Source organism: Podarcis pityusensis, assembly GCF_964106645.2.
Source record: "Podarcis pityusensis genome assembly, chromosome: 11".
Lineage (NCBI taxonomy): Eukaryota > Metazoa > Chordata > Lepidosauria > Squamata > Lacertidae > Podarcis > Podarcis pityusensis.
Window position 1 is genome coordinate 43627689 of NC_138036.1, and position 242930 is coordinate 43870618.

General features: G+C 42.8%; 3 protein-coding genes and 1 long non-coding RNA gene across 14 annotated transcripts; 1 reads left to right on the forward strand and 3 right to left on the reverse strand.

The window, feature by feature from the left end:
- Nucleotides 1-65167: 65167 nt before the first annotated feature.
- Nucleotides 65168-126301, reverse strand: TRIM36 (tripartite motif containing 36). Of its 8 annotated transcripts, none has more exons than XM_080972574.1 (11): nucleotides 126160-126301; nucleotides 109019-109256; nucleotides 92525-92868; nucleotides 85063-85209; nucleotides 82745-82840; nucleotides 78051-78304; nucleotides 76449-76573; nucleotides 75554-75847; nucleotides 70233-70530; nucleotides 69025-69117; nucleotides 65168-65601 (listed from the first exon to the last, which is right to left on the reverse strand). In XM_080972574.1, exons 1-11 carry the CDS (start codon nucleotides 126220-126222, stop codon nucleotides 65235-65237), a joined length of 2319 nt encoding a protein of 772 aa, XP_080828700.1. In that variant the 5' UTR covers nucleotides 126223-126301; the 3' UTR covers nucleotides 65168-65234. The 8 variants fall into 8 exon arrangements, with proteins under 8 accessions (XP_080828700.1, XP_080828701.1, XP_080828703.1 ...); XM_080972575.1 differs by having other exon boundaries at nucleotides 92525-92850; nucleotides 126160-126297; XM_080972577.1 differs by lacking the exon at nucleotides 126160-126301 and adding an exon at nucleotides 112049-112345 and having other exon boundaries at nucleotides 92525-92850.
- A 5922-nt stretch (nucleotides 126302-132223) lies between these two features.
- Nucleotides 132224-148925, forward strand: LOC308458382. Its single transcript, XR_013977320.1, has 5 exons — nucleotides 132224-132394; nucleotides 132724-132901; nucleotides 133501-133651; nucleotides 138846-139078; nucleotides 148810-148925. It is a non-coding gene; the product is annotated as an uncharacterized lncRNA (long non-coding RNA).
- Nucleotides 145093-173533, reverse strand: PGGT1B (protein geranylgeranyltransferase type I subunit beta). Of its 2 annotated transcripts, XM_080973005.1 has the most exons (10): nucleotides 173357-173533; nucleotides 167409-167527; nucleotides 162678-162745; nucleotides 159640-159791; nucleotides 157944-158076; nucleotides 152698-152743; nucleotides 151808-151992; nucleotides 151449-151557; nucleotides 149553-149612; nucleotides 145630-145765 (listed from the first exon to the last, which is right to left on the reverse strand). In XM_080973005.1, exons 1-9 carry the CDS (start codon nucleotides 173488-173490, stop codon nucleotides 149587-149589), a joined length of 972 nt encoding a protein of 323 aa, XP_080829131.1. In that variant the 5' UTR covers nucleotides 173491-173533; the 3' UTR covers nucleotides 145630-145765; nucleotides 149553-149586. The 2 variants fall into 2 exon arrangements, with proteins under 2 accessions (XP_080829130.1, XP_080829131.1); XM_080973004.1 differs by lacking the exon at nucleotides 149553-149612 and having other exon boundaries at nucleotides 145093-145765; nucleotides 173357-173532.
- Nucleotides 173534-178525: 4992 nt separating this feature from the next.
- Nucleotides 178526-199827, reverse strand: CCDC112 (coiled-coil domain containing 112). Of its 3 annotated transcripts, XM_080972818.1 has the most exons (11): nucleotides 198344-199827; nucleotides 198021-198134; nucleotides 196166-196236; nucleotides 195039-195160; nucleotides 192787-192876; nucleotides 186812-186887; nucleotides 185526-185910; nucleotides 181755-182174; nucleotides 179486-179584; nucleotides 178756-178874; nucleotides 178526-178681 (listed from the first exon to the last, which is right to left on the reverse strand). In XM_080972818.1, the coding sequence occupies exons 1-11, from the start codon at nucleotides 198392-198394 to the stop codon at nucleotides 178651-178653; spliced, it is 1578 nt and encodes a 525-aa protein (XP_080828944.1). In that variant the 5' UTR covers nucleotides 198395-199827; the 3' UTR covers nucleotides 178526-178650. The 3 variants fall into 3 exon arrangements, with proteins under 3 accessions (XP_080828944.1, XP_080828945.1, XP_080828946.1); XM_080972819.1 differs by lacking the exon at nucleotides 198021-198134 and having other exon boundaries at nucleotides 198344-199824; XM_080972820.1 differs by lacking the exon at nucleotides 198344-199827 and having other exon boundaries at nucleotides 198005-198332.
- Between the last annotated feature and the right edge of the window lie 43103 nt (nucleotides 199828-242930).

Sequence of the window (242930 nt, forward strand, 5' to 3'; positions counted from 1 at the left end):
CAACGAGATCAGAGAAGGAAAGTGAAACACCGACTAATTTACAGTTGGTTTATTTATTAAGGAAGCAGAACAGAGAACACACGGAGACTTCTAAGAGTTGCTCCAGTCTAGATGAAGCAGATGCTCAAACTAGCTTGGGAATTGGCCCTCATTCAGGTGTCCTACATGCAAGAAAATTAAATTCCTGCAGATCTGTTGTTAAAGGTTGTTGACAAGGAACAACTTCAGGTTTATGTACAGCGGTTGCAGTTAGGCTGAAATACTGCAGCAGCGGGTTACATGAAATGGGGGAGGATGTTGGGAATTCCATTCCTCCTGTGCTGCAGATGTGTGGGATTGTTACATGTCACATGTCTGTTTACATTCCAGCACTGATTATTGGAGTCTTGTGAGTGGAAAGGGAGATACGCTGTTTCCGCTCTGTATAGCCTATTGTTTTTGCAGTTCTCTCTCCGAGGAAGAAAGACAGAGAGAGAAGCCATGTTTTCTTTGTTCTGTTACGTTTGATTTAATTTGCAATAAATTAGGCTTAGATGTTACCTCCTCAAGGCTGAGCTTCTGTTTGGACTCTGCTAGTCGTGTGTTCATGTCCTAGGATATGGGTCACATCAACGTGACGGGAATGATGAATCCCGGGTGATGCTGTGTTGTGGGGGAGGCACTGGCCTCGGCATTATCACCCAACAGTAACCCCCCCTTCACTCCCTCACCCTCTGTGTCAGGCTCCTCCCTCTGTCTATGAAGAACCTCAAGGGACCCTCTCTGTGCCTGCCTGGCTCTCTGCTCCACGACACTGCATTCTTGGGGCAGGGAAAGCTTGCAGGTTATCAGCAGAGAAGCTGTCAGGGTGGCTCTGTGGTAGATCTGCCAGGTCTGATTCCTGTCCCTACCCTGTGCTGGGGCACCTGCCTGTTTCCTCCTCTTCATCATCCTTCCAGCTCCCAGCCTCCAGTACTTCCCAGCTCATCCCCTCCTCTGAGGTGTGGCCGGTTTCCCACCACCAGGAACCTGGATGCAAATCCTTTCTCTGTGTGTTTTCCTTGGGGGGCTCTTGGTCAGTCTTCCTCCTCATCCAGCCAGTCCCTGACTAATGGCATCTGGAGGGCAACACATAGGCTACCCCAGCCCTGTTGGCTTTCAGTTGTGGAAAGACTTGTTGTTTTGAAACACTGCAACATCCCACCACCTTCTTCATGATATAAAGTTTGTCTTGTATGCTGAGTATGGAATAGACCTAAATGTTGAGAATTGATACTTCCCAGTAAGTGCTGGTGCATTCAGTAGAGTTAAGTGGAGCACCATTCATCGGGCAATTGTCCTCGATCAGAAAGCTTCTCTCTTTTCCTTCTAAAATGGTGTGCTGCTACGATCCCTTAAAAGCAGGGGCTGGAAATTTATTGCTTGGAGGTGGTAGTTTTTTATTTTCCTAGCAGCACTTACTCTAGCCATGACCTCATCTTCAGCACAGGTAATTGGTTAGCTACTGTGCTGTAGACGTTGTTCTCCACAGGAAGCTGAGAAGTTACATTCTGGGATATGCATTTGTTCTCTTCTGCATTAGATTAATAACCAACGGGGGTGATGGTGATAAACTGTACTAACTTGCATGTCACAGAAAGTAAGATGCTAAAAAAAGAAACTCAAGCCCTTCAACTTGACTCCCGTTACAAATAAATGATTTCGAAAACTGAAGTATCCATGTACTTGCCACAAGTGGTGATTAATGTCCAAATTACATATGAATTCCCCTCGCTTTTTAAAAGCTAAAAGCACTTGTGGGAGGCTGTTTGTTTCAGTAACAAACTGGGCTAAGGAGGGGGCAAAGATGCTTAAACCTTTAATCTCTCACCTCAAAATGCCCTTCCCCAAATGCCCCTTTTGTCCTGCGAGATAAAATATATGGGTTAGGTATCAATATCTATACCTGCACAGGTGGAACCATACCTGAGGAGAGCAATGTTGACCTCAAAAGCAACTGGAGGAGAAAGGTCAAGCAGCTCCTCTCCTCCCCCAGTCCTTCACTCAAAACTTTTTTTTCTCTCTTTGTTTTTAGAGTGGGTGGGGGATACACATGACTTGGAACCACATGTCGTTTAGGATTTCAGCCTTTGGTTGGAATAACAAATACATCCCGAGCACACCCACCCCCTAATGAGGCCGCGTGATTGGAAATTTAGTTCTTCAATAGCAAAGCATTCAATTACACCATCTCCTAAGGTACAATAATTACATGCACCATTCTCCTTCTTCAGACCTGCTCCTGAAAGAATCTGAAGAAGTATTTTTATTGCTATTATTCATAAACTCAACCAAGAGGATAGCACTAACAATTCATCCCGCACGGACACAAGTTTTCTGATTCCCCCCCCCCCGTGAAAAAATGGAGTTTTAGAAAACCTTGAATCTTCAACCATTATGCAAATGTTATAAACTGCTTAAGGTATTTCATCTTATTATAATGCCTAACTGGCAAATCATCAAGTTAATTTGGAAAAAAATAATTTGTGTATGTAATGAAAAACTTTCGTAAGGTCTTTGGTAATGAATTCAGCATCTCCCAGAACTTCCTACTTAATCGCATAAGCATTTGTTTCTATGAACAATTTCCATCTAGTTTATTAAGAAGTTCTCAGCAGGAGATCCTCTAATGAGAAAAGATGGGGAAAGATGAGGCTTACGGTTAAAGAAGAGTACCCATTGACAGTATGATTGTTAAAGCATAATGTTGCCTTGGGACCACTTCATATGTTGCTTGGTTATATATCATTAACTTATTTTTCATGTGTCCGGTCCACACAAGTTTACCCATACATAGATATTGTTGAATGCCAATTCACCGTTGAGACAATCCCACTACTGCAAAAGCTACATTCTACACCAATTAGCTTAAGGTCAAATTGTATCTCTGTGTGCTCAAACCTCTAGTACAAAAAGTGAATTTATGAGCGCAAAAGAACCAGTTGAAGCTGCTCATTGTCCTGTGTTATCTCTTTCCTTGTTCAGTCAGTTTCAGTCCAGGCCATATTCCTGTGTTCAAACAGTGACCATGTTGTATTAGCAAAACCTGAACTTGAGTGTCAGATTTATTTTAGGAGACAAATTTAGAAAAGCAGTTGTGTTGGTTGGATTTTGCAAGAGGCTCCTAAGGTTGCAGTTCACCCCCAGCCTTCATCAGAGCTGTCCATGGTACTGAAACCACTTGCCTCCCTCACTTTGGGGTTGTGTGGGTAGATCTCAATGTTTGCAGAAATACCAAAAACAAAGCAAAAAACCTTCAAAATAATACTCCAAAAGCAGTCCAATGCAGACTGAGAATGCCCAGTGGTTATGAAACGCTGACTATTGGAATAATAGAAAATTCTGAAAGATGGTGTTGGCCTGCTAGAACACTGGAACTTTGAACAGAAGCACTCTACAATGCATCATTTTGTTAAATATGCCATTTGCTCTTATCAGCTATAGGTCTTCAGTAGGTCAAACTATAAGAAACTGTCACAAACTGAGTGTACATCCTTACATCTGACTTTCTTGTGCTTATCATAAATGGCCTAGTCTCTTTGAATGTACAAAGCTGATTAGATCTCACTGTCGGTTTGAAAATTATTTACTATAATATGAAGCAGGTACAAATGCAAAATTAAATTAATAAAGCAATTGGGTTTATTATTGACTTTTTTCAACTGGCACTTCCAGTAGAGATTCCAAATTAAAACCATTTTGTAAACAGACACCTTATTAAAGAAGGCACTGAACTGGCATGTTATTCTTTCCGTTGTACTAAATTTTATACCGTTATAACAAAGGGCTACATCCAATTATGTCTGCTCACGTGTGCAACGGAAAGCCACTTCTGCAGCAAGACTTCTGGTTTTTTGTCTCACCCCAAAGATACTCTGAGTGTGTTTGTGTGCCCCAACCCTCTGCAGAAAATTGGGGCGGCACTGGGGCCGCAGGAGAAGGAAAGCAAGGAGAAACCCTGTTGTGTGAGAAAACAGCTTTAAATCTCACCCATAGTGCAGACCTTTGTCCTTTAAGCTGTCAAACATAATGGTGACATGAGCACTGACTGATATTGAATAGTGGCTGAATATTCCCAGTGTGCAATGAGGAGGGAATGACTAGAGGGTGAATCTTCCTCATCCTTGTGCCCTGCAATCCAGACTAGAATTGGCACTCCCACACCTGTAATTAATTAAAGAAAATCCATGACATACCCACAAGCATCACATTTAGCATAATGTATAGCTTGACCCACAGATCATTTATTACCAGTGATGCTAAGATCAAAATAGTTGTGCCTCACATTTTATTTAGTTGCTGCCAAATGCTCTGTGGTTTGAAGCTGGGGAAACTTCAAGGTTATAGGAATCTTCAAGAGTACAGAAGTAACATTCCTCAAGCACACAACACACAGCTATCTGAATTTAACCTTGTCATTCCCATGCACCTCGCCTTACAAATCTATGGCTGGATAGGCACATCAGGGAGACCAGCCTAAGCTATGCACCATCAGTCAACTTTGGGCTTCTGGTATTTTAGGTTTTTTAAAAAATTAATAAATACAATCTTCACATAAGGAAACAGGTAAAACAATGGGCTGCATGGAAAGCAAACAATAATACTAATTTTCTAGCTGATTCTAGTCTAGTACTGTATAATTCTACATAAGTGGGTTTTCAGCACTTACTTAATGAACAGCAACCTTCTTATGTACAATGGGAGGTACATTTCTCAGCTGCATACAAGCAGAAGTATTTAGGCACATGAAGACAATGGATGTGCTGTGCTGTCCATTCCTATGTTGTGCAATTGAATTGATGCTTTTGAATTATGGTGCTGGAGGAGACTCTTGAGAGTCCCATGGACTGCAAGAAGATCAAACGTATCCATTCTTCAGGAAATCAGCCCTGAGTGCTCACTGGAAGGACAGATTGTGAAGCTGAGGCTCCAATACTTTGGCCACCTCATGAGAAGAGAAGACTCCCTGGAAAAGACCCTGATGTTGGGAAAGATGGAGGGCACAAGGAGAAGGGGACAACAGAGGACGAGATGGTTGGACGGTGTTCTCGAAGCTACAAACATGGGTCTGACCAAACTGTGGGAGGCAGTGGAAGACAGGAGTGCCTGGCGTGCTCTGGTCCATGGGGTCATGAAGAGTCGGACACGACTAAACGACTAAACAACAACAACAACATAGGCTGCCCTCCTTGGTGCACACTAACTGGCAGCAGGTCTCCAAGGTTTCAGATGCAAGTTTCCCCCCAAGTCCTGTGTGGAAATGTCAGAGATACACCTGGGATCTCTTGAATGCAGACTATGTACTCTCCTCCCTAGCTACAACCTTTAAAGCTTCCTTTTTTTCTTTCTATTGTCCCAAATGCTTATTCTCCAGCCCCTGTCACCTACCTATGAACATTCTGCAAGTTCTAACTCCTGTTTCAATCCACTGCTCCATTAGCACACAATCCCTTCAGTGATGAAAGCAGCCCATCTAACTGAACATGAGCGTCCTGGTCTCCAGTCAAATGTCTTTACCATTGATGCTACACACAAAGCTGGCTCATTGATTTATTAGATAACATTCAGCGGGAACATCCTGCCTGGGCTCAAATCCATTCCAACCCTAAGACTTGCAGCCTTAACAAAATTACGCAGGTGAAATAACGTAAGAATGAAATGCGGTCATGGGATGAACAAGGCATCACCATGTGCCCAGAGGAGATTTATTTCAAACTTTGGCTGTATCTCACCATCTGAAATTATTATTTGAGTCAGTACTAGGGACCTGTAGGCAACAATCTGGCTAGTTATTTCTTATTAATATGTAGACATTTAATACGTCTTCTGCACCATCTCCCCCAGTTTCACTTGTTCTCTTGGGTCCGTCCATCCATCCATCCTTCTCATTTTGCCATCAGTTGGCTGAGGCACTACCAACTGATTTAACCAAGTTTGCACTTCACTTGAAACAAAGAAGTCTGTTTGTTTTTTTTAACCTAGAGTATTTGAAAACATTTTTTCCTGCTTTGGTTGTGCATTTTTACTCAACTGAAAAGGCTCCTAGAGCAGCTTACAAAGTTTGGTTATAAGGAAGATCCCACTCTCAGGCTTTCAACCTAGAAGACATGACACAAAAGGGAAAGGGATTAAGGGGGGGAGGAAACACCTAACACTAATTTTTATAATGGCCAGGTGAAATAGAAAAAGTTGTCTGTCTCTCAGCTGAGTGGTTAGAGTAGGTCTGTGTTCCTTTTCTGCCTCTACTGTAATCTGATGGCATGGCTGCTGCCAGGCGACAGGTGAGGGAGGGAAGAACTTGATACAGCTGACTTCTCAGCAATCCTGTTGGTGGCCCTGCTTCCATTCTCTCACTTTGCTGCAGCCCCATGGAACAGCTCTTGCCAGATGACAGACAGCTGAGGAAGAGGGAAAGTCTGACCGAGTTAGCTTTTCAGTACGGCTGCTGCGAATGACCCTGTTCTCTGCATCCCTCCTAACTTGGAGACTAAAGGACCAATGCTCCAGAAAATCAGATAATCATAGAACCATAGAGTTGGAAGGGACCCTGAGGATCATCTAGTCCAAACCCATGCGATGCCGGAATATGCAGCTGTCACATACGGGGATCAAACCTGCGACCTTGGCATTATCAGCACCACACTCTAACCAACTGAGCTATCTATAGAGATGATGAAGTGATCTTCCTGTCTGTGATGGAACGTTCATGACTGACATTTACAGACTAATAATAATAATAATAATAATAATAAATTTATTTATACCCCACCCTCCCCAGCCAGAGCCAGGCTCAGGGCAGCTAACACCAGTAAAATTACAACAAAAACATAATAGGAAAAAAAACCCCAATTTAAAATACAGGTTAAAATGCAATTTAAAATGCATTTTAATGTCTCTCAGATGTACAAATGATGACTGGTGTGGGAGGTAGAAGATTCATAATTCTTTAAGTCAGAAGAGCCACTGGACAGAATGAAACCTGCATAAGGGGGGGGGGGGGACAGAATGATGACACTGGGAGTAGACCATGTAACTTCCTGTGTTGTTAATTTGCAAAGTTACGGGTGAGTACTTGGATACAGGATAAGCTGGAAACTGAGATTCCCGCAGAGTATCCTATTATCCCCGCTGAGCGATCATAGAGTAGCTGGAATCCGCAACTTCATCTTTCCACAGTCTAAAAGTCTAACATTTGACTTATAAGCCAACCCCCCATTCACTGCTGCTAGTAGGGTGCTCTTTATATTCTTTATCAGCCAGCCTTTGTGGGCAACTTAACACTCATTTGTACACACAAAGAGAGCACAGTGGGAGAGGAGAACAAAGACAGCATGAAAGGGAGAACTCGCAAGGCAGCAAAGGTTTGAAAGCAAGATAAAATGTGAGGGGCTACCCCCTCCTGTTTCTCTTATCATCTGATGGGGCTAAGTTTTTTTTTAAAAAAACCAAAAACCCTAAATATTCCCTTTGAAGATAAAAGTAAATGTAATATTCTCTGCAGAGTAACAACTAAATAAGATCAAATGAGCTGGTCAATTTCAAACACCAATCACTGCAATACTATTAAAAATTCCAAAACTACCGTATTTTTTGCACCATAACACTCACTTTTTTCCTCCTAGAAAGTAAGGGGAAATGTCTGTGCGTGTTATGGAGGGAATGCCTACGGGTGGCATGCCTACGGATTTTCCTCCTCTAAAAACTACGTGCGTGTTATGGTCGGGTGCGTGTTATAGAGCGAAAAATACGGTACTTGTTCAAGAGTAACAACTAAAAGCAAACCATTTAAACCAAAGAAGGCCAACGCAGATTCCGATGATGAGTTTGTTGAACACTGGCCCTAGTTTATCATGTATATTCCACTGGCAACACATGGATAATTATGAGTGGATCTGTTAGAATAAATCTAGGATAAGTTATGCTATGCTATGCTATGCTATGTGAGCATCTAAACAAGTATGGCATTTATACATCTTTTAATGCTGGTCATGAGAAACCTAGACCCTCAAGGATGGGAGAGCATGATGGGACAGGAAAGAAGAGTTACCAGTTTAATTCCTGTTTATTTATATAGCATTATTGAAAATCAGTCAAGACATACATTTGATAAAGAGCAACATAACAAAATCTTGCTATGAAGAGTCTAAGTGTGTGGTGTGTGTGTGTGTGTGTGTGTGTGAGAGAGAGAGAGAGAGAGAGAGAGAGAGAGAGAGATCTCCATATATATGGAATCAGATAGATTGCATTTTAGACCTGCTTTTTAAACTGACAGAACCATGAAAAGTATAATAAGGCATTAAATCGTTTTATGGCAAAAGACTTCAGGAACCCAACCTGTCTCTTGAGATTCCCAGTCAATTGCTTGTGAAAGAACTGAGGTTGTACCTTATACTTGAAAGTGTCTACTGAAAAGGTAAAACAAAACTGGCTCTTTAATGCAACCTAAAGTGAAATATAAGCTTTAAAATTGGGAGTGATCCGTGTTCTTTAAAATGGCCCTGTAAATGCCACCAGCATATGAAATCACTTTATTCAGCACCATCAGTTGCAAAGGGAATGGGTTGTGCTGGTAGAAAAGGGGGGGAAAGCATCCTGTGTAATGCCTGCTTTAAAGAACAGTTTCAATGACACTCTTTAGGAGACCCTGTAGATGCTATTGGATGCCAGTTCCCATCAGCCCCAGCCAGCATGCCCAATAGCCAGGAATTATGGGAGTTGTAGTCTAGCAATGTCTGGAAGCCCACAAGTTCTCCAGGCTTGCTTTAGGACCTTAAACATTACAGGAATTGCAGAGCAGTCATTTTTCCATAGGTTCATCCTATAGTGTTGTTGCTGTAGTATCTAAAGGTCATGTGCCTGAGGCCAGTTCTGTGTATTGTTCCAGACTGGGGAGAACCCACCCTAAACCCTAGAAATTAATAAATGGTAGGATTTGGAGTCTTTCTTCTTCTTTGGCAATCACTCGTAGCCGAGTAAGATTGTCTTCCATAAACACGGTTCTAACAGTGGGTTCGTAAGTGACTGTGGAGGCCAATTCTGGATCCACACGTCCTTCCACAGTGGGGACATAGGTTTCCGGGCATGAGTTGATCACGGTGAGGGTTTGCCAAACATGCCTTCCTTTTAGCACGTTTTTCCCTTTCATCCTGAGTTTGAGCGTCTTCAAATCCCATGACATCTTTGGTAAAGGCTATTCTCCAATTGAAGTGCCCGCAGGCCAGTGTTTCCCAGTTGTTGATGTTTACACTACATTTTTTTAAGATCTGCCTTGAGAGAGTCTTTAAACCTCTTTTGTTGCATTACGCTTTCCATTTTTAAGTTCGGAATAGAGTAGTTGCTTTGGAAGGCGATCATCAGGCATCCGCACAACATGACCAGTCCAACAAAGTTGATGTTGAAGAATCATTGCTTCAACACTGGTGATCTTTGCTTCTTCCAGTACACTGGCATTAGTTCACCTGTCTTCCCGAGTGATGCGTACAATTTTTCGGAGACACCGTTATTTGGGATGTGCAGGAAGAAATGCAAGCTGCAGAGGAATTCCTGGGTTAGCTAGAGCCATTGAGAAACAGTAAATGGCCATTTGCAATATAAGAGAATTGTCCTCCCACCCTCTTGCCCTGAGGTGCTGGGGATTTGGAAGGCTGTCAGGGTAACTAGCTGTGAGGTGACAGGAAAATGGAGTTTTTAGCAAGGTGTTCTAGGAAGAGGAAAGAAAACTGGGATCCATCTTGGGAAAGTTGGCTGGGAGAGATGCTTTGGACTCCATGGCTGCACTGCTGTGTGGGACAAGTCCCTCTTGAAATGACCATACTGTAAGATCTACACTCCCTCCATGCACACTGAAAATGTAAATAGGTGAATAAACCATATTTCTTAAAGCTACGACAGTCTCTGCCGTGTCCCAATTCTCCAAAGGAACACAAATCCTGGGTGAGTGTCTGGAACCCCCTGGAGTCTTGCAGAGAGTGGGGTAGCATCATACTTTTGTAGCAGTGTATTTAACACATCATGGTTGGGAGGCAATAACAGGGTAGAAAGGACCAGCATGACTGGTCCCATCCCATAGTGGCAGGTGACAGCAGTGCCATTGAATGTACACAGAGAAAATGGGTTCCTGTTCTGCTTCTGTAACATCTAAAGGAGATGTGGGAAACCTCTGGCCTTCCGGGTGTTGCTGAAGTGCAACTCCAATCAGCCCCAAGCAAGCAAAGGTTGGGGATGCAGCAAGCTATGGTTCAGGAAAGACCTTTGGCCTCCCATTCTTGATCCAAAGCATAGCTGAACCACGTGCGACTCAAACTTTAGATGCCAGCCATGGATCTCTACAACTGGTGTGAAGTGTGGTTTGGTCATCAGCATGTCCAAGGGCAATGGAAGTCTTTCAGTGAAGTCAGGGCTAAACATGTGGAATTGGGGGAGAAGTTAACAGTGTGTACAAAGTGTCAGGGGAAGCTGAAAATAGGAATTCCTATCCTCATGGTGAGCAGTGATTGAAAAGGCTCCTGCATGTTATTCAAGGAATATCAGGGTCAAGGTACAGCAGGCATTCCTTTGTTAATCTCTATTTGAGGACTAGGTGGGGGGGTTAGCATTTGCCTGGTCCATGACCTGTTTAACTGATAGTGGGCTTCCCAATATCAGGTGAGCCCATGGAGCCAACTCCATGACATACCTTTGTGTCCTTAACAGGTGTTTGGGAAGTCCTTTTATCATGGCCCAAACATTCATTTTTCTACAGAAACTAGATTACTGTAATCAAATGGAAACCAAGTACAAGTTGAACTGATGGCCTTCTTGATGATAAGTGATAGCCTGATTGATTTCTGTAAGCTACTGTTTTGTTTGGGGAATGTATCATAATTTGACTTCTTTTTGCAAGGGCTTCTCCCCCATATAATTTAGTTTGGGATGAAATGTCATTTATCATATTCTATGGAGTGTCCTCAGCAAACACACTGAGTTACTTGTAGATGCTCACCCTTTCTGATTTCCTAAATAGAAAACCCATTCCACTTTTCTTTATACACTATAAAACATTTTTCGTTGGATCCAGACTTTGCTCATGGTGGCAGAAAGGGGCAGGTGACTTTTGCCAGAAAGTACAAAAAAGAAATAATAATATCTATATATGGAGGGAGCCAGTGATGTGAGCAGTGGCCCCAGCCTTGCCAGTCCCTAAACAGCCCTGCAGGCAGGAGGTCAAATCTCCTCCTGCTTCTCCCACATAAAGAAGAAGGGAGAAAATACATTGTGGAACTGCTAATAGGGCACTCTAAATGTTCTCAGTTACCATGTTTCACACTTTTGCTTCCACCCTAATCCTTATCGCTAAAGTACAGCAACCTTCTCTACAGTGTCCCAGTTTCATTGCCGTAGCTGATGGATGGAATTTCTTCTGAGAAGGTAATCTGCCTGTCCTATCAGTGTTTGATTACCCACCAGACATCAATATTTTTGTTGCAAGGATTTTGGCAAGCAAGCTGCTACAAATTGAGCTGGAGGAATAATTTCCACCATATTTTTGTCTGCATTTACTGCAGTTTCGCTCAACTTTACTGAGATATCTCCCCTTGCAGAATCCATCCTTTGCAAAGAGGTGGCAGTTTATGCCATTCAGAAATGGATGACTGGGCTGCAGGATCCACTTTCGGAGGAATAAAACAGTTCTGCAACACCAACAGAACTGAACTTTTTTATATATAAAAAGAAATCTTCTAGGGGAAAATATATGCCAAAAAGAGGACGACCATATATACAGAATACCTAATGTTTGAATAGCCAGGATTGCTATTTTCTTTTTCTTTTTCTCCAAAATTTTTTATTGATTTTCCATATATATAAACAAATAAACAGATAAACAAACAAACAAACATAAATCTTAAGTATAATAATTCCATTTTTCTTTACATTGTTGGGTGACTTCCTCAACTCCCCCAGACTGAGTTTCAATGTATATCATTGTAACAGTTCTCCAAAACTATTTTCACGTGTAATTTACTTAATCAATTAACATCTTTCTTTCTTTTCATTTTTCCTTTAAACATATTATTCTATAACATCACTTATTTAAATCCTAGGCCAATCTGGTACTTGCAAGTATTTCTATTTAAATTATCTTAGCATGTTTAGCTAAATAGTCTTTAAATTTCTTCCATTCCTCCTGGTACTCCTCCTCCTTCTGGTCACGGACTCTTCCGGTCGGGTCAGCTAGCTCCGAAAAATCCATCATCTTCACCTGCCATTCTTTGACTGTTGGTACTTCTTGTGATTTCCAATTTTTGGCCAGCAAAATTCTAGCAGCAGTTGTGGCAGGGATTGCTATTTTCATCAGTTTTGCACAGGCAGCTGTAACTTGTGTTGCATCCGAAAACAAAGAAATGTGAATAAAATACGGGTGCTGCATAGATATAATGGGGCTATGGTTTTGTTTGTTTGTTTACATTTGCACCCCACTTTTCCTCCAAGGAGCACCGTTCTCCTCCTCCCCATTTTATCCTCATGACAACCCTTTGAGATAGGTTAGGCTGAGAGTGCGTACTTGGCCCCAGGTCACCCAGTGAGTTTCATGGCTGAGTTGGGATTCGAACCCTGATCTCCCAGGTCCTGGTCCAGCACTCAAACCACTGCACCACACAAGGCTCTCCTAATTGTTTTAATGTTAATAGAAATTCTGGCCCTTTTATAATATGCTTAACATGAGCCAAGATGCCTGGTGGAAGGGGAAAATAATTCCCACCAACTGATTTCGCTCTCCGTTCTGAGGCCTTGGCATATAAAGTGTGTTGTTGGGCCAACTGCCCAAGAAGCCCTTAGTTAATTGAATATAATTATTCTGCATCCTACTTTCAAATGCTAGAACAGTTTCCCTCTTCTCGTAATACAATATGCTTGAAAGCTCCAATTGTTGCGTGGAACATGTAATGCTTTCCTCTCCCCAGTACATTTCCTTCCATAATAAGGCAGCACTTTGCTGGGTGTTGATGATCTTTAAATATAATGCATGACGATCAGCTAAATTAGTAATGGTGGGTAGTTAAAGGCATTCCTTTAAAACGTGAATAGTTCTTCACTGAAGGCCTTGGACCATGAGCGTCCCACATTTTTCTTTCTGTCATTAGCCATAAATAAATTAACGAGGCAGTCAATTAGCATGTTCATCCTGACCCGAGATTGACAGCCTCGTAGAAAAGCCAGGGAGGCAAAGGAGGATGACTTTCACTGAAACAGAGACCTCAAATATCAATAATTGTCTGGCAGGGCAGGGCAGGGCAAGACGAATCCTTAATCTGGTTGGAACATCAAGGAAGCCAGGTGCTCTAGCATTGCTTTTAGGAGGTCTCTCCCTCCCTCCACATTTTAGAATTTTTTTCAACCAGTTTAAAAGCCTCTTGTCTTACTGTACACATTACACATCAATGGAGAAAGACTGCCGCTTGTGTAACCCAACTGCTGACAACTGGCCAATAAAAACATGGACAGTAATGGCGATTAATATGTTTTTTTGTTTTGTTTTGCTGTTTTTTACAAGGGGGAGAGAAGCATCTTCCTGCTTGTTTTAGACCTGATCATTAACTAGATTAGATGCACATCCCTTTGGCAATTCTTTTTCACTGTGGTAGGGAATGTCATCAAATGAATGTCAGAAGATTCAGGGCAGATAAAGAATGGACATGTTTCGCACAGGTATGCAATTTGAGAGAGTGTTGGCCAACAACTTGGGTGGCTTTTAGAGAGAATTAGACAAATTTGTGGAAGAGAATTTGACAAATGGCTGTTTGAACTCCGGATATTTTAAAGGGCATTAAGAGAGATCCAGGGAGGGAGGGATCTTTGGAAAGAACACCCAGATAGAGAAGCAGTTGGACCTTCTCCAGGTGGATCCCAGCACATGCTGAGCCATTTTTCACGACTTCTTTTGCTGAAATTGCACAAATTACATGCGGTCCCCCAGCTTTTATATCTTAGATGCTCATGAGGTTTGCCCCCAAATGCCTCTGGCGTATGCTGAGATCCTCGTGTAACCCTAAGCCATTTTGGAAGACAGTCCCCCCCTTTGTGCTTCTGTGAAAGCCAGAAGCAAGTTTCTTCCTTTGTCTTGGCAAAGTGGATACACTCATGCATCACAGAACCGTACAAGTTGGTAGAAATCCAATGCTCTATCAAGATTAACACTCATTATACTCCATCAAACTTGGCCTCTTGAATGGAAAGAGGAGATGCCTCTGAAAACACTATCGACTTAATTAGGCCAAGCGTCCTTATAAAAGGGGCCTTCAAACTTTATCACAGGGAGTTCCTTTTGTTATCAGGAAAGCTGCTTCAAGCAAGAATAATCACCCCTCCTAGGAGCAGAAGGCTGCTTCTTCCATCCCCTTGAGCACAAGGGCTGAGTCACATGATCGTTTGGGCATGTTTTTAGGACCCCTGGGAAACTGTGAGTGTTCCTACATGTGATTCTTATTTACTATTATTATTTATTAAATCTATTTATCACCCTTCATCACAGATCTCAGGGCAGTTCCCATGAACAGATGTGTAAGGTGGAACTGCACAATGCTGGAGGCATAGGGTTGCCCTCTGAACCTGACACTCCCAGTGTAAAATTCTTACACCCCTTTAAAATAAATGAATGAGGGGGTTGTAGGGCTGTGCGGCTTAGCTGTGGCAGCCTGTGTTTTTATGTTGCCGTTTTACTGGTTTTGGGTTGTGTTTCTGTTTCAATATTTTAACAACAGATAGTTTTTACACTGGTTAGAGATTGCACTCCGTTTGGAGATCTTTGAAATCTTAAGTGGTCTATAAATGCTAAGAAAGAAAGAAAGAAAGAAAGAAAGAAAGAAAGAAAGGAAGGAAGGAAGGAAGGAAGGAATCCTGACTGGCACAGGGAGCTCCATGCACACGTCATGGCAAGTGTTGAAGGGCCATTCTAACATAAGCCAAACTCACAACCTGCAGGAGCCTCGCCAGAGTACAAAATGGTGGGAGAACTAGCTGACATATGCAGCCCCACCAGGGCCATCTTACCCATAGGCGCTAGGGGTGCAGGGCTCTCAGGGGTGCCAGGCCAAGAGTCTGGGACCTGAGAGTTAAGTCCGGGGAAGAGCCCACTCATCGGTCAGAGCGCCACAATGGGCTCTTCTGCTGCGGGCAGCTCTGCGCCATGAGTTCAGGGGTGACTGAGCCAGTGAGATGCTGAGGCGGCCGGCCTTTTCCTCATTAGCATCACTTTCAGCCACCTTGGGCATCTAGTGCAGAAGACAGGATGCAAACTGAAATAAATCGTGGTCCCGAAAGAGTGCACCACCAGATCTGCCAGGAAGCCTGCAAAGTTCAGTCTTGTTTGGGTCACCTGCAGACCACTTTGTGCTTTCCAGACCCCCTGACTTTCTTTTTTCAGGAAAACTACACTGCCACTGTTAATGTGCTCAGAGAAATGGCCTCATTTTCAGAAAAGCTGCTTTCCCAGAAATTGGACAACTAACTGTAGCTGATGGGAAACAAGAAACCTTGCACCACAAAGTCTGACTATGGCGCAGGTTTTCCTGCAGAGGTGACAGTTTTGCAAGTCACACACAGCTATGGAATGATGCTCTGCATGATGCAAAACTCCCAGAATGTGGTATCCATGCTTGTAGAATAACACTGTGTGCAAAGGAGTTTACCTATGCCTTAAACAGTGCAGGAACAGTCTTGTAAGAGGCAGCAGCGAGACTTGTAAAGAGGTGTCTTCAAAGCCCTATTTAGTCACAGGTGGAGGAGCTGAATTCTAAGTGATCTCTGTCACTCTTCCTTTCTTTTCTGTAATTATTGCGTGCAGACTAGACAATGTGAGTTTCATAGACCTGGAATGAGGATTACAAGGCAAAAATAAAAGAAATGTCAATTAGCTGTATGTTTTCCCCACCCAAATCATGATCAATCTCTTCTGTTACATAACAGCACCTTGCCACTCTGCACATGTCACCACCTCCTGCAAATTCAATCAGAAGGACTGAATTATAATCAGCTCTGTAAACTGTCTGGGACGTGATCCGCCCTACTATGCAGGCAGGGTGAAGAGATGTGCTTCAGGCAGCCCTGGGTGGGTGGGAAATGGTGAAAGCAGGGATTGGTGCCTGAACAGCCACACCTTTTAAAGCAGGGGTCACCACTATGGTGCTCTCCAGATCTAATTGGGCATCTCATCATCCTTGAACATTGACAGAGAACAAGAGGGCACCTTCCTCCTTTCCATGTACCAGACTGGCAGCTGACTTACTTCAGTATTGGAGATGGGATGGTGTCTTCCACCGCTCCAGAGGGCAACTGGCTAACTTCAGAGGCACACAACAGGTTCACCTCTGTCCCCCAGAACTTCACCTGTGCTCCGCACCTTGTGCTACTCTGCCCAATAGTAGAACTAGCTACTGGGGAATTTCAGCAGGTTCCATTTACTGCCGAAGGGTCAGGTCTCCCTGTAATTCCCTATACTACAGAGCCAATTAAAGAGACAGGAACACTGTCCTTTCTGCCCTAGGTCACCCTAAGGCTATGGTGTCTCAAAGGCGAGAGAAGGGCATTGCATCAACATTCAAGGGCATTCTTCTCCAGCTTACCACTTCAAAATAAAACCAGCTACAGCAAGATCTAAGCAAGTTAAGAGGTCATCTCAGGCAGTTCAGACCTGCCCCCACTCCAAAAAAACTCAGCGTTGTCGTTTTTAACAAGGCTCAAACCATGGTGCCATAGCAAGTCTCCTTCCTCCCCATAGACTTTGTAAGAGTTAGCAAGGGGCAGCTATTGGTGGTGGGGATAATACTGCTTTAGATTTTTCCTTTTCCCTATCCACTACCTTTCATGCCCATAGTTGCAATTAAAAAAAAATTAAGGTTGCAATTCCAGCATAGTACAATCTCCCAGGAGCTAAAGCCAGTGCTTTTTGTGTGTGATGGTACTCACTGGTATGGAGTACCCTTGTCTCTTCTTTCTGCTGCCCACGTGGGCCATTGTGTGCTGACAATCACAGCTATGAGTACCAGCTCCTCATTATTATTATTTTTCCCAAAAAAGCACTGGCAAGTACTGGGCTAAGGTTACAGCTATTGTTCCTGGACTATCCTTCCATTTCCTGACTCTCTGAAAGGTGCCACTTCATAGCTAAATGAGATTGATCCAGTTGTACTGCTTAGAAGACTTCACATCCTGTTTTCCAGTTGCTGGCCCTGATTTAGCTGTATAGTCACACCTCGGGTTATAGCCGCTTCAGGTTGCGTTTTTTCAGGTTGCGGACCGCTGAAACCCGGAAGTACCGGAACGGGTTACTTCCAGATCTTGGCGGTCACGCATGCACAGAAGTGCTAAATCACGCTTTGCGCATGCGCAGAAGCGCCGAATCGTAACCCACGCATGCACAGACATGCAGACGCAGATTGCGAGCGTCCACTGTATACAACTAGTCAACCAGGAAGGGATATGCATTTATACAGATAGAAAGATAGATAGGTAGATGATAGATAGATGATAGATAGATAGATAGATAGATAGATAGATAGATAGATAGATGATAGATAGATGATAGATAGATGATATAGATAGATGATAGATGATGATAGATAGATAGATGATAGATAGATAGATAGATAGATAGATAGATAGATAGATAGATGATAGATAGATGATAGATAGATAGATGATATAGATAGATAGATGATAGATAGATAGATAGATAGATGATAGATAGATGATAGATAGACAGACAGAGATAGATATAGATAGACAGATATAGATGATAGATAGATAGATGATAGATAGATAGATAGATAGATAGATAGATAGATAGATAGATGATATAGATATAGAGATAGAGATAGAGATAGAGATAGAGATAGAGATAGAGATAGAGATAGAGATAGAGATAGAGATAGAGATATAGATATAGATATAGATATAGATATAGATATAGATATAGATATAGATAATCCCCACTTTCATCAGCAGCAGCGGCGTAGCGTGGGTAGTCAGCACCCGGGGCAAGGCAAGTAATTTGCGCCCCCTAACCCGGGGCAAGGCAAGTAATTTGCGCCCCCTAACCCCTAACCATGGTCATTAATACTGACGGCTCTACTCTGGGGCAAATTTCGTAGTGACTACTGCCCTCCGTGGTGTTGTTTTTGCAATTAAAGGACCCCTGCCTCAAATAAAGCATGGGGATTGGGCACTGGGATTTGCCAAGGGAGCTGGGAATTGCAGTTCAGTGGCGGGTCAGGGGGAGAGGGTCCCTTCCGCGTCTGGGTGCCGTGGGCCCCTTTGCGCCAAGACGCGCGTCTTTGGGCGTTGCGGCGCAGCCTTCTCGGTCTCCCTCCCCGGCCCGGCTAGCCCTGACGCGGCTTCTTTCTGGCGCGGGGAGGGGGCGCCTCTGGGGCCAGTGGGTTGGCCAGCCTCCGGCGCGGGTGGGCGGGCCCCGTCGGGGCGGGTGGGCGGCGTGGCGCTTGGTGCCGAAGCCTCCGCCCGCAGCACCCCATCGGGAGACCTGGCCGGAAGGAGCCTCGAGCCGGCTGTCGGACGCGGCTGAAGCAGCCAGGGCGGCATGGCAGGCGGCGGCGGCTCCCCGGCAACTCCATGCGGCCAGCCCTGCGCGCTGGCCGAGCCCCGCAGGCGAACGCTGCCCGTCGGTGAGGAGGGGCTGCCTGGCGCGCCTTCCGCAGCGAGCGCTGAGAGCCGCTGCCATGGGGCTCTGGGCGATTCCGGAGGCAGCGAGCGCGCCCCCCCAGAAGTTGCGCCCGGTGCGGCCGGCACCCCTGGCACCCCCCACGCTACGCCACTGATCAGCAGGCCCAGCCTAAGACGGTAAAGGAAAAGACTTGCAGTCTTCCCCATTTCATGTACATAGAATCATAGAATCATAGAATCATAGAGTTGGAAGAGACCACAAGGGCCATCGAGTCCAACCCCCTGCCAAGCAGGAAACACCATCAGAGCACTCCTGACATATGGTTGTCAAGCCTCTGCTTAAAGACCTCCAAAGAAGGAGACTCCACCACACTCCTTGGCAGCAAATTCCACTGTCAAACAGCTCTTACTGTCAGGAAGTTCTTCCTAATGTTTAGGTGGAATCTTCTTTCTTGTAGTTTGGATCCATTGCTCCATGTCCGCTTCTCTGGAGCAGCAGAAAACAACCTTTCTCCCTCCTCTATGTGACATCCTGTTATATATTTGAACATGGCTATCATATCACCCCTTAACCTCCTCTTCTCCAGGCTAAACATGCCCAGCTCCCTTAGCCGTTCCCCATAAGGCATCATTTCCAGGGCTTTGACCATTTTGGTTGCCCTCCTCTGGACACGTTCCAGTTTGTCAGTGTCCTTCTTGAACTGTGGTGCCCAGAACTGGACACAGTACTCCAGGTGAGGTCTGACCAGAGCAGAATACAGTGGCACTATTACTTCCCTTGATCTAGATGCTATACTCCTATTGATGCAGCCCAGAATTGCATTGGATTTTTTAGCTGCCGCGTCACACTGTTGGCTCATGTCAAGTTTGTGGTCAACCAAGACTCCTAGATCCTTTTCACATGTACTGCTCTCAAGCCAGGTGTCACCCATCTTGTATTTGTGCCTCTCATTTTTTTTGCCCAAGTGCAATACTTTACATTTCTCCCTGTTAAAATTCATCTTGTTTGTTTTTGCCCAGTTCTCTAATCTGTCTAGGTCGTTTTGAAGTGTGATCCTGTCCTCTGGGGTGTTAGCCACCCCTCCCAATTTGGTGTCATCTGCAAATTTGATCAGGATGCCCTTGAGTCCATCATCCAAGTCGTTGATAAAGATGTTGAATAAGACCGGGCCCAAGACAGAACCCTGTGGCACCCCACTAGTCACTCTTCTCCAGGATGAAGAGAAACCATTGATGAGCACCCTTTGGGTTCGGTCAGTCAGCCAGTTACAAATCCACTGAGTGAAGCATCCCCAACTGGTTGTTGACTACCTGGGGGTACCAGGCTAGTTTAGGGGATGCATGACACACATAACTCTAGTCTCCAATATAGGATGAGGTGAATGGTTTCAGGATGGCTGCCACCGCTGCCCCTCAGCATTTGCTGCCTGGGGAAATTGCCTCACCCTGTCTAATGGTAGGGCCGGTCTTGTTTATGAGATTCATCTATCAAGTTCACTGGAAACTAAATGAGTATAATCTGTGTCAACTACATGAATTGATCCCCAAGCTGGATTGGGGCAATTTTCTCTTACTAGATAGAGTTACACTTCAAGACCTGCTCTTTGTTGAAATGGAAGAAGACCATGCATCCGGACATTACCAGGATCTCAAAAGCAGAATTGACGTCCGGGGGCGGGAGGATTTCCAAAAGGTGGTGCTTTATCCTGGTGGCTTTTACTTTTTGAAATATGGCAACCCTAAAATATGGCTGGATCAGAGCAAAGGCCCATCTAGTCCAGCATCCTATTCTCACAGGGATTCCCAGCAATTGGTGTTCAGAGGCATGTTGCCTCTGACACTGGAAGCCGAATAGAGCCATGGCTAATAGCACTGATAACCTTATCCTCCATTATTTATTAATATTATGGTTTTTTTCCAGGGGAAACCCACAGGAACTCAGTTCCAGCACCTCTCAGGTGGGTGCCATTGCCATACTAAGACAATGAGGGAGGTGTTCATAGAAAGTTCCAGCATCTCTTTTTCTAGAAAAATAGCCCTTTTTTCTAGAAAAAAAAAATTCCAGAAAAATTTAATTGTTTGTTAAATGTATATACTCCCCTTCATCAAGAGATCTCTGGGCAGTTAATGGAATAAAATACAATACAATATAAAACACAAGTAAATAATTAAACCAAAACAACAAAACAATAACCCCGCTTCCCAAAGAAGGCTGTAGGATATTAATCAGCCAAAGGTCTGGTTGAAGAGGAATGTTTTCGTCTGGCGCCTAAAATATATATATAATGAAGTCGCCAGGCAAACCTCCCTGAGGAGAGCATTCCACAAATGGGGAGCAGTACAGAAAAGGCCCGTTCTCGTATTGCCACCTCAAATGGATCTTACATGGAGGTGGCACACAAACAAGGACCTCAGAGGATGAGTCCAGGATGGTTAATATGAAGAGACATGGTCCTTGAGGTATTGTGGTCCTGAGCCGCTAAAGGCTTTATAGATCAAAACCAGCATGAATTTGTCTTTTTAAAAGGGGATTATGGAGCATATTTCAGTGGGTGGGGTTGCTGTGAGTGTATTATGGAGATGGCAGCAGAGATGGGCAGCCGTGGATTCTTCTTTAGCTTGGCTTTCCATCTGAGATGGTGAAGCATTTCATCCACCGCTTGTTCTGAGGTGAGCTTTAAAAGAGCCCAACATTTATACCCAAGCCACGCTTAGGAGAACTTCACAGCCATTGCTACTGTTTTGTGCTTGTTTATTCTTTTCCCCAGCCCTAGCCTTAAGGTAAGAATTCTGCAGTTATACAAATAAGACATGTTCCTTTCCTCAAGTATTTGAGAGGTACTAGCTATTATCCTGTATTTATGCACCTCCCCTTGGCATGGGACTATTAAAAATTCTCCACCCTTCTGCCAAAAACAAAACCAGAAACGAAATGGCTATTTGTGCCATACCCAAGGCGCAGTCATTGACAGTGAACATTTGATAATATATGGGCTACCTGTACTATTTTTTCCTGACATGCCAGACTGATGGTTCTCTTGCCCTTTGGAATGCCTGTGGCTATTTCCTACTTGTCAATGCCAAGAGATGAAAGGTTTTGTTTTTTAAGTAATATTAAAGAAAATAACCTGTGATAGCAGCACCGTGATTCAGACCTCTTACACAGATATAATCCATGAAACGGCTTTTGCTTTTTGTTTTATGCCCACATTAGTACATATATTGACAGATCACTTAACATCTGAGATCTAAAAGGATTCTAAGCACTCTTCAGAGGATTCCAAATGGAAAGGTCCAAACAGCCAATGACAGGATTAAAAAAGTCTTGCCGAAGTCTCTGTCTGAGTCGTTTTTATGCTTGACACATGCTTTATATTCAAACCCCTTAGAGGTTCAGCTTATATCTTCACAGAAAGGAGGGGAGCCAGAGAAGCTTGACTCTTGATAGGCAGTTTTTAAAAACAGTCAAACATTAAAGGGAGCAACGCATTTTTCTCAACGGAACAATTATTGAAAATTGAAAGAAGATTTGGATCTGATGGGGGTGGGGGGAGAGAGAGAATATCGCACCAATCCCACAAGAGAAATCTGCAGGCATGCAACTCGTGAAGAGGCATATCTGAATAAGGATGATTACCCACATAATGATGTTCATTGGGGGCCATTGTGTTTGATGGAGGCATTTGCCGGTGGCGCTGTGGGTTAAACCACAGAGCCTAGGACTTGCAGTTCAGAAAGTTGGCAGTTCGAATCCCCGTGACGGGGTGAGCTCCCGTTGCTCGGTCCCTGTTCCTGCCAACCTAGCAGTTCAAAAGCACATTAAAGTGCAAGTAGATAAATAGGTACCGCTCTGGCGGGAAGGTAAACGGCATTTCCGTGCGCTGCTCTGGTTCGCCAGAAGTGGCTTAGTCATGCTGGCCACATGACCCGGAAGCTGTACGCCGGCTCCCTCGGCCAATAAAGCGAGATGAGCATGCAACCCCAGAGTCGGTCACGACTGGACCTAATGGTCAGGGGTCCCTTTACCTTTACATTTAGAGGTGGAAGGGACCCCGAGGGTCATCTAGTCCAACCCCTGCAATGTAGGTATCTCAGCTAGATCATACATGGCAGGTGGCCATCCAACCTCTGCTTGAAAATCTCTAAGGAAGAAGAGTCTACCACCTCTCATGGGAGTCTGTTCCACTAACTATCTGGTCACCCTGCATCCACCTGGACAGGAAGATTACCCATGGCCACGGCAGGCAATGTTCCCTAGAATCAGGCCTGTAGACTAAAATATATCCCTCATTTCCTCCTGACATCTGTAACAATGTATTCAAAATCATATGCGTATAGCATCTTCTTTTAGCATTCTCTTTTGAAAATATACCCATGTGGCTTCTCTCCCTCAATTCTCTTTCCACTCGTTATCTTGCCTCCATCAACTAATACTTTGCAAAGTGTGCATTTTATCCTTGCACTCATGCCTGTGTTTCGGTGTGCTGGCCTCTACCACACACAGAGTTGCTGCGGCTGCTCTGCTACCACCACCACCAACTCAAAATTGCGGGCTGACACATAAGTGGCCTGAACCTCCTCCCCCCCCCCCAGCTGAAAAGAGCCAGTTGTTTGCTTAATTAGAGGCAGATTGTGGTAATGACTAGCTTAATTATTTTTTCTGCTAGGAATGGGTGGCAATTGCTCAGCAGCGCAGAATGCAAATTGAGGGGAAGCTTAAGAATGGCACAGGGCCCCGTTTGAAGCCCCCGCAGATGGAAAGCAGGAGGGGGAACAGAGCATTAAACTTCTCAGAATGTTCTCCTGCAAAACTCCTCAATAGAAGCAATGGTTCTTATATACAGAAAAGAGGGACCACGCTGCTATATAGTTATACAATTAAATTTCATGAAAGAAGGGGTCCTTTGTCCCGGAACACCCTGCTAAGGATTTGATTGCCTTTCTGTGGTAAAATTGTTCAGTGGTCAGCTCTCTTTTAAGTCATGGCATATGAATTCGTGTTCTGAAAAGGCACTCAGTTCTGTCCCCAGCCTTTGTTTCTTTCCTATGTATTACTCTTCGTTCCTCAGAGGGAGAGAGGCCTTTTCTTGCTTGTTTACAACATATGGGGGGGGGGGTTTAAAACCCTGAGACTTCACTGTTACATTCCCCCCCCCCCTTCTCCTCCTACTTAGAAGACTGACACAAAAGGAAAGCTGTCAGCTACTGTGGTGAGCTGTGAGGGTTTTTAAACTGAACACAATGACTATGGAAAGCGTTGGAAATAACAGAGTTGCCCTTGAAAAGAGCACAATTTTGCTCAGTTTGAAACCTTGACTGACTTTCAGACTGCTGCGGGTTCACTTATGTGACTCTTAAGGACTAAAATGTCAAAGAGATTATTATGGCTTGTGTCGTGTGGAGTAGCTGTACCATTAACCAGTTCTCCATTTTACCTGAACTGATCACATTAATTTAATGAACAGGGGTGCCCCTTCAGATTTCTGGGGTCAAGAAGCAAAAAGATATCAGGAATAGGGGGCTCAAGGTTCCTAGAAGAACTCAAATGCCTTCTTTTGGGGGGAGGGATGAGTGAATTGCAAATAAATAAATCACCATATATTTTTAAATCACCATATGTTTTTAAATCATTCCGTGTGTTTTCTTTTCTTAAATCTCATAGTAACTATATAACGTTGTTATCCAGTTAGGCCAGTCATCTTTTCCTAATATCTACATAGTTATCAGACTATCATTTCTTTAAAGCCTTGCAGCCATCTGATAACGATACCAATTCTGCATTTTAGTCAAACTATCAGCTATTTCATACGTGATTTCTTTATCAGTTCTTGGGTGCGCGCCATCTGTCCCCAGTGGCTTGCCACTTTTAAATTTGTCACTTCAGGTGCTTCCAGACTGCCACAATTTGAATCCCGGTTTCACAATTAAAGTGGATTTGTCACTCTCACACGGCAAACACGCCTCCAAAATTAAAATAATAAATTCAGACATTCTGTGGTAAGGAAAGTTATGGGAAAGTGTGTGGTAACAATTGCTTCACATCCCTGCAAAAAAATAATAATCAGAATGAATGCTCAATAAACAGATAATCTAGAAGCTCAAAAGCATTGTCTTTTCTCCCTTCTGTTTGGCATCGACATCAGATGCAGCCACATGATACACTCCTCTAAGACTTGTAAAAAGCTGAGAAAGCCATTAGGAAACTTTCCAAATTTACAGCTCCATTTGCACAAGGCATCTTGTGTCTGATTTGCATTATGCACACACAGCCATGCCCCATTGGTGCCAATGGTCCAATCTCTTGCAAGGCCATAGGGGAAGGTCAGTAGAGAGAAGGAGGAATGAATTCCCTAGCACAGGTCTTCCTTGCCTTTGCACTAGCATAGATACCCATTGCACACTGACCACTGAATGGCTCAATTGTCTTGATGGAAAAAGAGTAAAAAAAGAAAAGGATCTTGTCAGTGGAAAGCAGTGTGATTTTGAAAATGCACCCAAAGCCTGTCATTTTGCTGTTCCTATCCTGTTATTGTCATTGCATATTTAAATGTTTCTTTCCATGTCTGAAAATGTGTCAACAATTCAGAACAAAAGATAGCATAAGCTAAATGTGCCTTGCTTTTTTGCTTTATCTCGCACAGCAATTGCCTTAAACCTTTGCCCTCCAGACATGTCTCAAGTTGCTCTGTATCCCGCCGCCTCTCATTTCCATTTTGGATGTCTCTGTCAATTTCCCCAAGACTTTCTCAAGACAATCTCATTAAAATCAGCGATTATTAAACACCTGTTTCTGGAGAGTTTAGCAAGGCTTGCTAAGATCATAAAGCTCAATTACTGTAACCATATACACTTTTCGCATTTTCAGGAAGACAAGTGGATGGAGCCTTCTTTCCCACAGCAGACGTGAATCTTAATGGGTTTCCACACAACACATGGAGTTTGGGCTCCCATGTACTCATTTGTTTTGCTAATTGAGATGTCATTTTTAAATTAGCTGGTGCCTGCGTAGTGCTGTGAGATTCTGAAGATGAAAACAGTCTGCGAATGCCAATAATATCTTTCATATGGATTCATATACAGAGGGCAGGTACCAGGTCTAAAAGCAGCGTAAACATCGTTCCTTCAGAGTGCAAAACATGGCTAGCCTTAATGAGCCTTGTTTTTCTTCAACAGATTGACACTGCAAGACGTAATCGGGAAGCAAATTCTGTCTGCTTCCAAAACCAGAATGGAGGCTGCTGTGAGTAGGGGAAATAAAAGCTGCAGAGTCAGACTGAAAGGTTTCATCAGAATGAGTTGAGGAAAGGTTAGCCAGTATGATCCCTTTCAGCATGACAGACTCTCATCAGCATCAACCAGTATGGCCAATAGTCAGAAAGGATGGTTTTGCAGCCCAATGACATCTGAAGGACATCATTTTGGCAAGCTCACACTAGGGAGTCAGCCAACGCAATAGTATGAGGATTGGATATGTATGTTACCTGAAACGAGAGTAGGGTAAAAATAGCCAGAAGATGGAAACGGACATGTGGTCAATTGGGTCCAGGATACAGGATAATAATTTTTTCCCACTTTGTTTTCCTAAAAAGCATTTATTCTTTATTTTTATTCTTACCCTAGGCAAAAAAAATTTAACAATTGTAAGCCTCCTCACTTCATTATACAACAAGAGGCAGATTGAAAATAAGCCAAAAGCACAAACCGAGGTTTCAGAATTTAGAAAATACGTATTAAAACCAGAAAATGATCATTCATGTTTTCTGTTTCCTAAGGCAATGTAGTAGAATACCTCTTTCTCTATCCAAAACTTTAATCATTAAATTGTGGACACTGAACTTGGAAGAAAACATAGCTGTCTTTCCTTCATACTGAAGTGTGAAAGAAGATTTAAAAATTCCTGAAATGAAATGGCTGAGCCAAGTAATCAATTTGAGTAAAGCAGAGCAATCTGTTTTATTAACAACATCAAAACTGTACCTATTCTGCCTGAAAGTGTTGCCAAGGTGGATACGTCCCTTTTATTAACTCTGCATCTATACATCAATGATGGAAATTAGAGGCATCCATGTGAGATCTGTCCTTGCACATGTGTTTTGTTTGCACTGAAGGTTATATTCCTGGAGGTGCATATTTAGCAGTCTATGGTCTGCCCACACAGCAAATGCCCATATTCACTGAGCTCCCAACCCTCCCACTTCTCTCTCTCAACCTCCTATACAGAGCTCTTTCAGAATTCTGCCTCCTGAATGTGTTCTGTAGCCTTTGGTTGCTTCTAAGTAGGAAAGCCTGTGCTAATCAATACAGGTACAGCTGCTGTGCCTTCCACTTGAACATCCTCATACAATTTCAAGGAAATGGGCTCTCTTTGGTGCTGTCAGCTTCTCACATGTCCTGAAAGCAACAATGGCAGCGGAAAGAGGGACAGGTGAAATGAAGAAGGGGTCTGTGGGAAGCAGGGCAGGGAGTAAATGAAGGGGAGAAGAGGATCTGCTTAATATATTGTTATAGATTTTGGGGACCTCCCCCTAAACCCTATAAATTAATAAATGGTAAGGTTTTGATTAATTGGGATATGGATTAAAGTACAAGCTGCAGAACTGTGCCAGACAAGGTATCCCTGGGCTGGCTCATGAAAACCAGCCTGTTAAGATGATAAAAGGTGTTGATGGGCCACCTGAGAGGGCTCTTTTGGCTGGGGAGACAGATGTTGCCAGGGTAATTGGGTATGAGGTGACAGGAAAAGAGAGTTTTTAGCAGGGTGTTCTGGGAAGAACAAAGGGGGAGAAAGTCTGGGATCCATCTTGGGCAGGTTGGCTGAAGGTTGGCTGCACTGCTGCGGGGGACAAACTCCTCTTGAAATGACAATGCTGTGAGTTCTGGAGTCCCTCCATTTACACTGACGGTGTAAATATGTGAAGAAACTATCCTTCTTAAAGCTAGGACAGTCTCTGCCATATCTCAATTCTCCAAAGGAACACAAACTCTGAGTTAGTGCCTGGAACCCCCAGGGATCTTGCTATCGCTCAACAGAGAGTGGGAGTGACACACGACTTTTATAACAATATTCTGGTTTCACACACACACACACACAAAACCCAAATTGACCTGACTAAAAGGGAATATCCTTCAAGTTACAAGGTGTGTGGATAGGAGGAATGGAGGGAGAAATTCCATTCAATTTGCATTTAAAGCCAAATTTATCAGCCATATTATATTTATCAACTATATTGATATATTAGGGAAAACAACATATGAAAATGCATCATATTAAAATTGCTTGCAAAAATGTATGCATTAGTCAAAACCAGATGGGCGGTGTATAAATAATACTATTTTTATTATAAAGCTGAACACAAAAATATGTTTGGTAGGAGAAATTAGCACTAAAATACTGGATAATTTTCATGAAGATTAAAAAAAAACAGCCCTCAAATTGCTGCAGAACTGTGAAGAACTGAAGTTAAGGTTAGAAAAATGAAAAACCGAGAGATCCAAACTTTACAGATCTTTCCATCCCTAGTGAAAAGATGTCAAGGGGCAGGAGGCTAGGTGAGTCTGGCAAGGAAAACTCAAATAAGAACATTTACTCATGAATATTTTTTTAGCTGGGAACAGTTTCTGTTATTTCGTTCTAAATCTCTGCTGTAAAATGTAAGCAAGTGGTTCAATTCACCTTTGACATAAATCAAACCTGCGTAACCTTTGGCTTTCCAAATGTAGTTGGACTACAACTCCTATCATCCCTAGTCCATGCGGTCTGGGGCTGATGGGAGTTGGAGTCCCAAGAACATCTGAAAGGTCAACACTCCTGACCTAAAGCACCAATTATCCTCTTTTCACATCTTTGTTTATTCATGGAGGTTTGAACCAGAGGATCTTTCTCTGCTGAAGCAAGCTCTCCTGTCAGAGGAAGCCCCTCTGAAACCAATCCAGAGGAAATGGAAGATATCCTTCGCTGAATATAATTGCATCAAACAAAAGAGGATTTACAGTCTGGAGATTCAGTAATATCCAGGAACCAAGATATTTCTAGACATACCTTTGTTCTATAGTTCTCTTGAGCCGTCAAGTCTTCAAACGAACGAAGAACCTCATGACAAAAGTACTGTTCCGTTTGCACATTGTTAATGATGGATCGTTTATATTTAGAACACGAGGTCTGCATTTGACAATGAATCCTCCCTCTCTTTTGTTTGCTATAGAGCTGTCATTAATAAAATTAAATTAAAAAAACCCTTCTGATCTGAGCACGAAGTTTCCCCTCAGGAAGTTACTCTCAATATACTCTGTTAACCTCCCATTAACAGTATGAACGTTGCCTTCATTTTCCTAGAGTGGGAGGTGATGGCACACAATTCCTTTGGGGTACAACAGCATCTCTATAATTTGTCTCTCTAATTTAGCATCACACATCAAACTAAATTGTATACAACAATGACATCTTCATGGAAGTGAAGCTGCCCATTCCTAAAAGCTACTTCTTGACTTTCGTGTTGTAGATCTCAAGGGGGGGCGGGGGGGACTTAATATGTTTAGCTAGCCGTAGAAATTTTCCATTTTTCACAGGTATTGTCACATAGCTTACAGGGAGTTGAGTCAAGAAACCAGAAGAAAGAGTGCCCTGAGGATGTCTGAAGAGCAAAGCCTGAGCATATTTACTTAAGAAAGAAGTCCCAGTGTGTTCAATGAGATCCGCAACCAGCTAGGTGAGTTTAAGGACTCAGCTATCCAGCTTCAAATATAATTCCTTCCAGTAGGACCTTAGAGACCAACTAAGTTTGTTATCGGTATGAGCTTTCATGTGCATGCACACGAAAGCTCATACAAATAACACTTAGTTGGTCTCTAAGGTGCTACTGGAAGGATTTTTTTTATTTTGTTTCAACTACGGCAGACCAACACGGCTACCTACCTGTAACTTCAAATATAACGTTTTAAGTGCGTTTTAAGTGCATTCTACAAATGTGACACTAGATGGCAATGGTGAGCTAATGGCAAATTCAATATATATTTTAAAACGTTTTTTTAAAAAGCATTTTCACAGTGTTTTTTAATATATGTCTAGATTCAGCCTAGGACTGCAGACCTATGTTTTCTTCTGTCTGTAACAAAACATGAATACATGGAGCTCCTCAATATTGGTTCAGGTCATTGATCCTTCTAGTCCAGTGTTGTCTACTGCAGTGATTCTTAATCAAAGTCATATCCACCGCAAGGGATGATGTGTAAAGCTTCAGGGGGGCATTTGGGGTTTTAGGATTTCATGCAGTCCCTTCTACTCCTTTATAATGGTTTATTATGACCAGCAGAGAAAGGCTATTATATTGTTCAACCTGCCCCAATGGTAAACCCCCAGTTCCTAGGGTCCTTCCATTGGACCTGTTAAAAAAGTAGCACACAAGAGCAAAGAGGAACCAAATAGGAATGTCCCCTCCCTACTCGGTGTAAGAAGAAAACAATACTGTGTCATCTGTTTACACTGAGGAGACCTGTTTATCAAGCATTCTTCCTGAGTCACTTGCCAGGAGGTTCCATGAGGTTGGCAATTTATTAAACAAACACACAAACCATTAAAATTTCTTTAAAAAATATGTATATACATATACTTTTTAGATATATACATTTTACTGATTTGACATTCATTTGACATTTTAAAACTTGACTTCCTTCCCCCACTTCCTGCGGTTCCTTAAATTTATTTTTAATATCTTCTGCATATCCAGATTGACTTAACTTACTCATTTATTTATCTTCTTTATATTTATACTCCTATATAGCTGCAGGTTATTACAATAATCCTGCCAGTGTTTTCATCTGCTTGCAATTTATCTGTAAATATTCAATAAACCATTTCCATCCTTTTATAAAAAGTTTGTTATCTTGATTTCTTATTCTTCCAGCAATTTCACCATTTCTGCATATTCCATAAGTTTTTGTATCCATTCTTCCTTTGTTGGGACTTCTGCTTCTTTCCACCCTGGGGCAAGTAGCATTCTTGCCACTGTAGTCACTTACATGAATAAATTTCTATACAATTTAGGTAGTTCTATCCCTATAATTCCCAGAAGAAAGGCTTCTGCGGTGTTTTTACAAACGTTATTTTAAACAACCTTTTCATTTCATTATATGTCATTTCCCAGTAAGCCTTAACCTTACTACAAGACTACTACATATGATAAAAAAGAACCTTCTTTCTCCTTTACATTTCCAACACTTGTTTGATTTAGATTTATACATTTTTGTTTACACGGTGTTCAATACCAACGATATATCATTTCCATATAATTTTCTCTTAAACCATAACCCATAAAACTTTCTGATAAAATGATATCTGCAGGAAGCCCTCGCTTGCAGAGTGCGGGGATCAACTGGATAAATAAGAGGTGAGACAATATTTCAAGTATCCTGGTCCCAAGCTGCATAGGGTTTTATACACCCAAACCAGCACCTTGAACTTAGCCTGGAAGCATACCCACTAACATCTGGGTGATCCAAACCGGGAAGCTCAGTTTTTGGGTCCTGAGCTCTCACACAGCTGCATAGCTGTCAACTTACCGATTTGAAAATAAGGGACCAGCAGCCAAAATAAGGGACCTGCAGCCTCACCTGTTCCAGGCACTCCAATCTTCCTGTCCTCCTGCAGTCTGGTCAAACTCATGCTTGTAGCTTCGAGAACACTGTCCAACCATCTCATCCTCCATCGTCCCCTTTTCCTTCCCAACATCAGGGTCTTTTCCAGGGAGTCTTCTCTTCTCATGAGGTGGCCAAAGTATTGGAGCCTCAGCTTCAGCATCTGTCCTTCCAGTGAGCACTCAGGGCTGATTTCCTTCAGAATGGATACGTTTGATCTTCTTGCAGTCCATGGGACTCTCAAGAGTCTCCTCCAGCACCAGAATTCAAAAGTGTCAATTCTGAATCACATGCACCACAAGGCCTATGCAGCCTCAACTTAAGATGGCTCCCTGGCCTGGCTTTGCAGTGCAAAGTTTGCAGCAGCATGTGCAACAAAATGGCATCCAGCATTCAAAAACCCCCTCAGCTTGCATTAACTAGCCACACACACACAGCCTCCCCCCCTCGCCATGAGATCGCCAGTCACCCACCATTTTAGTCAACCAGCTCCTTTCTTTTCCCCCATAAGTCAATCGAAGGAGCCTCCAAAACAAATTCAAAAGCCCCCCCTCCCACGAGATCTCCTTTCCTTTCCCCCCACCATGTGCCGCCACTCCAGACAGACCTTTTCGCCGGAAAGGGTGAGTGGGCCGTCGATGACGTATCCATCCGATTCCGATCTGAGCACTCAGCACAGGTATGTTCAGCTTCTGAGCCCCTCTGAGCCAAAGGCAGAAAGCCCAGCCAGCAGCCAAACAAAGCCTCAAGGAAAACCACCGTCACCTCTCCGCTGGGAAGCGCTGAGCAAAGGAGAGTCCCCAGGCAATGCACCCGATTTGATCAGCACAAGGCATGCAAGCTCCACCCCCAGTCGTTCTTAGACTTCTTATTGGGTGAGCAACACAGCCAAGCAACACAGTTGGAGCCTCCCTCCTCCCTGGCCGGCAGGGAGGGAGGGAGAGGAGCTGCTTCCTTTGAAATTTAAGGGACATCATTTAAGGGACATTTAAGGGATATCCATCAATAAGGGACAGCAGCGGGACATGGCGCTGGAATAAGGGACTGTCCCTCCAAATAAGGGACGCTTGAGAGCTATGCACAGCTGACTTGTGCCAAAGTGCCGAACCAAAAACGGGACACTCTGGGATCCAATCAGAAGCTGGGATGGCTTATGTAATTCTGGGATGTCCCACTCAAATTGGGACAGTTGAGTGGTTAAGAGCCACTCCACTCCCCAACTCACACAAATAGCAGCTCTTTTGGTCACAGGCTAAAGTTTCAAGCCCTGCCATCACAGATCCATTTTAAACGGGGGATACCAGGGAACGATCCTGGTTGCTTTGCACATAAAACAGGTGTTCTGCCCTTAGGTTATGGCTCCAAAGCCATAGAACAAATTAATTAACAATATCATCGCCATCATCAGAATGTATCTGTCAAGGAGAGTGAGAATATAAATGCAAAAGCGCACCCAAAACGAAAGCATTTCAACAGTGCAAATACTCAACTTTAAAGAGGCAAACGGGAACAGATCCCACAGTGCTTTAGCACCAGCTTTTAGGTGGTTCGTACAAATCATTTATCTGCCATTATCAACACAGTGGAACATTACAGGCTATAATGACTTCCTCTAAATAGCTTATGTTTTTCGCCTCCCTCCCATTCCCACTTCAAAAATTGTTATGCAAATGTCTTATCTCTGTGTTCATAAAACTCCAGAGGTGGTGTGGTGATAGTGGTAGTCGTGGATTCTTGATATGGAATTGGTTTTAAAGCTCCGCTTTCCGTTTTTATGATGCACACAATTTATGGGGCAATTTGCATGCCATCCTATTCCTGACAGCAAAAAAACAAAACCAGGAAAAAAAGGCTTCATAATGTCATTATGATGAACACCCTCACAGTAGGTGTGCAGACAACAGGCAGGAGGAAAGTGTGTGCTGTCAGGGTGCATAAATGGCTGCCAATGGTCCTGAATCACTGTTCTCATAAGGCTTCCACATGGCAGTTAACAGAAGGAAATGGGAAAGGTATTGCACCCAGTGGCAAATCGAGCGTCTTCTAGCAAATCCCTCTATTTTACTGTCTATAACTTGTTTCACTTTTACCCACTGATTTATTCATTTTTACACAGCATCTGTACCAAGGTTTAGTGCTCGGCTCTTATGAACAGGTTAATTCGTTTGCCATAATTATGAGCAATAATAATAATAAAACTGACACCATTGCATTGAAGGCTTGTCACTTAGAACAATATTTAGCACTTTCTGAGTGTTCTGGACAGCTCACTTGCTTGTGTCAGGAATCTTTACTACAGCCTTCAAGCCAGGTGAGTGTTTTTTGTGTTATATACCTTTTGGGGCAAACCTCACAAAGCAGTTGACATTAAAATAACATTAATGAAACAGAACAACAAAGCTAAAGGGACAGAGGGGAACTGTTCTAGAAGTCTGCGTTCTCCTCTGCTCATGGTATTGGGCAGGTAAAGATACGGCTTAGCCGAAAGGGGTTTGATAGCATCGCCGATCAGCTGATCAGACGCACCTGCAAGCACTGGGTAAAATCCCTCTGTACTGGGTTTTGCAAACCCCCAAAATCAGCTGACTGCCAGGTCTTGCATTACACTGTGGGTAGGATTTTGCAAGCTCCAACCATCAGCTGATTGTCAGGCACTGAGGTGCACCTGGATTCACTAGCTCAGATGATCAGCTGTTGCCAGAGCTTTGCAAGTTCCATCCGTCATGTATATGCACAGATGCAAACTTATAAATAATGGGTAAGACAGTGACCGGTGATTTGTGTCTCTGCTCAGCCTACAGTCCAAGTGCAAACTGCTGATGGGCAGCTGAGAGCTCCTGTCATTCTTTGGAAGGATCTCAAAATTGCACTACAGTGGTACCTCGGGTTACATACGCTTCAGGTTACAGACTCCGCTAACCCAGAAATAGTACCTCGGGTTAAGAACTTTGCTTCAGGATGAGAACAGAAATTGTGCTCTGGCAGCGCGGCAGCAGCGGGAGGCCCCATTAGCTAAAGTGGTGCTTCAGGTTAAGAACAGTTTCAGGTTAAGAACGGACCTCCGGAACGAATTAAGTACTTAACCTGAGGTACCACTGTATATTGATTATTTCAATCGATGGCAAGCATTTTGGATTGCCAAATGGAACAACCTCCCCTTTCTGCCCCCCGCTCACTGTTCTGGGTGTTCTCTATGCCCCCTGAGCCAATTTCAGAGGGTAATAGAGCACATGGGGGGAGACTTTCCACTGGTGAGATTCATTAGTTGAATCCCACCCTTTATTTTTAAAACAGATTTGGAACAGGCAGCCCTGCTCTGCAATATAGAGCACATGGCCCCAGGAGACATGTGGGTGTACTGTCTAAACTGCCGTTCTGCATCATTTAATGGGTCAAAAATCCTATGCATGTCTGCTCAAAAGAAAGCCCCACTGATTTCAGTGGGACTAATTCCAAATTAAGTGTGGATTATTATTATTTAGTGCCCTTTGCCCGCAGGTCCCAGGACGGTTCACAAGATAAAATCACAATATAAACGCATAAAATACACAATAAAAACAAAAACAACCCAAATATCCTCCCCTCCCCAACACAATTTAAAAGGGCATTGGATGTTGTAATGAGTATGGGTTGCTCGTGCGTAAGTTGCCGCCTCTCCTGGCTATGTTGCCTTGTTAAACCTTTCTGTCTGGACAGCCCTTCACTTCGTGGCTGCCTCAGTCACTAGCAGAATCCATCAGTGGGCGTTTCTTAAACCTTTTCCAACATAAAAGTTGTTTGACGCCGAGTCTCCTCCTACTCTCCCTGCGCGGAAGCCTTCTGCGCAGGGAGGGCGTGGGTAGCGGAGGACCCGTGCTCTCCCCGCTGGTGTCCGGTGAAGGGTCCTGGAGCCCTCTCACCAATTCCCCCATCTGCCCCCCTTTATCCCTGGTGTTGCGCTGATTTGCTTCCCCATCTGCTGAGCTGCCTCTCTCCCTGCTGGGCCCTTCTCCAGCATCATTTGAAAGCCTTCCCTCCGCCTCTAGTTCCAATGTCAGTCCCCTGACATCCACCTCCCCCCCAGGACTCCACCCCCGGCCCAACCTGTTGACCCAACTTCGTCCCTTTCTTCGGCCGACGATGCGGGAAACCCCCGGAAGGAGCTGTCGCCATCCTCTGAGGATTCAAAACCTGCTTCCCACCCGCTCTGATCCCTTCCCGCGGGGTGGGCCTCCCAGTCTGATTCTTCTTCCTCCGAAGCCTCTTATCCCCCCCTTCGGAGGCAGAAAAACCCACAAAATCCTCTTCATCGTCTGTGGTTCCAAATTGCTCCTCCCAGAATCTCGCTAGTGGTTTGGGTTTGTCCGGGAACAGGCGGTGAAATTCCTCCACCAGATACCCGTCAGTGATTGCTTCCGCGGGAACCCACGTGTTTTCCGACCCGGGTTCTCCCTCCCAAGCCACCAAGTACTCCACCTGGCGTCCTCGCCACCTTGAATCAAGTATTTCTGTGGCCAAGTTGTGGTGCTCCCTCTCTTCTACCTGCGGGTGTGTGGTGACTTCTCCCTCTCGCCCCGGGAATCCCCGTCCTTCCCTGTACGGTGAGAGTAGGGACCTATGGAACACCGGGTGTATCTTCATGCTGTCAGGCAATTTGAGCTTGAATGCCACGGGGTTTACCTGCTGTGTTACCTCAAACGGTCCCAGCCGCCTGGGCTGCAACTTCTTGCACCCCCCCTTAAAAGGTAACCCTTGGGTTGACAACCACACCCGATCTCCCACCCGTATGGTCTCCCCTTCCCTACGGCACTTGTCTGCCTGCCTCTTGTAAATTTCCTTGGCCCGCTCCAAGTTCATCTTAAGTTGCTGGTGCAGGGCTTCCATTTCTTCCACAAACTGCTCTGCGCTCCAACCTTCCTCCCCACTCCCTGGGAAGGCCCTGGGGTGACACCCATAATTGGCCATGAACGGGCTCATTCCCGTGGACACATGTTCAGCGTTATTGTACGCAAATTCAGCCAGCGCTAGTTTCTCTACCCAATCGTTCTGCCTCTCGCTGATGTAGCAGCGTAGGTATTGCTGGAGTATACTGTTCGCTCTTTCTGCTTGCCCGTTGGTTTCCGGGTGTCTCGCCGTTGAGAAGCTCACTTCGACCTGCAGCAAGCTCATGAGCTTCCTCCAGAAACGGGAAGTAAATTGTTTCCCGCGGTCGGAGATAACCCTCGAAGGAGGCCCATGCAACCTGAAGATGTGATCTACAAACAACCTGGCTGTTTCCTCTGCCGTGACCGCATGTGAGCAAGCTATAAAATTGCACATTTTGTTAGTAGATCGACCACTACCATTACCACTGTCTTCCCCCGGGACTTGGGCAAATCGGTCATAAAATCAATGGACACCACCTCCCAAGGTCTCCCCGGCGTGGGTAAGGGTTCCAGTAATCCTGCGGGGGCAGCCCGCTCCCCCTTTGCCCTTTGGCAGCGGTCGCATCCCCGTACATATTCCCATACATCCTCCCTCACCCTGGGCCACCAGAACTGCCTGGTGATGAGCATCATGGTTTTGTGCTGTCCAAAGTGTCCAGCGGTGGGGTTGTCGTGGAGTTGTTTGAGTACCTTCCCCCGTAGGGTCTCCCCCGGTACATACAGCACCCCCTTATAGTACAGCACCCCTTCCTTCTCCTCAAACCCTCCTTGGGTTTCTCTTCCATCTCGGAGTTCCCGGATTTTAGTTTGTGCGAACACGTCGTTTCTAGTAAGTCCAGCTAGTTCTCGTTTCCCCACCAAGGTTCCCCCACACACCCATTGGTCCTCGGGGATCACGTGTCGTATCTCCGGCGGCCCCTCTCCTTCCATGTACTCCGGCTTCCGGGAGAGAGCGTCTGCTCTCACGTTTTCCTCTCCTGGCACGTATCGGATTTCGAAGGAAAACTTGGAGAACTCCTGTGCCCATCGAATCTGTCTCTGGTTGAGCACTCGTGCGGTCCTCCAGTATTCCAAGTTCTTGTGATCTGTACAAACCTGGATCTTGTGCTGCGCCCCTATTAGTAGATGTCGCCATCGACAAAACGCCGCATAGATCACAAGCAGTTCGCGGTCATACACAGTATAGTTTTGCTCCTATTTGTTCAGCTTTCTCGAGAAAAAGGCACACGGTTTCCATTCCTGCTTGCTCCTCCCTGGATTTTCTAGCCACATCCATCATAGATGTGCTTTGTTCAACAACAAAAACATAGGAGAAATAACACCATAAAATATATCTAATAAATAATAATTATTATTATATTCAGCGCTTTTCCCCCTAAAGTTTAGGGGTACTCTCATTCCGTTTGAGACTCAGGAAACACCGTGACAGGAAATAAGGCCACCATCAGGGGTAGCAACGAAACCGACAATTCATGCTAGAGAAAAACTAGAGGGGGGTCACTAGGGGCGCATCAGAAGATGGCTGACAATAACATCTCTCCGACCCACACGAGGTAATTTGGAGGCTGTGATGGGAGTAAATAGCCTCCCTAAACCCCCCCCCCAGGATGGGGGGGCTGCCCTTGCCTGCTGTGCCCTATACCACCCCCGAATTTGAGGGGATAGGGGCACTAGGAGGAATGCCCTTCTGTGGATATCAGCGCTCCTGGACGCTGCCTCTGATCCGCGCCTCTAGCTACAATAACTTCAAAAGAAACGATTAGGATGAAGCAAATGCACATATTTCAAGGAAGGAGGGGGAGTAAAGACTGCTAACAGAAGAGATCTCTGATAAACAAGACGAGTCGGAAGAACAAGAATTAACCAGATGAAGACACACCAAGACTCGGTATGGCAAAAGGACTGGATGGGGGAGGGGGAAAAAACTTTCCTTTCTTTCCTCTATGTGATTAAACAAGAATCCCCCCCCCCCCCACAAGTCAGAAATGTCATTTGAAGGACTTAAGCTGTGGATTTATGTCTGTGTGGAGATAAACTTTCTAACCAAAGCATGTTTTAAGAAGAGCGTGGAATGTATAAGGGCTTTGGAATGACGCAGTTAAAAATACCGTCGCCATATTGGGAAGTTCTGTCGGAGGACTTAAGTCTGGGAGGAGAAATAGAGAAATAGAGCTGTTTTTATATTGTGGGTGAAACTTCTCAGAGGGACTTAAGAACAACAGTTCTGTGATTAATGATGGAAAGAGCGATGCTATCTATGAATGCGATGATATATGGAAACCATCTCGATTTGAGGATTGGATGAACGGAAAATTCACACAGGATTATTATTGGTGTTTATCGGCTTAAGGAGATTATCAGAAGAGATCATAAAGAAAAAAGAGAAAATATATGAACAAGATGAGATGCGGAAACAGCAAGATAAGACTGGATAGAATTATGAACTTTGTTTGGACTGATTCGGACATTAACGCAGTTGCAAGAAGATGATCAGAATCCCCCTTCGGATCTTGAAATATGGGTCCCCTCAACAAAATTTAAAATTTGGCTTTGTAATTTGGAATTTATGTGATGTGATTTGATTTGATTTGATTGGTCGGTTAATAAAAATTATTTTTTTTAAAAAAGAGAAAAACTAATTTTTTAATGTTGGAGGGTATGGAGTTATGTGACCCTCCCCCCAAGCCAAGGAAATAAGTAACTATACAACCTTTAGAAGACATCTGAAGGCAGCCCTGTATAGGGAAGTTTTTTTAATGTTTTATTCTGTTTTTATATACAGTGGTACCTCGGGTTACATACGCTTCAGGTTACATACGCTTCAGGTTACAGACTCCGCTAACCCAGAAGTAGTGCTTCAGGTTAAGAACTTTGCTTCAGGATGAGAACAGAAATCGTGCTCCAGCAGCGCGGCGGCAGCGGGAGGCCCCATTAGCTAAAGTGGTGCTTCAGGTTAAGAACAGTTTCAGGTTAAGAACGGACCTCCAGAACGAATTAAGTTCTTAACCCGAGGTACCACTGTATGTTGGAAGCTGCCCAGAGTGGCTTGGGCAACCCAGTCAAATGGACAGGGTATAAATAATAAAATAAAACAACCACAACAATAACAATAATTCAATAGGACGTCCCAATTTTCATTGGAGAAATGTTGGAGGGTATGCATTTGCATAATCTATGGCAACGTGGGAGAAACGTGCTAATACTAGATCTCAGAAAGTTCTGAAAACTGGGTCTTCTTGCACCTAAAGGGCTATCAATTATAAATGGATGTTTTGCTGGATAACTGCTATGCCCTTTGATTGAAAAAGTTGACCGAGATGAGGGAAATCATTTAGGCCAGAGACTGGAACCTCAAGACTGACGACTAAACGTGGCCTACTAGACTCCTCTGCCTGATTCTCAGGACTCTCCCCTGACTGATCCTGTTTCACTCTGAAAAATGCCATATAATTCTGATAATGCCTCTTGCTTGTCTGGATGGAGAATATTGAGGGGCTGAGGTGTGAGTTTGTGTGAAGCTCACTGTACAAAAGTGACATTCACATTTCCTGCTCCTTCCACCTTTGCCTCTACCCATGCCCATTTTTGCCTGAGACACGTGGCATGTGGCAGGTTGCCCTGAGGGGAGGGCAACCCATAGATTCCCCACTCCTGATGGAGATTATTACCGTCCAGATGACAGGAATTCTTTGATACTTTGTTAGGCCAATGTGCATAATAATAATTTAAAAGCAATTATATTGGACCACGAGCAGCAGATAGAGCTATTGCGGTCCCCTCTGTTAAAAAAAAATAAAAAATCACATGCTGAGCAACTAAGGCAACATACCCTCTTGTTTTGTTGTTGTTTAGCTGTTTAGTCGTGTCTGACTCTTCGTGACCCCATGGACCAGAGCACGCCAGGCACTCCTGTCTTCCACTGCCTCCCGCAGTTTGGTCAGACTCATGTTCGTAGCTTCGATAACACTGTCCAACCATCTCGTCCTCTGTCGTCCCCTTATCCTTGTGCCCTCCATCTTTCCCAACATCAGGGTCTTTTCCAGGGAGTCTTCTCTTCTCATGAGGTGGCCAAAGTATTGGAGCCTCAGCTTCAGGATCTGTCCTTCCAGTGAGCACTCAGGGCTGATTTCCTAAAGAATGGATAGGTTTGATCTTCTTGCAGTCTATGGGACTCTCAAGAGTCTCCTCCAGCACCATAATTCAAAAGCATCAATTCTTCAGTGATCAGCCTTCTTTATGGTCCAGCTCTCACGTCCATACATCACTACTGGGAAAACCATAGCTTTAACTATACGGACTTTTGTTGGCAAGGTGATGTCTCTGCTACATACCCTCTTATGAGGATGCAAACAAAGTTATTTTGCACAAGATTCAGAGTATTATAGAACTGTAGAGTTGGAAGGGTCCCCAAATCCAGGCACCCCCAAACTCAGCCCTCCAGATGTTTTGGGACTACAACTCCCATCATCCCGAGCTAACAAGACCAGTGGTCAGGGATGATGGGAATTGTAGTCCCAAAACATCTGGAGGGCCGAGTTTGGGGGTGCCTGATCTAGTCCAACCCCCTACAATGCAGGAATCTTGCCCAACATGGGGCTCGAACTCACAACCCACAACCCTGAGATTAGGAGTTTCAAGCTCTACTGACTGGGCTATCCCAGCTATCTAGTAAGAGCTTAGCATATCAGAACACATGGAAACCGAGGGCCCAATTCTATGATTTACAATATGTGGGCAGACTGTGCCAATTTCCGCTATTTGTAATTGCATAATCTGAACTTTAGTCAAAGGCCAAGCAGAGACCGTCCAGATCAGTCACAATACAGTCAAATCACAGAAAAGAGTGCTTGGTATTTAAGCTTTCATAATAAGCTGCCCTCCCCTCCTCCCCACCCCCCCCCAGCGTTTTTCATGCTGAATACCAATCAAATATAAACATACTGCTGGCCGATTCAAAGAAGTCCAGGCTTTGTCACATTTCTCAGTGTTAATCATTTAAATCGATTGGCTATAATACACAGCACTGCGCACAAAGCTCTCGCTGCTGACTATCATGGATGAATGGAGCTCCCATGAATACAAGGGGTGTTGTCCCATGTTCTTGCCATCAATGGGAGAAGCTGCTTTTATCCACAGAGAGAGCTCACTAGATTGTAGTTCAGATGCATTCCTATAATTATTTCAGCGCAATTCTTTTACTGTGGAGATAATGAACAGTAAGGTTTTGAGCATATCTTAATTTTATTATTCACGCTAGGCTAGAAGGGTAGGGGGTTGCTTCTCCCCTAAGTATTTTTTTGCCTCCCTCTTTCAGCAGTCTTCCAGGAGGTCCCCCAAAAGGGAGCGAGAAATGTTTGTCCCTTACGCAGGACCCCTCTTTCACGACAGGTGTGGGAGAAAGGAAACTGATTCTGGTGCGTCACAAAGTGCTATAGAAATGAAATTACAGCACAGCACTGCAGGTTAGGTAGCATCTGTTGTGTCAGCAATGAAGATGCATTCCTTCTCTGTTCTCTACCAGCCGTTCGGAAGGAGAACAATCCGTTTATTTGCTTTCAGTTATGTAGCCAAACCTGATTGGATCCCTGGCACAGGCGGAGGGGGCTGTGAGTGGGTGTTGGTGGGCAGGGGAGTGAAATGACACAAACGCTGGATCTACACTGACCTTTTTAACGTTATTAGGACAACATTGGATACATCATTCTAAAACGTCGCAGGGCATCCTGGTAAATTAAAAGTAAATTCAGACCTTGTTTTCGCCGTAATAACACCATTTTCCTACTGCTGGTTCCTGGTTGCTCTGCAGCGCCCTCTATTCAGTATGGTGGGATTTTATTTCATGAAGTTTAGTTTCAGATTTACAGGTATCTCTCTGTTTGCCTTCTAGAGAAATATAGGTGTCATGATTTTAGATTGACTGTTATTATTTAATATGTTTAGGTTTTGCATTCCCTGCCTTTAGTTGGACATATTATTGAGTTTTTTATTATTGTTTACTTGTCTCTGTGGTTCCATAATAATCTGAAAACTAATAAAAAGAAAAAGAAAAGAAAGAGAAGCCTTCCAAGTCCTTCTCCTGTCTTTAAAAAATAAAAACAGGACTTAAGTTGCAGTGCCATTAAGATGACAGGCACAACGCTTTCTTGATGGATCTTCTGTTTTTATATACAGTGGTACCTTGGTTCTCAAACTTAATCGGTTCCAGAAGTCTGTTCCAAAACCAAAGCGTTCCAAAACCAAGGCACACTTTCCTATAGAAAGTAATGCAAAACGGATTAATCCGTTCCAGATGTTTAAAAACAACCCCTAAAACAGCAATTTAACATGAATTTTACTATCTAACAGGACCATTGATCCATAAAATGAAAGCAATAATCAATGTTCTGTACTATAAAATAAGTAAGACAGTATTGTAGATGATAAAAATTTTAAAAAAAATAAATTCTTACCTGCACTGATTATAGTCATTGCTTTTATCCATTTCTGTAGTCACACAATCAATCAATCATAAAATGAAAAACAAGCCACACAAAAATGAAAAAGCCACACAAACAAAAATGCAAAAAATAGCAAAAGCACCAAATTAGGAAGGTTCTGGGAACTTTACCTTCCTCTCCCCACAAGGAAATAGTGTGGTAGACTATGTTCTGGTCCCCACTAAATTGCTACCCCACGTGGTTGAGTTCCACATAGGTGACTATGTGCTTAGTGACTATCTCCCCCTTCAATGTAAATTTGTCTTTCCAGCAAGAGTGCCAGAAAATTTAATCAATCCACTCCCCCAGGTACCGCGTCCTCAGTACATAAGGATTTGGATTAACGCGCATACTCTATCGTCTTTCCAAACCTTGGTGTATTCTGATTGTGTGATTCACTTGATCTCGGTAGGGAGTGGTGACCTTTCTCTAGCAGCTAGAGTCGCTTGGTTTGAGGAGCTTATGGACATTCTAATAAAGGTTTGATGATGATGATGATGATGATGATAGTCATTGTTTGGATTATAGTCATTGCTTTTATCCATTTCCGCTGTCACACAATCAATCAATCATAAAATGAAAAGGAAGCCACAGTTACAAAAATGAAAAAGCCACACAAACAAAAACGCAAAAAAATAGCAAAAACAAAAGCACCAAATATTACCTCAGAACACTGCAATCAGAAACAGAAGGCTTTAATTACAATGGGGGGGACTTAAATTTTCCGCGCAAGTGTAAAACGGGATGAAAAAAGCCTTAATTACTATGTGGGGGACTCTAATAAGCTGCGCAACCGTGAAAATGGAAGCTCAGGAGCACATTCGGCTTCTGAGGCAAAGTTCAAAAACCGGAACACCTACTTCCGGGTTTGCAGAGTTCGGTTCCGAAAACCAAGATACCACTGTATATAATTTTTATTAAGTTTCTCTATTTTACATTTTAGAATATTCATTTAAACAACCTTAAAATATCAATGACTTCCTTTCTTCTCCTTCCATGCTTCATTTTACATATCATAAATCCCTGCATATTTTACATAAACTAAACCATTCAGCATTCCATATCCATCAAAACTTATTTACACTGTTGAATTTATCTTAATGCTGCCAACGTTTTCAAACGTACACGATTTTCACCCATATATTCAATAAACATTTTCCAATCTTCTTTAAACATATGTTCTTGTTTTCTTATTCTATATGTTAAGTCCGCAAACTGTGCATTTTCCATCAGCTTAAGTTGCCATTCTCCTTTAGTTGGAACCTCACTCATTTTCCATTTTGGGGCTAACAAAACACGGGCCGCAGTAGTGGCATACATCAATAATCTTTTTTGACACCTGGGAATTTCATTCTGAATGATCCCCAACAAAAAGGACTCTGGTTCTTTTTGGGAAAATACTTTTAAACACTTTTTTCGATTCATTATAAATTATTTCCCAATACTCTTTTACACTTTTGCAAGTCCACCACATATGATGGAACATACCCTCAGCCTCATTGCATCTCCAGCAATTATCTGATTTAGTCTTATACATTTTAGCAAGTCTTGATGGATCTTCTGTGTTACCTATCACCCCACTCAAAACTAAAATGAACCCTCCATAATTCTGAGCTGACTGGACTAATAAGAGTTGCCATCCACAACATCAGGAGCTCGCCAGGTTGGCAAAGGTTGCTTTCTAAATTCTGAACACAGACCCCAGCCGTTCCCTGTTTTATTCAAACATAGTGAAGTAGCAGTTCATTGTCCCCTTAAATACAGCTCAACTCTCAGACATGCCCTCTCCCCATGCCGTCAGCCAGGAAAAACTCTGGGTAAAATCCTGTGTTAAGAGCCCTCTTCCAGGAAGCCACACATAACCTTGTAAAAGAAAAGAAAAGAAATCTATTAAGTCGTCAATACCTGCATGGATTCTGAATCCAATAAGCAAAGGTCAACAGAAAAGAGACCTCTCATCTATTACCATGCAAATGCCCTCGTATCTGTGCCAGCAGAGTGAGGGTAGACCACTAGGGCAATGTGTCAGTGACCGCTATTTTGCTGGGCAGGGAGGGACCTTATGAAGTGGCTGACAACTTTGTTTGGCTGAACGCAGCTGACATCCCTATGATAATATTGCACAATATATCTGGAAGACGAGTGCATCAGCTGAGTGTGCAGTGCAAATTATGAGGTGTACAGGGGTGAAGTTTTCACATGCCGGAGCGGGATTTCACAGTTAACAAGGCAACTCAAAGTGGATCAGCGGGGAGGGGGGAGAAGGGGGGAAATCTTTCACTTTGATAGGCAGGTCTAGGTTTAAATCACAGGGAGCGTCTTCTCCAGGATGCTCCAATCACAGTGATTTGGGGGAGGGATGCCGAAGTAAATAATAAGGGTTTGTTTTTTATGGTTATTGTTCTCTTCCAACTATCTGGCTGGAAAATTGAGAAGAATGGTGAACTGTTGGCTTCCTTCCCAATCTCTTTCTAACAAACAATTAAAAATCAACCCTTTGGTCAAACTGTTTTCATTCTCACCTCCCCTCACCCCAGTTCACATTGGTTTTGTTTTAAGTTTTCAAACTTTCAGCTCAGAACACACACAAAAAGGTATAACCATTTTACATTCCCTATAAGGAATAGAAGAAGAGCAGAACTTCAGATTCAATAGATTTAATTTGGTTTTGTATAATGAGTCAGGAAGACGTAGAGTGGATCTGAAACAAATTAGGTTGCTTCCCAGCACTAGGGATAGTGGTACAAGCCAACTCTTGTGGTACAGCTCTAGTACCTGCTGTACTATTTGCAATAAGGAAGTTAGACAAAACAGCCAGATGAAAGCTGTGCAAAAGCTCCAGAGAACAATAACGAAAAGGTGACTACATTTTCCTGCTGAGTTACTGGCTCCTGCACTGAGAAAGAGAAGAAATAAAAATTTGTATTGCAACTATATTGTGTCACCTAAAAGAGACAGAGACAGTAAAGGGGAAACAAAACAAAGATGAGATGTCATCTAAATCTAAAAACAAAACAAAAATGTGTGATTGACTTATTTGACAAGGAAACATGACAGGCATGGAACACACTATCTAGGGAGGTGTACAAACTATGGATGTTTTTTTAGAAAAATAAATAGATGAGTATCTGTCATGCATCATAGAGTTAGGGTCTTTTGCTGTATGAAAACTGGTTTGCCAGCAGGACCTGCAAGAGACTTTCCAATTCTAAGATTATATGAAATACAATTCAACTGGCAACGTGTGTCTTCACAAAAACAGAGGTTCATAGGATGATTTAGCTTAACTTAAAGGCAAGCTAACAAATCCATGATTCTAAAGGAAAATATTGGCAAGTGAATTCAGCTGCTAACTAGGGCTATGCAAAGTCTAGTTTGACCCGCAGAAATAGGAATTTTAACAGATGCAGCTTTTCTGAGTCCAACCGCAACCCGCCCCCAAAAAAGCATTTATTATCTAAGAAGCTGGCCTGATGGAATTTCCTCTTCTGTATAACTGTTAAAGATTTAAGAGTCCAGTTATCTAGTGCATCAGTGCACCCTAGCCATATTTATCGTGAAACAATGGCAAGTACCACTTGCAAGCGCACACTGTAAATATTATGTTAGCACTTCCGTAAAATGCTAGGGCAGGTTTTAGATTCACTCGCTGTGTTATTTCTTCATATTCTATCTGCTAAAGATACAGACTTGAGTTGTGGCAAACAGACGCAACACTTTTAAATAACGTGATAATTATTATCACCCTACAGAGTTGGTACTAGCTCAGAGGATGGGTGATTATTTTTTGCTAAGTGATCAGCTCTCATTGCAACCCCCTTCAAGGACAACAGTGAAGGGGAGATGACTCTCCCCACCTCCCTAACAATTTTCCAAATTAGGAAACTCAAATGGCTTACAGCTACAGCTGAATGAGACAATATTAAATGGATATCTCTTGCTCTATTTCTTCTGAATGAGTCACCTAAACTGTTAAAACAGCAGAGTGACATACGCAAGTAAGAATGATTACTTCCTTGTCGGTGATAATTCAATTAAACAAAACAGATTAGTCACTTTAAAAGAATGCTGCTAGCATAGTGTACATTTAATTTTCTAAGTCAATTGTGATTCTAAGCGATGGGTGCCTTCCTTTTACTCCATCAACTTTAGTTAAAATTTACAGCGGATGCTAATGAATTTCCACGTTATAAGCTATAGTAGAGATACACGTCCCAATTCAGCTTAACAAAATCTTAAAATAATTTTAACTTCTCTGATCTATCTGATCAGATGTTGACGGGAAACTCCAGTTGCCTCCAGGTATGCACGTTAAAGAAGGTGGTAGAATATCTGTTGAGAATATGATTTGGAAAGGAGAAAGGAGCATGAAAAGGGTTGTGAACGCAAACCCATTCTCTCTCTCTCTCTCTCTCTCTCTCACACACACACACACACACACACACACACAAACAAACACACACACACACACAAACACAGTTGCTCTCCCTGGAAATGGCTTTTCCTGTACCAAAAGTTGCCATGGGGGTTTCTGGTCAATGTTTTTATACGTAATATGTAGTTTGGGTGCAGTGGGAGCAGTTTGTCCTCAGAAAAGTACATATAACCAGTGCTTTTTTTCCTTAAAAAAAATGTTTAGGGGTACTCTCATTTTCCTACTCATCTTGAAATACTGTCCCTCAATGAGGCCAAACTTAGATTCACAAAATGTTTAGGGGTATGTGTACCCCTGCGTCCCCCCAGAAAAAAAGCACTGCATATAACTAACCTCCTGGTGAAGAAGTGACAGTTGAGGTTTGCGGAAACCAGTCTGTCTCATTTGAGGCAACAAGTTGTTTGAGGATGCTACACACAAACACCACAGAGAGCTCTTCTCGCCTCCATTTTTGTGTGCCTTGAGGATAGTATGCAGTATGCTGACCTCACCCCAATATTTAATGGAGCTATAATTTTTTATAGGCGTCTGGTTTCTAGAGGCCCTTCTTTGCACAGAACCCTCTTGCATTCCTGCCCTCTGCTTGCAAATTGCCACCCAGAGCTCAGAGGGATGATCAGCGCTTGTTGGGTTAGTGCTGAAGCCTGCAAGGTTCTTCATGTAGAGCGCTTTGTTCTTGCTCAAGGCTTCTTTGCCATTGCACTTCACATTCCAGTAACCAAAGAAGAAATCCAGTGGCTGGCACACCACTTCAGACTGAGTGCTAACCCTCCACAGTTTAGAACAATCAGTGCAATGGTGTGGGATTTCGTATCCCTTTGGGGGGGGGTAAATGCCAAAAATATTTCCAGATTTGAAACGCCTCTGAACAAATTCGGCCTCCCTCGTAATTGCATTCCATGTTAATACTGCGCCACATGGGAATGGAGCACTTTGATCAAGCAAAACAAATCCTGACTGGTGGCCAGAGTTTGGGTTTTTGGAAAATATTAACTGTTATCCTCAGAAGTACTTGCCTCTCTCTCTCATTCTGTGGGCCTAGAGCTTCAAATCAAATTCCTCTCAGTTGAGTAAATTATTATGCCATTGGAATACAGGGCATGCTCATTTTTGCTTTAAAAACAACAGCAGCAACAACCCCAAAGCATTCAGCCCAATTCTAAACTTATTTGAATGGAAGAAAAACTCATTGATTTTCATAGAATTTATTCCCAAGTAAATAGGTTTAGGATTATGGCCTCAGTGCAGGAGCAAGAATGTTTCTTGCCCAAAAATGGAAAGAAGCAGAAGTCCCAGCGAAGGAAGAATGGATACAAAAACTTATGGAATATGCAAATCGTAGCTCCGTGTGGAGAATAGGCAACCCTTTTTATTCAGCCTGCATACAGATCCTCTGCCGACCCCTAGCAGTTAGCCCAAAACACCATGCATATTTTTAGAGGGACAACTTTAGCCCTGTGAAGTGTTCTTTTCTTTTCTTTTCTTTTAGTAACTTGCATCTTCTTTTCTTCACAAAGCAGCAGAAGTAATAAAACAATGATGCCATAAAAAACACATGCAACGAGAACACTCCGCATCCTTCTGGTGGGTGGCAAAAGGGCTAAAATATCAACATCTAAGACTACTAAGTCCGCAATCCTTACCTGAGAAGAAGACCCATTGAATTCAACAGGGTTCACTCCAGTGTGGACATGGTTAAGATGGTGTTGTGATTAGGTACAAACCTTCTGGAACAGATGCCTGAATGAATAGTCAAGGCCTGGTGATCCTTTTTAGGGATACCCAACATGGGTGCCATTGTTGAAAACATTCTGCTCCTAGTGGCTGCCCACTGGGTCTCGTTCTGCAGTGATGCCTGCAGCATCTGGAGGTGAACAAAGAGGAGAAGTGTATCTGAAGAAGTGTGCTTGCACACGAAAGCTCATACCAAGAACTAACTTAGTTGGTCTTAAAGGTGCTACTGGAAGGATTTTTTTTATTTTGAAAGAGGAGAAGGTTATGCATCACTAACTGTCTGTGAAGTTGGTTAGCTTCTTACCCACCGATATCTCAAGCCGACTCCATGGTTGACACGAAACAGGTAGCCCAACATAGTTGGGGATTTATTCAAAGCTAGTTTTGGAGGAAGCCCCAGCTAAACAGCTTGGTGCTAAGCCCAGGATACAGAGGTCTCCCTAACATAATTATAGACTGCAAGCAATCGCGAACTATTAATTATCAAATTCTTTTTAAAGATCTGTGCCAATCTATGTTTCAGAAGTCTTGCATCTGGCTGATTTTTATCCAACTCTCCCACTTTCATCTGCCTGTGTGCACCTAGAATTAATTATAGCAACATTCAGCTAAATAAATGCCTGTGGCGATAATATTCATTTAATAGTTATCAATCTTAAGAGGTCTTTGTGACCGTGCCCAAATGCTTGAAGTTTTACCTCCAAACATCTATTTCAACGTTTTATTTGGCTCATCCCATATCCAATAAAAATTATCCATAAACTGGGGGTGGGGGAGATAAAGCTTTATCTTTCAAATCACACCATCATCTATTCTGGGGGTTGTTAGCTTTCCATTCACCTCCTCTCAGGGGCGTAATTTATGGATTTGGATATCAGTAGACACATCTGATTGTGCTGGCAGGTAGCAAATAAACTGGCTTTTACTGCAAATTAAATAGTGTTAAAATAGCCCCACTCTTCAATCCATACTCCTATAAAGCAAGACTGTTGCCACATGAACCCTTTAAATGGAGCTCTGTGTCTCTTCTCTTGCATGAATAGATGAGTGGACTTGTGGGGAGAACATGTTGCTGAGCATCTACACTTGTAAACTTCCCCAGTGACCCTCTTCTCATCTGAGATAAACGGAGCAGCGCCAGAGACATAGGTGGGACATGCTGTTTCTCTCTTCAGGGCAACAGGCTTCAAGACAATATAATGTTATTGGTGTGTGTGGTGTCCTGGCTCCCGTAATTTCCTTGGTGCCAAATCCCCACCCCTTAATTTAGCAGTGTAAAAATACAACTAACCCTGTTTTTTTTTCTTTCCAGAAGGGGAATCCCCTGGCAGATAAGCAATTAAGAAACCAAGACTGGATATCTGCAAACCAGAGGCTGTGCCAGCCACAAATAGTTAGCAAAGACAATACCAGAGTCGGGAAGGAGATGTTTTAGAATTACTGTGGGCCTGAAATAATCAAACAGGAAAAAGTGTCCCTTTTGCAAACTGGAGAGGTGGGGACAGAGCACAGGGCACACAGTCTGTTTTATGCTGCAGAGAAGGTCAGGCATGATGTTTGGGGTCTCTTGGAATCTGAGGCTGCAGCAATGGGAGGAACAGGACCTTTTTGGGATGTGAATGCTATGAACTCTCTCCACCTAGATGCAGCTTGGATGCAGTATATGTGCAAATAAACCATCTATCATAAAGACACCACAGACTCTGTTGTGCCTCATTTCCAAAGGAAGCATGGACCCTGGGTAAGCACCTGGAACCAGTGAAATCTCGAACTGCTGTAGAGATTGGGGTGGCATGCAACAATATACTGCTAACACCCAACCCTGGTTTATCCCAAGCAGTTAAGGTTCACCTGAGCCGAAAGGTATATCCCTTTTAATTTTATTGTCTGTATTTATGGACTGTTGCTATTTTAGTTTGTTGTGGGAGTCTGTGTGCTTAATTCTATTTAGATGATAGATAGATAGATAGATGATAGATAGATAGATGATAGATAGATGATAGATAGATAGATAGATAGATAGATAGATAGATAGATAGATGATAGATATAGATGGATGGATGATAGGATAGGCCCTATCTGTCAAATTATGGAGACAGGTTCATACACTACCAGTTTATCAAATCCCTTCCAGTGTAGAAGAAGAGATGTTGTTTCCTTCCCTTCTCGCAGATATCCTGCCTATGAGGCCTTGGACACAGAGAATCAGTTTGTGATATTCTTCACCCTCTAAAAAAATATGAGAACTGTTATGTACTGAAGTTCTCACCCTGGGCCAGCAGGGGGATACTGTAGATAGTTATGCAAATGAAGGACCGAAAGTGACGTTCAGTGATTGGATAGTTTGTATGCAAATGAAGGATCGAAAGTGACATTCAGTGATTGGATAGTTTTAGAAAATGGCAACAGTTACATTGTTCTGGAGCTCTATATAAGCAGGCTGATTGAGCTCCTCAGTCAGTTCTGTTCCAGCTTACAAATAAAGAGCTGCTTTGGAAGAATCGCTGTGTCGTCCGATATGTTCGCCCACAACTTAACAGGAACTATTATGGTAACCAGTCCAACATGTGTACAGTCACATGCCTGAAGCCATCTTGTCACGCTTTATGGGAATTGCCTGGTTCAAGAGAAGGGATGCATCACCCCAGTAGTTTTATGAACTGGGCAGAGGACAGATTGGGAGCTATAATTACAATGAACAGGGCTTAATTGTTATAGGAAAAGTCACTGCTGTTTTGCATTTCTCTTCTGCTTTTCTTCTCATTCCATTTCTTTGAATTTTTCAATCCACATGGTCTCCTATTACGACTAAATGCACTTTGCCCACAAGTTCTGCTGCTCAACATTGCCGCAGCTCCATCGAAACCTCGCTTTTATTTGAATGCCAGGTTGTTGGGGGGTTTTGTGGTCCCCACAGCTGAAAGGAAGGCGACTCAATAAAGAAGAGTTCTCACAGAGTTAATGGACCAGGTTGTGTTGATTTCAACATGGCACACAAAGGGAGCTAATCACGATCAGCAGTAGTCCCGTCTCACTTCGGAGAAAGCCGCAGAGAGATTGCTTTGTATTATGATGTTCCTTTTCAGTAACGCTCTGAAGGAATGAATTACATATCTGCGTAAAGAAGTGCTGTTCCACAGACAGCCATGGCTGCCATTGTGTCGTAATACAAACAAAAACCTTATAGCAGCCGAGAATTGGTGTCTCAGAGCTATTTTGGAAAACTAGAATGGTCCCCATTACAGGTGGGGGGAAAGCAAGGTCTACATTTCAGGTCAAACCACAAACAATGCTGTTAGGTGGGAATACTTGTAACTGGGATCAGTGTGAGCTCTTTACAGACCAAAGGTGATGTTTCTTCCTTCCTTCCACTCCGCTCAGTGAGACAGTGTTTGAATGGCTGAGTCACGAGACTATTGACTTAGTATTGTCAGTTACAGCTTTGCCACAGTAATCCAGGATCTATCTAGAAAAGCATTGTGCATATTGCACTAATGGAAACAGGCCAGGAATTGACATAGTCATGTGAATCAAAACAAGATGAAGATGAAAAAGATGAGAGGGCAGGAAGTCTGGTTTTTGTTTGAACCCATGCTTCTGATTTCACTGAACCCAGAAACGTGTGAGGGGAAGGAACCACCTAAGAACACAAGACAAGCCTGCTGGATCAGGCCAATGGCCCATCTAGTCCAACATCCTCTTCTCACAGTGGCTGACCAGATGTCCACAGGCACCGGCTCTCACCCAACTTTGGGGGGACCCAGTGCGAGTGTGTGAGGTGACGTCATGCAGCCAAAGGAGGCTGTGAGGCCCATTGTGGCTGCAGGGAGGCCAGACAGGGCCTGCCGCGGCTATGAGTAGGCCCCATGAGGCCTGCTGCAGGCCATAGACTATTGGGGGTGTCCCCCTTAGAGGGGACAAGACCTCTCTGTTCCCCTCCCCCTTCAGATGCTATTCAGAGACATAATGCCTAGATTGGCAGATTTAGGTTATCCCTAAAGTCCCCTTCATGCGTTACTGAGGACTCTGCACGATGGAAGAGAATTGGGTACAACTCCTGGCCCACCTCAAAATCACTTGTAAGGGTGGAATTCCACACACTAACCACAGAAGTCTGCAGAAGGGCATCTATGTGTGAGCTGCTCCTCACGTTTAAATATTCCATGCAACTGGGATAATTTTGGGGTACTGATTGCATGGAGCATTTGGGTCTGAGCAGCTATAGTCATCGACACTTAACATGCTGATGTTGAAGACCAGGACCAGCCCAGCATGGCAGATTGGGGGTGGGGCCAGGAATCAGGGCCCCACTTCCTTTTTTGTGAGGTAGAGCCCCTTCATGTAAGTAATGCATGCAGCAGGCTTCAGAGTGGTACAGATCAGCCATATGGGCTCGTATTCATTTCACACGGTGCTTCAGCAGGAAAACTTTCAAGTTTGATTGGGCTCCATTATTAGGAGGAAAGAGCCATTCAAGTTGCTGCTGCTGCCGTTATTTCTTAAATTTGTATACCACCCTATACCCGAAGCCACAGGGCGGTTCACAACATAAAAGCACAATATAAAAGCACAAAATACATAACAGAAATAAAAACAAAAACAGCCTCTCCCCAACACACTTTTTAAAAAAGCATCAGACGTTTTAGATTTCAGAGATTTCAGAAGCACAGACGATAGCATCACAGAATAAACTGTGTTTCATGGGACGCTGTACAGCAACCCCTCTGCCATCCAACATTTTTGCCAGATGTGAGATTTATGGAAGTATTGTGCAAGTGCTAAGAGGAAGAAGAAGAGGAGGAGGAGGAGTTTGGACTTGATATCCCACCTTTCACTCCCTTTAAGGAGTCTCAAAGCGGCTAACATTCTCCTTTCCCTTCCTCCCCCACAACAAACACTCTGAGGTGAGTGAGGCTGAGAGACTTCAGAGAAGTGTGACTGGCCCAAGGTCACCCAGCAGCTGCATGTGGAGGAGCGGGGAAGCAAACCCAGTTCACCAGATTACGAGTCCACCAATCTTAACCAGTACACCACTGGCTCCCTGTGGTTGGTTCTTATCGAGGAGACAGTGCCTCCATGCTGTTGATTTCAGTGAGTGAGCATAGGCTTGGCTCCATGTCCTTCAGATGAAACGGTTTTTTAGATTAAGCTGACTGAGTTTTAGTACCGCAGTGCAAAATCCCTTGCAAGGAAGCTTAAACTAAACGCTCAGAGTCTTGACTCAGCAAGTGAACTGCTGGCAAATCAGCTTCCATTAATTTAATATCACTAATGGAAGATGGATGTCAAGTACCTAGTAAGATGAAGAAGGTGGTTCTTGCTGCTCATTTTTCCAGCTAGGAACTGATAAAAAATTTCCAACCATTTTTAATTACTGTCCTCTGAGAGAGAATTTATAGTCTTGTTTCCCAGTAACTCTGCAAACATATTGGTCTAAATGAAATATTGAGCATTCTTTAACTAGTATATCTGAATATATAGGGCCGGGTATAGTGCTGAACCTCTGTATCAGGTTACATACAGAATCTCCCTGAAAAAGAGGTCAGTTCTCTAAGCTTTGGTTGCGGTGTCAATCTGTTGATGGATGGAAAGTGCCAGGATAGTTTCCTCCTACATTACTTCCTCATTAGGTGATTGGTGCTTTGACAGCCAACATTGCCAGCCACTTCTTCAATGGGTGTGCACAGCTCTGCTTAAGATAGGACAATTATTTGCACCATTTCCTAAGGCCAGGTGAAAGGGTTTCCCCCCACTTATATGTGTAGTGCAAGACCCACTTCTCGAATCCGTTTCCTATTGCCGGATAGGGGCAACCCCAACACCGGTTGTAGCTAATGAAGTCAAAGTGCTCACACAATGTGTGGTATACAGTGGTACCTCTGGTTACATACTTAATTTGTTCCGGAGGTCCGTTCTTAACCTGAAACTGTTCTTAACCTGAAGCACCACTTTAGCTAATGGGGCCTCCCACTGCTGCCATGCCACCGCCACACAATTTCTGTTCTCATCCTGAAGCAAAGTTCTTAACTCGAGGTACTATTTCTGGGTTAGCGGAGTCTGTAACCTGAAGCGTATGTGACCTGAAGCATATGTAACCTGAGGTACCACTGTATAATGGTTAGAGCGTTAAAGTGAGAAGCTGGGAGACCAGGGTTCAAATCTCCGCACAGGCTTGAAACTGACCTTGGGCCAGGCACAGTCTGTCAGCCTAACCCACCTTATGGAATTGTTGGGAGGATAAAATGAGGAGGAACCATGTACACCATCTTGAGGGCCTTGGAGGAAAGGTGGAATATAAATGTAATAAGACAAACAAACTTCCCTTCTATGTCCTTACCCCCAAATCTGCTCTGGGACTTCCCTCAACCCTAACCCTCCATTCCATGAGCACAATGACTTCATTGGCTACAACAAAGTGCTGGTGCTGACCTTTAAAGCCCTAAACAGCCTCAGCCCAGTATACCTGAAGGAGCGTCTCCACCCCCATCGTCCAGCCCGGACACTGAGGTCCAGTGCCAAGGGCCTTCTGGTGGTTCCCTCACTGCGAGAAGTGAGGTTACAGGGAACCAGGCAGAGGGCCTTCTTGGTAGTGGCACCCACCCTGTAGAATCAGATGTCATGGAAAGAAACAAGTACAGTGGTACCTCGGGTTAAGTACTTAATTCGTTCCGGAGGTCTGTACTTAACCTGAAACTGTTCTTAACCTGAAGCACCACTTTAGCTAATGGGGCCTCCTGCTTCTGCCGCCGGAGCACGATTTCTGTTCTCATCCTGAAGCAAAGTTCTTAACCTGAAGCAATATTTCTGGGTTAGCGGGGTCTGTAACCTGAAGCGTATGTAACCTGAAGCGTATGTAACCCGAGGTACCACTGTATCTGACTTTTAGAAGACATCTGAAGGCAGCCCTGTTTAGGAAAGTTTTTAGTGTTTAATGTTTTATCGTGTTTTTAATATTCTGTTGTGAGCCGCCCAGAGTAGTTGGGGAAATCATAATAATGGGCATTATTATTACCCAATGTCAACCTTTGTGTCAATATTTTAGGAAAAAATCTAGTCAGGAGTTTTCAGCCACCTATGTGTCAATCGTCCTCCTCTTCTTTTTTCCTCATGGCCATTTTTCCAGAAACCACATTTCTACTTAGTGGTTTTACGTAAATTTGTGAATATTTTAAAATATCAGCAGATATAGAGGATGCTGGACTCCTGTTCCATTGAGATATTTCAGTCCGACTCTTCTTGATATGTATTTCAGCTTTGTGCCTTTTACATCTGCAGAAACTGAAATAAGCTGCATTCAGAAATTGTGGCAAGAAATTGTGGTTGCACTTCCACCTGTACTAAGAAAGGCACTGCTGAGACAGAAGTAATGTTTTGTACATGGACTAAAGTGCCCCCTAGTGTTTCTTCTCTGAGTTCACTAGAGCTTTAGAAGAATAAAATTCCTCCTTAGACATTTTGTTTATGCTACCAGAGAAGTCAGTTACTTATCTCCTTGGCTTGGGGGTCACCTGACTCCATACCCTCCAAGGCAAATAGGGACATCCTACCATACCCTCCAACATTTCTCCAATTGCAATAGGGAAGTCCTAAGGGAAAAGTGGGACATTAGGGGATCAAACCAGAAACTGGGGTAGCTTCTGTAAATCCGGGACTGTCCCTGGAAAATAGGGGCACTTGGGAGGGTCTGTGATAACAGAGGATAGAAAAGTTCCTGATATTGCCATATCCCAACCAAAGAAGAATGGCAACTTAAGTTGACAATATATGCACAACTTGCAGACTTAACATATCAAATAAGAGAACAGGATGAACATATGTTTAAAGAAGATTGGAAAACGTTTATTGAATATATGGAAGATAATTGTATACAGCTGAAAACGCTGACAGCATTAAAATAAATTCAACCATGTAGATAAGTTTTGATGGATGCAATAATGGAAAACTGATTGGTATAGTTTTTGTAAAATATGCAGGGATTTAAGATATGTAAAATGAACCATGGAAAGAGAAGAAGGGAAGTCATTGATATTTTAAGGATGTAAAATGAGTATTTGAAATTGTAAAACAGAAAATTTAATAAAAAATTTAAAAAAGAAAAGTTGCTGATATTTAAACTTTTTAACATAGGCACTAAAAGGTCTTATAAGTCTGCATATAAAAAGGTAAAGTGCAGAAAAGATACACAGTTTAAGGAGATGTTGTTTTAAAAAAAGTTCCATTTCCTGGTTCAGCATAAGATAGCATGCCAATCAGGAATAACAATAATTATTTCTGTATTTAAGAAAAGCAAGTAGCCATTCAGTACGTCGAGACTATTTTAAATACTGTGGCGCGAAATATTCAAGTCACATTCAGAAGCAATAGCCAAAGAATAATAAATTAAACATAGGTGTTGCATTCATGCAGGAAAACAAGATCACAGAGGTTATCCCTCCAATTTTGCAATGTGTGTAACAATAGAGAAAGAGGCAGGTTCAAGAGAGCAACCTCATCAGATGCCAATGCATTTGAGATGAGAGAGATAATCCAGGTGGGGGCACAGAAAAGGCCCCGGGGTTTATAGCATGCAAAAAGCCCTATTACTCTTTCCACTTTCGGCGCGTTTAGATCCAAACATTGTATTACAGGGACATCGGGACAAATGAATCCTGCCAACCACATTTAGAACAACAACAACAAGTAAAAAAGTTGGCTTGACATCAGATGTGGGTCAAGAATTGGGTTTGCCCTGAGCAGGTTGGCTGTTTTGTTTGATAAGGACACTTGATTTGATGCCCAACGATACAGGAATTTGTTGGCTGTTTGGTTGGTTTGATGTGTTTCCTATTTTCTCCCATAGTCTCACAGCTGTTTACAGCAGTTTTTTTTTCCTTCTAAATATTAATAGTCCTAGGTCTTTGGTCTCGCAATCTTAATGGCTGTGCCCTCCCTGCCCTGGATGTGGTAAGCCTGAAAATGATCACACACTTAAAGAAAAACAAGACAAAATGGCTGCATGTTACACATTAAGCAGAGAGTGAAATTTGGCCCCAAGGCAATCAAATAGTTTAGTGGAAAAAAGCAGCCAGATGTAATGAAAGATCGAGGTTAGAAAAGCCACCAAATGGTTTGTTAAAGAGTTACAGTGGTACTTCTGGTTACGAACTTAATTCGTACCAGAGGTCCGTTCTTAACCCAAAACCGTTAACCTGAGGTACCACTTTAGCTAATGGGACCTCCTGCTGCTACCACGCCACCGCCGCACAATTTCTGTTCTCATCCTGAGGTAAAGTTCTTAACCCGAGGTACTACTTCCAGGTTAGTGGAGTCTGTAATCTGAAGTGTTTGTAAGCCGAGGTATCACTGTACTGCACAGTGGGACAGTGATGCTGTCTCTGGGCTGTCACAAAGATAGCAGATAGTTCTTCACCTGCTTGGGTCCGTGGTGAAGATGCTGTAGATTAGGATGGGGTGGGTGGGGAGCAGAGCTCAGTTTAACTGAAAGAGCCCATGGATCTCATTGGTTGGTAGGATATAGGATTCAGAATGTGGTGGGTGTACTGTGTTGTTGGCATCTATCCATCTTGAGAGACAATGGAGGTGAAGTCAAACTACTGTGTTAGCACCACTGAAGTGACCTCACCAGGGCACAAGCCTGGGCAGCGTTCATGGAGGTCCTGGTCTGGCAGACAACAAGACCTCTCTCTCGGTCTCGCTGATGTGGTCCAAAGGAAAGCAGAGCAATACTTTTGGCACCAGCTTGGCTGCAGGAGTTGCCAGAGGGAGGTGTACAATACACCATCCTGTTGTCTTAGGGACTCCACTCAGGGTTTGTGTAGGGTTTACGCCTTAGCCTTTTCTTCTCCCAAAGATATCCTGCAAGGCAGTGGAGGTTTAGGATCAGAGTTTTCTTTCTCCTAGATGGGCTTGACAATCCCCATCTGCCCCTAGTGGTGGTTGTACTAGAGCAAGGATAATCAGTGTGACTCCCTCAGATGTTCGTGAACTAGTTTCCATTATTCCCAACCACAGGCCATGTTGGCTGGGGCTGAAGGCCGATGCAGTCCAACAATTGGAGGGTTGCCCCTATACTAGAGGTTGTGCAGGCACTTTTTATACTACACACAAAGCCGTAAACAGGGAAATAAACAAAACCTTTTTCATCCTGGACTCCAATGAAGAGAGACTATAAAGCTGCATGGTCCTGTGCACAGAGCTTCCTGGCTGTATGTCATGCATAGACATGTATAGGATTGCATTATTCTTTTGATCAACTTTGCAAATGGGAACTTTCAAGCTATGAAGTGTTCTGGGATTTTCACCTCCCTTCCCAGCTCCCTTATCTAGCATAAAACCATCAAGTCAAGTTTCCTTGGTCAACTTCTGAAAATTAATCATGAGTGAAATGCTATTACTACAAAGGCCTTTTTTCATAGAATCATAGAGTTGGAAGAGACCACAAGGGCCATCGAGTCCAACCCCCTGCCAAGCAGGAAACACCATCAGAGCACTCCTGACATATGGTTGTCAAGCCTCTGCTTAAAGACCTCCAAAGAAGGAGACTCCACCACACTCCTTGGCAGCAAATTCCACTGTCGAACAGCTCTTACTGTCAGGAAGTTCTTCCTAATGTTTAGGTGGAATCTTCTTTCTTGTAGTTTGGATCCATTGCTCCGTGTCCGCTTCTCTGGAGCAGCAGAAAACAACCTTTCTCCCTCCTCTATGTGACATCCTTTGATATATTTGAACATGGCTATCATATCACCCCTTAACCTCCTCTTCTCCAGGCTAAACATGCCCAGCTCCCTTAGCCGTTCCCCATAAGGCATCGTTTCCAGGCCTTTGACCATTTTGGTTGCCCTCCTCTGGACACGTTCCAGTTTGTCAGTGTCCTTCTTGAACTGTGGTGCCCAGAACTGGACACAGTACTCCAGGTGAGGTCTGACCAGAGCAGAATACAGTGGCACTATTACTTCCCTTGATCTAGATGCTATACTCCTATTGATGCTATTGATATTTTTTAAAATATTGATATTTTTTTAAAAAATAAAATATGGGGAGACTTTGTTGTTTGTTGCTATGATTTCTCCACAGACTATTTAAAAACCTTAAAGGACATGATTTTTTTGTCTGGCAACCTAACCCCAATGGTTGCTTTAGAATTTGCCAGTTATATTTGTTTGTCCCGAAATGATTGAGATATGCTTCTCTCTTCCATGCGGTAATAAATACCAAAAAGCAGCAACTCTGCTAGACAGAAGGAATGGCCGTGAATGAAAATCATTCTTCCTTACTTGCTGCATGGTCGATGGTCACCATCTACTGGCAAGACCGAAGAACAGCAAAGAAAAGCATCTTGCAGTTGTTGAGCCAATATTACTGGGCAAGTTACATGGAGGATGTTTGAAGGTGAAGACAGAAGCTCTCCTCACAGTTGTTACTCACATGGAGGCCCTCAGGCACAGGAGGAATGAGGGTGCCCCACTGTCATGTGGCTGATTTAGCCCTAATATCCAGGCCTTAAGCTCAGACACCTGAAGAGGAGCCCTTATGTGTGAGCAGATGCTATAGAGCAGCTGAGCTATATAGGGAGGGGGGTGCTATACATTTAAAGCACTATCCTACCATGGCATTCCCCCCAAAGAATCCTGGAAACTGTGCTTCGTTAAGGGTGCTTAGGGTCAACAGGAGAACCCTATTCCCCTCGCAGAGCTACAATTTCCAGAGTGCTTTAACACTCCCGCCAGGGAACTTTTGAGAATTGCAGTTTTGTGAGGGAAATAGGGGTCGCCTAACAACACTCAGCATGCGATTCCCAGGATTGACCCTTAAAGTGACATCACAGTGCTTTAAAAATATTGTGCAGGTGTGCCTCAGTTTAAATCTCAGAAGAGATTAAAGAGTTTCCTTCTGAAACATCTTGCATGGGATGAGGGAGCCTTTAAAGTTCACAGCACACTCCCCAAACTTAAATCTGTCCTCTTCCTCCATGAACGCTTGCTATAAGTGCCCCTGCAGACTGGGATGGCTTTGTGGGTATATTATTTGGCATATCATTGACACAATAATAGTGCATTAGAGGTGGGTTTATACTGGACTATCTGCACTTCATTCTGCTTTATCAGTTGTTCTGCGATGCTCTCCCAATGTTAAGATATCTTATGCAACAGTTCAGTTCCAGAAATCCATGTATATTCAGTAGAACCTTGGTTTTCGAGCATTCGGAAGTCAACCAATTCTGAACTTGAATGCCAAAAACCCAAAAACGAATGCTTCCATTTTCGAACGCACCTCGGAAGCTGAACAGCTTCCAAGGCACATTTCTCCATTTTCTCCATTTAATTGCCGACTGGCAACTGTGCCTCAGTAGTCGAATGTTTCGGAAGTCGAACGGCCTTCCAGAATGGGTTACGTTCGACAACGGAGGTTCCACTGTACACACACAAAAAGTAAAGCCAAGAACACCTGGAACCAACCCCCACCCCACCCCCCACAAGGTGGAGGTCTGCCTACCTGGCTTTGGGAAGGTGCAAGGGCTCTGGCAATGTTCCAGAGCCCTCCCACCACCTTCCCAAATCCCACGAAGCACTTGCCCAGCTTTGGGAAATATGCTGGTTCTAGAACCCTGCCAGAGCCCTCAAGCATTATTCCCAATGTGCTGCCAGAGCTCTCATGCCTTCCCAAAGCCAAGTAAGTCCGCTTCCGCAGCTTTGCACAGGTTGGGAAAATAGATAAATGGGAGTGTCTGTTTCCTCTGCTATAATAAATAAAAAATGTAGCTCTTCAGCATATAAGAAGCCAATTGACTGGAGACAAATTCTGCATTGTCCCAATATGGAAAAGGAAAAACCCTTCAATTGTAACAAGTTAGTTAAGAAAAAAATATGGGGGAAAGCTTTAATAACAAAACTGGCATATCTATGAAAACTAGCATATCTACAAAAAGCTATAATAATAATAATAATAATAATAATAATAATAATAATAATTTATTATTTATACCCCACCCATATATATATATATATATATATATATATATATATATATATATATCAGCTTCTCAAAATTTAGCCCTTTTAAGAACATTACCAGCACCAATTCAGAACATCCATTGTCTTGAAAACCAACTCTTAATAGGACAAGGGGAAATGTGTAATCATCTTTTGCAAATGATTTAAGCTAGTGTCAGAACCGGGACTAGCAAACAAAAGCTTTTATGCATTGAGAGCAAGGGAAAATAAAACTGCGTATTAGAATCTTTAAGACAAGCCAGGGGGATTATCTGAGCAAATGGAGAAGGGAAGGGGGTTGAGAGTTCTGGGACAGGGCACGTCTAACCAAACGGGCTAGCTAAACAAACAAATCCTTTCATAAATAGTTGGACAGGTTTGATGTACTGTTTGGAGTTGGCAGTGTGCACAGAGAAGGCCTTATTGCAGGGCCAAGGATCTAGAAATAGTCTCCAGCTCAAGTCAAGCCCAAACTTGTAAAGAACATCTGTTTTATGGGTCCAATCAGTAGGTTTGAGGCTGGCAGGCCAACAATGAGGAAGGAATAAGCTTTCCCCCTGCCCCACAAAACTGGGATGCTATGAATAGCTAATTCTCGTGTCTAGGAATTGGAGTTCCTAATAATATTTTGGGGGAAGTTGCATTCCACCTGAATGAAAGGGGTGCAAGTCTAGGAGTACCAGATTCCTACTGGCACTGAAATCTCTAGGAGTACTAATGCCCAGCTTAGGCTGGTTTGTCAGCTACAGCTGTGCAGTAGCCTGATCTTATTTGCCCATGCTCTCAGTACATCCCACCTGGGTCTACCATAACAGATTCTGTATCAGACTGCCCTTGAAGATAGTCTAGAGGCTGCAGCAAGTGCAGACTGCAACTGCTGGGTTGGTAAGTAGCAGGAAGCCTGTCGAGATCTTGCACCACTGACCCTGAAGGTGCTGCATTGGCTGCCAGTGAGCCCAGCTCAGAAGCCATAAACCACTTAGGACCCAAGGATCCAAAAGAGAAGTTCCCAAAATGTGAACTTGGGCCCTATAATCAGCAAGGGAGGTCATCTTGGTGGTGACACTACAGGCTGCTGCTCAGCTAGCACTGACTCATTACAGGGATTTATCAGTGGTAGTTCCCCATTTGTGGAATGTCCTCATTGGCTATGTATGCACCTCTCTCTCTCATTATTAATGTTCAGGAGGAACTTGCTAAATTGTCTTGTTTACTCAAGCATTTGAGAGCTACATTTGATACTGTTCCAGGTAACCCTGAAATTATGAGCTGTGAAAGTCTGTGATTGTCCTTAATTGTTTTTTGTTGTTTTAAATATTTTACTTGTTTATTTCTACACATTTAAAAAAACAAGTATGAATCACAATTAATGTTGCACAATCAGTGCAAAATAATAAGCAAGTTTGAAATGTGTTTTGGAAATTTGTCTTGAGCTAATTAAATCAGTTGCTTTACTTCGTTTTCATACCATTCACATTTTGAAAATGCAGCCAGAAAGCAATACATCAGCTTTCCCCACACCTAAAATCCAGTTGTCAACAGTTATTAGGGAGTTGCCATTATCATAGTAATAACAAAGAGTGTTTAATAAGGACATTTTTATTTGACATACTTTATTTTTAAAAAATCTTGAGAAAGTTACATTTCCACTTCACAATATTTTCAAACAAGGCCTTACGGTTTGCATTAAAGCTTCAAATATTATTATTTTCTGAAAATTGTCTACATGATGTACACTTGTATAGAGCTTTGCAGATCACACAGTAGTCCCTAACAGGTTTGTTAGTTATAGCAGCTATATATGAATGATCCACACAAGGTTTCACTTTGTCTGAATGTAAAGTGCTCTTTCTTTTCAGTAGAAACTGGATGGGTTTTTTCCCCCCTTTTCTAAAAAAAGGCCAAACGAAACCATGACACAACATTCCTGGGTGGTTTAAAACTTTTCAATTTTAGTTTAAAGCAAGAAGCTCTGCATAGACAGGTAAGTATCTTTGCCCCTGGTCCCTTCAACTGAAGTGTAAGCATCACATTTATATTGAATAGGTCCCAAACAATCCACTAATTCTCAGTACTGATTGAAACAGTATGGTGCATAAAAGTAGCAGAAATGTCCAAATCCACTTGTTGATTAAATTATGATGGGGGGGGTGGTTCTTTTTAAAAAGCAGAATATCACTTCACTGTACAATAAATAAGTTATGGCTTAGTCAGCATCTCATAAATAAACACAAGCTAAAAGTAACGCTTTGGGCTACAGTTTTATGATCCCGAATGATCAGCAGCTGCCAAACCTTGGGGAACCTGTTGCAGTATTTTAAAACAATATTTAGCAAAACATATTACACAAATTTAATTCCACCCAAAGAAAAGGATGATCAGAAGTGCAGTGCTTCACCAACCTCTGCTTAAGAGCGACATTTGCCACAAGCTAAGCAGACTATATGGAGCTTCAGTCAGTTTTGTATGGATTGCTTTCTAGCTAACACATCTAAGTGACAAGGGCACCTAAGGCAAAAGTGTTCCAAACTTAATGGTCAGTACACTTTATTCTAAACACACTAAAAACCATTTTTAAAAATGAAGTTACAGTATAAACTACGCAAACAAAAAATGTTCACTTTTTCTTTTTTTTAAAAAAAATCTATAATATTACCATTTGGGCCTGCTTTTTAAATCTCTCTATATGCAGTTTTCAACAGCAAGGTCTGATGTTTCAAGAGAAATTGCACTTATATTTAAATATACTGAAGTACAGTATGTAGGAAATAACCAACAACACTGAAAAAACGCATAAGAACCTTGCTATTGATCACTGACAGACAGACAGGTTTGTAAAAGTCAATTGCGTGAGTCACAATAAATCCATCTTGGCTACAATCATTGTGATTCACATCTATCTCCCAATTTCTATTGCAGTGTGGATTCACAATGTACTCTGCGCTCCCATGCAAATATAGTAACCAGGACACCTAACCACTCGCAATGTAGTGAAATAAACTCCTTTTCAAGCAAGGAGCATACATAATGCATAACCATAAGAAATGCACTGTTACACAGGGCCCATTTCCATTTTAAAATGGAATGTGAATGCCAGCAAGCATCAGCTAAGTAAGAATTTAAAACCAGATAGCCACCAGACTTCCTGCTTATGAAAGGCAATGAGACTGAGAATCCATTTGATTTCTGAAGGCTCCAAAGGCATGCCAAAAGGCAGGTCAAGGGGTGACACCAGAAAGCTCTTTCTGGACAAAAGAAATCTGGTAGAGATGGAAAAATTTCTGTGACACTTAAAAAACGAAACGAAAACAGAAAGACTCAAAAGCAGGGTTGCAGCAAAAGCACTTAGGAGATATGATGTAATTAAGACATAATGCTAAAGATGGATCCTTGGGCATTACATGTCTTCATCTTCGTATTTCAAATATTTTGCTGCAATCGTTTCTTCCAGATGAATTCCTGCACTCCCCATCAATGCAAAAGCTGGATACATTTTACCAGAGCAGTCTACCTGACGCTCATAAAGACATTTCATCCTGTCTGCATCATAGAATCCAACTTTGCCTTTGTCATAGTCAAGGCAGATTCCAATGCATGATGGCATGGGAAGAATTCTGTTCATAGAATCTTTGGAAGCAGCTGGAGCAGGAGAAACCTTAGGAATAAAGAATTTCTTCATGCCTAAGGTTACCAGTGTGAAAGGCTGCAAGGACTCAACAAAGATGTCTTCACTCCCACTGTCATGACCACTGTCTTGTTCATATCTGGAAGAAGAACACAACATTGATTGGTGTATACTAGACATACTGGAATATCTCCTAAAATCTTCAAAGTTTTCTCATAGTCCAGCACAGTAAATTTCACACAATAAAGCACAGACCCTTAAAACATTGTGCATGAAGCCAGATCCTCTGCCATGCAGTCCCAAAGTATGCTAGAGGGCAGGGAGAAGGTGTGCTGAGAATCTACATAACATCAACACTAGGAAGATTTGTACAGATTTAAATGAGAACTGAGTGCATGATCATGTGAGTTAACCACATTTTTTCACAATGGAAAAATGGCCCTCCTCTGTGATCCTGCCAGTATGGCTTGCAACCACAGCAAGGTCCTTGGAGCAGGATCCTGGCTTGTGTCCTTGGAGATACATTACATCCATCTCAAGTGATACCACATTCTTAAATTGATCTGTACTGCCGAAGGCCAAGACTCAAGGCAAGCAGCAATTACAATGCATATAGGGCATCCTGCCCCCCCCCCCAATCTTGTTTGATGTGCCTTCCACAGGATGGAAGAAGTCAAAATGTGTTTGAAGAATGAAAATCTAGGTAAGTCAACTGTGAAGCAAGCTCAGGAAATTTGGACGAGAGTCACTTGTCTCTCAGCTTCAAAAGCTGTTGTAAGACTAAAATGCTGCTTTGATTTCCTCTGAGGAAGGCCAAGTACAAATGTAAACAGTTGAGAAAATAGTATACAAGGTCAAAGTTTGAGGCATTGCGTAAAGTAGCAACTTTGGTACTTCTGAGATCAAGAGGACTATGCTACTATGCTGCAGGGTAACTTCTATCAGCAATGTTCAGCAAAAGAAACAAATCAAAGAGGATTCTAACCTTCTGAAACAGTTAAAGTACCGTATTTTTCGTCCCATAGGACGCTCCGTCCCATAGGACGCACCTAGTTTTGGGGGGGGGAAATAAAGGGGGGAAAATTGTCCTTTATTTCCCCCCCAAAACCAGGTCGGGGAACAGCAGTATGGCGGCGCTCCGCCTCCCCGCTGTCCCCCGAGCTTGTGGGGCTGGCCGATGTCTGCCCGGCGCGAGGGGCGCTCTGCTTCAGGGTGCCTCGCGCGCCGGGCGGCAGGCTGCTATCCGCAGCCTAGGGAGCCCTGCGGGAACTCCCGCGGGCTCCCCAGGCTTGCTGATAGCTTCCTGAAGCCTGGAGAGCGAGAGGGGTCGGTGCGCACCAACCCCTCTCGCTCTCCAAGCTTCAGCGAAAGCCTGTATTCGCCCCATAGGACGCACACAGATTTCCCCTTCATTTTTGGAGGGGAAAAGGTGCGTCCTATAGGGCGGAAAATACGGTAATTCCTCTTCTGAAAACAGTATTTCAGTGACAGTGTTAACCAGCACAATTCTCATGTTTGAGGAAATGAAGCCAAACAGGCTCTGGCAATGTGAATACATGGTACAGTTCATGACAACTACAGGTTGTTGTTTCTTTCTATTTTATAGACAGCATGTACCTGGTCACCATCACCCCCTGAACTATTTCCTCTGTGCAAAGAAACTTTCTTGGATTAAAATTTGCAGTGTCATTTACCATTTTGTTCTATGCCAAATGTTATAAATATTAAACACCTTTCCTTTGTAATTCTGCTGGACTTACCATATGCAGGCCTCCAGTGATAAGTTCTTCTCTGCAAAAAATCACTATGAACTAGGTCAGCCCTAACATGGCTTCCAGATAATTGAGCACAAATGAGAGTAATTATCTGGATTCAAGAACCTTACAGCTAGAGGCTACTGCTCTCCGTGACCTGAGGTGGAGCAAATAACAAAGGAATCCCCAGCAGGTAAAGCAGGATCCTATTACTGGCAAGCAGGAAACCCTAATGCTAGAATCTATACTCTTAGAAGTGAGCCACTGGATATTGGCTACCAGAAAACATGTACTTTAACAGCCAAGAGCAGAAAGACCAGGTCTAAATTGGAAATTATAAGCATCTGTGTGTCATGACTTAACTTCATCACATTTTTTCTCTCAAAATTTTCACTGATCCTCCCCTATCCAATGACTCCCAAAAGCTTTTCCCAAGGGTTATGGGCAGTGCTTTTTTTCTTTAAAAAATAAAAATGTTTAGGGGTACTCTTATTTTCCTACCCATATTGAAATACTGCCCTCAATGAGGCCAAACTTAGATTCACAAAATGTTTAGGGGTATGCGTCCCCTGCGTCCCCCCATAAAAAAGGACTGTTATGGGACACTCTAGAATGGTATAGACTAGAGCAGGCTTCCTCAAACTCAGCCCTCCAGATGTTTTGAAGCTACAATTCCCATCATCCCTGACCACTGGTCCTGCTGGCTAGGGATCATGGGAGTTGTCGGCCAAAAACATCTGGAGGGCTGAGTTGGAGGAAGCCTGGACTAGAGGGCTGCAATTGGCAAGGGGGATTAGCACAAAGGATTAGCCTTGGTTGGCCCCAGCAGAAGCACTTCTATGCCAAGTCACCATTGGATACAACTCTTTGTTTCTTAAGGCAGATGATGATGATGATGATGATGATGACGATGATGGATTTATTCTGTGCAGGTTATTACCCACATACTGCTAACAGAGTTTCCATCTATATCCCTGCGGACAAATTTTCCCAAGCTCACACTTGCTGATGTAACACCTCCCACACTCATGAAATCTCTTTGGCCTCCAGTTCTTTTCCCAAACAGGCTTCACTTCCATTTTTAAGTGTGCAACAGGAGAAAACACTGCAGTTGAGTGTAGCAGTAATGGTAGTAATTACTAGCAGCAGCATTTGAGAGCTAGAAAGTATTAATACTCCATTTCACCTTCCAATTCTCTCTTGCAAAATCCCATGCACCCATGTTCGCCTTACAAAATCATATATAGAGAGAGTTGGAACCTTCTTCTAACATACACCTCCACCCTCAGTTGAGTCAGGATTTGGGGGAGGAAATCATTTTGAGACTCTCAAAAAGAAGAAGAGAGCACTGCAAATAATAGTAATTCCTTTTTTCAGGTTTAGGGCAGGAGGTTGAAGGAAAATTGTCTGAGGGATGGAAAGATGGCAGTATAATAGAGATCGGCAAACCCTTCAAATTCCTGCTTTGGGTAGTTCATTGTAAGTTGTGTTTACTGTGATGTGTTCTAGTGTATGATAAAAAAAATTGAAGAACCAAGGCTATGAAGGAAGATATTTAAAGTCAGCAAAAAATGCAGGTATACAGAGGTTGCGCCTAAGGCATGAATCAACCCTGGGAATCAAGCAACAGGTGGGAAGTCAAAATAGCCCCCATCTACACATGCTGAAGAGACCAGTCTTTGCATCTTTGCTTTACATAGGATGTAAAGTAGCTGGGCAGATGTATATATCTACTAGCAACAATCTGGACTGTACTTCTGAGAAATGTGCAATTTCAAACTGTATTAATTTTTTAAAAAATTGTCCACCTTTTTTCCATTCTTCCCCCCTCCTCCTCTTTCTGGCCCTTTTCTTCATGTTGTAAGATTTTTCTCTCCCCGACAGTGTCACGCAACTGTAATCTTAAAAAAAAAATTAAAATGGCACTTGTCAGTACTATTGAAGAGGGAAAACAAGGATTATGAACAAAGCAACTGATTCAGGACAAATATGGGCAGCCAGCATTAGCAAAATACCCATCACAGCAGCCGCATTGGAATCATCATCCAGTGAAGAAGGATTAGTTTCCCCAGACGCTGAACATGAAAAGAAGCTAATAGAAGTTGAAAAGGCAGCTTAGATCCTGTCCTCCTCATTTCCACCCCTCCTGCTAGAAGCAGGAGGTCAAAGGAGACTGACCTGAAGGGTCTGAGCTGAGTCAGAAGAGTAGCCGTGAATGCATTGCTGTCTGCATGCATGAACATATTATTTCTGCTCAATTTAAGCAATGTATACAATACCGTAAAAAGGAGGCTTCTTGCCTGCTAGTGTGAGCTGCTGCAGTGCTGAGCAATGATCTGTAACAGTTTGCTTTTGAATCACACTCTATCGCACTTCTGAGCTGAATGCTTTTTTATTGTTGCTGCTGCTGCACTGAGTAGAAATTTGGCTTGTACAAGCACGCAAGTCAAAACGAAATCAGCAATCTGTCCTTTTATGCCCATGTGCTTCTTGGAAATGCATATATAGATATTTGATACACAAGTGCGAGCACCAACTCTGATACACAAGTACTAGCATCAAATCTGTGTTCATCTTCCCTACACAAGTTGTAGGAAGTGTACATTACAGTGACCAATATTCACGGGGGGGGGGGGGAGAGGCAGGAACAAATGTCATGTTGGCAAGTGAATGAGTAAGCAATCAAGAGCATGTCGCTTTTTTAGAGACCCATTCCAACTGAAATCACTTGAAACAAAATCTCTAAAAAGAAACGATCACTCTCTAATAGTGAAATCTTGGAAATGGAACCAGAAAGAGGGCTGCCGCGAATCAAGTGGGGTGTATCAGCATGCTTGGGGGAATCCCAAGTTTTATTTAAAACTTGAGAATTTAAAACCAGGAGAAAGAGGCAGACCGCCTTCCCCGTGTGAAGGCAGCTGAGGCAGCAATCCAGCTGTTACTTCAACCAATATGGCTTTTATCTTATATAACCTTTGCATTAGCTTCTACGATAGAGACGAAAAGTATTACTCACCTTGGGCTTGTTAGATCACGAGAATTTTGGAACCATTCTTGGATCTTAGCATCAGATGCAACTCCTACTTTCACCAAATATGAATAGGGCTCCACGCGGAGAGCCCAGAAATGCTTCCCTTTCACAATACCGGTGTCTCCAACAACATAGTCTAATGTAGTGTAGCAACCGGCTTGGATACGTTCAGCTCCCAGAAGCAAAGGAAATCCAGCCCTGCTTTCCACAGCATTTCTCCTCGCATTCAGCATGAGGTGTTCACTATTGTAGCCACACTTGTCATCGAAAAGGAAACTAAAAACTGAAAAATATGCATCCTAGATCAGCATCTAATGATTGAGATATTCCTAATTATTATTTTTTTAATCACTTTTTTACTCTATCAGCAGACTGGACAAGGAATCTCAGACATAATTACTAGAACACATTAGTGGCACCATGAATCCTATTAAAGTGCAATTAACTTCACCTCCCAAGATTTTGTTTGTTTTAATAAGCATGATGCAAAGGATGCCCTTCTCCTTAAGACACCATAATTATGCTAATTTCTTTTTGTGGGCCAAATGCTATTGGCTTCTCTATATCGTAATTTTGAAATTGCCAACAACTGGGGCACTACATTGTCACTTCTTCCTTTAAATATCTGATATTTTAAGAAACTGTGATTGCTACGAAGTTCTAATATTTTAAATAGTTTTGCTTGCTATGGTTTACAATCTCCTCCTTGGTTCTTTAGCAAGAAGGGAAAGGCAGTATGAGCTCTCAGGTGCTGAAGACCATCAGCACTAACTTAATTTTATATTCACAATTAATGTAGCCTTCTACTAATAAATAATCTCTGTGGTACGACGCTCCGGCTCTTCCTCTCATTCAGAGAACCATTCCCTTGATTCCATAACCCAGTCCTCCCATTATGGATCAACTTTTGGCAGAGTGAACTTTTCAGTCATCTGTTTCTTCATCCCTTGTGCGTTCTATGCTCTTTAAATTAAATATAATTAGTTTCGTTTCGTTTCTCCCTAAAAAAATATTCGACTGGCATCTAAGGATGTTTTCTTTCTTCCAGATTCAAATGATTCAATCTGATGGTCATATTTCTTTACATTTGGCACTACATGTCTCCTTTCAGGAAGTACCTATAGAGGAACATCTATAGGCACCATTCAAATTCAAGTATATGAAGACCAATTGAGACTAATTTTCAACACTCAAGGTTTAGATTTTGTTCTACTACATACAGCAAAGGAATGCACAATTGGTACACACACTGACCAAATAGAATGTGTTATTTTAGACATAAACACATTATCTGAATATGTTTCCAATGTTTGCCGTTGTGTTTGCCGTTCTGCATTTGTTATTGGTTACTCCCAACCGAAAACTGAATCCAAACAAGATTGGCTAGCAGACCACAAGACTTATGTGGGATGGGTAATCAGCATGGTAAGGCGGTGCTGCAAAGCCACCCTCCCCACAGCAGTATTGCTGTCACTTACCTGAAGGGACAGTGGCCATGTCAGGGCACACTGGTGATAGCGCTGGAATGGTTCTGCCAGTGCCAACCTCACCACCCACCTGCCCCTCACATCCAGAAGCCTTGAGTGCTTCAGGACTAGCTGTTGCACCTGGAAGCTCAGATGTTACTAGCAGCCAAGGGCATCACTTCCACTGCAGCTACGGATGTTAAGAAAACTGCAGCCTATTCTTTCTGATGAGGCCCTGGTGTTCATCAGTCATTACCCTGAGACATGGTGACTGTTGGAATTGATTTATTGGTTTGGCGTGACCCCCGCTAATTGATTTACGATCCACAATTAGCTCTTTATGCCCGGCGCGCTTCCTCCGAGCTGCGCCACTCAGCTCTGTCTCCAGTAGCTCTCCAGTCACGCCTCAGCAGAGTTGAACACAGCGGTGAAACTGTCACGTAGCTTCCACTTAGCTTCCGACAAACACACAGAGCCCGGTTTGTCTATTTATCAGTCCTTTATTCCGACTTTCCCCAGGAATCTCCTGGGCTCACCGCAGCCATGACAAAACACTGCGACTTCTCTCTCAGAGAACCAGAGAGGAACAGAGAAAACGAAACTCCTCCCAGCTTCTAAAGCTGACGTCAGAATGCTGAGGCATCATGGGAACTTCTTAACCTGTTAAGTTCCAAACCCAACACCCCCTCTTGCCGAACCATTCTGACAAGACCTTGTTGAGTTCAACACCTTTCCCTTTGCCTTGTGCCCCTTCCCGGCATCTTTCCCAGGCACCTGTTGAACCCCTTCAACATTCCCAGAATCACACTGTGCGACACTTTTCCACGCACTTGTGACCTGATACCCTACTGACCCATTTGGGCCAGCAGTTGTGTCTTCTCCGTCAGATCCTTCCCCCTCTGACTTGACACCCTGTTTGTGAGCTTTCTCCATTACGCTAACCGGAGATGAAGCCTCACACCTGGACATTCCTTTCACAACCTTTGGAGATGCCCAGACCTGCCCTGAACCCTGATCTTGGACCTGGTCCCCATCACCGGGTTCTGAACCCTGATCTTGGACCTGGTCCCCATCACCGGGATCAGCCTCTGGCTCCCTTTCCTCCTCAGAATCAGACAGACATTCTGAGAGAAAAATCAGAACTATCCCTGAGTCTTGAACACTCATCCTGTTCACAGAACTCAGCCTGCTTACTGACCAGCAGCTTGGTTTGGTCACCCTCTGGGTATGCAAACTTCCACCCATTGGTTGCAGGATCATATCCACAGAAGATCATGTCCTGAACCTTTGGACCACCTGCCTCAAAGAGCTCAAAGGGCTCTTTGGCTACCCTCCCAAACCCGGGAAAACCATGTACCTGTGCACCCTTGCATGCCCTGCACCCTAGGGACCTCCCACATTTCCGGAGTTTGTACCCTTTTGTGCACCTGTGCAGCTTTTGCACATGACTGGGAACCTTAGCACACTGCGCCTGTGCTTTTCCAGCATTCCCACCACCCTCCAGAGGTGACTCCAGAACAAAGAGATTGTTCTGCTGCACTCCACGTTGGCCACTTGTTTCCCCCCAACGTAGACCTCTAGCTCCTCCTGTAAAGGAGAAAAAAACATGTTAGCCACAGCAGAAACCGACTTTCTCATTCCGTCTGCTAACATCACAGTTGTGTCCTGTTGAAACAGCCCTGCAGTTCCGCATTTTGCCAGCAGGCTCGCTTAGCAGGTGCTGACCAACAGCAGTATTCAAAACCCAGCGCGTCACCGTGTCCTGGCTGGAGTTGTTCTTCACAGTTGCCATAGAAGCAGTGATAAGAAAACAACCCTCCCCAGCGTCTGAACCACGTCTTTCCCTTGCGTTCCCACGCTGGCCTCCTCTCCGAGACTGGTTCCCATGAGAACTCAGCTGGGTGACCTTGGGACCCTCCTGCCCAGCTGTCTCCGCTCTCCATGGGCAGCACGTAGCAACGACGAACTCCAGTGGAAAAACACTGCCCGGGGCTCCTCCCAGCTGGCTTGGCCCTCCTTCTCCCGGAAAAGCACTCTTTGCCAGCTCCGCCCCCTCCGGCCTGGCTCCCACTGCGGCTTTCTGGGAACCTGCTTTGTTGACATTCCACTCCAGCACGCACAGTGGACAAGCCTTTACACTTGCCTTTGGAATCCTTCGCCCCCCCGATCTGCTCACTAGCACTCCTTGAGGCTAAAGCATCAGGAACAGGGGCACCAGCCATCTTTAGGCTTTTCTCAATACTTCTCCAGGGCTCTGGCCTCCTGCTGAAGCTTCACAGCACATCCCAGGCAGCCCTTGCTGACTTTACGCCCTTGCCCAACTTCTTAGAGTGAGCTGTTCAAACGCAATGTCCTCCAAGACCTGGCTGCCTGCCATTGTCTTCCGTTCTCCCAAGGGGCCCCAAGCTGTACTCACAGATTACAAGCTCCTCCGGCACCCATCCGTGGGGACACGATTTTCCAGCTGCTCTTCAGCTCCCAGCACTCAGCTCTCAGCACAGGCAAACCTCTGTGTCTTTCAGCTGCTCTGAGCTCCGCAGCTCTCCTTTGCCTCTTAACACCAGGCAAAAACTCCTGCCAGCGACTTCAAACGCATTCCGGCACTTCAAAGCGTTCCTGTGACACTTTTACGATCGGTGATTAAGGGTCCATAACCTGTTGGAATTGATTTATTGGTTTGGCGTGACCCCCGCTAATTGATTTACGATCCACAATTAGCTCTTTATGCCCGGCGCGCTTCCTCCGAGCTGCGCCACTCAGCTCTGTCTCCAGTAGCTCTCCAGTCACGCCTCAGCAGAGTTGAACACAGCGGTGAAACTGTCACGTAGCTTCCACTTAGCTTCCGACAAACACACAGAGCCCGGTTTGTCTATTTATCAGTCCTTTATTCCGACTTTCCCCAGGAATCTCCTGGGCTCACCGCAGCCATGACAAAACACTGCGACTTCTCTCTCAGAGAACCAGAGAGGAACAGAGAAAACGAAACTCCTCCCAGCTTCTAAAGCTGACGTCAGAATGCTGAGGCATCATGGGAACTTCTTAACCTGTTAAGTTCCAAACCCAACAGTGACTGGGCTGACCTTGGAAACTATTCAGAAGTCTTGGTGTAGGGAAATGAAACTGTCCACCTTTTAACAAAGCTGAGTCATCAGGGGCACATTGTACTAATGCTTTTGTGATAGAAAGAGACCTCTCTTTTATTAATAGAGCTCTAAATGGTTACCGTAACTTCTCCTTTGTATTTCATTTGTTCCACTATGAATACTTGTCTTTTGGTCCTTCCTCTCCTAAATCTGTCTCCTTCAATAGCCATTGCACCTGGTCACATTTACGTAGCTTTATTAAACAATTAAGCATCTGCATTTGCTTGTTTTCATGTCCCTTGCCCCTCTGGTATTGTTTATCAGGTTGTATCTCTGCAAAGAGGTACTGTATTTTTAGTGTTTGTAAATGTTAAAGTGGTTTATAAAACAGAAGCTAAGACTGCCTCCTCCTAAGATCAACCAAGTGTGTCATTTTAACAATACAATTCACTGCGTCAAGTTTAAACAGGATATGGAAACACTTCTTGTAGTTGCCCCCATTTATGGAGTTCACCTTAAAACTTGCCAAACCTGTGCGCATTTCAGAAATATTGCTAGAGCTACCTGTTTGGGCTAAATATTGGGGCTCGTGGTTAAAGCAGGCAGAGTGGGGAACTTAAAATATTAATTTAATGGAATTTTATTATAACTTGGTGATGGATATACTTCTGTGTGAGTGTTCATATATGTATGCACAGCAAGACCTCAATCTTCCACAGCCACCAGTTTGGGAGTTGCAAAAATACATGAATTGTACCTGGAGCTGGAGGTGTGTGCAAGATAACTTCCCTGCTCCAAGGACTACAGATAGATCCTTTATATCCTCTGACTCTGAAGGCATAGCTGCTGTTAGTGTCAAGATCAGAGATGATCTCACTCTTGCCGAAGACTTCAGTCTCTTGCCAGGCTGGGTTAGCATCTTCTCTGTTCAGTTTACGGTATTCAAGGATGTAAGTATCAGCTGAACCTGCTTTCTGTGGATGATCCCAACAGATCAAAGCTTTGTTATACATTTTGCTTTGCTCCTCATTGATTTCTGGTATATCAACACCTGAATTAAACATACAAGAATAATTTTTTAGATTTGCAAACAAGCTTTTAACTTCACTAAATTAAAACAAAGACTTCTCCAAGTTGATAGCTGTTGGGCTGGGAGGGAATTCTACAGAATCCGTGCTGGACCTTATTCATCCTTGGTTGTCACTCACTCAACAGCAGTGCTGCTCATACCGTCTACCAATCCCCTGCTAACAATACATTAAACTCCAGGGAAATCATTGGCTGCTCCTGATAACACCTTTCCTGGACTCATTCCCAATCTAAATATGCTCTGAGATCAACTAGGTTACAAGAAAAAGCAACTCCGGCATGTGCATAACAGACAGCACACACAGCTGTGTCAAATGATGACTTGACTTTGCCACATTATGATTACTTCTTCAATACAAAGGATCTGTTCTGTCTCCCCCAAAATGCCCAATAGTAGCATGGCCTATTAGGGTATTTTCTAGTACTAAGAAATTCCCATAGTTGTTACAGGTATACAACTGACTTTTCAAGAACTTTGAAAACTCAGCTGAGAGCAAATTGTGTTTGGAAAGACTATGTTGGGGAGGGGGGCAGGATTAAGCAGAGCTTCCTTTCCAACTTACCACTCGAAAGGAAAGACATGTCCCCAAGAGCCTCCTGTGGCTTTGCTATGTCAAGAACAAAATCTTCAAAAGACGCTTGAGCTGCAGGTCTGAAGCTCTTCAAAGATTCAGTTGCTTTTTGAATTCTGTATGTGGAAAAGTTTTACTAGCTAGATATATACATATGCATTCTTTCTTAACAAGTTAGCCAGTGGTCCTCAAACTTTTCTCTCTGGGCCACACTTTCAGAATAAAAATTTGCTTGCGCCACACCAATCTTTTTACTGATAAGAAATGCATTGGAAAACGAAAAGAAACAACTTCTAGCAGTGTCTGATTTGTAACATAGAATACAACTACTTTGTAATATGCTTGTAAGACATTCAGAAAGCATAAAACAATGCAGCTACATAAGAACATGAATCATTCACAAAATATAATATTGATTGTCCTTAAATCTGCCCAACACACTTGCTATCTTCTACTGCCACATCAGTGTGGCTGGCGCACCACACTCTTTGAGTACGACTGCTTTAGCTTCTTATAAGTGAGAGAAAGAAAATATCTTGCAAATGAATAATACCTTCCAGAGACCGATTCTAAAATATATGATCCTTTAGTTCTTGCTAATGTCTTAGAATGAATAAGATGAGTCACCTGCCAAAGTATTCTTCTTCTTTGACTTTCCTATGTAACAGTGGAATTGAAATCCCCAGTAGTTTATTATATATTGATTATTCAATTAATCAGAAACTTTATGATGCATAGTTGACATAAGCTAGTTTGAAAGAAAGTAGGGACACGATCTACTAGGATGTTCTCCTCTGCAAAGAAATTACAAGTGTATTGGAGCTACTTGAGACCCGTGATCTCGAAACATATCACCTAGATCCAAAATACAGAAAGTGGGCAGAAAATAATTTTACTTCCACATGAGGGAAGTTACCCCACATGCAGATCTCCATACTCAAATTATGGTGAAGAACAAGGCATGTTTTGAAGTACAGTGGTACCTCGGGTTAAGTACTTAATTCGTTCTGGAGGTCCATTCTTAACCTGAAACTGTTCTTAACCTGAAGCACCACTTTAGCTAATGGGGCCTCCCGCTGCCGTCGCAGCATGATTTCTGTTCTCATCCTGAAGCAAAGTTCTTAACCTGAAGCACTATTTCTGGGTTAGCGGAGTCTGTAACCTGAAGTGTATGTAACCTGAGGTACCACTGTACATCATCTTAGCCTGGAGAAGAGGAGGTTAAGGGGTGATATGATAGCCATGTTCAAATATATAAAAGGATGTCACATAGAGGAGGGAGAAAGGTTGTTTTCTGCTGCTCCAGAGAAGCGGACACAGAGCAATGGATCCAAACTACAAGAAAGAAGATTCCACCTAAACATTAGGAAGAACTTCCTGACAGTAAGAGCTGTTCGACAGTGGAATTTGCTGCCAAGGAGTGTGGTGGAGTCTCCTTCTTTGGAGGTCTTTAAGCAGAGGCTTGACAACCATATGTCAGGAGTGCTCTGATGGTGTTTCCTGCTTGGCAGGGGGTTGGACTCGATGGCCCTTGTGGTCTCTTCCAACTCTATGATTCTATGATCTAAACATTTTAGAATATAAATGGCATACCTTTCATGAAGCTGTTTCGCTGTTTGTACAAAACAAGACTGGTCTGTTTCTTTAAGAACTTCTTGGGCATACCCTACAAGGCCATTATTTTCTAGAAGTCCCTGATACTCTTCTATCTGAGAATGCAATTTCTCCAGTCTTAGGTTTTTGGAAGCTTCAATAGCCCTGAGTGCAGTTGCTCGCCTCTCTTCCAAAACATCGAACAACTTATCGAAGCTGTGAGATGCTTCTTCCTTAGCTCTTTCGCCATTATGCTGAAAAACAGGAACATATTTTTCAATAACTACCAGAACAATTTCCAAAGGTAGCCAGGTCAGTCTGTTGCAGCAAAAACAAGAGGCCATACCTGCTAACATTTCAAGGATCTGAAGAGCCGTAATAAAATTTGTAGTCTGCCAGAAGACTCGTTCTTGCTTTTAGCAAAACAATGACATTGAAAATCTAAGCTTTTGGTGCAAAGTGCACTTACATACTGTATTTTCAAAGTTACAAAGAACCACTTCCAAGCCAGGTTAATTAACACTTCACTAAACACACAGCTGTCCTGGCCTGAATGTAAGAGCTGTTATTGACAAGTCAGATGATGCAAAATGTGTGAAGAGCTGCTCTCATTTTAGGTGACAGTGAGGCTCACCTGAAGTTAGTTGTGTGAAAATACATCTAATTATAAATTTCTAACAAAAACTAAAAGAAAACTCCTAAATTTACTATTTTGTTTTATCAAGAGATAGATGTGGGACTTTAAAAAATAGCAGTATTTATAATGCAAGACTTTAAAATCACTTTCATTGTCCCTTTGGCTACAATAAAGCTAAAATAATAACTTGGATACAGTGGTACCTTGGTTCACAAACTTAATCCGTTCCAGGAGTCCATTTGACTCCCCAAACCATTCAAAAGCCAAGGCGTGGCTTCCAATTGGCTGCAAGAGCTTCCTGCACTCAATCGGAAGTTGCAGAAGCCGCGTCGGATGTTCGGCTTCCAAAAAACATTCGCAAACTGGAACACTTACTTTCGGGTTTGCGGCGTTCAGGAGCCAATTTGTTCGGGAGCCAAGCCATTTTGAGAACCAAGTTACCACTGTACTGATTTCAAAACTATTTCAATAACAGTTGGTTTTTGGAGGGTTTTCAAATATGCAAGTATCTGACCTCATTGAAAATACTGGTTCCAACCTAAATGGAAAATTACATTATAATTAAAGGTAAAGGTAAAGGGAGCCCTAACCATTGGGTCCAGACTCTGGGGTTGTGGCGCTCATCTCACTTTACCGGCCGAGGGAGCCAGCGTACAGATTTTGGGTCATGTGGCCAGCATGACTAAGCCACTTCTGGCAAACCAGAGCAGCGCACAGAAACGCCATTTAACTTCCCACCAGAGAGGTACCTATTTGCACTATTTGCACTTTGACGTGCTTTCGAACTGCTAGGTTGGCAGGAGCAGGGACCGAGCAACGGGAGCTCACCCCGTCGCAGGGATTCAAACCACTGACCTTCTGATCTGCAAGCCCTAGGCTCTGTGGTTTAGACCACAGTGCCACCCGCCAAGCTAAACTTATGCTTTTTACCTAACCGGGCAAATACCAGGTGGTAAGTAGTGGATTCACACTAGAAAAAATGCATGGAGAGATTGGTCAAGCACAAGGGTGGCTAACCTTTTTGGGCAAGATGGTCACATTCACCCTTGGACAACCCTCTGGGGATCTCATGGCAACAGTGTGGGGTGGTCAAAAGTGGATGTGTGCTGCCCTGTCTTGCACTCTCACATGCATGCACAAAGGACACACAGGCAGATATGCGCACAGACAGAGCTCAATCCACCATCTTCAGCTTCTCAATGCAGACCAGCTGAGAAGAGGTTATTGCCCCCTCCATGCTCATCAAATGCTTGATCTGGTGGTGACTATGAAGGATCTTCATCAGGTTCTGGGTTCTACTTACCCCCAACCACTGAGTCTACATTATTATAATCATTTTGTCACTGCCGCCAAAATTGGTGGTATCAGGGAGGGGGAGGGAATTTGCTTGCAAAGGTGCATCAGGCTCCCAAACTAGGTACAACCTCATACACACACAAATCCGCCACTGTCTCCAATATCTCATGTGAGCGCACACACAGGTGAAACGATTTTCCTTGTGATATTGCTACTTTTCCATCAGATACTCTTGTTTGCAACAATAATCAATATCCGATGGAATCTGTACAAAGACTCCATGGAGAATGTTTCTACATATTTTCTTGCCTTAAGATTTATTTAAAGTCATTGTTGCTCTTGGGACATTGTTCTCACATTACTCTTCAGACTTCTTTCTTTACGAAGCACCACTTTCTTAAACTTAGAAACTCCTAAATGTATTCACACATTCCAGTATTCCAAATGTTAAACTTGCCTTCAGCCAAAATGGTTGCAAAATGCCTACCATCACCAATATAAGCCTCTCCCCGCAGTCTCATCTGCTTCAGGATGTAACTTACCATTACTTGCTTTTAAGAAATGCGTACTGGTTTCCTCTAACCCATGTTACGATTTTGTATTGCCATCTGAACACTTTGCATGCAATACCACATTGTGGCATATCCTTCATCACAGTCAACATTTTTTTAAAAAAAAAATCTGCATTATAAATACCAGCCTACTGTGGCAGATCTTTTCACCCCAATTCCTAGAATGAAGATAAATATTCTCTTCATGCATGCATATTTGTGGTATGACAAGGTTAAAGCAAATAAGGCCTTTAAGAACCATATTGTCAGAAAATCACTGTTTAATGTCTGGACAAAATATAAAGACTTGCTGGAAAATAAAACCCCAAGGTGGCTTTCACCTTTGGAAGCTAAGGCCCGAAAAAGACCCAATATGGAGGCCAAATGGCCAAAATATTGGGAAATTCTAGAAAAAGATGGAGACAATTGGAAACTGCAGAGTTTGGAGAAAATGAAGGATAAAGTGCGAGACTGGTTACATTACGCTCAGATTAAAGAAGTTTTTAAAAATGACAAGAAATTAGGGTTCCAGGTGGAGAAATCGAAAATAGAAACAGAATTGTTAGAACCTAAGAGTAAGGTACTTTCAAGGATGTATAACTTGCTGTTAAAATGGAACACACAAGACGAAATGGTTAAATCGGCTATGATAAGGTGGGCGCAGGACATTGGGCATAATATTATGTTTGAGGACTGGGAAAGGTTGTGGAGTACTGGATTGAAATTTACTGCATGTAACGCTTTGAAAGAAAATGTAATGAAAATGATATATAGATGGTATATGACCCCAGTCAAACTTGCAAAAATTTACCACCTGACTGACAATAAGTGTTGGAAATGTAAAGAGTGTGAAGGAACATTCTTCCACCTCTGGTGGACTTGCCCTAAAGTGAAGGCGTTCTGGGAAATGATTTATAATGAACTGAAAAAGGTATTTAAATATACCTTCACTAAGAAACCAGAGGCCTTTCTTTTGGGTATTGTCGGCCAAGGGGTGGTAAAGAAGGACCAGACATTTTTTATGTATGCAACAACAGCAGCAAGGATACTACTCGCAAAGCATTGGAAAGCTCAAGATCTACCCACACTGGAAGAATGGCAGATGCAACTGATAGACTACATGGAACTGGCTGAGATGACCGGCAGAATTCGAGACCTGGGAGAAGAGAGGACTGAGGAGGATTGGAAGAAATTTAAGAATTATTTACAAAAACATTGCAACTTGAGTGAATGCTAAACAGGATGCTAGATCAATATAACTGAGCACCACTAAATTTAGATGACTTTAAGAAAATAAGCGAGATTGAGAAAATATAACTCTTTTTGAGAACTAGAAGATTATGAAACATAGAAGGGATATAAGAATGCAAATAAGATAATAAATTGCTGACAAAATGCTATAACGATGAAAGTGGGAGCGGGAGATGTGAGGAAGTCCAAAGAAAATGTGAAATTATGTTAAGATATATGTTACATTGTTTATTATGTTTATTTCTATTGTAAAACCCAATAAACTTCTTTTAAAAAAAAAAATGAAGATAAATATTCTCTACCCACCTACTAACCAAATATGCCAGATTCTTATTCAGCTTACGTAATTTGTTTATTATGTTCTTTAGAAACACATTTATAGGCAACTCTGCCAAATAACTGGATGAATAACTGGATCTCTGTGACAAAACAGAACTGGGAAAGGGAAGTAAGTTTTGAAACAACCAACTAAAACCTGAGGAAGAAGGAGAGAGAATAGCTGATGGATTCATATTAGGTGCATTTACACCCCACTTGTCTTCCAAGGAGCTCAGGGTGGTGTAAATACATTGTAGTGTAAACTTAAGTTAGGCTGAAAGATAGCGACTGAGTTGCAGGTAATCCAGTGAGCTTTGTAGCTGAGTAGAGATCTGAACCCGATTCTCATCACTCCTAGCACAACAGCTTAACAATTATACAGTACCTATCTAGGAACCACTCCTCTTTTAAAAAAAATTGTATGCAAGTATTTTAAATATAAATGACTGATCTATGGCTAATATACATGGGGTTTTTTTTTAGGGAAAGCTTATTTATTAAAAATCATTTATTTTTAATACTGCCTTGAACAAAACACAACACCTAGCCAACATGCATAAATTAACATTAAAATGAGCACTGTTAAAAATGAACACACATCACCAGAGAGTGTTTAACACATGCAAATAAATAATTCTTACCTCTGCCTCTTTCATTAAAAGACCAAGTTCTGTAATCTGGCTTTTCACCTGGCTCTCCTTACTAATGAGGTAGTTTATGTCTTTTGAAAGTTTCTCCTATTAAAAATATCAGCAATTCTGGTTAGAAAAAAAGGAAAAACACTGCATAGGAATTCTAAGGCTAAATGTTCTGCTGCTTTTTGAAGCAGAATCTCTCAAGCAAACAGGGAATTGGGGACTCTTTTCAGAGGAATATCAGGATATTAAAAAAATAAGTAAGCAAATCCCCTTTGCTTTGACAAGCAACAGTGTCATGCAAAATACAATCCTATCCAAGCAAGTGTTTAGGTGCTACTACAGCTAATTGCCACTGGCTGTAAGATACAAACAATGTATAATTCAAGTAAGTACAGCTAAAGCATGATGGGAAAGGGTGTGTGGTAGAACTGGTCATGATCCACATGTGCACCACTCTGAAAGTCATTTCTGCAACTGCAGTACAGGTGAAGAAAACCAGCTTTCTTTCATGGAAACCAATGCCACTTCATTCTATCAGAACATCTGTAATCACCACCAAACTGCTTCAGTCTGAAACAAGAGTAACTGAGAGTCTGAATAAAGGAGTACCAATCCACTCCTGTCATCAGAACATTGCTTTATTCAAAGTATGGTTCATACATAAAAACTCATCGTGACAAAAAGTCCCTACAGAATGAAGTGACTTCAATAATTAAAATGTCATTTGTTCCACAAACACAATCATAAGACATTTGTCTATTTGAACAGCTGGTATGAACCATGCTTGGAATGGTCAACAGTGTTAATCAAATTTAAACTTCCATGCTTCAAGAACATTAAACATTTTATGAGCAATAATCACCACCTCTGTTTAATGGGTTAAGGCTGGCAACATCCAATTAAAAATGTCTTATTGTTAAAAAAAAAATGTAATTTGGTTAGTTAAATAAAACCAAAAACGATTTTACCTCTAAAGCTATCAAAATGGCATCACCATGGCTATTTCAAGAGCATGTGTTGGGCAGGCTGCAGCCAGGGCTGCTCCTAGGCCTTAAGGTTCCCCAGAGACCAGATATGTTCTTCTGCAGCCCCATCTATCTATGCTATCACCCATTTCTACAAATCTCCTACAAGACACCAGGTGGCTAATGGCAGTGCTTCCTGCCATAGGAGGCAATGCCAGGTACTGGCTCTGGAAGGATATGCTATGCAAGCGGACTGTTCTTCATAGCCACTGCCTAATACAAACATGACGTCTGCCCAGTGGATGCTTTGGCTCCCATTGCCACTGGAGCAATAATCTCAAGAATAGAATCCGACGTGGTTTTCAACACAGGCCCTTCCTAGTGAGCCCCAGCCAAGGGAAGATGTGAGAAGAGGGTAACCTAATGAGAACAGACCTTTTCAGTGGTAGCCCTGGGGCTGTGAAAGGGCCTTCTCAGCGAGACTCACCTGGCCCCACCTTTGCCGTGTTTCATGCACCAGGCTAAGACCTTTCTGTGTACCCAGGCCTTCAGATAATAATTAATGCTGCCTCCTATAGTGGTGCATGTATCTTAGTGGGGTGGATGGGACCTGGTTCTTATTAACATGTTGTGGATCACAGAATCACAGAACTCTAGAGTTGGAAGGGATCCTCAGGGTCATCTAAAGCATCCATGACAGATGGCCGCCCAACCTCTGCTTAAAAACATCTAAGGAAGGAGAGTCCGCCACCTCTCGTAAGAGACTGTTGCACTGTCAAACAGCTCTTACTGTCAGAAAGTTCTTTCTGGTGTTTAGTTGGAATCTCTTGTCTTGTAACCATGGGTCCGTGTCCTACCTTCCAGAGAAGGAGAAAACAAGCCTGCTCCATCTTCCATGTGAGAGCCCTTTAGATATCTGAAGATGGCTATCATAGTCACAAGTCTCAATGCATACATCAAGGCTTCAACATATCCTCTCAAGTCTCCTCTTTTCGAGGCTAAATATACCCAACTTGCTCAACCGTTTCTCATAAGGTTTGGTTTCCAGACCCTTGATCATCCCGATGAGCATTTTATGTACTGTGTATTATCGGTGTTTAAAAATACTTCAAGTTTAAAATTGTTTTTGTGTGTTGCATTTTATTCTTGTCATGTTGCGTTAAGACTTTTTGTTATAAAAAGCAAACTGATAAACAAAATAAACGAAAAGGGTGCCATTTCAACAGATGGTGCCTACATTTGCAAAAATGAGCCTGTATGCAAATAATCTCTGTGTGTGTGTGTTAAAATACACCAGGAAAAAACTTCATGATGCTTTTGTTACCAAAGATGAAAAAATAGAGCATTCCCACTTACCTTGAGTGTTTTGTAGGCACTGCTCATGGTAGTCACTCTATGGTTTGCATGTGAGCCACCCAATTTGCAAAGATGACAAACAGGCCTTCTGCATATTTCACAATACATGTTTACTCTTTCCATTTCATGTTCCGGACACATCAAAATCTGACAAGAATAAAATAATATAAAATGTCTTTCACGAACTGCCCAGCAACACAGGTTATTTATTATTCAGTATGTTATATATACTCTTCTGTGTATGACTGTGCTCAGATTTTAGACTATGCACACAGCATCAGGGAAATGTAACTTAAAAACAAGATTTTAAAATATAGTTAGTTTTTGATAAAAACTAATTAAAAAGCACAAAGTCAAGAATTCATATAGCTAACTTACCTCAGTTCATCCAACCGATTTCTTGCAAAAAGAACATTTCAGAAACATGATTTAAAAAGACTAAATCTAGTAGCCATCAAAAGTCGACAATATGGAGGGGAAGAGATACAAACATGTTTCAATCAAATGAAGCCAACCATATGTGATAAATATCTGAATGTCATAATTTCTGCCTAGAGAATGACCCACTGTAACAAATAGGAATTTTGAAGGATAGCAGCAAATTTAATTTTACTGAAATTCAACTATTTACTAGTTGAGAAAAAATAATAGGAGAATAAAACATACTTCCACTACTACTGTGTGTGCTTAACAGCCACATAGGTTTGGATTCTTTTATTTGTTCCATGCAGAGAACATGGCTTTTCCACCTCATTTCTCCATCTGCAGCTCCCTGTGCCCACTGAAAATCCACTGGGCTTGGTTATGAATAGGATGCTATGTGCAGGAAGAGGGACTGACAAAATCAGACCCCACAGACCCACACATAAATGGACATTACTTACATTCAATGCATGAGAACTTTAGGATTAAAATCAATTTGCTGTTTCTACTTGTTTTTTTTCCTTAACCAGGAGCATTACAAAATGCATGAGAGAAATCTGGGTAAGAGATGGGCTTTGTGTTTACAAAAATGGGGAATCAGCTGCTCTTATCCCAAGATCCCAGGTATACCCGATACCTGCAAGAAGCTAGCTGATATCAATCCACACTGCAATCTCCACCTCCTGATCAAGTTTAAATGCATACATCAAGGCTTCAACATCCAGCATAATTTCTTATCCCTGCTTTGAGAAACTTCTAGCTGAATGAAAAGTTCTGTAGAACTCAAAAACCAAGCCTTAATTGCTCAACTAGATTTTGAAGTGTTTCCCTCTTGTGGACTCCAGAACTCTGTTTCAAAATCAGCTTCTTAAGGTATGTGTCAACAAGGCATGTTAGACCTTTTCAGGAATAGGTGCAGATGACAAACTAGCATAAACTGGACAAAAGGACCCCTAGCCACAGCTGCAATCTGGACATCCAAATGCAAGGCCAGGTCTGTTAAGTCCCTGCCCACTACCTACAAACTGAAAACCCTTCCCCCCCCCCCAAAGAAAGTGTTGCATCATTCAAGACAAACTGAATCCCTATTCCCTAATCAGTAGCACTTACGTCCTTATCTGGATTAAAGGTAAAGGTCGCGGACAACTCTGGGGTTGCAGTGCTCATCTCGCTTTAATAGCCGAGGGAGCCGGCGTACAGCTTCCGGGTCATGTGGCTAGCATGACTAAGCCGCTTCTGGTGAACCAGAGCAGCGCATGGAAACGCCGTTGACCTTCCCACCAGAGCAGTACCTATTTATCTATTTACACTTTGACGTGCTTTCAAACTGCTAGGTTCGCAGGAGCAGGGACCGAGCAACAGGAGCTCACCCCGTCGCCGGGATTCGAACCGCCAACCTTCTGATCCTCAAGTCCTAGGCTCTGTGGTTTAACCCACAGCGCCACCAGTCTCCCTTTATCTGAATTAAGCCCCACTTTATTGGCCCTCATCTAGTAATGCCTCCAGGCATTGCTCTGAAGCAATGGTGTTGCTTACTTGTCAGGCTTCTGTCAACAGAGCAACAAAGAGAAGCAATCTTCAGAGATTTCCCCCCTGCTGTGGGAGATTCCCCAGCCCTTTGGAGCAGATTTGGGAGGTGGAGGGGCAAGGGAGAGGTGGAGATGCCAGAAGTTTCTCTGTTCTGTTGACCGAAGCCTTGTCAGCTAACACTATCGAATACAATCCAAATAGTTTTTCCAGAATCTGATGTCAAGGGAAACAGAACTGCATTTTAATGGCAATGCACTCAAAATTCCAGTTGTTCACCATATATGCTAAGCAGCGTGGGGAACAAAACCAACCCCTGTAAGATACCATATGCCAGGTTTCCTCAAACTTGGCCCTCCAGATGTTTTTGGCCTACAACTCCCATGATCCCTAGCTAGCAGAACCAGTGGTCAGGGATGATGGGAATTATAGCCCCAAAACATCTGGAGGGCCAAGTTTGAGGAAGCCTGCCATATGCCAACATTTTTCAAGCAGTGGGTTGGGGACCGCCAACGAGTCTCCGTTCACTTTCAGGTGGGCTTCACTGCCACAGCCCACCAACGCCTCCTCACTTGTCTGCCTCATCCCCTGGTCCTGTCATAGTCTTTTGGATGATGCCATGCCAGTATTACAATTCCCAGCATGCTGAACGAATGTGGCAAGGAATCTGAAATTCAGTGTGAGGAAGGGAGGCATCCCCTGAGGGGAAAGGGCCAGAGAAAGAGTGGGTGGAAAACAGGCGAAAGAGAAATAAAAGAGTGTATTTTTAAATATATGTATAATGGAACAATAATAAAATAAAACTGGGTATAAGGCAGTTTCCATGTTCTTAACATTTGCCACACCCTGCCATAGGCCAATGGCCAAGAAGTCAAACAAGAGTCCTCAGCACCACTTTCTGAAATCAAGCCTGCAGAAAGAAGTAGAGTCACCATAAAAAGCCATCCAAAAGGATATGATGGCCAACTCTGCCAAACAATTTAAAAAGATATCACTGCTGATGGCATTGGATGCTAAAAGACTGTGAAGGAAAACTGGTGAACAAATGGAAGCATTAACTGCCAAAAAAAGTGTTTTAGAAGCAAGCCATCTGGCTGTGGAAAGGGATGGAAAATGTTGTTTTTTGCATTTGGTTTTCTTTAAAAAGTAAAGCAAAATTCAAGCTAGTTGTTTCACCTAATTACTTGTTTTGCACGTTACAAAGATTTGCTTTTTTCACCTTAGTTACAGCGATTCATATGATTGTTTACAATTTTAAATAGCAGCTAATATAAGAGACATTATAATTAGATTGGACTAAAAACCCACAGCAGCCTTGAATTTAACATTTTAAGGTTAATTCACTTTAACAAGATTACAAGCAATTACAGGATTCCATCTGCTTCTCTTTCTTCACAGAAGAAAGGACAAATAACCATTTAAAACAGTTATCCTGCAGGTGCTGTGGATGGAAACTAGCTCAACAATACCACTATCTTGCCTGAAATACCGTAGGTAGCTTTCTTTTAAAAATAGTTTTCCTATTAAAATTATAATTTTACAATGATGGGGCTGAATACAATGCTCTTTTTGTGCAAATGAAAGGCACTCTCACTAGCACAAATGGATGTACCAATTTACACACACACAAACACAAACTGTAACTCCTGCACTGCACCACATTCCATTCTGAAGAATTCCCCAACTCTCACAAAACTTTTCAGCTTTTCAGTGGATAGAAAAGCACTATTGCATTCACACCATGCCTTGCAATGGGTTTTTTTTGGGACCCAAGTCTATATTTAGTCTAAAGAATATGTTTGGATTGGGAAAAGCAGAAAGCAAACACAAATAAATCAACTCTGAGTGATTTATAAGCTGGAAATTGGAAGGAAGTTGTTAACTATCCAGGGAATTAAAATCTGGAACACAGCCCCAATAAAGCTAAAAGCAAATAACCTCATTTGTTTTCCTAAGCTGAATAGGCTATACATTTTGTACAACCAATTTTAACCTCAGGCGTTATGAGACAGCCTCTTAGGGCAAGAATGATTCTCATTCTCATTCACAAAGCCATTTCCGACATTAAATTAGGTCCCAAGTAAAGATATCCATATACTGTATGAAAGTAATACAGTGAAGGTGACAGGCAATGAAAACTCCAGAAGTGAAATAAATGATTAAGATCCAGCTATGCCCATGGGGTACAGCAATTATAGTGGAGGCACCAAATAGGATTGTAAATTCTTTTTTTCCTTGGCATTAAACGCTGTCACATTTAAAAATGTGAAAATGGGCGGACCTGTGTCAAATTAGTTTTAAACACTGCGCATACACAGAGCATTCTCAACCACAGTGCTGGAAAAAAAAGTCAGCCAACCCAAACGAATGCTGAGCAACAACTTAGAGGTACCATATTTTTCGTCCCATAGGACGCACCTAGTTTTTTGGGGGGGAAATAAAGGGAAAAAATGTTTCCTTTATTTCCCCCCCAAAACCAGGTTGGGGAATCCAAACCAGGTCGGGGAACAGCGGGATGGCGGCGCTGCGCCTCCCCGCTGTCCCCCGAGCTTGTGGGGCTGCCCGATGTCTGCCCGAAGCGTGGGGCGCTCTGCTTCAGCACTCCCCGCGCTCCGTGCAGCAGGCTGCTATCCGCAGCCTAGGGAGGCCTGCGGGAACTCCCGCGGGCTCCCCAGGCTTGCTGATAGCTTCCTGAAGCCTGGAGAGTGAGAGGGATCGGTGTGCACCAACCCCTCTCGCTCTCCAAGCTGAAAGCGAAAGCCTGCATTCGCCCCATAGGACGCAAACAGATTTCCCCTTCATTTTTGGAGGGGAAAAAGTGCGTCCTATAGGGCGAAAAATACTGTAGTTTTGCTTTCCCTGTCATGTACCACTTACCTTGATTACTTGAGCCTTGGGGCTAGTTACCAACTGACTTTGCAAATGAGGTGAGGAAGTCAGAGATACTAAAAACACCATGCAACAGAAGCAAATCCTGATAACATTAAAGGTAAAGGTAAAGGGGGCCCTGACCATTAGGTCCAGTCGTGACCGACTCTGGGGTTGTGGCGCTCATCTCGTTTTATTGGCCGAGGGAGCCGGCGTACAGCTTCCGGGTCATGACTAAGCCACTTCTGGCGAACCAGAGCAGCGCACAGAAACGCCATTTACCTTGCCGCCGGAGTGGTACCTATTTATCTACTTGCACTTTGACGTGCTTTCGAACTGCTAGGTTGGCAGAAGCAGGGGCTGAGCAACGGGAGCTCACCTCGTCGCGGGGATTCAAACCGCCGACCTTCCGATCGGCAAGTCCTAGGCTCAGTGGTTTAACCCACAGCACCACCCGCGTCCCAAGCGCCACCCGCAATAACCTTAAACATCAGATAATGCTGATTATACCAAATTGTTGCTTAAAACAAAAAGAGATTATGAAGAGCTCCCACTGAATCTCTCTAAATGGAGTGAATGGACAGGAGAGGCGTAGCGTGAGAGGGCTGGGGGGGGCATGGCCACGGGCACACATTTTTGAGGGGGCACAATCAGGCGCCCCCACAACTGGCACGGAGCCCTGGGAGCTGAGACGTGGTGGCAGGCAGGTTTGTCTAGTGGGCAGATGGATGGAGGCAGCAGGCTCCATTCACCTTCCACATAGGCTCCATGTGTGCCCCCACCCCAGCTGCCCAGTCCACCGGAGGGGGCATAACACTTGCCCTGCCCCGGGCATCGGCAACCCATGCTATGCCGCTGATCGGCAGTAAAGTGGCAGTAAAGTGGCAAATACAATACAATGTAAAAAAATGTGACGAATCTAGGGGCAAAACCATCTTAAATTTGCATACACACCCTTGGGGTTTGATCTGGCAGTAACTGAACAGCGGTAGTAACCTTGGGGTTGTGGTGAATAGCTCTATGAAGGTGTTGACCAAGTGTGTGGCAGCTGTGACAAAGGTGATTTCCATACTAGGGATCATTAATAAAAGAACTGAAAATAAAGCTGCGAATATCATAGGTAAAGTAAAGGTAAAGGGACCCCTGACCATTAGGTCCAGTCATGGCCAACTCTGGGGTTGCGGCGCTCATCTCGCTTTACTGGCTGAGGGAGCCGGCGTACAGCTTCCGGGTCATGTGGCCAGCATGACTAAGCCGCTTCTGGTGAACCAGAGCAGCGCACGGAAACACCGTTTACCTTCCCGCCAGAGCAGTACCTATTTATCTACTTGCACTTTGACGTGCTTTCGAACTGCTAGGTTGGCAGGAGCAGGGACCGAGCAACGGGAGCTCATCCCGTTGCCGGGATTCGAACCGCCGACCTTCTGATTGGCAAGCCCTAGGCTCTGTGGCTTAGACCACAGCGCCACCTGCATCCCTGCGAATATCATGTCATTATACATATAATGCATTATATACTACATTATATAATACATTATAATGCGAATATCATGTCATTGTACAAATCTATGGTGAGCTCACACTTGGTATATGAAGTACAGTGTTGGTTGCCTCACCTCAAGGAGGTTACTGCAGAGCTGGAAAATGTTCAGAAAATGCAAAGGAAGAGTTGCAACATTTGGGGACTTTCAATATAGAGAAAATATGAAGAGACACCATAGAGCATTATAAAATTACCTATGGTGTGGAGAAAGTAGAGAAACACTTTTCTCCCTCTCTTATAATGCTAGAGCTTGTGGATATCCAATGAAGAGGAATGTTGGAAGACTCAAGAAAGACAAAATAAAGCACTTCTTCACACAGTCCATAAACTATAGAATTTGCTCCCATAAGTAGTAGTGGTTGCCACCAACTTGGAAGACTTAAAGCAGAGGTGGGGAACATGTCGCTCTTCAAACTTCCGTTCCCATCAGCCCCAATGAGCATGGTGAATGGTCAGAGATGATTACAGGAGTTGCAACCCAACAACATCTGGTTCTGCCATGGGTTCCCCAACCTGTCTTAAAGAGTGTCAACGTGGCTCTGGCCCACTTGATTACCTCGGGGGGAATATGGCTCTTAATACAGAAAAAAGGTTTGCCTGATCCTCATTTATAAGGTTAAAAAAACCTGTAAAATACTTAAAATTACAGAGTTACCATCACCACCCCAAAATATCCCACTCAGCATAAACTATGCTATGCTAGATGTGCAATAACAACAACAACAACAACAACAACAACAACAATACTTGGAACTCATTCTACCAACGTAAGTAATAACTACAACGAATTTAAACTTTTAGTAGATTCTTAATATCTGAAGACAGTTATGTGGAATAATTCAACAGTAACAATGGTGTACTATTTTCAAAATAAAATGTTCAGCACTATGCTCAACATCCAATTTCTGTTTGGAAATTATATTACACAGTTCTCTCTAAAATGCAGCTCATCAACAGTCATAGCAACAGAATCAGAAGACAAAATTCAGGAATTTAAAATCAAGAATACTTAAGTAATTGTTATGCAGCAACAGCTAGCATACAAATTGTATGTGCACAAAGGCAAGCCAGTTCTATTACACATTAAACAAACTCACTTACTTTAGGCCTGAAGTTCGTAGTTGGTCCCACATATTCATGTTGCGCTTTTACAGTTCCCCAGGGATGATGTATTTTGAAGCATTCGTTGCAATAACTTGCACTACAATCCATGCAGCTCTTTGTGGATTCTTGCGGTGGAGGTTTACAGAGATCACACATAATGGCTGTAGCTGCCCTTGCTGCCTGCCTATATCGTTCTACAATAGTTTCCAAAGTGAAGTTGCGAAATAGGCCATTGATGCCACGCTCTCCCAGGTCTATGTCATGCCGGCATCCAGGACAAGGGAAGGTAGTTGTCTTAGGAGTCAAGGAATTGCGTTTCCAACCTGTGCAGATGGCAGGACCTGATTTAGTTGCAATGTTGATAAGGAAAATGATTTGGCAGGTGAATAAACGATAAGCTACTAGATCTTTATTTAGAAATTTCCTTTAATGCATATGCCATGTGGCTGCCCTACTTAGTAATGTTTGTAAATAAATTGCACAACTTTGCAAAAGAAAGATAATATGGAAGCTAGAGCAAAATGTTTGATATTTCATCTTTTGACAATCCGTGGACCAACTTGAAAAATGCTGGAGTTGTTTTTTTGTTCAGTAAGAACCTTACTGGAAGAGACATTATAATTCAAGGGAGAGAGGTCTGGGAATGGCAAGTCTCTGTTCAATTTTTGCTCAGCCTGAATTTCACTTAACATCCTCTGTAACTCACTGTCTCCCACCATAATCCATTACTGTTTTGATGAGTTGATGAATATATTGCTATAGCACATGCTGAGTGCAAGACAGGGCAGGATGCAAATCTAAATAATAAAAAAACCCAACTGTAAGAATATCCTGAATAGCAAGATGAGGCTAGCTCCTCCAACATGCTCAGCAGGCTTAAGTTTAAATTCATTCCCAACTGCAAATCTTGGCTGAAGCATAATAAAAACAATTGCAACTACAAAAGAGAAAAGGAACACTGGGCACTTACCTTGAAGGTTCTTTCTAGTTATGTTGAACAGGCATCCAATATGCTGGCAGGGTTTAATTCCTCCTATCCTATTCTCCTATTCCTATCACCCTGGAAGGCAGGGAATACGTGACAAACATTTGGGCCAGCCATGTCACCCTAGGCTTCTCCACCAGTTCCATCTCATAGCAAAGTTTGAGACAGAAGTGCCGAGAAGAGTCCAGAACAAAAAAGAAACAAAACCACAATGTGAACCTAGCAAAAAACAGGTGATGCAGAATCCTCGTCCACAGGAGAATACCCAATACAAGCTGGAGATTGAGGGACAATGACCACTGAGATATGTAATGTATAGTAAAGGCAGTAGAGACTTCCATGGGGCTGCCCAGCAGATTTCTAGGTAGGGGTCATTAGTGTAAAATGTCGCCAAAGAGTATGCTATCCTGCTGGAGTGGACCATGATATTTTGAGGTTTTGGGAGGTGCTGTGAACTGTAAGGCAAAAAGATGCTTGCTTTGCACCATCTGGTCAACCGCAGTACTAGATATTTTTTTCCCCAATGACCTTTAGTGGAAAGAGACAAAGAGCAGGTTTGATTGGCTGTTTTTGTTCAACAGAAGTTTGTAGGCCCCTCCTAATGCCTAGCTAGTGCCAGATTCTCTCCCTTAGGTGAGAGGGTTGCAGGCAAGTTCAGCTCTTGTTCCCTAAGGAAGGCAGAGTTAACCATCAGTGGATCCATTTGAAAGATCTGAAAAATGTGCTTAATGTTCTTTGATCAAAAGAACTTCCAGATCTAAGAACTTGCAAGTGGTGGTAATTGCCATTAGAAAAGGAGACCTTTGGGGACAGCAGTCTTAATGGATCATCCTTCAGAGTTGCAAAGGGAGGTGCTGTGAGAGCCTTGACAATCATATGCAGGTACAAGTTGGAAATCTGTGCACCACCAGAGGGCAGGGGAGAGATGCCTCCTTCATGAAGTGTCATAGGTGTGGATGGGATCCTAAAGCTTTGGAACAGCTGGTATCTACTGGGGGGAGGAAGAAGGTTTAGAACCAACAGGACAGTTTCTTCACCTCTAATGACATCCCATTTCCTTCGCCTGTCTGACAAACTACCGTATTTTTTGCTCTATAAGACTCACTTTTTCCCTCCTAAAAAGTAAGCGGAAATGGGTGTGCGTCTTATGGAGCGAATGCAGGCTGCGCAGCTATCCCAGAAGCCAGAACAGCAAGAGGGATTGCTGCTTTCACTGCGCACCGATCCTTCTTGCTGTTCTGGCTTCTGAGATTCAGAATATTTTTTTTCTTGTTTTCCTCCTCCAAAAACTAGGTGCGTCTTGTGGTCTGGTGCGTCTTATAGAGCGAAAAATACGGCAATACGCAAGGTCATCAATCGCTGCCTATTTCATGCACTGAACAAAACATTTATCCATAAGGAAGACGAAGAAGGCTAAAGCCTGTAGTCCATAAAGGGCCCTCAGAAGTTTTTGTGGCCCACTGAGGATCTGCTGGGAAAAGGCACATTTGATACCTACTGTATCTATGAAAGAAAATCTCAGCTGGTGGCTCCACTGTGGCTGAAGTAGGCATCTTTTATCTTTCCTGCATCACTACTCTTAATTTACTTAATATATTCTTTGTAGCTCACGTTAATTGCTTGGCTGAGGGAGCTGTGGAAGAGGAAGGAAAGAGGAGGAGGAGGAGGAGGAACAGAGCAAAAAGGGAAAAAAACTATTCCTTTTGAAGAGAGGAACATGGAAGTAGGCTAGGCAAATGAGCAAACCATGAGACGGTAATCAGAAAAGAGTAAAGATAATAGTTAAGTGCTGAGAGAGAAAGGAGCAGCAAGGAAAATGGGTCCTGGGTCAAGGCAGGGAAGCAACTGAGGGATGAGCTTAGGGTTACATGGCTGGCCCAAATGCTTGTCATGTATTCCCTGCCTTCCTAGCATTAATCCAGATTATTGGATGTCTCAGTCACCTCAAATGAAAATAGACTTTTATACATGAGTGAGAAATATTCATATGTCGCTTTCATGACTACGTTCTGGCTCGGCAATAATAATAGTGACTTGGAACAAACTGCAACAGAGCCCTCTTCAGTATTAAGCTCTTTACACATGTTCTCTATGCAAAGATAAAACCCTGACTTTTTCCAACACACATAACAAACATCTAAATTCTATAAGCAGATTTATATAAGTGTCACCAACTTTCACACATTTCAAACGATTTGTTTCCAAGATCAAGGCTTTCAAAGAATTTTGATGGGGGGGAGGGACTAGGAGAATAGAAGAATATAAATTAATATTAAAATGAATGATCTATACTATGAAAATAAATCAGGAAGTTGTCAGACACCAAAAGCCCTGTGGAGTCCTATTTTTCATTCTCTATGCTTTCCCCATAGCACTTAAGTTCTATTTTTCTTTTTCTGAATATTTATAAAAATCTCAAGATATAAAAAAATAAATATAACACTATTTCACATTTAAAATAAATATCAACTCAGCATATATACAAATCCACTATCACAGTCAATAATCAATACAGTTTTGACAATGTATTCTTACCATATAGAGATGCTATTATATTTTTCAATATCCATATTATATCTATTTTTCATATATTCAATCAACAGGATCCATTCATTTTTAAAATAATTCCTCTTTTGTCTTCCATCATGCAGTCGAACCAACTCTGAGTTTATACATTTCTACCAGTTTCCAAAAATTAACTAGCCATTCTTTAATCGTAAGGGCTCTATTTCCTTAAACCATGAAATTTGGGGTCTCGGGATGTCAAAACTTGGCAGGAAATATTTTTCAGATATAGAGCATTTCTGTATAAGAATCTTTCTCCAAAGCAAGCTGAGGTACTGAGAAGAGTGCAGATGCTTTGCAATTCTGCTTCTTCTGCATAGGAGCCATCTCTCAAAAATGAGGAGCCATTTCTCAAAAACAAGATACAACTTTATACAAAAATCATGTGATTCAACCAACTGAAAATGAAGGTGATATTACACTGGATTCAGGAGACACATCGTTGTTATCATAGGGCTAAAAGTTGACTGCTGCTACCGCTTCTGGGATGCAAGAGTGAATTATGTTAGTCGTTGCTGTGTGCAGTGCAAACTGAAAATGTGCTAGAATCGTGAATTCGAGTGTTTATGTGTTTGATGCAAGTGCATTGATCCTGCAAGGAAGCTGGACAAAACTGTATTTAGATTCCATGGGGCTGGGAATTAGATGGGACTGGTTTGTTTAATCGTTTAACTGATTTGGCGTATGGTGGTTGGGAAGTATGAGTAGTATGAGTTAATTTTTCTTTTGCCTAAATATCATTATTGGACATTATATTTATTTTCAGATGCAACCTATCTGCTGATGTTTAGAAAATACTTTATTTAGCATTTACTATGTTTTACAATATGCACTTTTCTTTGTATTTTGTGGCTGATTTCTATGCTAAAGAAGACACTCCGTTTAGTTAATTGTGTCTTACATAATGTGTAAATTCTCTGGTATTTTTTGTGTTAAGTTTTTTATTTAAAATGTCTTAAATCTAGGTTCCAACCCGCTTAAACATTACTTTAAATAAAAGTGGTATATAAATTGTAAAAAATAAATAGTAAAAGTAAATAAAATTCAGGATTGGCTTCTGTGACTCTGCAGCAACCCTATATACAGGAAACATACTGTCACCCCTACGCATAGTAGTATCACAGCCACAAAGTGGCTACCTCCAAATTAGTTGGTTAAAGTATGCAGAGTAGAAGCCAATATAACTTTTTCCTAGTTCTAAAGCTATATTTTAAGAACATTAGGCTTTATCTTGAGGACTCCTTCATCCCTGACACAAAAAAGAGAAATCTGGATCCAAACCTATAACAGAGAATTGGCCATATGAAATATTTTTTAGTAGAAAGTTACTCCTCAAAACAATATTTTCTATTAGCTGTAGGTACACTTCAGAACTCAAAACCCCCTTTATGTGAATTATCAAGGGTAAAGAGGTGAATGCAGCTCATCCAAGACCACACTCCAAGGAAAGATGTCTACCCTTAGACTTCCGGGGGCGGCGCGAACGACAATGGCGGTCCTCTTCTGAACGGGAGAGGAGGCTCCGCAGGCAACGGGTCGTCCGCTACGGCGAAGCGGAGACCCACATCGGAAAACCCCAGGCGGCAAGAGCCTGGGGTCTTGAGGCTCGGTGGGCGCCTAGAGCGACCCTCCAAGTGCAGAAGGAACCCCGTAAGGGGCTCCGGAGCACGGAGGGGGGTTGCGGCGCTGTGAGCTGTTTCGCAGCCTGAGGAGCGAAGCCGCGCTGCTGCTGTCGGTGAGCGCTGATCCCTTTTCCTGCCAAAATACGGATCCGGACGAAAAAGCAACTAATTTGTGAGTAAAAGACTGAATCACTCGGAATTTGAGACTTTAAAAGGGAAATTTAAATTGGCTTGAACTTGGCTGTGAGCGGAGAGACGTGGAAGCAGGAAGTCCGTCTTCCGCAGCCATTGAACTTGAAAAAAAGCAATCAGCTGGAGGAGTGGAGGCTGAAAAGAAAGAGACTTTAAGTCTTACAGATCTAAGCATCTATTTGAACTTGCATTTTAAAGTAAAGACTTCAAGTTAAAGATTTGGGATTTCTATTTGTACCTGACTTTCCTCCTCTTATTGGATTACAAATTTAAAGGTGAAACCCAGAGTCAGGAGCTGCCTGAGTACTAAGGGAGCTGTCAGTACTGCAGATTTGGATACAGCATATTGGAACTGGAAACAATCTGAGGGTATTGATACCTTTTAAATTTGAAACATTCTTTTTGGAAATAAATAAGCACTGTCTGCAACAAGGTAATCATTTATAAACTCTGCTAAGTATTTGTATCTGAAGGTTCTTGGACATTAATTTAGACTCTGAAAGATAGATCAAGCTCCCTCTAGAGGACTGGATTATAACAGTGATTTTACATACACTTTTTACTTTCGATTCCCTTGCTGTTTGCTTGCTCTGGACCTTTCCATTCCCATGGGAACAACTCAGTGTGACCTTGACTGATAGATAACGTTGGAATGAGTGGCACAAGAAAAAGAGGGAGAGCTAAACAAACAACTCTAACAACTCTAACCTCAGCCTTACAGACACGCAGATCATCTGTGCCTGCTTTGCCCTCAGAAGTGGAGGGTGAGGGCGAAGCAGAGCAGTTACAATTGGAAGATATGGCCTCAGGAGCATCTGCCTCTATACTAGATAAAATCTTTGAAAAATTGGAAGCTTTGGACAAGAAAGCAGATGCCCAATCAGCAAAGATTGATAAAAATACAGAATGTTTAAACAAATTAACCACACAAGTGACACAGAATGCACAAGCAATTGGACAGCTAACTGAGGCCTCAGCAGAAAATCGGAAATTGACTGAGGACACTAGACAAAGATTTCAAAATTTAGAGCAAGAGGTAAGACCACTCACTAAACAAGTTGGGGAACACCAGATTTATCTCTCGATGATAGAACTGCGAAATCGTGAGAATAACTTAAGGATTAGATCACTACAAGAGGCAGAAGAAGGAAATTTAACTGAGTTTTTGACTAAAGAATTCTCCAAGTTCTGGAACTTGGAAGAAAAGGACTTTAAAATTGTGTCAGCTTTCAGACTTGGAAGATTCATAAAGAAGGAGAGGCCCAGAGACTGTTTGATAACATTGAGATCAAAGGAGGAAAGGGATAAGATTTTGGGACTACACTTTGTAAAATCACTGGAGGTGTTGGATAGAAGAATTGAAATTTATAAAGATATCCCAAGACTACTGCTTGACCTTAGAACCGCCTATTCTGAACTTGTTAAACTACTAAGGAGCAACGCAATTCCATTCAGGTGGGAATTTCCTCAAGGATTATCTTTTACCTTTAGAGGGAGAAAGGTCAAAGTGAGAACACTGGAAGAGAGAGATAAATTCCTGTCTACACACGGAGAGGACCTTCAAAAAAGAATTGAACTACCTTCCGGGCCTGAGGCAACGCCAATACCAACATCAGCATCTGTGGAACCTGAAGACCCTGAGAAGATACCACCCCTTGAAAAATAACCAGATAGATCAGGATGTCTCTGCAACTGTTGAGCTGGAATATTAATGGTTGTAACATTCCGGAAAAAAGGAAGAAAATATTTCATATATTAAAAAAAGAACAATTGGACATTATTTGTTTACAAGAAACACATGTGACGAGGCTCCACAGAAAAGTGTTAATAAATAAAAGATTGGGCCAGGAATTTGTATCGTCGGACAAAGTTAAGAAGAGAGGCGTGGTGATATATGCAAAAGAGAGCCTGTCACCTAAATTCCTATTTAAAGATGAACATGGAAGAATTTTGGCTATTGAGATACAATATCAAGGAGAGAAACTGCTGATATTAGGAATCTATGCACCTAATGAAGGGAAATCGGAATTTTACAAGAAGTTGCAGGAGACAATGCTGGACTATCTAGACCACAACAACATCATAATGATGGGAGATATGAATGGGGTCGTATCAACTAACATGGACAAGTCACAAAGTCAAAATGTTACAAAAGACGGCAGACTACCTAAAACCTTTTTTGAAATGACTGACAATATGGATTTGATTGACATTTGGAGGACAAAGAACCCACTAGGAAGAGAGGGAACATTCTTTTCTGAAGCCCAACTGACCTGGACAAGAATCGACCAAATATGGATTTCTAGAGGCCTGGCACCTAAGGTCAGAAAAGTGGAAATCTGCCCAAAGACCTGCTCCGACCATAATGCAGTAAAGATGGATATGACACTATTACCAACTGGATCCTTTAGATGGAAGATGAATGACAATTTGTTTAGAGATCAGGAAATTACCAAGAAGGCCCAAAAAGTTTTGAAGGATTATTTTGAGATAAACATGAATAATATGGTGGAAAAAAGAATAATCTGGGACGCAAGCAAAGCTGTAATGAGGGGATTCTTGATACAACAGAATGCAGTGAAGAAAAGAACACAAAATGAGAAAAAAGATAAGATCTTGGATAAAATAAAAGAATTAGAGAAGAAACTAAGAGTGAATCCGAAGTCACAGCCAACTCTGAGAGAAATTAAACTCTATCAAACACAATATTCTAAATTGATAAATCAGGAAATTGAATGGAAGGTTAAATTAATGAAACAAAAAACGTTTGAGTCGGCGAATAAATGTGGAAAACTGCTAGCTTGGCAGTTGAAGAGAAGACAAAGATTAAATACTGTTACAAACTTAGAGGTTGATGGAAAAAACATTCAGAATCCAGTGGACATTAGAAAGTGTTTCCAGAGATACTTCAAAAAACTATACACCCAAGGGCCGCAAGATGATGTTGAGATTAAACAATTTTTGGCAAAAAACGGATTATCTAAATTGTCACAAGAAAATAGGACAATCCTGAATTCTAAAATAACACGACAGGAGATCGAACAAGCTATCCAGAACATGCAACTTGGCAAATCTCCAGGACCAGATGGGCTGACCTCCAAGTACTATAAGACATTGAAAGACTACTTGATACAACCTTTGATGGAGGTCAGCAATGAAATTATGGAGGGGAGGAGGGCACCGGAGTCGTGGAAGGAAGCGTTTATCACATTAATACCAAAGTCGGAAGCTGAAAAGACACAACTTAAGAACTACCGTCCCATCTCTCTCTTAAATGTGGATTACAAAATATTTGCAGACATTTTGGCAAATAGATTTAAAAAAGTTTTAAATGAAGTAATTCATAAGGACCAGGCTGGCTTTCTCCCAGGAAGACATCTGTTTGCTAATACAAGGAACATTATTGACATTTTGGAACTTTTGCAAACAGATATAAATACAAAAGCAGTTTTAATTTTTATAGATGCGGAGAAGGCCTTTGACAATATCTCCTGGAAATTTATGATGGGAAATTTAAAAGAGATGGGAGTGGGACGGGGTTTTGAGAATGGGATTGAGGCGATATATTCAGAACAGAAAGCTAAACTGATAGTTAATAATGTGGTTACGGAAGAGTTTAAAATTGAAAAAGGGACACGACAAGGTTGCCCTATCTCCCCTTTGTTATTTATTTCGGTTCTGGAAGTGCTATTGAACATGATTAGAAGGGATCAGTTGGTGGAAGGAATTCAGGTCGGTCAGAAACAATATAAATTAAAAGCTTTTGCAGATGACCTGGTTTTGACCTTGCAGAAGCCAGAACCCAGTACGAAAAGAGTATTACAACTGATTAATGACTTTGGTCGGGTGGCTGGATTTAAATTAAATAAACAGAAAACTAAGGTTTTGGGGAAAAACTTGACTAATACAGAGTCAGAACGGTTTCAGAATGAGATGGAACTTAATGTGGTGAAAAAAGTAAAATACCTAGGGGTAAACATAACAGCAAAAAATCTAAGTCTATTTAAGGATAATTATGAAAAATGTTGGACAGAAATTAAGAGAGACTTAGATAGTTGGTCAAAATTGAAACTTTCTTTGTTAGGCCGAATTGCTGCTATTAAGATGAATGTATTGCCAAGGATGTTGTTCTTATTTCAAACACTTCAGGTTTTGGACAAAACGGAGTGCTTTCAGAAGTGGCAGAGAGACATTTCCAAGTTTGTCTGGCAGGGCAAAAAGCCCAGAATTAAGTTTAAGATATTAACCGATGCAAAACAAAGAGGGGGCTTTGCCCTGCCAGACTTAAAGTTGTATTACGAAGCCGCAGCGTTTTGCTGGCTAAAAGACTGGCTACTTCTTGAAGACACTGATGTGTTAGATTTGGAAGGGTTTAACAATACTTTTGGATGGCATGCATATTTATGGTATGACAAGGTGAAAGCAAACAAGGCCTTTAAGAACCATATTGTCAGAAAATCATTGTTTAATGTCTGGTCAAAATATAAAGACTTGCTGGAAAATAAAACACCAAGGTGGCTTTCACCTTTGGAAGCCAAGGCCCGAAAAAGACCCAATATGGAGGCTAAATGGCCAAAATATTGGGAAATACTAGAAAAGGATGGAGACAAATGGAAATTGCAGAGTCTAGAGAAAATGAAAGACAAAGTGCGAGATTGGTTACACTACGCTCAGATCAAAGAAGTTTTTAAAAATGATAAGAAATTAGGGTTCCAGGTGGAGAAATCGAAACTAGAAACAGAATTGTTAGAACCAAAGATTAAGGTACTTTCAAGGATGTATAACTTGCTGTTGAAATGGAATACACAAGACGAAACGGTTAAATCGGCTATGATAAGGTGGGCACAGGACATTGGGCATAATATCATGTTTGAGGACTGGGAGAGGTTGTGGAGTAATGGATTGAAATTTACTGCATGTAACGCCCTGAAAGAAAATGTAATGAAAATGATTTATAGATGGTATATGACCCCAGTCAAACTTGCTAAAATTTACCACCTGTCTGATAATAAGTGTTGGAAATGCAAAGAGTGCGAGGGAACGTTCTTCCACCTCTGGTGGACTTGCCCTAAAGTGAAGGCGTTCTGGGAAATGATTTATAATGAACTGAAAAAGGTATTTAAATATACCTTCACTAAGAAACCAGAGGCTTTCCTTTTGGGTATTGTCGGCCAAGGGGTGGCAAAGAAGGACCAGACATTTTTTATGTATGCAACAACAGCAGCAAGGATACTTCTCGCAAAACACTGGAAAACTCAAGATCTACCCACACTGGAAGAATGGCAGATACAACTGATAGACTACATGGAACTGGCTGAAATGACTGGCAGAATCCGTGACCTGGGAGAAGAGAGGATTGAGGAGGAATGGAAGAAATTTAAGAACTATTTACAAAAGCATTGTAATTTGAGTGAATGCTAAATAAGATGCTAGACTAAAACAACTGAGCACCACTAAATTTAGAAGTTTTTTTTTTTTAAGAAAATAAGTAAGACTGTGAAAACTTAGCTCCTTTTGAGAATTATATGATTATGAAATATAGAAGGGATATAAGATTTTAAATAAGATGATAAATTGCTGACAAAATGTTTCAACGATGAAAATGGGAGCGGGAGATGTGAGGAAGTCCAAAGAAAATGTGAAAATATGTCAAGAATGATGTTACATTGTTTATCATGTCTATTTTTATTGTAAAATTTAATAAATTGCTTTAAAAAAAAAAAAAAAAAAAAGATGTCTACCCTTAGATTCATAGAAAAATATGCAATTATAGTGATGAGTGCATTATAATTTGATCAAGGAACCCTAAAGCATGCCTGTACATTAAACAAGTTTAATCTCAAAAGCCACATGCCCTGCAACAAGGCATACATGCAGTATGTTAATTGCAGACACTGAATAACTCAAGACCTTTAAAGTAAAAAAATAATAATAACATGCAACATGCAATTAAAAGCAGATGCCACAGCAGCAGTCATATGTTGGCTAGTACAGCAGGCAACTAATATCACTTATATTCAAACTATTGACTATTTAAAATGGCAATTAAGCAGGCAAAAAAACGGAATCCAATTTAAAAAAATAAATAACTGTGATGCAGTGGTCAAGTTTAAACAATGCAATCTGAAATGCTTAGCCAGTAGCATGCTTCTGAAGTGTTGGCAGGTGTGAACCCTATAGTTCAGGCTAAAATATAGAGTTAGATAACACAGTTATGTGGTCTTTATATCAATTAATTAAAAATAAGGAGAAGCATGATAATGAAGGCATGCTTTTACATACATACTGGTGACACCATGCTGATGATTCGTAAATATAAAAGATCTAAGATGTTCCATCCCTTTTCATGTAGTCTATTTATCTTTGCTTAGAGAAAACTTTTACATAGCATTTTACTCTGGTTCACACAGCTGCAAAAGAGCCCATTAAAAAAAAAATTGGGGAAGAGCACCAAAATTGGCAATCCTCCACTTTTAGTAGGGAAGCCACTGGCTACTTCCTTTGCTTCGTTATTTGTTTTTGAAAATATGATATGATTAATGTGGTAGAATTTAATGTTAATATGCAGTGCTCATGTTATATTAGCCTTATGTGCCTTCAATCATATTTCACATCCAAAGCGTCTGTAACACCTTAATGGCAAAGTGGGCATTAATCCACAAATCCTTATGCCATAACAAACGGGTACATTTTTCTTTAAGTATCACATGACTTTTGTTGCAGACCAGGGCTAGCCAACGTGGCGCCCTCCAGGTGCTTTGGACTACAACTCCCATCAGCCCCAGGCAGCATGGCCAATTGTGAGGACTATGCAAGTTGTAGTCCAAAACAAGGCTAAACTTTTTTCATATCTGGTTGATGAGAGTTCAGAAACTTCCAACTGGTTCAGAACACAGCAGCCCTATTTTTAACTTAGGCAAGCCGTGTCATATTGGGATCTTGGTACTTGAAAGACTGTTTTCATCCGTATGGACCTGTCTAAAATTTATGAGTACTGCTAGTGTGTTAGATATCCTCAGGTGCACCAACCTTCAAGGGGTTAAGTAAGTAGCAACCAGGGAGCAAGTTTTCAAACGTCATCACTTGTTGCAGGCAGATTTGGCTGGCAACAAATACAGTGGTACCTCAGGTTAAGTACTTAATTTGTTCCAGAGGTCCGTTCTTAACCTGAAACTGTTCTTAACCTGAAGCACCACTTTAGCTAATGGGGCCTCCTGCTGCCGCTGCGCCGCCGGAGCCCGATTTCTGTTCTTATCCTGAAGCAAAGTTCTTAACCTGAAGCACTATTTCTGGCTTAGTGGAGTGTGTAACCTGAAGCATATGTAACCCGAGGTACCACTGTATTTTATCATTAGGCAACAAGCCAATACCTTTTTATTTTCCAAAGTTTGAGTGACTACTACTTTTATTGCCTTGCTCTGCTTTAAATCGCTTTTTACAGGGTTTTGTTTCGCCAATTTTATTATTGATTTATAATTAATTTTGCTCTAAATTGCTTTGGAAATTTGATTAGGAAAGTACTATGTACATATTTTAAACACAGGGGGAAAATATTGCAATAACTGTACTCTGCCCACTTTTTTCCTCCATGCAAATATAAATGCAGAATTTGACCCAAAAAAATTTTTTGCTGCAAATAGGTCCTTACTACCACCTACTTTAATCTTCTTCCCACATGCATGGCAAGGGTAGTATTAATAGCTGCAATTCATGCTCTTTTACACATATGCAATGAGGCAACAGAGCCTTCTCGTCCCCACAATAGGTTTGTGTGTGGGTGTGTTTTTTTCTTAAGAAAAAACATTCTCACTGTTTAAAAGTATGATTTCCTACAGCAAAAGCCAGAAGAACTAGAAAAGGGATAACACATCTTTAATTCAACTTACATTTTTTAATAAGCAATATCACCAGCATAATGAAGAATAAAGAGTAAATTTCCAGGGTGTGTTTTGAAACAAAACTATGTTTTAAGGTCAGCTGGATTCAAGTTCAAAACTGAATGCTTGCTCTCCTCAGATAAAATATTTCCCTTAAGGATACGCAGGTATTCAGTGACAGTTTAGGAATCAAATTTTGAGAAACCTTTATTTACATTATGGCAATGTTGTTTTCCTTGAAGGTTAATAAATTTTACTAATCGATTTAGCATTGGAACCCTTTTTCAGTTCCATTCATGTCACTCTGGAATGCATTCATCCTCACAAGATGCACTTTAAAAGGAGAATATATATGTATCGGTAAGTCAAATATTTTGTAATCTGTATTTTCAAGCACAACATGGGATATCAGTGAAGTAGAAAGTACCGTATTTTTCTGTGTATAAGACGCCTCCATGTATAAGACAATGCCTGGTTTTTTTAACCCAAAATTAAGAAATTAAGTTGTTTAGCTGGGGGGGGGGTCACTTCTGCCAATCGCTTGCCACAGCCACTGCCGATCGCACACCTCGCCGCAGCCGCCAACTGTCCGCCCGCTCGCCACCACCAACAGCCCACCCGCCCACTTGCCACAGCCAATTGCCTGCCTGCCTCACCACAGCCCCCAATAGCCACATCCAATCGCCAGCAGGCCTTGCCGCAGCCATCAATCACCCGCCCAATCGCCGCTGCCAATCTCCTGCTTGCTGCTGCCATTAATCACACTTTCTCCCATCCGTGTATAAGACGACACCCAATTTTTGCCTAATTTTTTTTTTTAGCAAAAAGCATCATCTTATACACGGGAAAATACGGTACTTCTGAGAGTCTTTAATGGGAAGGGGAGACTGAAGAACAAGCAATTCTCTTGTTTGGAGAAAAAGTGTTTGCCTACAGATATGTAACAAAGGTGTCAGGCGAGCCTCCCGGGAGGGGGGGGAGAATTCCACAAACAAAAGAGCCAGAGCAGAAAATGCCTGTTCTCCTGTTGCCACCCTCCAGACCTCTTGTGGAGAAGGTGAAGTTAGTGCAACAAACTCCCCCTGCACCCTCCCCAAATCTGCTCAGGGGGGTTGGGAGAAGCCCCAGTATAGCATGCTGTTGGAGGACACTGCTTCCATTGCAGAAATGCTTCCATTCTGATGGAATGATTTTCTTAGTGCTATGCTGAATTCCACCCTTTAAGTTGGCTTGTGTACACTAAAAATAGTTAAGATTAAGCAGAGTTTGTCCAACAAACAATAATACTATTTCCAATTTAGCCAGCAATCTAAGTGTGACCTTGCCAATGGGGCTGCAATACTATACCATTTATCCAGCAGTAAACTCCATTAAATTCAATGGGACTTACTCCTCAGTAGAAACACAGAGAATTGCATTGTGGTTATTCCTAAAGGATATTCTTTTATTTGTATTGATTTTTTTAGATCATGCAATAAGAGCTACCAAGTTGCACTCTTGAATCCAGTTGACCTTCACATCTGTTCCACAAAAATGAGAGTAATAGTTCCTCAACAATATTACCTTTATCCACTCACTAAGCTTGGACTTGACCACTGATGTCTAAGAGAAGTATAGGCAAACATATTTATTACAAGAGCCAAATACTAACTACTGCCAAACAAAAGTGAAGCATTTCTACCTCTGCACCCAAGAGACCTCCTCTGTGAGGCTGTAAACAATGAACAGAAAATTGTTTTTAGAAGCTGGTTTACTATGGTATACTTAAAATAATGGGTCAGGTGCCCTTCTTCCCACTGCAGAACAGAAAAATGGATTAGGTTGTAACTGCATGCACACTTACTTGCATGTAAGTTCCACTGTGTTTGAGGGGACTTACTTCTGAGTAAACAAGGACCAGATCAGGCTGCACAATTGTTATGAGGCATTGGGGGGGAAGAGAGCTTGATTTCATCTTATCATGACTACTAATATCAAGTTGTCAATATCTCTAATTAAAAGATGAGGGTTTATTTTAATACAGTACAGATCTTGTTTCTTTTAAGAACTGTTACATTTTGAAGCATTTATTATTGGTTAATTATAATACCATTTATATTGTCTTGGACAATCAATGTAACCTCAGACTTACTTACCATAAGGAGATTATTCATAACTCTATATCCAAACACAAACCCAGAACCAGTTAACTAGCCAATAGTTCATAGCCCTACTTAGGCACTTTATAACAGCAGCAGCACATATAGATTTAGTAAGTAAAAGTTTAACATATGCAAACAGTCATATAAGCCCTTTTGAAAACACAAGGTATTCCAGTTATGGCATCTACCCCAGTAACAATACTAGTAAAATTTAGTTTCCGGTGTGTCAGGACTGCAACTACCAAAAGTACAAGGAAGAACGCAAGATCCCTGGGAAATCTCCAGTTAAAAGGATCAGATAGCAGGTGATGGGAAAGACCTCTGCCTCAGATCCTGAAGAACTGTTGCAAATCAAAGTAGGCAATACTGTTGTCTACATAAATGGCAGGTGGACAAATTGTCTTACCCAGTACAGTACATGTCTAAAATGTTATCTGGCAATTTTAGTTGGCTTTGTGAACAATTTCAGCATCACACGGCAAACCAGATATAGCGGAGCGTAGAAATGAGTGGGGGATTAAAGCCATGATCCTAAACACTCCTTTTTCGAATAACTGATGAGCAGGGCTTATTTCCAGTAAGATGGATTTAGGGGTGCTCTAAAAGGTCTAGAAATTAAATCAGCACAAACACAAAATATATGCTTAGCAAAGTCAATTACAGGGAATGTAAACCCAATTGCGATACTACTAGAAATATGCAATGGGCTCTGGTTTATTAGGGCAAATGGGGAACTGCCCCAGTCAGTCTCTACCTGCCTGTCTTCTTACCTACAACCAGTCCTCCTCCTTAGTCGCAGCAATGCTCTTGTAAATTTCAGCAGGGAGGAGGATGGGGACAAAATTTGAAATAGTTGGCTCTGCCTGTCATTGGCCTTGGCTTCATTACTTTTGGTCTCCCTGCCTTCTGTTCCTTTGGGAACCAGCCACCACTACATGTGTGATCCAGCCCACTTCACTGCAAATCTAATAATAATATTAATACATCTTGACAATAATAAGAACTACCTACAGAACACTAAGGAAGGTTACAATTTAAAAAAAAGAAAAGATTTGGCTTGTTCCAAATAAATTTTGCAATCCACTAATCACAGCGTTACTTTTACATACCTGATCTATTAACCCTGTCAATTCTATCCAAGCTAGGGGAATGCATTCGGTTGCGAGGGCTACTTTGATTGGAGGTCTCTGAGGCAGCATCATTGAACGAATCTTCAAGCGTAAAGTAGAGGATTTCTTTTACGCATTTGTGGCAGATACTATGTTGACAAGGGAGTATAAGTGGATGGGTAAATAACTCCTTGCATGCTGGGCAGATGAGCTCTCGTTCAATATTCTTAATGGTAACCTGGAAGCAAACAACAAGGAATGAAAAAAATTATAAGCAGCAGTGAGGCAACTACATAAACAAACAAAATACATATACCCATTTTATTTGCTATTTCAACTACAGAGCTTTAAAAAAAAAAAAATGGAAGAGCAAATATATTAAACTATATTTATTTGAGATTCGGTGTTCAGAAAGACCACACAGGGTCCTATTGAACTTATGGATAAAAGGTAAAGGTAAGGTAAAGGGACCCCTGACCATTAGGTCCAGTCGTGGCCAACTCTGGGGTTGCGACGCTCATCTCGCTTTATTGGCTGAGGGAGCCAGCGTACAGCTTCCGGGTCATGTGGCCAGCATGACTAAGCTGCTTCTGGCGAACCAGAGCAGCGCACAGAAACACCGTTTACCTTCCCGCCAGAGCAGTACCTATTTATCTACTTGCACTTTGATGTGCTTTCGAACTGCTAGGTTGGCAGGAGCAGGGACCGAGCAATGGGAGCTCACCACATCATGGGGATTCGAACTGCCGACCTTCTGATCGGCAAGTCCTAGGCTCTGTAGTTTAACCCACAGTGCCACCCGCGTCCCTTGAACTTATGGATATGAGTGCACTAAAATAAATCTTAATGCCACAGACAGGACAAATATCCAAAGGAAAATCTCAGCAATTCCTATGTATTCTGAGGGTTGCACTTTCAGTGATGCCATGGTATGTCAGTAAATACCATAAGAAGTTACTACCAAAATGTTTTCACATATAGGAACAATTTTATATATTAAAGCAGTTGTATAATCAATTACTCTTCAAATATTCCATTTATGCAATTATAGTAAATTATCTCATTAAATTTTATTTCCTTGCAAGGCAAGTTGTATTTGGTAACCAAAGCACTTGAAATAAAACTGCCCCTTAAATAGACACTACTGTGCATGCCGCAGTTTGCTTTGCCTCTCCTCCAAAAGGACTCTGAAGAACAAAAAAGCACATTGTTAGGTAAGAGAGAAGAGATGTTTGTCCCAGTTACAGCTCAGTCAGAATAAGTTATAGCCTGGTTGAATAAATTAGGAGACAGACTCCGCAATGCCCGGCTCTTCGCCTTTTGGGAATAGGGCTTTGCGAACTGTGCTGCCAAAGCACAGTGAGTGATGATCAACCCTCCATTCATTCTTCAGAAACAAAAGCTGCACCTTCCTCTCATCCAAAGAAGAGGGAGAAGAGAGATGGCGCTGAACATTAGTCGTAACACACTGACTGGAGAGAGAGTAGTTTTTAAGCCAGCTGAAAGTGGTCTGATTGAAGTAGCATCGCTTATGCCGTACAGACTCACTCCTTTTGTGCTACTGTTGTTCTAGCTAAAAAGATTTTTGAAGCATTCCAGAGTCATAGTTCAACACTGATCATTCCAGATCCAACTGTAAGCGACTACTAAGCTACCATCCATCTATCAAGGTACACAAGATAATTTAATATGGATTCATTAGTCAAAATACTTTCCCGCTCTTTGAGGTGTTCTCCCCCCTCTACATTTTCAGTACATCCCAGAAAGGGGGCAGAGGGGAGACAATGCAGCCTGTACAGGACATTCCAAATTAACGTGGATGACAGACATCAGCCCATGGATACCAGATCAGGCTGCATTATCACTGCTATGTTTTCCCCATGCCTGCCACTCTCAATTACAAAGCTTCCACAGGTGACCCTAACACAAATGCATGTACTTTATTCCGCACACAGAGAAAAGCAGGGATTGTTCACAGCTTCTAAGCATGTGCAGCGAGCACCTTTGGCACGCCCCTCGTCCTCTCCAATGCGCACCATTGTCTGATCCCACCCACGCCCAGAAATCCCTTAAGAGATCTGAAGAGACCCCTGGTCAGACTGCAGCAGCTGACAGCTCCTCCTTGGGCCAGAGTCCACCCAGCGGTCAACTGCAGCAAGCATGAGTTTGCACAACGCTCTGGGCGCACGGTACATATAGCGGAAGGTTACACACCCAAGTACTGCTTATTGTACGTGTCAAATCGAAGAAGAGATGGAGGGGGAGAAGTCACGTCCCACATAGGAGAGAATGAATATATATATATATGGCAAAACCAGCAGCTGTAAAGCAAATGCTGAAAGAGGGCAGAGGAGGAGGCTGGGATATCTTTTTGCAGGCAGACCAGGAAGGCTAAGCACTAAAAGGAGAGACAAGGAAGAGATTCGATTGGCAAAATACGACTCCACCTGAGGAGTGGGCTTCTCTTCATGCATCAAGAGCAGAGGAGCCAGCTCAACTCTGAGGGGCCCAGGTCCCTCCAGCCCCACCTCAAATAAAATATTTGATGGGAGCACCTTCCCCCCCCCCCAGGTTGATGGTCATTATTCCCTTTTAAATAGTATGCGCTGTGTCTTGTGATGGATTATGCAGGTCATACCTACCCCCCATGTTTTATTGAAGTTGGCACCCCTGATCAAGAAACAAGGCACATGGGCGTAGCTGGGGTTTATGTCGTGGGGTGGGGGGCAGGATTCATATTAGGGCGGGGGCAGAACCTAAGTATTTTTTATTTATTCACTTGATTTGGGGGTAGAAGGGCAGCTGTCCCTTTGAGCCCCCCCCCTTGCCCATGGCTTTGGGGGAGGCACCTAGGTAGGTAGCTCAACTACTCTAAAACTGGAGAAGAGCATTTCCTCCTCAGTCCCTGCAAATCTCCCTCACACACGCGCGCGCGCGCACACACACACACATACATACGTGCCCCCCACTCCGCCCCCCCGTCTCCCGCCAGCCCCCCCCTCCCTCCCTCCCTCTCTCAGGGCTACTCACGGCGGGTTCCAGCCGATCCCCTTCCATCCTGGACACGCCACCGCCCCCCGCCGCCTCCGCTGCTCCCGAAGGGTGCCCGGCGCGCGCGTGTGCCTGCTTCTCTCTCTGCTCGCTTCGCTGCCTCTCTCGGGACCGGCGAGGTCCGCCCTCCCCGCTTTGGGGAGCGCGCGGCGCGAGGGAGGAAGACAGAGGAGGAGAGAGGGGCGCGCGCGCGAAGCGGCTACGAGGCGCCCAGCAGCTGCCACCCGACTGCTGCCTACCCCCCCGAGGAAACTCCGGCGCTGGCCTGGAGGGTGGGGCGCGAGGGGAGGGGGAGGGGCCTGGCGCGGGAGGGGGCGGGGGCAGGGCGGGGGCGGGGGCCGCCTGGCAACCACGCCCACGACACAATGTGGGAGGGGCGGCACCTGGCACCTTTGTTGGCCACCTCAGCCGCGAGGCGGGCTGGCGGCGGAGAGACTTTACTCCTTGAGAGGGGAAAGGAAGCAGGCTGGGCGGGGACGACACGTGTACACGCGTACACACACAGGCGCCAAATGCGTGGCGGGAAAGGGGAAGCGAGCTACGGCCCGCCCCGTCTGTCCCCTTTCGCAAAAACAAGTGCCAGAATCACGTTCACTCCGGAGAAAAGTTGCTTGTTCGCTCTTTCTTGCTCTCAAATCACCAAACGCACGTGCACACGCGACTCGTAGCCACAGCAAGATGCCGGCCAGTCTTGCTTCTCTCCGGCCTTGAGTTGCAGCAGGGAGGGCTGCTTCTTCACCTGTTGAGTTGACGCCACGTGCAGCTGGGTTGACTGCAGGGGAGCTGAGCTGGGACACAGAGGGGGCTGGAGCTTTTCAAGCCACATAAACTGCTTTCAGGTTGCTTTGCGATATATAAACGTGATATACATATAAAAGCGATATATAAACGTGAACTGAGCTGCAATCGTTACAACTACAGTAAAGGGAAGCCCGGAACGGTTTAGGGGCCCAGGAGAGTCCAGCCTCTAGGCTTGGAACTTGCAAGGGGGAGGGTGATGTAGTGTTTGGGCTTTGGGGAAATCGGCGCAGCCCTGAAAGCCCCATGCAAAATGGGTGCTTCTGGGCATGGTGAGCCATCGACTTTGCTTGGCTGGAAAGCACCACAAGGGCTCGGTTGCCTTAGGGGCAATGGGATTGTTCCCCTTCATTCAAGACAATACATCCCAGGTGGCGGGTTATCTTTGCTGTAGTTCCTCTGCAAATGAAGTCAAATTATTTTGGCAAGCCCGTTTTCCAGGCACAAAAGAATGATCATGGAACCATGGAGGCAAAGGTGAAGCTTTTTAAATAACAGTTTGTGCTGTGTCTGCACAAGAGTAATGAGTTGGCTCAAGTGAGTCACACAAACTTAAGATTGATAAGACTGTATTCTCAACAATGCTTCCCGGAGAATGATCCCTACTGTATCTAGTGACCAGCCTCTAAGTAAACATACATAGTTTTTCAGGGCTACCAACATAAGAGAGCCCAAAAAGAGGATGAGGAGCGAATGGGCTGTACTTGTCTGTTTCTATCACTGTCAGTTCAATTAGATTAATTCTTAAGCTATCATTAACCATTCAGAACAGAGGGAAACAAATTCAGGGAACTCTATCTGAAACTAGGCAGCAGACCTCTCCTTTATCTACATCCAGCAAACTGAATCTCTCCATCAGGAGGAGGAGGAGGAAATACCATCTGTGCTTCCATAGGGTTCAGCTTCTAAAATCACATTGGATAGATTTTTAATTTTTTTTAGACTGAGAGCCATTGTATTTGGCTCACATTTTTGGGAAAGGCTTAATTAAAGCATGTTGAATTAGAGTCTTAACACAAAGCTGACTTGACTACTCATCTTGACTAAGATATTTCTTTATATAATTCATTGTTTTGATAGCGTTGCATTTTCCTTTGCCAGTTTTCTCTTTTCCTTCTACAACTATTCAGATTGTTCACGCTCCTTGGCCGCGCTGGATCTACAAATTTTGCCTTAAGGAGCAAAGCTCTGCATAGCTGCCCTCCACCGTCTGCCCCTGAAAGAAGCATAGAAGGGGAGGGCTGGAGATGCAGGCTTTCATAAAAGAGGAAGAGGAAGGCAAGAAGCTGCAGCAGCAGTGACCAGGGCTGCCAGCAGCAACAGCAAAGTAGAGTGGGCAAAGGCAGAAACTCTTTCTCGCCTTCATTGTTTTCACAGATCAGACCAGGGCAAGACAGTTGAGCTTGTGGGAATCCTGACAGGACAGATGCTGGGAGGGGCAGGTGTCAGGCTGTGGGACATTTTTGTGACCCAGGTGGTAGAAGGGGCAGCTACCTCCTGCATGGCAGACATTAAAGGCTGCATGCCTGGCATCCTCAGTATGGCAGGGGGCAGCCCACCGCTTTTAAGCACCAGCCACCCTCTCACTTCCCCTTTACGTTCCTGCTGCTTCAGCAAGAAAGTGAAGGAGGACTACAGCGTATGAGAGTGGCACTCCATTGGCCTGCAATACATGCTCAGCGACATTCCAGCTGGGTTCTGCCTATTAGAACAGGATGCTGTTTTTGCTGCTGCCCCCAACCTGCCGCCTGAGGCAAATGCGCCCCCCTTGCCCCATTCAATCAGGGCCTGCTCCGTGAATTATTTAAGTTTGTAGGGGCACTTGATTCCACCATTGCTTTGCAATTCCCACCCAGACCACAGGACGATGATTTTTAAAAATACATTGTTTAGGGTCACAAGAGATAGCGTAGTTTTTTATATTTTCCACACTGCAACAAAGCACTTCAACTTTCTTATTAACATTTTGTCTGTTTGGCAAAGCTCCCTGTCCAGCACAGTGTTTGTTTTTGAAAGTTTACATACATATAAAGAGATGAACTAAAAATATTACTGGCTCCAGAGACATGTTCAGTCTCAGAAGAATGAAATTAGTCACCACTGCTTCAAAAAAATGGGGGAGGGGGCTGAAGAGGCTGGGGGGAAAGACTTTCCACATTAAGCCACAAAGTTTTAATCTTTCATATGCAAAAATGAATTAGTTTATGGCTAATTTCAAGAAAAACAAGCAGCCCATTCCCAAAAAATCTGGTGCATATATAGTCTTATTTGTAAACTTGCAAGAAGTTTGAGAATGCTAGAGTATTCCAATAGCCAGAGTATTCCAGTGGGATTATTTCATAGAAGAGAAGAAGAGTTTGGATTTGATATCCCACTTTATCACTACCCGAAGGAGTCTCAAAGCGGCTAACATTCTCCTTTCCCTTCCTCCCCCACAAAACAAACCCTCTGTGAGGTGAGTGGGGCTGAGAGACTTCAGAGAAGTGTGACTAGCCCAAAGTCCCCCAGCAGCTGCATGTGGAGGAGCAGGGAAGCGAACCCAGTTCACCAGATTACAAATCCACCGCTCTTAACCACTACAGCACGCTGGCTTTCATAGTAAATAAGTAGTACCCATAGATACCATATGCCGCTTATTAGTCTTTGCTGTGCTACCAATAATATTCAAGGTTAACAGCAACAATTAATTGATATAGAATCATTGCTCAGTTGTTAGGGACCATTAAAAACAAGTCTTTCTTAGACTGCAGGGTGGGTGGGTGCACAAAGGCTGCTTGAGACTAACACAACCAGTATCTATCTATTCACTGACCACAAGGCAACAATAGCTGCTTTTGCACGCACACAGGCACAAAGTAGATTCATTATAAAACTGGCAGATTTCTTTGCGGTCCCTCCCAACTTTTGTTATTGTCAAGACTCCTTTGTGAAAAACTGCTTGCTCAGTCCTGTCACTAACAGATCAAAGGGATTAACCTGTTGATATGTTTGTTTGTTTGTTTGTTTTGGATTTAAGGAGCTCAATTATCTTGCTCTACTACGCAGATTAAAACCGCAATGAATTAAAGGTCATTTTACTTTCATAGGTAACAGAAGCATATTTTAAACCACCTAGGACCAGGGTTATTGTGTAAGTATCTGCTCTTCTTAACTGTTTCAGCAGTAATATAATTTAAATTTCAAAGCTACTTGTAATATAATACCTTGAAAAGTTTGGCAATCCATTATTATCTCAGCAGAAAGACTAAGCACAAGCCAAGTAGTTACAAATTCTTTTCTTGTTCTCAGATGCTCCAGATAGTCAATTATCCTGTTTTGCTCCAGGAGAACAAAGCATCCACAAAACTTCCCTAAGAAGAACAAAGGCACCATCCTTGGGTTGCATTTTGACGGAATATTTCTATTGTCTATTGTTTAGTGTCATATTTGAAACCAATTCAGGCTTTTAATCAGCAGGTTGATCTTCCAGTCCACAGCAAACTGTTATGTAGGGATAAATAACACCACCTTTCAGCACAAGACTCCCAGGAAGATGTATACAGTAATTTAAAATAGCAGAACAAGTACAGTGGTACCTTGGTACTCTGAAACGGCTTGGCTCCCAAACAAATCAGCTCCCGAATGCAGCAAACCTGCAAGTGAGTGTTCCGGTTTGCGAACGTTTTGTGGAAGCCGAACGTCCAATGCAGCTTTCCATGGCTTCCAATTGAGTGCAAGAAGCTCCTGCAGCCAATCGGAAGGGGCACCTTGGCTTTCGAACCGTTTTGGGAATCGAACGGTCTCCCGGAACAGATTAAGTTCGAGAACCAAGGTACCACTGTACAATAACCCCTCCCCCCAAAATAATACAAAATATCAGAGCAGCAGCTGTAAAACCAGTGAGGTCAGTACAATCTTGCAAAAGCTTTAAGAATACAATGAATAGTGCAATCCTACAAATAGAAGCAAGCCCCTCCGAGGTCAGTGGGGCTTACTCAGAGGTAAGAATAGATATACAGAATTGCAGGCTAAAGTTCAGCTCCCACCCCCACCCTGGACACACACATCTAATTTCCATTGGGATTCGACAAAGCAATTCTGATTCAGCAAAGGTCCTGGAGACATACACTGATTGTTCTGTTGTAATGATTACATTAAGAGCAGCATTTATATCTCTTGGGGGAAGGGAAGGCTGGCGTAAGAAGACACAGGAAACCACAGAATACACACTCCATCCAGGGCAGAAGACACACAGACAGCACAATCTGCCCATCTTTACTCAAAAGTCTCAGGGCACTAGCCATTTGAGGGGAAAAGGGATTCTTGCGAAGTTCTTGAAGAGAGCTGTATCTATAACTTAATTATTTACAGGAACAATAAGCAAAGGTAGCTGTGTTGGTTCATGAGGGGAAAAATCCAAGATCTACTGTCAGGCAATATATTTATTTGGATATATCATTTTATTTTATTTTATTTTATTTTATTATTTTATTTTATATTGGATATATTATATTGTCACAAAGAGTAAGCAAGAAATTATTTAAAATGCCTTTGATAAATAAACTTTCCATTTTGACATGAGTCTGAAGGGGGGAAATCTCTATCTTGCGTCTCTGACTTTCACTCAGGAAGAGATTCTGCATTCATATATTCAGCTGGATTTTGAAATATTAATCTAAATGTCATCAGAGAATTGGGAGTAAACATCATTTCTATTTGCAGCCAGTTTACTATGCTCTTTTGTTTATTACCCTTGTTTGTTCAAGAACCTCACAAATTAAGTACACAAGTATTTTAGAATACATCCTATTTCTCTAATATGAAGTTGCTAAAATAACTTGGAATCAACATTTCACAATACGTCCGCTAAAAATATTTAAATTGATTGCATAATACTGGGGAAGCTGTTATAGCCCAGAAGCCTTAACCAAGCTTCCTGTATTTGAAACAACTTTTTTTCAGCTTCTCTGCTACTGTTGTTTCTGGTTCCTACTGGATAGAGTTAGGCTTGTGCTTAACACATGCCCTAAATAAAATATTTTGTCAATAGTTTTACTTCCGGAATCATAACCCCATAAACCCATGCCCAATCTTGATATGGAAAACTTGGAAGCAGCTTCTCTCTCCTGCAGAAGTGGACAGAATTTTCTTGTGGGTGTAAAATCTTAGTTACCAAATAATAATAATAATAATAATAATAATAATAATAATAAATGAAATATGCTGCATTTTTGCTGGTAACATTATGCAAAACTTTTCTTTTGCTCTCTATGCTGCAAAGTTAAGCACTCTATCCTGAAGTGCACCGGAATATGAGCTGTCATTCCACAAGACAGTGCATATCATATGGTGTGCATTTTAAACTCCTGCTGCAACACAAAGAGCAGCATTAATTTTAAACAACATTCCAGACAAGCAAACTTTTTTCCCCTGCAAGTATACTTTATGAATAAGCTGAGGAAGTGGTTTCTCCCTTAGCCCTCTTAGCCACAATTCACACTGAAGACTAACATCAAAAAACTAAGGCTTCAAAGCAGCTGCCAATCAGAGACATGTTCTCTCCAACATGAAGCAAGACCTTGCTTGTCTTTTATTTTGGGTCTTAGTTTCTCTACAGCAGGGTTCCCCAAACTTGGGTATCCAGTTGTTTTTGGACTCCAACTCCCATCATCCCTAGCTAGCAGGACCAGTGGTCTGGGACAATGGGCTTGCAGTCCAAAAACAGCTGAAGACCCAAGTTTGGGGACCCCTGCTCTACAGAGTACCACCATCTACTACAATCCCTTGATCCGAAAGCCTAGACTTTTAGACAATGGACAGACAATTCAGAGCGGCACACAGAGACGACAAGATATATAGAGCCAGATTGTAACAGCGCACACAAATATCAAAGAAATTAATGTCAGCAATATCATTATGCTACCTTGAAATAAAATCACTTTGGTTATTTTACTTGAGAGCTTCGTTCCCATTTAGTTACAGACAGTCTCTCCTACTGCCTTGCTGCCTCTTTTACATGAATTTGTGCAGTTGAGGCATGTTTAATTTGGCAATTTAAGAGGATGTTCAAAGGACTCCCCACACACACACACCAAACCTCATTTTTAAAAATTTAATTACTAAAGGAGCAATTACCAAACAATTACCAATGGACTTTGTTCATTAAACTGGGCAGGGGGGAGTGCTTCAACCGCTTTCTAGACAGGGATGCAGTGCTGCCATTTTTCACATTCTCACCAGCAGTGGCATAGGGTGACAGTTAGGGCCAGAGGAACCAGCTTATGGGGCGATGGGGGGGGCAGCTGACCTCACAATGTCCTTATTCTATGTGCATAAGCATCACGCCCCCCTCCCTAAGCTGGGCACAAGTTTCCCAGGCTTTGGGAAGGAGGCACCAAGCTTTAATACTTTAATTTACCAGGAACATTTAGGGGACTAGTCTAGCCCCCTTAGTCCACTGACCACACGCCACTGCACCAAGGCTAGTCCAATCGCTAGAACACCTACGCTTCACTAGAGTCAGCAGAACTAGTGTAGAAGAGGGCACAGAATGCCCTCAAAGGACAAACACACCCTTTGGGAATGATGGAGAGCCCCAATGGAGGTGGTTGAGCCTCAACAAGAAATGTTTGGTTCAGGGGTGGGCCCTGGAGATGTTCCATCTGCCCCACTAGCACACTGGTACCTCAGATTACAGAAGCTTCAGGTTACAGACACTTCAGGTTACAGACTCCACTAACTCAGAAATAGTACCTCAGGTTAAGAACAGAAATTGTTAAGAACAGAAATAGTACCTCGGGATGAGAACAGAAATTGTGCTCCAGCGACGTGGCGGCAGCAGGAGGCCCCATTAGCTAAAGTGGTACCTCAGGTTAAGAACGGACCTCCGGAACGAATTAAATTCTTAACCCGAGGTACCACTGTATAGCCAATGGTCAGGGTTGAAAATGAGTTAATAGGGATAATAGGCCACAGGTTGAGCCCCTTCGCTGGCCAAGCAATAGGAGCAAGAACAGAGTCAGGGGCAGTGATGCAGCAGCTAAGTATTGAAAGCAACTTCAGTTCCCCCGGGTTTTATAGGCTGCTGGTTGCACACTTTGTGAAGCAGCGAAGAGAGAAAACCCAAGTTACTATAACAAGTGATATCACACTAGGAGGAGTTTGGTTTTCAGAGTGTGAAGAAGATGCAAACACCCTCAGTTTCCCCCCTGAGCTCCATTTACAAGCCCTAAATCATTTCCTGAAAGATGACAACTTTTCCCTAGCATATTCCCTATCAGTTGCCACAGAATGAGAAATTATTTTTAGGAGTGTCACTTAGCAACATGGGACTATTGCTTATGCATACACTAATCCTCAGGATAGCCATAATTAACTTCCATTGGGAGTGGTAAGCGCTAACAAAACTTATACACAACTCCTCCGCAGGCTAAGACGAATTTGTAGGCATGAAAATAGCAGAAAATTTAGCCAGCCAGAAAAGTTTTAAATCAACAGCGTTTCTGCTGTGTCCAACACACCCTTTTTACCTCATATTCTGTGGAAATCAAGCTGTGTTCAGGGAAGCGTTAGGACTGATAGGTTTTTGAGGAGAGTCATCTTTATCAACAGAAACTTTGCAAACGTAATCTTGCTCAATAAATGGTATTGTCTCAAGGGCGCTTCACAAATTGTGCTATGGGTCATCAACATGCTGCTTGTGAGCATTTAAGTGTCCCTTCCAAGCACCCAGAGGGTCACATCCTGCCCTCCTGCTGAAATTACACATGAAAGAAGCCTTCCGTAGCATACAGAAGACTTTTCTTCAAGCCTCATTGCAGCACAGAAGGTAATTTGGGGTGGGTGGGTGTTACAGTTGGGATGCGAAAGAGCTGTCTCATGCTTGCTGTGCCCATGACAACCCCTCTGGTTTACAAATGTCGGAGCAACTGAGAAATTTCTGAAACAACAATGGGATTATTAGCTTTGCCCAAGGCATGATGGAGAACAGCAACAAGCAGGAAAAGACAGACATAACATTTTACAACGACAGGAAGAAATATCACGGACAGAATAACTGCCACACACAGGAAGAACAATGATATCGTTTGAGTTCCTCACTAGTAAAGGTAAAGGGACCTCTGACCATTAGGTCCAGTCGTGACCGACTCTGGGGTTGCGGCGCTCATCTCGCTTTATTGGCCGAGGGAGCCGGCGTACAGCTTCCGGGTCATGTGGCCAGCATGACTAAGCCGCTTCTGGAGAACCAGAGCAGCGCATGGAAACGCCGTTGACCTTCCCGCTGGAGTGGTACCTATTTATCTACTTGCACTTTGACGTGCTTTCGAACTGCTAGGTTGGCAGGAGCAGGGACCGAGCAATGGGAGCTCACCCCGTCACGGGGATTCGAACCGCCAACCTTCTGATCGGCAAGTCCTAGGCTCTGTGGTTTAACCCACAGCGCCACCCGCGTAGCTTTATACAAATGTGCCCTAAAAGGGTGGCAACCCCTGTGTTATGCAATACAGTGGTACCTTGATTTACAACCATAATCCGTTCCGGAGGTCCGTTTGTAAACCAAAACAGGTTGTAACCCAAGGCGCGCTTTCGCCAATGGGGCCTCCAAAAAAACATTGTTCGTAATTCAAAAAAAAAAGGGGGTTGTAATAAAAAAAAAGGTTGCAAACCGGGACACGCACTTCCAGGTTTGATGTGTTTGTAATCCAAAACATATGCAAACCAAGACGTATGCAAACCAAGGTACCACTGTACTTTGACTTGTTTTTGCTTTTTGGCTTGCCTTTGACTGGACTTAACCATCCAGGGGTCCTTTACCTTTACCTTTTACCTTACCTGCAATACAAAATACACATTTGCCACTGCATGCACCTGTAACAAGGAGCCATGGCTAATCCCACCCCGCTGGTGCCTATACCTGCAAGATATACTTGGTTGGAAGGATGCCTTTGTCAGGTGCTTATCTCCGTGTTTTGTAAGGAACATGCAAATTATTGAGAGGGAGCATTTCCAAGCCCTGCAATCTGTGCTGTCTTAAGAGTGTCTTGAAGTAAACACAGCCAGTCAGATTCGAAAGGGGGCACACACAGAACAGTTGGATAGCTCAATTGGTTAGCATAGTGCTGATAATGCCAAGGTTGTAGGTTCGATCCCCGTGAGGAACAGTGGCATATTCCTGCATTGCAGGGGGTGGACTAGATGACCCTCAGAGTTCCTTCCAACTCTGATTATGTGATCAAATATAGACTCCTCCTTGCTTAGAAGCTTTGCCCCTTTGCCAAAAGCTCTTAGCTAGCGTGGGTCTTGAGTTTGCAGTAATCAAATTACTGAGCAGAAGGTTTCCAATTTCTCTTCCTAACCTAATCAGAATTCAGCCAGCTAAGATTTATTTAAATAATGTTTGCTTCGGGCTAAGGAATATTCTCTGTCAACCTCCACCCCAGACATGTTCACAACAACTTATTCTCAACATAAACTACATCTATTCCTGCTTAATTCTAATTTAATCCAGCAGTCACAGTCAACACTTTAGAACAGAGGAATTACGGTAAGTATGGGTCCAGGAGAAAGCAGCTACAGTGGTACCTCAGGTTAAGAACTTAATTCGTTCTAGAGGTCCGTTCTTAACCTGAAACTGTTCTTAACCTGAGGTACCACTTTAGCTAATGGGGCCTCCTGCTGCCACCGCGCCGCCACCGTGCAATTTCTGTTCTCATCCTGAAGCCAAGTTCTTAACCCAAGGTACTATTTCTGGGTTAGCGGAGTCTGTAACCTGAAGCGTATGTAACCCGAGGTACCACTGTAATGGGATCTTCCTTTGCCTAGTAGCGCAAGTCTGCCTCATGCTGATTTGTCACTTTTAACAGTCCAGTCCCTCCAAACAGAGAAGTTCCCCTTGAATGCATGAAAAGCACAGAACAGGCTCTGACTAGCAGGGAAGGTGAAGAAGCCGTACAGTAGCTAACACCCCAATAGCCCCAGTAATGGAAGCGAGAGGCTAGGAGAAGCTGTTTGCAACCTCCCTCACACAACAACCATATTGAAAGGTAGGCCAGTCCCACCCCAAAACTATCCAGTAATCGCTGCTGTTTCCTCCACCACCCCCTCAGATGAGATAATTCTGGGGTGCTGGAGAAAATACAGTGGTACCTTGGTTCTTGAATTTAATCCATTCTGGGACTCCCAAAACAATTCGAAAACCAAGGCACAGCTTCCGATTGGCTGCAGGAACTTCCTGACTCAATCGGAAGCCACGTCACCCATGAAAAACGTTCGCAAACCAGAACACTCACTTCCAGATTTGTGGCAATTGGGAGCCAATTTGTGCAAGAGCCAAGCTGTTTGACTACCAAGGTACCACTGTACTAGAAACCAAGACTCTAGAGACAGCAGCCACCTTCCTTGACACTTTTCTCTGACCAAAGCCTTCCCAGTACAAGAGAGCAGACCTGGCACCCAGATTTCTCTCTCAAATAGATCCAAGTGGTCTGCTTTTCTCTGAACCCCAGTCTATACCTCTGCAGCATAAACTAAGTGGCTTATTCTCAGGGATGCGGGGTTCATACTAACCCTGTGAGTTGGCAACAACTGAATTGTTCAATTATATTAATAATAATAATAATTTATTATTTATACCCCACCCATCTGGCTGGGTTTCCCCAACCACTCTGGGCGGCTCCCAACAGGATATGAAAAACATGAAACATTAAAAACTTCCCTAAACTGGGCTGCCTTCAGATGTCTTCTAAAAGTCAGATAGCTGTTTATTTCCTTGACATCTGCTGGGAGGGCGTTCCACAGGGCAGGCGCCACTACCGAGAAGGCCCTCTGCCTGGTTCCCTGTAACCTCACTTCTCGCAGCGAGGGAACCGCCAGAAGGTTCTTGGCGCTGTACCTCAGTGTCCGGGCTGAATGATGGGGGTGGAGACGCTCCTTCAGGTATACAGGACCAGGGCCATTTAGGGCTTTAAAGGTCAGCACCAACACTTTGAATAGTGCTCAGAAACGTACTGGGAGCCAATGAAGATCTTATTATGAAGATATGTTCTTATCCGCTTTTCAGGTTGTCTCCACCTCCAAATCTGACCCATGCATGAGGTGAGTTGAAGCCTTCCGCCTCAGGCGGCGGATCCAACCCTTGCCATCACACCACTGCCAGTCCCACCAGGGCTTCACCCTCAACACTGTATTCAAAGGTGAGGGTACAAGTTGTAGCAACCAGGCTGGTGGTAGTGCAGCTGCTACAGTGGGGAGAGGGGGCTTATGTCTGCATGGGGGGCATCGTGGGGGCAGGGGCAGCATTGGGCATTTTGCCTACAGCAAAACGTCTTGTGCTGGCTCTGGATATAAGAGAGTCTGGTACACTTTAAAGCAGCCTTCCTCAACCAGTGCCCACCATATACCGTATTTTTTGCTCTATAAGACTCACTTTTTCTCTCCTAAAACGTAAGGGGAAATGCGTGTTCGTCTTATGGAGCGAATGCAGGCTGCACAGCTATCCCAGAAGCCAGGAACAGCAAGAGGGATCATTGCTTTCGCTGCGCAGTTATCCCTCTTGCTGTTCTGGCTTCTGGGATTCAGAATATTTTTTTCTTATTTTCCTCCTCCAAAAACTAGGTGTGTCTTGTGGTCTGGTGCGTCTTATAGAGCGAAAAATACGGTACTTTGCACTACAAATCCCATCAACTTGTTGGCATGGCCAAAGGGCCAAGCATGTTGAGAATTAGAGCCTATGGACTATTCGGAATTGGCAAAGTTAACAGCCAAAATAAGAGACCCTAACGATGGTTGTTTGGCGGAAGAATGGAAGCCTTTCCCCCCAGACTACTTAAATACAGTGGTAAAGGTAAAGGGACCCCTGACCATTAGGTCCAGTCGTGACCGACTCTGGGGTTGCGGTGCTCATCTCACTTTATTGGCCAAGGGAGCCGACGTACAGCTTCTGCGTCATGTGGCCAGCATGACTAAGCCACACGGAAATGCCATTTACCTTCCCGCCGGAGCGGTACCTATTTATCTACTTGCACTTTGACGTGCTTTCAAACTGCTAGGTTGGCAGGAGCAGAGACCGAGCAACGGGCGCTCACCCCGTCGTGGGGATTCGAACCGCTGACCTTCTGATCGGCAAGTCCTAGGCTCTTTGGTTTAACCCACAGCGCCACCCCGAGGTCCGTTCTTAACCTGAAGCACCACTTTAGCTAATGAGGCCTCCTGCTGCTGGTGCGCCACGGGAGCACGATTTCTGTTCTCATCCTGAGGCAAAGTTCTTAACCTGAAGCACTATTTCTGGGTTAGCGGAGTCTGTAACCTGAAGTGTATGTAACCCGAAGTACCACTGTACTCTAATATGATGAACTCGGGAGCAGGATTTGAACTATAAGCAACAGATGGGATTCGAGATTATAGTATTGTTATGGTATAAGAGATAGAAGAAAGGGTGCAGAAAAGGGGGAGAAATATTTAAAAAAAGACAATGGAAAACGGGGTGGCAAGTCGACAAATGTGTAAATGCCTCTAGAGGGCGCCACGTCGGGGAAGGCTGCCTTAAAGACAGAACACCTTTTCTTATGGAATAAACTCCGTGAGCGAAAAGGCTTCAGCAAGTGCCACAAGACCTCCGCTCCAACAGATTAGCAAAGCTAAACACACACAAACTTTGGAGGTTGCTCCTGGTGCATATATCCGCCAGGTTATTTCATGCAAATATATCCATATCTATAAAGGAACTCGACTGGCCGGATCCTTTCCCTTGGCTTTCAAGGCGCCACCGCGCGTCTAGTCCCCGGCTGGGCCGAGCGGGGCGCAGCAGGGAGACGAGCCGGGGCTTGGCTGCAGTCTGGCGGCTTATCGATTCCTTGGCAGCGCCCAACCTGTTGCCCCAGGGAGCAGCGCGGCCTCGCTTGATCCCCTCGCTTTGCACGGGACCGGCGCTCCCGTTTCGCCTGCCACGCCCGCCCGGTTCCGCCGCCCACTGCCAGCCCCCTTGCAAATGCAAATCGCCCGCTTGCAGCCCGGCAAAAAAAAGAAGACAAAAGCGGCAACGAGGAACAAGTTCTTTTGCACCCAGACAGACTGCCCTCCCTCCTCTCGGGTTGTATTCCCAGCCTCAAGGGGAAAAATGACAGAGGGAGCAACTCGGCAACTCCTGCCGCTCCCGCCGCACATTGCAAACTGGAAGAAAATCAACCATTGCGCCCGATCCCGGCCGGAGCAGCAAGAAAGGCGCGCGCCCAGTCCCGCCTTTGCAAGGGGGAGTGACTGCAAGGTTGCCGAGTCGGAAAGAAGAGGAATCGGGGTTCCCGGTTTCGTCCCCTTACCTTGCCTTTTTCCAGCAGATCCACTATGTAGCCAAACTCACTTCCTTCCTCTGGCTCGGACATCGTCAGTGAAAGAAATGAGGAGGCGGCTAGGAAACAACCCCGACGGCCTTCCCCAACACAAAAATAAATATATTGTAGTCAGGCTCCTTCGTCCCTTTCACTTGGCGGGGCTCTCTTTCTTTCTTCCTTTATTTTTCTCTCTCTTTTTCTTTTCTCTCCTTCCCACCCACCCCCGCCGTCGGAAGCGAGCGCGCGCGCGCCCTGGGCGCTCGGAGGGAAACCAGACGCCGTTGCCTTAATTGATTCTATTTGCGAGCCGGTCAAGGCTGAGCTAACGGAAAGAAGGAACACACGAGAGGCTGGAGGGATGTGAAATTTTCATAAGCTGAACTCCCATCTCGGGATATTTAAGCTCCGCCTCGAGGCGACGAGATGATGGATCCTCTTCGCTGCCCCGCCAGCCTGGCAGGGGACTCGCCAAGTGGGGATCAAGCGGAGGGGGGCGGCGAGGCATCCCATCTATAGGCGTCTATTTATATAGAACCCCAATAGGCCCGATCCGATTCATGTTTACTCCTAAGCAACTTTCACTCTTAAGTCTGGGGGTGTCCTTTCTTCCAGGCAGGGTGGCCAAGGGGCGGAAGAGGCGCCTTAAGAAAGCGGGGAATTTCGGCAGGTGAGGCTTCTATGACTCAGCTGTTAAAGGTGCAGAAGCCCCATTGGATCTGGACACTCTCCTCCCAGGTAAGGGATGTGCATAGGTCTACAGCCCCATACCCTCCAACATTTCCCCAATGAAAATAGGGGTGTCCTATTCCATTATTGTTTATTGAATTTATATACCGCCCTATGCCTGGGGGTCTCAGGGCAGTTCACAGAATAAAATCGAGGTATAAAACCACAAAATACATAATAAAAAATAAAAACAACAACCCAATAGCCCCCCCCCCAAAAAAACACATTTAAAAAGGACATATTATTATTATTATTTATTATCCTCCCTCCCGATCTGGGCAGCTTCCAACATATATAAAAAATAATAATAAAACATTTATTTTTTAAAAAAACTTCCCTATACAGGGCTACCTTCAGATGTCTTATATGGTTACTTATAACCTTGGCTGGGGGGTGGGTGCATTTTGCATAACTCCATACACTCCAATGAAAATAGGGACCTCTTAAGGAAAAGTGGGATATTTCAGGATCAAAACAGAAACCAGGGTTTGGTGGCTTCCATGACTCAGCTGTTAAAGATGCAGAAGCCCCTTTGCGTATGGTCACTCTAGGTAAAAGGTAAAGGAAACCCTGGCCATTAGGTCCAGTTGCGGACAACCCTGGGGTTGCATGCTCATCTCGCTTTACTGGCCGAGGGAGCCGGTGTACAGCTTCCGGGCCATGTGGCCAGCATGACTAAGCCGCTTCTGGCGAACCAGAGCAGTGCATGGAAACGCCGTTTACCTTCCCGCCGGAGCGGTACCTATTTATCTACTTGCACTTTGATGTGCTTTCGAACTGCTAGGTTGGCAGGAGCAGGGACCGAGCAACGGGAGCTCACCCTGTCGCGGGGATTCGAACTGCCGACCTTCTGATGGGCAAGTCCTAGGCTCTGTGGTTTAACCCACAGCACCACCTGCGTCCCATGATCACCCTACTCCCAGGTTATTATTATTGTTGTTATTGTTGTTGTTATTATTATTATTAATAATAATAATAATTTGTATCCCACCCTCCCCAACTGAGGCCAGTCTCAGAGCGGCTAACATCATAAGGTAAGGGATGTGCATAGGATTCCAGCCTTGGACATGGACAAAGCCTTCCCCTGCCCCTCTGGATTAGTTCAGAATTTGTAGATTACCTCAGGATTCCTAGTTTAAGGATGACAAGCGGGGCAGATGCCAGGGCCCACCGCTAATGTCTGTCCTGTCCCCCACCCCTCTTACTGGCAGCCTAGTGATCTGAGCAGCACCAGACTGCTGAACCTAGCTGGTATTTTAATTCCCCACTGTTCAGTTTCCCTGGTGTAGCATCAGCCTGGGGCACTGTAGGAAATGAAAATGCAGCCCTCAGCCACGGTGTGTGTGATGGTGCTGCCCACCACAGACCCAGAAGCGGGGGTACCATGCCACAAGTTGTCCAGCCACCCCCCAAAAGCTGGCTCTGTGACAAGATTCAGTAAATAACAACAAGGTCACAATGAATGACGAGGCACTTAACTGCAGTCAAACTAGCATTGTATTGATTGAATAGATCTTTTAATGGTTGGGAGCTGAAAGTGGTTTGTCCTTTTTCTTTTTTTTAAGGCACACATACTGTACCAAATGGCTTTTATAGAATTATCTGCTGCTGGGTGTAATGATTTTGTCTCTGCGCTACATCAAAATGGAGACAGCGCTCGAAAATAGTGTTGCAGCCCAACCCTACCCATGTTTAAAGTAAAGGGTAAAGGGACCCCTGACCATTAGGTCCAGTCGTGGCCGACTCTGGGGTTGCGGCACTCATCTCGCTTTACTGGCCGAGGAAGCCGGCGTACAGCTTCCAGGTCATGTGCCCAAGCATGACTAAGCCACTTCTGACTAACCAGAGCTGCGCACGGAAACGCCGTTTACCTTCCCGCCAGAGCGGTACCTATTTATCTACTTGCACTTTGACGTGCTTTCAAACTGCTAGGTGGGCAGGAGCAGGGACTGAACAATGGGAGCTCACCCCGTCGCGGGGATTCGAACCGCCGACCTTCTGATCGGCAAGTCCTAGGCTCAGTGGTTTAACCCACAGCGCCACGTTTACTCAGAGGCAAATCCCACTGATAATGGGACCTGTTCCCAGGTAAATTTGCAGCCTCAGATTTATATATGTAACACTGCTGGAATTACCCAGATAATAGAATAACTGTAACTCAATGCCATAAAGCAGGTTGAGGAACCCACGACCTTCCAGATGTTGCTAGACAGCAGCATACCCAGAGGACAGAGATGAGGGGATCTGGAGTCCAGAAACTTCTGGAGAACTGCAGGTTCCCATCCCTGCCCTAATTTATATTCTTAATCTGTTCCAATTACAGCTTCAGTCCTAGGAACAGGATTATAGTAGAAGAGGAGGACATCCTTAGTTTTCACTGCACATAATGGGTGTGTGAGGATTGATTCCCATAATAACCAGTAAGGCTCATGGTGGCTGCTTGAAATGGATGGATAGGTTAGCTCCCTGCCTGCAACCTCCAGGTTGCACACAGATGTTGCCACATGCAGAACTGGTTTTGTTGCTTGTATACGACTGTTGACATTCTAGAATGCAGGTTTGCAGAAGTATGCAAATAGCATGCAAATAACATCAGTTGTACATGACCCACAGGAAAAGTAGCCAGTGTATCGAGCAATATCAAGCAGATGGTTATATGAACCATGCATTCCAATAAATGAGTGTTTTGATCCTCCCAAAATACATGCAACTTATCAGCAATTGCAAGGTTGTTTGTTGGTATTTTGGATTAAAGCCCCAGAGTGGGTAGTTCACTTTTAAAAACAAACTCCCTAGATATCAAGACTGTGACTAGAAAATGCCCACGTTCAGCCTTTAGTGACCCTCATAGAGAAGAAAGCATGGAGCTGTGGAGCAGCTGCTGAAAATGTTCTTCTTTGTGCACTTGCCATTCAGTTATCATGGATGGCTAGCATTGATTCAGTGGGCATTCCTTACTAACAAGGAGGAATCTGTAGAACTAAGCCAAGGCCATCTCAAAGAGGCTGGTCACTTACCTTATGAGAAGGCCCCATTGTATACAATGGTGCTTACTTGCAGATACACATGTTTGAACTGCACTGTAAGGATGACTCCTCATAATATTATCTTTTAAGCACACAAATCCATTGTGTTGTGGGGTTTACATCAATACTTCAGCTGTATTTGAATGTTATGTTGAAAGGTGCCCTGTCCCTAAGGAAATTTCCTCTTCCCTTTTTCAGATTTGCAAATCAAACTCTATTTGTTTTATTTGAAAGATATTTGCATCCAAAGGAGTAGCATGCAAATTTGCAGAACTAGAATTCAGAGGTGTTTGTGTAAATAATAAGGCCCTAAACGTCCTCAGCCCAATATACCTGAAGGAGCGTCTCCACCCCCATCGTTCAGCCCAGACACTGGGGTCCAGCGCCGAGGGCCTTCTGGTGGTTCCCTCACTGTGAGAAGCGAGGTTACAGGGAACCAGGCAGAGGGCCTTCTCGGTAGTGGCACCCACCCTGTGGAATGCCCTCCCATCAGAAGTCAAGGAAATAAACAACTATCTGACTTTTAGAAGACATCTGAAGGCAACCCTGTTTAGGGAAGTTTTTAATGTTTGATGTTTTATTGTGTTTTTAATATTATGTTGGGAGCTGCCCAGAGTGGCTGGGGAGGCCTGGCCAGATGGGCGGAGTATAAGTATTATATTATTATTATTATTATTATTATTATTATTTGTACTGTAACAACACTCAAAAGTTTCCAGACGTCAAGAGCAAAGCTGAACCAAATACACATCATGTAAGCAAAATATAACTAGGTTGGTAAAAGACACTGGTATTGATAACAAGAGCCCCACGGCACCTTCAAGACGAATACATTTATTGTGGTCTAAGCTTTTGTTGTCTTAAGCCCACCTCTTCAGAGGTAGCACCTGAAAATGTATTGGGACATAAGCTTTCATGGACTCAGGCCTACCTGATCACATGCATCTGACAAAGTGAGTACGAGTCCATAAATGCTTATCCTATAATACAGTTACTTGTCATCATTGGTTTTGCTGCAAGTAATCTGCTTTTTTTAAAAAAGCCTTGGGGATAGGAACCATCACCAAGGCTGAGCTTGGAGGTGATGGACTCATAGAACAAACGAAGGGATGTACCATGCCAGACTACAGGTGAGATATACAATTTTTATGTTGTCTCCCAAATGTTCTGCAGACAACAAACAAAATTCCCTACAAACGCACTTCTGTTCTCAACAAACAGCTGGGCAGGCTCATATAAAATAAATAAATACTTCAAGTAACCCATCTTGTCTGAATTAAGCTTTAATTTGTTCTCATCTAGTCTGTTACTGTTCCCTGAAGTTGATTCAGAACATTGACAGTTTCCTTGATTGTGATGGAAAGGAGTGATAGAGTTGGGTCGGCTCCAAACTCTAGATAACATCTACATTCAACTGCTGCAGGAAGTTAGTAAGTCTTGAAGGAGATAGAGTAGAAACTCTGTGGGAGACCACAGGCCCATAGCCAAGGTGTTAACCAGAAGCTCCCTAGCACAACCATCTGAAACCAACCCTCCAGAAAGGTCTGAAACCATCAGAAAACAGTGCCACCTGGTTTCCATCCCAGCTATGCAGTCCAGAAGGATACCATGGTTAATGGTATCAAAAGGCACCAAGAGGTCCAAGAAAACCCAACAAGGATGCACTCCCCATATCTAGTTCCTGGTGCAGTGCCCATCACTGTGGGAAGAGCTGTCTCTGTCCCATAACTGGACCTGAAACTGGATTGAAAGCAAGGAATCTAGATAATTTGTGTCATCCAGGGAAGTAGGAAATAAGAGTTGGGATGCCACCAAACCACTGAGCACCTTGCCCAAGAATGGAGCACTGGAGAAATTGCCTGATACAAAGGAGTTCAAAAAGGACCTTGTTAACTCAGTCTTTACCTGGACCAGCTCTTTAATGCTGAATGGAACAGTTCCCTCTCAAAGGAACATTGACCCTTACCACCTTGGCGAGTCTCCCTTTGGCAGTACCATGGTACCTTGGTTTTAGAACAGCTTAGTTTATGAACAACTTGGAAATAGAACGCTGCAAACCCAGAAGTGTTTTAGTTTGTGAACTTTGCCTTGGAAGTGGAACATGTTCCACTTCCTGTTGAGTGCGTTCCGTTTGTAAATTGAGTCCCCCGTTGCTAATCAGGCTTTCTGTTGACTGTTGAGTCCCGAGCACCCACAACACAGAAGTGATATTTTGAGCTTCTTTTGTTTTTTGTTTGTTTTGTTTGTTTTTTTTGCATTTTTGTGTGGCTTTTCGTTTTTTGACTGTGACTTGTTCTTCGTTTTATGGGACTGACATGTGAGTGTCGCTTGTGACTTCGTTTTGTGACTGTGGCTTGCGGCTTCGTTTCTGTGACTTGTTTTTGTGTCTGTGTGGAACCCAGCTCAGCTACAGATTGACCGCAGAAATGGATAAAAGCCCCCCATCCAAACAAGGACTATCATCAGTGCACGTAAGGGAAAAAAATATTTTAATTTTTATCATCTACAATACTGTCTTATTTATTTTATAGTACAGTACGTTGATTATTGCTTTCATTTTATGGATCAATGGTCTCGTTAGATAGTAAAATTCATGTTAAATTGCCGTTTTAGGAGTTGTTTTTAAAAGTCTGGAACGGATTAATCCATTTTGCATTACTTTCTGTGGGAAAGCACGCCTTGGTTTTAGAATGGACTTCCGGAACGGATTAAGTTTGGGAACCAAGGTACCACTGTATCTATAAGCCAGGAAGGACAAACTTAATGTATACATTAATGGTGTGTATTTTATGCATTTTAGAGACACAGAATTGTAGAGCTGGAAGGGACCCCATGGGTCATCTAGTCCAACCCCCTGCAATGAAAAAGGAAATGGAAGACTCCCATGCTTTGGCTCTCAGCCTCCTGAATCTGATGTTAGAGGGGATATTTCTTCGTTGTTCACAGGGAGAAAAGATAGAAGAAATTTACAAGGAACAGTAAGCCACTGTTCATTCCTCACCTACCTCATTCCAATTATGTTGTTTCTTTTAAAAAGTAGATTTCTAAAGAACAATAACAGCTCTGATTCTTCCATGCTCAGAATCTAGGTGTCTTCTGCCTTCTGAAGTGCCATTATTCTCTGTCCTTTCTGAATCTGAACATGCAGTACCATAACTTTCCCAACAGGTTTGAATGCCTGCATAGCCTCAGATTTTCTGTAGAAAAATAGCTTATTCAGAGACTGGGAGCTGAAAACCTGACCCGAACATATTATGTAACCTCTCTAAATCTATCCAAGGAGTGTGTCCACAGGTTACTTTAGAATGGCAGAATGGCCCTTTTCAGAGGCTCTAGTGGTTAAGGTTACTGTAGTAACATTACTCCAGATCTTTTCTACAGGTTATCCCTGACACAATATACCCTTTATTTCTCTGGAAACTGAGTGCATGAATAGCTATCAAGCTCATTTGTTACGAGATACTGTGCGCTTCCATTAGATAATTCATTAGCTAAATAGCTTGCTGTTTGAATCTCTCGGCACATCTCCAGTACTTTTTTTCAACACTGTCTTCTGTGTTTTCTTTTTGTGACAAAGGATCCAGATTAACAACATGAGCACAGAGAGAAAGAAGAACTGTCCTCAACCAACACACAGGAAAAGACGTTCATAAAGGCGGTAACTTTATACCACTCGTTGTATTTGGACCTAGACGGCAAAGCGGGTCGATGCTGCTCTCTCCCGCAAGGTAGGTGGGGGCTTTTCCTCTGCTAAAGTCCTGTCACCTCATTCTAACCTATGACAGTGGTCAGAGCGGCTGGACCTGTGACAAATTGCTTTCTTTTCCCTACAACAGTTCCTGCTGGGCCCGAGGCAAAGTTGCCACAAGAGGAATATTGGGCAACAGCTTTTTGTTTGCTTGTTAAATTTCTAGCCCACTCCCTCGTTGATTAACAACCCCAGCATAAAAAGATGCCATCGCAGTCAAACAGTCAACAAAAGTAAACAGAAGATTCAAGATTAAAATAATCATATTCTAGGCTGCATCAGCAGAAGTACAGTGGTACCTCTAGTTGCGAACGGGATCCATTCCGGAGGCCCGTTTGCAACATGAAAAGAGCACACCCTGAAGCGCCGTATCTACGCAGGTGCACGGCACAATTTGGCGCTTGTGCACATGCGCAAAGCGCGATTTAGCGCTTCTGTGCATGCGCAAGTGGCAAAACCCGGAAGTAACCCTTTCCGGTACTTCCGGGTCACCGCAGGACGTAACCTGAAAGAACGTAACATGAAGCAAACTTAGCATGAGGTATGACTGTATAGTGTCCAGAACAAGGGAAATAATAGTACCACTCTATTCTGCCCCTGTGGGACCACACCGGGAATACACTGTCCAGTTCTGGGCACCACAGTTTAGGAAGGTGGTTGACAAGCTGGAATGTGTGCAGAGGATGGCAGCCAAGATGATCAAGGGTCTAGAAGCCAAGCCATATGAGGAACGGTTGAAGCAGCTGGGTATGTTTAGCCTGGAAAAGAGGAGACTGAGAGGAGATACGCTAGCCATCTTCAAATATCTCTATTGCTCAACTGCATAGAATGGGTGCAGCAGCTGCAGATGGTGCAAGCCTTGGCCCCAAGGCAAAGATCTTCAGGGCAGTTTGCCCATCCTGGCTGTACCTCCTCTCCAGTTGCTCTCTTTTGGTACTCCTGGTGCTGCCTCTTCTTTGCTTTTGTTTCCTCTTCTGCCCAAACATGCTTTGCCAACAGCCCAATCAGGATGTGAGGCCCTGCCCAATTCACCCCTTTATTCAGGATACACTCAAAGGCAATACACCCCCCTAAAATTTACCAGTCAATTATGGGCCTAGTATGAAATCTGAGCTGAATGAATGCATGTCTAATAGGAGGGGATATTCCTGCAGCTAAGGAGCCTTTTTACGTTGTTTTAATTTCAAATGTACCAAACCAAGGACTTGGAATCCTTCATATTGTTGCACACCACCCCAATCTCGGAGTGGTGTGAGATCCCAGGGGTCCCAGGCACTTAGCCAAGGGTTCGTGTTTCTTCAGAATGAGGCACAGTGGAATCTCTGGTGTCCTTATGATATATGGTTTATTTACACACATATATACAACTGAATGGAAGTGAGAGCTGGACCATAAAGAAGGCTGATCGCCAAAGAATGGATGCTTTTGAATTATGGTGCTGGAGGAGACTCTTGAGAGTCCCATGGACTGCAAGAAGATCAAACCTATCCATTCTTAAGGAAATCAGCCCTGAGTGCTCACTGGAAGGACAGATCATGAAGCTGAGGCCCCAATACTTTGGCCACCTCATGAGAAGAGAAGACTCCCCGGAAAAGACCCTGATGTTGGGAAAGATGGAGAGCACAAGGAGAAGGGGACGACAGAGGATGAGATGGTTGGATAGTGTTCTCGAAGCAACAAACAGGAGTCTGACCAAACTGTGGGAGGCAGTGGAAGACAGGAGTGCCTGTCGTGCTCTGGTCCATGGGGTCATGAAGAGTCGGACATGACTAAATGACTAAACAACAACAACAACAAAATATACAACCGGGTCTACAAAGGAGGGGCTCACAGCATCAAGACCCCAAGTGGGTTATTCTTCTCCCATAGCCACCACCTTGGAGTCAAGAAGAAAGCAGGCATGGCTTTTTCTCCCAGCTGCCCAGCCTGCAGTCTTCCAGCTTCTAGCTCACATCACTCAAAACTCCCAACTCTAGCCTTTGTCTTTCTAACTTTGTCCTCTGGAACAGAGGCACTTCCTTTGTTACCTTAATGGCCCATGCTTAGAGGGCCATTACCTCACCAGGAAGCTAGCCTGGCTGTTCCAGGAACTGAATTCGTGCTGGATCTAGGAATTAGAAGTGGGCTCAAGGCATGCAGCCTACCCCCACCAACTCATAGCAATATATTCAAAGCTCATTTGGGCATCTTCAGAAAAACAGTAAACAAAAAACATACCGGATCTTTGGCCAGAAATATCCTGAGATGACACAGGGGAAAGTTAAGGACTGTACGTCAAACGACAGTATCGGTCAGTGTTCTGGAGGAAAGCCTCATGAACAGTCCAGTTCCTTGGAGGAAGGGTGGGATACAAAATATGGCAAACACTATGAGCAAGATCAGAAGATTTATCATGGTGTAGCAAATGTTTTTATTGTCCTCTGATGTGTAGGATTAGGTTATTGCCATGCAACAGAAGGATCCCATAGCGGATCAAAGAAAGCAGTAAAGTATCTCAGTGCAACCAACCTTCTTGCACTTAGGAATTTTCTTCTGTTAATACAACAAATGATGTGAAGCATTTTAAAGCTGAATCTAATCACAGCTACATTTCACTCTCAAGTGCAGAAATGGGTTTGCTTTTTATTCTGCCAGCTGCATTAAGAGAAACGTTCTGTGCTGCTGCGCCCAAGCCATTCGGAGCATAAGAGCATTCGCATTAGTAGCTTATCAATTTTGCATAAACTATTGTGGCTTTGTAGAGAGGGCCTTTGATGGAGACTGGCAGCAGCCACAAGAAAACAAGACTCTTCCTTCCCAGTGTGCTCAGGAAAACAGGAATAAAGACAGCAATGCAGATTCCGCTTGTTGGTAGGGTTAAATCTGTCCTTGTGGCCTTCCTCATTGGCCGCTACATCCTTCAACGTTCCCACTGTTAGATTGGGTATTTCAGCCTTTGGTAGGAGATGGAGGTATAATGGTTAGTGTGCTGTTATAGGAACAATGGCATCTGAAGCCATATTGCAATGATCACATAGGCTATATTCAGACAGCGCTTTATTCAATTTTCCTGATGTTTCCTTGCCTGACAATTCCCACTTCCGAAAATCTAGGGGAAGTTTAACGCTCATTTCTGTGTTGTTTCCAGAAATAAATCTGTTTCCAAACCTGTTAACTCCAAAAATGACAGGAGTATTGCATTGTAATTTCATGTGGCAAAATTTGGGGTGGTATCCCACTATTTAAAATTCCCACTATTTAAAATTTAGCGTGACATGGTGGTATAGCAATCAAAAAGCCATAGTTCCATAATGCAGCACCTACTGCAGTGTAAAAGGAGCATTAGAAACTAGGAGAGAAATGCAAGCATTATAACCAGCAGAACTGAAACCCCACATCTGAATGCAGCTGTAGTTGTTTGGTGTTTTTGCCCATGTGCTTGGGATCTTCCCACAGTATCTCAACCACATGCCATACAGTTCAAGGCATTGGTGCAATTACTTAAAACATACAGTATATAACCCATCTAGGAGGAGGAAAACTCTGATCCTAAATCTTTGCTGCCTTGTGGGTTATCTTCAGGAGGAGTAAACCCTACACAAATCCAGAGTGCAGTCCCTAAGATGGTTTGGTTCAACTTTACCCTGAGAGGTGCAACTTCATTGTCTCTTGAGACAGATGGACACCAACAATAACCATCCACTAAAATTAATCAGAACTGTAAGGGGTGTTTCAGTTTGTTGTTGTTGTTGTTAATAAATAAATCACTCACCCTTCAACAGTCACCACAGGTTGGGATACAACATTTTAAAATTCAGTATTAAAAACAGTTTAAAGAAATTACAATCAAAGGAACAAGAGGACTCCTGAAAACACTTATCTCAAATGTCAAAGACCAGGATAAAGAGGTGCAGCTTCAAACATACAATGTCAAAACTACATAATGAAGGTGCCAGAAACACCTCTGTGGGAAGGGAATTCCCGGAAAGGAAATTACTGAGAATTACCTTAGACATGCTGGAGATTGAAAAGTGTTTTGTTTGTTATTCACCACAATGTTCGCAGTGGAAGAACTAAATACGCGTGCCAGAATGTTGGGAAATGCTTAGTGACATAGTCACTCAGCTGTGCATCAAAGGTTATTTTTAAGGCACATTTTATGGTTATTCAGGCATTTTTATGGAAACTGAGATACCAATGGGAAAAAAGCACATTGACATCCTAGTGATTTCTAATGCAGCTCCTGTAACTATGTGTATATGATGTGGCACCAAAATACTAACTGGGAAGATCTTTTGTGCATCTATATATACAATAATGCAAGTTCTATATACAGTAATGAAAAAGCCGTCAAGCCTCTGGTATTTAAAACCTATTTCTCACATGGCTAACCTTCTCAGCACGTTGGCATTCATCCATGGAAAAACCCTTTCCCCCATTATCACGTGCCCATGCAAGAAGAGTTCATGTCAGAAATGTGGGTTAAATATGTAGACCAATATGAATATTTCATGCATAATTTCCAGTGCGCTGTTACATATTTATAAGCAGCAACCCCCATCTCTATAGCTAGGCATACCATACATACACAGAAGCATTAAAAGGGGGCGGGACCGTTTCTTGGCAGATGAAGTTAACTGAAGCTGCAACCCTATGATTGCTTATTGAGTTTTTAATGTTTTGTTGGGCACCACCCAGAGTGACTGGGGAAACCCAGTCAGGTGGGCAGCATATAAATATTAGTAATAAAAAATAATAAGAAGAAGAAGAAGTAGTGGGAGTTTCTCCTGAGTACATATGCTTAGGATCAGGCTGCTGTCAGAAAATTGCAGGTGCACTGAGGGTTAAAAACAGGAGTCGACTTTAGATGTGTGTTGGCTGAGTATATTAATTGTGCAAAAGAAAGCGACATGGTATCAAAGATTTATGGAAATAGGAAGGGAAAGTGGCCTGCTGGGCAATTAGCTGTGCCCCAGGGCCAAGGAAGGGTCTCTCAGCTGCTTTTCTAAGATAATCAGTTTTCCTTTGAAATGCATCAAACCCTGGGACTTCTCCGCTGAAGCACAATTCCAGTGAGCAAAGAGTTATGTTATTAGGCCTTCTTTGATTTACACCCCCACCCCAATGCTTTTATTCACCCCTTCTCCGTTTTTTTGACCTATTCTTAACCACTCTTTATATTTCCTTGCATGAAGCAACACAGGTTATTTACTTCGTTTTGGAGAGGAACTCGACAGCTACATAATCTCCTGCTTCTCAAAGGACACCATGGCATTATTCAAGACGCAGAAAAGGATGAGAAGAATTATTCAGGAAACTGAATACCTTCTATAAATAGAAAAGGCCAGCGATCATTGACTCTTCAGGCGAAACGAAACAGCAAGGACACTTTTATCAAGGAAAAATGCTTGACAAGAGAGGCCAGCAGGTATGCCCCCGCTCTACCTACCATAAATATCTCCTCTCCTACTTCTTAGGGCATCACAGTGTCTACATTACCCTGGGAACAAAGGGCATCTTGAGCAAATGTTTCTGAGCACAGGGAGCACTGAAATTCCCCTACAGCTATAGCTTTGATGTCTTTCGCAAGCAATTTAAGACATTTGCATATTGGTAGGTGCTTGAAGGCTAATAACCACATAGGATTATTTTATTTAATGAATGTGGGTTGCATTGTGAGCTGGGCAGATGGGGCAACCACAGTTCTCTCAAGCATATACTTAATCCAGTAGCAATGGGTGCACCAAACACCCACACCCACAACATGCAGATTTTTTAGGTGAAGTAGCCAAGTCTCTTAAAAAACAGTGCAATTTCTTGGTTGCGAAACACAGATCAGAGTCAAGCGCACCTGGATTACAGCAGTGGTTCCCACACCTTTATCCAGACTTTCGAATGCCTCCCTCTTTTATCCAGAATATGATGGCCATCACATGGAATATGGGACAAGCTTGTTTTCTGCTGCTGTGCAAGTTTGGACATGAACCAATGGATTCAATTTAGAAGATTCCAACTAAACATCAGGAATAAGTTTTTGACAGTAAGAGCTGTCAGACAATGGAATGGACTCCCCTGGAAGGTGGCGGTGGGCTCCCCCTTCATTGGAAATTTTTAAGAAGAGGTTGGATAGCCATCTGTTAGGGATGCCAGATTTCTGCATGGCAGGGGATTGGACTAGACCAATGTTTGAGTCTCCAGCTGTTTTCAGACTACAACTTCCATCATCCCTAGCTAGCTAGCTAGCTCGCTAGCAAGACAAGTGGTCAGGGGTGATGGGAATTGTAGTCCGAAAACAGCTGGAGACCCAAGGTTGGGAAACACTGGACTAAATGGCCCTCAGGGTCCCTTCCAACTCTACAATTCTATGATTCCAAATGTGAAGAGCCTCATTTTCAGAAGACACTTTTGAGAGAGAATTCCATGCACAGGACTTCTTCCAGCAGCTGCATTAGGCATCTGAAGGCACCTCTTAACTTACATTATTTGCAGCTTACTTTTCCTCCCAGCGGGACGCGGGTGGCGCTGTGGGTTAAACCACAGAGCCTAGGGCTTGCCAATCAGAAGGTCAGTGGTTCAAATCCCCGCAACAGGGTGAGCTCCCATTGCTCGGTCCCTGCTCCTGCCAACCTAGCAGTTCGAAAGCACGTCAAAGTGCAAGTAGATAAATAGGTACTGCTCCAGTGGGAAGGTAAACGATGTTTCCATGCGCTGCTCTGGTTTGCCAGAAGCGGCTTAGTCATGCTGGCCACATGACCCGGAAGCTGTACACCGGCTCCCTCGGCCAGTAAAGCGAGATGAGTGCCGCAACCCCAGAGTCGGTCACAACTGTACCTAATGGTTAGAGGTCCCTTTACCTTTCCTCCCAGCAATTCAATAGTAAGGTAATCAAAGCAGCACCTTGCAGCCTGTTACTTAGTGAGTTTCACAGCTTCACAGACATTTGAACCCAGGTTGTTTTTAACCCAAATCAAACGCTAAGCACTGCACTGGTTCTTCTGTTGAGAAATGGTGGCGATGTTTGCAGATGCGGACAAAACTACTTACAAGGCACACCACTGTTAAAACACTTTTAAAAATTAACTATGCTACACACTTTTAAATGTTTTAGATGTGCTGGTATTTAAAAGCAAACTTAGACAAGCATCGAAGAGGTCGGCGGTTTACGCATGTTGGTAAAGCATTCATAGCCTCTCTGAAGCTGTTCACTCATCATGCCACACAGTCCCTCATTCCTCTGCTGTGTGTGAGCAAGAGAGAGAGAATTAATATGGGGGGTGGGGAGCTCCTCCACTGCCTGTTTGCTTCAGAAACTGTTGCAGCTGCTGAGAGGGCAAGGAGGAAAGAAAAGGGAAAGCAAATAAAAAGAACCCAATGCAGACTTGGTATCAGATCAACAGCTGCAGCAGAACTCGGTTGCCTTTTTTAGAAGGAAAACTGTGGGAACTCTTGATCTCCCAACGGCATTCCAGCGTCTGCATGTGCTGTTTGAGATCAACATGCAACATACCAAGATTCCAAAGCGCCACCAAACGTCAGAGGCGACACAGCAAAAGTGAAGTTTATGTGCAATTGTAAAACCTACTATTTTTAGACTGCAGAAATATGACCATTGAAAACGAAATTGCTGGTACGTGGAGGAGGGGCATGCAATATACACACTCAAGAGCTGTGGAGGAATAGGCAATGGGACGTCCTAATCCCAGGCACTTATATTTAGAAGTAGCCAGACTAGAGTTCCACCCATCTTGTACAAACGGCTCCAAGACTACTTGAAACATCTGAATCCACAGTGTAGCTCAAAAGCCTGGGCATACCACCATGGATTTCACAAAAGATTTTCGGAGATTATGTTTAGAGTCTAAGGATAGGAAGCACACTTGGCAGTGTAATCCTAACCATGTCTACTCAACTTAATTCAATGGGGCTTACTCCCAGATAAGTGGGGTTAGGATTACAGCCTAAAAGTTGGTTATACCGTATTTTTCGCTCTATAAGACGCAATTTTCCCCTCCTAAAAAGTATGGGGAAATGTGTGTGCTTCTTATGGAGGGAATGCAGGCGGGAGTTTCTGCTCAGCGCTCCCTTTAAAGAGTGCGTGGTCACTGACGGGCTGCCCTTCTCCCTCCTCGGGGAAAAGCCCCCAAGAGGCTTTTCACATGCTCCATGCGGCTTGTGAAAGGGAGTGCCGAGCAAAGCCTGGGATGCATACAGGCTCTGCTCAGCGCTCCATTTAAAGAATATTTTTTTCCTTGCATTCCCCCTCTAAAAATTAGGTGCGTCTTATGGTCAGGTGCATCTTATGGAGCGAAAAATACGGCGCAGTGGTTAAGTACTTAATTCGTTCTGGAGGTCTGTTCTTAACCTGAAACACCACTTTAGCTAATGGGGCCTCCTGCTGCCGCCTCGCCGCCAAAGCACGATTTCTGTTCTCATCCTGAAGCAAAGTTCTTAACCTGAAGCACTATTTCTGGGTTAGTGGAGTCTATAACCTGAAGCGTATGTAACCTGAAGCATATGTAACCCGAGGTATCACTGTACTTGGGTCCCATTGAGATCAATTTGAAACGTTAGTTACCGGTAAGTCCCTTTCCTTTTGACGGGAAGCTCTAACTTAGGCTGGATCCAATTCCAAAGCTTTGCAAGGGGAGTTCCCCAACCCCAACCTGGTACTGAACTACAGCTCCCATCAGCCCTAGCTAACATGGCCAATGGTCAGGGATTAGACTTGTAGACTACAACATAGGGCACCATGTTCTATTTTATAGCACGTCTGAATTTGGTCTGAGCTGCTGGTGTAATTCTTGCTTGCTTTGCAATGCGAAAAAAGAGGAAATCCCCAGAGCCCTGAGAGAAAAATAGAAAGACCAAGCTACATTTTAGTTTCATGTTACATACACAGTGCTATTTTTCTGGAAAAAGAGGTGTCAGAACTCACCATGAACGCCTCCCTTGTTCTCTTAGAATGGCAATTGCACCCACTTGAGAGATGCTAGAACTGAGTTCCGGAGAGTTCCAGCTGGAAAAAAAAGCCCTGCATACACACAAATAAGATGATAATTAACTGGTTACTGGGGTGGAACGGAAGTTCCAATTTTATTAAGCTGCTCATGTATTTAAAATTAGAAAGAATCCCTGTGTTGTATTTTAGGGTACTGTGAGCCACACAGCGATACTAATCTCACAGATACAACAACAAATACTCTGGGCCATATCTAAAATCTGTCTCCTACTAAATCCTTTCTTCTTAGTAGCTGTGTTTATTTTAGGGCCTATTAAGATGGGCTGCACCAAAGGCAATATACTTTGGATGTTTTTAGCTAAACTGCAGGAGGATTACATAGAGATCAGGAATCAAGTTAACATTCGTTAAACTTTCAGTGCTTAGCTGCATTCTGCTAATTTAATAATTGCATCCCCACCTTTCAAGTCTGAACAGCAGAAGTGCTAGCAGAGCCTTACAAATTATTAGTAGTCTCAAATGAGCTCTAACACTTGAGGGGAATATATATTTAGAACAGCAATAGTTTTTAAAAAGTACAATCTCAAATTTGATTTTTTAATAAAAAGAATAATGTTGACGTTAGGTAAAGAGGAATTCAATTTTAATGATGTACCACTACATTATTTCTTGTTTAAATATGCTTATTTAATTAAGAGTCATCTGTTAGAATCATAAAATTGTACAGTAGGGACCCCAAGGGTGTTGTAAACAAAACCTGCCCTTATTCCCTTATGGGGTACACAAGAGTCCTTATAGAGTCCTTTCTGGTTCTCCATCGGTAAGAGAAAATAACAAAGGCCAACCAGAGAATATTGAGAAGCAAAGCAGCTATTAAAGCTGTTGCAACAAGGTGCTCCCCTCACACGCAGGAGAGAGGACCACCCAGAACAAAGGTGTGCCTGCTTTTATATAGACATTTTAAATTGCCCACCCTGGAGTCTAAGACCACCCTCAGAAACAACATACCTACATCACAGAAAAGGCGGTCTACAACAGAAATCTGAGTGCGTTGTTTATCTCCTGTCTGGCAAGTTACCTGATTGCCTTACCTGATTGCCTTTTCTGGTAGTCTGGCCATTCCTTTGAGATGGTAATCACTTAATTCCTGAGACAATGGGAAGGTTCCTCACCCCCCCCCCCTCCTTGCAAAGAAACATTTGGTTAGTTTGGGAGTCAAAATGGTTTCAGGACTGTCTTCCTGTGCTGCTTCAGACATATGGTTTATATATTTATGTACATGTTTGCTTGGTACATTTATGAACATTTATTATATATATGAGACCTTAAATTTTTTATTACAAGGGTCATCTAGTCCACCTGCTTGCTTTTCCCAATTTAAAAATAAGGGATTTAAAATAAAATTACCTTATTAGTTTAATGTTTCTGATTTCCATGTTTCAAACTTTAAATGGTCTTTTCAAAGATACCTAAGAAATAACAAATCCCAGAATCTGCATTTTGCAGATTCATCAGCTTGAGAATATAATGAACTGGGTGCAAAAAGAGACACAAGCAAATAAAAGGTTAAGTACGGTATATCCCTGGTGCCCCTTTGGAAGGCTTAAGGTAGGTTGTTGTCTAAATTGCAGCTTTTCAGAACTCAGACTTGCATAGTATTATATTAACAGAATCTGAACCACCTTTGTACCCAACAATTGTATTTCTTCTACTGAAGACACTTTCAAAAAAGCACTCGAGTTTTAGTTTAGCATGGGGATACCAAGCCTTTTTGCTTGTCTGCTTTTTTAAAAGCCCTTCTGAACATCACAACAGCATGCTTCACCCATTCCTGTTCCACAATGGCTTGAGCACAAAGATTCAAGCTTATATTAAGCCACAGTTCCCAGTTAGTTCAAATCAGGGAATGCTGGCTTAATGCAGTTAAGAAACTCCAAAAATAACAGAGAAATGGAAGGGGTGGAAAAAGTGTGCTTGGTATACCATGGTTTATGAAGGCAGGAATTAGCTCCAAGAAGGCTCAGAGAACTCCAAATAAATGTGATGCAATTTGCAAAATGAGGAAGAAATATGGCTCCTTTGCTTTAAAAAAGGGCAAATAAAATAAGGTTATTGAATGCGCACACAGAAACAGTGGGACAACTCCCCTAATAATACAGGAAGCAGCAGAAAAAGCCCCAAAATGAAGTGACAGAAACAAAGGGCAGTTAAGACTGCTGTCTACACTCATTTCAGTGAAGTATTAGATTGTATGGGATAAGATCATAGAATGCAGGAAAGACTGGACTACTTTAGTCCAATTTTTTGTAGCAAGTCACATCAACTGCAATACTTTTTTCTTTTAGTTATTTCTTTTCAGTTAGCATGATACATTTTAAAATAGCATTAAAGTACAGTTAAAACTATGGTACTCCAAGTGTTATCTCAAAATATTCCAACTAGCAGCAGCCAAGGTGTCTAAAAAATAACGCAAACATATTGGGTCCATTATAATGAATAAAATAGTTTTTATTTTTTTTATTTTTATTTTTTTTACAAAGGTTATAGAATTGCCATCTACCTTAAAAGGACACCTTTTTTTAGTAATCAACACTTAATTTATAAGATTTTATATGAAGAATGTATCAAATAAATTTCAGTAAATTCAAGGGATTAAGTATGAAAATACTTAAATACATTTTAATATCCTTTTTATTATCGTTACACTTTGCCATTGCACTGTTTAAAGTAATATAATAGAACAACATTGCTTTGAAGGGATTCATTAAAACCAAGACAGCATCTGTAGGGGCAAGCAATTTTTTAAAATTCCAATCCAGAATAACTGGCTGAAGGCCATTTGCTGTCTGAATGATGCCAGTGACATGAACTTGATTGTATGATTCCAGCACTTAAAAAGAGCACATTGGTTATACATGGCTTTTCACCTTGGGCTACAATTATGCTACCAAGCTCAAATGGAGTCTGAAATCAGTCATGTGGCATCGTGCACAGTATCTGAACACTGTTTAGAGTCCTTTGTTGCCCAGATCTGATGAAGGTGCAGAAGGCGCTCCGAGGTTCGTGTGCTTACATTCAGGGCGGGGTGAACCTTGCGAATGCCCGACTCCTCCATTAGCGACAGGCCACAGATCCCAAAGTAGGCGTGCAGAGCATCTGGGAGGAGACATCAGAGGACCTGCATTATTCTGCAGTAGACAATTGCCATTTTCTCAAGAAAAAAGTATCTCACTGCATGCCAGTAGTAAACATAGCATCAACACGCAATATTCCTTCTTGCTGTCTGAAAACTGTCTGTAGTAATTAAAGCTTATGGGAGACAGCAAATTGGGGTGGAGAGAAAGGGACCACGTATGCCAAGCATAGGTGCCAACTTGGCCAAGGTCCCTTGGTGTGCCCCCCAATAAAATGTTTGAGGGAGCCAGGCCCCCCTAAAGTTGATGGGTATTGCCATTCAAATGGTGTGCATGTGCTACGTCATGTGACTGATTATGTGGGGCAGGGCTTACCTCCCCACCCCAATATTTTCTGCAAGTTGGCACCCCTGATGCCAAGTACCAAGGAATTCCAAGCTACACAAGCGCATGTGATTCCACTAAAGTAGCACTGATCCACCCCCTGGAAGCAATACATACTTGTCATTATTAAAAGTTTGCATTATTCAACAGCGCTGGCTCCCAATTAGCTATTGACCCCCTGTTTTTCAAAAGCCAACCCATGGACCCCCTACTTTTGAAAAAATGTTATCTCGATGGTATTTTTTGTTATGTGCATGGTGCCACGAACCCCCTGGGTGGGATACATGGACCCCCCTGGGGTCCACGGCCCACCAGTTGGGAACCACTGTTCTACAGGGATGCCACTGAAGGTCATGACCTTACTCTGCCTCCTGGGACAAAATACAGTCATGTAGTCATGCACATCACATTATACCTGCTTTTATATTAAACTTTGTCAGAATCCACACAATATTCCAGAAATGAGAAAAAGCCTGGTGAAGAGTTCAATCTTAATTTTTTAAGAGACAAATTTTATACTATAAATAGCAGAAGACTAGGGCTGGGCAATATATTTATATATCGTAGGGCTGCCATATGTCTGGATTATCCCAGACACTACCGGGATTTCAAAGGCGGAATTGATGTCTGGGGGGGATTTCCAAAGGCAAGTCAATCGAAAAATCGCTTTTTTTGGCATTTTTGTAAACAGCTCAACAATTTTGGGGGCTTCCTTTAAAAAGCTCAACTACTTTTGGGGTACCCTGGTTTTTACTTTTGAAAATATGACAACCCTATATATCATCCCAAACCAATTTGAAGTCCATGTCATGATATCAGATTCATAATTTTTGACCTGGCACTACACTGCGAATTATGGTGTGTGTGTTTGTGTGTGTGTGTGTCCTGCAAAAATCACAATGTGGAAAAAAATGTGAAGCCAGCCAATGCCTCTACATAGCTCCATCCTTATTCCAAACGTTGTAATGTATCAGTTTATCACAATGTTTAGCTGGTGATATATTGTGATGTTGAAAACCAGGTGTAGCCCAGCCCTATAGAACACCTAGAGGGTCCTAAACTACAGGACAGGTGCCTAATAATTTGCTTTAACGTTCCCAACAACATCCCACATACCAGGTCATACAGTCAAAAGACTAAAGTCATCACATGTCTTCAAAGAGATATATGGCAATTCCAAAAGAAACATAAGGGGTGTGCAGCAGCTCAGTCTGTTTTGGAGCCGCTGTGTTGTTCCAGTTCTATTAATTATTACAGCCTAAACTTGATCTGTTAAATCTGAAGCTCTACACACATACCCTGACTATATTGCAGAATCTTAAAAAATAAAAAAGTGGTCCACAGCACGTCTATAAAAATTCAACCAAAAACCTAGCACAGTGCATGTCAGTTGCTACAACAGGTGGAAAAACAAGTGATTTGCCAAGACCCTCAGCAATTTCAAGTGATCCATGAGGAGAAAGGTTTGGGAACCACTGTCCTACAGTATTGTGTCTTGCTTAACCCACCCAGAAAAGTCTGCATTTTTTCACCATCTGCCTTCATTCCTGGAAGTACCGTCCATGAAAAAGAAGAGAGGGAGATTGTATTATGTTGCTTGATTCTTTGTTAGGAAAAAATCAGAAAATAAGGAAGCCACTCAAATAGTCTAACTTCATCATTAACGCCCTGACCTGAGAGCCAAAATTCAGAGAATGACCACCAGTGTGAAGAAACCTCTCTCTTCCAAATCATTGTGAATTGAAGCTCCAAGGAAATAATTCACTGTGATTAACAACTAGATCTGTCCATCAAAGTGAAAATCCCTTCCCCCGCTCCTTCCACAACACAGGTAACAAAGGTGGTTGCTGCTTTTTTAATTGTTGCATATTTGGTGAACGGAAAGGATCATTTAAATGGTGGTATCCAATGCACTCATTCCATTAGCACATGAATTTATGCTTGCCCCACCGCACACCCTCCCCCCAAAAGACCGAGGGAACCTACAAAACAGAATTAGGGAATACACAGTGGTGGTGGTGGTGGGAGAAACATGTTGCAAATGTAAAGACTTCCTTAGCGTTACACAGCATTCCACCCAAAACTTTACAAAATTGAATTTGTATGCTTGCTCAGAACCACACCTGAAGAGCTGATGCCAACAACCAAATAATACTAAAAAAGTGCAGCTGGTCAACCAAGTGAGACAGTGTGTTGGATCTGGAGAAACAAAACATACTCCTGCAACTGGGCATTCCTGGTTCTGCCACTACACTGTAGCCCCCGCAGTATGATGAGGCATGGGAGGATGGCTTCTAAAAGCAGAAGTTCCTTCCTGCTCATGAAAGACCACCTTTGAATCTGGATAACTTCTAGGTGTCAGACATTTTCCTAAGGATGCTGGGTCATATCCCATGTCTGGAAACACTTCCAGAGAAGTATTAATAAGACAGAAAAAGCTATCCTGGTTTTTTTCTTTTCTAAAAATGCTCAAGCATTTTCTTTATATCAAGGCTGTGTGTGTGTGTGTGTGTGTGTGTGTATAAAATTTTCAACCCAAAGGCCACATCCCATCATGAACAACCTCACAAGAACCACAAGGGCAAAAGCTGGTTGGGGCAACAGATTTTTATTCTTTGATAGTAAAGTACATTCCAGCCACATGAAAATCAAATGTTTCTACCTGTCTCTCTCTCCATTCAGGTAAGCAAGAGACATCACCACAATTCAAGGAAACATTCCAGCCGGTCAAAAACACTCGAGGACATGGGACAGCGAAGGGTGTGGCTTAGGAAGCGGCAGAGCCTGGACAGAGAGGCCTGGAAGGCTGAACTTGTTCTCAAGGCCTGAGGTTCCCTACCCTACCTTACAGAAAGGAACAAGGGTGTCAACCTAGAGGCAAGAGAATAGAAATGGAAGCAGGGGAATTTGTGCTTTGATCTGTATCTTTCTAGACCAAAACCCTCATTTTTTTACTGCTTATGCTGTTTAGACCTTAAGACTTACATAGTTTCAATACCTGGTTAGTCCTTAATTGTGGTGGTTCCTTCCTTTTCTCCCACAAGTCTCAAACTGTTAAATGATGCTTAGTTAAACCAGCATTCTGAGCACAATTTCCAACTACTTCTATGGATAAAAGCAGTTTTAATGCCCCTCATTCAACTCAGCAAGACAATTTTAGAAGCTATCAGAACTTCAGCTGTTTAAGGAATGGCAGAGGCTTGAAACTCCTGAAAATTAGGCCCTCTGATCCAGAAGCCCAACCTCTTCAGCCATTCTCTGTAAGTGCATGGCACATAGTACAGAAGACTCTGGTTCAAATCATGACAGAAAGGAAGCCCTAGCTCAAACAGAGAACTTCAGCAAGCTATTCCATTGCTCTAGATCTAAAAACGAACTAGTTAAATCAGCTTATTGCTAGCTACAAGTGATAGATTCTATCCTACCTTCCTGTAGAATAGCAGACGTCTGGAAAAGATGCTAGCTGGGACTGTCAGAATGTCCTTCTAAAGCAGGAGATACCAACACAGAGGCATTAATACCATACTTCACAGGTTCCACGGCTGAGTTCTAGCATTTGAAAATACATTCCAGAGCTTAGCCCCAGCTCAAAATAAGCCCTAAAAGAAGTTTTCTTGCAAGGTTGCCAAAGCTCTGGGCAGACTATCATGAACTGCCTACAGCTGCATGTGGAAGCAAGGGCATAACCTCCTGGCCCCAACCCCATACCAAACAGCACATGCTACAAGTTCCAACTATATAGGGCCCTCCATTTGTGGTCTAGCACACAAAAGCTTCAACTGGTGATGTGCACCCTCCATATTTCAACGGCACACGGAAGATGGGTTGAGAGTGGAGTTCCAAAGTGCTGCTCTACATGCTGCGTTCTGCACCTATACACGAATGCCTGCCTATCATTTCTACCTCTCTCTCCAACGCTAGAAAGGTCTAGAAGGCTTTGGGGGATGCAGCCCATGGCCTGCCCAGCTCTGGTGTAAATGAAGAACTCACAGACAGGAAAGCTGTCATCCCAGGAGAATGGCCTCCAGCAATTTGCAGTGTCTTCTGGCCCCTGGCAATATTTTTAAATTTACAACCGTACACATCATTCCAAATTCAGCCATACCGTAAAAGCCATGTTGTGGTCACAGTTCTAACAACACTGAGAATGATTTAATTTTTTTCTCTGCTGCCACCAGTTTGACATTTCAGTGACCCCAAGTTTTTTCCTCATTAGCCACAGCAGTTCAGACCCCCATGCATATCTGATTAGGATTTTTTGCCGCAATTTGCATCATTTTACATTTTCTGAAACTGAACCTCGCTTGCTATTTTACTGGCTTTTCACGCAATTTGGAGACACCTTATGGGGCTCTTCAGTATCAGCTTAGATTTTTATCATCCTGAATAATGTGAAGCCATCTTCAAACTTGGTCATCCAGGAGTAAGTTGTACAGCACCATTCTCCATACAGAGCCTTGTGTGGCTGCACGACTTACATCCCTTTATTGTAACAAATGTCCATTTACCTCTACCTTGTTCCTGTTTTACAACCCATTACCAACCTGTAACAGGAAGAGTATTATCTTATGTATTTATTTACAATACTTACATGCCACCCAACAACACAACTTCTCTGGTTAGTTCCTATGACTGCTAAGTTTACTTAGGAGACTTCGGCAAGGTATTTTCTCAAAGGTTTTTTGGAAGTGCAGGTATACAATATATAGAGGATCAAACTTTGGTACGCATTTGTTAACAATTTCAAAGACGAGATAAGCAGTATATATTCCCTCTGTGGAAAGTGATTTCTCCTCATCAATATCTATCTTCAATAATGGTTCCAAAACAGATATTATGCTAATGGGTAGTGTAACTAAACGGGAAAATTGTCAAAACAACAAAAATGGATAGGAAAGAGATTCATTCCTTAGGACAATTACGCAAATGCGAACACCATACTCCTTTTCTTAATGTGCTACTTCAGTGCCACTATACAAACACTAATATCTACTTCCAATTTCCTTCACCTTTTGTTCTCATCTACTTTTTCGCTATGGATGTAGCGCACAATATTGTTTTCAACCAATCTACTGCTGGTTATGTAACCAAAACACCAGCTAGCACAATCTGTAAAGCCAAAATCATGGCTTAAGAAGTTCTTATAAACGATTTGCGTGAGTAAGAGCCTGTTAGTGTTCAATGTCACTACTCTCTTATACCATACCAAAAGTATTCATGTTTCATTTTCATGTTATAAGTATTTGGCTATGGTTTCTCTTCCTGCCCCCTTTCCTTCCCCCTCGCCCTCTCATGTAGGTGGGCAAAAAAAGTTCATTTACCTGGATGACTATCTGGCCATTTAGCAAATCCACCAACAAGGCGATCTTGGGTTGATAAAATGTAATTCCTGTTCTTTTCATAGTTTGTATACTGAAATATTTTCAGAAGCTGAAAGAAAGGTTTGTCATGTTAACACACATTATCGGTTTTAACATGCACCAGAAGTACAAACAGAGAATTGTAAAGTTTGTATACTCTTACTTTTTAAGAAGAAAAATGAATTTCTAGAATTAACTATAGGACATAAAATAGCACCTTTGATATTAAAGGTCAACCTAAATTAACTTATTAATGCAGAAGTTAAACAGTCAGAAGGCAGATTATGAATGACAGTGTCTTGCTTCAAATTTCAAGTTACCTTAAGAGTTGCTCCAACCCAAAATGAGTAGCAGGTATCCACAGGCTTGTTAGGTCGGCCATGATAACCATTCTGTTGCCGCATAATGCACCATCTCCTTATCCTGTCCAGCTGTTTCTCAGAGAATACCTCTTCAAGTTTACCCATTAGGCATAGGGATGCAATACCACAAAAAGTAGAGCCACCTGAAAAACCAGACAAGAGTTTCCCAAACATAGTTTTCAGTCTTCCATGGAGCTACTGAGGAAGCTCAGTTTACATAAACTACTGTATCTAAAAGACAATTTTAAGTGATACACTGTCATTCACCCTAGCAGAGAGAGGAGGCATTGAGTTAAGCACATGTAGAGCTGGACAAACAATTTTCAAACAAAACGACTGGTAAGCCACTCAACCATGTTACTGTTTTGTTAACCAATTGTCATCCCACTTATACCACGGTATGCATGTTTGTTACTTTACCTGTAGTTTTAGGCCAGGCGCAGATGTAACACAAGAATTAAGGGATTTGACAATGCTATCATAGGCTCCCACATACGCACATTTCCCCCCAAATCTGGGCTCACTTAAAAACTTCTGCAAAGAGAAATGCGCATGCCAAGAAGCTTCCTTTTTGCACTTGGTTTCATTGAGAGTTACTGACAAAAACTGGATACTGTGAATCTTGTGTTGAGACTTCCTTGTTGAAGTAATGACCTAATTGCTTGTTTATCACTTTCACAAGGAGGACTCTCAGCACAAGATTCATGATATCCAAATTTTGTCAATAACCTGCAATGAAGCCAAGCTCAAAAATAAAGTTTCTCAGTGCGTGCAGTTTTTCCTTGCAGAAGTGTTCTATCTCATTACCACTGTATTGAAGTGATCCTTAAGAAAACAAATACTCTTACCATGAGATTCAAGTCCGGCTCCTTGGGCAAGCCCATTGTCATAAGACTGAAAAGGCAAAAGGCAGGCAAATGTAAGCATTCATGCAAACCTTTGAATGTACACTTCATTTTAGTAAAACTACATGGCCTTGGCCAAAAGTTGTTTCTAGTCTCCAACAGCCTAGGAGATGACTTTTCAAAGACACTGGACTAACTTCAAAGTTATAACCAAATGTATACAGCTAGACAGTGCTCAAATTCAATAATAATAATAATAATAATAATAATAATAGGTGGTGGTGTTGTTCTTCCACTCTATACAGGAGCCCAGATAATGCCATTATGAAAAGACAATAAATTCATTGACAAGCTATTGTGACTGCCACCTGTGGGTCTGGGTGGGGGAAGAATAAAGGCAGCAAACAATGTCCACCCTTTCCTAAAAACTAATCAGCTGACTCAAAGTAATCTGCTACTTGTTGACACTGGATGCCCAGATAATCAGGTGTGTCATAAACAATGAGAATGGAACATCACACCAAGTATAAAATAATTAGCTTGAAGGTAGGTAGAGGACCTAGTTTACTCCAGGACCAAACTCGTGATACTTAAAAAAACACAGAACACTGACCTAAGGTTTATCTGGATGCTGAGACTGACTGTTGTCATCTTGCTTGTAAGATAACTGGGAACTTTGCCCTTTTAAAGGAGGAACTGCAATCCTCCGCCCTACCAATAATTATTGCACTCATATGTTTGACTGACACAAGACAGGAAATGTGAAAAGCCAAACAAACAGCAGCCTTTGCTGTTTGCATAGAATATATATTTTTAGCCTAATTACAGATTCCTAATTGTATTACTGGATGTGTAGAGAAGTTTACTCTATCCTCAAACTACAGCTATGCAAAACTAAAGCACCCCTTTAGGATGCTGGGCAATTCTAGAGCAGACTAGAGTGTTGTTTTCAAAACAGTTCCTGGTCATTGGATTTTTCTGTAGTATTTCTTCCTGCACATTACCTTTGGTACAGAAGTATTCACTGAGCCAACTTTGACAGTGCTAAAGCTTGTGTATCCCAATACTAAACAAACCAGTAAATCCAATGAAAAAAACAGAATACATGAGGGTCAAGGGGCCCTTAGAATGGCATGAGCTGTGGTACAGAAATACAAAAAGAATCTAAGTCTATGAAAATACTGTCTTGAAATAATATTTGACTTGCCAAAAGTGTTGCTACCTAACCAAATTATATTCAGCAGCATTCAAATTTGCACTGCAATGATAAAAACATATAAGCTTGAACGAGCCTTATTTTCTTGCAAACGACAACATAGGAGATGCTGAAACAAAAACTACATCTTTGAATAATAGCACCCTTCTAACAATGGCATCTGTTTTGCCTGTGATAAAGGGGACATTATCAGTACAAGCCAGAACTGTACATAAACCAACAGTTCACTACAATAAAATACATGGGCACCTCAGAAACGTAGATATGGTGTTGAAAAGAAATATTTCCATTTTCCATTCTCCATATTACCCTTTTTGAGAAACATTCAGGTTGTAAGGGAAGTTGCTACTTTGAATATTAGTGCCGCAAAAATATTCTAGACCAGTTGGGTACTCAAGAGTACGCAGTACCAGCAACTCTTTTGTTGTTGTGAAAAAGTGTGACACACATACTGTAACAACTTCATGGTGAGTACCAGCACCTATTTTTCTAGAAGAAGAAAAAGCACTGTTCTAGATTAATCTAGCTTAATAATAATTGTGCTTGTTAATTCCTAAATATAATACTTTTGCTTCTAGGAGACTCATGTCTGCTATGAAAAAACTCCACTAATGTATTCTGGTGCTGGGAATTTTGAGAGATCTCAAGCACAAAGATAACAAATACCATATTTTTCTATATATATGACGACACCTATTTTTTTTGAACCCAAACTTAAGAAATCAATATTTTAAATTAGGGTTGCCAAAACCACGAATGACACTGTAACTTACAAGCAGATGGAAAGGTAAAGGTAAAGGACCCCTGGACGGTTAAGTCCAGTCAAAGGTGACTATGGGGTTGCGGCGCTCATCTTGCTTTCAGGCTGTGAGAGCTGGCGTTTCTCCACAGACAGATTTCTGCGTCACGTAGCCAGCATGACTAAACTGCTACTGGCGCAACAGAAAACCGTGACAGAAACCAGAGCACATGGAAACACCATTTACCTTCCCACCACAGCGGTACCTACTTATCTACTTGCACTGGTGTGCTTTCAAACTGCTAGGTTGACAGGAGCTGGGACAGGAGTGTGGGACACCCTGTCGTGGGAATCCGAACTGCCGATATTCTAATTGGCAAGCCCAAGATGCCCAGTGGTTTAGACTACCATCCATGTATAAGACGGCCCCCAATTTTTTACGAAAAAGTAATAATAGCAAAAAACATTGTCTTATACACGGGAAAATGTGGTATATTCACACTGCTCTTAACTGACCAGAAAGCAAAAGTCATCACTGTCTTCAGAGAATGCTAGTATAACAGAAATCTAAAAAGGGGCAGACTTTGATAATCAGAGCATTCACCTCTATCCTCCAACCTATTAAGCTGGAAAAGAAATGGAACACTACAGGGTAGGGTAGGACAAAGTGTTTGCATGCAAAGTAGGGATGAGGCATTTTCTGGAGTGCTTAACCTTTCTTAATTACTTTTATAAAACTCTCCAAATGATTCCCCCCCCCCAATTTCCTAGGAACTACATGTGGGAGCCCCATGCCCTTTTCTTGGTGGTGAACAGAAGGAGTGAATTTTTGTCCCAGGTGAGAAATAGGGATGGAGTAAGTCTGATATTGCTGTGCAGTAAATGTCTCCCAGTTTGATGTTTCTTGGCATCAACTGGTAGAATACAGCAGCAGCAGCAGCAACAACAACAACTGGGGACTGCAGAGAGCAGGTTGCAGAGGAAAAGCAGCAGGCTCTCTGCAAAAGCCTCACTGCCTTTGCTTTATATGTCACAAGCAAAGGTAGGGCCCCAAATTCCTACGTTTGCTGCCAAATGCCTAGTTCTGCTTGTACACAAAAAAATTCTGCTATGCTCTATGGAAAGATTCACATAGCCACTGGCGGAGGAACGGGGAGGGGGGAGCGCACTGCCCCCAGGAAGGGGGATACCATCGCGGCCACCCCCCAGATACGCGCCGCACACACCCCACCACGCTGGGCGGCGTGCCACGCCCCCGAGACACATGCCACGCCCCTGCCTGCTCTCCGTCCCCGGTGCTGGAGCATGCAGCTTCGCCACTGCACATAGCACATTTGTAATCACCCTCCCCTTTATATGTCTCTCTCAGAAATATAGCATTCACTGTTTTCCTTATTCTACCAATAGTATTTTTGACCTTTCAAGCAGCTCAGGATGCATTCTTCAAGTTTCAGCTTTTAAAAGTCAACTTTACCACAATCGCCTCCCAGGACACAGCTTACCTAATGGCAATCTACACATTCATTCCTGTACAGCAGTTGAGAGCTGACTGCTTACGGCTTTGGCAGAATTTGAACTAAAGAGGGAAAACATAGAAGGACTATCTGTTTGACGTGCTTTTCAAGAGCAGTATTCTGGAGCACACTTGAGCATTCAAGTGTATAATCAAGTGTACTTGAAATCTAGTGTCTCACTACAAGTGTTAACTATGCAAGAGCTACTGGCTTTCTGCACATCAGATCAAGACTAAAAATACAGCATGCCAGATTCTTGGCATTGTGCAGGATTGATGGTGCAGTGCGGGATTCTCTTTTTATGAAATAACTGGTGGCAAAACTGCAGCCTATTGGTTACTGCGCATCTCTAGGAGAAGCCCATAGAGACAGTGCCTAGGAAGTGTCAGTCTGCTATGCTAATGATGGTCTGCTGGTGCAGATTCCAAACTTGTAGTGCAAGTTTAACTCATTTATAGTATCAGCTAAAAGAGAACAGGAAACTCAGGGCCTGCGTTGTTAATCTGTAACCCATGTACTCTGACAGATAATAGGCAATAGCTCATGCTGTTCACAACACAATCCTGTATTTCTATACTTACAAAAGGCAACATTTAAATTATTTGAACTTAAACTAGATTTAAACCTTAAGTAAAGCTGTGCCCAACTAGCCACAGCAATTATATTTTCACCATGCTACAGGGCAGGATTCCAGCGTTGCAATCACACTAGTATGGAAAACGTTAACGTAAAATATGAACTGGTAGCTTTTCAGTTTTTGAAAGGTCTATATGCCAATAACATCATAAAGGTAAAGGGTAAAGAGACCCCTGACCATTAGGTCCAGTCGTGGCCGACTCTGGGGTTGCGGCGCTCATCTCGCTTTATTGGCCAAGGGAGCCGGTGTACAGCTTCTGGGTCATGTGGCCAGCATGACTAAGCCGCTTCTGGCGAACCAGAGCAGCGCACGGAAACGGCGTTTACCTTCCCGCCGGAGGGGTACCTATTTATCTACTTGCACTTTGACGTGCTTTCAAACTGCTAGGTTGGCAGGAGCAGGGAGCTCACCCTGTCACGGAGATTCGAACCGCCGACCTTCCGATCGGCAAGTCCTAGGCTCTGTGGTTTAACCCACAGCACCACCCGTGTCCCAATAACATCATAAAAAGCAGCAATATAAGAATTTTGAATGTTGAAATCCTATGGCTATGTACCATATTTCTAAGTAAACGTACACAAGACTGTAATGTTGGAGCCTTACAGTGCAACCGTATGCAAGCATATTTAGGAATAAGTCCCACTAAGTTCAGACTTACTCACAGCTAAGTTCACAAAGGATTGCAGTCTGAATTGCCCAGAAGGGCTAATACTATCCATGAATGAATGCACAGAATACTTAATATTTCTTGTACACAATCAGAATAGGCAACAATTTATATCAAAGTGGAGGCTATTTAGCAGTCATGAAATCCATCATTATTTCTAATAAGAAGAAAAACTAAGTAGCGTATATCACTGTAGCATCATAAAAATTCATGTTTTAGAAGTCCTTTGTGTCCTAAATCATTAAGCATATCCTAATGTTGTCTCTCTCACGCTGCTCATTACAAAGGCAAATCTATGCATTAATGCTATAATATTCTGCATTAAATATGTTTGGATGCAGGAAAACTGGCAAAGAAGCTGCTTTATTGCTTTAGTTCCTCAATCAACACAGGAATACAAAATGTATGCATATGAAATGTTAAGAAAAGATTCTCTGAATAGAGGAAGTTGAAAAAATTTGATTTGCAAAACTCACCATGCTCCTCCTGATATAGTCAATGGCTTTCTTCGTATCCATCCCTGACCAGTTGTTAAGCATGTAGCATATACAAGCAGCACAGTACACAAATCTCATGTCATTTTCACTTCCTTCCAGGACTGCACAAAAACTAAAACATATAGAAGTTATGCAACAGTTACTGCTCTGTTCAACTGAATCTCAATCTGGGTTTGTTTGGGGGGTTTTAGAACAAAACATAATTTACTTCAAACTGTCAGTTTCTATAGGAAAATGATCTAATTACCTGCTGAAAGCAGAACCCTGTCAGGTGATTACAAGACCTCTTTCAGTCATTTACTACAAAGCCAGCATACACACACTAGCTAGTGAAAGTACCATTTTGACCAGCCAGCATACCCACCACTCACCTGAGTAGCAGGGACTAAACTGAATTATTCTGTGCCATGTCCCATTAGCAAGGCCTTCTGCTTCCTAGAGCAAGGGTTATAAAACTTTCTTCCCCCAAGGTTGTTGAAAATTATGGAGGTCCGCCAGTCACTAAATGGTGACAGATAGAGGCAGGGTTTGGCATAATCAGCAGGAATTTTGCATTTGTAATTCCAGCTTTTCATGAAAGCTCATGATTTCTACACCCCCTCCCCACAAATATTAAGACAACCAGGTGGCATCTGCTTTCTAGAACTTATGGAAACTAGCATATTGCTGAGCTACTAAATAGAGAAGAATTAAAACAAGCAAGATCAAATTATGGTTGTTGCTGCTTTGGTTGCAGCCACACCCAAGATTCAGGAGTCACTTTTTCCATCTATATAAAGTCTGCAGTCTATGAAAGGAGCCAGTCTCAGCAATGGAGGGAGGAATGCTCAGTTTGAAAGGCAAGCCAAAGAGATCAAAGTCATGTCTGTGGGTACACTGGAACAAGGAAAAGGGCTCTAGACCAGACTGGAACAGCAGTAAAAGTATTTGAGTGTCCATGAGGGTCTATTAAGAGGTTCTGGAGATCAGCAGGAATTACCATATATACTCGAGTATAAGCCATTTTTTTCAGCACATTTTTTATGCTGAGAAAGCCCCCCTCGGCTTATACTCGAGTGAGGGTCCTTTCAGGCTGCTCCTTCCTCCTCCTCTGCCTTTGCCATTCTGTGGTAAAATTAGGTGCCTCGGCTTATATTCGGGTCGGCTTATACTCGAGTATATACAGTACACCTTTAATGAGTTGCTGTGATAGGAGAACTGAGGACATTCAGCGAACTATATAGCACAGTACTCTTCCCTACCTAAATCTGCAAAAGTCTATTGACCTCCTGACTTCTCTAAATGCTGTTTTGGGTAGCCTAGAGCCCTTTGACCAGTTGCCGGCAATATAGGGAACACACAACAAGTCACTGGCATTGAAAGACTAGGCTCTGAAACCCCCAGTGAAAGAACACCATTAAATGTAAGAATGCAGGCTTCCTGTCTGTGCTATGTGAAATGAAGAAGGGGACATCTCTGCTTGCTAGAATACCCTAGTCTGAGTTTGCTTTCCCTGGCAGGAAGAGACCTCAAAGTATGTAAGCTTCCTCTTGCTTACTGTGCTCAAGTCCTCACTTTCCTCACGCTGGATTCAGTCTCGCCAGTTCCTCCTTTACAGTACTGTGCATTATGTATTTGGATCCAGTTTTTCCTTTCTAAAAATATTTAACACCTGGCAACACAGAATTCACTGTACCTCCCGTCATCCAGCTGGAGAGCTCTTAGTCCTGCCAAGCAGGCTTCTTTATTTACTCGGCTCAAGTCATCGCCAAGAATAACTAAGCAGGAAAGGCCAGTGTAAGTCATTGCTATGTGCCCGCTATCATAGGGATGAGCAATACCGGGACCCTGAAACACAAGAAAATGCAATTAGAATTATTATTAGAGTTTATAGTTATCAACGGATAACAAAACAAGCATTTGTTTTAGCAGAAAACAGAGATTGTTTTCCTGAAGTGTCTTTGGGCAGGAGCATTGTTCTAGGAACATTTTGCGACAGGGAACTTTCATTAGCACAAACAGTTTCTGAGCTCTGGGCGCAGTACTGAGCCTAAAATTTCAGATTTAAACTGCAGAGTGGAAGGAAAGGAGGACCTTTTTCTGCCTCCCCACTTCTAGCTACTCTCTGAAGACCGGAGAAGAGACCCTCTTAAGAATATAAGAGGGGAGGGCAGGGGAAGGACTAGACCATGTGAAAAATCATTTTCAGCTTTGTATTCCTGTTATTAAAAAAAAGCGCACCTGGACATTCAGTTGTTGTGCCCATAACCTAGGTTTAAGGTGCCATTTAACTCCTCGCTTTCATATCTCAGTTTCTAACACTGGGCAGGAGAAACATGCAGGAGAATTGCCTGAATGGCTATATATAAATGCCCACCTCTGCATGACCCACACATAGCAGCAGCTATGCAAATAGCAGGAAGTGTGACAGTTATTTTAAGACCAGGGTACATTTCCAGCACCAGAAGAATTTTGCACAGATTTCTACGAACTGATGGCGGCTTCCAGTGTGCCAGTTTAGTCCTGTATGGCAGATCTCAACTACTGTACTAGGATAGATGACCAAACTAGACTTTCCTTTGCAAATATTCCTGAAACGTTCAGTCTAGAAAGACAAACAGCTTGAGAAATAAATAAAATATTTTAACAAGCTGGTCCTGCAGAAAGGACTTCACAATACCTTTCAGTATTTTTTGGAATTTACATTAGAGATTCCAGGTTACAAAATTCTGGCACCATGTAAAAGGATACAATGAGTTATCACCACACATCTAATATCACCACACATCTAATATGATCACACCATAAAAATAGTGACAACCTAAAAAATAATCACACTCTGTTTATGGGAATTTCAGGGTTGCCATGTGTCCTCTTTTTCCAGGACATGTTCCCTTTTTCAGGAGGTAAATTTTGAGACAAATTGCATTTATTGGCTTGTAAGGCCATCATAGTATCCTCTTTTTTGCTCTTCAAAATATGGCAACCCTATTTTAAAAAGAGGCAACTCAAGCCCAGGTGGCTTACATTCTAGGGATGTGCATTCTCCCTCATTTCCATGAAAACTTATGGAAATATGGATATGATGTAAGTCTGGTGTGTTATGCAGCATTTAGAAAGTCTTGTCATTTTTAAAGAAGGACTTCACACCTCTCACAACTGTAAAGAAAAGCCCACACGTGTTGGTTTGTCTGCCCATCATGCTAAGTCTATCTTAAGGGCATCTATTTTTGTGTCTTCCTCACAAGAACCACACTGATGCTATCCTGATAACAGCAAGACAGAAATGTTAGGAATGGAATTTCTGTCCATGCAGCCAGCCTGCTAGCACACTGACACTGCAGACTTATTTGACTCCTCTGAACTTGCATTCCGTGTATTTGATTTGTGTTCCCTTTCTAACACACTTTCAATCCTACAGGCTGTTCATACTTCAAGGACCCCACTTCTCGCGCCTGCCACAAACTACATGAGACAACCATGTTATAAAGGTGAAGGTTTCCTATGAAGAATATCCTCATTTAGAATACAACATTCAAATGTGTGTTCAGGCAATGCTGCAATAATCTGAGGATTTGCTGCATTTTCCCGTGTATAACACACCCCCATGTATAAGACATGTATAAGACTCTTTTTTGGGACTCAATATTGAGAAAATGGGGGCAGATTGCCCACAGTTATTGAGCTGGGGGGGGGGGAATTGCACAGTATTGGAGGGAGAGTTTTGCCAAAAATCGCTCACCCGCAACAGCCAATCGCACGCACATCGACAAAGGCACTAATTGTTTCCACACTCACCAAAAGCAAGCACCAAAACAGCCAACAGCTGACACCCCCCAATTTTGAGCACCATTTTTTAATAAAATAACCTCGTCTTATACATGGAAAACTACGGTAAGTCATGCATTAACACCTTTTTTCTGTACATGTCCACGCTGTGGAATGACGGAAAGAGAGTGAGCAAGATTCGCATCCGATAAAGACCCGAAGGAGTTGCAAATGGCCATGATTTGTGCAAAGTTAAAAGCAACATAAACCTGAATAAAATCAGAACTACTTTTAAAAGTAGTGTTCTGTGGGCACATCTTGAAAGACCTGTGGTTCCAAAATAAAGAACTGAACCGAACACATACCCCAGCAAGCACTGCTGCTGAGCAGATGCTGTTCATTTTAACAGACCTCAAGTAGGATATGAGCAGAGGTTCCACAGCTTCACTGCTTAGTCAATTCTATGAAAAGTGAACAGAGCACCCTATGTTCACATCAACTTGAAATTCTTGGGTCACAAAGGTTCACAGAACAAAACCATTACATTATCAAGTCGCAGGCTTCCACACATCCTACCTGCCCACATACATTCAATGTAGTTACTTTAGTAACTTACGGTGCAATCCTAACTTTACTTATCTGGGAGCAAGCCTCATTCAATTCAAGATGACTTGCTTCTGAGTAGACAATTTCCCAGTTTCTATTCTTATTGGTTTTAAAAGCTTAAAGCACATTAAAAAGCTGTGCATCCATTTCTAGCTTTCATTAAAATATGGCTTCGATAATAAGAGCACTGTTCTGCCTCGCGGAAATGTTTTCAATTTACGAGTAGAATTTACAAAAATAGAGTGCTATTTTTACTCTAAAAAATGCTCACCTCAGAGCCTTATTTCATGATCATGTAAATATTTGTTAAAAGGCTGCAAAGGAAAGCACTGTAATTTTTTTCATGTAGTATTCACTAACCTTGGACGGATTGAATGGCATTCCCAGATACGAAGAACCACGGAATCCACAGCGATGCATGTTTGACCCTTTGTAGGAAACAAAACAACCCTCGTTTAACTTTGTGCATTCATTTTCAAATTACTAGCTATTTGTTTTAAACAATTCTACTGAAATTTAAAGTCTTTCTCTGGCTCATGATTAATGCCAAATCATATTCCCTAGCTCAGACTGCTATCCTACAAACTTAACTTGGAGTAACTCCTATTGAACTCTGTGAACCCACTTACTTTTGAGTAAAGGGGCTGGCAATGCAGCTCTGCCACATGCAGCTCTGCATTCGCAACCATTTTTCACAGAAGGCCAATGGGAGTGGTTAGTTTTTCCACCCTGCTACATACTCATCATTTTCTGAGTTCTACAAACACTCCATCCTACGTAGTTGATGTAGAAATGGTCAGCCAGCCATTTTCAGTCTATCCCCTCCTCAGACTGACCTTCCAGGAAAATATAGCTCCTGTTCTGGGATCTAGCCTAACACGTTTGCAGAGATAAGAGCTGTAATAAGCAGCAGCTAAATAAAAACAAACTGTGTTTTACAAATTGTTAGGAGTCATTCTGCAAAGAAACAGAAAAGATGATTGTAACTTTAAGAACTGTTTCTGTGAGTTCTGGGTGTGAGTTCTGGGCTGATAAGATACAACTGGTGATGAGTACAAAAGGAGAAGTTATTTTACACCTGTCTCATGGTTCTGTCGTCCGCTGCCAGGAAGATACAGCTCCAACACAAATGTCATACAACTATATAAACCTTGAGCCAAAGTAAGGCATATAGAACCATACAAGAACAAATTTATTACAGCAATTATATTAAAGAGTTCATGTACCAATTGGTTGTCTTTTATGTATATTCTCTGTCTAAAAACTGAAAGAAAAACTCTACTATTCATGCAACAGTACCAGTCAGATCCCCCAAGAGGGTTCTCCAAGGATCACAAGCATACAAAGCATTCATCCTGCACAAAGAAGTCTTGTTTAAAGAGGGTTTTTTTTCCATCTGAGATATACTAAATAATGAAGGTCCTCCTACATATTATTAATTTTTAATGTCACTCCAGTATTTATGGTGGGTTGTATCCAATGCATCCTTCCATTCACGGAAGACTCTTTGATTTAGTGGAGGCTAACAAAAGTGGGAAGGAGGCAAAGCAGTTTGTGTATCCATAGCAGTGACCAGAGGAGGAATGAGCTCTGGGAAGAGCACAGAGAGAAGAAAACACCATGGTGCATCTGCAGCAGCACAACTGGACGCCTCCATCTGCTCCAACTGCAACAAAACATCTCTCTCCCATATTGGCCCCAAAGCCACAGTAAATGTATAATGGCATAAGTTAAACCCATGAAATGTACTCCACAAAGGCAAATATTTATAGAGAATTTACAGATGATTTTTCTCTTCTTTTTAACCTGACATACCAAAATGCCATGAAATACAGTGGGCTGTGACATTTCCCAGCAAAGCTAAACCTATATGTGAAAAGAATGCAGCTGTGAATTGATAACCTGGGACTGTAAGTTACTCAATTTGATTTTGAGTACTGAAATTAATGGGCCTAATTTAGTCATTACGGTGGATCTCCTCCGAGTAAAACTTGGTCGATTGCCACCCTTGGTTTTGCTCTTGTATTTTAATTCAGAAAATACACTAAATTAGTGTACAGAAGAAGCTTCAGAACATGGTTCTAGCTATTAACAGGAGGTTTTCATTTCAGTGCCTGTCTTCATTGTGTTTTGCAGAAAGCTGCTGTGAAAGAAGAGCCACATCTATTTTCAGCTCAAAGAGCTTTTCTTGAATCTTTCACTAACATCTCATTACCCATCCCAAGAGAATGCGGATCATAGTCAAGAGTTTGTTTTGGTTTTTTAAATACCTTCATTAACTTTGTTACTTTTAAGTTTCCTTTTGCAAGATGACCTTAAAGGTCCCATAAGCCTTCAATTCTTAAGTCAAGCACTCCAGAAATTAACAACCATGGAGAACGCCACACAGAATTGGAGATTAACAGACAAACCATGATCACTATTCATTGAGTAGGAGTTAATCCAACAGTTTCAAAACAACAAGAGCAGCTGTTCTGAATCAATTATTATAGATGAGGTCTTATGGTAATTAGTCAAGAAGACTGTCTAAGGCTAATATTGAAGCTCCAAAATTTAAAAACAGGTGTGGGGAGATGTTAAGAAAATAAGAAGTATTTTAGCTTCAGTGGGGATGTTTCATGTGAGTGCATATCTATTAATATGTGGTGTGGCCAGTGTGGTGTAGTGGTTAAGAGCAGTGGACTCGTAATCTGGGGAACCGGGTTCGATTCCCTGCTCCTCCACATGCAGCTGCTGGGTGACCTTGGGCCAGTCACACTTCTCTGAAGTCTTTGAAGTCTCTCAGCCCCACTCACCTCACAGAGTGTTTGTTGTGGGGGAGGAAGGGAAAGGAGAATGTTAGCCGCTTTGAGACTCCTTAAAGGGAGTGAAAGGCGGGATATCAAATCCAAACTCTTCTTCTTCTTCTACTGTTGATATGTGCCACAAAAAACTAAATCTTCGAAAACCATGTTACTGAATTTTTAAGTATGGGGGGCGGACAGTTTCATAATCATTTAATATTTTTAATCAGCTACAGTTAAAGATTAAATGTTAAGAGAAGTCTGAGGCATCACAACTGGCTGTATCCTTTACTTACTAAGGCAAAAAAAAAATAAACAAGCTGTTGTCAGCAAGTAAGAGTCTCTTGCAGCATCTTAAAGTCTAGGAAACCTATTAAAGTATAAACTTCTGCTGTAATAAATTTGATAGTCTTAAAGGTGTCACAAAACTTTAACTGTAGCTTGCCCCTTGTTTTTACTGCAGCAGACTAGCACAGCTTCCCCTCTGGAAGCTGTCACAGGAAGGATTTAGCACTTCAATTATGGAATGGCACCATCTAGTGGCTGTTCTGCATATAAATGGTAATACTACTGAAAACAATTGAAGCCTTAACAACAACAACAAAAAAGATGTAACACACTCCAATGAGTTGTACTAATCATTACTCTAAGGAAACAAAACAGGAGCCTTGTAGCACCTTAAAGAGAAAAAATATGTTTGTTAAGCTGTTGCAAGCCTCATTTTTGTGTGTGCTATTAAAAGACTCACAATCCCTCTGGAATTATTCTAAAGACAGCTGAAATCAGAGGTAATGGGAGGAAGTCTTATTTTGTAGAGAATATATCCCCACCACCACACAACTAACAAACATGTATGCAGTAAGTTCAAAAACAAAACAAGATTATCATAGACCTCATAATTCTTAAGCTTTTGTAGTATAATACTGCTCCATTTGCAACACCTGTCAATACTGATCCCATTTTAGCCATAAATCTGATTGGTGAAACTGCCACTAATCTGAAGAGAGTCTTTTTAGACTTCTGCTTTTTTCAGTATTGGCTCATAAAACGTACAAAGAAGTCAGAACAATATCAAAACTAATTTGAAACACTTGTGGAACAGTCTTCTCCCACCATACTCTCCAAAACCCAAGTCACAGCATCAAATGAAAGCAGTACAAGACTTTTAAATATTTCACTTGGCTTAAGAATGTTAAGAGCAGCATTCCTGGATCAGACCAAAGACCCATTCAGTCCAACATTCTGTTCCCACAGTGGCCAAACAGATGCCTAAGTGAACCCGCAAGCAGGACAAGAGCACAATAGCCTCCTTCAACTCGTGATCCCCAGAAACCTGCATTCAGAGATATGCTGAAAACAGTAAACTGCCATCATGATTAGTAACTAGATAGCCTTATCTTGCATGTGTTGGCTTTTGGTGATCAGAGATAGAGTGGCACGAGGATCCTGATTTTATATGTATATTTCTTTTTAAAATGTTTCTAATATCTTACCACACACCAGCAGCCTTAGTGATTTCAAGATGTGGTACTAAGGAGGAAGGGGTATATACTACCAGTACTGCTCTCTTTTTCAGAAAGCCTGCCTCCTAGATGGAGCAGAGAGCACAAGAGTACAAGACCACTGACTTCCAACAAGTAGGGCAACAGTGCATTACTGTATTGACATCTGACTCAGTTCTATCAATTAGCTTGAGTTTCCCTGTTATTCTTCCATTGTTCTCTTATAGTAGTGGTGGGTTTGGCTTAACATTCATTAATGTAATAATAGTTCTGGCAAGTTATATTAGTTGCATATTTCTTGTACAGCTAAGCTAATAAGTCTTACAAGGAAATTCAGTACAATTAAGAAGGAACAAAGCCATTGACCCATCTAAGCACATTTAAGCAGCTTTATAAAAAAACTATCATGAACATGTTTTGTCATGATTAGACAAAATACCTTCTGAATGTTTCTAATTTAACAATATATTAAGAATTTCAACGTATCCTTCTAGAACCCATCAAAGCAACATATATTTTTTTAAAAAAGCAGAGGGTCCCCTACTTGAAAGTTTAACCTACTTTGCTTAATACAACTGCATCTATAACTCACTATAGCTCTTTGACAGGCTTCACTGCACAGTTCTGTGACCTGGCTAAGAGCATCTACATTTTAGTACTGCTAAGCACTTTCAATTGCTACAAGTAAGATGGTCACTGCTCAGCATCTCTATGAACAAGGGTTTGCTCTCTATTATCAAAAGCTAAAAGCAGCACAAATGAGTGTAATGAAATGTCAGTAAGAGAAAAGCTAAAAACTCACTCACTGTCTTCTGTGGGAAGGACCTGCAGGGAATAAATCCATTCTATTATATCTTCTTTGTTCACCACATCTAAGGAATCCAACATATCCAGACCAGAGAGTGCAAAAAAAGCAATTGTCAACCTGCGAGGGAAGAAAAGCAGGATATTACTACCCGCCATCGATATAAAATGGTTTGTAAGCATGAGAAGTCGTACTTCTAAGCCACAAAGAAGTACCTGTGTTATGTGTCAGCTCCAGCATGAACTGAAAACAGACATGAGTGCTGCAACCTGACAATATGCTGCAGGGAGCTGGCTTACATGTAACTCTGCAGGCAGAAAGCCACGCTGCTGTCAAGCTTCACTAACCAACTCCACCTGGAGTGAGGGAGTGAAAAACCGATACCAACAAGTTTCTCCGACTGATGAAGCAGACCACACATAAATGCAGAATAACAACATGTTCAAGAAGCTATAAAATGACTGGCTCATTAGCATCAAAATCAGGAAAGAAAAATGTCTTCAGCACCAAGAGCCATGGAAGAAAAATGCAATCTGACAGGTAACAAACACAAATCAGACACATTTTGGTGCTAGAAATTACGCAGATAAAAAGGTGGTGCAGGTGTCCCTACAATGTGGCTCCATACAGTTGCGTGTGAACAATGCAAACCGTAGACCATCTTAACTGTGAGCCCTGCAAGCCCTGCCTTGAGGGCCTATTCCCACCTGGCCTGGGACAGTAATGCAATGACTGATTCCAGCTACAAAAACTGTTACTATTGAAAGCGATGCAAACCATCTTGTTTCGAGTCCAGAAAAACATGGTGATCATGATGCCTAAAACTATCAGGATGCAGTGCTGTTTAAGGACTTGGGTTGGGATGAAGATTTAATTTTGGAGCCCTGTTATTATTGTTGTTACTAGGATAATATTTTTGCATTTTATTGTTAGACCTTATTCTGAATCGTAAGGAGACTGATTTTGTTGCATACAATCAACTTGCAACTTGAATGATCACAGCTTTATGTTTGGCTGGCCAACTGCAATTGCACAAATTAAACACACACAAGGTGGAGAGGTTAGATGCAGAAAGAGCTATTAAGCTCTCATACTTGGTTACCAGGTTCTGGGAAGCTCCAGCAAGAGAGCCTGGTAAGCAAGGAGGAGAGCTTAAAAGCAAGAAAACTTGGCATGGAAAGAGCTTTAAAGCTCGCTGAAAGCACCTCCAGAGCCTTTGGAAAGGTAGAGGTGGACACACAAGGACAGTTCTTGGGTTGTTCTTACAATATGTGATTTTGGCTTTACACACAATCCCTAAAACCACAGCACAAGTTGCAAGTCAACTGTATTTCTTAATGAGTTGTACATTCAACATTTAGACCACTTAGAACAAGGGTGGGAACCTTTTGAACCCAAGGGCCACTATCCAGGGGACACATAAAAGTGACAGGCAGGTCCAGAGGCAAAAGTGGACAAAGAAAGGACGTGGCTTAGGTTTGTATAGTAGGCTACATTCCAGCAACACAAATGTCAGAGGCGTTTATGCACACACTCATGAAACATTGGTGGGTAGGAGTATGGCATAGAGTGTGCCAAGAGCCAGCCGAAGAGGCCTGAATGGATGCATTGGAACCTAGGTCTCAGGTTCTTGACATGACGTAGAATTTTTTTTATTGTTTTAAAGAAATCACTGATTTTTATCCATCCTGAGATAAAACAATAAATAGTAACCTTAAAACACAGAGCTGCTCACTACTGGTACAATAAAAAAATCATAAATACCCGAGAAAACAACTAGGTTTCAACTTTGCAATAGAACAAGGGGAAAGTTGGTGCTTGGTGCACCTCCAAAAGGAGGACATTCCATAATTGACTTTATCTTTAATTCTCAAACGTCTTTTGTTTTAATAGTAAACCTATCTGACACAGTTCCACACAAACTACTTTAAGAGTATATTTATCTTTCAAAATTGCTGCCCAGAACATATTCTGTCAGATTTTTGCCAAGTAAGTCAAAATTAAATCTAATAAAACACCCAGGAAGTTCACCTAGTAATTTCCTAGTACAATGAGTAGTGGACAGTGTGGATGGGGCTGCATTGCCAATCTGTCTTTCCAACACTGTGCATAGCAGTGAAGTGGAAGGGGAAGGTAGGGAAGGGAAGGGGAAGGAGAAAGGCAGTAGGAGTTTGGCACATGTGCAGCAGCAGAGCCAATGTGATGCTCCCACTACTGCACACCATGCTGTGTCCAATGTGTGGTGTTGGAAAAGCAATGCAGCTTCACCCGCACCACCTGCTACTGAGTTTGACAATACCCCTACAGAGGTGTTGCAGTACATAAGAGCTTTCCAAAATGTGTGTTGCAACACACTAGTGCGTCAGCTGCAGTGTGTAGGTGTGTCGCACAAATGCTCCCCGTGCTCCTCCCAGGGCTGAAAAGGGGATAGTTCAGCCAAGCAAAGGTTTGCTAGTAAAACTGAATTGCTGTGTCGCAAATGATGCACGTCTAAAAAGTGTCACCAACTTGAAAAATTTGGACAGCTCTGCAATACACTCTTGGATTCACGTGACATCAGTTTTCTCTACAAACAGAGATGTCATCTAATTACATTTTGGTGGCACATAATAGTTACCAGACACAGACCAGTAGCAATTCAAGTTATTAATGATTTGGTCAGACAAGAGTCCTTATAATTAAGCATAATGTACACTTTGCTTTGCAGTCTTAGTTACAATGCTTTTATTCACCTATCTGGGTTCTGCAACAACCTCCAGGTCTGCTACACCCATTGTTACTTGTAACCTGTTTTGCTTTTCACAGATCACAGACTACTAACCAATCACACTGCTTGCAGCATTATTGAGAGCCATGGTATAATTAAGTGCACAGATTACCTGCATAGCTATTAGAACAGGTTCTTTAATAGGTGGCTCCATATACTGGGGAACATATTAAAGGAAAAAATGCTGCTGCCCTGAGGAGGATTCTCCTAAATCTAATATTCAGTGGGTCAGCATTCCCCAATCATTGGTAGAAAAGCTGCAACATAGAAAGTAAACATTTTTTCTCCTTGCTCTTTCATAGTACAGTCATACCTCGGAAGTCGAACAGAATCCATTCCGGAAGTCCATTCGACTTCAAAATGTTCAGGAACCAAGGTGTGGCTTCCAACTGGCTGCAGGAAGCTCCTGCGGCCAATCAGAAGCTACGACGAACATTCAGGTTCCAAAGAACATTCGCAAACCGGAATAACAACTTCCGCGTTTGCGACGTTCGGGAGCCAAAATATTTGTCTCGCAAGGCGTTTGACTTCTGAGGTACGACTGTACCGTTTACAAAAATATTAAGTGAGGGGTCTCATTCCCATTAGCTAACTAAACAAATTCCTCCTGTTAGAAAATAATTTCTACTTAAGTAATTGATTTCTTTTAAACTGACCAGTAGGGGGAAAATGAACTATTTCCTAAATGGTGATTTCATTCCTAAAGAGAAATCAGGTTTCAAACTGAATTTGCTTCTTGCTGACCAAATTCAACATCCTCTTTTTTCTAAGGGGTTTTATTTCTCCTCCAACTCTTTAAGCTTTTTTTCATACATCATAAAGATGACTTTAATATTCAAGCTCTAAACTCTTAGCAGCTCTCTGCAATGTTTGCATTGCTCTCCAGCAAACTACCCAACTGGGGATTTCTACAGATTGCAGACCAGAAAGAGAACCACTCATAAAGGATTCTTCTAAATAAATTTTAAAATATTTTTCTCACCACAGCTCTTGTCACTTCTAGAAATTTTTCTAGCAAATTGTTTCCCCTCCTTCCAAATTTCCAGACCTTCATGTTCCAAGAGCAATTCTGAAGCTGTTTCCAATCCTATGGATGTTTACTCAAAAGCAAATATCACTGCTTTCAATAGGGCTTGATCCCAAGTGTGCATAAGACTACACTTATATAATTTCGTTGTCCCCGAAGGGGGCAATGACAATAAAGATATTATTATTATTATTATTATTATTATTAGTTCAACAGTCTTACAGTAGGATAATAGCCCTTCTATTTAAATAGGGTTGAGGGTTTTTTTTGTTTCTAACACTTCAAAAAAACTGTCCCAGTTTGACTGAGTTTCTTAGACATAAACATGATGTTAAATATGTTCGGCATATAATCTAAGTCACATTCTGAGGGTACAAGGAGTGGGGCTGTGGTGTGCAGTATGTGTAGGCCCTGTTGGAATTTATAGGCCTGCCTACCTGATTGCTTTACCAAAGCAACACTTAAGGTAGGGCATAAAGTAAAAATCTGGTTGGTCATCGTTGCCGTAAGAAAATGAGTTGAGTTCAAGAGAATAACTGAAGAAAAGAACCATTACTCATATTTAAAAGCAACCAAGCTAAAGTGCTCTTTTTACTTGCCGTAACCTTATTGGTGAATAGATTCTGGCAGGTAGCCGTGTTGGTCTGATGCAGTCAAAATTAAAAAAAAAATGTCCAGTGGCACCTTAGAGAACAACTAAGTTTGTTCTGGGTATAAGCTTTCATGTGCATATGAAAGCTCATACCCAGAACAAACTTAGTTGGTCTCTAAGGTGCTACTGGACAATTTTTTTACTTATTGGTTAAGTAGGAGTAGTTGTAGCTGCCAGCATCTCCTCCAGCACCAACTGGACCACTGGTTCCCAAAGCGGGTGGTATCACCCCCTGAGCGGGGAACAAGAGACTATCAGACTTTTAAAAGCTTTGATGAACTGGATCAAGTTGATAAGTTTTGTTCAGTTAAAACTATTTAGCTTAATTCAATTTTGAATACTGTAATTGTTACTATTTTGAATTTTACTGTGTTACTACTTTCCCTAGTAGGTTGTGCAAACCACTATTCTGAATAATGCTTTTTATAGAGTAGGGGGCACTGGGGAACCAAGTTTATGGAACCAAGAGGGCAGTGGCCCAAAAAAGTTTGGAAACAACTGAACTAAACTGAAAGTTGGGTCAGGAAGCGGTAATACAGAAGATAGAAGAGGAAGAAACTGAAAAAATCCTGGTGAAGCCAATAAAGGAAAATATTTGCATTTGAGCTGTCCTAAAATTATTTCTCTTTGCATAAAGGAGGTGTTGCTCCCACCTGAGACCAAGGCTCTGAAAGAGGGTTCAACTTGTATTCCAAAACAAGTTGTATTGTATGAAGGAGCGCTCAACTTGTATTCCAAAACAAGCTCAACTTGTACTCCAAAACAAGTTGAGCTGCGATAATCATCTTAGCTGGCACATCTGGGAACAAGTTTCTCCTTTTCACATTCTTTCTGTACCTCCTTCCTGTTTTTGTTCATCTTACAAGAAAGCAGAACAGAAACAGACCTCACCATGTCATGTTTAGCCAAGGCTTAACGCTTGTTAAGACTCAGCACCAAAGACGGGTGTTCAGCCACTAGGTTTAAGCACATGAATTTAGTGGGCTTTTAAGAGAAAGCGTTCCTCACCTCTTCACCAGTGCTCTGATCTGAAAAGCTAGGGTAGAGTCAGTTTATATTTTATGCTGTGAACCACCCTGAGATCTTTGGATGAAGAGCGGTATAGAAAATGAATGAATGAATGAATGAATGAATACATACATACATACCAAACTCTACCTTTTACCAATTGGGTTGAAGCTTAACATGAGCAAGAGTACCCAAAGAGCATACACAGAGTTCCCCTCAGTTTTGAGCTATACCACAACCAACATGGATTTTTTTTGGGGGGGGGGGGTCCGAGAGTTGGACGGGGTTAGGAAAGCAGAAAATCAGATTTAGAAATTAAACCTTGGGCAAGTCCAGAGGTCCGGGGGCTGCCGGAACCGTTGCGCTCCCTGACACTGTGGGGAAAACCTCCGAGGGCTATTCTACGCGAGAATGAACGTGAGGAAGAGACCCGCCACGGGATGCCCAGCCGCCGTCGGCAGGCGCTTGTCCTTCTCCCACCCCCGCCAGGGCTACCTGCTGGTCTCCAGGGACGAATAGCGCTCGGGCAGGATCTGCAGGCAGCGCTGGAAGAACCGCACGTGCCGCTCCTTCAGGAAATCCAGCCGCTCTCCGTCCCCGAAGCCCCCGTCCTCCTCCGACGCCGCCATGTTGGCCAACCGCTCCCTAACCCCGCGCGCGCGCAGCGTCGGTCACCGCCGGCAGCGGCACGCGGGTCACGTGGGGCGGCGGAGGCGCGGCGCTAATTGGGGGCGGCGGAAGCAGCTCCGGAGGGAGGAGGGAGCGCGAGCACGCCCCGCGTGCGGCTAAAGGGGCGGGGCCAGCCAGCATGGGCGCCAATCAGAGGCGAGCTCAGAAAACTGGCCGTCGTTTAAATAGGAAGCGCGTCGATGGGTTGGGGAGCATTGACGTGAGCATTCCACGTTTTCTTGTATAGGCGCTTGAGAGTTACTAGTCTTCCAAAACAAACGCCTTTTAAAAAGAAGAAAATGTTGGTGCCGGAGTGGTAAAAAACAAACAAACAAAAACCCCTGACCTCCATACAGAGCTGCTCCACACAATGGCAACAGCCATAGCTGTCAACTTACAGATTTGAAAATAAGGGACCAGCAGCCAAAATAAGGGATTTTGGCTTGGCTTAGCTTATGCAGAAATCCGACACTCCTGGAGCCATGCTGCCTTGGCTGCCACTGACTGTGTTTTGCAGGGGGTTGGACTAGATGATCCTAAGGGTCTACAACTACCACAAAAAAAGAGTAGCAGACAAAAATGATGAAGGACGTCAAGATGGCAAAGCTTACAGGCAGAATTAGAAACCAGGAAGAGGACCACTTTAATAAAGAACGGGAAAAGTTTATAATTTATTTGAAAAGCTATTGTAAAGAGTTACATGTTGTTGTTGTTGTTTAGTTGTTTAGTCGTGTCCGACTCTTCGTGACCCCATGGACCAGAGCATGCCAGACACTCCTGTCTTCCACTGCCTCCCGCAGTTCAGTCAAACTCATGCTGGTAGCTTCGAGAACACTGTCTAGCCATCTCATCCTCTGTCGTCCCCTTCTCCTTGTGCCCTCCATCTTTCCCAACATCAGGGTCTTTTCCAGGGAGTCTTCTCTTCTCATGAGGTGGCCAAAGTATTGGAGTCTCAGCTTCAGGATTTGTCCTTCCAGTGAGCACTCAGGGCTGATTTCCTTCAGAATGGATAGGTTTGATCTTCTTGCAGTCCATGAGACTCTCAAGAGTCTCCTCCAGCACCATAATTCAAAAGCATCAATTCTTCAGCGATCAGGATTGACAGAAAGCTGGCCGTAATAATTTGAACTATGAATGGACAAATGATTTATGAAAAGAGAGTTATGAAAGGGATGAAGAGGGGGGAATCACTACATTAAGATGTTGCACTGGTTGGAGGGTATGCTAAGCAGCACGTCGGGGCTGCCGTCGTCCTGGCGCGAGGAGTTCCATCGGCCCTTCCCCGCCCGAGAGGGAGGGAGGGAGAGACACTCTCACCCATGCCGCCCGTGAGCCCGGCATGAGGCGGTTGCAGCGGCCACTGAAGAGCCGCCCTTCTGCATCCCTCCCCATCCCCACTCTTCCTCCTCCCTCAGGCCGTCTCCTCAGCCGCCGCTGCTGCCGCTGCCACCTCTGGCTTCCCCTGGCAGCGTGGCGGAAGTCTCACAAGAGAGGGGCTGCCTGCCCGCCCGCCGCCACCTGTCTCCTCACGACGCGCCCAAGGGGGAAAAGGGAGAGACGGAGACGCAGCAGCTCATGCGCACGCGCTCTCTCGTGGCGGAGGACTCCCAGCCGCTGCTTCCCTCCCAAGCTGGGTGAGCATGAAACCCAGGAAATTTAAGGGACATCATCAGTCTGGGACAGCAGTGGGAAACGGCGCTGGGATAAGGGAGTTTCCCACCAAATAAGGGACGGTTGACAGCTATGGCAACAGCTGTAATGCCATGCTTTTTAATACTCATTTTATTCCATCACTGCAGTGACAATCATGGCTCGAACCCAACATCCAGATTAGCTTTCTGAGCAGAAATGATCTTCTTTGAAGGATTCCCTCAATCTTTTTTTTTTTAATTCAACTGCAAGATTTATTGCACAATGTGAGGGTGTCCACGGCTAAAAAGACTGCAAAGTAGTCACAACAGCAGCATTTTACAGTTTGTAAGTTGCTGAGAAAGGCAGTCCTTCCCGTATAAAATGACGACACAAAAGGAAAGTGGATGTGGTGGGAGAAGGAAACAAGCAAGCCCGGTTTCAAGTTCTTAGTTACAAGTTGTTTTAATAACCACCTTAAATGGAAAAGTGCTGACAGGAGGCACCAAAAGTTGCTAATATCGCTCCTTTGCTGCAGCCAGATAAGAGTAGCAGCTGCCATGTGACAGTTGATGGAGGGAGGAGTCTGGTGCCTTAAGGACATAAGGGTGCTGTTGAATCAGGTCAAAGGCCCATCTAGTCCTCCATCTTTTCAGTGTCCAGCCAGATGCCTCTGATGCCACAATCAGGACCTGAATGCAACAGTGCTTTTCCCACTCATGATTCCCAGCAACCGGTATTCAGAGGTACTCTAAGTTTATATCCTGCCCTTCTTCCCAAAGGAGCCCAGGGCCCACACTCCATTAATTTCTCTATAAACATATTTTATAGAGAGCCATCCAAGTAGGTGGCCATCACTATTTCTTGTGGGAGTAAATTCCATAGTCTTAACTGTATGTTGTGTCCCCGTCCTGAGCCTTCCAACATTTAACTTCATTAAATAACTCCCAAGTTTTATGAGAAAGGGAGAAAAACTTTCTATTTATTTTCTCAACACCAGGCATAATTGTTTATACCTCCACCATACACGTACCCAACTTTTCGCTAACTTAAAAAGCCCCAGATGTTGTTTCCTTATTGCAGAGTTGCTCTAGGGCCTTTTATCATTTTGGTTGTCCTTTTCAGAACCTTTTCCAGTTCTACAATATTATTTCAATAAAATATAATAAATAATAATAATAATAATAATATTAATTAATAAAGTTTGCTTGCTTGCTTGCTTGCTGGCGTGCCATCTGACTGGGTCTCCCCAGCCATTCTGGGTGGCTCCCAACAAAAAGTAGTAAAAACACAACACAACATCACATACTAAAAACTTCCTTGACTCTGGAAGAATGGCAGATGAAGGTGATGGACTACATGGAATTGGCGGAAATGACTGGCAGAATCCGAAACCAGGGAGAAGAGTCGATGGAAGAAGAGTGGAAGAAATTTAAAGACTATTTACAGAAATATTGCAAAATTAATGAATGTTAGAAAGATGTTGGAATGAAGCTAGGTGGTTTAAGCAGTAATGCTATAAAGGTGTATGTAAAAAAGGATTGATAACAGATGAAAATTTAAAGTTATAGTATATTAAGTTAAAGGATCATGAGAAAACAAAGAGGGAAAGAAATTGCTGACTTAACTAATTGAACTGGAATACAAAAAAGGGAGGTATGAGGAGGTCAGGGAAACAAGAATATGAATGGAAGGTATGGAAAGATTGATCCATTTTTCTTTTTCTTTTTCTTTCTTTTTAAGTGTCTTTTATTCTTTTTTCTGTATTTTGTATTTTGTATTTTTCTTGTATTTTTACTTTTTGTTTTTGTGTAATTCTTTTATTCTCTGAAATTTTAATAAATATCATTTAAAAAAAACAAAAAAACTTCCTTGAACAGGGCTGCCTTCAGATGTCTTTTAAAAGGTGAGGTGACCAGAACTGAGTTGTTGCACCATAGATTTATATAACAGCATGATGATATTGGCAGTTTTATTTTAAATTCCTTTCCTAATAATTCCAAGCATGGAATCTGCCTTCTTCATAGCTGCTGCATACTGGGTTGACATTTTAATCGAGCTTTTCACTTTGGTTTTTTTTTTTTTTTTTTAAATATTAGGGTTTAAAATAGAAATAGATGTAATAAACAATATAACAAATGTCTTAACATAATTTCACATTTTCTTTGGACTTCCTCGCATCTCCCGCTCCCACTTTCATCGTTGTAACTTTTTGCCAGCAATTTATAATCTTATTTGCATTCTTATGTCCCATCTGTATATTTATACTCTTGTAATTCTCAAAGAAGTTTATATTTTCTCAATCTCACTTATTATCTTAAATCATCTAATTTAGTGGTGCTCAATTATTTATGATCTAGCATCCTGTTTAACATTCACTCAAGTTACAATGTTTTTGTAAATAAATCTTGAATTTCTTCCAGTCCTCCTCCATCTTCTCCTCTCCCAGGTCACGGATTCTGCCGGTCACCTCAGCCAGTTCCATATAGTCTATCAGTTGCATCTGCCATTCTTCCAGTGTGGGTAGATCTTGAGCTTTCCAGTGCTTTGCAAGAAGTATCCTTGCTGCTGTTGTTGCATACATAAAAAATGTCAAGTCCTTCTTTACCACCCCTTGGCCGAAAATACCCAAAAGAAAGGCCTCTGGTTTCTTTGTGAAGGTATACTTAAATACCTTTTTCAGTTCATTATAAATCATTTCCCAGAACGCCTTCACTTTAGGGCAGGTCCACCAGAGGTGGAAGAATGTTCCTGAGCTTTTCACTTTGACCCAACTGTCTCATTCCAGGACAGTCATTGCTGGTTCAGACCGCATGAGTGTATATGTGAATCTAATTATTATTCTTTGCTCCAATGTGCATCAATTTATACTTACTTCCAATGAACTGCATTTGCAATTTTACAGCCCATTCACTCAATTTGGAGATATCCTTTTAGAGTTGCCCTTTCTTTTAATTTCCTTGAACAATCTGATTATTAGCAGCAAACCTGGATAGGTGTTTGCTTGACAACCATGTACAACATCTGGGGTTCCATGTTGAAAGGAATTCAATACATAAATGTAAGATAATGAGTAAAATAGTATGGGACAAATTTGACTTATCAACTCAATAACCCAGCAACAAAGAATTTATAATGTAATTAAATTTATTATAAAACAATGCATTCATTTATAGTCACATGCCTAGAACTAAATTGCTAAATACAGATTCAAGGGGGGAAATAAGAAAATTCAAATAAAGTAAGAAACAGTGCATTTTTACACATTTTACTAGTGATTTTTGGTGTAATCTACATAAGGATGTTAAATAAAAGATAAAATATACATGACATAGAATGCAAATTTACATAAATTCATACCCTATATAAAACATACATCATTTATGACATAATAAAGTCTTACAAAAACAATAACAGGAATAGGAAAACAATTATTCAGGAAATTTATACATGCTTTGCTTATCTTCTAATAAAACTGTGCAGCCAACCAACTATTGTCCTTGTCGCCAGCTTGGGACAGCCCTGTAAAAATAAAGATGGGTAAACATTCTGGGATGAATTACATTAAAACATACAAATAGCTTTTGTTTCCTTACCTGTGCGGAATATGCAGAAGTGGCCCGGAACCTTCTGGTCCAATCTCTTTCGTTCGTTCTTCCCAAACTTTTGTAGGCTTCAACAGCCTACGTGGGTCTCGAGGTACATTCATTCCAACCTGTTGACAGTGAAAACTTAAAAAATCATCCTAAAAGGCAACTGCAAACAGTAGCTATCATGTAGAAGCCAAAATGCAGCCGTCCGTTGTTGTTGTTTTACCTTGGACTCACTTTGTGATTAAAACAAATATTTAATGTGAGTTCTAACAAAAATGGAACTGAAGAAGAATCAGCATTTTCAAGGGGGAACCCCTAAGGTTTTCAGTTAAAAATAAAAAATTCTAAGGGGGGAATCCTCCCTGAGTCAGATCAGGGCCATCAAGGTAGGCAAAGCTTTAAAGTTCTCCACTCTCTACAGCAGATCAGACCACCAATGCCTCCTGACTATACTACCAAAAATGATCCATTCATTCCTTTTTCAGCAATGCAAACTACAGGTATCAAGGGTTTAATATGGTTTAGGATCATTGCTGGAAGAGGCGTGTCAAGGTCCCCAATACCTCGTCCTGATCCAAGTTCAGCTCTCAGCTGCTGCAATTTGCATGTGGTGGTGTATGGATGGGAAATTTTGAATGGCGTCAATGGGAGGAGGGAATGGGTGGTGTGTGAAATGGGGTGTTAGTGTGAACAAATGGATTATGATGAGCTGCATGACAAATTCATGTATTACCTTCTCTCTCAACTTTTCTCTCAATCTTCTTTCTTTTTCTATTTTTTCGTCTTCCTTTGCCTGTTTTTCTTGAATCTTAAACACAACTTTAGATAAATCCTGAATAAAATACAGCGAAAGAATAAAATACAGTGGGGAAAAATCTCTTTAGAATTAATAGTACTAATTTTCAAGCAAAACAAAGCATCTTCTTATGCAACAGTGTTTAAATAACCAAGATCAACCAACTCTTTTTGAGAGTAACGTTCAGTGAAAGTTAGTACACAAAGCCCTCTACTAAGTTAACCTTACAAATAATCAGGGTGGGAGTTCACCCCCCCCCATCCTTCATACCCTTGCCTGACCTTTCCCACTTTTGCACTATTTATTCCCCAGAGGACACAGGGAGGGAGTTATTTTCATTTATAGAAACTTCCCTCCCCAAGTCCTAGAAGATCATGAATGTCAAGCTGCCATTAAGCACTGTGCTTTCTCCACACCCTCAATGGGTCACTGTTCCCTTCCAGGCTTAACTCTGCGCGCTGGTGCACATCTTTTGGGATCTGCATGGTTGTATCTGCTCAATTAATCTGCCTACATTATGATATCTACTCTAGAGACTCTTTTCCAGACGTCACAGGCTTTGGAAGTAAGGCAGGCAGAGACAGGGGTTCCTTTTTGGGGGTGGAATCTGAGCTGCAGAATGTTCTCCCCGCAGGAAGGCTTGCCTGGCACCCACTTTGTCCTCATTTTAGCACTAGTCAAACAAGCTTTTATTTTTCCACTCTTTTAAACATACCCAACTTTTAGAGGTTTTAGTTATTTTATGCAGCGACCTTTATCTTAGAATATCTTGGTTTTTGTAATGTTTATTTACTTAAAACTATTTCTATTCCCTCTTCAACCAACAAGGCTCCCGGGGCGGCTTACATTAATTAGATCAGTAAGAACAAGAACATACTATTAAGAGAGTAAAACATGCTATTAGAAGAGGTGGCTGTTATGAACCATTTTTTCCTCCCCTGCTGCAGGGCAGTTGGTTCTTGTGCAAAGTGCACCACCTACTTTGGAACTCTGTACCTACTGACGTCAGGCAGGCATCTTCACTGACTCATTTTAGCAGCCGCTTAAAACATTTTTGTTTCAGTGAGCCTATCCAGACATGTAGAAGTTACATGTGTTTTATTTCTTTTAGGTACTGTTGATTTTAACAATCTTTTAAGTATTTTAAACAACTGTTTTTAATGATAATTTTATTTATTTTATACTTCTGTAAACCACTTAGAGGCATACTTACAAGCAAATGGTATGTAAACTTTCTGACACAAACCAACCAACCAACCAACCAGCAGTCTCTTTGAGGGGTGAAGGGCAAGACTCAGCCAGTTTAACAACAGCAGGAGTAGGATACACATTTGCCTTGCCTGACTCCAATTCTTAGCTTCCCCAAGAAAAATACTCACTTTTCTTTTACTGTTTTGTAACTGCCCAATAAGTGTCAATTATCTGAAGGGTGACAAATACATTTCAGAGATAAAATACAAAAATATTCTCTTTCTCCAACCCACATCAAGGGGAGAGGGAACTATCAGCCAGCACTGTCATCTTGGGAAACCCAGCCAGATGGGCAGGGTATAAGTAATATCTATCTATCTATCTATCTATCTATCTATCTATCTATCTATCTATTTCTACTACTACTACTACCACGTCTCTAACAGAGAAAGTACAGATAACAAACTGGCCACAGTATACTTGCATTTCTTTCTCTCCATTTCCCACTCCTGCAGAGAGAGAGGGCCAATTGGGGCACATATTTCCAATGCAAAGCTTTGGAATTATTTGTCTCACCCATTGCTTTTCTCTCTGCCCACTTGAAGAATGTTGCCCGGGGAGGAGGAAGGAGCCCAGCATGCAGCCTTGAAGGTGGAGGGTGTATGCTTTGGAAAACGCACATGTAGCTAGTCCTTCTCCCTTTTCCGGGAGGAGGAGACATGCAGCTCCAAGTATTGGTTCCAGTGTTATACAGCAATTGAATGCTCACAAGTTTGTCTCAATTCTTATTCACCCTGGGCAAAGAGATACCTGGGCAAAGAGATCGACCTGTAATAGTAAGCAATGGGACTTGTTGCTGCACCACAGACAGCACCAATTAAATGCAGGTGTAAAGATCAACATGTATTGCTAAGAAACTTGTCGTGCATTTTGATACCATGTATTTTGGTATCTTTGTTCTGTTTTACTACACAAGGAGGAATGTGAAGTAAATATGCAGGAGATCAATACTCACTCGCTCTTGGAACTTAAGAATTTCTTCTGCAGCAATTCTTCTCTTCTCTTCCCTTTCAGCTTCCTCTCTCTTTTTCTTCTCAAATCTCAAAAGCTCTTCCTCCTCCTTTTTCTGCCTACTATAGTCTTCCAACAGCAACTTTATATGACATTGCCGCTGCCGTTCCTTCTGCTTTTTCTTCTCCTTCTCTTCCTCTGCTTGTAGCTGAGCAGCCTGTTTCATTGAATATTCTATTGCTTTTTGCCTTTTCCACAATTCAAGTTCTTTAAGTCGTTTTTTCCTTTCCTCTTCAACTTTTTGCTTCTGGGCTGCTGCATGCTGTAGTATAGCTGTAGTGAGCCCTTCCTCTGGCTTCTTCTTCTTCTGGGCTAAGATTTTCTCTCTCTCTTGTAGCTTTTTTATCTTCCATTCTTGAATGGACTAGAACAGACCAATTAAAGCAGATTATATTGTCACATTAGTTCCAGCTTTCTGAGGGCTATCAAAAATGAACAATATATTTCAAAATCCTTACTATTAGAAACTCATGTCAATTAGGAACTTGGCTATTTTTCATGTAGAGTGAAAAAGTAGGTGTGGTTTCTTAACAGAATCTTATGAGATTTTCCTCAACAAACCACTTAACAATGCTTTGAACCCTCCGCATCAAATGCCAATATAGGAAGCTTGCAATTTATGCGGATTTAACCTGTGCATATTCAGCTTTATGTGGCAAATATTTTTGAAAAAAATTAAAGGGGGTGAAAAGGAGGCGGGGTTCCAATAAAATGACTTCGGCAATCCCATCTGCCACTGAACTCAATGTAATTTTGGCTTTAGATGCAATCCCCGGGACATAACTCCTGAGTAAGTTGTGGGCTTACTATAGTATTTACTTAACCAGTCTGTATAAAGCCTTGCCATATAAGAGGCAGTTCTGTAACCCACTTCACTGTTGTTGTCTTCTTGATTTAAACAGGGCTGCCATAATGTAGCTGGCATTGACTCATTCATGCCTTTGGCATTTAACTTAAGACAAATTACAGGTTTTGCCCCAACTTCTTTAATGCCTAGTCCAGAGGTTTTCAACCTTTTCAACTCCACAGCTCCCTTAACCGACTACATTATTTCTGCAGCGCAGCCCCCCGTGTGGGGCTCAGGAGCCCTGTGATGTTACCCCTTGCCTACAGAGCTGGCAGCCTCTCATCCTCCCTTGTGGAGGGCTCCCTCAGCCTCCTCTCCTCTCCCTTCTCCTTGTGAGTCCTCTGGGCAGTTGCAGCTGACACCCCGGTCTCTGAGCTGCCCCTCCTGCCCCAAAGAGAGGTGCCTCCTCACACTGCCCCATAGGGACCTGGGACTTGTCTGTCTATTCCCAACAGCAAGGGATGGCAGGCTGGCTGCCTGGGCTCCCTTAACTGCTTGCTTCCTTGCTTACTCCAAGGCCACCTCAGCTCCTGGCAACCAGCACCCCCTGGCCAGCCCCAGAGGCACCATTTGCCTGCGGAGCACATTGTAGCCTTGGCTCCTGCAACAAACAGCTGTGCAAGCCTTTAGGAGGCAGAGACAAAAGAGGGACAGAGGCCAGTGTTGCCTGTGGCACCCCTGATCATCATTCAAGGCACCCCTGGGTGCCACGGTACACTGGTTGAAAACCACTGGCCTAGTCATTGATTCTCCTATGGAAATCTGGGCCAAGCAGGCACAATTTGCAGGGGAGAACTTTGGGTGGGAGGAGGCATTTAATCCTTTTAGTTGCCACTTCTCAAATCAACATCACAATTCCACACACACACACACACACACACAACCCAACTATTTTCTTGCCAGCTATGGGGAAGCCCCATATTGTGTGAAAAATAAGTTTCATCTACCTACCTAAAGCTTCTCTATGGCAAACTACTCCCTTCTCATTCAAATCTGCAAAGAAGCAGCAGCAGTTGGGCTTTAACACAAGGTTCAGGCAGAATGAGTAACTCCATACTGTGACGTTAACATATATGAGAGAGTGCTGGAGGGGAAATAGTTAAATAGGTTGCACAGACAGGACCCAGGGAAGTGGAGTCAGTGGGTCTATAAAACTAGTTCTGGGAGGAGTTCGTTGGGAGTTGTTGGTGGGCAGTTGGTTGGTTTTAGTGGGTTGGCTGGTTGGGAAAGGCAGTTGTGAATAGAGAGACAGTTAGGGCAGTGGGTTCTTGAGTGTGGGGAGATACAAGAGATAGAGAGAGGAAAATAAGACTAACAAAGTAAAGAGCAACAATGTTTGGAATGCTGTAAAAGTTTTGTTTGTGTCTGAAATAAAATACACTCTTCTTTATTAATTGAAAAGCTGACTGAGACTGAAGTGATTTTACCAGGGAGGACCTGGTTGGTGGCAGCAGATTAGTGGTGTACGGGTGAATAGTCTGTGAGACGACCGGGGGCTCCGTACGAATGCCACACATACTTATTCCCAAGTTACCTGCTTAGACCTATTGCCTAAATTCCACTGCAATTTAAGAGATTTCAGATTATGTTTGCCAGCACAAAATTCCAGAAAGAAAAGGTATGTACTAGTATGGCAAAAACTGCCACACCTGTATCCTAAGCTGTTCCCCACAAATTAAAAACTACCATGTAATGAAGCCTCTATGCAGTGAAAGTAATGTACAGAATGACCCTTACTTTGTAAACTGTTCAGGAAATGATCAGGATTACAATTTTGTTACCCAAAAACTTGGGCATGTAATCCTTGGACGAAACAATATTTTTAGCAATCTTTAATTTTTTTAATTGACAGAGTAGCTGGGTTCTTTAAAAAAAAAAAGCTGTTTTTATAAATAATTAAGACTAGGGTCAGTGGCCACTAGGATGAAGTGGCACATCCCTGATTGGACTGGCTCGGACAGATGTTGGGGATATGTTCGTGGAGGGCAATAGCAACTTTCATATTTCACTCAATTTCTAGAGAAGGGGCTGACGACAAGGGGTCCTAAGGAGAGAACAGAAAAATGGAGTGGTGGTAGCTATGGAGTGGGCACTCACAACCAGAAGGTGGGGTAAGTCAAAAGAAGCTAGGAAGTGGCTTAGTGATGGCCCCAGTGACTCCAGGTCAATACCAATACAGCTGGTGATTAGAGAAACAACTAAGTGTGTGTCTAAGGCTGCAAAGTTATGCCCTCTGATAGTACAAAGCCGAGGTATTGAACAATAAAGTTTGCAAGGTGGGAGGAGTAGCCCTGTACAAAACACTATGAAGGACACGTTTTTCTCTCAAAGGCACAATACTGTTTTCTTCTGCATAAAATGACAGAATACTACCACCTACTGAATATTTAAAAAGTAGCATGTCAACCACAGAGCCTAGGACTTGCTGATCAGAAGTTTGGCGGTTCGAATCCCCGCGACAGGGTGAGCTCCCGTTGCTCGGTCCCTGCTCCTGCCAACCTAGCAGTTCAAAAGCACGTCAAAGTGCAAGTAGATAAATAGGTACCGCTCCGGTGGGAAGGTAAACGGCGTTTCCGTGCGCTACTCTGGTTCGCCAGAAGCGGCTTAGTCATGCTGGCCACATGACCCGGAAGCTGTACGCCGGCTCCCTCAGCCAATAAAGCGAGATGAGCGGCGCAACCCCAGAGTCGGCCACGACTGGACCTAATGGTCAGGGATCCCTTTACCTTTAGCATGTCCTGCTTACCAGCAAAGAAAAAGAAAGCCATAGCAGCAGCGCTAGAGATGAAGAAAAGAGGGTGAACTGTCCCATTGTTTTTGACACAAAGTTGTTAAAATGGCAAACGCTAATTAGCAACATTATCTCACCTCCTTTTTTTGTGCTTCTAAAAGCAGAAATTCTTGATACCATTTCTCATGCTGCAGAATATCCTCCCTTGTTCTGTCAGGAAGATGATCAAGGACTTCATCAATGTACGATGGTTTTCCTTTATGCTTTGTCCACAATTTCAAAAATTCTTGGTGATCATATACATCCCAACCTCCTTGCTTGCCCCCTGTCTGTTGAAGGAATTTATCAAGCTCAACTACTCCAGGAGGCAGGTGATTCTGTGTCTTTTTATCCACTACAAGCATGCCTTGTTTAGGCGTATTTCCTGTTGCTGAAGTACCTAATGCCCAGAGATCAATTTTTTTCTCCAATGCATTAATCTCATTAGCAGCTGTCTTCTCCTCTCTCAGAAGCTCCTCATATCTTAAATAAAAGCATAATTAATAAACCATTAACAATTAGCAAAATAACTAAAGACAGTAAGATCTGGATAACTATGTGACTAGTACCAACCATGCTTGCCTGGAAAAATATGTTTGAAACTGAGTAGATTTGTAAAAGTAGTTTTGGAAGGCAAGCTGATCAAAGTCAAAAATCCCACTGAGGATGCCTACATTATTGGATGTGTTCAACAATTGGAGCCTGACAGTGGAAGCAAAACGTTAGAATAGTAAGTTTTCAGACAGTATTTATGCCAAAAGGTCATATAAACACTCTCTTGTCTATGTAGATGTAGGGCGGCATGCATTCCTGAAAATTGGGAAATACTGTCATCCCTGACCACTGGTCCTGTTAGCTAGGGATGATGGGAATTGTAGTCCCAAACGTCTGGAGGGCCGGAGTTTGCCTATGCCTCTTCTTAAGTAAAGTTCTCATAATACTTCATCATTGGCCATGCTGGCTGAGGCTGATGAGAAATGTAGTCAAAAACATCTAAAGGGCATCAGGTTGGGAAAGGCTCTTCTTGTATAACAACTATCAGATTTAAAACCAGAGCATATGATGTACAAGATAAGAGGGCTTTCATGGTAGCTGTGCCCAGACTCTGGAACTCTCTCCAAAAGGACTTACACCATGCCCCTTTTTAAGTGGCTTGCTAAAACCATTTTAAAAAGGCTTAAATTGCTAAAACCTTCCTTTTAAGGACCGGATTTCAACCCATAAATGTTAAACTGAACAACTTTTAACTGCTAGAAACTTAGTAGTTACTTTTTATTCTCTGTTCTGCTTCTAGTGTTGTTATGTTGATTTAACTTTGCTATTAACCACCTTAGCTCTATCAAAAACAGTCAGGATATTAATGCTTTAAATAAAAATAAAATACTTTTGTCGCTGTTCTTCTTTAAAAGCATTTATTGAGATTTCAGCGTCTTCCATCATTTCTCTGAGTCTGTCAACAACTACAAAATAGAGAGAAAGTTATGTTTATATATTAAGATAGAGAGGTTTGCTCACAGCAGATGCTTTAAAAATACTAACACATTGTAAAATAACCAAATTTAAAGAAAAGGGAAATGAGATAAAACCAGGACATTTCTGCTAATGCAAACATCATCTACAGTTCCAAATATCCTTCAACAGGTACTGTGATGGGACGATGAGCTGCTTGTGTGTAAAATCCTAGTCCCTCAGAGTTTGGTCAAGTTTGCAAACCTCTGTCTGTAACGGAGCCCCTTAAACATGGCTCCGTCAGTCGCTGGCAGATTCCGACAGTGGTTGCTTTCGGAATCGCTTCCAACATAAAAGCTCCTTAACGGAAACACGTCTTCTGGACTCTCTGCGTGACAGTTTCCGGCGAGGAGTGGGTGTCCCTACAGGAGGTCCTGAAACCTCCCCACTGTTTTCGCTGGAAGTGTCTCTGAGCCATCCCTCCAGCTCCCTTTCCCTCAGCTCAGCTCCTCTCCCCCTACTGGTTCCCTCTTCAGCTGCTGAGTCTCTCCCAACCTGTGTGAGCCCTTTCACTTCCCTTCCTTCCGATGGCAGTTCCCTGACATCCACCTCCCCTCCAGGGCCCCCTTCATCCCCTCTCGCCCCCTCCTCTACGGGCGGTGAGGAGGCAAAACCCCGGAATGAACTTCCTTCATCTTCCGATGTCCCGAACACTTCTCTCCACCTGTTGCGGTTCCTGGTCTCGAAGTACTCCTCCTCCTCAGAGTCCATCTCCCCTTCCCCTTCCGATTCCGAGAATCCTTCCAACTCCTCCTCCTCATCGGTGGTCCCAAAGTATTCCCTCCGGAACCTCTCCACAGGCTGAGGTTTCCTTGGGAACCTTTGATGGAACGTTTCTATCAATTCCTCGTCATTGATATCTTCTGCCATTACCCAAGTGTTTTCTGACTCCGGTTCTCCTTCCCACGCTACCAAATACTCCACCTGATCCCCCTTCCATCTGGCGTCGAGGATTTCTGCCACATGGCTGCTGCATTCCCTTTCTTCTATGACCGGTCCCCGAGTGGCCATCCCTTCTCGTCCCCCCTCATACGGTGACAGTAACGACCTGTGAAATACTGGGTGCAGTTTCATGTGGTTGGGTAACCGGAGCCTGAAAGCCACTGGGTTGACCTGTTGAATGACCTCAAAGGGACCCAATCTCCTGGGTCTTAATTTCTTACAACCTCCTTTGAACGGCAACCCTTGGGTTGACAGCCACACCCTATCTCCCACCCTTATGGTTTCACCTTCCCTTCGGTTCTTGTCTGCCTGCCTCTTGTATTCTTCCTTCGCCCTTTCTAAGTTGAGTTGGAGCTGACGATGGATTGCTTCCATTTCTTCTACAAAATGCTCGGCTGCCGGGACACCCCATCTCTCCCCTTCTCCCCCTGGGAAAGCCCTGGGATGACACCCATAATTAGCCAAGAAGGGGCTCATCCCTGTGGACACATTCTCGGCATTGTTGTAGGCAAATTCCGCCAGCGCCAACTTTTCTACCCAGTCATTCTCTCTGTCATTGACATAACACCTCAGGTATTGCTGGAGGACCCCGTTTGCTCTTTCCGCCTGCCCGTTGGTTTCAGGGTGCCGGGCAGTCGAAAAGTTGACCTCCACCTGCAGTAAGCTCATGAGCTTCCTCCAGAACCTGGAAGTAAATTGTTTTCCTCGGTCTGAGACCACCCTCAATGGCACCCCGTGCAACCTAAAAATGTGTTCTACAAATAACTTCGCTGTCTCTTCCGCCGTGACTGCATGCGAGCAGGCTACAAAGTGGCACATCTTTGTTAGTAGGTCTACCACCACCATGATGGCTGTTTTCCCCTTGGACTTCGGCAGATCAGTCATAAAATCTATCGACACTGCCTCCCAAGGTCGTTCTGGGGTTGGTAAGGGTTCTAATAGCCCCGCCGGTGCCCGCCTCTCCCCTTTGGCTCGCTGGCATTGCTCACACCCTCTTACATACTCCCGTACATCTTCCCTCACCTTAGGCCACCAAAATTCCCTGGTGACCAACCACATGGTTTTGTGTTGTCCAAAATGCCCCGCCGTGGGGCTGTCGTGCAACTGCTTGAGTACCCTCCCCCTTAAGTCTCCTTCAGGGATATACAGTGCCCCTTTGTAATACAAAGCTCCATTTCTTTCCTCGAAACCCCCTGGTTCCTCTCCCTCACCCCTAAGACCTCTGAGCTTATTCTGGGCGTATTCATCATTCTCTGTTTCCTCTACCAGTTCTCTTTGTCCCACCAATGCCGCCCCACACACCCAGCGGTCCTCTGGAATGACATGTCTCTCTTCGGGTGCTCCCTCCCCCTCCAAATATTCAGGTTTGCGTGAGAGAGCGTCCGCCCTAATGTTCTCTGGGCCTGGCACGTAACAAATCTCAAAGTTAAATTTGGAGAACTCCTGGGCCCATCTCACTTGCCGTTGGTTGAGCACTCGTGCCGTCCTCCAATACTCTAGGTTCTTGTGGTCAGTGCACACTTGCACCTTATGTTGTGCGCCAATTAGCAGGTGCCTCCATCTCCGGAACGCCTCATGAATGGCTAGTAGTTCTCGGTCATACACCGTGTAGTTCCTCTCGGATTTGTTCAGCTTTCGCGAAAAAAAGGCACACGGTCTCCACTCTGACTCCTCCTTCCCTGGCTGCAGAAGCACCGCCCCAATAGCTCTGTCTGATGCGTCAGTTTCCACTCTCATCGGTTTTTGTAAATCCACATGCAGGAGTTGTTGTTCCGAGGCGAAGGCCCTTTTTAGTTCCTCAAATGCTCGCTCCGCCTCCTCAGTCCAAACGAACTTCTTCTTACTGCTGAGACAGTCCGTAATGGGCGCCGTCAGGTGGGCAAAGTTTCGGATGAACTTACGATAGAAGTTCCCAAATCCTAGGAACCTCTGCACATCCTTCCTTGTTTTGGGTGTTTTCCATTCCAGCACCGCCTGGACCTTGCCGGGATCCATGGCCAATCCCTTGTCTGACAGGCGATACCCCAGGAATTCCACCTCCTTGGTATGAAACTGACACTTCTCCAGTTTCACCCACAGCTGGTTGGCTTGCAGCCTGCTCAACACTTCTCTGACGTCTCTCACATGCTGCTCCTCATTCTCAGAATACACCAACACGTCGTCTAAGAAGGCCACACAATTCTTGTAAAGCAAAGGCCCCAGGACGTGGTTCATAAACGATTGAAAGCACGCGGAGCCTCCTTGTAGGCCGAAGGGCATAACTAAATATTCAAATGCCCCCAAAGGGGTGAACATGGTGGTTTTCCATTCATCCCCCTTCCTTATTCGTATCAGGTTGTACGCCCCCCTTAGGTCCAGTTTAGTAAAAATCTTTCCCTTCCTGACCCTTGTCAAAATGTCGTCAATCCTGGGCATAGGGAAAGCCACTGGTTCTGACACTGCATTTAAGGCCCTGAAGTCACACACAAGCCTCGGCTTGTTCGTGTTTTTTTTTATCCACAAAAAACACTGGGCTGCCCCCCACCGCCCTGGACTCTCTGATGAACCCTCTCTTCAGGTTCTTGTCAATGAACTCTCTTAGCTCCTGCATCTCTCTGTCTGACATGGCGTACAGCTTGCCTACAGGGAGCTGTGCCCCAGGGAGTAAATTGATTTGACAGTCAAAGGGTCTATGCGGGGGTAATTGGTCAGCTTCCCTTTCGCTGAAGACGTCGCGGAGATCTGCGTATTGTCGTGGTACCTTCACGTTCTCCGTTACTTCAGTCCCTGCTAGGGTGGCTTGGGCCCCTGCCAAACCCTTTCCCTCTTTGCTCATGAAATTGCAGGAGCTGCCTGAGTCCAACAGCGCCTTTATCTTTAGAGGGTGTCCGTTTGGCAGCTCTAGCGCCACTTCTATCACTAGGGCGGGTTTAGGAGGTTCTGGCGTGGGCACTTTCACTGCTCTTTGGCCTGGCTGCTGTGCCCCGACGGTGGCAGCCAGGCGTTGGCTTTTACTTGCTTCGGTATTTCTTCCTCTCTTCCCTCCACAGCTCCTACCATCCCTTGCCATTCCTTCCTCTGGGGGCAGACTCTGGCAAAGTGACCTGGCTGTTGGCAGAGATAGCATTTCCGGGCGCCTTTTCCCTCCTTCTTTCCCCCCTCACTGGGCTTTGAAACTGCGCGCGCGCGCGCTGTTCCGATTTCCATCGGCTCTGCCGGCGGGAAAGTTGGCTCTGGAATGTCTGGAATGCGGAACTCCTTCCAACGTTCCCCCTTCCCTTCCCGCCTCTCCAATGCTCTCGCCTCCTGGCGCGCTCCTATGGTCAGCGCTGATTTGGTCAGCTGGTCCATAGACTCCGCCCTGGGCGCCCGGGAAAGTTCGTCTTTCACAGCCGAAGAAAGCCCTTCTTCAAAGAGCATTTGAATGGGTTCCGCCGATAGATCCCACCCCAATTTATGGATCAACATGGTGAACTCAGTCCAGTACTCACGGACAGATCGGCTCCCCTGTTTGCAAGCCATTAACTGTCTGCGGACCACTCCCTGTTCAATATCGCTGGAAAACATCAGATCCATGGCGCGAAAGAACTTCATCGTGTCCTTTAGGACGTCACTATTCGCTGCCATCAGGGGTCTAACCCAGTCTCTCGCCCCCTTTTCAAGATGCCCAATCACGAAAGCCACTCGTGATTCCTCGTCAGGGAATTCATCAAACTGCAGATTGAGGGCATATTGCATCTCTGTCCGAAAGCCATGATAGTCTTTGGGCTCCCCCCCAAACTTCTGCACCAATCCTGGTACCTTTCTGACGAGCTGGGTGTCTTTCCCCTTTTTGTCTGCATCCTGAGCCCTCCTCTCCTCAAGCCTCGCCGTCTGCAGCGCTAGCTGGACCTCCAACACCCGGTACCTTTCTTCCAGGCTTGGACCCGCTCCAGCTCCTGCTTCTCCGGTTCCGGCTGGGTTGCTCATGATGCCTTCTCCTGCACAAGCTGCTCACGAAGACTGTCGGAATGCTGTGATGGGACGATGAGCTGCTTGTGTGTAAAATCCTAGTCCCTCAGAGTTTGGTCAAGTTTGCAAACCTCTGTCTGTAACGGAGCCCCTTAAACATGGCTCCGTCAGTCGCTGGCAGATTCCGACAGTGGTTGCTTTCGGAATCGCTTCCAACATAAAAGCTCCTTAACGGAAACACGTCTTCTGGACTCTCTGCGTGACAGTTTCCGGCGAGGAGTGGGTGTCCCTACAGGAGGTCCTGAAACCTCCCCACTGTTTTCGCTGGAAGTGTCTCTGAGCCATCCCTCCAGCTCCCTTTCCCTCAGCTCAGCTCCTCTCCCCCTACTGGTTCCCTCTTCAGCTGCTGAGTCTCTCCCAACCTGTGTGAGCCCTTTCACTTCCCTTCCTTCCGATGGCAGTTCCCTGACAGGTACCTAGTGAATTTATGTCAGGAATAGATCTATAATAATCCAGTTCTAGTAAGATGGGTGGGGTACAATATATTATTATTATTATTATTATTATTATTACCACCGCACAAACAAGTGAGCTTGATCACATAACGAAATGACACTTCCACCTATCACAGCTAAAGCAGAATTAACATTCATTGAATAACAGCAGTTTGGCAGATCCCTGCTCTTATACGTTGCAGGCCAACACAGAAGAGACCTTCAGCATGATATAATGAAGGTTTCCTCAGAAATAAGTCTCACTGACTTCCATTAGATTAAGTCCCTAGTATGTGAGCAGAGGACTGCAGACTTTGTAAACTGGGCTGCAACTGTGTTCAGTTTAATCCAATATCAGCCAAGTGCATAATGAAAACCGTTTCAGAGCTAAAACACAGGGAAAGTGTCAATCCGCAACACAATTATTCAGGCAAATTATAAGGATTTTCTTTTTCCTAGTAAAAACATTAGTAAAAAGACTTACATTCTGGGGTTGGCTTCACATGTTTTAATTGTCGCTGGAGTCCTTTAACATTATTATAAATTCTGCCCAGTTTTTGTTGGATATTAGCTTCTGTGAAAGTAAGCAAAAAAATAAAGAAATCACCTTACACCTTCATTTTAAAACATCTTCAGTCCATTCTATGGAAATTCTACAGAAATCAGTATAATGTTTGCTGCCCCAATTCAACAATTCCTTAAGGGCGCAGGTATTCCAGTTCACAAATAAGAAGGACATGCTGACAGAGGTGCCCTTTCATTTAAGTGAAAATAGAAAACCTTTCATCCAGGAGCAATATGAGCACATCTGAAAGCTCAAGGAGATCTGGATAATGAACAGTGTATTTAGGATCTGGGTGTTAATGATAGTTTCATATAACCAAAATACACAGAGAATGGAACATCTTCTGCAGAATGTTGTTATGTTATCCGTCATACAGACTATCCTATGCGTATTTACTCAAATGTGCCTCCATGTTCAACAGGATTACTTTCAAGAAAGTATGCAGGTATCCGTTAGCATGCCTCTTTATACATACACTTATTAGTAAATTCTCAATTTGTAGCAACAACTTTTACACAACCAGAGTGTTAAATTATAAGTGAGATCCAACCAGCACCTCCTCTGCAAGTTGTGAGCAGAAAATATTTCTTCTAACTCACTGGTCTTTGATTAGTAGGGCAGGACCCACTACTGGGTTGTAGACTCATCTATGATGGGTGACAACAGAAGCACTACACCACACTAATATATGGCAATAATAAATAGCTTGCAAAATGCATGTTTGGGTTAAAGGCAGGGTGGAGAAAAATCAATGATTTTTTAAAAAATCAGATTTTTTAAATTTAAATTTGATTTTTTTAAAATTTAAATTGGATTTTTAAAATAAAATGCTTTTGGAGGAAAAATCTTTCTAAAGATGGTTTTCTATCTAAGTTACATTATAGCCCAAAGGCTATTCATCAGGAAATAAGGATTTGTTTTAAGTTTTTCATGTGTGCTAAAACTCAGCCTAAGTTTTTTTTAAAAAAACAACAACATTTAACCACATCAGTTAACAAACATGGATACAGATGCTGTAATGTTATTGTTTTAGTTAAATAAATTGTTTAAATTGTTATTAAGGAAAATATTATTTTCTCCTTCCAATAAAGTACAGAAGAAAAGTTGTCCAAATATAAACAGTTAACTTATTAAACCTCACAATAATTTCATAATTATCTGTCTATGTATTTCTAACAGTATAACCAAATCAGTAATTTTTGACAGAAGTGTAAAAACTACTCTGAAATTTATTATTCCAAAAATGAAACCTTCATCTGGTTGTAAATATTAAGATTATACCAGCAAGAATGAGTCTTTCTGTAAAAAAAAATGATTTAAATCAAGTCTTACTGACTAGTGATTTAAATCAAATCCACCCTGGTTAAACGTGGGTTCTAAGTCTGAAAATGTTGAAGACTACTGCTCTAACTCATGGCAGAGAAGAGCAAAAAACTCATTCTGATGGTAGTTCTCATGCCTTTTAAGATGCCACTTTGGAGGCCTCCCAGTCTTGGCAGGCAGCTTTTCAGGGGGATGACATTTGAAGGGGAAGCTTAAGAGCCCAATCTGTGAGTGGAGCAACTGCTGATTCTAGTAAATCTCCCATGGCACCTAATAGGAAGTACGGTTCTTCCAAAAATGATCTTAAGAAGGTGCTGCATTTGGGAATTTTGATGCTGTAACATGTGCACATACCTGTTTTTAAAGCGGGGAGGGGGGGGGAGATATTTTATTCTTTAAAGAAAAAGTTGGGCAAAAATATTTTATACACACTGAAAATGCAAGTTTAAAAATAATTTTCATTTTTGTTCATTGTAACTGACATTATAATTTAAATAAAATGAGCAGTTACAATACTACAGAGCCTTATTCACACACACGTGCTACCCTCTCCCAAGTTTCATCTTAAGGTTCCTACAAGATTCAAACTCGTGACTTTACCACCCAGCATTTTCCTCTCTCCGCTCATAGTTTTGTTTACCATTCTGGAGAACTTGAAGCTTGCACACTATTTTGTGAGACTTTAGCCTAATAAAGGTATTGCCCTAATACAGATTTTAGAAATGGGCCAACACAGCTACAAAAATACTTTTGTGGTATTTGTGGGACATAAAACGTAGCAGGAAATGCTTTCAGCTATTATCAAACTGGTAAATGAATAAGTATATATAAAGAAAACAATATTTTACTTTCTGCTTTCCGGTTCTTAGTCAGTTGATGTTCCAGTTCTTCCAATATGTTATATTCCCTCCTGAAGTCACTCTTCTTGTTGAAGAGAAGCATATTTTTATCCCTTTCAATGCTCAGAAGTCTAAAAACAAAAAAAACAAAGTTTGGTTTAAAATGCATGTTTGACAAATAACAGAATATACATTGGTACCAATTAAATCAAAAATAAAAAGTTTTGACCAGTTAGGTCTCCATGCAATACAAAAAAATACACTACTCATATTTTTCAGTTAAAATGCATTCACCCAAGCAAAGCAAATACAATAAATAATTTTAATTAGTCTATAGTTTGAACCTGTAAATTATTCTAGTAATAAGTAAAAAATGAATCAATAAATAGTCTTAAACCACATCACTTTCAGAAAAACATAAAATTATAATTTCCATAAAAACACACCTCATTTAAGGCAAACTAGGCATGACCAGGAGATCTGCATTGTATACACATATCCTGCCACTTTTTCCTGATTAAAATGCCACTCAAGCCAAATGCCCTGCTGCATAAAACATGTAAGTACCACAAAGGCAATACTCTCCAATGTAGTCCTCTTATGTCTTTAGGAATGCTAATTAATAATAAATTGGATGTTGATCAAAGCCTTACTGCAAATCAAATTTCATAATGGTTATCTTAGGGACAAGTCTATTGTAACATAAAATTCAGCAGTCACATAATAAAGGAGAAATATTGCTCCTTTTAAACTAATCATACTGAGTGGAAATGTTATGATTTAAGATTTTTTTCTTATTTGATTGGGCTTTGCTAATAGCTACAATCCTATGCACATTTACTAGTGTGTTATACAGTAGGGCTTATTTCTGGGTAAACATGCTTAGGATTGGGCTGCACATGTTTGTAATATATGAACTCTATGGGTGGGGTCAACAAAATGATCCAAAAGTCTCTTTTTTAAAGCTGAACAAAGATTATACTTCCTTTAAAGGTTATTATAACCATCTATTATAACCAAGAATATTGAACTATATGAGTTCCAAGTCACTATCCTGTTATAATTTCTGACAAAAAGAACTGTTTCTTTGTAATTTTAAACTATGTTTCCTACAACAATAGAAGATATACACTTACTCTTTATTTAGTTTGTCCCCTTCTCTTAGAAATTCAGCTTTCTTAGGCTGATCAGCTTTCATCTTGCAGTTCTGAAATTTTGTTGAAAAGCAAATGAATTACTGAAAGAACCGTGATTTTACCCAAAACATGAGGAGGAGGAGAAGAGGAGTTTGGATTTGATATCCCGCTTTATCACTACCCAAAGGAGACTCAAAGCGGCTAACAATCTCCTTTCCCTTCCTCCTCTACAACAAACACTCTGTGAGGTGAGTGGGGCTGAGAGACTTCAGAGAAGTGTGACTGGCCCAAGGTCACCCAGCAGCTGCATGTGGAGGAGCGGAGACGCAAACCCGGTTCCCCAGATTATGAGACTACCGCTCTTAACCACTGCAGAAAAACTGTGGGTTTTTTTTTATTATTTAAAGAGTGCTTAAAAAATAAAAGCTGAATGCCTGATTCAGTCATCTTTCACCTGAATCTTAAGGTACAAGTAAAGGGACCCTAACCATTAGGTCCAGTCGTGGCCGACTCTGGGGTTGCGGCGCTCATCTCGCTTTATTGGCCGAGGGAGCTGGCGTATAGCTTCCAGGTCATGTGGCCAGCAGGACTAAGCCACTTCTGGCAAACCAGAGCAGCGCATGGAAACGCCCTTTACCTTCCCGCCGGAGCGGTACCTATTTATCTACTTGCACTTTGACGTGCTTTCGAACTGCTAGGTTGGCAGGAGAAGGGACTGAACAACGGAAGCTCACCCCGTGACGGAAATTCAAACCGCCGACCTTCTGATCGGCAAGCCCTAAGCTCAGTGGTTTAACCCACAGCGCCAAGGGTGCTTAAAAAATAAAAGATGAATGCCTGATTCAGTCATCTTTCACCTGAATCTTAGTCAGTTGAATTAAACCACTAGAGTGGTACCTCGGGTTAAGTACTTAATTCGTTCTGGAGGTCCGTACTTAACCTGAAACTGTTCTTAACCTGAGGTACAGTGGTGCCTCGCAAGACGAAATTAATCCGTTCCGCGAGTGTCTTTGTCTAGCGGTTTTTTCGTCTTGCGAAGCAACCCTATTAGCGGCTTAACGGATTAGCGCTATTAGCGGTTTAGCGGCTATTAATGGCTTATCGGCTTAGCGGATTAGCTGCTAAAAGGCTATTAGCGGCTTAGCGGCTTAGATAAAGGGGGGGGGGAGCGAAAAAAAAATCTCAAGACTCGCAAGACATTTTCGTCTTGCGAAGCAAGCCCATAGGGAAATTCGTCCTGCGAAGCAACTCAAAAACGGAAAACCCTTTCGTCTAGCGGGTTTTCAGTCTTGCGAGGCATTCGTCTTGCGGGGCACCACTGTACCACTTTAGCTAATGGGGCCTCCCACTGCCGCCACAAGATTTCTGTTCTCATCCTGAAGCAAAGTTCTTAACCTGAAGCACTATTTCTGGGTTAGCGGAGTTTGTAACCTGAAGCGTATGTAACCTGAAGCGTATGTAACCCGAGGTACCACTGTAATGGCAAATCAAATAAAGGAATTTAAATGTCACATTAAAACATTCTAACGCAATATCTCATTGCAATACAGTGGTACCTCGGGTTACATACGCTTCCGGTTACATACTCTGCTAACCCAGAAATAGTACTTCGGGTTAAGAATTTTGCTTCAGGATGAGAACAGAAATTGTGCTGCGGCGGCAGCGGGAGGCCCCATTAGCTAAAGTGGTGCTTCAGCTTAAAAACAGTTTCAGGTTAAGTACGGACCTCCGGAACGAATTAAGTACTTGACCTGAGGTACCACTATATGTATCTCAAGATCCCTACAGAGCAAGATTCATTCCTTTACTGTGGCATTTGGGGGCAAACTCAGAGCACACCAGAACTTTCACGCACATAATAGTTCCTGCGAACAAGGCCCATAAGCTGGGCGGTTGCGGATCCGCCGCCTTCCAAGGGTCCCGATCCCCGCTGCGCCATGGCGGAGCCGGTCCTGACGGTACCGGATCCCTTTATTTGCGGGAAGAATAGACGCGTTAATGGAGGCTCTGACGGCATAGGGAGCAACGGTGGTAGTTTTCAGACACGTGTAGGAAACCAGCGAAGTCCCGTGTAACCCTCGGTCTCCGCCTTTCCTCCCGCGGCCACAAGCAGAACCTCACTCAGAAGCCCACAAAGACGAAGCTCGATAGAGCTTGAGGGTGATGGGGAGAATTTACCTGGTTGCTCCTGGTTACCGTCGCTAGCGCAGCCGTTGCTAGGGCGGCCATTGTTACAAGCCCTCAAACAGCGCGGGGCTGCATTGGTGACGTATCACAGTTGCCTATGGACGAAGTGAGGCCCGTGACTCGAAGACGTCACAATGGGGCGGGGCTAAGCAGCGGTCTTCCCGCATAGAAAAGATAGAGCGCCAGTTTTCCCCTCAGTGGCAGTTTCCTTTCGTTGCTGCGGGCGTTGTTGCCTCCGCATAGGAATCGATGGAGAAAACCCCGCATTTCATTTATTCGCTTCTTACGTTTCTGTCCCGCCCTCAAAGAAGCCCAAGGCGGCAAACAGCCAAACAAGGCAGTTAAAAAAGCATATTTAACAACATTAGGAACATATAAAAACCATTTTGAAAAACAGGAACGTGCTCTCATGGGTGGTAATTTCAAGGTTGCCAAGATTTTGACACATCTGTATCGGACAACAGCGTTTCATGGCACTGTGAGGGCCACAGCAGCGCACAGTACAAAATCAAAATCGCACAGCTGAAAGGGTCGTCTATCCCAAAGCGGACTTTAGAATAAACATATTTAGGATTGCACTTATTATTTGGCAATTCTAGACACAGGTCCAAGCGGTTTCCCCCTTGCTCCGCACCTAACCTGTCCCCTTCACACTAAAGAGCGGTTTTTTTTTGGGGGGGGGGGGGGCCGGACAGTGGGAAGAAAGAAAGTGTGTGTTAGCCCTTTGCGGAATATGCATTGAGCATTCATGTGGTAAAGACATCCCTCCCACTCCCAACACCCAGCATACCATCCAACTTTTTCAGGCCCAATACTGGCATGCGCTCCCTGGTGAGTCGCATGACCCGCACCTCACTCTCGCTCCAAATAAAGCACTTTTTTCGAGGCGAGAGTGCAGCACCCAAAATGACCACCACAATCTCACACGGGGGGAAAAACTGGATGTCCTGTTTTTTTCTGGGGCACCTGGCAGGTATGCCCTGGCGTGAACACAAACAGAAATGAATCTGGCACTAATGAAGCTACGATGGTGCGAAGAGCTGGGAGGAAATCACTGTGGAATCCACGGATTAAAAACTTCACTGATCTCTAAGCTGGTACTGTAATGTGAACATTCCCTTAGAAGCAAAGTCATAAATGCAGACATTACCCCTAAAGGAGTGGATGTGACACATACTTCTTCTGGCTACTCAGTACTTTTTCAAAGCTGCGTCCCTTGACCTGGAAATTCTACTGCTAAAACTCAGACTGGCTGTCATTGCTCGGCAGCATTAATTTTTCCTTCCCCCTTTGCTGCGTTTGTATGTTTGTCTTGAGACAGCAGGTGGCTGCAGATGAATTTACGGTACAGAATTGGGGATTCTGCATCAAGCTTCTTAAATCTTTTTCAAGAACCATGAACCATAGCAGAAATAATTTACAGTCAAACTCTGTAAACAGATAGATCAGTGACTGAACCTGCACCTCTCAATTACCTTCACTCTTAAATGTCAAAAGACTTTTATTTATTTTATAAAATTTATACACCACTTGGTTGTAAAAAAAAAGCACCTTAAAGCGGTTTACGAAAAGATAAATCAATAATACTGAGAAAAATTCACAGCTCTACTTTAAACATTAAAATTTACCTCTACTTTCTAAGCATCCAGCTTGTCTAAACAAGAATGTTTTTTGTAGACACCAAAAAGATTACAGTGAAGGCGTCTGTGCAACTTTTTCTGAATGCTGTATGGAAAAGGACATGAATCTGACCTTGGAGAGTTTGTAAGTAAACTCTGTCTACAGTAAGGGAAGCGGAAATTTTGGAACTCACAAGGGTATATTTTAAATGTCTCACAGCCTATGTTTCCATGTTTACTTTGTTGCATATTACGTAATTTTGAATCTCTGCTTCTGTTCTCTCACCTTCTCTCACCAAAGAGTACTTGCCCCCACCCCAAACCTGGATCTTGGCATCTAGGGAATTCACCTTTATACCAATATTTTTCCAATGCCACCAACACTTTCTGCATTCACTTGTTCATGAGTTATTTCATGTTCACATTTAATCAGCTACAATGATTCAAAGAGAAGAGAGTGAGAAGAGGAAGAAAACAAATTTTTACTTCCTCCCTCATAGGACTCTACCAATTACGGTACTTTTCCATTGTCTGTCAGCCTTTTAGCAAATACTGTTCCATGGACCCCTTTCATACAGTACATTAACTAATGCTGGGCTTGCTGGTTATGTTTTGGCTGCAAAATCTTCCACACTAACATGGGCCTGAACACAAACAAACTCCAGATTCTCTGCACTTCTTTGTATTATTGGAATCTGTGGCTGATACTCAACTATTTGAAAAGGAAAGTGAGTGGAAATGTCTTTGCACATCAACTGGCTACATCTTGGTCACACAGTGTTGTCAGAAGGTCAATGGAATGACTAGCCAAATGTACTTTTGTTTATGAAAAAGAACAGCCTGTAATTAACGTGTTGTGTTTCACCTAATTTGCTGTACTGAGTCACCAGCATCATTAATATGAAGGTGCACAGGGCACAGAGGCCAGAGAACAGTGATAAAAGAGGAGGAGCAGAAGGGAACAAATCTTCCTGCTGTGTTTTGTTCATATACATGGATTAAAATCAAACTCGAAGAGCATCATCAACCAAACTTTCTGCAGCAGATATCGAAGAGAGACACTACATGATGAAAATCACTTTACAGACTTTCCCCCCCCCCCAGCTTTTTTTTCCCCAGCTGCAGGACACAAAAAATATTCATAGGTGCAAAACAAAATGGTCTATTCTGATGACATTTTATTGTCTAATAAAGTGTTTTCAGAGTGCCTTCCTGCTGTATTTTTCCTTTTTTGTTTGTGTGGCTGCAATTATGTTGGATTCTTTTGTGTTGATGGGTTTTTTAAAATGTATTTTACTTTGAATAGGGATTAGCAAGTAGTGGGAAGAATTCTAAAGCCTGAAAATAGTCATCAAAGCACATTAAAGAGAATTGTTCTTATTGATTACTTCATGGAGTAGATTGAAAATATCTCTTTGTTCTGCCACTGCAGGGTTGTTTAATTCTTTGTCTCAAGTTGCAATGCTGTAATGCCAGGGGAACATGTTGTGCCCTCTGATGCAGATTTTGCTTTGCTTTTTTATTGAGTCATCACCAACCATTCTGTTCTCAGGTTACTGTTGTTGCAGGGATTTGCAAACTTTTTTATACTCAATCTCACCATGTTAAAAAAGTAAATAAATCTCCAATTGTACCAAAAACGATTACATGAAAGCAAAACATGCACAATTACTAAGGTTTACAGTGAAATCTATACAGTACATGTCTACTCAAAAGTAAAATTCGGTGAGTTCAATGGGACTTACAGGTAAATGTGTACAGGATGGCAGCTGAAGTTGCCTAGATGACTAGACAAAATCGTTTTATGGACATTTTATGAGGACACTTATAAACCACTTTATAGTAGTATTGGTCTGATAAGGATGTAGGTGCAAATTGTCACATTGGTGATAATTTTAAGTGATGCTTCAAACAATTATCTTGCCAGTTATGCTTCTTTCCTCCTCCCCAGCATCTTTTACTTTCTTTTCTGCTATTCCTTTTCTGCTTTTGTTCACCCCTTCATTAAATACTCATGGGCAAATTTTGCCATCAGGCAAATAATCATTTTGTACATGTGTGTTCGAGGGAAACAAACTTCTCCCCCTTTTCAAGGAAGGGACCTTAAGGGTCATCTAGTCCAACCCCCCTGCAATGTAGGAATTTCAGCTAATACATCCATGACAGATGGCCACCCAGCCTCTGCTTAAAAACATCCAAGGAAGGAGAGCCCAACACCTTCCATGGGTGTCCATTCCATGGTCAAACAGCTCTATCCATCAGAAAGTTCTTCCTGATGTTTAGTCGGAATCTTCTTTCTTATAACTTGTAGTCACCTAACACCAAGGAAACTAGCGCTAATACACCCAGGAACCTCACCAAAATGCTGGAGAGGGTGCACCTCCACAGGCACATACCTCCACATGTGGTGGGAGTGTCCCAAAATCCAACTATTCTGGACAACAGCCATACAAGAAATATGTAAAATAACTAAGCAAGTAATAGACATCACCCCAGAATTGGCCCTACTAAACATCTTCCAAGACAACAATGCCCATTTACACCACAAAGAACTCATAACCCACCTGCTCTCAGCAGCCAGAAACACCATAACCAGACACTGGAGAGACCTGTCAGGAGTAAGCATGGACCAATGGTACCAAATAGTATGGGAAACAGCCCTACTAGAAAAATTAACTAATAAACTGAAACTGACACGGGGACAAACAGAAGAAGACGCCTTCACCCCAGTATGGCTCCCCTTTATCACATACACAGCCCAACAGGACAATGACAATAATCCACCAACAGCATACAAATCAATATGGCTAACCTGATCCAAAACACCCACCCACCTCACTCACACACGAAAACAAAGATCACCACAGCCAATCACAAGCAAACAATCACACCCTCACACCCTAGGCCAACCCCAACCTCTCTCACCACCAAAGGAACACAAGTGAACAACACAAGCAACGCTGACACCAAACTCTACATACATTAAACATAATAGAAACACCGTCACCCGACCCCACCCCCATCCATCTTCCCTCTCTCCACCCCCCTTTCTTTTTTCTTTTTCTTTTTCTTCTCCCCCTAATGCCTCAACAAATGAAACGGATTTGTAAAAATGTTACATAAAAAAAAAAATACGAGGCACTACACTTCTGTAAAACAAGAAAATCCTTAATAAAATATTTTTTAAAAAAAATAACTTATAGTCATTGCTTCAGGTCCTCCCCTCCAGAGCAGGAGAAAACAAGCTTGCTCCATCTTCCATGTGACAGCCCTCTAGATATTTGAAGATGGTTATCCTACCGCCTTTCAGTCTCCTCTTTTCCTGGCTAAACATACCCAACTCCCTCAACTGTTCCTCATAAGGCTTGGTTTCCAGACCCTTGATCATCTTGGTTGCCCTCCTCTGCACATGTTCCAGCTTGTCTATTATCCTTAAATTGTGGTGCCCAGAATTGGACACAATACCCCGGGTATGGTCTGACCAAGGAGGAATAGAGCAGAACTATTACTTTCCTTGATCAGGACACTATACTTAATGTTCTATCTGAGAAAAGCATCACATTTCCTTACATACTGAATAATTTGCTCTGGTTGCAGGGTTTTGTGAGCCTATAAATTCAGTGTATACGACATCCATAAACCACATAGGTACAGTGATGATTTCTGCCAGTCCAAATCAGTCATCAGAAGGGAGAGGATGGACCGTGAACATAAGAGTCAACCCTTCTCTTAGCTGGGAAATCTCTTTCTAGATAGATATACTTTCTCCATGAGTGACAATAGTATGCATGGAAGATGGCAGAAAGATGTCTGGATTCAATGCCATGTAGATAACATAACGACACATTTATCAGCCTAAGCTAACCAGAAAGTCATTAGCAGAACTGTGATGGAGGCTTTCAGTGGAGAGATATTTCCTTACCAGGATAGTCATTTAAACAGATGTGCATGAAAGAGCTTTCTTAGTTACACAGTGGGCCTTACAAGATGTGCAATTAATTATATCTATTCATTCACCAGCAAATGTCTTTAACAGAAACATAGTCAATTCTATCTTACCATCTTGAGTCTAATACAATTTTATTCCTTCAACCCTTTGATTCCTCTATCGATATTCCTTTCACTTACATCATTAGGAATCTAAACAGATTACTGTCTAGATATTGTGTATGATGTCCAAGGAAAATAAAGAAGGACATCTATGTTTACAAATACACATGGGGTGTATTATTACATTTCTTTAACATTCCTTTTTAAATTGGTGGCTTTTAGCTCTCTCCCTCTTTTACCTAATCTGTGTCTGACTCCTTGGAACAGAATCATCTGGAAAATATTTTTATTTTATTCTTAAAAACCCTCTTTGAAAGTTGTTGTTTTGCGTAACAGTTTTTCATTACACTCTTTACAACGGGAATGCATCCAGCTTTGCCTCCTCCAACCTGGTGCCTTCCTGCTGTTTTGGACTGCAATTCCCATCAACCCTGATCAGATTGCCCAGTGGCTAGGGTTTATGGGAATTGTAGTCCATGAGAGCTGTAGGGCAACAGTCAGGGATGACTGATCCAAATGCTCAATTTGCCATTCAGTCCTAGCACTCTTTCAAAAGGATGGAATCTGACTTTTAGAAGATATCTGAAAGCAGCCCTGTTTAGGGAAGCTTTTAATATTTGATGAATTATTGTATTTTAATATTTTTCTAGAAGCCGCCCAGAGTGGCTGGGGAAACCCAGCCAGATGAGCAGGGTATAAATAATAATAATAATAATAATAATAATAATAATAATAATAATAATTCCCCTTGAAGCTCATAGCCTGTGCCTATGATTTATTAATCTGACCTGTTCCCACATCCGATCCAACTCGTATGATAATTGCTGCAGTGATTTGCCAGTGCAGGGTGAACTTACTAGAATCTGGAGTGGAATGGCAGTCAAAGCATCCAGTGGAACTTTCCCTAACATGGGAGCCTGCTCTTTTGGAGGAATATGGGAAGCTAGGCTCTGTATACACTATAACTTTAAAGCACGTTGGGATCACATTATTCCCCTCAAAGGATTCTGGGCAGTGGAGTTCATTAAGGGTTGCTAGGAATTCTAATTCTCTGAGGGATGAACTACAGTTCCCAGAATTCTTTGAGGGAAAGAATGTGCCTCGAAAGTGCCTTAAAGGTATGGTGTGTACAAAACCTTACAACTGAATCAGACAGTTGATCCACTTAGTGTTGGCTTTTTGCAGTATAGTAGCGCTGCAGAGAGCTTGCTGGGGAGACCATGCATTAAAAAGGGACTCAAAAATAACTTAAACAAGGTTTTAATAAGAAAAACAAAAACTCCTTATACACTAAATACATCAACAACAAACCAGACCCAACCACCAACCCATCCCCCAGGGTAATGGGAGAGCTAGGTGCTGCTCCTTATATACTACACCCAATTGCCAACACAGCTTAATCAATACAACTCAGCAGCACCTGCTATGTTTCACAGCTGTAAAGCTGGGTCTCGTTATCTTGCTCTGGCCCCTTAAAGTCATACACATGGAGTGGAACAATGATGAACCTTTACATTTAAAGTAACCATTCAACACTTAGCTCTGCGTTTTCCACACTGGCTGGAAGTGGCTCTCCAGGGTTTCAGACAGCCATCACCCTCATCCCCACCCCACCCAGAGATTTTGACATGCAAAGCATGTGGTTTACCACTGAGTTATGGTTGTTTCTCTGGATCCAGCCCATTTTCTTATGCTGGGTGGTTTTTGCTTCACATTCAGGACTAAATTAGACATATCATGGGAGATGGTTTTTTAGGTAGGCTTGTGTTAAAAATGGCTTATGTATTACTTCTCGCTTTCCCCAGCAATTTAATTTTTTTAAAAAAAAAAACAAGAACAAGAAAGGGAAATGTATCTTTGCTTCAAAAATTACGCTACCTACAGTTCAAATGCTTGCTTCTACCAAGCTCAACGACAGCAAGCTCAGATTTATATATCATAAGAATACAGGCCCTCTGTCCTATGGATAAAAGTAGCCAATTTCCCAAGGTTAGGGCTTAAATATCTGAAGCTCTGAACACAGAAAATCCTCGTGGAAATCCTCCCATACATTTTGAAGGCAGCGGGGCGAAAACCACCAAGTGCATCTCTGTGGAAAGGATGAAATGCTTTTTGTTCTGTGATTGCTTTGAACCTCTGAGGATTCCTCATCTTATTTTTGCACAGCATCAAATATCTTGGCAAAGAAAAACATTTCTTTACTCTGGTGGCAAAAGGAAGTGTGCCTTTTCAAAGAATCACAACAGCAGCACTAACAGCCCCTGTTCCTCTTGCCTCTACACAATTTCCAGTGTTTTCTGAAAGGAGCTGTAAGAAATTTAACTGTAAGCAGCTCTGAGCTTTTAAAATTGATGAGAGAGAGAAAGAAAGAAAGAAAAGAGGAAGGGAAGAAGGAAGGAAGATGGAGGTGACTGGTTTCCTGCATAGCTTTTCAGAAAGAAAGAAATTCAGTCAGGAAAATAATTCTACTTACAAAAGAAAGGGGGCAGGCTAAGGTTGTCTTCAACATCAAAAATAGCCTTGCCAGAAACAGTTCCAGCTATCTTTGAAAGGCAATTCTTCATGTTGTCCTGATGGCACCAAATGTCTAAATTCCGACAAAACATTACCGAAAAAACACAAACCTATGTGTAGCAATACTTTCCCAACTAACTAACTAACTAACTAACTAACTAACTACCGGTAACTATATTTATAAAACAGAATTAAAGGGACTGTCTAGTCCAATCTTCTTCTCAGTGCAGGGAACTCAAAGCTAGAGCATCCTTTAGAGAAGTGTTTCCCAGCTGTTTTTTTGTACTAAAACTCCCATCATCCCTAACTACCAGGACCAGTGGTCAGGGATGATGGGAGTTGTAGTCCAAAAAGAGTTGGAGACCCAGGTTTGGGAAACACTGGTTTAGAGCATGGATATCCAAACTCTAGCAATGGAGAGAACCCACTTCCTTGGGTTCCATTGCCAGACTGTTCTTACTGTGTAGAAGTTTCTCCTTCTGTTCGACCAAATTCTACCTTTGGTTTTTTTACCTGAATAGACAGATTTCTTATAAGCACATTAGGCTGCAGTTATTTACCTGGGAGTAAGCCTCATACATAGTAGGACTTACTTATGAGTACTCCATGAGACTGGGCTGTGTGATCAGTGGAGAGGATAGTGAAGGAAATGAGGCAGGGGCAGGTAATGCAGGGACAGGGAGGTTTATTCACTGTCAAACCATGGAGAAGTGTAGCACCCTGCTTGTGGTTAACGCTTAGCTGGAATGAAATATTCAACGCAGCAATAGAGAAATTAAAATAATAATTTATTTGTCAGACAAATAAATGAGAGACACAGTGGTATATGGATACCAAAGCTCTGCCCACTCCAGCCCTGATGGCCAGCACTTATATTTCCTCAGCCCAGCCCCCTTGCTCCTCCTTTGGCTGCCTCTGTCCAATCAGCCTGGTTGAAATTCCTATTGGCTGTTTGCTAGAACCAATCATGAAAGATACAGCCATTTCCTATTACCTTTTATGGGAGACAAAGAGCTATATTTCCTTCTATCCATAAATGGCAGACAAGTAGCCATATATCTTACATTTGCCTCGACCAGGCACCTTAATTATCAGATCATCTTTGCCCTATTGCCCTATTGCCCTATTCACTCCAAAACAGATGGCTCATTAAATTTTATCTTAAACAGAGATCTTGGGTTCACCTTCTCACACACCATCAATGAAATAAGAATCTAACATAAGAATCTAACATTTCTTACTTTCTAAATCCTTTGCATAATTACATTTAAGCCAATATATTTCATACATTAACATAGATAGATTTTTAGAAGGAAAGGAACTTAGTAAAAACAGTTTCCAAAAGCAACCCCTTAAATTTACACCCCCCTTTCAAGCCAGCTGCTGTTTCTATTAGCTCTTGCCCTTTAACCTTAGGAAGATGTGGCTCAAGTCTAATGGGAGGCACATGGTATTTCTGTTAAACAATAAATCTCACTATTTACCAACTCTTAATTGTGTTTTTGCAGCTTGATTGTATTCTGTAATTTGTATGGTCAATATGACCTTTTGCTCCCAGCCTGTAATTTCCTTTTACAACTTTAAGAAACGTGTCTCCTGTTATAAATCGGGGGGGGGGGCTGTTCAAGGAGATAAACATCTGCCAAAGTACTCAGCCAGCTGTTTTATCTCAGGCATGAAACATACAGACATTTGCAAATATATATTTTTAAGCTCATTTTAAAATGCAGGCCTTGATCTGATGCCGAAGAAGAAGAAGAAGAAGAAGAAGAAGAAGAAGAAGAAGAATTTATTCCCCACCTTTTTCCCTGACCGGACCCAAAGCAGCTTACAGATAAAAACACAAATCACTAAAAACATAGAAATAATAATAATTAAAAACAAATTAAGTAACATAAATAGAATTAAAACTATGTCCATATAAAAAAATCTGTTTACAACATACAAATAGTTACAAGAAGAACAGCATTGGACCAGCCCTTTCATGAAAAGCAGCTGATTCCGAAAAGTCTGTTGGAACGAAAAGGACAACAAGGGGGGAGCCAGTCTAACGTCTTCAGGGAGTGGGTTCCAGAGTCTGGGGACGGCCATTCCAGTACGTTTCTAAGCAGAAGTCAAAGTGTTGGTGCTGACCTTCAAAGCCCTAAACGGCCTCAGCCCAGAATACCTGAAGAAGCGTCTCCACCCCCATTGTTCAGCCCGGACACTGAGGTCCAGCGCCGAGGGCCTTCTGGCGGTTCCCTCACTGTGAGAAGCCAAGTTACAGGGAACCAGGCAGAGGGCCTTCTCTGTAGTGGCACCTGCCCTGTGGAACACCCTCCCTTCAGATGTCAAGGAAATAAACAACTATCTGTCTTTTAGAAGACATCTGAAGGCAGCCCTGTTTAGGGAAGTTTTTAATGTTTCATGTTTTATTGTGTTTTTAATATTCTGTTGGGAGCTGCCCAGAGTGTCTGGGGCAGGGGTCTGCAACCTTTAAGACAAAAAGAGCCACTTGGACCCGTTTCCGAAGAAAAAAAACTGGGAGCCGCAAAACTCGTCATTATAAAAATAACTTTTTTGTCACTTTTTTTTATTATTTCTTTGTTTGACCCCTCAGAATTACTCCTCCTCATAGAAATAAACGTTAAATTAACAAGTTACCTTTTTGTGTGTGTGTGTGTTCTTCACTCCCCTTCAAAACAGTGACCAGCGTACATGCCCCCTTTCAATGCAGTGACCAGGGTACATGCCCCTTAAAATGTAGCGGGCGGGCGGGAAGGTGACGTCGGGACGGTGCGTGACTAACGCACACACCGCCCCCATGCGATGTCACAGCCAGTACAGCGCCCGCCACAGTGGGGAGTGTCGGGGCGCACAATGCGCCTCCTCCCCTCGCTAGTATCCGCCCCGGAGCCGCGGCAAAGGTGTAAAAAAGCCACATGCGGCTCCGGAGCCGCAGGTTGCAGACCCCTGGTCTGGAGAAACTCAGCCAGATGGGCAGGGTATAAATAATAAATTATTATTATTATTATTATTATTATTATTATTATTATTATTAATTATTATTAAGAGCATCACATTGGGATCACATTTAAGTCTAGTTATAAAGCTTTATGGCTATGCATCGAGGTATGCAAATGTGGGTCTGCCCTTCCCCACATGGGATATAACACTTGATGGGACATAACGACAAGCATAACTTGTGAACAGTGATGAACTGCTGTGGGAAAATATTCTGAAGTGATCATTAAAGCACCCAAAAATGCACTCTTGTTTGGGCCTTGAACTTCAGAGGGTTCAGCGTCAGGAATTGTGTACTACAAAACATTGCTGTTGTTAATCAAACATTTTCTGTTACATAGTGAGAAAACACAAATTTGAATCATAGCCAATGAATATAGAACCCCATTTCTCATCTCAATTGCCAGTGGTCCCAAATGTTCTCATTCATTCATTCAAAGTTCAAATGTTCTGAAACCAGATTACCCTCTGAATTTGGACTGTTGTATCAGAAAGAAAAAGAAAGCAAGTTTCTCCAAAGGGATACTGAACTGAAACCTGACAGTATTGGAGATTAAATTTACCAAACGTATAAAACATTGCAAATTATTGGTACATTGATTTTATTGTCGACAAATATAACATGATGTGAGGTGTTATCGTGGGGAAACTGTGTGTCTGTTGAATTAATTAGACAGTGCACAGAAGTAGAATTTAAAGAGCCAGGAGAGCATTTCTCTTCCTCTTTTCAATTGCTCAGACTACAATGGAACAAGAATAATTGCTCAGACAAAAACAATAAGAATTGCTGATGCACAAGTGAGCACCATCATCTCCATCCCTCTCTTAAGTCTTGCATTTACCCAGCAGATAATTCCACTGAATTCAACATGGCTTACTTCTGAAAACACACAGGATTGCACTGTTAATAGTAAAACACTCCCCCCACCACAAGTCTAAATCACATTATTTTTTCAGGAGCTGACAATGGCTCTCTCCAAGGTCTCAAGCAGAAAGGCATTTTTTGTTTCATCTGGTACGTGATCTTCGTAACCAGAGACAGCAGGGACGGAACAATGACTGTACAAATTGACAGAATTTGCAAATATGACAGCCAAAATAAGGAATCAAGATTAAAAAAAGACAAAAGGCGAATGGGACAGTTTTGGGGAATATTTTTTTTTAATGATACTAAAAATCAATTTACAAGGAGAGGTACAGTGGTACCTCGGGTTAAGTACTTAATTTGTTCTGGAGGTCCGTTCTTAACCTGAAACTGTTCTTAACCTGAAGCACCACTTTAGCTAATGGGGCCTCCCGCTGCTGCCGCGCCGCCAGAGCACAATTTCTGTTCTCATCCTGAAGCAAAGTTCTTAACCCGAGGTACTATTTCTGGATTAGCGGAGTCCGTAACCTGAAGCATATGTAATCTGAAGCGTATGTAACCCAAGGTACCACTGTATTCCTATGAACAGCAGTTAAATACAATGAGGGATTAGAAGAGGAAAAGTAAAGTGGACTAAATAATGCCATGGAAGGTCAGGTTGGGAAGTCCGTACAAAAATTATGTGTGATAGTAAAGTATGATGTGTACATAGAAAAATGGAAAATACATAAACAATTAAAAAAAAAAATAACCTGGCACCTTCATGCAAACCATGTTCTCTACCACTACGTTATTACAATCTGAATAACATAACTCGTCACCTATCCATTCTCTTCAGCCCCAATCCGTTCTCTTCAATCATATGGACCAATCCATAACTGAGCTGTGCGGGAGAACACAGAAGAAAATAAAAAGTATTACAACGTACGAACATCCCTCTGTTCAAAACACCAGTTTCCTGATTTCTGCTAGTGAATCTTCCCTACAGGAAGCCAGTGCTTGTTTATCACTGCAACCCTGGTACAAAAGGGAGAGGTCGCGCAATATTTTTAGAGCAGCACTTATTGATTACACTCTTGAAAAAATATAGCTGAACGTGCATTTTGCCGTATTACGTATCATTCCAGTGCTTGCTAAAACTGGATAAAAATGAGAGCTCAGGCATATACCGTTGTTGTGTGTTTCTGTAACCGAAGCTATTAGGCTTGGTTGCACTAAGGCAAAAAAGTATCAATAGACTGCCAGTGTGTTTTCGTGGGAACTAATTGTTAGATTACTTCCCTTAAGTGTTCTTAATGGCTACAAAATACCTCCCTTCCTACTAGCAAAGGATGCTGCAATCTAGGTGTGTGGAAATAGATGGCAGTTTCAGGCCCACAGACCGCAATTTCAGAGTGACCCAGAGATCTGAGTGTGAGCTGTTACGTTATTGGCTATCTCCCTGGAGATCTAATGTGAGAGCAGTAGACTTTGGCTATTCCTTGATGTGTTTAAGCTGTGCCTCCACCTATGTTCAACTTCATATTTGCAAATAACACAATAAATCTCCAGAGATCTCCTTGCAAAGGAAACCCAACATTGCTAAGTGTTGCAGTTTTGGAGCTTTTCACTGTTAGGAGAAGTCGGGTGAGCGTAAGAAAATAATTACGTTACCCTTCAAGGTCTAGGCAGGTCAATGGTTCTTAAAAAAAATAAAATGAATTCCCCAACCCCCCACCCACAATTTTTTGCTGTAGATTGATTTTTTTTTAAGTCACAAATGGCAAAAAGTTTCAGTTCAGGATACAAATTAATATTGCCGTTTTCTCTCAATGGCAAAGTATGCATTGCGATCCTTTTTGCAAGTGAGTGAATCATGGAATTGGAGCTCACAGTATATTAGGATTAGTCACACAAGACCACTTTCAGAACATACTTCACTGCAAAATGACAGACAAAATCACAGATGAGGTGTTAGAGAGGCTATTGGGAAAACAGTTGAGTGATCTAGCCAACCCCCTAACCCTATTCCTGGGGTCTCTTTCTGGTACATTAACGGAAGCCAGAAGTAGTAGGAAAGACATTACCAGAAAAATTAGCTTTGAAACCAAGAATAAATGGTTTCACAAGGCACCACTTGGATAGTCCTCTGTGCTGTTAGAGAAGACAGATCAAAAAGAGCAACAGCTGCTGGTTGAATTACTTTTGGCCACATCTGACATTTATTGACTTTCAGCCAAGACTAGGCCACTGAGGAACATAACTTATATTGTTCTATTCAGGAAATGTTACAGGTAAATGAAAAGTGGCAGACTGGCTTTTATTTTGAGAGTCTGAGAGCCTTCTGTACAATTATTAACGGGCTCAGGCTTACCGCTTCAAACCATTAAGGAGAGCCAAAGGAAAGTAGAATTGCAGGATGCATTCATTCTGCAGCTTCGTCTGCGACATCGGGAGTGAAGGTGTGTGTCCTTTTTTCCTATAGCAAAAATAAAACATTGACCTGGAAATCAATATGGCCCAATCAGAGAGGTAAGGAAACTCTGATTGCAGAAATTCAGAGTTGAGCTTGCGGGGAAGGTGGGATGTGTGAGGAAATACTAATCTCCACAGTTGACATGACAGAGCTTTATAAAGAGGTCCTTGACTAAATGGGAGAGGGATACTTCATATGTCTTAGTAGGAACAACTAATGCGGACCCCCAACTTCCATCAGTCCCAAACAAACATGGCCAATGGTCAGGGATTATGGGAATTGTAGTCCAACAACACCTGAAAGGCATTGCATTGGGTACCACTGTGTTAGAGATGATGGGTAATATTTAACTAAGTCATACTCAGAGTTAGGCCCATTAAAATACATTGACTTAAGTTAGTCATGACCTACTTGAGTCCATTAATTTCAATGGGTTGTATCCAGCAAAGTTCCATTGAGTAAACCCATTGATATTAGTTGACCTATGTTGTTGTTGTTGTTTAGTCGTTTAGTCATGTCCGACCTTCGTGACCCCATGGACCAGAGCACGCCAGGCACTCCTGTCTTCCACTGCCTCCTGCAGTTCGGTCAAACTCATGCTGGTAGCTTCGAGAACACTGTCTAGCCATCTCATCCTCTGTCGCCCCCTTCTCCTTGTGCCCTCCACCTTTCCCAACATCAGGGTCTTTTCCAGGGAGTCTTCTCTTCTCATGAGGTGACCAAAGTATTGGAGCCTCAGCTTCAGGATCTGTCCTTCCAGTGAGCACTCAGGGCTGATTTCCTTCAGAATGGATAGGTTTGATCTTCTTGCAGTCCATGGGACTCTCAAGAGTCTCCTCCAGCACCATAATTCAAAAGCATCAATTCTTCAGCAATCAGCCTTCTTTATGGTCCAGCTCTCACTTCCATACATCACTACTGGGAAAACCATAGCTTTAACTATATGGACCTTTGTTGGCAAGGTGATGTCTCTGCATGGGCATTTATTTTAAGGGGTCTACTGTAAATACGATGAGCATTGGATACAACCCAATTGGCCTGCTCTGAGTAGGACTCTTGCCAGTTAGTTACCACCCTACAAATGCATATGTCCATGTGACAGACACCATCATGTTTCATGTGCTATGGAGTAGAGCTGGTAAAAGGCACCACATAGGTGAACAATGAGGAGATGGAGGGAATGCTCAAGGTGTGTACAACTGGGAAGGTTCAAAAAGCTGGGTAGGGTGTGTGTGAATTAATACCATGGACAGGGAATGCAGAGATGCTGTTTACAATTACAAGCTAAAAAATAAAACATGAAGAAAATATCCAGCAGGCTCTAAGACTTTTCACACAGGGAGAGTTCAGGCCAGCATAAGCAAACAAAAGGTTATATTCCCCACTAAACATAGAAGGATCAACCTATTTCTGTCCCATTACATTTTTGCACGTATTCAATCACAGGTCCATTCTACCCCATTTTTAACGTTTTTTAAAAAGCATGAAAAGATAGCATTTAAATTGTGCACATTTTTAATGCATTTGCAGCATTAAAAATACATTTTTGCAGTGTTTTTTTTTTCCTGGGGGGATGCAGGGGTACGCATACCTCTAAACATTTTGTGAATCTAAGTTTGGCCTCACTGAGGGGCAGTATTTAAAAATGAGTAGGAAAATGAGAGTACCCCTAAACATTTTTTTTTAGAAAAAAGCACTGCATTTTTGTACTTTCCAATGCATTTCCCACCTACAAAACTAAAACAAAAAAAAACCCATACAGCTTTCCGATAAGTGTGCGTTTTTGTACACATTTTTCAAACTGAAACTGCACCACAAAATTCCAGGAAGTGCACACTCCAGTAACTGTGTTCTGATCTACATATATGTCTAGCCCTGGCAAATTAAGCTGCTTCACTTAAAACGCGTGTGGACTGAACAAATTTCTCTACCCCTCACCCTCTGTTTTAAAAACCATTTCTGCCAAAAAGAGGCCTAATTGATTTTGCACTATACTGCAGAAGATACATTGCTTCTGTGTGCAAACTAGCTGACTCATTCCATTCATCAGAAGAGTCCTCTCATACGTGCAGTAGACAGGGACTGAAATCAATACCCCTAACTTAACTTAGCCATAGTGCTGAGTGGGCCCAAGGCATTAATAGCACGCGAGGGAGAAAGCAGCCTTTCTGTAGCATACATCCAGTCAGTCATCTTTGCAGCCTTTCCTCTTTCTTTAGGACAATGCAGAGACTGACTAACATATGAGCCTGGATAAAAATCTGAAGAGATTTAAAAATACTTCAACACTGCCTGGAGGTTGAACAAGCAGCCCAAAGATATCCTTGCTCCAAGGAAGCCTGTTCGCTCTATAGCTATGATTGCCTGTGCATAGTACTTCAGAACTGCACACATTAGTGGGGGAATTATGTGGGGAATCTGGTTATTGATATGGGACATGCAGATTTTTCACCTTCTGTGCATGTGCTGCACTGTTTGTCACAGGCTCTCAAAACATTTGTGTATGATCACAGCAATACAAAAACTTATCATTGCCATGCATGCTTTGGGTTCCAGGAAAAAAAACATCTGTACACAAGTGCCTTGATTTAGAATCACAGAAATGCAGAGTTGGAAAAGACCCCGAGGATCATCTAATCCAACGGTACCCAATTAGCTAATTACTGTAAGGTAAGGTAAGGTAAGGGACGCAGGTGGCGCTGTGGGTAAAACCTCAGCGCCTAGGACTTGCCGATCGCATGGTCGGCGGTTCGAATCCCCACGGCGGGGTGCGCTCCCGTCGTTCGGTCCCAGCGCCTGCCAACCTAGCAGTTCGAAAGCACCCCCAGGTGCAAGTAGATAAATAGGGACCACTTACCAGCGGGAAGGTAAACGGCGTTCCGTTGCTGCGCTGGCTCGCCAGATGCAGCTTGTCACGCTGGCCACGTGACCCGGAAGTGTCTGCGGACAGCGTTGGCTCCCGGCCTCTAGAGTGAGATGAGCGCACAACCCTAGAGTCTGTCAAGACTGGCCCATACGGGCAGGGGTACCTTTACCTTTTTTAAGGTAAGGTAAAGGGACCCCTGACCATTAGGTCCAGTTGTGGCCGACTCTGGGGTTGCGGCGCTCATCTCGCTTTATTGGCCGAGGGAGCCGGCGTGCAGCTTCCAGGTCATGTGGCCAGCATGACTAAGCCGCTTCTGGTGAACCAGAGCAGTGCACGGAAACGCCATTTACCTTCCCTCCGGAACGGTACCTATTTATCTACTTGCACTTTTGATGTGCTTTCGAACTGCTAGGTTGGCAGGAGCAGGGACTGAGCAACGGGAGCTCACCCCATTGTGGGGATTCGAACCGCCGACCTTCTGATCGGCAAGTCTTAGGCTCTGTGGTTTAACCCACAGCTAATTACTGAGGACTCCCTATTTTTCAAAAGCCAAGTCAGGGATCCCCTGCCTTTGAAAATTTTGATTAACTCCATGGTAGTTACCTCTGCAAAGTGATAAAATGTGGGGTAGCCCCTTATAAGCAAAGGATTTTAGGTTAAGGCTAAGCGATATCTGGTTTTCAACATTATGTTATATCAGCAGCTAAACATCATGAAAGTCCGATATATCACAATGTCTGAAACTGGAGATCAGGCATAAGGATGAGAGAAGGAGCGGTCACAGAGATTCAGTGGGTGGAGGGATGAGATGAAGCAGAGCCACCGCCACAACATGGTTTGAGTGGGAAGGGATGGGGATACATCAAGGTGCCATCAGCGAGGCAGCCAGCGAAGATGGATGTCCACTGTGGCGGCGGCTGCTTTCCTGCTGACTGAGAGAAGCTGCTGTGCCTCAGTGCCAGGGGAAGGTAGCGCTATGGTGCCTTGAAGTGAGGGCAATTGTGAGGGGAAGGTAGCATCTCACAATCATCTGCTCTGTTTTCCCTCAGCGTCAGCAGCGTTATCGGTGGTGCCTTGAAATGGGCTGCCCTACTCTCCCTTGCACAAGGAGCAACATGTTGTGGTGCATGGTTGGGTCAAAATCATTATTGTTATATACTGAAGTTCTCACCCTGGGCCAGCAGGGGGATACTGTAGATAGTTTTCACTCAGGTCCACATATGCAAATAAGGAACTGAAAGTGACGTTCAGTGATTGGATAGTTACAGAAAGTTGTTACTGTGGCGTTGTAGTGGAGCTCTATATAAGCAGGCTGGCTGAACCCTTCAGTTCAGTTCAGTTCTGTTCTGGGTCTGTGAATAAACAAGAGCTGTCTGAAGAACTGCTGTGTCGTCTGATATGTTCACCCACAACTTAACAGTTATCGCAGTGTGATTTCAAAACTGATTTTGGCCAACATATTAAAAAACCACAGACCATAAAACAGACCATAAAATTTGTGCTATTACTGTGCAAAAATGACAAAAAATTATGGGGGGGGGACGGGACCAAAGGTTGGGGCTGCATTTCATGGACCCCCAGGGGTCCCCGGACCCCTAACTGGGGACCACTGATCTAATCCAACCCTCTGCAATGCAGCTGTCCCATACGGGAATCAAACCTGCAACCTTGGTGTTATTAGCACCATGTTCTAACCAACTGAGCTATCCTTCTACATACTAATTTTTATTAAGTGTGTGATGTTAAGAGCTCAAATAGGTCACTAGCCAGGAATGTCATATTATAAGCACATAACTTTTTCAGAACGCCATTTGTGTTGCCAACTACCAGCAAATGAAAGCCTGTCAATACAAGGGAAAGGAAGAAAATGTGAATATTTTTCCTTAGATTTATTGCTGCTCTCTAGTTTATCAGTTCTCTCATATCATTGATTGTAGGAAGGGCAGGGCATTGGAGTGGGGTCGGGTTGTGCAGGAAGAGGCATGGACCCAATGGTTGCTCCAGAAATCTCAAAACATCCAGTTGGAGTTACATTTATAACATGATCTGTGCAGGATTTTACACCAGTACTGTCTATGCATGTCGGTCCATCCTTTAGGTTTCCTATACAGCCAAATCATGTCCCAACCAATCACATATTTTGCAGGAGTACTCATCCAACAGTTCCAATCCACAAATAATAGCATTAGATGGGTACTCAAAGGGTACAATCTACTACTGCTTCATTCTGCTTAAACTTTTGTGAACCTACAGTGTCTTTCTGTCTGAATAACTTTGGAGTGATCCCTGCCATCCTTCTGGAGAGTCTTCCTGGAATTCAGGCAGAACTTGTGACAAAGCTGAGTTGGTCTCAGCAATCTCGTTAGGAAGGCAGGAAACAATGATTGCCAAGGAAAAACACAGAACATGAACAGTAACAGTGGAGTCTGATCTTTTAAAAATGTGGCTCTAAAAACTTCCAGCTAAGTTATGTGGAAATTATCAATTCTTCACAGAGAACATGATCCTCTTGTCTGAAGGTTTAGTAATAAAATTATCTTCAATAAAGTGTGGGTATTTAAAATGCCTTCATATGTTCCAGAGAAGAGGGAAGATGTTATAGCACATTTAATTAGCCTTGCCCGGCAGTAAAATAAGTATGCCTAGGATTATGCAAAGTTATTAATATGTGAAATATAGAAACTAATTATGATGCTATCTTTTGGTGCCAGAATTCCATCAAGCATTAATTTCTATTTAAGCCCCTGTTTTCTATGGTAATCTTCCCCAGTTATATAAAACAGTAATAGATGCACAAAGTCTAGAGCACACAATTTGAAGTGAAACCAGCAACTTAGGAAGAAAGTATGATTTGGGGCACAAATGCAAATGCCATGGAAGACAAGAGGTGAATAGGACAGTACAGTGGCGTAGCCTCGGGGTGGGCACAGGAGTTGTTGTCCTGGGCGCAAAATATCAACACCTGGACCAGCCTCAATACAGCTGCATGCTTCCGTTACTCGGCTGCATTGAAAAACATCCCACAGATGGGGAGCCACAACCAAAAAGGCCCGTTCTCCTTTTGCCACCCTCTGAACCTCTTATGGGAGAGGCACACGAAGATGGACCTCAGATGATGACCACAGGGTCTGGGTCGGTTCATATATAGGGGAAAGTGGTCCTTGAGAAATCACGGTTCTGTGCTGTTTAAGGCTTTATAAGTCAAAACCAGCAGGCTGAAATAAGCCCAGAAAATAATTAGAAGCCAGTGCAGGCAGGCCGGGATCCATGTAATCTGCTCCAATTGTCTTGCCCTGGCGACAGAGCTGTAACTAGGTGATCTTACGCCCCTGGCAGAACCGTCCGGATTGCGCCCCCTAGCCATGGACAAATGAGCTCTTCTTTCCGCCTCTCCTCCACCCCCCCCATTCAATTCACCCTCTATTTAAAATCTTTTCTTATGAGGCAATAATCAATATTTTTATTTATAGACATATTTTTAGCTGATTTTGTGCCCCCCCCTCGCCTGCGCCCCTGGCAGGGGCCCACCTCACCACCCCCTAGCTACGGCCCTGCCTGGCGAGCAACATGGCCACCAAATTCTGTACCAGCTGAAGTTTCCAAACCATCTTCAGAGGCAGCCTTATGTATAATGCATTGCAGTAATCTAACCTAGAGGTTACCAGAGTATACCTGTCCAGATAGGGCGGAAGGCACTCTGAGCCACTGATGCTACCTGAGACTCAAGCGACAGCGAATGATTCAGAAGTATCCCCAAGCTACATACCTGCTCCTTCAGACGGATGTAACCCCATCAAGAGCAGGCAGCTTCCCATCCACCGGGTCTAGGGAACTGCCCACAAATAGTGTCTTAGTCTTATTTGGATTGAGCTTCAGTTCCTTGGCTGTCATCCAGTCCATTAGGCAAGAAACAGTCCAGCACAACCTCTGCCACACTTGCAGATGTAAAGAAGTAGAGCTGTGTGTTATCAACATATTGCTGACAGCGTACTCAAAAACTCTGGATAACCCCACTAAGCGGTTTAACATACATACAGATATAGTTACAGTGGTACCTCGGTTCTTGAATGTAATCCGTTCTGGAAGACCATTCGAGTTCCGAAACGTTCAAAAACTGAAAACTCAATACGGAAGCCTCAGTATGGAAGCTGCGTGGCATGTTTGACTTCCGAGGCGTGTACAAAAACAGAAGCATTTATTTCTGGGTTTACGGCATTCGAAAACCAAAATGTTCATCAACGGAGATGTTCGAAAACCGAGGTACCACTGTACAGTGGTACCTCGGGTTAAGTACTTAATTCATTCCGGAGGTCTGTTCTTAACCTGAAACTGTTCTTAACCTGAAGCACCACTTTAGCTAATGGGGTCTCCTGCTGCTGCCGCACTGCCAGAGCATGATTTCTGTTCTCATCCTGAAGCAAAGTTCTTAACCCGAGGTACTATTTCTGGGTTAGCGGAGTCTGTAATCTGAAGCGTATGTAACCTGAGGTACCACTGTATATATAAAATTTTGTACACAATTTTTCTAATATAAAGATTTTCTGCAAGCACCCTTCCCCAATATAATGCATTTCTGTCTGTTATTTTCAATAATATATGCCTCTTCATGCATATATTTTCCCCAATATATGCATTTTAGCAGTATTTTAAAACAGAGAACTGCCAATCAAATCCCCCCCAATCCCTATCCACAGCCAGAACTTTGCTAATGAGTCCAATAAGCTGGACTTGTGCAGCCCAGCAAGAGTTCAACTACTCATCCAGAGCTGAAAGAGTATATTAATAGCTAGTGCTAGCGTAAGAAATTGTGCAGCGAGCAACTCATATATAAGACGTGGATCAGTTGACCTTTGGAGCCATCTGCACGGAAGAGTGAGAAGGCATCGAGCGAGGATGAACTCCAGCTGTCACTGGTGTTATCATGACTGTTCCCTCTTGTTAACGTAGCTTTTGGCCAGGCGTAGCTAGTAATGTAATCTCTTGTTATATTAGAGACTCGTTCTGTTCCTTTCTTCCTGGGGAGTTAGCGAGAGGTGTTCCAAAGCAACAACTAGCAAATGAAAACTGTCCTTACATGTATGAAAAGGTTTCATGTTGCTGATTTTTAAAAATGGTATTTTACAGTCTCCTGGGGAGTAACATGGCAGGTAGACAAGAGCCACATCCAGCAAAGTCAGAGCAGATCCACTGAAACCATAGAAAAACAGAATTACAGATTACAAAAGTCCCAAAGTGCAATGCAGTCACTTTCGTTTGTCACATCTAACCTGCAGGTATTGGGCGTTATACAAATTTGATAAATAATAATAATAATAATCTATTGATTGCAACCCATGTTGTTTGGAACCTGTTTAACTTTCCTCTCTTTACCCAGATTTCCCCCTTATTAAGATACAGATGGACCTGACATCCTTCCCTGCACAATATAATTGATATATTATTTTAAATGGGGTTTTCTTGTTATGTGCTTTGAGCCTGAGATGGTGGTGGAAGGGGTTTTCTAAATACCCTAAATAAAATAAGTATGTTCCAGCTCAGGTGAACCCACCAATATTTTCCTTTTGTAGAAGTGCTGTTGACATCAGCACGACTCATGTGTGCCAATCAGTTCTTAGGGTCCCCGCCTAAAGATTGGTTGAGCATCTACAAACCTCAGCATTACCCCAAGTCCGCTGAATCTCTCATGTGTCTGGAGTAGTTCTGGCTACCTAAACATGAGCATGGGAAGCCTTGATTTGGTATCAGAAGCCATGGCCATGATTATTACTCTTGCCAAAGGTAACGTACTGTACTGCAGTTCTAGCTTCACTGGAGAGAAACTTAGGCAGTGTTCAAAAGAACCATTGTTCTAGGCACATTTTGCGACAGGGAATTTCATTAGCATGAGCAGTTTCTGAGCTCTGGTGACACTGTACTGAGTCTTCTGTCAACTTACATCGAAGACATGTATGCACAAGAAGACCAAGGTGAATTCTACCTCCTCTTCTGTGTGACCCAATTTAACGTGCATATTTTCTGCTTTCATCTTTGTGTGTGCGGCCCCTTGGGCAACTGGAAATATCAACCTGCAGGCTGAAAATATAAACATTGTTTAGATGCACCAGGATATTTGAAGACATGAGTTCTGGATGGGTCAATCCTATTGTCCTACTTCCGCTGCTTCAGCAGGGCTAATGATGGCAAAAACTTTAACCAGATCCTAGCAGCAGCAGCAAAAAGCCCAGTAATTGTAGTGAGAAAAAACAAACCAACAAGCAACCTTAACGAACAATACTCGCCACTCCCATGGAAACTCTAGGAACTCCACCCACCAATCACAATGTTGCTCACTGTTAGTGCCCTGTATTACCCATGCAAAGGTGACACCAATCAACACACTGGGTTGCTATGGTGCCTTCATGGAATCCATCCCGCCCTTTTGTTTCCCTCAATACATTAAATAGGAGGTTCCTATCTCCTAATTGTTAGACTTAGGCTACGTAGGCCTGCAGTTTCATGGTCGATTTAACCTGAGTCTGGGGACTCTGCACCTACTACAGTGGTACCTCAGTTTACAAACTTAATCTGTTCCGGAAGTCCGTTCTTAAACCAAAGCTGTTCTTAAACTGAGGCCCGCTTTCCCTATTGAGGCCTCCTGCCGCCGGTGCCCTTCCACCGCTCGGCTTCTGTTCATAAACCGAGGTAAAGTTCATTAACCAGAACACTACTTCCGGTTTTGCGGAGTTCGTATACCGAATAGTTTGTAAACAGGGCTGTTCTTAAACGGAGGTACAAGGCTGGAAAATGAAACTCCAATCTGGGGCTCTGCGGTATGTAAACTATAGGAGCACAAGAGGGCCAAAAAGCATTATACTGAAGCACAGCGCCCACTGGAATACATAACAAAAGTTGCAAAAAGGCAGTGGTGAAATGCCGCCAAAATTCCCCACCTCTTTCTCTGACAAATCTACTTGATGGCTGGATATATAGATGCTGAACTACTAGGAGATATATGGACAGGTCTGATTTGCGCTGAACTGGTCATCATGTGGACAACCCCCAAGTTACATGTTCATAAATCAGAAGCCACAGTTAATAGTCTGCAGTCATGCACATCATGCTATGCTAGGCTTGCCCACACAGTTGCTCATGCAACTGTTGGAACATTTTACACATCGCAGTAGCTCTTTTGCTTTTGACAATACCAGTTTATCTAAGAGTTTCCTTCCAATATTTCATTGAGAAAGCTTTTTTCCATAGTTGTACTGGGCAGCCAACTGAGAGATCGCAGCACGTTAGCAGGGCTGATGATTTTCCCTTTCCCCCTTCTTGTTTAAGAAACAGGATCTATTACATAGTGAGAAAAGGACAAGATCATCAAGAAGTAGCAACGTCTGTTTTAAAGAGACTGAACTGCTTGGAAGAAAACAGGCTCTTGTTTATACAGCTGTGGGTTCCTGAAAACCTGCAGCATGATAAAAGTGCCACATAAATATAACTTACTGAGAAGTACTTGGAGCTGTTTTGTCCCATAGCAACTGATGCTCTATAAATAGGAAAATGGTTTCCAGGAGCCAAGGCTCTCATTAAGCTGTAATTGTTTGATCCTTTTTCTGGTAGTAGCCTACTGAGTTGTCACAACTGTGTATCAAAAGTGACTCAAGGTAGGTAGGGCTCACACCCAACAAAAGCTTTAAAAGAGAGACAGAGAAGAAGAAATCTCTTTGAGACTTCTTCAGGAGAATGGAGAAGAGCACAGCATGTATTCCCAATGGCCCCTATTCAGCAGGGAGAGGCTGTTTTTGGACACAAATCTCCAGTAAATCAACACAGTTCTGGTTGTCTTTCAACAGGTGATAAGTGCCTGTTTTTCTTTTTGTGTGTGTTTTGTTGTCTGGCATTTTGAAAATTCTTTGATCAAGAAATATTGTTTTAAAATGTCCTTATTTCTGCTTCTTGGAGCAACCCTTCTGGAAATCTTGTTAATGTGAGCTGCTAGAATTGGCATCAGCGTTCAGCTTTCTCCCCAGGGTCTCTAGTGTTATGTACTGAAGTTCTCACCCTGGGCCAGCAGGGGGATACTGTAGATAGTTATGCAAATGAAGGATCGAAAAGTGACGTTCAGTGATTGGATAGTTTTAGAACGTTGCAACAGTTACAATTGTTCTGTACCTCTATATAAGCAGGCTGGCTGAGGTCCTCAGTTTAGTTCTGTTCCAGCTTACAAAATAAAGAGCTGCTTTGGAGAAATCGCTGTGTCGTCTGCTATGTCAACCCACAACTCAACATCTAGAACCTAAATCTGCATTTGACAATCTGTGTGTGCACATCTTCTCTCTAGCTAAGGCATGACACCATGCACAGTTTGTCCTCTCACATGCTCTCCAGGCTAATTGTGAATATTGAGGAGACAGCTAGTAGGAGACACATGCTTTTCATTGCATATGTTTAATCAAACTTGGGAAGAACTACCTACTTGGGTTTTAGAACAGAGTAGAACAAACAGATGGAAAATACATGACTTCATATTACAGCAGAGTACAGCTTTCAGCAATGTGCCATTATGAAGAAGAAAGACAGTAATTCCTCATACAAGTATAGGAACATTACAATCGTGAATTTACTTATTTCATAAAATTTACATACCACTTGACTGCATACATACAAACAAACAAACAAACCAACCCTCAAATGTGGGATAGTACACAAGCCTGTTCTATTCCATTCACACTTGGTTCAAATGCTTAAATTATGCTTGGTTTCTCTTTCTTTCCTTATTTCCTTGGGGGTCAACACTTATTTAACAAACTGCACATCCTTCTTGATTGTAATAAAACCTCTAAGTGGTTTACAAAATATAAACTAAAACATTAAATTACCCCCCCAAAAAAGAAACAATTAAAAATGAGTATTTAAAAATATTCAAAAGATTATTCAAATCAACTAAGAAGAAATAATGCAGGGAGTTCCAAAGTATACGTCATGCCATACTAAAAGATCAATTTCTTAGTGCCAGCTCCGCAGATTGAAGCAGTTGAGTGGGCATACATGGGGTGAGGTGAGCCCTCAAGTAAAGTGGTTCCAAACCGTAGCTAACATGATGCCCTCAACTCTCATTGACCCCAGCCAGGTAAAGGACCCCAGGACGGTTAAGTCTAGTCAAAGGCAACGATGGGGTTGCAGAGCTCATCTCGCTTTCAGGCCAAGGGAGCTGGCGTTTCTCCACAGAAAGCTTTCCGGGTCATGTGGCCAGCATGACTAAACCACTTCTGGCACAACGAAACACCGTGACAGAAACCAGAGTGCATGGAAACACCATTTACCTTCCCGCTAGAGCAGTACCTATTTATCTACTTGCACTGGCATGCTTTTGAACTGCTAGGTTGGCAGGAGCAGGGACCGAGCAACAGAAGCTCACCCCGTTGCGGGGATTCGAACCGCTGACCTTCCGATCGGCAAGCCCAAGAGGCTCAGTGGTTTAGAACACAGCACCACCCGCATCCCTGAGAATAAACCCTGGCAGCGGTGCATATATAGGCCACACATCTAGATATTTACATTAGCTTACAGTACGGCAGGGGTGAGGAAGGAAGGAGTTCATATCATTGAAAGATTGTCTGTTTCTGTCCACAATCTATGCACACAACAACCCTGTGAGGTAGGTTAGGCTGAGAGACGGATGAAAGTAGAAAGAATCCCCAACCTTTTCCTTTCTGGTTTGAGACCACCTTGTGAGAGGCACTAAACCAGTCCCACCCTGCCATTGACTTTTTCTCCTGAGGCTTCAGGTATGAAAATCCCTGCCTTGGAACAACAAAGATTCAAACTTTGGTATCTGGGAAGTGTGTGTGTGTCCCTTTCTTGTTTAATAGGCTATGCTGTTATTCCATTTGATGAATCATCACATATTCCATCTGCAGCATGCACTGAAAAACAGAACTAAATACGTGCCTCAAATAATTAAGCACTCTATCAAAAACTTATAATCAATCCAGCATGAGCTGATGAATCAAGGCGAAATCCAAAATACGTCTTCCAAATTGATAGTTTGGTCTGCTTTACTGAAGTTACCCTTTTAAAAGAAGGCAGTGTATTTTGTGATTCATATCCATACCCACTGTCATAATTGCATGCTAATTCTATTTTAACGCCCACAGATACAAGGGGTTTGCTTTCTACCTTTTTATTGCCTGCTTGATTTTTCATCTTGCTGAGGTTCAGGAAGGTCCCAGAACTTTTTTTTTTAATTCGAAGCAGCTGTAACAGAAATTGCCTCCTTAAAAAGCTTTCCATACCGAGTCATGATTATCCTCTATTTTATTCACATATATTTAATTTCACCTTCTCTATTAAGCTAGTCAGAGCTGGGGACTAAAAAGCAAAGCACTAGGGAGGCAACTAAAGATATGAACCCATTATTCTTTGTGCACATTTATTTATTTATTTGATCCATAACTTCAACCCAGAGGTTCTCAGGGCAGAATCAAAGGAAAATCGTAGGGCATTTTTTTAGAACCACAATGTAGCTCCTTCTCTTCCCATTCATAGGACAGTTCTAGCCAATATAGGTAGCATTACACTTGTACTGGAAAAAATGTGTTTGTGACAACCAAGAGGCAGGTACAAGGGACACTCATATCCTGGACCTACAGCCAGAAGAGTACCCAGATTCTGAGCCTTCACCTTTAAAAAGAAGCAAGTCTCCAGCTATCCTAAAAAGAAAGTTATGAAGCACAATGTTCAGGCAACCTTCGAAGCAAATTCTGAGAGATGAGCCAGTTTGGCTACTTCCACCTCTCAGTGTATCTTAGACAACGAGCGAATTCAGAACCGTGATTGATGGCTGAATGCCAGGCAACAGGGATCTTGGGGTGTGAGGAGGTCCCCTTCTCTGCAATGCACTTTCCCTGCTTCTGTTTTGCTTTCTGGTCCTTGGAAACTGCATCGTTTGCCCTTTGCCCCCTAGCAACCAGGATGCATCTTTCCCGTGGTGAGTTCACTTCCGTCTAGGCTCTTATTGTTGCCATCTCTACATTGCACTGGTACTGCTGCTATCTGGAAGCGCTCTCGACCTGAACCAAAACTTTCCAGTGTCCCTCAGCCCCCATCCTTAGGACCAAGGGTGGATATGGACACATGCAAAGCACAATAAAACTGATGCAATAAATGGTCCTCTGAATATTAAATTCCATGTGTAAAATTAAAACGTTCATGTCACCTTAACCTTGGCTTCCAAAACTCATACTCCATGTTGGGAAGGTAATGGGGTAACACTTAGAACCAACAGCTCCATATATCTTCTTGTCAAATAAGGATGTAACAGTGAAGAGATTCTGATTAGAAACGAATGGAAGTTTTCTGCTCATTTCTAGCTCTCAGCTGGTGTACAGAATAACACGGCTAAGGGTTAAATAGGTAAAGGTAAAGGGACCCCTGACCATTAGGTCCAGTCGTGACCGACTCTGGGGTTGCGGTGCTCATCTCGTTTTATTGGCCGAGGGAGCCGGCGTACAGCTTCCGGGTCATGTGGCCAGCATGACTAAGCCGCTTCTGGCGAACCAGAGCAGCGCATGGAAACGCTGTTTACCTTCCCGCCTGAGCGGTACCTATTTATCTACTTGCACTTTGACCTGCTTCCGAACTGCTAGGTTGGCAGGAGCAGGGACTGAGCAACGGGAGCTCACACCGTCATGGGGATTCGAACCACTGACCTTCTGATCGGCAAGCCCTAGGCTCTGTGGTTTAACCCACAGCGCCAATTGGCTCTTCCAGCAGCAGAATAATGACTCAATAAGATTTGGGTTGATGGGAAGCAGGCTGTACAGCGAAGCCCCAACTCTACAGACATACTGTACGCTTTATAGACAAGTATACTGCATATTTTACAGCAGGGGTTTCCCCAGACGTTGTGGGACTTTCATCCTGCAGACTGTTGGTCTGGGTGGCTGAGGCTGTACAGCTTAGCTACCCCTGCTTTACAGGTTGAAAAACTCTTATGCAGACATCTATTATTACGATTGAAATGCATAACTATACCCCACACACTCCCTGTAATGGTGAATACATGCCACGCAATATTCTCATTGATTCATCCCAAAAGGGGAAATGCTTCAGGGTAAGCCAACTCTAGCATTCCAAACATGCAATTCTCCCCAATTTTCTAGTTAGAAAATTTGTTGTTCGTGCAAAGTCTAGTTTTAAAAAAGAAAAAAGAAAAAGCATATCAAACCAGCCTGTTTCTGTCAGAGTCGTGACTGAGTGGGAATGCTTTCAGCTCTTTTCCTTTCATATGGTTTTTTGTTTTTAACCTTAGAAGACAATTTAGCAATTTTCCGAGTAGGACTGAATCATACATCAAGTAAAGGTGGCAGGAAACCAAAAGGTCAGACTTTTAAGTCCATCAGCTTTGCAAGCTATTGAGAGAGCATCTCTCAAACCTGCCTGGGTGTCAGAAGCCAAGGGGGATGAAGGGGAGCAAAGCAAATGGGGAAAAAGGCCTGCTATTTGTACATATTTCAGAAATAATAACTGGTGCTGGAACAAAGCACAGAGGCACAACAGCTTACGGGGAAAGTGTTTTCCCCATCACCCTTCAATTTCAGCATAGGAACATCTCATGCATCACTAGGAGCAGCAAACCAGTAGGAGTGGGGGACGGGACTGCAGGGGTGGACATAAATGAGTCAGGCCAGGGTGGATTTCTACATAATGTTTTTCAGCTCAAAGCTCCCGTTCTAACATTGCCTGGAGGTGAACCACATGCACCACCAGGAGTTCCATGTAACAAGGGTGACATACGAGTGGGACAAATGGGTGGCGTGTAACTAAGTTTTACTCAGACCCAATAGCATTTAAGGGGTCTACAGTTGCCATCCTTCAACACTGTTATTTGCATTCATTTCTCATATTGAAGTTATGATGGTAGCAGCTTGGATGAAGACACCTGAGATGGAGGAAGTGTGGGAGAGACACCTTTCCCCCCAAAGTCCTTCATCAAGACACTTCCAGTGTAGCAAACACCCCTACTGCTGCACCCAATTTTCTATCCATTTTGGCTGGTTCCAGCGACATTGAAGCATAGCTGTCAAGTGTCCCTTATTTGGCAGGACAGTCCCTTATCCCAGCGCCATGTCCCACTGCTGTCCCTTATTGATGATGTCCCTTAAATAAGCTACTGAAGGTAATGGGGCCCTTTCTATGTCTAGCTGTCCTTTGTCAACAACAAATTGTTGCTGTTTTTTGTGTGCTGAATATATGCTATATGGTAATTTATGGACCTAATAGGTATCTAAAGCCATTTGCATGCAACAAAATATGTATTTTATCAAAGTAATTGTTGATCCCTTATTTTGGCTGCTGATCCCTTCTTTTCAAGGCTGCTGGTCCCTTATTTTCAAATCTGTAAGTTGACAGCTATGCATTGGAGCAGGCCCTGCTGCTGATTTTCTCCACCCCAGTGCAACACAGTTAAACATATTAAAATGGGAATAAAAGGTATCCTCCTATTTTTGTGATGTCCTTCAGAGCCAGGAGGGCAGACTCGCATACGATTGTCGAACCCCAATCCCTGTCTTGAAGCCAAAGCTCTTTTGTCTCCCGTTATAAAAAGAAAACCTTTTAATTGGCCTGACTTAATTAATTCAACTCTACAGACTAGTTAAACAAGTTGTGCTCATGGCGAAGGCTATTTTTAATATTGTCACTTTTAGTATGCTCAGATGTGAACCGGACACATTCTCATATAATTTAGGTTTTGATAATATTTCTGTGGAACTTCTATCCAGATATGATTTATAAAAACAGGAATTATTTGTATTCAATGCAGTTTTATTAGATATTGATAAAATTATTTTGCTTTGATGACAGTAGACTATGTTTAATCAAAATTATTGTAGAAGTGGCAGTGTCTGTATATTTTTCCATATAATTTATCAAATCACTTCATGCAACTGGAAATTTTATGGAATGTGGTCTTGTTTTGTTTGATAATTGAGACAGTTTAGGAAATACTATCTCCTTCAAAAGAAAAATTGGGTGTAAATATTCCTTCATCTGAGTATCCTTCAAGCATCTTTCACTCTTCCTTTGGGGAGGTACATACAATCACGTGCTTGATCCTGGCCTTGTGGATTCAGGTAATTAAGATTTAATAAGGGTTTCTCAACTCTGCGTCAATAATAATGCTTTGAATTTGTAATGATAGCTTGTATTCTACAATGTTTTTAATAACATTTTAATGCTATGAATAACTTTATTTATTTGCTCAGCTTGTGTGCCTAAAGACTCATCCCTGAATCCTATTTTTGCTAGTTGCTGATATGAAAGGGAACTAACTCTCTCACTCAGTGTGGCAGTAGCTATAGAGAGAACTGAGGTGAAAAACCTAACTGTCAGACTCAATGTTTGCTACATAGAGATCAGGCTTAGATTTCTCCTCTGAATAAAGCAAAATTGTCACATCACTGCAAAGGAAGCAGAAAGTAGATTTGGGGCCTCCTACTCCATGGAGTTAAATCACAGAGCCTAGGGCTTGCTGATCAGAAGGTCGGCAGTTCGAATCCCCGCAACAGAGTGAGCTCCCGTTGTTCGGTCCCTGCTCCTGCCAACCTAGCAGTTCGAAAGCACGTCAAAGTGCAAGTAGATAAATAGGTACCACTCCAGTGGGAAAGTAAACGGTGTTTCCGTGCGCTGCTCTGGTTTGCCAGAAGCAGCTTAGTCATGCTGGCCACATGACCCGGAAGCTGTACGCCGGCTCCCTTGGCCAATAAAGCGAGATGAGGGCCGCAACCCTAGAGTCATCCACGACTGGACCTAATGGTGGGGGTCTCTTTACCTTTACCTTTACTCTATGGAGTAAGGGCAAGGTCTACTCAGACCACAGTCACACATGCCTGGACTTGTATCCAAGCATCCTAAGATGCTCTACAAGGAATCCCTGGACAAATCTCTCAAACTGCATCTGTTTCATTGATGCCCATATAAATGTTGTCATCCTAATATTTTGCTTGTACATTTGGGGCTGGGCCTGAATATTTGTACACTAACCGTATGATTCATAACCTGGTAATTGCCAGCGCCTCCTTTTTCTTTTGCTATGAGAGGAAATGTCTATAAACATTTGGAGGACTACAACTATTGACTGCTGACTGTCACAGCAACTAACACATAGGTTTCCAACCACACAAGGAACATTCTCTTATTCATAGAATTAAACAGAGAAGCTCCTGTGTGCATGGAGTGCCTTGCACTTATTGGAGCCATAAAATATTGGCCTAAAAGGGCTAGGAAATCTGTTAGTTGTTGCTGTTACAGTCAATGCGTAAGCTTCAGAAATCCTCAGGAGTTGCTGAGCTTCCAGAAGCTGTAGTTTTCCTGAAAATGTAATTCAGATGTTAATAGAGGGGGGTAGGGCATGGACAATGCAAGATAATCTGTAACATCTCGATATATCTGAATATGGTCCTTGCTTTGCCAAAGTCTAAGAGCTATGCAGCATCTAAGAGCTAGACAGCATCTTAAAAAGTAGAGACATCACCTTGCCAACAAAGGTCCATATAGTAAAAGCTATGGTTTTCCCAGTAGTGATGTATGGAAGTGAGAGATGGACCATAAGGAAGGCTGATCACCGAAGAATTGATGCTTTTGAATTATGGTGCTGGAGGAGACTCTTGAGAGTCCCATGGACTGCAAGAAGATCAAACCTATCCATTCTGAAGGAAATCAGCCCTGAGTGCTCACTGGAAGGACAGATCGTGAAGCTGAGGCTCTAATACTTTGGCCACCTCACGAGAAGAGAAGACTCCCTGGAAAAGACCCTGATGTTGGGAAAGATGGAGGGCACAAGGAGAAAGGGACAACAGAGGATGAGATGGTTGGACAGTGTTCTCGAAGCTACCAGCATGAGTTTGACCAAACTGCGGGATGCAGTGGAAGACAGAAGTGCCGGGCGTGCTCTGGTCCATGGGGTCATGAAGAGTTGGACATGACTAAATGACTAAACAACAACAACAAGAGCTATGCAAGGCAAGCAGATTTCTCAGCTGTACTCTGAGGGCTTCCGCAGAGCAGTCCTAATGTGCACATACGGATCATGTTGATATACATATACCATTAAACAAAATAACTACCTCAGCCTCTCTAACACTGTCAGAGAATGAATTCACGTGACCACATTTCCTTTAGAGTCAAGCACACAGAGAAAGATGGAAAGTGATATCGTTTCTCTCTACAATAGTTAAAAGCTATTTTAACTTAACAGTGCAGCTCTGAATGGGGTGATCATACACTGAGTGCATTTCCATGCTTTTAACACTGACTCTTTCTGTAGATTATCATGTATGATAGAACACATTTTACTGCATGTACATGCACCAGGAAAACATGAGTTCCTGGGGCTTCCAGTACTATCAGTGAGTTGCATGCAGGAACAAATTGCTTACGAGTGATATATTCTCCAAGGGACGCGGGTGGTGCTGTGGGTTAAACCACAGAGCCTAGGACTTGCCGATCAGAAGGTCGGTGGTTCGAATCCCCGTGATGGGGTGAGCTCCCGTTGCTCAGTCCGTGCTCCTGCCAACCTAGCAGTTCAAAAGCACATCAAAGTGCAAGTAGTTAAATAGGTACTGCTCCAACGGGAAGGTAAACGGTGTTTCCGTGCACTGCTCTGGTTCGCCAGAAGTGGCTTTGTCATGCTGGCCACATGACCCGGAAGCTGTATGCCGGCTCCCTCGACCAATAAAGCGAGATGAGCGCCACAAGCCCAGAGTCGGTCACGACTGGACCTAATGGTCAGGGGTCCCTTTACCTTTACCTTTACCTGTAATATATTCTCCACATCAGCAGTTACATAGGGTTGCCATATTTCAAGAGGTAAAAATCTGGACACAAAAAGATATTGAGCTTTTTTAGGGCAAGCGCTCTGGCCACCCATGCCAGAGCCAGAACCTGAACAAGAGCAGTCCATGCAGAAAAATAAAACTCCAAATCCAGGATATTTGCTTTAAAGTATAAAATTCCCCCCGGATGGGCATGTAGGGCCACCAAAAGAGGACATGTCTGGAAATGGCAACCCTAAATTACTACATGACAGTACAGTGGTACCTTGGTTTAAGAACAGCTTAGTTTATGAACAACTTGGTTTAAGAACGCTGCAAACCCGGAAGTAGGTGTTTTGGTTTGGGAACTTTGCCTTGGAAGCAGAACATGTTCCGCTTCCTGTTGAGTGTGTTCCATTTGCAAATTGGGTCCCCCACTGCTATGGGAAAGCACGCCTTGGTTTAAGACGCTTTGGTTTAAGAACAGACTTCTGGAATGGATCAAGTTCGTAAACAAAGGTACCACTATAGTGTCTAGTACTGGTGAGTAAAACAGCTCATGGATCGTTCTAGCAGAACATTGCTAGTTCTAATGTAACAGCTAAAGGCAACAGCTAAAGGCATCCGATTCACCCGTCCCCAGATTTTATAATCACAGAAAATAAGCCTTACTAAAAGTAGATGCTTCCCACAAAAGGACAAGGAGCTTGCTTACTGGATGAAAGTCCAGCAGCTGATACATCACCCTGCCCAAATTGAGCTACTAGCAGCTGTGTCCACCACAGTGAGATGCCATCAGTTAATACATCTGGAATGCCAGCGAAGATGGAGCCTGGTCATAAATCTTTAGTCAGTGGGGAAAATCTGTGGGGAAAAGCACCATTAGGACACCAGTGTGTTATGATTTGCCTAAAGAAATATGACACACATACTTCTGACAAAGGAATATTTTCCTGAAGAAATAATTATGCAGTTGAAGCCACACCCAAAATTACAGGTATAGAGTTACAGGTATGGAATAATCTACTGCAAAATTGCTGGTGAGTAGAATGCCAAGAACAGTCTACCTTCTTCACAGATTGTACCTACCATATCATAAAGAAACCCGGGAGACTCAAGTAGCTGGAAAGAACCAGGTTCAATGCATTACCAAGATTGTACAACTATGCCACTGTCTCTGTTAACCCTCTTGAGATGCTGTTTATGTGCAGACAGAGATAATGGTTGGGAACCTGCAAAGTAGCAATAACACTTCCAGGTGTCTGCTCATACCAGGAGAGAGAAGGTCAAGCTGCAGATACAGCAATGTCCTCTAAGGGCAGAACAGGCAGGGTCCAAGGCTGATGTGCAACAGAACCATGCACAGCAGACAGACTGAGATAACCAGGAACGTTGGGAGCAGGAAGAACCAGAGGACAAAGTACCATCTGTGCCAGTGAACCAGCCACAAAAGGCCACTCACACTGCCCACTTCAGGAAAACCAGACATCAACAAAACCTTCTGAGCCCCCAGACACCAGAGGGATAGCATATAACTTGTGTGTTGTAGACACCTGCACGACGTTTTTATGCAGGAGGTACATGGAACAGAAGACAGAGCCTATGCTCCACTGGGTGCAAGGCCAACAACTGTTGAACATGTGGCATTCATTGTGCATTTTGGATTGTCACCTTGTTTGTTTAAAATGTGTATGTTTTTATGTTTGAACCAAAAGGCCTGAAGGAGGCATTGTAGCATATTGTGTAACACTGTTTATTTAAGAGCACTAGGACCAGCAGAGGGAATGCATCCTCAGAACGAGGAAGAAATGTATGAGTTTAGAGAACAAACTCAATCCTAGAAGGAGCCATTTTGTATTAATTCTTGAAGAATGAAAGCTTAAAAGAGGTCCATGGAGCCCAAGACCAGGGTATTCTGCCCCAGGCCCCAATGTGTTGCCCACCCCCCTCATTTAAACTTTTAAAGAACTTGGCTTAGAAGGTAGCTACGAAACCTAAGAATGTACAAATTGCCTTGCCAGATGAGACCAAGCATCTACCCAGTCTAGCAGTCTGTCTCCATTAGTGGCCAGTTTAATAATAATAATAATAATAATAATAATAATAATAATAATAATTTATTTCTACCCGGACCATCTGGCTGGGTTTCCCAAGACACTCCAGGCGGCTTTCAACAGAACATTAAAAACAGAATAAAACTTCAAACATTAAAAAATTCTCTAACCAGGACTGCCTTCAGATGTCTTCTAAAAGTCAGATAGTTGTTTATTTCCTTGACATCTGCTGGGAGGGTATTCCACAGGGCAGGCACCACTACCAAGAAGGCCCTCTGCCTGGTTCCCTGTAACCTCACTTCTCACAGTGAGGGAACCGCCAGAAGGCCCTCCGCGCTGGACCTCAGTGTCTGGGCTGAACGATGGGGGTGGAGACACTCCTTCAGGTATACTGGGCCAAGGCTGTTTAGGGCTTTAAAGGTCAGCACCAACACTTTGAATTGTGCTCGGAAACATTTGCTATGGGAAGCTTATGGGTTAGGCATCACAGAGTTATCACATGATCTAGTATTAAATCAAACAATAATTGTCAGTGGAGACATTTCACACATTTTGCTGTGATCTGAACAGATGTGCTCCATGCATGTGTGAATCAACCCAGAGATACACCTCTGGCAGCAAGATCTTGGCCACCTTAATTTCAGGTCCTTAAATATGATCTCTGCACTCTGTAAAACATTGTGTTAGAACTTGAAGGGATTTTCCTGTCATTTTGAATAAACCACCAACCCTCAGTACTTTATTGCTCCAACGACCAGCTGTGGAAAACAAGACAGAGAGCACACATTAAATATGTTCACAAATTAAATATGCTTTCCCCCCTCTAATAAATCTAAGCCTTCCTCGAAATCTGTTACAGAGTACAATTTGTTCGAATTAAATCCATAATCATTCCACACAGAATCCTCTCTGTAGAAGGAGCTGAAAATTAGAAGTCATTCAATGATTCATGACAGAGGGAAAGGAAGCCAAAAATACAAACTCTAAAACAGAGAATATTATCTCCCTTCCTCCCAAACATTCTGTCGTCGTAATTTCAGTGCCAACAATTCTTGGTATAGTTTAAAGTGTGTTGTATTTGCTATGGCGATGAAGACACTTTTAAAGATTTATAGGTGCTAGAATTTAAGAAAGGTTTGGGGGAGTCGAAGCTATTTTCCTTGGTGGTGATAGTTAGACTCAAGTGTATTTAAAATAGATCTGAGTGTGCATTTATGCTGTGTGATGGTCCCCGTTAAGCCTTTAATGTGAAATCAACATGGATGCCACCCCAGTGCGAGATAACAGGAATTGAAGGTGCTTTACTCAGGCTCTGTTTTTCCTTTTGGACCAAGAGGCACAGTGAAGCCTGTGGTGTCTTTATGATATACAGTTTATTTATACATTTATACAACGTATAAAAAAGGGACGCGGGTGGCGCTGTGGGTAAAACCTCAGTGCGATCGGCAGTTCGAATCCCCGCGGCGGGGTGAGCTCCCGTCGTTCAGTCCCAGCTCCTGCCCACCTAGCAGTTCGAAAGCACCCTTAAAGTGCAAGTAGATAAATAGGTACCGCTTTATAGCGGGAAGGTAAACGGCGTTTCCGTGTGCTGCGCTGGTGCTGGCTTGCCAGAGCAGCTTCGTCACGCTGGCCACGTGACCCGGAAGTGTCCTCGGACAGCGCTGGCCCCCGGCCTCTTAAGTGAGATGGGCGCACAACCCTAGAGTCGGACACGACTGGCCCATACGGGCAGGGGTACCTTTACCTTTACAACGTATAAATAAAATCATTGTTGTTGCTGATAATGTATCAAAGAATGCCGTATGGTTCATTGTAAGTCTGGCCGAAATGCAGTGCAAGTACAATTATATTTGTCAGCGGCTTAGAGCATTTTTCAATCATTTTTTAGCTATATGGTTCTTTGTAAGCCTTGTCTACTGAGAAGGCAGAGGGCCTTCTCAGTAGTGGCACCCGCCCTGTGGAACGCCCTCCCATCAGATGTCAAGGAAATAAACAACTACAGTGGTACCTCTGGATGCGAACGGGATCCGTTCCGGAGCTCTGTTCTCATCCTGAAGCGAATGCAACCCGCGACTGCACGTCTGTGCATGCGCAGGTTGCGATTCGCCGCTTCCGTGCATGTGCATGACGTCATTTTGACCATCTGCGCATGCGTGAGCGGCGAAACCCGGAAGTAACACGTTCCGTTACTTCCAGGTCATCGCAGAGCACAACCCGAAAGCGCTCAACCTGAAGCAACTTCAACCCGAGGTATGACTGTATCTGACTTTTAGAAGACACCTGAAGGCAGCCCTGTTTAGGGAAGTTTTTAATGTTTCATGTTTTATCGTGTTTTTAATATTCTGTTGGGAGCCGCCCAGAGTGGCTGGGGAAACCCAGCCAAATGGGCAGGGTATAAACAATAAATTATTATTATTATTATTATTATTATTATTATTATTATTATTTATCATCATCATCATAATCATCATCATCATCATCAGAATGTATGTTTTGCAATTGTATGGATATTTTGTCTACTTTATTGCAAACTTCTTTTCATTTATCAGATTGTTGTTGTTTGCAGTCATTTGCCCTCCAGCGTTTTTTGTGGAACAGTGCCCTTGCATGTGACTTGGTAGCGAAACCTTTAGTGTCATCAGCCCAGTCCTGTGGAATGCTTTTTCAACAGTGATTCAGCAGGCGTTGTCTATTTTAACCTTCAAACGTCTGCTGGATGTTTTTTTCCTATGCCACCGAGCTTATGAAGGCAATTAAGAGAACATCGCCTGCAATAGTATTTTTTAAATTTTATAGTGTGTGTGTGTGTGTGTGTGTGTGTAAAATAGTTGTAAATTACTTTGATATAAATAAGAACATAGGAAGCGAAATGAGCTCTTCTCTATTATGCAACTGCAAAAGGTATTCTGATAGTGCGTCAGAGCTGACTGTAGACTGTAGGTTCATTGCCCCACAATTTGCTCCACAGTCTATCCTCCGTATAAGAGTCAGACAAAGCAACCTCTTGCCCTGTAAGATCTTGTCTCTCTGACATGGTAGCAACAAAGTGCCATCCCTCAACAGAGACAACAAGAACTAGAATCTGTGGTTCTAGATTCAGGTAGGTAGCCATGTTGGTCTGACGCAGTCGAAATAAAAATAAAAATAAAAATAATTGTCCAGTAGCACTTTATAGACTAACTAAGTTTGTTCTGGTACAGTCATACCTCGGGTTGAAGTAGCTTCAGGTTGAGCATTTTCGGGTTGCGCTCTGTGGCGACCCAGAAGTAACAGAGTGTGTTACTTCTGGGTTTTGCTGCTCGCGCATGCGCAGATGCTCAAAATGATGTCACACGCATGCGCGGAAGCGGCGAATCGTGACATGCGTAGACGCGGGTTGTGTTTGCTTCAGGATGAGAACGGGGCTCTGGAACAGATCCCGTTTGCATCCAGAGGTACCACTGTATAAGCTTCCATGTGCATGCACACTTCTTCACACAAAAGCTTATACCAGAACAAACTTAGTTGGTCTATAAGGTGCTACTGGACAATTTTTTTTATTATTATTTTATTAGGATCTGTGGCTTTGCCATTCCAAACGTTCTAGACTTCCAATGTGTTCCAAAATCGACACAATGGATGCATATGCAGACAAAACATTAAAAATGCAAACGGTATAATGTACACGCAGGACATGGGGATGGTCCCAAATGATAAACTGGACTACAGAAACACTGATTAAATAGCATACCGACACCCAGTGCTTCTTTTGTGACTGTCCTCACTGGTACAGAGTAATGGGACCACTTTCTCTTTTTGCTGCCCATGGCAGACATTTTGTGTTGGTACACACAGTACTTTATAGCCATGTGAATACTGGCATCTCTTTTTACACACCCGCACACGCACGAATATAAAGGAAAACATGAAAAGGATGCCAGCCTAGAATTTGCAGCCCTTCAAACTGAACCTGCTGCCATTTTCAATTTACGCCCACTACGAAGAACCTTCTGTGTAAGGATAATTATCTTTGCCCATTTCACCCAACGACTGCACCCTTTCTTTTGTTGGTGGCATCCTGTCACCTCACAGGAAACAACCCCAGACTATCAATTGCTCCACGACATGTCCTGGTCAATAGTGTCTCCCTCAGTATTAGCCAGCCAGGGCGCTTCTCAAACCTTAAAATATTGATTAGGCTCACCTTAAGAGGGTGCCAAGATAAATGGTTATGCCTTCAAGGCAAAGAGGGGAGGATAAGACCTGTCAGATGTGAGAGGAGGTGAACCTCTTCTCTTATTGATGCTGTTGCTCACGCTGTTGTACCAAATCGCTGTCTGCCTGTTCAGGGTTTATTGCTGCTGCTCCCAAGAGATTCTCCAGATCTTGGACCAAGGAAAGAGTTAATTCCTGAGGATGCATCCAACTTGGATAGCCCCAGAAGCCTATGCAACTGGATATTGACAACTGGTTTGGGAACTGACCCGCAGAGAACATTATGGGACTATCATTCCCAAAATCAACTATTTATTTTGTCTGGTACACCAATATATGTTAACCTGCCCCACAGGTCTGTGGTTGTTTGACATATCAGACAGCTCAGCAGCACAACTCTCCCTCCTGCCCTGCCTCTGATTACATCCATTTAACTTAGGAGGAACAGGGAAGTGCCAAATGGCCCCAAGGGCCATAGTGCCTCATATCCCTTCCCCATCTTTGGTGCTGGAATGAACATAGTTTTTCTTTAAAAAAAAAAATCCAATTAGTGAAGGAGATTTACCTCTGAGATGCAGTTATGTCATCCAACAGGTTTGTTAGACAAAGCACACCGCATTAAAACAGATCCCTTGAGCTTGTAGCTAAGCTGTTTTGCACACTAAATTAGTCACCTCATTTTGAAATAATGAATTCCTGCCCTCTCATCTCTGACAAATTGTATCCAATTGTCAGGTGAGCTAAACAGCCCAGCTCGTCTGCAATGAAATCATTTTCTCTCCTCTGGTATTTTCACTCCTCGCCTCTGTTGGTGGAGTAAACAATATGTGGCGTCGGAGCTGAACGGCACAAAAGGAGCACAACAAAAGCCAATGGGGGTGGCCAACTAATCAACAACAACAAACTCAAATCAGAAGGATCTACATCACCGCAAGTCATTCTGAAAAGATGAGGTCTGGACCAGTTTTCTGAAGATCAGGTTAATCAGGACAGAGTATGCAAGGAGTTCCAAAACTGCAGGCCAGCTCTCCTGTTCTCTGTTGGCTGGCTGGGCAGGGTTTTATCTTATCTTGATTGCTAGAGAGAAACACACATTTCATATAACTAGGCTTCAAGTCAAGTAGGGTACATGCCTTTACATACATGCTTTTATGTAGACTTACAACTGCTTCTTCCCAAATAATCCCATTTATACATCTTGAATTAAAAATGGAATGTGACTTTATGGTTTGCACCAAATATAGTAGAGGGTTTGATGAGTGAAATATCTGTTTATTTCACTGTTCTGCTCTCCTCTTCCCATCACAAGTCTGTTTTTCAGTTTATTCCACCCACTCTTGCTCCCTGAGTGAACATTAAAATAATTTTTCTTTCCGCCTACCTGATTTTCTAATATGCAAAATACATCAACATTCTAAATTTGGTTTTTGGTATCCATACATTCCGCAGGGCTTCTAAAAGATTCTTGTTTTAAGGTTTAGAGTAAGATTCTCTTAGAAGGCCTGTGCAATTCTAAGTTGTCCTAGAATAGCTGCACTGAAGCCAATGAATTTAGCACAGTGTTCACTATGACCACAATACGCACACATGTAGACATCTCAGTAATGCCACAGTTTATGCTGCTTAATTAATACTTAAAATGCCTCATCATAGCATATGGCAACCAGCACGCACATTCTTCAGCTACTACATTCTTCAGTGACTAACCAGATGATGAGAAGACTGGATGTAGATTAGAACTCAAGTAAACAGTGTGGTGAACTCTCATATGATGACAAATGCAGAGTTAGTCCAGAGCATATTTGAGCAATTAATGAAGCCATGATGGTGGATAATTAAACACCAGAGGATGTCACATGTTAGAACGTATGGGTTTCCTCTCCCATAGGATGCTAATTATGTGGTGTGTTCATAATTGGAACCTGATGTATGCCTACAGATGAGTAAATGTTAGCACGATCAAAAACCCCAGAGAAAACACAAGGTCTTATATTAGACATTCCAAACAGGAGATGGAACTCTCTTGTGAATGCAAAGCATATCCAAAGAAAGTGTCTCACGTAAAGACACTTCATTTAAGGAAGGAATTAATAACTGCAAGATGTGATGGCCATCAACTTAGATGGCTTTAAAAGGGATTGGACAAATTAACGGAGGATAAATCTATCCATGCCTACTGGTCATCATGACAGCTATATATTGCCTCGGAACACCAGTTTCAGGGGAACAACACAAGATATAGGGTTATCTATATTCTGCTTGTTGTCTTGCATGAAATATATGGTTGGAAAGAAGGATACTGGAGTAGAGGGATGGATTAAACATTAAGCAAAATAAGCACATGCTTAGGGCATCAAGGGAAGGGGGACGCCAGATAAATTTTCCATTGCTGGATTTACCATGGACCATATGGTGCAGCTGAACCAGGTTCCACAAAAAAAGGCTCCCACAATGAAGGTAAAAGACCCCTGGACAGTTAAGTCCACTCAAAGGCAACTATGGGGTTGTGGCGCTCATCTCGCTTTCAGGCCACAATATGGAAGTTCAGTGCAACAAAAAATGTAGAAACAAGATTCAGTCATGCTGAACTTTATAAAATAATTGTAGAAGACAATATTTTATGGTTTATGGTTTTTTATATTTTGAATTAGATATCTATGGGGGCACCAAAAGCTTTTAAGTGCAGAGGGCCTCTAAAGGTCTTAATCCAGCCCTGCAGCCCAGCACAAATCTTCTCATGTTCTTTTTGTGATCTGTACATGCAACAGAAAACCTTAACTGACAGCCGATCCTGACATGACAATGGCATCTACCTGAGAGTTTAAAAGGAACTCAAATGTAAAACAGCATCTTCTAACAAAGTGACCTAACTTGTCCCTCAGAACAGTACCTGAGAACTAGGAAGCAGCCAATGCAACACCAGTTTTTGAAAATGGGGAAGGTAACGTGGGACCTGTTAGTTGGATACCTCGCATCAGTGCTATTTTTCTAGAAAAAGAGGTGCCAGAACTCACCATGAACACCTCCCTTGATCTCTTAGAAGGGTGATGAAGCCCACCTTAGGGGTGCCAGAACTGAGCTCCAGTGACTTCCAGCTGAAAAAAGCCCTGCCTCTAATCTTATTAGTACAGGTGTCGAGAACGTTTGACCCTACAAAACTACATCATCCCTGCCCACTGGCCATGCTTTCTAGAACTGGTGGGAATTATAGCTCAGCGACATCCAAAAGACCAGAGATCCCCCAGTCTTGTTTAGTATCAGCTCCTAAAATAACATCCAGAGAACATCAAAGCTGGCTGCTTTGGTGTAAAACTGCTACCCTGCCTAGATAATTCTTGACTTTGTGTTCTACAATCATTCCTGGTTAATTAAGGCTTTCATCTGAATTTACATAATAATTCACTCATTCTTTCTTCTCCCTGGAGAGGAACAAGAATGTCAGCATCAAATCTGTCCTTTAAAACTAGTGTAAATTGCTCCATTTACGCCGCCATTGTTTCCTTCTGCCCTTCCCACTCCCACTCTGTTCCTGTGTTCTCGTTCCATGTTCACAGTCTAATAAAGTTTAAGGTTTCTCTTTATGGGGCTGAGCTAAAGGCTTTGAAAAGATGCTGAGGAATTGTCAGTCTAACAGCACAGCCTGACAGAAATCAGCCTCCTTGGAACAGACACACCGCTTTTCTTCCCTTAAGGCGCGATTAACATTTGCTTGGCACAAATAACCTGGCCTTGTGGAACACAGAAGTTTAGTCACACCGGCTTCTTTTACTTTGCTGTTACCCAGTGGCATAGCGTGGACTGCCAGCTCCCGGGGCAAGGCAAGTATTGCACTCCCTAACCTGTGGTTCCATTCAGGGCTGGGCGGTGGTGGTGAGGGAGGGAGAGGGGAGCTGGGGAGGGGACAGCATTGGTGGCTGTTTATGTTGTTATTATTTATATTCCATGAAAAAATTATGAATTGTTTTAAGAAAACCCTCAAAGCAGTTTGTTTTTCTTTTAACGTTTAGCTCACTTCTGAAATTTTGTGTCTGGGGCAACGGCCCCTCTGCCCACACACCCCACGCTATGCCACTGCTGTTACCAGTCATGAATTAAGCTAATATCACTGAAAAATGTTGATCTTCCAGTCCCTTTAAATCAGGGAAATATCACTGAAAACTGTTCA

Bases quoted from the DNA above. Each gene is read 5' to 3' on its own strand.
- TRIM36 (XM_080972574.1), bottom strand. From the start codon at position 126,222: ATGTCCGAGCCAGAGGAAGGAAGTGAGTTTGGCTACATAGTGGATCTG. The intron at 82,841-85,062 runs GTAAGTGGGAAT...TATTTTTAATAG, and splicing joins GTGCCTACAAAACACTCAAG to GAGAAACTTTCAAAAGACAT. The intron at 70,531-75,553 runs GTACAATTCATG...CATATTTTTCAG, and splicing joins GCACACACCTCCAGCTCCAG to TTTTTAGTTTCCTTTTCGAT.
- PGGT1B (XM_080973004.1), bottom strand. From the start codon at position 173,490: ATGGCGGCGTCGGAGGAGGACGGGGGCTTCGGGGACGGAGAGCGGCTG. The intron at 158,077-159,639 runs GTACAGTGAATT...TATATGTTTTAG, and splicing joins CTCCAGCTGGATGACGGGAG to TTTTTGTGCAGTCCTGGAAG. The intron at 145,766-151,448 runs GTAAATGAACTT...GTCTCCTCCCAG, and splicing joins ATGGCCAGATAGTCATCCAG to ATGCTCTGCACGCCTACTTT.
- CCDC112 (XM_080972818.1), bottom strand. From the start codon at position 198,394: ATGGCCGCCCTAGCAACGGCTGCGCTAGCGACGGTAACCAGGAGCAAC. The intron at 196,237-198,020 runs GTGCGTGAAAGT...ACAAAATTTCAG, and splicing joins TTGTTCGCAGGAACTATTAT to AACTGCAAGATGAAAGCTGA. The intron at 192,877-195,038 runs GTAAAATATTGT...TTACTTTCACAG, and splicing joins TAAGAACCGGAAAGCAGAAA to AAGCTAATATCCAACAAAAA.